Below are 288,358 nucleotides of genomic sequence, written 5' to 3'. Positions count from 1 at the left end.
ACACACATCCAAGAATGTCAAATAATTAGCATTTATTTATTATTAACACTTTAAAAATCGCAGAGAGTGGGGTAGAACATTTCGACGCTAAATGAACCAAATATTACCGTGGAAACCATATAGTCAGATTCTGCAACACCCAAATATGAAAGAAGACAGTGTTGCCACATTACTTACCGACTTGGCTTGTCGAAAATCAAGGCATAAAAGTTTTTGGCCGCGGATAACACAACAAAGAGCCAATTGATAATTTCCTTTGAAGAAGACTTACTAAGAAATAATGATGGGAAAGTTTACGTACTGAAGGAAGAGTGTAGAACTATTGGATGTATGTTCCTACAGGCAGGTTCCTACCCAACTAATCTAACGTAAATCTCAATGGGATGCATGTCCGACATGTCGAGATATCACAAGAACGGGCGCATATCCTAAGACTTAAAGTGCAGTATTCAAACGTGGCCAACTTCCTTTTTTTCGGTCCCACTTCGCATATGGTTTTCAGGTACTTACTAGTAGACCAATAACATACGTGTACGTCTATGATTAAGATCGTTATGTTCTTCCTTACTTATCCTGGCTACACAGGCGACATGATTTTCGCCGGAATCACATTCTTTACATTGCAATAAGTCTTATTTAATTGTTTGTCCGTTTAGCGACACCTACAATCTACGGCTACAATCACTGGATTAACGTCATACACTGTAACGCGCTAAAGAAGTTATTTCGGCCGTTAAGGATATATACAACTTCACATCTTAGCCACTGGCGCCTTAGGCCGGCCTGTCTGTTGTTAGGATGTTCGAAGATCCTTTTAGGTTACGGGAAGAGCAGCAGCTTGAGGAAAGTCAGCCTCATCTATTCTACCTTCTTTATTATGATTATTAAATAGTTATTAATTGTAGGGCATTCTTGCTAGAAGAGAGAGGAGAGAGATATTCTTAGCATTCATCGATGATTTTATAGTCATTAACAAACACTAAATTATGCATAAGTAATAAGTATGTGTTTAAATAAATATGTATGATTTGAATTGAGAATAAAATATTATTTTATTGAGAATAAAATATTATTTTATTCTCAATAGTATCGTATAGCGTAGTAGATAGGACAAAACTTTGTATAGTTCCATATGAGAAGATACTTAGGTAGATATTCCTGAAACATTGGGTCCAGCTTGATATCTATTAGAAAAATACAAAATAGCCAATATTGGCAATAATAAAACTGTTTATGCTCGTGCTCGAGTCAAGTGTGAGGTGAAGGCCAATGCTTGAGGAGGAGAGCGGCAGGATAGACCACCGGATGAGACTTTTTGTTGGATATAATAAGGTAATGTAGAGACTTCCTGCGGTAAAGTGGCGCGCTCGGCGGCGCCCACGCGCCTGCTATATACTGCATAGGCAAACGGTCGTTGTTCCTAATACCATAGCATTAGGCTCTTATTCGCTCAACGATTTCGTAGGAAGTCAGAATGCTGAAAATAATAAAGCCATGCTTGTAATGTTTGCGTGATCGCTGACACTGAATATTTATTGAGGTTACAAAACGCAGGATATGAACTGTTGAAATACCCAATTATAGTTGTGACACCTGTGTAATTAACCATTAAAAATATACTTTGGGTCTTATATAGAAGCCTAAAAGTACTATCGATTGCTATCTTGTTTATGTCAGAAAATAAATAATTCTGACCAAATATTTCATAACTATTTCACGCTAATAGTACGTTTAAGGACTATCGGTCTTCCTGTTTTGCTCTCCTGCTTTATATTCTCTAGGTACATAATAACTTTAATTAATATATAAATTCTTGCCCCAGTACTAGTGTCGTATTGAGAATACTCTTTTAGGTACATTTTGTTTCTTGAAGTTTCTCATTGTGGAGATGAGTGCAAAGGGAATACGTTAATCGTGCTTCTAGCTCTTTTGTTTTACGAAAACTGCGCAAGAGTTTCAGCAGAGTAAGATTTCCGAATTCGAACGTTCATCGTGTATATTCTCAGTAATATTTTATTAAAAATATCTGGTTGTCTGTGGTCAAATCGACCAGTAAATAAATTGGTTATACGACACATTTCCCTTATGCCGGATGCTATCAATTGGAGTGGCACAGCGCAGGCGCGGCATAACAGTCGTTAGATGGATACGGTTACGTTACCATCGTAGATTTAAAATTTTAATTAATTGCAAAAAATTAAAAATACCATATTTTATAACTGTGCACGCGTGTTTCTAATTACAGTGAAATAGTCCAAAGGAAAACTTGAAAATCTTCGTTCGTTTTTTTAAGTGTTATGCGACATAGTTTATTACTATATTAAACTCATGATATCTACATAGGACGGTGTATATTAGATATTATTGGATGCGTGTGGTATCACTGCAATGTGATACCACACTGATTGTCACCACGGATATAAGCAAGAAAGAGGAAAAGCGACCTAAAAGAAAAAGAATTTCCGATATGAAGTAAGATTGTTACCAACATTAAATAGTACAACATTTTGGTTTAACCTCAGTGCTCCTAGTACGTTTTATCCAAAATAGTATAGTGAGGAAGACGTATCGTTCACTATTTAGTTGGTGGTCCAAGAAAAACCATAGATTTTAACTATTATCTCAAATACCTTTGTGATAATAGTCAAAATTTTGTGTATATTTTACGATAAAATTACTCGGAATTAATTGTTGACAATAGCCTAATGTACAATAAGGAATAATCGACTTTTGTGCGTTATCATTCTTTCAGTAACTTTATAGGTAAAATCGCGTGAATTTAATAGATATAATTATGTGTATTCATGGCAAAATATGACTAACGTATATAATTGGTTCGAGGTTAATACCGTAGTCATCTAATAAGTTATCAAGTCTGTATAGTATTATTCTTATATTGTATGCTATCAGGAACACTGTTGGTGTAGTGGCTTCGGTTTGCGACTCAAATCCCTGACGTAGTTTTGATTGACCATTGGACTTTCTATTTATGTGCGCATTAAACACTCGCTCGTATGGGGGAGGAAAACATCGTGAGGACAAAGGCAGAAGGTTGATCACCTATTACACAAACAAATGATCACGAATCAAAGGTCAAATCTTAAAAGTTGTAGCGCCATTATTACTACTAGCCCTAACTATTTGATTTTCAAGTATTTCTTTACAATTGTCATACGTATGGGATTTTTTTCTTAGTTTGAATTTGGTACGATAAGCTTCCCTGAAACACTAAATAACAATTTCACCAATTATATATTACTTAATTATGTCATAGGATTTAAATAGCGTTTGAGCATTAGATAGAGAGATTCTACAGATTTTCAACTGAGGTCGTGATTTAAATTCAATGAATTTTTCTTCTTTTGTTTTTTTGTAAGTTCAAAGAAAACTGGACAAAATATCGGGGACGTGTGTCAGATACGATCGTGATGAATATGATCACGTGTGTGATCAGCATATGATCACCTAATTTCAAACAAAATGACTAAATTAAGATACTTAGGCCATGAGCAAGTAGCGGTTGAAGCGCCATTGATTTATTAAGAATAATTAATAGGTAATCGTCTCATATCTTGCGCTGAAAACAGGGGTTTTCAAAAATATCTCTTACTTCCTAGTCGGCCTGCTGTATTATTACGTATTAAATAAAATTGGGTATCTCTTAGGTAACTTTATTAAAAATTCCCAACTCATTACGTGGCATTGACAAGAAGAAAAAATAATATAATATTGACTCAAAGTCTAAAGTCAAAAATTATTTATTCATGTAACATAATGTACACTTATGAACGTCAAAAAAGAAATATAAAATTAATTTTTCTAATTTACTGCCAGTTCCAAATCAAGGGCGTATATAACGGAAGAGAAGAACTGGCAATAAGCTCTCCGCCACTCTTTTTAATCGCCAAGTTTTTTGTTTCACACAATGTTTGTAAGGAGCTGCAACCATTTCACCATGTTCCACATGACATCTTAAGTAATAAATAATAATAAAATAAATTAAACACAAAGATTTGTCCTCTATCAGCACGCGACTTCAACCATTATAAACAACTATGCAATACTGAATAAAATTCAAAATAATATTTGTTTCTATTAAAATTGCTCTTCATAAAATTATTTTTATTAATAGTGCATTTAAGCAGTGTCTGTAAATAATTTATTAATCTGAGGCCGCTGATACATTAATTTATATATATAGTAGATATAATCTTTACTATTCAAATGTAATACGATTCTGATACTTAAGGAAAAATAATACCATTGAAATAGCTAATTTTAAGAAACGAACAAATTAACTACAAATAACACATAAATATTATTATATTTTCTTATAAACTTACCATATGTCCAAGTCAAGAATAATATTTTACTTATTAGAGATAAGTACCACAACCTAGAGTCCAGATCCTCCGGGTTTGTTAAACCAAACTAGATTTGGTTGTGGAAATGCACTTAACAACGGCGGCATACAATTCATTCGGTTTAAATTATTGATAAATTACCAATTAATACCTATATACCGTTTATTATTTGTACTGAATATCTATTTTAACACAACAGGATCGACGTACGCGGACTGAAGTGTGCAACCGCACTCCGTGCCGTGAAAGTTGCGATGTACGAAAGTAGCTGCTCCTACGGTGGGGCTCTAGAACTCAAAAGAAGTGCACTCAAAGAAGAACCTTGGCCAACAACAGAATGGCCGCCTTACCGCCTTCATCAGTCAACATTCGAGCAACTGAAACAGAGCGTGGAGAAAGCCAAAGCTGCATTACAAGATCGGTCAAGTCTCTTGGGTTCAGCATCGGCATTCGGTGACTTTTACGGAGGACAGTTGGGTCAAGATGGCACGACTATTGGCTTCGGAAGGACGTCCAGAACCGAGGAATCAATGCTCGGACCAGCTGATAAGACTAAAACATTAGGTAAGTGGTGCTAAATCCCTAACAATCTAAATACAATAAACCTTTAAAATTGTCGTTCTTATTCATAAACTTGGTATCCAGAAAGCCTGAAATCGTTGAAGTCTATATTGTTATTTGTACTGTTCAATACACGCGACTAAAGAGGACATTCAATTAGTCCACAGAAAACGGGTATATTGGGAGAGGATTTTTGCAACTGGGCAAATTTTTATAGTATCGTTTTTATTATTGGTCGATTCCGTGAGACTAGAATTAATATAAAAAGCATGATCACAAAGAATATATCTCTGAAATTGGATTTTTCATCAAAACTTAAGCGTTATAAAGTAGAATGAGGTTATTCATTTTCCAAATACAACAGATATTTTAGTATTACATAAAACGGTTAAGATATTTATGATTTATATTATCGCCTTTGCCGAAAAGATTTGTTGAGCAGAAAATGATATCGATTCGACATTCTTTTAGTATTAAAAGCGACCTTATTCTATAGAAATAAGATATGTTTTTAAACGTTGGCGTTAAACCCCTTTTGCTCAGAGGCTGTAGGTACAGCAAGGTAGGGTGTTTCTTCGGATAACAATCTTTCAAAGGGAGATCTGGGCGTGCGGGAAACCCTACATCCCCTGTTGTCATGGCAACGTGACGCCCACCACGCCCTGACTGGATCATCGCTGCCTTATAAATACTATTTGAGCAAAAATAAATTTTTATTATCTCCGTACAGTTCATTATTTCGAAAGTTACCCGGGGCAGCGTTTCCCGGCTTAACGAGGAGGGTTGATTGTCAAGGAAAATGTGCAGTTGAATTTTCCAACACTGCATTTGAAATTACGACCGGCAGTTGAGACCGACGGGCGATTTTTTAAATAAATCGGTTATCATATATTTCACTTTAAACATTTAGTCAATATAATGTAATTTATATTATATTAAAGGTTCTACTATTGCACAATATACATTACCTACATATTTAAGTGCCGCGAAATGAAAATATATTCACTCGACTTAGATAGTTTGTTGTATAAAAATCATTTATCAATCCATCATTATTTACAAAAATTATCTGTTTAATGTGATGAGGAGGAGGGTGTAATGGTTGCAGATGCTTACAAACATTTTGTATTAAAAAAGCCTTGGCGATTTATATGAGTGACGGAGTGTTTATTGCCATTTCATATTGTTTTTCTCGTCCGTTCTACGCCCTGATTTGAGAATCGGCGTAAATTGTTGATGTCAGGTTACCTACATGAATAAATGATATTTTGATTTTATACATGGTAATTTTTTAAAATTCCGTTATATGTGGAAACGGAAGACAGTATTTTGCTTTGTTTAAAGCATTATTTAAGGAAGAATGGTGTCAAGAGGTCAAGTCAGAATCGAGTCATGCTTTTATTTGCGAAATGTTTTACGACGCGCTGCTTTGTTATCGACGAAATAAACAATTTGTCTTCATCTTTTATGATATTTTTTTACATTTTAAGCGAGTTTAGTTTAGGGCAAACGGGCAGGAGGCTCATCTGATGTTAGGTGATTCCGCCGCCCATGGGCACTCTCAATGCCAGAGGGCTTGCGAGTGCGTTGCCAGATTGTTGCGAACTTAAGATTTTAGTTGCAAATAAAAATTCTTTATGAACATAATATTCCGTGTTACCATTAGCTTAGTTGACGGCATAAGTAATGTGTTGAGTACTAAACCGTATTTAGGTATGGTAGTATCTCATAAGAAATTCACATCTTACTTAATTGGACAAAAGATAATCCTGCTTATACAACTGAGTTTTTAACCAGTTCTTCCACTGTTCTCTGAGCTGATTTGAGAAAATAACAACGCAAACTGCAATAAAACAAATAACAATTCAAATATTTCTTATTCATGTTGCGATGATAAAGTGGCGGCAACAGCCAAGAATATCAAACACGGAACAAAATGAATACAAACGTGAACATTTACATAATATTAAAATTAGTGCAAAACTCACGTGCCAGGATAGGGTGGGCTACCCTCTTTTGGGATACACAACAAAAACTTAAGCAAATTAACCATTCTATTTTTTCCGCGCCACCACTATGTGGTACCAGCTCCCCACTGAAGTATTTCCGATCCAATTCGACTTACGGTCCTTCAAGATAAGAGCGTACCAATTCCTAACCACCTAGCCTTCTGGCAGTATCATGTACAGCCTCCTGCCCTATGTAATCGTAGATAAATGTTGCTAGTAAATAAATTATTTGAGCAGTGTTGGCCTAGTGGGTTCAGCGTGCGAATCTCATCCCTGAGGTCGTAGGTTCGATCCCCGGCTGTGCACCATTGGAGTTTCTTTCTATGTGCGCATTTAACATTCGCTCGAACGGTGAAGGAAAACATCGTGAGGAAACCGGCTTGCCTTAGACCCAAAAAGTTGACGGCGTGTATCAGTCGTATTAGATGTTGTAGCGCTACTGATTTACGTTATTTTTATTAGAAATAAATTATTCATTCATTTTAATTACATGACAGATAGTGAATGTCCATATCTACTCGGCGTAAGTACAGTGTGTTAGTGTAGCCGGAACACAATTAGCTATCATAAAACAATTATTTTTCATAAAACTTTGGAAAACATTATCAATTTTTTTGTTTGCTACATTGACAGTTTTGTGTTGGTGGCAGAAAGTGGAACTAAATAGAAATGAACAGGATGGACAAGAAATGTAACGTCATCGATCGAAGTCATTTGCCTAGCTGTTTGATCAAATGGCTGAACATCATCATCACTTTACCAAACAGCGCTGTTCAACTAGCGAACAGCGCTGTTTGGTAAAGAGACTAGGCAGTTGATAAAACGGCTAATAAAGCTACGGCTTCGTAGACAGCTATCATTCTTTTTCATAGTATCGAAGACTGTTTTTTCAAGTCATAAACTTGTTAGAAACATCCTTACAATGTATTTTATTGTAAAATAAGCTCTGGAACTGGCTAATTAGTTTTTTTTAGAACAGGGGGCAAACGATCTCGAGGCTCACCATGTTAAGTAATACCACCACTCAGAGGGCTCGCGAATGCGTTGCCAGCCTTTAGTGAACATAAAAAAAAATGTTTTCAATCATTTACGGCCTCAAACTTCTGTTTTCGTTGCATTTTTAAGAGCACTTTTACTTGATTACTGTCTGCCTATGCCAGACACAAGACGTATCACGTATATTTACACGGTTTTTTCGTATTTGTTATACAAATGGAAAGAAATATCGATTGATTAACTGCTGAGGTTCGATAACTTGTAGTTGAGAATTCTAGACTACTACTTTACACAATTTAGAAATGTGAAGTAATTATTCTGCTAAACGAAAAACATCTTGACATAACTTTGTAGTTAATAAACTGGGGATTTATTATTCAAATAGGCCATTGGGAGCAACAATTTAATGTTTACGGCCATTAAGAATATTAACATCAGGGGCTAAAGAGTTGTTAACACGAAAATAATTCTCCCGCCCTTCGCGATCTCAAACAGTTGAAACGCCATCAATTACCCATACCTACCGTATACTTTAGATTGTATCATGATAAAATATATATCAATAAATAATAACTGATGCGATGTGAATATTGATTTTTTAATGTTTATTACGTTAGGGCTAGGGTTGTTCCATAATTTATATTCATTAGCGATTTGACCGGCGATATTTTTGATAGTTAATTCTTGTTCTATGCGTTTGAAACGAACGGATTAATCAATTGTAATCTATGTTATTATGCCTAATTAATTTTTAATGTTATCGTACCGTATCGATAACGATAAAGATATTTTCTTAAACAATTAACATATCTACGGATTAAAAAATAATAAAACAACTTTAACTGTTATTATCGATACATTTTCATGTATTGGTAAACTTATACCAACAATAAACCATTTGTTGGTTATAAGTCTCACTCATCCCTCGGATTACCAACAAACAAACAATTATAGCACAATCAATGGGCACTCGTGCGCGACGTATAAATCAGGGATGATAATGGGTTAGATAGAGTGACATGATTTTTAATTCCTATCGCTGACAATAAATGGCGAGCGTAATAACTGCGCACGCGCATCACACGTTGTTTTGATGCCGCTTCATGGGAACCGTGCCGAATACAATGAACAGTTAATTGTGCGAAAGGAGCACCAGTAATGATGCGACTCCCCTTAGCTATGGTTAGATTTATGCGTTCTGCTCGACCCATAAGTGCCTCAGCATATTTATACAATAAATAAATAGTTCCAAAACATATTGCGCCGAGTGATTCCGGGCTTGCATGATACATTAACTTTTTAGCGTGGGATACTGTTTAATTCCAACTTCCTATATCGATTAAGGCGATTTTTAATGATATAAGTAAAATCGTGTTATACACTAACATATTTAATTTGTGTGTTGAACTATATTTTTTAACCAATGTTAATTTTACATAACTAACCTTAAAATATATTAACTAAAATAAATTATTAAACGGAGACCCTTTAGGCAAGGTTCCGAAGATACTGGCAGCGTTCTCCCTTTGAAAAGCTAGATTAAATCTTTGTCCGAGGTAGCTGCCAGCTCTTTGGTCTCCTGTGATATCGACTAACCTTTTTGCTATTTCCTTAAAAAGCATTATAGCGCTAGGACCTCACGGACCAAGGGTCTCGATACCGATAGGACAAATAATATAGTAATTATTTTATGTACAGCTTCCGTTAAGTGCCATGTCGTTAAAATTAAGGATAAACTAAAATTAAATCAATATAGTTTTTCAGCAAAAATTATTTATAGCACCCAATTTTATTTAACATTATTAATTTTTATTTTGTGTACAAACGCGTAAGAGGTGTATATAAATATATTCATATTAGTACTAGAAGATAGAAAGAGAAATAAATAAATTAGGTATTTATTAATAATTATTTTATTAATAAATACCCAATTCTAAGTGAAACCACCAGCCATGCTCATCTCATTTATACATTCACGCCTTCCATACCATCATTCACATGACATTCACCATACAGGCTAGTAGGTTATTACTTTTTCCCTGTCTTCTTCTCTCTAACTTATCTAGCATGACCTGGATTTGGTCCACATCGTCCACGTTTGCCTTGTTCATCCTACACGTAGGTTTTTTACATGGCCAAACCACCGAAACATTCCCTTCCGTATCCTTGTAACTATATCTTTAATTTTAATATACAAAATTACCGGCTGTATAAGATGACAAAAGACGATGGTTCTAAAAAAAAATTATCTTATTGCAATTCTTGTATCACGATATAACATAAATATGATTTTCAGGAACTGAGAAGTTAGCAAGTGGACTCAGTAAGGGATACAGTACATCTAGTCTATCTGACACCTTAAGAGCAACTAAATGTTCGGGTGAGTGTTTTTTTGATACAAATTAACACTAAAATTTTTGTCTTAGAAATTCAATATTAATCTATTTCGGGACCACACTTGTTAAAATTACATTTTAAATTTATAATAAAAAAAAATATATTTATTTTATGGGAAATTAAACACACACAAACACACTTTGGTACTGTTAATTACGAATTTATATCTAAACGATGAGAACTGCGTTGTTTAATTAAATTAAACTTTTCGGGCTGTTACTTAATTTAAAAAAATATAATTTATCAATAATTCCGTTTACATGAAGTTTATAAGTTTACCGTTTACAAGTCACAAAATGAACTACACATTTTGCTTAGCAATTTATTCACTGGGGTGTATCATCAATGTAAATAGCTTCTGGGTTATCTCACCCTGATGACGTCACCGCTACAGTCTGATTAATGACGTCACGCCCCTCACCTATCGTAAGCACCGCTACATATTCCAAATATCAAAATACGTCGCTCTAGTTTGTACTGATTTTAATACATATTTTTTACTATATTAAACTTCTAACATCCCGCAACAGTTTATACCCTCTTGGATTGGTAAATACTAGTAATATTAGAAGTTCTATTTTCAAAATCATCATTTTATACAATAGAGGTACCATTATATGTAGGTAGACCATACATTGATAGTTTGGAGCTTATAAAATATATAAATATAATTATAAAATTAAATCGATTATTAATAACAAAGCATTAATTTAAAATTAATCAAGCGTTACTTTAAAGTCATTTCGAAAAGGAATACTCAGAATTTAAGGCTATAGAAAATCTTAAATTGACCCAGTACGATTGTTAAGATAATTAGATGGAGGTTTAAAGTGGACTAGTCGAAGCGTAAATTCAAAGAGATGACGTCAATTAAAAGTTAAAGTGTTCGTCAAAGGAGTGGTTATCTCGCTCTGTGGAACGTTGCTATTCAAGGGTTGGATGATTGTTAAGGGAAAAAGATTCCAAAAATTACTTGCAACTATTAAAAATGTGATTCACGACATTCCTTAGATATGCTCTTTGTCTGTGTATATTTTGAATATGTTTTTTTTTTCCACTAAGATATCGTCTGAAGTCGACAGTAAATGTCAGTTTTTTATGAAGTTATTTTAACGTAATTTATACAATAATTAATTAATAGGGGAAACGATTTCACTGCGGTTTAACTGAAATTATTAAATTGATTTTCTCTCTCCCTTTGGAGTAGAGACTCTTGGGGTTGACTGTTGATGTGCACAGGCGCTAATTAAAGATTTAAGTTGGCGCCTGGTAGACAGTACCGCTGACCCTATTACTGGTAGTTTCCACGCTCAAGGAATAAGTATCGGAATATAACGAGGAAATGCTGCCAGCATTAAAGGTACATTACTACAAGGACCATAACATTTTGACATAAACTGGGCGGGACACTAAGTTTCGATTATGAATCTCACCTTAAATGTTGGATGTGACTGGGTTGTGAATTCCACGAAAAAACATTATTTTAACTTTTATTTATTATGTAACCCATATTAATGATATTGATTTTTAAGAGTTTTTTGACACAACCAAATCTAACAACTGAACAGGTTAAAGCATATATTTTACTTGTCGAAAATCAATAACCTTAAATATTTTATCGCCTCACGCTCCATCGAATTTTCCGCATGTTGAAAAATATATCTCGAGGACTTAAATGAGCATTCATAAAAATAACGACAACGTGATGCTGTGCCGACCCATAGCTAAATAGTCGCACGCGTCGTCACATGTTCTGTTATTAAGAGCTCTCAAATGTGAATAGCACTGGCATTCGCTACGTTCAATACAACCCGTAATTATTGTAAAACTTTTAGCAATGCTCTCCAATACTATTTGAATATCCTAATTAATTACTTACTATAAAAAATGTTCTGAAAAAAATTGGGGTATCAGTTATAGGTTCAGTAACCCTTTATCATATAGTTGCGACCGTTGTATTATTTTAACAATTAGATGTCTGACTCTTTCCTAAACTAATGAATGTCTGGAATCGAACCCGTCCACAGCCACGTATAAAACAATAAAAGTCCTCCATCTCTGACTTTTTATTGAAATGAAGTAACTGCATAACGGCTTAATTAAAAACAGTATAACATTACAAAATATATCAGGCTATCATGATTACAATCATCTATGAATAATAAACTCGATGGGGTCGAATGTACCATGCGTATCCAATTTTAGCGCACGTCGTCTCGCTCTCAATTTGTGGTGACAACCGTAGAGCGTTTTGATTTTTTCTCATCAATCGAACAAGGGGTTGATATGTGGATAGAGATATAGTTCGGTAGTTGTTACTAATTGGTAACATTGTCATCTATATACTAGTATTAATGTTTGGCTTTTTGTATGTTTGTATTAAACTCAAAGAAATAAAAAAAAATTCATTATCACTAAGGAACAGAGTCCATATTCATTTCCAATATATGTATTAATGACTAGCTGTCTGAAGCCGGAACAGGCCGCTAGTTAATAATAATAACATCGCACGCTGACGACCAGATATCTTTATGTAATTGGTATTACGCGTTATAATTCAGAAGTTATGAGTCTCCATGGCAAGAGTTAATGCAAGGATTGTATCAATTCATTAATCTCGGATATAAACTCCTTGATTTGATTAGTATTATTTCAAATATAGAATATCAAAATAAAATACTCCACGATAGTCCATTGTATTTCGATCGGTTCCGGAGAGCGATCCGAACGCGCACTAACTCAATGGGTGGAGTAACTAATTTGTTTCGGTACCAGATTAACGATTAATGAACATAGTCTCGTGAGAATCATGGGGCTCCATCGACACTCAATTAGGCGCACTTATAAAAATTACGCGATTCTAAGTGTATTTAATCAAAAAATTAATAAAATATGTCGTGACAAGAAGTGTATATTTAAGGTAGTTCCAGAATATTGCCGTAGACTCTTTTTAGATTTATTCATTTTTGTGGTCTGTTTTTAAGATTTGTTTGAACTCAATCACTCATCAACCTGCCTAGTTGCCATATTTGGTTAATATTATGTCATTTATTAAAAAGTATTAATTTTATTGAATTTTACATCACCGAATGCAGCCCTAGAAATGTACTTGTTTAATTTTTACCTACAATATATAACTAGAAAGAAGAAGAATCCATTCGTGCACCGTAATTAAAAGGTTCCTTTCTCTTTCATTCGACTTCGTATATAAACGATTTTTTGCGGTATACGCCGTGTTGTAAATTTAGGATTAAAAAAAAACAATTCTAATCAAAAATTGAGTTCAAAATAGTAATAATTTTTGAATATTAAATAGTTAAGATAAGAAAACAATCAGAAGGATTTTTAACTAGCAGATCCCTTTATCTCCACCCCAAGCATGTTTTATTGACCGAGACAGAGTTAACAAAATTAATGGTTTAAATTTCTACACCAGTAATGAATACATAGGAGGGACTAAATAAATCATTGTAACGTTGCATTTTGGGCGATGCTGTTTTCAGCAGGCTTGCCCAAGTTATAAACTTTAAGCGACGACATCACACGTTATTTATAAGAAATCAAAACAACAAAGTACAATCTTTATTTTGATAATTTAAGACACTAAGATTGTAGGGAGTTATTACATTTGCTTATGATGTTCAGATACAAAAGTGGGAGAAACTATATTTCAATTTAAAGAAAATGGCAATGCATTTTCATAGAATTCAATGATTCTCTTTAAAATCGATTAAGGGTCTACAAAAATCACAGGTATACCAGGTTTCATTATAACTAATACATTATTGTGTTATAAACAAATGATTTATAACTTTTTTATTAATTTAATTGTGTTTTTACTAAGTATTAAACATTGGGAAAGTAAAAAGGCATATGAGATCGCTGTCGCTTATAATTTAATATGTGACCAGAAAAGCGACACGCGCGCCGGATGTGAGCGCCGAGCGCGTGCGACGATGCTAATGTTCAATGGAACGTACGGAGGCGCACTTGAAACATTTTTATTGTAACCAGCGCGAGGGGCTGAACAATCATTGTTCAACCCCCGAACGTTTGAAGAAACCAACATATATATATGCACAAATTTTCGGAAAGCCCTACAGGATTTTATATACCTTTTTGAATAGTTTCAGAAATTTTGAACCTGAAACAGAGTTATGGGTAGTGTAAAATGCAAAAGATTGGCGGAGAGTTTATTGCCAGATCTCTTCTCGCCGGCTCCTTGATTGGGGAATATTTTAGATCTTTCTTTTTAAAATTGACATAAGTGTACATACCAATATGAATAAAATAAATTTTGATTTGATTTCGAATTTACTCCTAGTCAAAGTAAATCATGCATGGAATAGACATTCAGATAGTTTTAGCTTAAAATATGGATCGTCTTCCTCATTAACTATATATTTATATTTAGTTATATGGACATAATATGTGAAGTCTCTGTAAGTACCACAGTATATATAATAGTTTGCTACGATTGTAATGACCATCAACAATTGAAATTCTATAATAGCAGGTGACAGCAATAACAGGTATTTTGGAGTCTGCTGATAGAACCTCTTTTTAACACGAAATCATATTACTAATGAAAATTTAATTATGACACACGATGACTGGCGATGAAATGTAATTTTTTAAGATTTTTTATGTGTTAAATTTAAGATATAGTATTATTATTTGTACCACAATGTCTAATAAAGATTACTATAAGCAATGGCTACAATTAAAAGAGCAGATACAAAAAGCGTCTTTGGAAGATGATCGTCTACAAGAGTTAGCCGTGGGCTCCATCGGAATCAAACCACAAGCTACGGCTGTAGAAATAGTAGCGCGTGTCTATTGCAAATATTGTGAAATATACAATAAATTATGTGATTGTTATGATCAAATGGAGCAAGTGCAAAGAAGGCCATATATACGAAAGATAATTGATGCCATTACCTGCAGACTGTTTGAGTTGAAATTATCGTTAGAAGAAATCGAAGCATTTGAATTTACATATTCAGATAATGCACTTCAACAGTTGCTTATGGTTCCTCAGGATATTGAAATAATGTGCCCATTTCATTATCCGTTTGAAATAAGAGAAGAGGAAATGCAATACATAATTGATGAAATCTTAGCCGGGAACCGAATCGGTGATCCAACTCCAACACCATCAGAAATAGAACGGAAAGAAGAAAAAAGATTAGAAGAAGAAGCGAGAGCAAGAGAAGAAAAAGAAGCTGAGATGAAAAGGCGCATGGCAATGGGTGAAGAACTATCTGATGCTGCATCGTCAGTGCAGCTCTCTCCAAAAGAGCTTGAGGAAATGAGATTGTTAGCTGAATATAATGGCCACATAAATAACATACAACGCATGGAAAGGTCGCGTTATATGATTAGAGAAAAGACGAAAAAGTACAACAAAGATGAAAACTTATACTTAGACCTCGCTGGATTGAAAAAACCTCCAGCTCGTGAATCCTTGCGAATACGTGCTGCTTTATTAATACAAAAAATAATTAGAAAATTTATGGAGGTTAAACGGTACCGTACAAGAGACAACAAGCTAAAAAATAAACTAGGTATGATTATTCCATCTTGGTCTCCCCCCTCACAAAAAATTCAATTAGAAAAAGTAAAAGAAGACAGAAGGACTTTTAGGAAGAAATACTACCTAAAGTGGTTAGAAGCAAGCATGAAAGAAAATGCTCGAGTTTTAAGGCTGCGAGAAGGTAACATTATGGAGGATATTTCTGATGAAATTCGTCAATGGCTCCGTGAATGGTATTCGGAAGTCCGAATCTTTGACGAATTTCCTTATCCTGAAGAAGGAGGTTCGATTTTAATTGTAAAAGGAGAAACGTTTACCATTGAAGAATATATTGAATGGAGATTAGAGGAAGATAAAAGACTTAAGGCAGAAGCCGGTAGTCCTAAATCAAAGGAACAAATTAAAGCAGAGAAATTAGCAGCCAGGGAAGAAAAAAAAAGATTACAAGCAGAAGCAAAAATAAAAGAAGCAAAACGCTTACTTGATTATAAAAAATCTCGTCTTAATCCAGAAGGAGACCCAGGTATTTATATAAGAATAGGAACGGCTCTAGAATCTGTGCATGAAGCATGGGATCTTTATCAAAATCAATGGAAAGAATATGATACAACAGATGCCCCAGAAGAAATATTAAAAGGCTTTATTAAACAACTAATAACAGACGGCGCTTACAAAGATATTCAGTTGAAACTTAGACCAATTGTTGATGATATGATGCGATTGGAGTTGAATTTACTTAGAAACTCTCTGAAAGTCGACTACTTAGCAGCGGGGATTGCAAAGCCTCCGCAAAGCATGAAACGAAAAAAACCTAAAAAAATTAAGCCTCCGAAGCCTGACAAAATACCACCAGCTCGCATGTTTCAGATGTTAGTCGATGAAGGTATTGTAAGGAAGTATCCAAAAACAACTTTAGAAGACTACTGGGGCGATAGAAATTATGCGGCTGCAGATATGAGGGCTGTGCTTTGGACACCTTCTTTTCCACCCAGCTGTATAGGTGATGTCAAAGAATTGATAAAAGTCCGTTGTATACTGACAATGGGTTCTACATGTCCAAATTCAGTAAGGTCTCAGCTTCTTGTGGGTCCTAAAGGATCGGGTAAGAGAACTTTAGTCTATGCAATCGCAACCGAAACTAACGCGATTTTGATAGATCTATCCCCCATGAACGTGTACGATAAATTTCCGGGGCCTAAAAACTTAAAAACAATGTTTCAACTAGTAAATAGAATTAGTAAATTAATGCAACCCACCGTTATATTAGTAGATGACGCGGATAAACTCTTTTATAAAAAAGTTCCGAAAGAAGAAAAAATCTTCGATCCAACACGACTATCCAAGGACTTTTTCAAAGAAGTTTTAAAACCAATTCAAGCTGATGATAAAATACTAATATTGGGGACGGCTTCAGAGCCTTGGCTTGCGAAAAATCCCCTAATGTATAAAGTGTTTCCTTCGACAATATTATTACCTCGATCCGATTACGGAAGTATCTCTTTCGTACTAACACATATGCTAATGAAATATCACGGCATGGACAGAGAGTTTAATGTTCATAGTGTAGCTCAAGCACTAAGAGGCTATGACATCAATACAATAAGAAAGGGCGTCGATTCTTTGTTGTGTGGCAAAAGAGTTGCTGAATTATATCACAGGCCCTTAGATCCTGTGGAGGTTGTTAACGCTGTTTTAGATTATGAGGGTGGGGTATTTACAGGTGTTGATGATTACGAAATGTATAAAGAATGGTATATATCATATTCACCTTGGGGAACAAGGTATTTGGACTATATGCAAATGTTAGAATCACAATTGACCTACAAATTGAAAGCTGAAAAGAAGAAAAACTAATTAAATAAAATTCCCTGTATTTGAGTTTCATCTATTAAAGCCTTATACATGTGTGGTTATGACTTCCTATTAAAATGAGAGATGTTTCCATTTCACAACTGCATGTATAAACTTTTAAACTTATAAATGATACACTAACGACACCTTTTAAAAAAGAATTGTCTGGGGTTAGCAGGATTATTATTTTGTTGGGTTGTGTTGAGGGCCTTTGCCGATTATAATCATAGTTGCAACGCACTACGTTAGATGGCATTGATTTCAACCAGCAGGGGTGAGCTTTCATGCCTTGTGTTCTCGTTAGACACCCGTTAGAGGGCGGTGAAGTAGGCTATGAATAGATAAAGGTGAATTCTATTTAAAATATAATTTAAAATGGTAGTGGTACTCTAGTTTAGATGATTTTCTCTATACAATTTATTAGAGTTGTTACATGAAGTTTTACTATACAATAATATAAACTAATATAGCTAGTAGGATTGATAGATTAAATACAAAATGTAATTGTAATTTAAATTAAACTAAAACATTTTTAAAACACTAATTACAAGCTATAGAGTAAACTGCACTATTTAAAAATGGTATAATGCATATTAATCAAAAGATACATTAAAGTTTATTTATAAAGCGGGAATTAAATGTAATCAGGACTCGATTAGTGGTGTGAGGGCATAAAAGAGTCATTGTATGCGCGTTCGGAAGCTCCCTGAACCTAACACCCCAGGGGATACGGAAATGGCGGTGAGGAGGAGACACGAGGTTCCGGAGCTACTAGTCAGAGCCAACTATTGTTCGAGCACCTACGACCCACATTTGGCAGACTTATTTACTACCTGTGCATACGAGGGACAGCTTTGTAACATTTACATTAGCTTCAGTCGTTTGCATTCAGCAATTAAAGTATTTTTATCATATATGGTTTTTCAAAAAAGGGATAAGATATCTGTAAATATAACATACATCTAAGATATATAAATAATGGTTGTTGAAAAGATTTCGCTGGTGAATTAAAGTAAATAATGCAGCTATGTGAAAAATTAATTAAACATTTTTTTTCATAAACTTCTCAGTAAACGTAATCGAAATAATGCCTCAGCGCGAATACATTCTTTATACATATCATGCATCTATAAATACCCTGCTCTGCGACCTTACACAGGATCAGGCTTGTAATAAAATTCAATAATGCTTTTTTTATTTTCTACATATAATTGAGCGTTGTAACATCACAGAGTTTTAGCGATTGAGCTACTTTATAGCGCAATACTTCCATTGGTAAACCAGCGTTAATTACTTTCACAGGCTTTGAATGAGTAAAAAACTTCATTAATTAATTTCATGAAACACGAGATATAAACAAATATAAAATTCAATCGTGATTGCTAAATTGCTATCTACCAATAACCGTTAATAGGACGACGACGATGACATCTAATTCGCGTCCCTCCCTCCGCCTCGCGCTCTGCTCTCTAAGCTTATTTCCGGAGTGCCGCCTGTTTGTATTAATTTTAAATTAAACACGGATAAGCCGAGTCGTCTGCACGTTTGTAGAAAACTATATGAATTTTCCAGATTCCATTATCTTTTATGTTTAAGATTCCTATTGAGAACGATTTGCGTTTAGCACTCAATATGTACGGAAAATAGGTTGCGGTTTAAAAGAGGGTTTTTTGTAGTGATACGATACTTTTGACATTTTTAAACTGCTTTCGCAATGGAGTCCAATGTATTTGACATAAAAAATGTATATATTTATATATTACTCGCAGACCGGCCAAGCGTTGCTGTGGCTAAGGTTTTTGTTATATTACATAGTAGTAACGAAACGGTAGGAGAACACCAGTCATGGTGACCACCCTGCTTTTTTGGTGGTTATGCCATTAAATTGTAGCTTATGTGAAACGTTGGTACTTTCAACACAAAAACACACGCCACCTGTTAGCTGTGACTATCAAATAGTAAACAAACATTTTGAAATAAAATAATATTGCGGGTGTAAACTGAGATGTAAGCTATCTTCTATATATATATATATATTCTATCTTTGGTGCACGGTGTGCAAATTTGATTAAAATCGGTTCAGTAGTTTAGGAGTCCATAGCGGACAAACAACGTGACGCGTAATTTATATATATTAAGAAGATATGTGTATAGTTAAACGACCAATATATTATTTTACTTTACTTTTCGAAACTTGGGGCACTGCTCCGAAAACACAAACTATGTACAGCGATTTCTAAGCAAATCGATTGATTTATAACATCACACAAATAATGAACGCTAAGCAATTATATCTATATTTAGCCTTTATATATTCATAAAATGAGAAATACTACCTTACGCATTACTCCACGGACTAGTAACTAAAACAATATGTATCTTTTTATATATTTTTAATTTTATGTCTATAAATATATAATAATTATTTATAATCAATATCATATATACATAATTTAAAGCGTAACGTAAGCTTATCAAATTACAAAAACACAACATATTTAATAGATTGTAGATGAAAAAAATACCATCTAGATATTTAATTATTCCATATCTAGATCTTTTTTATTATGTTAACGAGTCCAAGACGCCTCCGCCTATAGCTACGTCCCGATGTGCGACCGCAATATCTTGTTTACTGAGCTAAGACTGCGGGGTGGCAACGTACCGGAAACGCGCGGCGTGGCAACCGCGCGACAGCATCGATCACGACTCACACATACACAATTAAGTTACTAGTATTATACGCAACACGCACACAACGTTAATCTCGTAGCTGCCGCGTAGCATTTACGTAGCACCTCGGAAACCTTTTGTATTAATAAGAAATTTTCACCTATAATACTTAACTTATAGTAACTGTTAATTTATGTATAACTTGAATATACTCGTAAATATCATAAGTGAACTTTTTATTAAGATTAAGATTTCTAATAATCATCACATCCATAACGTAATGGTTATTAAAATCGTGGTTAGGGAACAAATCGCCAGTCGACTAATTATCTTTATCTTCTAACAAAAACATTTGCCGCCGGTTATTGAAATTCTTGCCTAAGGTACGTCGAATGAACTGTGATATAACTAAAATGCGAGAATACATAGTCTCAATAAAAAAAATCGTTTCAGAAATAAGAACACTTGAAACATTTTTCATTAGGTGCGAAATTTCAAATACTGCTGAATTCAGTGCAGATTCGATATCTCTAAGTCAAAGGCTATTTTAACAGCGCTGTGAAAACAGATTTTTCATTTCGCGTTGGGGGTTATTTTTCTCATTCCCGACGAATTGATTGCGCCAGATGGTGTTTGACTTTTACAAAATGAAGGAATTGCTTTCATTAATTTTGCTTTTGATGTTTGATTCAAATAAACAAATGTACGTAAAACAGTGTTGCTCCTCAAAAAAAAACTGTACGAGTATAACTATTCTTATTTTTTTTTTTTAATGTAATAGGAGGCAAACGGGCAGGAGGCTCACCTGATGTTAAGTGATACCGCCGCCCATGGACATTCACACTGCCAGAAGGCTCGCAAGTGCGTTGCCGGCCTTTCAAGAATTGGTACGCCCTTTTCTCGAAGGACCCTAAGTCGAATTGGTTCGTAAATACTTCAGTGGGCAGCTGGTTCCACGTAGTGGTGGTGCGCCGCAAAAACTGCCTTAGAAAACACTTAGTTGTGGAACGACGGACGTCGAGGTGATACGGATGGTATTTTGTATTTTGCCTTGACGTCCGATGATGAAACTCAGCTATAGCAATACGAAGAACTAATGTATAGTACAAAAAGGTCTTTAAAGTTTTTTGAATCAATTTTCAATCAGTTTTCTGCTTTTACTTTCATCTATTTAGGTACAAAAAAATTATCATATATCTATATGCGCCATAAACACTTGCTCGTTCGCCAAGAAAAACATCTATATTAGTCTCAAAGAACGCACCTCAAAAAGTGAAGAATTCTTTCCTATGATAGAAAATGTATCAAAGAAACAGATGCAATCTGAGGCCTTTTGAAGATGACGGGTTCATTTCCATTCTTTCGCCCGCACTGTACCGCTTTTTCGATTTCAAAATATGTTTCCCTAGTAAGTCATTTTTAAGTTTTAAACTCTATCGTTTAGAGTCTATTTTGAAATACTATCCATTTCGCGCTAGGTCTCGATTATGAATGTTAGCCTTTGTCCAGATTATACAGTTGCCCTTTATTACATCTACGAATTCTTTCTATAGAAATTAAAGCTTTTTATTGTCTAAATACAAAATATGTCCACCAACATACATTAGAATTATAGTTCTAGACGGTGACAGTTTGATTTGATCTATATAGTTAATGTAATACAGTGTTTATAATGATAGAATACTTACCTGTTTAAGTTGTAATGGCGTTCTAATGGAATATTTAAATATTTGGCAAATTAAAAATGTGTACAACCAGTGTACTTAAAACAAAAGCAGTGACGGGAGCAATTGATGTAATTAATGATAAAAAGAACAATGTACAACAAAGGACAGACTGTTCTATTGTTCGTTGAAAAATATGTCCGAAAAAAACATGTGATGATGGAAAATTACTCTCACGCCAAATAAAACGCGAAAGAAAAACAATCTGTTATAGAGAAAGATTATAAAAACATATATAATGAATATCTCGTTCATCTAAGACAGTATTACCCTTATATATATGTAATTACAATAATAGATAATGTACTTCATAGAGATAGAGATAATCTCCAGGAACAATCATAGTCAGTGGCGTAGCTACCCAGGGGCTAGGCGGGGCAGTGCCCCGGGGCCCTCAAGCTCAGGGGGCCCTCGAATCCTTACCAGAAATCTCGATCGTTCTGAACTTTTGGAAATTTCTCCCATTTTCAAAATAAATATGACAGGTTGCAACCCCACTTTAATCAAGACATTAATTTGAGAGAAATTCAAAAGTTATACCTAGGGAATTCCCCTAAATTCTTTCATTTATGTGCATTTTATTATTCATCGATGTGCATTTTATTGTGAATTCGAGTTAAGATTTTTTTTTGAAAACGGTTAAAAAACTCATGCTATATCAGGAGTAAGTAAGCTAATGTCAATAAACTTTTTTGTACTGGTCAATATAGTGGTTCAATTTTATTTGATTTTACCACTCATATTGATGTCCGTTAAAGTCACTAAATCGTGTCAAATCTAAAGATTTACCCTACATTGTATAACGCGAATTAGATAGCAATTGAAAACAAAACCGCATTAAGCCTGGATTTAAACGAAGTCATTGATACTTTTGCGAAAACTAAAGCTAGGAAAAAATATAATTGTTATTTAGTCAGTTGGTAGGCCCGACCTTTATATAATAAAACCTTGAATCTTCTCTATTTCATTTATTTCGCCAAACCTACATCAAGTATTAATTGTAATTTACGAGTATGTTGTTACTGTTTAATATTTTTATTACCTGCCCTGCACAAAAAAGAGCTTAAGTAGCTTAGCATTTTTAAAGTATTTGTATATTTCATATTTTTATTTGATAAAACCTAATCAGTTTACATAGCAGTGGGGCCCCATTTTTTAATTTGCCCCAGGGCCCTTGGTCATCTAGCTACGCCACTGATCATAGTACATATGTAGGTACTACTTTAATTGATAAAAATATAATTAGTATACCGAAAATTGGATTTATACCAATATTAGGTCCTGTGATGTGACATTTTCCGGCTGAAATGCACGGGGTGCGTAAAGTCAGCAATTTGTAATAGTTAACACCTAATTAGCTGTAATTGGTTGGTGTTTAATTATTTTGTACTTGTACATTATAAAATAAAAGTAAAATTAGAATGTGACTGAACATTCTAAAAGGCTTTATGTGTAGAAACTTTCATAAAACGTGAAGTTACATTACAAAGCTTGAACTTGGAATAATGACAGGAGAAAGTTTGAAAATAATTGAAAAATCGTTGTAATAGGATAATTTAACTTTACTTATCATATTCTATGGTTTATAAGCCTACTACATCGATAACAAATACACGATATATATATTATTACGAAATAATCTTTATAATATTTTATTAGTACCTGTCTAAGAAACTATCTGTAATCAATTATATAAACGACGACCTCACAACCGGTGCGAATGTGCCATCCTTTCAAGGAGAGCTTATTAAATTTCTGCCGTAGAGTTCGATTGTTCTCTCTAAAGTTGGGCTCTAAAGTCAGAACAAAAAGCAAACTGAAAATGGTACAAAGCATTCAATTTTCGCCAAACCATCGACGGATAAGCTCGCTAACAGGCTGTCGCGGCCCACAAAGCCTCCTGATTACCAGCGCCGTCGGAGTACCTCGTCATTAACTCCCACCCCTGTTTATTTTTCTCAGATAAAGATTAGCTGTAGAGTTTTACTATTGGCGGCGCAGTTACTGGAAAAGGTAGGGGGCTGGTTAGGGGCGGGCTTTGACTAACGCCCGCCCCTAAGTAACGACTATCGTCGGGTGCAGATGTTAGTTGAACGTGTCGGTACCGCGATGCGTGACGTACTTAAAATGCCGTCTACAATCTAAATCGCGCCATGCTTGACATCAAAGGTTCCGCCGACTATCTGAGTCGGTCGGGAACGTTTACCAACTTCTCGATGCTTTTCGGTGAATATATTTTATTATTTGTGAGTGAGATGTGAAGTGGTGTGTGTCCTTGGTTGCTTGAATTAGATTTTTTGTATATATAAATATTATATTCGGAAACCTAACATTACAGATCTGATTTACTATCTAAATGCTACTTCGGTCATACTGATTGAACTTTGAATGAATGGTGTAAACTACAGATTTAAAGAATATACCTTACTTCTAACATACGAACATATTTCTTACTCTACCTAATTATGGTAATATGAAGTCCTCCTTTCTCAGGTTTTGCTTTTGTTACATTTTTCACACAGACACGGTTTCCATCCTCTGAAAGTCCGGCGGTGCGGTGTTAATATCATATATATATATATATTATTATAACTGTTATTTATTATATTATTAGCACATTGATTTGAATGCATGGATATAGATTAAGTTTCAGTGACATCTGCACCACAGCAAACGTCTTCCTAGAGATAAGTTTTGCTGCTATAGAAAAATAATCTTCAAATTACTTACATTCTTTAATTGGCCTAAGTCTCCTTATAAAAATTGGCTAATCAAATATCCTAGCATCACAATGACTATATATTATTTCTAATTAGACACGGGATTAGTAGAATTTGGTGAGAAAACGGAATATCTTACTATGTTATCTATCGCTGAATTACATATTACACTTGTAATTGAAATCACTCAGTCAACTGTTCTTAATTAAATATTAATTTAACGAGTAATGTACGAGTTTAAGTATAATTATGAATTTACTTAAAGATAACTAATAATTACATTTCGGTTCATGTTCGTGCTTTTCACTATTTTGTGATTTTATTTGCCCTATCATATATTTACACCGAGATTTCATTAGAAACAATATTATCAAAGGGAAATACACTTACGCTGTATAATTATCTGTAGGATTAATTTCGGTATTGCGTTGCGCACCGGCTGAAGAGTACTAAGCTGGCACTAAGCACATTCACAACGTGGCAACATGAAAGCACTAAATGGCAGGGATTTTAAGGCAGTTGGAAAACCAATTTAGCACTTGAGACACCCCAGCTTACTAACGATACAAGAGCCATCTTCTTTTAATTACTCTCGTTTTTCGTATTTTACACTATCCTTGCTTTTGATTTTCACTTCACATAATAATAACAATATCTAAGAAATTAGTGTTTTTCAAAATCTGTTGATTGATTATTTAAGCTGTGTTCACCTCTCGAAGGGATTTAACATAGCTTTTTTGTAAATTATGTAAATTTTCGCATACGCAAATGCTTAAAACTTTTCCGGTCCTGGTTAGATTACAAAAAGCAATACATATACAGGGCTGATGGTGATAAATCGGTAAAGCGGGTAAAACATAGACATGTACTTAAAAACAGAGCCTTTCAAATAAATTTAGGATACTAAGCAACCTGACTGCGAAATATAATGTTGATTGGGAATTCAGCTTTGTTTTTGTTTTTAGCAATGCTACCAGTAACGTCACATATTACGTGGGAAATATCTTTCCCATGAGACTAAGGGTCTGTTTCACAATGTACGGATAAGTTCCAAATTAGCAATTTATTACTTATTGGTAGGATAAACACTATTGTTGCGTTTCACGACTGTCGGATAGCGCTATTCGTCACATAAAGTCCATCAAAAGTTATGAGTCTGATGAATGTCAAATAGCACAACTTATATCTTCCAAATAATTTATGTGTTGCATAGCTTTTTCGTACTTTATACATACATTGTGAAACAGACCCTTATACATTATTCTAGTCACAAAATTGTGAGCATTTGTAAATATAACAGGACCATTATTAGGAGTGTCTCCAGACATAGAATTTCCGCCGGCCGTGAGTCTCCAGTGGCTTTTTGCTGAACTTATGAAAAGCCGATTTTTGCCGATAAAAGAAATATTGAAATATAATATCTTTCATTTGGGTGGAAGCTTTTTCTGTATTATCTACCTACAGCCTTTTGGCAACTTCTTCAACATTAATCGTTATATTTCAGCAAATTTACATAAACCCAAAATTTATATACCTAAACAATCTTCAGGTATCACTATATCTATATCTATTGGTACAAACTAGCTTTAGTTCAGTGGTGTTTGAGGTTATCGTGTTCATACTGACACACGCGGATGTGAAAGTTCATTTTATCAGATGTAAGGATTCGAATTACTTTCTGTATTCTAAGGTGGATAGATTCTGTAAGGTTAATTATATGAAAATAAATAATAGTTTCCCTTCACCTTTTTTACTTTACGGCTGAGTCATAGTACAATTAAACACGCTAGTATAGACATGGCTTTTTATCGGTATTTTTCATTAAAACTTCCCTTTTATTTACAGAAAAAATGAAGCTCACCGTTTCACTTTATTTTTTTTATTTTACTATCAGGGTTAAACATCTTTGGTAGTGAATATAGACTGTCCACCTCAGAAAGAAATTTGCGATTCTAAGCATTTGTTCCTAGTTGTGCGTACAAATTCTTCTATAAAATAAAAAAGGATATATTAACCTTGTTAAAAAATTGTTTCAGTTAAAACAATCTTGACTCTTTCATCTCATTCTGTTAAATTCTTTTACGCTGCGTTAAAAAGAAATATATTGGCTTGATAAGTCTTTCTATTATCTAGTGTATTATATAAAGTTTCTCGAATCCTGTAAGCAAAGCTCCACTAGAGAAAACTTTCCAGTTTCTTAAATTTTACAGGATTTGTTACGTTTTCGATCGGCGGTAATTAAAAACGCGATTCATAATTGTTCCATGTAGTTTTTTGTTTTTATTTTATGTTGCGAGTGGAAGTTTTTAATACCTTGAGGGAAGTTCATAAATTAACATGTTTCTTTCCAATTTACAACAGATATTTTATATGTAAATTTACAGTTTCTCTTACAAAATAAAGTTAGAAATATTCGATCAACCATTCCATAGGCCTAATTCACGAAATTCATTTACAAAATAGTTAATATTAAATTAAGGTTCATTAACGAAGCGTGACTATAAATATAGACTTGGGGTTGACCTCTGACCATGGCGTTACGGATCAGAAACACCCTGAACGTTGGGGTGGAAGCGAAAGCTACATATATAAACTTTATAATATCGGGTAATAACCAAAACACTATATAGCGACGCTCAAGGGACTGCGGCATTTTCGGGCGTAATATAGGTATGGACAGAAACGTTACATTGTTTAGAAAACAAGGCAAACAAACCAAAGTCAAATAGATTCGTTAAATCTAGTTACGTGGAGTGAATCAATATGGAGAATGAACAATGAATCAAAACAATATAATATGTAATTTTTTTTTGATTCATTGTTTCTTGGCGTTACCCTATATTGGTTTTGGTCTCAGATTGCATCCGTTTTTTTGTTTTTATATACACGTTCGTGAGCTTTCTGTCCTATAACAACTTCTCTTATAAGACATCGGTTTACACAAGTTTGCCTTTACCGTATGAGCAAGTCTCTGGAGCCTGTTACCCGTCGAATTTCGGCCCCTTAATCTATAAAATGCCGGTTTCCTAACTATAATTACATGTTTTAATATTAGCGTAATGAAAAACACTAATAACATTCAATGAATGAATGAAGTTCATAAAAAAAATGTTAATACAAGTAAGATGAGACTGAGATATGTTCAGGTGTTCTATAAACATCAGCGTGTTTCTGATCCGTAACGCCATGGTCAGAGGTCAACCCCAAGTCTATATTTATTAGTCACGCTTCTTTAATGAACCTAAATTTACACTAGTAAGATAAGCCTCAAGAATTGAACACTGTTGATGGAATCTTAATTGAGACCTTTAGACAACTTTAAAGAAATGCATTTTCAAGTAAAACAAGAAAATAATAAGGTTTTATTTCTTATAATTTTAAGTATATTTGCGACTTATGTCTGAACAATGCTTGACCGCTTTTATCAAGCAAGTTGCTCATACTAGTCAATATCCATTTAGATGAAATGTTAAATTTGTTAAACCTGATTTCACGTATATTAAATATATGTGATTGTAGTGACTTGTATTATCTATTATATATTAATCCGGACTATTATAAGAGTTCGTAAACCATTCATTGATGTTGTTGTGTTACCTATATAAATAAATGTTTGAGGATTTGTTAAAAACTTTTAAGAGAGCTGATAAGTCAAAATCATTCGCATAAGTAGATAATATTTACTCCGAGAAAACTTATTTTATGTCTTCACAGGGATCTCTTATATACGTATAGATATAATGCATAGGGAATTTGTTGACATAATAACAAAACTGTATTTTGTTATATTTCAGACGCATCGTACAAAAGCTCATGGTCAACACATGCAACGACACAGGGTTCACAAGGTGAGTTGTTTTGCCTTCCTTATTCCGTTCAAGTAAAATAGGATTTTAAATATAAAAATGTAAGTTGAAAATAGAATATTGCATACAAGTAAAATAATAGTTTAAAAAGTCCTAATACGTGAAATGTGCTGTATGTATGTATTCTTATTGAATTAGACAATGTAAGAAAAAGAAGAGATAATATACTTCAATATGCAAATAGGGTATTTTAATTTAATTTTACATTCTTGTTCTTGCCATTACTCACTCTTCTGTTTGTGGTATTTAATAAATGGCACAAATTTTCAAATAGTAAAAAAAAAATGTTTGGTCGTAAAGCGATAAATAAAAATAAACATTCATGTAAGTGCATATCCCTACTCTATATAGAGATGTAAGAGTGTATTTATTATATTTGTATTTATTTTAAAAACAGACTGTTTTTAAGCTTTTTACTTTGATTCCTAACACCTATGTGATCCTAGAGTGATATGAATAAGTGACATTATTAATATTATTACATATTGTTATAGTTCGTAATAACAATCTCTATCTCAAAACAATTTCAAAAAATAAAAGACGTAGCCCTTTCGAATTAAAAAGTGTTGCTAACGTGTTCTCGACTGTAACACAAAAAAATGCAAATGATTACGTGAAACATTTCAATTATATACAATAATGCAAGTTACATGTTCGTTAATTTTAATATTTTTAACGCAAAAACCTCCCTAAAACGTAACACGCAAGCGTATCGCGGCGCGCGGCCGCCACGTGCCACGTTCAAATCAACAATACAACTTTAATTCTTTGATTGACATTTACAATATTTCGGTAAGTGATGCAATATTGCTATGATTATCATTTTGAAGGGGGATTTATTATCGGTACGCTTCGATGCTGTTTTCTCGCTTGACTTGTCTTATAAAGTTACATTATAATCAGCGACGCGCAATTGTTCATCTCAAATAATGTAGATTGGTAGATTTCTGTATTACCTATATACAAACTGCGCCCTTGCTGTGTTACTTACAATAGCGTCAGCCAATCCCGATGTTTTTGTATGCAATTTCGATGTAGAACTCAATATCCGTAGCGCTCGTGCCACAAACTTGGGATTGCGCGGTACCAAATCTCATTATTCGATTGATCACTATTGGAAGTTACAGAGTGAGCTCTGGTGTCTGCGACTAAACCTACATAACGCTTTTAATAATAAAGAACTAAATAAATGTATAATATAATGTATAACTAAGTAAATTATATCTTTAAAAGTGGTACAGGACGAAATATTCGCGATCTTGGTCTAAATAGAATGTTAACATTGCCTTTTTTATCAAATAATTATATCTTTCTTTGAATAAAGTATAAAAAAACACGAATGAAATAGCACATTTGAAAATATTTTTTTTTATAGAACACCTGATGTTAAGTTATACCCATGGGCACTGTCAATGCCAGAGAGCTCGCGATTGGGTTGATAAGAATTGGTACGCTCTTTTCTTAAAGGACCTTAAGTCGAATTTGTTGAAATGGTTCGGAAAATAACACTTTATTCTTAACATACGATTGTGTTATATTTTATTGAATTTTAAATTATATTTTTGAGGGCTTACAATTTTGACTCTTACATATAATCTGTGAGTAGTTTTGGCCTAGTGGCCTAAGCGTGCGTTTCCTACTGAGATTGTGAGTTCGAATCATGGCGGTGCACCAATGGACTTTTCTTTCGATGTGGGCAATTAACACTCGATCGTATGGAGAGAAACCGGGAACCTAAAAATTGAAGGCATGTCTCAGGCAGACTGATCACTTACATCCTTCCGTCTATTAAGAAAAAAATTATCTCGACACAAATACATAACATTTAGTCCAAGACTGAGGTGCTTTTTTATTTTGTTTACATGAAAGAGATTGCATCATTTACGCTAAAAATTTGTGTAAACTGCAAAACTTCCATGTAAACAAAACTGGCGTAGATACAAAACTGTTCGAATTTTGTATCTACGTCATGGCAGGTACAGGGAAATAAAATTAGTTAATCAAATACGTTTTTTAACCGTTAAAATTTACTTTTCGTTTTAGCTTTTGTGATACAAAAATGCTGCGAAGGTTATCATAATTAGAAATTTAATGACACCATTTAAGCTTAGAAAAACACTTTTTTAACGGATTTGAAGTTATGTTTTATTATAAATTTACAATTATTTTACATAATTTTAAATTTAACCGACGCGACGTTTCGCGTGCTTTACAGCGTGCGTGGTCACGGTGACTGAAGACAAAAGGTGTTGAATGTCAAAAAGTATCACAGCTGTAGAAAAAGTTGTGTTATCTGTATTTATTTCCCCGGAGTTGGTATCGACTAAAAGATGGAGGGTTTTGGCAGAAATGGCTCACGGTGTCCTCTATTTTCGCGGATTTTAATTTATAATAACAGATAACTTCAAATCCGTTAAAAAAGTGGTTTTCTATGTCTAAAAGTTATGTCATTAAAAGACAATACCATTTAAGCCATTTCGTACTTTGATTAATCAATGATTAATGACGGAGAAGAAAAATATAAAAATTGTCGTCGCGTCGAGCCGTGACTTAATGCCCCTATACAATGGTTACAAACGATTTTGTCTCGCCCTAGGGAGGCTATTATACTCACGGCGATTATGAAATCAGTCGATAATGCTCATAGCTACACATATGAACTTTACATCCAAGAAGTTGACAGGCATCTTTGCGACTATATTTTAGAGAAATTCGTCCATTTAGTTGTTCTAAATAAACGAATTTCTCGTCTATAAAACTATCGTTATTTTCAATTCAGAAAAAAATTGTTAGTGCATATAGAAGAATAAACCTTCAATATTAGGTATTAGTTATAAGTAAGAGTATAATTATATATAGTATAATAGAAACCACAGCGGTTTTCTAATGTAACTTATTATGATTGTATTATATTTTTTTGTAAAATAAAGAAATAAAAAAAATTATAATACATCGAATAGTTGCCCAGATTCATCATAAATAGGCCCTCATTTTTAACCTTTACACCATGACCCCACGAGTTATAAGTAGAGGGCGACATTATTTTAACTAAATGCTATTCATTATCTGTGATTTGTACGGTGACGCCCCTAATGACTTAATTTTCCTTTGACTTGATTGCTTAATTATTGAGCTACAAAAACAATTTTAAAAAACTAAATTATGAAAAATCTCACTAACTTTTTTTTTATAACAATCGAATATAAAAACCTCCCAGTAATCTACATAATATACGTTACAGAAAATCGCAAAGAGAAAAGATTTGTTAATACTGGGGCTTTGTTGAAAGGAGCCGTAGCGAACGGCGGCTACGAAAATTAACTGAAAATGGTATTCCTGTAAGTTTTCTGTACTCTTCGCTCTTATCCGATTTAAGTTAGCGTGAAAGGGATAGTCTGTTGGGTAAATTGCTTCAGGCACTGTAGGGTAGCCGTAAGCCCCTATTGTTTTGCGTGCTGCGAAGCGAAAACGAGTGCTATACATTTCTATCGTATATTAAGGCAGAGATTTGTAATTTAAAATAAGAATCACAACGTTATCTGACTCATAATTTACTGTTTCTTCGATTGTTTTAATAATGATTAGGTTATTTCATTCAACCGTGTAAAGTATGGTATTATCGAGAAGATGATATTTTTACAAACTTAATACTTCGATCAGTGAAACACATACACGACGTTCATGATCTAAAGTTCTATTTTAGATTAGATTTGGGTTTATTTTCATGATGGAACTCACAATATAAAGTCAAAATGGACAGATAAATTAATCAAATAATAATTAATAAATACAGAAAATTATATTATGGTCTTAAAATAGCAATACTTTTAAGAAACCTTTAAACCTGGGGAGTTGCTAGAACTCTAGAACAAATTACGGACCACAAAGTGTCTGAGCATATAAAAAAAGGCCCAGATGGAATCACAAATGAAACTTTCAAGATATGTGCACCACTCATTTGGGCAACTTTTACCTGAGAGAGATCTTTAAAGAGATACCGAATTTTGAGAGTATTCCTAATCAATGGTACCAGTAGGATGTACTCTTATACAAAAAGGAAACTCACTATATCTGATGAATTACAGAACAATAAGTTCATTACCTAGTACATAGATATACAACTTGACAACAATCATTTTACATACGATAAATAAAATTTAATTTCTTTAATCATCAGATCATGACGGGTTACACTCCGGTTTCAGCACAACATACCACCATGTGGAGTTTAATACTCTTATACTTAGCATTTATCGACTTTAGTAAAGTATTCGATACTGTAACCCATGTATCCCTCTGGAAATCTTTAAATAAAGGAAGTCTGTATAAAATTACATGAATTGAATTCACAAAAAAATATACGAGTAAACATAAGGAGAATTAAATTAGAAACCTGAGGAGCAGAGTTCAAAATAACAAGAGGCGTCAGACAGGGAGATCCTTTGTTCATTGCAGTTCTTGCTAATATATTATAAAACTTAACTGGAAGACTACATATACAAACTGATGACATCTACATGAGTAATTTGGCTCTCGCTGATGATGTAGTTTTATTTGCATCTAACTAACGACCTACAAGCAATGATAGAGTTTCTCAACCAACAAGTACACAAGTTAGTAGTCAACCAGATTATAAACAAATTATGACAACCTGCAAACCCATAAAAATATAAGAGAACGGTATAGAATATGTTCAAGACTACATGTATCTGGGTAAAAAAGTGTTCTTTAGAAAATCAAACGATGTAGAGGAAGTAAATCGTGGAATCTGCATTACCTCGAAAAACCTATCGGCCCTTAAAAGAAATTCTGAAATGCGACTTTAATTTAAAACAAAAAACGTGGTTTTCGACACTAAGCTTCTACCATGTCTCTTGAGAAGTCTCTAGAAGGATCAAGAAGGTTGTCAAACGAGGTCCTCGTTTGACTCGTAAAACAAAGTTGGAGCAGCAGAATTAAGATAAAGCAAAGAGCCATGGATGGATGGTTGGCCTTCTAAAAATTTGTAATTGATGTCGCCAGCAGTTAAAGTGGCTGCATTAAACAAAAACCAGACAACATTGGATTACTATGACTATTAACCCTTATTTAAGACAAATTCTAACACTTTTAACTCATAAACAGTGAAACAAACAATCTATTGTGAAATTTGAGAAAGTAAAAAAGCTTATTATTGTTATTTTTTTTAATTTAAAACCATAATACGATATCAGACCGTGCGTTGTTCGTATTTTTGTGTAGCAATAGCCAAGCATGTTAAGTGGAGCGAACTATAATCTACAAAGGGTTTTATAACCACCGAGTTATAGTCAGATCAAAGGGCTCGTGTGAAAACATTTGACAAAGGCGCCAGTTTGCAAATACAGCCGTAGGCGGTTTATCACGTAATTTTTGCGACTAACAAAATGAATATTATGCGGCAAACACGTGTAACGGGAGGCATTATATATTTATGAGGAAGAAGATTTAGCATTCCATGCCTGAGATATATATTATTGGAGCTTGGACTTAATCGATATCCTTACAATGCCCGAAAATAGATATTTTCCAAAAAAACCTTTAGAGAATATAAATTTAATTAAATTCAAAGTGAAAAACTATTTTGTCAATCGTTACATGTATTAGATTTTTCTAAAATCCGTAGGTACTCTTATTATAATAGCGTTGGAATGTCAAACTATTCATGTTTTCAACAGAATCCAAAGAATTTATATTAGTTTGAGTAAAATAGAATGCGAGACTAAATATAGGCAAGATAACTCAGTATACTATCAAATTACATAGTTGATCGATGCTGAGGGATAGTGTATTCGCAAACAAGCAGTGAAAACGTATAGCATAGAACAAAATGGATATACATTTTTCTAATTCACACAGATAATATCAAAAAAATCCAACAACTATGAAAATATATGTACCTACACATCCTCCTGAAAACAATATATATAATTTTTTCTGTTATAATTTTAGGATGATGTCATATTAGATTTTTTTTAAAGAAACAATTTTCAACAAACAAAAAGCAAAATCAAACAAAAAGCTTTGGTTTTTTCTACATAATAGAAAGGATTCTATTATTTAGTCAAGTCCGTTTTATTTTATGTACCTACATACACACATGAGTGAACATAACACTGTCCTGAATTGCACTATTTTTACTGAAATTTTTGTGATTATTGTACTGTGAAATTCAAACTTTTATTGTTCATGCATACACTTTCGCACTCACTTGTGTACATTGACCGATTGATAAAATAACAGACCATTTTTAAAATCAAACAATGCCCGATGATTTAGGGTACTTCCCAATATCAAATGAGCATAGAACATGAAATCAAAAATGCACTGAAATCAAAAGGAGTTTCCACAATGTTGCTCTAACACTAACGGCGCGTGAAATCCTATTGTGAGCATCAAAGAGAATATAAACTTTGAATTACGACACATGACGAAACTAACCTTATTCACGTTTATATAAGATTCAAATTTCAATGGTACCACATTTCTCTTTGCCTCAGGCGATGTCATCCCCTAAAGAACATTGGCCTGTATTATCTTCACTGATTCCGACGCCCCAGGCGCGTTGATGAGGTGGTCCTGTTAATTATAAAACAATTTGCTGGAGATTATGTCAAAAGCATAAATATGCTTAATTTTATTTGTTGTTTAGCATTGTCTCATTTACTATAAATTGAGCAGTGGTGACTATTTAAACCCTTCCCTACCCGTTCCAACTGTGGTTGTACACCAATGTCGAGTTATATAAGTATTAGATCCGCAATTAACACTTACTTGTGTGGCGAGGGAAATTTGAAGTCTGTCCTACAAGTCTGATCACCTTCAAGAAACAAGAGAAGGGCGTACCAAATACCAATTCTAAAGGTTGAGAACCTACTCGCAAGGCTTCTGGCCTTGTGAGTGTCCATGGAAGGCGGTATCACTTAACATCTTGAGATTCCTACCCGTTTAGTGTTTACCCCTCGTTCTATAAAAATATTAGCGTATTGTATGCATCAAAAACTGACTCAGGCCGCTAAATCGTAGCGTAAAGGACGTAGACAATGTGAACGCACCCTTATTCGTCTATTTGACCTGAAATAGAAAATTAGCTACATACGTTGTCCTTATCACTCTCGTGTCATTATGCCGAGCATTAAACGAGACAAAACATAACCTCAATGTTTGTAAATTTAGACTATATGTTAATTTTGCTTGTTTTAGGCTATGGAACAAATTCGTTATCGGCGATGTCAAAATCCACATTGGATGCACATACACATCTGAGGCAGCCAGGTAAGAGTGAATTCTTTTAATATTTTTAAGTAATGGTTTACTTATAATTCAATTATGTATTTATAAAATTTGTACTAAATCGAAATTACTAGTTTAAATAGTGCAATTAGATTTTGTTTTTATGAATAATATGTTTATTGTTCAAATCAAAGTTGAAGCAAGATTAATCTAGACATAAAAATAAAGGAATATGTGACATCAAACCCGAATGCTAAAATAAATATAAAATCGTTAAGGTATATAAACTGTTTACTAATAAATTATCAATATCTATCTATATCAATCAATTCTGTCTTGTAATTATAATCTTTAGTTTGGTACGTGATTCAGAAGGGCTTTTTAGCACTAAATTAATGTATATAAAAAAACAGATTTTCTTCCTTTCTATCCTGATTGGTACATGTGACTCTCAAAAGGGAGGTGTTGGTTTAGTGACCTGTTGGTAAGGGTGCGATCCTCATCCCCAAGGAAGTAAAATTTTCTAAAATTCTAATTAGTTGGCCGCATTTAGCACTTGCTCCTACTGTGAAGGCCTAATATCGATGACATGTGTCAGATAGAAGGCTGATCGCCTACTTGTCTATACAATAAAAATCCTTTAAGAAACGGCTGCAATCTGAGGCCAATTTACGGCTAATTACTTCCGTTACTGGATAATTTTTCTTATTATTTGTCACAATGGTTTCAGTTACGTCGCAATAATCAATTTTAATCAAAAGAACATCGCCACATAAAGTTAAATGTAATTTTTTTCTGAAAAAAAAGTGTGGCTCATGACTGCTTTACTTCTATTATTTTTTCAAGAAAAATAACTCGTATTTGGTATAAGGCGTACCCCACCACCGGAATATCGCCATTATTTATCTAAAAAATTTATAACATTCAAAGGAGATAACTATAAATTTTATTATAGCAAGCTCGGTCAAGCTTCGTATGTTTGTTGTCCACGGTCAGTTACCCTGGGCACATTTATTTGTTCCTCCGTCCTTTGTATCCAAACATATTCTTGAAGGGAGGGTCAAAATGGCAATGAAAAAATATACAATAAATATCACAGTAGTATGGTACAATTCATTGTTTTTGTGATGTGTTTCTGATTGTTTAATGATTAACAGTTGACTGCGTTGATTTACATAATACGTAACTGACTACCTCGTTAATGTTGAACCCTAAAAAATACTAATATTTCAAATACACTAGTACCTAAATGTTGTATTAAAGACCTGCCTTGCGATTCTGTAACTCACTTTTCGAACTCTCACAGCGGTTTTCGCAGCGGCGGTCGCGCTCAAATCAGTCGTGAAGCAGTCATTTTACGATTTGGCATTCTGATAAACAATAAACTACAAGCTCCCTCCGCTTGTCAAGACGTAATGTGAAATTGCTTAACAGAATACCATGAGATTCTAAAAATGACGTAAGTGACGAAGGGAGCGCTGTTAGTGCGAGGTGAACTCACGGATTAACAGAATCGCACGGCTGATATAATTTACTAATACCAATTCGGTAACTTAACAGCCTAATGTACAAAACTATACGTTAATACTAACTATCGGGCACGGCGTAGCTGAGTTGTTGGGTTTTATATAAACAGTGAATTAATCATAAGACAATTTAATGGACGCATACGAGCGTGTCAAAATCATACAATTATTTTGTATTGACCAAGATGTAAGGTTAATAGCAAGTTGTGTATAAAATGTATTAATAAACATCAATCTTTTACATTAACATAGGGTATATGAGGTATATTTAATAAATCTGCTTGTTTTTAACTGTTTATTTGTATAACAAGACTAATTTTTTGCTTTGATAAATCAGAACTCGGATGAAACTTCTATCGTTTTAAACTTTACGGGTAATTTACTGTATTTTTATTTAGGTCTTCTATTTTCTGTTTTAGAGCTAAGAGCGAGAAGTAACATTAATTAGGAACAAACTTCTCCAAGACAAGCAGTAACTAAATTCCACTTTCTTTACGTGACTGTCTTATTAATTGATGATAAGGTTAAGTCTCTAAAAGACCGTCACAATCTCTAAAAAAAAATTATACCGAGATATATACAAGTAGACTAGATTATAACAGTAGGTATGAAAAAACTTTAAGTTCACACAGTGTGCGAAAATTATTTAATCAATGGAAGAGAAACTATGTATGGTAACAAGATGACTGGCAAAAATACACTGTATACTAACGGCCGCTATTTATACTCGATCTATAGTCTAACATTATTTCCAATTCAGATTTTCGCATATTTAGATCGATAAATTGCAAAATTCGATCTGTCCAATTCAAACATATTTTACAAAAGGCTGTTTTATTATTTTATGTTTTACTAAATTCAACATTTACCGAGTGATTCAAACGAAGCAAAAAATTGCCTTATTTTTCAAAGTATTTGTTAAATATTCTAGTGAAATGATTTTAGTGTTTATGGTTCTATCAACAATTCTGACAGACTGTCAGATATCCATTTCATTACGGCGTAGGGTGTTTGCGCGTGTTCGACGCGTGCCTCTTAACATTGCACGTCTCAGATTACACTGTGACCAAAGCGGGAATTCTTATTTGTTCACAGGATCTGTATGCGTTGCGGTCTCATCAGACCTCAATACGAGTTTTACACGCCAAAGAGGTGTAACACTTTAGTAAAGGGAATAAAATAAGTTTTTAAATCTACTCACTGATTTTATTAATAGGGTGCATCGATAGACTAAGTCACTCAAGACGAAGTTTTATTTGTTTTTCCTATGTTAAAAAAGTATATTTGTATTTATTTTAACATAAATTAATGAAGCTTTATTCAATTCCATAAAAAATGCAAACACGTATGGCACAATTACAGCAAGAATTTAATTTTAATATTTTTATAGACTCCCCATGAGGAAAAGCCACAATTACACACATATTTCGCCAATTTTCACATATTTAGCACTTAGGTCTCCATAATTTAAACTATTTCCCAATACTCATAACCTTACGGGCTATACTATTATATATTATTATTATTACTGTATATTATTAGTATTACTACACAATATTTCTTGACAATGATATAAACTACGTACAAATCACTACCAATAAGCAGAAACATAGAAAAGTGAGAAGTTTAGTTCCAGCTTCTCGTTCGTACCTATTTCAGTTCCATCAAGGTCCTTTCTTCACCTTGATACTAAATAATTGCAGTATATTACGATCTGTAATAAGTATGTCTATTGTCTCATATTAATTGCAGAGTTTTAGTGTTCCGAACCATACGATGTCCCTTAATAATTTATAGACAAATATAATAAGTTGTCAAAGATGCGACACGTATTTTGTATCTGATTTTTAAACCACTATTCAATTAAGGTACGTGAGCCATCATCGCTGACATCAGTCTAATTGTGCCTTCAAAAGACAATGTTATTGCCAACAGTTTCCTTGACGTTTGATCGGACCCACCCTAGAACAAACCGCGTTACGCAAACACCCTTTGTAAACAAGGGCTAAGTAAATAAATAAAAATCACACGGAATATAATCATACAAAATAAAAAACTGTTAAAAAAGTAGCTATATGTGTCATATTAAAACATTATTTTTAATAGAACAAAATGTATGATTTTTCGATTGCATTCTTTTTTTAAATTCATCCGTTAAAAAATAACAAAAGAAAAGACTCAGAATAAAAGCCAGTAATCTCCAGTAATCATGTCTTAACAAATAGAAATGTCAAAATATATCTGCCGGGCTTGCTTTATTGAATCCCAGATTGGGGCTCGTATTGCAATCAAACGACTAATGCTAGTGGGGCCACATTTTGTTTCCCCTTACTCCCGTGTACCGGTAATGCACTGAAATCGATTAATTATCCTTTTATTGGTATTTTATTGCCGCAGCGAGCTATTTCATTGTCTATTAACGGTATTTCTGAAAAAGACGACAATATGGGGCGATATGAAGTATTTACAGATAAGGTAATGTTATACATCCAATTAACAAAACAATAACGACGAGTTTGACAACTCATTGCTCTAGTGGTTAGTGACTGCGAATCCATGGGTCCCGGGTTCGATCCCCGGCTGAGACGAACATCGATGTGACGAGCATTTGGTGTTGTGTTTAGGTCTTGGGTGTTTAAATATGTATTTATATGTCTATCTATCTATAATATGTATGTATATCCGTCGCCTAGTACCCATAACACAAGCTTCACCAGCTTAGCATGGGACTAGGTCAATTGGTGTGAATAGTCTTTTAAAAAAAAAAACTAAGTACTAGAAGTGAGCTATGTTATAAAAATTGTTGGCTTGTTATTCAACCATTTGAACTATTCTTAAAGAAGGAACAGAAGAAAATACAAGTAAAGTTACCGAGCCCTAAGTCTGCTGATGTTAAATTTATAAAAATTATATTCGTCTGCGTTTATAAAATGTAAAATTTTTATGGATTCGACGCCAAATGACCAACACTTTTAATCGTCTATAGCGTCATAATTGGAATACAAATTTCTCTTTAGCCGGTGGAGCCCCACGATCGGAGGGTCGTGATTTGGCCTTTTGTGTGTAACGCATTAACTCCTTCTAGCCTCTACTAACCCTCAGTGGTGCACAAATAAGTGTGATGAAATTAAACACATATTACGGTGTGTCAAGGTCTATTTTCATTTGCTTTCACGCATGATTGACGATTTTGGATTTAAGGCTATCGTAATAAGAACTGTTTCTAGTTTCTAAAAAGAACACCTTTCACGAAGATTTACAAGCTACAAAAGAAAATAGACCGCATTGCAAGGGGATAGCGGTTGTTCTTGAGTTACATTTTGTTTGAGTTACTAAAAGATTAGTGTTGATAATGGGTTCGTAATTACAGTAGAAAGGCGGACATTACGAGGTTCATTTGGCGAGCAGAGATCGTTCGAAGGGGTTCGAAGTGCGCCGGGAATTAGCCTCGCAATGATTTCGTTACAACAAACACCATACGTGACTCGGGAGTCCTCTTTGAGACCACTTTCCTTGATCCAGGCAATTAAAGAGGAATCTCGGTTAATGTTAAGTACCGTAGCCCTATTGAACAGATTGGTATTTACAGTATGAGACGAGAGGCGATTTCAATTTGTAATTCTTTTGTAGTTGTAGTATAGTTTAAGTAACAGCAGGGTTCATCTAGTAGCTTCAGCGTCTCTCATCCTGAGGTCGTAGGATCGATCCCCGGCTGTGCCCCAATGAACTTTCTGTCTATATAGTCATCTAACACTCGCTCGTATGGAGTAAGAAATATGTGAGGAACCCGGCATGTCTCAAAACCAAAAATCAGCGACATGTGCCAGTCAGAAAGCTGTTAATGAAATAAAAATGTTCAAAGAAATGGATATAATGCCATAATAGGGTTGTAGCGCCACCGAATTATAATTATTCTAATTTAAGTTAGTTCTCTGATTTAAGTATAACAAATATAAACAGATTAAATAAATAAAATATGAAAACAGTTGTGATAAATAGTAATTAGCTACGACAGTAAAATTATTGAACATTCGTATTACGAATCTTGTGTTCCAAAATTATAAAATTCATAACCTAAGCTTTAAACACATTATCTCTCTCTCTGAATCCGTAAATTGAAAAATTCGATCGTGAATTATTCTCCCAGCAAAAGCTCTTAAGAAAGCTTTAAATGACTGCAGTTGGAAAATAACTCTCAGATGTCCAGAAATGTCCTATTCAGCCAATATAGTGGCACAATAAATTTCATATGAGGGTGTTGTGTTTGCTGTAAGAATGTATTGTTGACCAAGCAGGGAGGCGATGGAGCGTTCTCCCAACTCCACGGGGGCTCACTAGAACTACAGAGAATAAAGTACATCGTATCTCAACAAACAGTTTGGAGATAAAACGATCTTCATACACATTATATTTATTTGAACGAACTATTTTCATACGAGAAAGAGTTTTTCTTTATTATTATTACTGCTTAATTATAAATAAACTAAAAGTACAGAAATCACAAAAAAAACCACTAAGGGGTTTGACCTTGGTGCCTGAAGCGCTACATCACAGCACAAATTTCTTATATTATTATATACTATAGACTAAAAAAAATACAATCTAAACAAAAACTATGCATAGGTACCACAGGTTTTGTCTAAGTCAAAGTCAAGGTCATATTAATCTATATTTCTGTATAGACTAATTCGACATTAAGTAGGTACCTACTAACTAAAGGCCGATTTACATTATCTTAGTGTTTAGGAGAGTGCTTTAGTACAACTTGAAAGGCAAGTTCTTTAGCGTAGCGTTTACTAAAGCAAGTAGCGTTTACATGTTTCAACTAAAGTACTATCCTAAAGCACACTCCTAAACACTAAGATCATGTAAATCGGCCTTAATGTAGACACGGGTAACGATCTTCCAGAATACCTTTCATTTAATGAACATGTTACATCTTCAAAAAATGAGACCGCAAGAACTCTTTTTTTTTTTTATACAAATCTAAAAAGTACTATTTTTTATTTACATTTTATCATAGTATTCTCTATAACCAATTTCCACTATTATTAATTGCACAACTAATAAACGAATTAAGTTATTAATACCACGATTGTCAGGTGATTTTGTCAAAATTTCCTATGATAACTGATGCAATATCGAATTATACCACCCTTAAATGAGAAAAACAATCATATAAACGAATAAATCGGTAGCAGAACTGAGCTCGTCCCATCAATTTGGAATCGAAATGGAAAATGTAATCACTTTGTCGACTCTATACATGTACCTACAGTGTATACGTGCTGGGTATATTATTTAACGATAACGGTTTCATTGAATATAGATATATTAATTGAACGGTTTGAAAATATTTTTCTTAAATAAAAAGTAACTTTGTCGGCTATCTATGGTCTTCTTCACTTCTTAAAAAACAATTGACGGGGAGTAATCTGGGAACATATAAACATTCCGATGGGCAACCACTGTTTTGAAAACCTTATTTCGTTTCTGCCCTGCGATTCTGTAACTCACTTCACGAACTCACACAGCGGTTTTCGCATCGGCGGTCGCAAAGGTGGGAGCTTGTAGTTTATTGTTTATCAGAATGCCAAATCATAAAATGACTGCTTCACGACTGATTTGAGAGCGACCGCCGATGCGAAAACCACTGTGTGAGTTCGAAAAGTGAGTTACAGAATCGCAGGGCTGTGCTTAAAATGTCACCGCTAAACCTAAATCTTCAATTCAAATTACGCTGCTTTGCAATTATTTTGAAAGGCACCAATCACAAAGCGATGCAAATGGATTAGAATACGTTTCCGCACCATTAAATCTGTATCAGACGTCAAGAGAGCCAATCATTTCAAATTGTGGCCTCGTGCCTTTTGTCCGCTTATAAATATAATCACTGCGTCCGGGTAGTCAATGTCAGGGATAATCAGACTCCTTAGCTTCGTTCTTTTGTTTTATATGAAAACAATTTGTTTAAATTTATTAAAAGTAAAAAAAAGAGTACCACTTAGAGCCTTTGTAAAAAATAAAAAAGAGTTTTTTTTTCAGTTTCCAATTAAAACCTACTTACTACATGCTTCATAAAACATCGTAGAATAGTCTCCGACCCATGTCTTACACATCAAGTCTTATCTGATGTGTTAATAGATATTTACCTTATTATCAACGGTACTAAAACCTTGTACTACTTACAGAGCTTTAGCCACTGTTCTGGCCTTAGAACAGACATTTGCTCATTATAAGCCCACTAATAGTCCATATTAAAACTTGACGGGAATCAATTAATCCAAATAAAGTTTTGTTTTGAAAATTATAAATAGTTTCTTAATAATCTTTAGTTAAAATTAACCCGACAATCGGTCCCTGGCGGGTCATTTATCATAATCATCAAGATTACATCGGGCCGCACCCTAACACTGTGTAAACCCCTGCCTTAACTTTTATTCAAACAAGTCATGCACTTCGGTTTTGATTTCTCACATATGATTTCTAATAGATACGCTGCTATCAGGCACTTGTCTGTAAAAAGTAATGGACCCCATTGAGGGTGTTCTGCGTAGGCATTTATAATAGGGTAATATCATACACTTTCTGAAAATTTAGGTGTTCATTTGTTTTTTTGTTGTTGCCGAATGGGACTGAGAACAAACATTTTACAGCTGTACTTATACTACGTATATTTACGTCATATAATGAAATCCTATGAATTTACAACATTATCGAGGAAAATATTGTTTAGGTAAATAGCAAAGAAGTATGCAAGAAGAAATTCCATGCACGAACACAACTTGCGTGAATAAGTTACGTGTTTAAATTAAGAGAGGTAGCGATTAAGCGACTTCAGAAAAACCGAAGTAGTAATCAATGAGAATGCCAAACATCAATGCGTATTATATAACTACTACAACCGAAAAACCTTTTTACACAATAGGCTGGCTAGATAAATATTCGGAAGCACAAAGGTTTTCTAATAAAATCGATTTATCTATCCTTAAAAATTAGACTTATATAATTAAAAAAAGACGCTCCACGACACAATAATGCATAAAATTATGCATTTTCAACGTAAGATCATCAAAACAAGACAATTAGATCTGAACGATGCATTAAGAAAAATCAAAGAAAAAAAAAGAAAGAGAAATGGAAAAATATGGAGGCTTTTACCCAATAAGGGACCATACAATCTTAGACCGCTAAAAAAACTAACCTAAGTTATTTACAACTTATACTAACAAAACAAATACTAATATTAAGAAATGTTAAATAACAAATTTTTGTATGGATAATAATAAATGAAGCTATACTTAATAAAAAAAAACCTTTATTATTTCAATTCAATATTGTTAATACAAATAAGAAATATTCCTATTTATTACTATTTAGTGCGTTTTGGAGTCGGATATATTAAAACATACTCATACGTTACTGATGAAATGGTTTTGATCAATGGCAACCGTAAATCTTGGGTTGACTGTGGAAATATTTCGGGTGTAGACATAGATGTGATGCAAGCCCCATGAGGTATTCGTTTAGGCTGCAAAAATACGCAAACCCTTCACTATGTTCACGAGATCTCGTGACTTGCGCCACATTACTGTGTCAAAGTTTAAATTCCTTTTCTTTTGTATTATGTTAATTTCAATGTCAATGCTAAAAAGTTATGAACATGTTTACAGGAAATGTTTACTTTCGCTTACCAGTATTACATACTTAGCAAATTGTTATCGGTTTTTATAAAAGATATCACATTTATTAACAAAATTTCTCTATTATTATTTGTGTATATGTTAACGTAAAATTGTAAACACCGTTAGATTGTAATCTATCTCGCGAGATTATAAACTGTCGAAAGATTGTGAACCTCAGCGTACTGCTTACAATTTAACGTATTATTATTCGGTAGATTGTACTACACTAACTTAGTTATTATTCAAACTTCTTTGGTCAATTACAGATGAATTTTACTTCCCAACAATTTCATATAACTACCGAATAATAATACGTTAGTTTGAAAGCAGTTCGTTGAGGTTCACAATCTTTCGACAGTTTACAATCTCGCGAGATAGATTACAATCTAACGGTTTTTTACAATTTTACGGAGACATATACACACTACTGCTATAACAATATATTAAGGAAGTATATGACTTACTTGACTTGATTTAAAGTACTATGTGCTGTGTGTGGGGCAGAAGGCTTAGTTGTATAATTTATTGTAATTGTGTAAATTGACTGAAATATAACAATAACGAAAGAGGTCGCAAAGATCTTGCCAAAAACGCAAAATTCATGCGGCGAATGCTAGTTATATTATAAGTTTTAAGTCTTTAGTACATATATCTATAGTGTTTAAATAATAATGTAAATTATTAAACATACAATTGCAAAACTTAAAATGGAAATAGATCTTTAAAATGTATAGCATTTATATTTAATAAAGTACGAGAACAAAGCTCTTTTTAATATCAACTTGAAACTACTTCTGTCCCTAATTTTATAAGATTTTATAGCACATTTTGTATTAGTCATGGTTCCAGTTTTAGTCACAGTACTGTACTTTACAATCCACAACTTCACAAGTGTCATTAACAATTACTATTTTATTTTATATCAGTAACAATGGCGACCCTGGTTAGGGGGTCTTTTGTCTTTAATTTAGTACAATGACTGCTGAATTCAATTCGTGTTATAGCGTAGTTTTTCGTTTGTTAGAGACGTTTGAGATAAATGAATACAGGGTACATTGTTACAGTAAGAAAAAGAAAATTAAATATAATGTATGAACTTTGGTATTATTTAATATTTAGATGAATGTACATAAAATAAATATGTATGTAGATTTGCTATCAAAATTGGCTTCTCTGTTGAAAATTTAAATTAAGAGGTTACACATACAAAAGGTTCATCATTCTTATCATTTATATTTATATTTCATTTATAGACAAATTTTTATGGCGTGTGTGTTAATAAAAGCTTCCCGCCGTCTAAAATTTATTAAGCGCGTGAGATCTATCAACAGATTCAAGCATTTATGTATTATTATTATAATATAGCTAAAAAATCGTTTCCACGCTCCACGATTATCATACAAAATGTGCTTGCTTTAAACGTGAATTTATTACATTATTTACACAAGAGAAACTAATTTATTACTATAATGGCGTTGTCATGTCACCTGAAAATGTATTTTTCGTTTTTTATTGCATTCTGGAGAAAAGAATTGTTGATATGAGATCTAGTCTATAGAAAATTTGTTTTCATACTGAACTTCACATTTTTTTTATTAGAGATAGTTCTTTTTTATAATAATTTTAGCCTAATATAGCCAGGTATTAAATTTTCTTACCACTAACTTGACTAAACATTGATGTTTTGGGTTTCTGTATGTATTTAAATCTGGCCTTCTCCCACCGTCGGCTTTGTTACTGGCTAGTATTGTTTAAATTAATATAATTAATATATTATTGTTTAATTGTTTTATCCTTTGCAATAAAACATATAATTTCCATAGTCATTCTAAAGTAATTTCTTTACGACAAACTATTTATGTTTGATCTACGGCTTGCATAAATTCCGTTAGGCCTGCGTTTTTATTTGTAAAGAGTTTTGTTATTTTAAATAATTTACATAATTAAATGTAGAATGTTTATCATTACTGAATCTCAGAAAATCTTTCATAGTGTTCTAAGTTAGTCTAGTTTTGCGACAAACAGTATGAACCCCATACTATCTATGCTAATTTAGAAGGCTACACGTACGGGTCGATCTCATTACGAGTGTTTAAAATGCAATCTATGCACTGTATCTGACTTTTTTCGGCCCGTGTTGGTAGTTAGTTGTCAAGGAAACTACTATCTATGGTCTATGTGGCAGAGTGATATATTAATGGCAAAATTAGATTTTACCATGCCCTGTTTTATGTATGAGCAGTTTTGGCCTAGTGGCTTCAGCGTGTGAGTCTCATTCCTGAAGTCGTATACAAAATTCACGCATTCTGTATAGACAGAACTTGAACCCGCATTTAGGTGCGCATTTAACACTCGGTCGTGAAAGAAGGAAATAAAAATATCGTGTGGAAACCGGTCCAAAGAGTTTGACAGCGTCAGGCACAGAAGACTAATCTATAAAAAAATTGCCTATTAGAAAAAAAAAACACGAAACAGATACAGAAATCTGCAGACTAAGTACAAAGTTGTAGATCCAGTTATGTTACCTAACATTAGTTAAGTTACAAATATATATATTTTAGTCAACAATTAAAAGCGTAAACAAAATGTAAGCGATCATCGCATTCAATATGAGCCCTGTAGTTTTTACCACACTCATAAATTGTAATTTAACATTCTCGTTTCCGATGTCCAATAACATAAGTGTCACTTAGATTTACGAATTCTTCAATTAATCAAGTTAGTTTTTTGTTAATCCAGCTTCACAACTCCATTACACCTAATGTTATCTTAGTTATATGCTCATATTTTAAATTAAAGCCAGTTGACACCAAGCTTCAAACAAATTATTTCATTTAACATATATTTGAAATTAATATTAAAAAAGATTACAAAAACCACCACCAAACTTACCCCTGTATAAATAAAAAAATATATAATGTAGAAAACCAATTAAGCTTTGAACTAGTTTCAAGAGCTAATATTATATCTAATTGTGTTGCTAGGCAATTTAAAAAATTTCCAAATCGGTTTCAAGGACTGGAAAGCTTACTTGCTTTTATATTAAGCCTAATTATTCCTGACTTATTGACTCGAGAAATGGGGCCCTTATTAAGTCAGAATTTATATAACGATGTATAAATTTTGTTTTATTTACAAAAGCTTTCCAATGTGCAATGTATCAGTATGCCGAGGGAACATAAGGAAAAAATACGCGTTTTAATTTCGACACACACTTTTAGTCAAACATAACGAATACAAAGGAGAAAAGATAATAATTCGAAAATTATAAAACTAAAGGAGAAGTGATTTCAATCATATTTATGTGTTTGCAGATCCATATCAGATGTTTGGACCCACAAGCAGTCGTCTAGCTAATTCAGGTACGCTAATTATTTATAAAATCATTATTAAAATATAATTTCTAATGCCTGACAGGTAGCCAATGCCAATAAATGTCAATAAAATACACTTTCATGTTACAGTCGATCACAATGTGAACAATGTTAATTTTAAAAGATTTTTTTCTACTAATTAAACTTAAAAATATACTTATGTTAATCTTGAAGTATGGTCGTATTTAGTTGTTACGTTTAAAAATGAATGTTATCTTCATTACAAAATTGAAACCATAGGTAACAAAGACATTATTTCATAAAAAGAAACGAAATTTATCAAGTGTGTATTAAATTAATGTAGGTAGACGCTTATAGTATTCATGACTACCCACAACAACGCTTTGAACAGAAAACAGTGTTTTATTTAACCGAAGTTTATATGACAATAAAATATAAATTTAAATCTACTTTACAAATCCGATTCAGGTCATGAAATTAAATATTTAATACATATATTCGTGCATCGAAACTAAATTGTACAGTAATTTATACATAAAATCGTATTTCTCCAAAATAGTGTAGCGCTTATTAACATATGTATTGATCCGTATAACAATACAATTTTATTATTTTCGTTTCACGTTTCCCATAGTACGGGGCAGGATATGAATCAGGTGGCTAATTAAAATAGATTCTGGCCCCACCATAGGTGAAAGTGATAAAGTCAAGAGTAAGCGGGTGACTGTGAGAACAGGGGTTTTGGTTAACACGCAAAATCGCGATAACAGCCCCTGTTCGACTTAACATTTGATTGGAGATATCACGAAATGTATTGTTAAGTGGCCAATATAACAGAATATATATAAATAAAATTACTACAAATTGAAATAAAGATCTATTATATTTTGCGCCGAGATTTCACGCGCAATAATTCGGTTGTAGCTTGATGTTATGTGTGATAAATGGCCGATCCGACACAAAGAACTTTTCAGCATTTTTTCGTTCACTTGTTGGTAAATAAAAAAACTGAAACTGAGTCTTAATTGTAGCATAACCATTATAAAAAATATGGTTTAATCTGAGACAAAAATAAGTATTATTTTTCATGTTACTTCACTTCAAAGAGCAATTTTAAGGTTTTGATAGGTTAGGTAGGTTTTAATTAAGTTTTATAATTAATTTTATTGATTTATACACTCACGCCATTTCCTGAAGCGATAGACACCTCTGCTTTCCACTTTCTACGGTCGGTTCGGTCATACTCGTCGGTTAAGGTCTATCCCTTCTCATTTCTTCTCTAGTACCTTCTCTATTACGTCCTATACCTGACCCGACCTCACCACGGTTGTCTTGTATATCTCTTTCTTTCTACATGGCCAAACCATCTAACCAGTCCTTGTCCCTGGGTCCTCTTTAAGTTTAATAACAAAATAAGTTAAGTTTAATAATATAATACCGATCTTAATTCATTTATTTGTATTTTTTACTATTTATCAATATAGGATAAGTTGATTTTCAAAAATCTTCCATATTACTGTATAAATTGACACATTAAAGAAAACATCATTGCAATCCCCAATATTACACATTTATAGAGCCTGTTATTTAATACTAAATACTTTTAAAATATGAATTCAGATTTACATAAAACAACACCAAAAGTTATAACTATATAAATGTTAAGGTTTTAATATAAAAATCAAATTTATTTAGTCAATTCTAAGGTATATAATTTAGCGTGATTTAACGTAACGTGGGCCGGAGTCGGGGTGTAGTAATTTCAGTGAGACAATTAAAAGCACGTGCCACCGCTGGGTGTTACTTTCTGCTTTTTACACGGGCATAGGCCAACTCACCTGTCTGTAACCATATTAACTCCGAGGGCTAAAAGCCGTTAATTACGTTACGGATACTATAGAAACAAAAACATTTGTTTTATAGACTGTATCGTAGTTGTTTATGGATAGAGAACAAATCTATATTAATATTATAAAGAGGAAAGATTTGATTTATTGTTTGTTTGAAATGAATAGGCTCCGAAACGAATGAACCGATTTCAAAAATTCTTTCACCGTTGGCAAGCTACGCTATTCCCGAGTGACATAGGCTATGTTTCATTTTCAAAAAAAATTGGGATGCATACTAAAACTTGAATAATCTAACCCAAGGTGTAAAAAAATAACCAAAAAACTTCCTTCAATCGCGTGCGCTGCGAAAACTATTAGTAATAGAACAAAATGATGTATTAAAATTTTTCAGGACACATCACTATCTATAAAAAATGTCGCGACAGCATGTCTCTATATTTTATAGTTATGTCACAATAAGCGTCCTTTTATTATTATTTTTTTTATTAAAATACCACCGCTAGAAAAGGCTCTTTATTCGTACCTAGGTATTGATCCTTATCAAAATAAATACCAACGTTTCACATAAGCTACAATTTAATGGCATAACCACCAAAAAAGCATGGTGGATTGGTGTTCTCCTGCCGTTTCTCTTAAATAGTTTACTACACACTATGTAATACATATAACAAAAATCTTAGCCACAGCAACGCTTGGCCGAGTCTACTAGTAAATTATAAACTGAAACGCAATCTGCGTAAAACAGTCAGCTATTAACAATATCGATAACTACATTGAAATATGTAAGTTGAAAATGTACCTTTATGGCTCTGTTTCATATGCGAAATGCAAAAAAGAATATGTAATTATTTATTTATAATCATTATCACTTTATCTTTACGCCTCATGTAACCTCAAATCAAAATTTGTAGTCAAAATTGATTTGTATATTTAAAAAAAAACGTGATTTATTCAAAAAAGGCAAATTATTCTTCAACATATGTAATGTATGTTTATAATGTATGACAAGACCCGACCTCACCACACAAGTGGTATATGTGAATCCCTGAAAGCATGTAAGTATATTGGGCGGCTATGTTACAACACGCACGACTTAAGCTAAACGCAATCGTCTAGAATGCGAACCAAGTACTGTCCTAAAGAAAAGTTATAAATAATAAAGGTTGTATAACAAGCAATTAAAAAATGTGTTACCCGTAACTCTCGTAGTAAACAAACGTTTACCTCCGCTTCAATAGCCATTTTACCTAACCTAACCTAACAGGCAATTCTGTTTTTCATATATTCCCAGATCCAGGCCTAAGTATCATAAATACTTATCAAACTTTCTTTAATTATTTAATTGTATATATGTCCAGTATTCTCTATACTGTTCTGTGTAACATACGAAATTAGTAATTCAACATTACCAAGTCAATAACTTAATAAATATAATAAAAATGGCTGATCAGAATTTCGTGACGACTGTACTTCACGAAAAAGCCGAGTTCACACGAGCGTGGCATCTCGGTGATTTATACCGTGATCGATTATGTTAGTCACAACGTTTTCTCTCGCATCTCGCTTCGGTTGATGCATTGTCTGTTGTGCCCCATCGATTTTATGACTCGCAATTAATGATCGTTCGGGATTTACGACAAAATGCCACTTAATATCCCGTAGGTACACATGCTATCACAAAATAATTAGAAAATTAGAAAACCCATTGACAATTGAATATAATGTAAATAACTTTTAGCAACTAACATTATTTGCTCGAAATTCGATTTAATATCACTATGGCAATGGTATTAAAGCCTTTAAATGTGCATTACAGTATCATTCCAACGGCCTTTTAATTGTTCACCATTCACGTGGTGTGGAAAAAGAGAACAATCAAAAGTTTCTACCACAAACCTCCGGCAAACATTTAATTGTCAGCTCTGACGTGTTTATTCGGCTTTAACTCGTTCTTTCTTTTATATTTTTGATTGTCATAATACAATGTATACCATAAAGACGTATTAATATCTGTTAAGACTTAAATACTTTATAAAGTTTCAATCTTTACTATACTAGTAGATCAGACATGGCAATATTATATGATATTACATTCCCTCCATTTCTATTCCCCTGCCGCTAGATTCATACAACTTCCTCCCTATAGGTTGGAGAAACTGTTCACCATCCTTCCCCCACATACCCATACACAACTATGTCGAAAGCAATTCGGTCTTTTCTGTTCAACAACAAACAAGAACAGGTTGGAAGTCTCTTTAAAATAAATATAAAATAAGATTTACTAAATCACAAACAAAGTAAATATAACGCCTCGCTCGTCTCGAATAATGATTATTGTTTTGCAAGTACTAATGGTAAGAGGGCGTTCCGAAAGTAAAATGGCAGTCCAATACTTATAATCGAATGTCGTGTCATGTAGTCGCTTTATCCCTAATCGATTCAAGGAACTATTATTTATTTGAAAGGCGCAATGCCGGGCGCGGTGTAACGTGGCATAACTACCGTTTTATGACTGCGTAATGATAGGGTTGGTGATAGTAAAATCTTTAGATATTGTTCAAGTCGTTAACTCTATTGTCTGTATAACAGATTTATTTAATATCAAATACCATATTTTAACATAATAGTTCTATAATTATTAAATATCTATACCGAGTAAAATCGAAGTCTAAAACGTTTTAAATTTCGAATATTCGATAAATACCCCTTTTATGCAATAAATAATATTTTTATTATAACACAGACACTAACAAATCTTAATTCGGCGTGTGTATTTTTCAGGCTCAGGACAAATTCAGTTATGGCAATTTCTGCTTGAACTACTCAGTGACTCGAGCAATGCGGGCTGCATCACTTGGGAAGGCACAAATGGAGAGTTTAAACTAACAGATCCAGATGAAGTGGCGCGGCGATGGGGTGAACGGAAGTCTAAACCAAACATGAACTACGATAAACTGAGTCGAGCCCTAAGGTAACATTAGCAATGCGGTGTTCACAGCCTTTGCGATTTTATGGGTACCCATGTATGTGTGCAATGCTGCGACGTAAAACTATTCCAATTATAATCACTTCCTTGTGGTCGTTGTCTAATGTATGATTTTTAATAGCGTAATTCTGTACAGATATTACTACGACAAGAACATAATGACGAAGGTACACGGCAAGCGGTACGCATACAAGTTTGACTTCCAAGGGCTAGCAGCTGCAACTCAACCGGCGGCCACAGACCAGGCGTACAAATACCAGAGCGATCTATTTATGAGCTCATATCATCATTCGGCGAAGTTGTCTTCCTTTATGGCACCTCATGCTGCGATGCCAACGTCAACAGGTAATTATGTCATATCAGTCAAGCATTTGAGCGAAGTATATGAGTTTTCAAAAGATGTATACATAAAATCGTAATTAACCAAAAGTAACGGTGATGAAATCAGATTTAAATTTTTAGTCAATGTGATATTAATATGCGATACTCTCATTTAATTGCGTTGTCATAAATTTATAATAACGTTTATTTCCTCACAAAGATGTTTTTTTTTTCTGCCACTGGGACATTTTAATATAATGCACCCTTCAAATGCAGCCGGGTGTAATCTGCATTTGGTGCTAATACCCGAACATTCACTGGCACAAATATTAGCACGCTCCTCGAAACAGCTTGTCATCGCCACGAGTTTGGCTTTACGTACTTGACTTAATGGAATAAATATTTTGACTGTCGATGTAGCATTTCAAAAGTATATTTTAAATTGTATACATATACCGAATAGGAATATATTAACAATAATTATATATAACAGGAAGAATATTTATACTTGATTCGTAAGTATTCTGGGAAACATTTTTATTAACATCAAGTTAATGTATAAATCTTTTGGAAATCTCAACATTATATTGTTTGCTTACGCGAAGATATGCTGCGAATATTTATTGTGATTTATTTTAGCAGGTTAATAAATAATGGAGGCATATAGTACATTTCAAAACTATATGTCTTCAATAACCCTTTTTCTACAGGCACTTACGATGAGTTCGATGTGTGTTTTAGACAGATAAATTTGCATACTTTATACTATAAACTTGAGCGACTAAATAGCAATTATATCTATTTTATATACGTGATGAATTATATTTATTCTAGGTACAATTTAATATAACGACGTTATGAGCCAAGCGCTTTGAAAATATCACCTGCGTGTCTAAGTGAGCTCGTTCACTAACTCATTTCAGCCTTTGTTCCAGCGTCAATATTTCCATCAGCATCTTGGAGTAATTGGGGCGGTGGTGGCAGCAACCTCTACTCGCCACATTCAATGGCTCCTCCCCACGTCGCGTCGCACCTGGGCTCATATCCACATTACGCATGACCATCTTTCGGAACTGACTTACGACCTATCCAACCAGTATTAAACAATGATAAACTTTTATTTTAAAGTTCAATGGTTGTGTTATAAAGTTATATTTGATCATATATTTTTATGTAATTTATCCGATAAAAAATCATATTGCTATACTCCTATTGGTACTTAAAATTATCGTCTGTTCAGATAATACCTTCAGAGTATAGTGGATTTTGATCGAGCGAGTTGAGATCGAGTTGGACGCGATGCCGACGGTAAATGGTCCTTGCAAGGGTGGATGACCAAAGACCAAAATCATGCTATCATAAAAGTTTTTGTCTGAGTAATCGATCTCAATTAATTATTTTTTACTTATTAACGCCAAATTAAACTTTAATAAGTACCTTATTAGGAGTGATCGACGTCGATGGCATTGTCATTTAAGTGGAATCCAAGTCGAGACGTTGATATTATTTTGTTTGGAAACTAAATTATAATTTTGAGGTATGAGAAAGTATACATACTTCGCTGTTATTTTATTTATGAATATATTTAACGCAAAGATTTTATTTATGTTGATTTATTCAATTATATTAAAAAATTAGGCAATCGCAAGACTAGTCTTTTTATCAAAATTTTGTAAATAAATAATAAATACCTACTCATAAACATTAAGTAGAGGTATTATTTATGTAGGTTATTGAAATAATTAGTTGTAACATCCTATAATCAAATTAATATAATACTTAAAAATTGGTAAAGGCATATTAATTTATTTTAACAATAAATGTGGATTATTTATAAGTTATTTTGATTAAGCTTTTTCATTTGCATCAAGTTTATATCTTCTTTTATGGGAATGAAAATGTCTACTGTAAATAGGTAATATGATTAGTTATGTTATTAAGTGCAATCATAATACGTTTAATAAATAGTTATATGATTTATTTATGTACGTATCTTGTGTATATACATGTGTATATCAAAAAATATAATATGTGCGCGTATATATCAAGTCATATATACTTTAAAAAGATAGCCATCACCGATACTATTTAAAATGAAGTAAGGAACTGATTGTTTTTTAGTTTTTTTAGTTCCTACAGAACATTTAAATAAGTATTTCTGTTGGACAGCACTAAGAGGACAAAACGGTATTAATAAATATAATCCAGTTAAGACCGTGTGTCTATGATTATACCAAGAAGGCAATATATTAAGATCCTAATTACCCTACATCCCTTAATCCGTAAGGATAAGAAAAAAATTCCTTCTTGAACAAAACATATTATTGTCTTATTTAGTGGGCGTTCCGTCTTGCATTGTAGTTGCGGTCGGTATTTATTCATCATAAAATACAATCAAATGTAGTAGGTATAAGTATATAATATACCAAAGAATACAATTATATATGGTGTAACATTATGACATTATTCTCATCACAGTCTTATCTTTTGCAACCATATGATTTTTATATATGTAGGAACCTCGTAGCTCCGTAGAGCTCATGTTGCGTTTTACACTACATACACCACTTTATTATCTGTGATTGCTGAGAATTATCGTGGGATATTATTTTTAGGAAAAGATATAGTAAGTGGAATATAAACCATGTCACTATACGCTCAGCATGCAATATAAAAGGACACTGGAACTTCCTTATATGAATATAGATCAACATTTTTATTTAAAATTAACATTTTATAAGTTGTGTTCTCTTAATACAAGGGCGTCGCCGGGGTTAAGAAAGTGGCAGCTGAGAGATGTTTAAATTTTGATTGCCTATATTTTAGATTATTCGCATTCTCCATAAGATCAACTTGCAACCATGGGCACAGATTGTGGTATGCAAATAGCCAGAATCTTTACTTTATTATTTAATACATTACTCCAACTAAAGCTTGTATTTAAAATTTAAAACGATATCACAATTACGATACAAATATTAGTTTATTATTAATAAACCTATTGATTTTACTAATACGTTCATATCATTCCAATATACTTATATAATTAGTTTAATTATAATTAATAGTTACCTTTATTGTGATGATAGTGTTCCGTAAAATATTTGTTCTTTGCAATGATTACTATCCATTCTACTTGACATGTTCTGTAGAAATCGTGTATTTTAAACAAATTTCTATATGGGAAAAAACGCAATTTTGAGCACTAATACTAGTTTAGTAGAGTTGATAATACTCATTCAAATTATTTTTATGAAGTGTTTTATTTAAATGCATGTGTCTAATATACATTATAGTTAGCCGTAGAATCATTGTATAGATGTTATAATTGTACTTGCAAAATAAAGAGAATTGAAAATATTGTAAAACATTTATTTATGCCAGTGAAAAATTTTAATTAATTATCCGTATGGGGCAACACATTTTTTTAACCCGACAAGACTTGATCTACCTGACTGATAGACTTAAACAAAAATGTTAATAAAAATTTTAATTTAAGTACCTAAAACATTTTGATAATTTTAATTAATTTGATTGTAAAATGGAACCGTAGACAAGTGCATAACAGCACTCTAGTACGTTGCCAGTGTTATGCATACCGTGCGCGACTTGAGAGTTGAGAGGACTGTGGACTTGATGTGGGACTCAGTTACCTACCAGTACTCTACCCACTAAAACCGCACGGTGCCATTTACTCTCAATTGGACGGGGCTGGTCACAACAAAGCCTTATCGCCGCATTCCAACAAAAGCTAGCCATAGAGTACCTATATGATTCTGTAACTAATTTTTTTGCGCAGTCATTTTATAATTTGGCACTCTGATAAACAATAAACGACATGCTCCCTCCTTATCAGAATGCCAAATCATAAAATGATTTGATTGAGCGCGACCGCCGCTGTGAAATCCGCTGTGTGAGTTCGAAAAGTGAGTTACAGAATCGCAAGGCAGTTTAGCCTTTATTTAGGCAATAAGGATCTTTAAAGACCAAATTACGTTAGAAGGCATTCGTTTTTGATATTTTGAAAGAAAATATTTATTCTTCGTCGTTTATTCTCTGTTATATGGGTTTCCGAGTGACATCATGTCTATTTTGTACAGTTAAAGCGTCGGTGACTAGACCAGGGTCGATAATTTTTAAAAACCAAAAAAAATAATAGTAGGTTGAAACCCATTGGAAAAGAAGGAGAATATTATAAAAATGAAAGGAAAAATAACTTACGGGCGATCTGAGGTCGGGAAGGGGAAGGCGGTGAGATTTTAAGGGTAAAAAACGGTTTATCTCGATTTCGGTCAAAACTAAAAGTCCTATTAAAAAAGTCAAATGGCAAAGTTGTAGATAATAAAAAGATCTAAAATTTTTGTATTTACACTTTTTTCACATAACATCAAAATTTATGTGAAAAATTCAAAAAACCAATTTCTTGGTTTTTTATTTTTATCTTTCACAATATACTTTTTCTACTTTGTATTATTTTTAAAGGTTTCTACCCTGGTCTAATCAGGTTGACCGTAACTACCGTACTCTACCATGACCTTGAAAAATAATAAAAATATTCTGTCTCAATCGGTCAATTCAAATCAGTATAGTTGTCCCCAGCGACCCCTATTGTAGCCAGACGCATATTATATTATTACCTATCAAAGACAATTAAACTAGAATGATCTTTGCTACAATCTACTTAAAATACAACGTAGTTACATCTGAATAGAGTAGGGGGCGCTATCCGCATGCAAGAAATATTTACTGGACATTCATCTGTTATTGCTTGTTCTTGCATAATTATTACAGTTTCTACTAAATATCATTGTTTATTTGATAATAAATATTTTTTTGTAATTGTAAAGCTATTTACATATATGTTACATTACTTTATAAAACAGAAAATACTATGACTAGGTAATTCAGTTTTGAATCAGTTTTAATGAAAAATGCGTTTTTTTGCTTTTAAAAACCGTATAGCTAATTTATTATGAGATATATTATTATTCTTCCGCATTCAAAAGTGAAGATTGACATTCCACGCCACCTATTGTACAATGCTTCCATTATGCAATTATGCATATCAAAATCAAATGCTTAACAGCGACTTGAGACAAAATCACTTTTTATTCTTTATTACATTTATGATTGAATCTTAACCAATAGTACTTAAACCAATAGGTGATCATTACTGTTAAATACAGAGAAGAATTTTTTTTGCTACTAAGAGTACAATGTACATTAATTGACCCACCACGTTTAAGGCCGATTTACATTATCTTAGTGTTTAGGAGAGTGCTTTAGTACAACTTGAAAGGTCTTTAGTGCTTTAGTGCGTTGCGAGTGAACGTTTACATTTCTTTCAGTAGACTAGAGTATCATTACAGCGCCACAATGAACGCGCAACGACGTCTGCAAATACGCTCCATTCTACGCAAAATACTAACTGTAGTTATGGAACAAATAGAAGACGAGATTTTATTAATTAAATAAAATAAACTAAATATAAATAAAAGATCTGACTAAATAATGACTCTCCTAAAGATTTGACTAAATTACGTATTTACACACAACGAGGGAAGATCTCGGGGGGTGCGCGGGCGCGGGAGGGGTATCACTTGAAACAAAAATAAAAAGCGATTCTATTTTGATTCAACTTGAAAGTCAAGTAGAACCGTACTAAAGCAAGTAGCGTTTACTAAAGCAAGTAGCGTTTACATGTTTCAACTAAAGTACTATCCTAAAGCACTCTCCTAAACACTAAGATAATGTAAATCGGCCTTAATAAGTCCTTGCAAAGTTACGTCTCGAAACCTATACTACAATAGGTATACAGAATACAGATTACAGATCAATAATCAATGCGGATGGCGGCTCACTTTAAAAAAAAAGTTTGTGTCGTTATAAATTCTAAAAAGTTTCTATTTTCTACAAAATTCCATTTTAGAAAATAATGCCAATTTCAAAAAATCATATGTTCATAAGTTCATAAGATATCATTGTCATTACACATTATTTAAGACATAAACGTGATTTTGGTGGTTTAAGGGTCAACGTATAGAATTTTTCTTAATGCATTATCTCCGCCATATCATAACAAGAGGGTGTCGTGGGCGCGCTCTCCTGAAAATGGTTCCAGCAAATCAAGCACCTATAAGATCTATAATAAGAATGAATCACGATGAATATACAAAGCCTTTTGATAATTTACCTTTCTCTGCTCCCAACAGGTGGTTATCCTAAAAATATATGTGATCTAAGATATGTTTATTTTTTTAAATTAATCTTATACCAATTGTTATTTATTTCTTGATTATATGGATGCTTATGACATTTCAAATAAAAAAAAACATCCCTGATTTATTTCTCAAAGGTCAAGCAATACAAATTGTATTGTAGTATCAATCAAATTATAAAGTTACACTTAATTTTAATGAAAAATTTACTTTCAGATATGTCCTTACAGCAGTATTCTGCGTCTTATTTGGAGTAGGTTGGTGGGCTCCATATGCTATTGTTTGGTATGCTATGGCAAAGCGTACAATGTGATGTTAAATTTTGTACACAGTAAAAATAAATAGAATACTAAATATCTTCCAAACCTTTCCCTTTGTCTTATTCACATTGCAACAAATATCATAATATAATGCTGCAATTATGAAGTTGATCAAAATGTTGTCTTTTATTGACACAACGTTTTCACCTTTAAAGAAAACACTTTTTTACTGTATTGAAGTTGTGTTATTATAAATTTAAATTGTAATTATGTATTATTATAATTTGAAACATAGGAAAAATTTAAAATAATTGTAAATTTATAATAATACATAACTTCAATCTGGTAATAGTGTTTTCTTTAGTCTTATCAACTTTTTTCTAGTAGTAGTTTATAGTTGCATAGCCTATGTTTATATTAAGCATGATATCAGGTATACTATTTGTAGAAAACGCATTTAGAATTTGACAAGGATTTAGTTATACAAGAAAAACAAGGATATTTCAACAAACTACATTTATTTTAACTATTCCATTACATTCATGGCCAAGATGGAGCATCACCTTCCTTAACTTTCCCACCAAAAAGTGCAGATTTATCCCTAAAACTTGTCATTCTTAGTGTTTCTTGGTCATCTATATACTTTCCTATGAAAAAGCCTGTTAATGGCAAAGCAAACCACATATAGCGGCTTGTGATTCCAAAGATGGCCATATTACTGTTTTTTAGATAGAGCCTTCCAGTTCCTGGTATGATTCCAGTCAAGCCAAATAAATGTTGCAGTTAGTGTAGGGAAAGTTATGCTTACTAGGTTCCTACGCAAGAACCTAAATATCGCCATAAACCTAGAAATGCAAAAGGTTTTAGTTTATACGGCTTCTATAACGGATAAACAATACTGTACTTATATTAGTTAAAAGTTTTGTTGTATAGCTATAATGCAATTAGCTTTAAAAGTATCCAAATGGTTGAACCCTATATTGAAGTATATAACCTATGACAAGGTCTGAGTTACATAACAAAGTCACAAACCAAGATTGACGAAAACGTACTTACTTTTAATTTTACCTTTATATCAAATTTGATAACAATAAAGATTCAATGTGAAAAAGTCACGTAAAAATATTTAAAAAGATTTAGATTCCAGTGAATGCAGACACATAACAAAAAATATCCTATAAATAATTGCACAATAGAACATACCTAACTCTTGTGATCAAATCAGCAATTACCACTAGGCAGAGTTAGACTATATTCTAGATGTAATTGATAGCCAGTAGGTTAATAAAAAATACTATATTGGATCGATTAGATTTCTCATTTCTTTTTTCGTAGGTATAGAGTATAGACGACTCAGTATTCAGTACTCACTTAAGAATACAGATATTTCATAGTACATTGTACAGATATATTATTAATATTAAATTTACTAGTCGATGAATTCATAGCACATGTCTAGTACACTTTAATATTATTGTATTATCTGTGTTCTCACTTCTCTATAGTCTATATTCGTTATATTCCATAGAACATTTATATATCATTAATAGTTTGCAATTCCTCATCCGATCTCATCCTCCCCCGGCTTTGGATCCAAATGATTCTTCTTATAGTACCATCTCTTTGCGAAGGTTGGCGATCATCATGGCAAGTTTGATTTTGGATGCTTTTAGTATTATTAGTAGAAGGAGCTCATTTTTCATTTTTTGGAGTTACGTAAAACGTGTCCGAAATACTCAAGTTTCCTTTTCTTAACCGTCATAAGCACTTCTTTGTTCTTCTGCATTCTGTCCAGCACGGTTGTATTTCGTATGCGGTCTGTCCAAGATATTTTAAGCATACGTCGATAAACCCTGATCTCAAACGCTTCCAATTTTTTGGTCATAGTCTCTGTCAGCGTCCAAGATTCTACACCGTAGAGCAGCACAGAGAAGACGTAACATCGCGCAATGCGAGTTCTAAGCTGTAAATTTAGGCGCTTGACACAAAGTACTTTTTTTTAGTTTTGAAATGGCGTTCCGAGCTTGTTCAATTCTGCAGCGGATTTCAATGCTGTGGTCACCCTTTTCATCAATCACTGTGCCTAGATATTGTATTTTCGAGACACGATCTAAGGTCTGATTGTTGAGGTTGCGTGAAAAGCTCTGGTGTTCGGCTTATTGTCATATATTTTGACGTTTTCGCATTGATGCTTATACCAAATTCAGAACTCACGGCGGCAACTGAATTGACTAAAGTCTGTAGACCATCGACGCTCTCTGCGATTAAAATAGTGTCTCAGTTTGCAGCAGCTTGCCATTAATTGCTATGCCATGTTGACAATTATCTAGGGCTTCTGAAAATTTTGCATCGGCATACAAGTTAAATATCAAAGGTGATAAAATGCAACCTTGACCTACACCTCTCTGAATCTCGATATAAGAAGAATGTTTGCTGTTTACTGTAGGGTAGGGTAATATAGGTTTTTAAGGTGTCAAAGTAGGTTTTTAATGAAACAGTAATCTTTATAATCTAAGCCAATTTGAAACAATGAACAAGAAAAAACATTTGGAAAATAATGATCATTTGAATTTAGATCCAATATTTTGCAACTATCGTGTATTTATTATACCAAGTGAATTTTATCAAAATTTGTATAAAATTCGCAGCCGTTAACCATGATAAATTCTCATTTAAAAAACTACTGTGGGCGTAGTCAAGATCCTTAGCAGTAGTGTATGTAGAAAATCGAAAACTAAGTTTGTATGAAAATTACAGTTCGTGTCGACAAATTTAGTTTTCGTCTTTCTACATACACTACTGCTGAGGCATCTTGACTAAGCCCACTATGTTTTTTATCTATAGTGCTTTTCATGAAAGAACCGCGGTGATTTTTGGAACAAAATTTGACAGGTCGGCAATGTTGTCATTCGTCAATGTTATCAAGTTCGTTTGTTGTGGTAGATTTTTGTGAATTTTTAACTAGCTTAGTGCATTTTGAAGATTGATTACAATGCCAAAAGTTGTAAAAAGTTCGGCTCAAGAAATTATATTAAAGGTGAAAGAGTTCTGTGAAGCGGAACATAAACTCAAACTCAAACTCAAACTCAAAATATCTTTATTCAAGTAGGTAACTAAGTACACTTTTGAATAGTCAAGTTAAATTAATCGTAAATTTACATTTACTACCAGTTCGCAAGTCAAGGGCGTAGAGCGGGTAAGAAGAACTGGCAAGAAACTTTCCGCCACTCTTTTTAATCGCCAAGTATTGTCATACAAATTGTTTGAACTGGAGCAATTCAATCCCAAGGATTAGGATCATTTAAGTAGTCCTCAAATTTATAAAAAGCTTTGTTGATTAATTTTCGTTTAACGAGGACTTTGAATTTATTTAGTGATAATTCTCTAATTGCGCTTGGGAGTTTGTTGTAAAAACGAATACAATTTCCATATAAGGAGTGATTTATCTTTTGGAGCCTGGTTGGTCGTACACTCAAATTAGTTCTATTTCGCGTATTATACTGGTGAAAGTCACCATTTGTTTTAAAATCGTTTATATTTTTTTGGACATACAACAAGGCTTCAAGAATATATTGACCAGATAGTGTCATAATATTTAATTCCTTAAACTTATTCCGTACCGACTCCCTCGGAGAAACACAACAAATACCCCGAACAGCCCGCTTCTGCAGCACAAATATGGATTGAACCTCTGCAGCAGCACCCCACAATAAAATGCCGTACGACATAACGCTATGAAAGTAGCTATGATACACAATTTTAGCCGTGTCCTCATCAGTAAACTGTCGGATTTTCTTTACTGCATATGCATCAAGGTGTTTTAATACCACTAAACAATGTTCGGATGAGAGTTGCCGCCATAACAGGTACTTTTTAGAGTTGCCATTTAATAATTTTTTGCTGTATTGATGGGACTTTTATGATATAAATTCGTTTTTGCGACAAAATTGAACAAATACATAACGTGATGAAACTATATAATTTCATCATAAACTTAAAGTTACTATTATTTTTAACTGTTCATAATTTAATTGCAGGTGTGTCAAAGAAAACTGTAACAAGAATTACAAACGAAGGTATAACAGCGGCGTGTATTTCGAAAAAATTGTAACCCAACCAATTATGCATTAAAACTCTGAATAAAAATTGTATTGCTTTTCTTTACTCTATTTTCTCATGTTTTCCCTGTAAGTAGGTAGAACACCGCTAATATAAGTAAATAAAAATATAATGTTTACATAACATAAATATTGTTTCATCGAAGTATGCAGAAAATAGTATTATTTGATAAATTACATCCGCTAAATGTAAAATAGGTAAATTTTTTACTCATAAATGGCAACATTACGTCATGCGATTGCAGCGCCGCGTCTGGGGGACTTCTTTCATGGAAAGGACTATAACTACTATATTGCATCTATGAATACTGTATTTCTTGTATATAGCGCGATGGCAACACTGTATAGTCAGTCATTACTCATTATAGAGTAAGATTTTTTGTGTAATCACTCATCTGTCATCTGTGGTTTAGGTTATGCCTTTGCATTCTGATATCTGATAATCTGAATTCTGAATGTACAGTTTGTTCGGGTGGTGGCTTGAATTGTAATGAAGTATTTTTGAGTAAATTCTATTGGTGATGTTGACTTTAGGATTATCGTTATTTTACTTAAAATCTGCAAAGAAAAGGCCACTTTATTTAATTTTAGTCATCCCTGGAAAATTAAGAAAGCTTCAAACGTGTTTGAAGCTTTCGTACTGGCATTAATGGAACTATGAACCTGGACTCTTTAACGTTTAGCTTATTACAAATTAATAATCTCGTGGCTAATTTAAATAAGAAGAATTTTAAGCAGACTAGCCAAGAGCTAGCACAGGTGAGTAAATGTGATATTGCGAAATTTTCTTTGTTCTTGACGCCATATTGCCAACTGTGTCCACGGAATGGCGGGATTAGGTGTGAGGCAGAATATAGAAAACAGTGTAGTTTGTGTGTTGTTCCTTGCTTTAAATACGTATTGAGATAAGGATAATCTGTTACATATGTTATAAGGTTGTAAAAATTTCAGGTATTAGCCATATTAGACAGTTTTCTCAGTATTAAATCGAAACTATATGTTCTAAAACTATATATTGACGGAAATGCGCGATCCATGTTCAGATGTGATATCGTTTTATACATATTTTAGAATCATTGAGATTTCATTAAGGTATAAATAAATCAATCCATTAATTATATGTTATAATATTATTTAAGCCTTACTCACATAAAATAAACTGAAAATATATATCTAAATTATTGATAAATACAACAAATCAATGCCTATCTGAACAATAATTTCAATGCTCTAGTTAAAAGGTCTGGAGGAAACTACATAAAGTGCTAAAATAGAAAGTTCTTAAGCACCATGCACCGTTAGGCTTTATATTACCGGCCCATAATAATAAGGTTGAACAACAAGACAATAGCTTTAGATATAGCATAAAATTTTTATTATATGGATTTTAAGGCCCAAAATATTGTGTAAATGTTTCAATCTTTTTCTCCCAATTCAACTTCTCAGTTGTAGTAGGAATTATAAGTATTTGTTTATAATGCAGTTAATATGTTATTGCTATTGAGACAAGCATTTCGGCCAATATATAGTTTGTTTATGTATTAGTTTCTCTTGAAGCATATATTTGATTCACTATTATGTGACTAATAATATTTTCATTTAGTTTCAAAAACTATATACAATTTGTATTGCTTACTCCTAGTAGGTATTTAATTTCACTTCTTATTTAATTTCATTTATGATCATAATTGATATAAGTATATGTATACTATCCAAAACTACAGTCAACATCTGTTATAACAACATCAAAGGGACTACTCATATTTGGTCGTAAAACCCGATAGTCATTATAACAGAATTCAGCTGGGACCTTTGATTTTGGTCAATATACTCGGTATGTTGTTCTTAACAATGTTGTTGAAAACAGTTTTAACATAATAATTAATTTGTTAACAACTTTATTACTATATCACCATGTGTGCCAAATTATCTTTTATTTAACAACGAGTCCTTGTAGCTTGAAAACAATGACTAAAAAATTTCCATCCATACACATACATTTTATAACTAGAGCTAATTACAAGATTTATGGCCTACCTTTTTCTTTTTAATTTTATATATATGAAAATTCAAATGACATATTCAAGAATAATATTATTGTTTTTTTAAGCAATGTTGTATATAGATCATTTTACTTGTTCATATTTTTACATATAATTCTTGATTCAGATTTTTACTTTTTACGTAACTGACACACGTCAGTTAACATAATAATGCCTTATATTATATCCTATTTAATTGAAAGAGTTCTTTTCTGAGTTTAACTTCACTGTTTAGGATAGGATATATTATTTCTTTTAATTTATTTTAAAGCAGGCTCATTACATTATTATTCTTATGCATTAGAAACATATTCATGTAAAGAGAAAAACAAATTTTAACTGGTACATGAATTATAGTTGCCATTGTTCATAATTAGAAATAATAATAATATAGCTTAGATATAAAACCATAACTACCAACACAAACCAAAGCTATTGACTTGAATAAATAATATGTTAGTACCTATATACTACATGCTTCTTAGATTTTCTAGGTTCTTTTTGCTCTCTGTTATATGCTTCAAATTTATTAGATAATATTACATAATATAAAATTCTCGTGTCACAATGTTTGTTCCCATACTCCTCCATAATGGCTCAACCAATTCTTATGATATTTTTTATGCATATTCAGTGTGTTTGTCATTGGCTACTACTATCTTTCAAACCCCTAAGTGATAAGGGGTGTCCATTTTGTTAGATTTTTTATGATACAGCATACAAAATACATTTACATAAAAGTTTTCCCAGTTGATCTGTAACAAACTTGTCCTTGTCCTGCCTTTGCAGAAATGTAAAACTTTTCTTGGCATCCCTTAAATGTTCCATCCATTCATGCATATATCATATGTAAAGTCTTTGGGAGCAAAGCTTGACTACACACTGACATAATCTATTAGCTACCACACCAATTAATGATGTGTTGTACCTATCCTTTCTATTGGAAAAAGTCAATATATCCATAACATTATTTAGATATACAAAACAAGACAAAAAACAACAATAACATTGCTTGCATGTGATGTCATTCAGATACTGCAAACTTTCATAAAAAAGACAGTAATACTATAAATATAAGGGGAAAAATAGGGAACTTACATTGTTACCAAATTTTTTCACTCAGAACCAGCTTTGCTTATTGGATCAAATTTTATAAGTTCTGCTTATTCTAAATTTATCATATTATACAATACATCGAAAAAAAAGTATGCCATAATTTAATATAGATTTTCTGCAATGTTTGTGTTAAGGCTTAATATTATATAGCTTTGCTTATAAATTATTTTAAAACTATAGTATAAATTTTTAATAATTCATTGTAATATTGGTTTATTACTATCTTTAATGTTTTATACATATATTTGTAATTAAGTATTTTGTTGTACAGATTGTCACCATCCATGGTTTAGAAGCAGAGAACCATGTGCTAAGGAGTTTATTAAGTGAAGCCGTTAAAACTTCGTGGGATAACGAGCGTTCTGGAATAGCTAACACTGGTCTCCATGCATCCTTACTGGCCCAGCTATTGACTTCTCTTCTGGATCATCCCGCCAAGTCAACAATTATTTGTCGAACTATAGACAATCCTGCTAAGGCACTACAAAAGGTTACATGCTATTTTTAACTTCAATGTAACTTTAATTAAATAGCAGCACAAAAAGCATTGCTAAATTTAAATCATCTCTTTGTTGGTCAATTAATTTTTAGCTTTCTTTATTAACGTGTTTGACTAACTTTCTATCAACCTAATAAAGTTTATACTACCTTGTGTCTACTCCGTATTTGAGTCATTTGTTGTCTTGTCTTTTTGAGAATAATATTATTGTCAGCTGGTAAAACTTGGAATTGCATTAATAAAAACTGTCTAGATGTGGAAAATCAACAGCAAAGTATTTTTAATGTGAAGCATGTTTAAAGTAAAGAAGAATGCCCATATTTTTATACATGAGTTTGTGGTCAGAAAGTTGTTTAATGAATAAGTCCTGTCGAATAATAACATTCTATTAGAAAGAATTTATTTTCTTTTGTTTTATAAAATGAATTTAGTTTCAAGTACCAGTTAATGTTTTTAACTCTTGTTTTAACAGTTGTACATTGTTATTCTGTTCTATATAAACTAAGAGTTTGTATGCAATGCATCAATTATCATAAATACTCTCTCATCTTACTTTTAGAAAATATTAAAAGTAATAGCCATATGAATATTGATTAACATGTAAAAATTATCAATTTCGTTTCTATTATAGTTTTATTAATTAGTTTCACATTTAAATGTAATATTTTCTCTGTACATTTTCAGTTATTATATTTTAAGTAAATAAAACAGTTATTGCCACAACTCTTAGTTTTGGGCCGTGGCCCTTGGGCATTGTTCTTTATGTTTGCATCATTATGTGTTGTCTGTTTGTCCTTTTCTGTTTTTCAACTTATCAAACTGCCTTATTGAATACAATATTAATAATAATAATCCATCATATTAATAAAACTAGCACTTAACTCATAATATTGAAAAGGTTTTAAAGATTAGAATATTAAACATTTAATTTCTTCATACATATAATACAAACATTTAAAAAAAGTTGCCTAAATGTCCCAATTATTAAATGGAAACTATTTTTATTATAGGCTTAGAATCAGTTTGAAATTGTTACTTAAAATGGCAACTTGAGTAAAATTATCTATACTATACTTATTGCTTGTCAACACTGGTTGAGCCTTGTTGATTAGATACATATTTCATTTCCAAGCATTCATGCATTTTGCCAAGTTGACTGTTTAAAAGGCTTACATAGAAAATATATTATTATTGCTTGCAACATTGCCCATTTTGGCTGAAAAATATCATTTTTTTAACGCCATTCTTACGTACTCCTATTTTTTTTTTCCTTGTAAAACAGTGGGTAGTATGAAAATCTTTGTTTTTTACTTATTTTCTATATTATGTAGTACTATGTTAAGTGGTGGTTAATTAAGTTGTAAAGAATCATCTTTGAGCAATATCTTTTTAAATGCAGCTAGTCCGCTGGACAGGGACATAACAGGCGACATGCAGATGTAGGTACTTAATTTTTAATACAAAATGAATAAAATTTTATTCTATGTGTGCTTGTTTGAGTTGCGTGAGTGAAAGAAATAAGCCGCTGAATGTTATATTGTATATTATTTGGGGTCAAAATAAAGTTTTTATTCATTTTGCCAATGCAAATGTCTTATTCGTTTCGCTCTATTTCATCAGCAGTATTTTATCTGTTACAGACTCTTAAAGCATCAAATACATTACTTCCGCGTCTTGCCCGATTGTTAAAGTTGACAACAGCTCAAGATGTTGCTTTGTCACTTGTCTTAAGAAAGCACTCTTCGAAGCCTGAGATAGCGACATTTGCAAAGCAACATCTCAAAAGACGTTTCTTGGATCTAGTTCAGTCTTATCTTGACGCAGGTACACAATTTTTATTTTTTCAGTTGCTGAATGCACTATAAGAATGACTAACCCTTCCCTTAGTAGTGTAACACTACTAAAGCTATGCATGTCTGACGCACTGTGTTTCATATCCACATAATTCTTTTTGCGAGGGGGTAATCTCTGTGCTACTAATTAATGTTATTCCAATAGATATTGAGTACCTTTTTTGAGCCGGTTTGTAGTAAATAATGTTGACAATATATAGATGAGTTAAATAATAATGACTACAATTAACATATAAATACAAAAAAACATTATTTCAGAATATTTTAGTACAAAAAGATTTCTTTTTCAGAACGAGGTTATCATGCTGAGCGTGCAGGTCTTCAGGAATGCAGTCCTGAAGTATTGCAGACTCTATTAACGAGCCTCACGTATGACAATTTGAAAATTGCAGCAGTAACAAAAGAGTTGTTTTTCAAGAGACTTCGAGTCGATTTTCCTCGGGAAGTGGTACCGATTGTGCTAGCTCCTCTCCTGTATCCGGACGATACGAAAAAGCCTCTTGTAGAAATGGCTACAGCGAGCGATATGGCGGGAACCCTGATGGATAATTCTCTGGCAGAGGTTATTCGGGATCTTGGATATGGATTCACAACATCGGTTGAAGATTGCAAAACACACATGTTAAATTTTGGTGCAAGGGAACCAACAGCAATTGATGTTGCTAGAATTATATCTTTAATGATCAGATATCATGCTACAGTTCAAGACACTCCACAAATACAAAATCCTGGTAATTTCTGGGTGAACCATGAGGCCAAGAAAGAATCGGCCCATGGTCATGGCGAGACATGGAATGCAGAGGTATTTGTACAAACGTTAAAAGAATTGGCCTCTAACTTGAATTGGAAAGAAGTAATCTTACAACTGGACCATCCAGAATTTATTGTGCCTGATAGGCAAGGACTGAGCTTATTGTTCACTATACTACGACTGGGACTTCAAAGCGCAGGGTACCCAGCTAATATATTCCCTGTCGAATATCTTTGCAGACGATGGACGAACTTGGAAGGCCAGATGAGTTTAATCACAAATATTTTGAAGCACCCTGATGTGTTTAGTTTTGCCGATTACCCATTCCATCCAGTGTCTATCGATTTACTAAAATCACCCCCTGAAACTGATAATAAGGAAGTAGCAACGTGGCGATGTCTCTATTTAGTGGAACTACTTCTATTCGCCTCTGAACGAGGTTATTACTTACAAGTACATGAGCTTTTCAAGTTTCCACTTCAGCATTGTCCAGACATCTTACTATTGGCTTTACTACAGATTAATCCACCTATCACTGTATTTAGACAAGAGTTATTGACAACTCTAATCCCGATTTTCCTAGGAAATCATCCCAATTCCGGTATAATATTACAACATGCCTGGCATACTCAGAACCCGAACATAAAACCTATAATAATGCATGCCATGGCGGACTGGTATATGCGAGGTGACTGCGATCAATCGAAATTGTCAAGAATATTGGATGTGGCACAGGATCTCAAGGCACTATCGTTGCTATTAAATGTGCAATCTTTCCCATTTATCATTGACTTAGCTTGTTTGGCATCTCGTAGAGAATATTTAAAACTAGACAAATGGCTCACGGATAAGATAAGGGATCACGGCGAATCTTTTGTAACGGCCATGGTGAAATTTTTACAAAGACGGTGCCCACCAGTCATAGGAAAGGTACAAGAAGAGCAGTTGCCGAAAGCGGCACAACTGCCGCCAGAAACCATCGGCACACTGTTAGCCTGTCTACAACTGTGTATCCCTAATGTGCAGCAGGAGTTACAGGAAGCAATTTATACATTGATTACAAATTGTCAAACAATGATTTTGAGTAAGGCCAGACCTAATATTGCAGGAATAGCTCGACAAACGCATGCGCGCGTAATTGAGACTCCATTCAATCCTGCTGGCTTAAGTGGCCAATTATTTACTCCACATGTTGATCCTATCGCAACTTTAACACCTAATGTGGCCAACCTTAGCCTTGGAGCTCCTGGAAACGCATTCGCAATGCCTGGCACCCTCGGACCTTTGGTCACGGCGCCTGGATCTCCTTCACGTCTTATGGGTGCGGGACCGAATAGCCCATTTGCTATGATACCAATGCAACATGCCGCAAATGTAGCTACTATGGGAGCTTTGGGAAGAATGCCTGCTGGCCCTGCAATGGACAAACATCGCATACCTGATCCGATACATTTTCCAGAGATTATTCATAACGTCTCAAAAGAAATTGAAGATGAGGCTAACGGGTACTTTCAAAGAATTTACAACCATCCGCCTCATCCAACACTGTCTATAGACGAAGTGCTTGAAATGTTAAAGAAATTCCAAGATTCCCCCAATAAGAGAGAACGTGAGGTATTCTCTTGTATGCTACGGAACCTGTTTGAAGAATATAAATTTTTCCCTCAATATCCAGACAAAGAGCTTCATATAACAGCACAATTGTTTGGTGGGATTATAGAAAAGGGTTTGGTACCGAGTTATGTATCACTTGGACTAGCTCTAAGATTTGTCCTCGACGCTTTAAGAAAACCCGAAGGGTCTAAAATGTACTATTTTGGTATCGCCGCTTTGGACAGGTTTAAATCGCGCCTGAAAGATTATCATAAATACTGTGAACATGTTCGAGCTATACCTCACTTTAGTGAATTTCCTCCACATTTGATAGAATATATTGAATATGGACTTCAGAGCCAAGAACCCCCTACAAAGCCACAAGGAGCTGTACTACCAGCAGGTTTAGCAGCCATCCTAAACCAAACAGCAGTTGTGTCTATTGCTACACCATATAGGTAAGTCTTTATAGTCGTATTTTTTTCTTAATATATTAGGTGTATGATAACAATTCTTTGTTTCTTGCAGGTCGGTGGTAGCGCACACTTCTATATCAGTAATATCTAAGGTTACCAATTGTGTTCCTGGTGGTATAGGAAGTCGGCCGTCCATTGCCAATGCAACAAACATTGATACTCTCTTGACAGCCACAGATAAAGATGATAAATTGAATTCGCCACCTGAGCCAATTCAAGATAAAACGGCTTTTATATTTAATAATCTCAGCCAATTGAATTTACAAGCGAAATGCGATGAATTAAAAGAAATTATTACAGAGGAATTTTTCCCTTGGCTCGCTCAGTATTTAGTAATGAAGAGAGCATCTATCGAACTAAACTTTCATGTTCTATATTCGAACTTCTTAGATGTGGTTAAAATAAGGAAGGTCAACAAGTTAGTTACCAAAGAAACATATCGTAATATCAGAGTACTTCTACGATCTGACAAAAGTATAGCCAACTTCTCTGACCGATCTCTGCTAAAGAATCTCGGTCATTGGTTGGGCATGCTGACATTAGCTCGTAACGTACCCATACTTCACCTAGATCTTGACTTGAAAGCACTTCTTCTGGAAGCCTATCACAAGGGCCAGCAAGAACTTTTATATGTCGTACCTTTCATAGCGAAAGTACTCGAATCTTGCGCTAAGAGTGTTGCTTTTAAGCCACCCAACCCCTGGTCCATGTCACTGATGAATGTTCTAGCAGAATTGCACCAAGAGCCAGAACTAAAATTAAATTTAAAGTTTGAGATTGAAGTGCTTTGTAAAAACTTATCTCTCGACATTCAAGACCTTAAACCGAGTCTATATTTGAAGGATCCAGATAAAATACGAACAATTGAATTCCAATTGTCTCAACCGAAGCCGCAGCAGCCACCGCCGCAAGTGCAACCCAACGTGATGGCCTTGAATCAAGCGATTATTCAAGCTCCACAAATACAGATGATTCCACCTCAGACGCCAATGATACCTACCGAGGACATTTCTGCGGCGGTACCGACACCCACCAACGGCTTGCTCAACGATCCTTCATTGATGGGTGTGATTGGCATTCCAGAGCCACGCTTTAATTACCTAGACGTGAATGTTTCTTCGACATCTGCTTTTGGTCAGAAGATATGCTTCAACCCGCACATAATTCTCTTCCAAAGTTACCCACACCTCAAACAGTTTGTGAAACCGGCAATTGAGCGTTCCATTCAGGAATGGATTCATCCCGTTGTTGATCGATCTATCAAATACGCCCTGACGACGTGCGAACAGATTGTGAGGAAAGATTTCTCCTTAGACCCGGATGAGGGCCGTATGCGTACTTGTGCACATCATATGATGCGGAACTTGACAGCGGGTATGGCGATGATAACGTGCCGCGAACAAATTATTAACACGATCACGACAAACTTGAAGGCTGCGTTTATCACAGCTTTGTTATCAACCACGCCCCAGCAGGTAATAATAGATTTATTTTGAAGGATATTTAATGTCTTATATATGTTGTATATGTAAAAGAAAACTAATATAGATTATAAATGTATGTATGATAATTCTTCCAGCAGGACATAATTGATAGCGCGGCGGCTATTCTCGCAGCCGAGAATATGGAGCTGGCCTGTGCTTTCATACAGAAGACGGCCGTCGAAAAGGCCCTTCCGGAACTCGACAAGAGATTATTGAACGACTACGAAATGAGAAAAATTGCGAGACAAGAAGGTCGCAGATATTACGACCCGATCGTTTTGGGATATCAAACCGAAAGGATACCTGAAAGAGTGCGTTTGCAAGTTGGTGGACCGACCGAGACGCAGATCGCTGTGTATGAAGAGTTTGCGTGTAACATTCCTGGATTTGTACCGGTGCGCGACGCTGGGATGTTTATGCCAAAGCCGTCGGCACAGGAACAAGTGCCTCAGATTACATATAGCCAAGTTATTAACCCCACGCAGGTGAATTCGTTTTTATTTTTGTAATAAATAGCATAATTGGTGTTAGTTTAAGGACCTATGTGGTCGCAAACTCCAAAAAAGTACATTGTTTCTTTCCATTTTTCGTCATCGTTTCTTGAAGTAGAGCGAAAGGAAAAAATATATAGTGGAGTTGAGTAGTTTATGTATCCATTTTGAAAGATCGATACACGATAAAAATTCAAAAATACTCAATTTTCGACACTTTGAATTCATTTTATGACGAAAATGTATATAGAACATGATTTTAGAAGTGTAAATAGGAACGGTTATAGAACTCTATAGATTTTAAACGTTAACATGTCATCTGTATTAAATAATGTCATTGTAATAAGAAAATTTTATAGAAATTTATCTTATAATGTATAAGGATACCCAGTCAGTATCCATCTTTCTCTTTTATTCATTATGCTACCGTTTGCCTTGATCGTTTTAAACAAAATGGAAATGGCGAGAAACTCCAACGCAATACAAGTTCAACCCTACAGATATTATAAAATTTACACCGATCAACAGTTGTTATATACATTGGTATATAAATATTTTTACAAATATATAATCTAGATGATATAACTTCTGATTTCGTTAGACTTAGGCTTTATTAAATTTTTCATAAATAATTTCAATATATTTTACATTCAGCAGATATATGGAACCGATGAAATGGGTGGCCTTATATCAGCAGCAGAGATATTCTTGACTAATGCGCTGTCTGTACCATCTTTTGGCGTTCAGGCCACAAATATGCACACGCTTTTGGAGTGCCTCATAATGGCAAGAAGAAACCGTGATTTCGTATCCGGTTATACTTTATTGCAGAGAGTGAGTATTTTTATAGTTAAAGTTATCATGTTCCTAATTCCAACTTATTTGCACCTTCCGTAGTTCTCTAGGTACCCTATATAAAGATTATTTCTGTAATTGTTAATGTTAACTCAACAATTGTGTAATTAAATAAATTTAGGATATTTTACATTTTGATTAAATTTTTGAAAAAATATAATATTTTTTTATAATCGGCTTAATATCTCGTTAAGCATTATGAAGCATCTATAGAACATGCGTTACCTAGGACTATTTGATAAATTATTTTAGGCAGTGGAAGGTCTGCTCGATGGCCACATAGTCCAGCCAGGTACAAACACGGAACACGTTGAAATGATGACCCGATACAGAGATATTCATCTACGAGTATTGAAGTTACTTCAAGACGCCAGAGTGTATGGACATGCCTGGACCACTAAGCAGATAACCAGCTGTATCGTAGAGTGTCGGGATGAACTTAAATATAACCTCGAAGCCACCGACTGTCTTATTCGGAACCATCTGGTTAATCTGCCCCAAGTATGTAGCAATAGTATATATAGGATATACTCTAATTTATAGCTTATTTATCTAATAAATTAATTTTATTTTTTTTCCAAAAACTTCCATATGCTTTTGGTACTCATAATAGATTAGAAATAAATGATGTATTTTATTCCAGTATGATCTTGCGTTAGCGCATCTGATGGATAGCGGGAACAATTACGTGGCCGTTGCCTTTGCGATGCAACTTGTACAGCTTTACTTGGTTGATGATAGGAATAATGTATATGCGAATGAGTCCGATTTATACCATATAACCGAGTGTTTAGTAAGATTAGTCTCCCATTCACGGAACCCACCACCAGAGGGCTTAGCGTCCTTAATAGAAGCAATAAGGATTAATCAGGACCCCAGTACGTATCTTGGGGAACGATCTGCTTTGGGACCTACTTCACATATTCATACCGGTATCATGCAAGTTCGTGTAAGTATTTCAATAAAATATATAAAAAAAAATAAGGTTGCGTGTACTTTGTACGCGCGTAAGAAGTTATACTTCTTAGGCTTTATTTATTTTTTTTAAATATAATTAATTAATAATTAATATTTAACGTAAACAATTTAATAATATTTAGTATATTATTCAATTATTAATTAATATTAATAACAATTATTATTATTATTTATTACTTTATTATATTATTAATTCAATTTAATAACTTGGTATGTTTCATAACCTTTTAACTAAGTAACAATAGGTCTTTGTGAAAAAACCATTGCTAAATTTCTTTGAAAAAATAATTAAAACTCCTTTATTTGTTAAAAGGTAAATGTCATTAATCATTATGGCCATTCAAAATTTGCGATCTTCGAACTTTCACGCATATTCTATTTATTTTTACTTGAAGATTGTCTTATTCCCATCTCGCTCGCGCACGCTATAATCACACTGACAACTTTGTGTCACGGTGCGCGCGCAATCGTAAAATTTCTCTCATCAATTTTTCATAACGCGCCTGAAAAAGTATAACTTCAAAAAGAAATATTATATTTTTCTACATTTTAATAATAATTTTAGAATCGTGATTTCGATGATCCACACGGCCTTCAGGAGAAAACGGACAATCTTCTTCGCGAATGGCGTACAGTGCTTCTAAGTCCACTTACTGAAATTGAAATCTCACAAAACTTTAACCTATACGTGCATCGTATGAATCTGAATGGAATACTAAAATCTGACGATATGATAACGAGATTCTTCAGAATTGCCACTCAGATGTGTGTGGAGAATGTTTATCAGTTGCTGACGGAAGAGAGGTTGAATCCACCTCAAGTGCCCTCGAAGAAGGAGAAATTCTATGCAATGTGTGACTCTTTCATAAAACTTGTCTCGTTATTGATCAAGAATACAGCTGATGCTGGCAATCCTACGCCGAAACTCAACTTACTGAACAAGGTATGATTTCGTCTAATGCAAATGTGAATTTTTTTTAATTTCAGTTTTTATATTGTTACTAATCACTTAGATTGGCGTTGAATATATCTGAGGACCCATTTCTTCTATCTTAAACCGAAATAGAAATTGTAAATAGAGCATGGTGTCAACGAGCGACCCATCGGTGAGATTGTAGGTTCGATACCCTGCTGTGCACCAATGGACTTTTCTGCCCAGTTAAAAATCGCGAAGGAAAACATCGTGAGGAAACCAATCTTAAACCCAAAAACCAAAACCTCGACATATGTCGGGCACAGAAGCTTTATCACCTACTTGCGTATTAGCAATATCGCGAAATATATACAGAATTCTGAGGCCCAAAATCAATTTTTTATTTATTTCTGTTTTGTAAAATAATATAATAATTTAAAAAAACTGTCACAGGATTTCTATTTCCATTCACATAATAATAAAATTTACTTAATATCTCGAATCTATAAAAGCATTTGATTAAGCAGCAATTGAATTTCTAGATCCTCGGTATAGTTGCTGGATGTCTTCTACACGACCATGAGGAACATGGCGCTAACTTCCAACAGCTACCATATCATAGAATGCTTTTGATACTCCTACTAGACATGAACATGGCTGAACCCGTGTTGGAGTCGATGAATTATCAGGTTAGTTAAAAGAAATTGTAATTCAATTATTAGGTTATCACTCACGCAAAATCCGCGCTGCTGTATTAATGTGTTTAAATATAAAAAGCTTTGCGAAATTTTTATTTATAAGAATTATTTAATTTTAAAGTTTAAATAAAAAACGATTTAACGTTAATCTTACGTTAAATTTAAAGGTACATATTAGACCTTGTCTGGCCGATTTTCATGTTAAATATATTGTAATACTTTCAATTTTAGGTTAAAATGTCTAATACATGGGATATATGCTTATGTCTATTGCTTGCATAATGCATATGCGACTGAATTTAAATTTTCTTATAAATGTAAAAAACATCTTCATAGCTCGCGGCATGCGCAAACAATTGTTATAGATTATTTTCCCTTGTATATCCTGCAATATGTCTGGTTAAGCTGAACTTAAATCTCTAATACTGGGTTAATTATTATATATTTCAAGAAAGGAGCAACGCGATTACTGACTAATTGCCCTTTTATCTAAAGTACCTTTAGCGCTTCTAAGTTAAGTCTCCTTTCTGAGTTACCCTCTCAAATTATGCTTTCGCTATGACGTGAGAAGTCAAGCACAATACTTAACTGAAAACATTGCAATAAAATTGTTAATTTAATTTATGTATCTAATAATGTCTCGTTATCAACAACTCTGACTCTAACGTTACTTTAATCTATGAAATTTATTATTCACAGGTGCTCACCGCGTTTTGCCATACATTCAGAATAATTCGTCCAAGCCAAGCTCCTGGATTTGGCTACGCGTGGCTGGAACTCATCGCACATAGATCGTTCATTAATCGTGTGCTGGCAGTTACACCACAACAGAAGGTATTTATTATGTCTAATTGTATTCTTTTCTACTGATAAGTTTGCTTTATTGAGCTGGCAATAAAATGAAAATATATTGTGGCTTGATAATCTCTCTATGCTGATATTTCTAAAGATAATTTGCGTTGCCTTTTAGAAAATAATTAGAAAAATGTTATGTTCATAAATATTTTATATTTTTGAAAATAAGGAAAAAACATTCAAACAGGCTTATATGCTAACAATTAAACCCTATCATTTTTCTAGTCCATGAGTATAAAAAAATAATATTATGGTATTTTATTGACAGCTATTTATTTAAATTTTTCTTTAGTCTATATGAAGCTGAATTGTATTATAAGAGTTTATTTAAACGAAGGAGAAATTTATCAATACAATACATATTTTATAACTTAAATATTGATCTGTAATACAATGAAGCTTAAGCAATGAACCTTAGCATTTATATTATAATAGATTTGGTTGCTATGTCGTTTTAATTCATTAGAACACATATCATTCAAGTTTGATCCTAGCGATCAAATAGCCTTCAGCTTAAATAGATACTATTTAATCCATGGATTCTTCATTTACATAATTTTAAATGGTTTTTAAATATCCCTAATAGTTTGATATTTGCAATTATGTAAGAGAAGAAAGTGAGAAATAGAGAATATATGAGGCAAGGTTTCATTTGGCACATAGCTAATGTATTTATCATTGGTAATAAAAACGTGAAAATTTCTTATGTATTACAAGTTGGTGTATGTACAATAAAGTTTATTTTTCAAAAAGTATATTTCGTACCACGTGTATTATGTTGAATGCTTTAGATGTTATACTATAACTTAAGAATTTTGACATAAAACTATACCGTTGTTTTTTAATTTTATGCCACCAAGTTATTCGCACTGGTAACACAATTCATTAATATTCTTATTAAATGTTAAAAATAAACGTTTTCCTGTTTGCTAAAGAGTCAATTCATATTAAATTATTTTGCTTAGTAAGCTTCAACTGACGAATTGGATAATTCGATGTAATGACAGACTAAATATTTAGAAATCTTACAATTTCTCACATTGAATTGATACATTCGCCTGTTCATACGAACGCCGACGCCCATTGTAATGCTTTTTATTTTGTATTACTCGCTTCGTGTGCATGTTGTCGTCAATGTTGGTATACCTTCTTTATTTTGTATGTATGAGATTGTGTGCTTGAACACCGTAGAACAGGCTAGTCATTGCATCGAATTCTCCCATTGCTCAATTAAAATTATACTAATATACGATTTTACTTTTCCAGGGCTGGGGAATGTACTCGATACTTCTTATTGATCTATTCAAATTCTTAGATCCGTTCCTACGCAATACAGAACTCGCCCCACCAGTCATGACGCTTTACAAAGGAACATTAAAATTACTGTTGGTATTGCTCCACGATTTCCCAGAGTTTCTTTGTGATTATCACTATGGATTTTGCGATGAAATACCCCCTAATTGTATCCAAATGAGGAACTTGATATTGTCAGCATTCCCGCGCAGTATGCGCCTTCCAGACCCGTTCACGCCTAATCTTAAGGTTGATTTACTAGCGGAGATAAATTTACCACCACGCGCGGTTATCAATTACGCGAATCTTATACCGTCTTCGCAATTCAAGAAAGATTTGGACGCATATCTTAAAGCAAGGGCTCCTGTTACTTTCCTCTCAGAATTGAGAAGCAATATGCAGGTAATTTACATGTTTCAATGGGCCATTTTACCTATTGGGTATTTCAATTATAGAAATGTTTTATTCAATTATAATATTACTATAGGCTAAACAACTCCATTAGTCGTGTAAATTAGATGAATAAATCTATATCGATTTTTATTAAACATTTAATATAGGTGGTGAATGAGCCGGGTCGTAGATACAACAGCCAGCTGATGAATGCAGTTGTATTGTATGTTGGTACACAGGCGATTGCCCATATTAGGACCAAAGGGCAAACCCCAAATATGTCCACCATTGCACACTCGGCTCATATGGATATATTCCAGAACTTTACTGTTGATTTTGACTATGAAGGACGGTAAGACATTTATATTTCATAGATTATTTGAGTTATATGTAATGTTTAAGCGTAGTATCAATATATTTTTATGACTAGTAAGAATAAGCCCAATGTATTTTATCAATTCCTTATACATAAAATATAAAAACAATGTATTTCAGATACTTATTCCTGAATGCTATTGCAAATCAGTTGCGTTACCCGAACAGCCACACCCACTACTTCAGCTGTTGTCTGCTATATTTGTTCGCTGAAGCTAATTCTGAAGCGGTTCAGGAACAAATTACAAGGATGTTACTTGAGAGACTCATTGTGAATAGGCCCCACCCGTGGGGTCTACTTATAACCTTTATTGAGTTGATTAAGAATCCAATTTATCAATTTTGGACTCACGAATTTGTCCACTGCGCCCCGGAGATTGAAAAGTAAGTTATTTGTGAATTTTTTATTACTCAATTCCAATAATGTTTTATATTGTTCTATTCTTCACATATTAATTATCCCTTTTTATTGCTAATTTAGCACTGTTTTACATGTTTATTTTAAAATTCTTTGGTATATATTGATGTATTTTATTTTAAAATCATACTTTACGCATACTTTAAACCCGTAAAACGTAAGTCAATGTATTATTTAATAATATATCTGAATAAGTGAGTTGGCATTATGACGATATTCATATGTAAAATTTTAAATAAGGGGTCGTTCTATAAAATATGCGATACATTCTCCGTAAAGAAAAAACAAAACAATAATCAATACATTCTCTTATGTTTTAAGAAATAGTAATTTGTCGTGTCGGAACGTGTTATTAAAAATAGACTAAATTAAAGTTCGGCCGGTACGCCATTTTTAAGGGATGTCTACGTTTTTTAAAAAGGAATCTTGTCTTTCGAACAAAGAAATATACCACGAAAAATAAAATAACATTTATAACAAAATAATTGCGTCATACTCATTATCACTTCTTGAACAGCCCTAGTACATATCCGAACTTTTCATGCGATCTATTGGAAATTAGTTTAGTCTGGCTTACGCGAATTAATTTTGTGTTCCCGCTTTCTCTAGTGCAGTACGTCGTTTTGTGCCGTTAAACTGATTTTATCGAATATATGTTCTCACACCCAGGTTAACGAATTACTGGGCATTTGTGCAGTCGATATATCCAAGTGTGCACACACACTAAGTCACAAGTGCACAATTGCATATCTCTTTATTTATAAAATTATGATCATTTCAATTGATCCTTATACTTTTATATGATCAATTAAATAAGGAAAGATCAATTAATTACGAGCATATAATTGCTATAACGATATTATCGTTCGTATCGTCGTACGTATCGTCGACCACAAATAAAGATTGGGCGAATATTTGCATGTTTGATAGAGTATTGTACGAATAAAAAATTACGAACGTAATATTGCTGTAAAATAAATCTACGCCAATATTATAAAGTTTACTTACTCCCCAACCCGGCTGGTCCCCGTGGGGAATTAGACCAAAACCCTCCAACATTGAACCCACAACAACAACAACATAATAAAGAAAACATTACACAAAATAAAGAAAAATACTGGCATGTCCGAATAGAGGCTATAATAATAATAATAATATTATAAAGAGGATATATTTATCTATTTGCATTGAATAGGCTCCAAAAGTACTGGCCTTATTTGTAAAATTTACCCTACAATAAAACTTAAAATAACCCCGTTGAACATAGGCTGTAAAATATAAAAAAGTCAATTCTGAACTCTTCGGTAATGTAAAGAATAAAATTCTATCGCGCACGCTGCGGAAACTATTATCAATAAAGCATGTGATGTACTATCGTTTTCTATAATACATATACAAAAATTTAGTATATATATTAAAAAGTATTATATGTCTAACAAAAACGATTTGTTTTTAATAGAAAAGTTCACTTCCGATAGATACTCTGTGAATTATGAAGCAATTTGATGGATGGTGAATTTTATTTTACCATATTTACAAATAAATTTATTGGCGATACAACGAAATTTAATGATCAGGTGTAGCGCGAAATAATAATGTTGTATTTATTGCAGCCAGCACACAACTAAATAGGTTCAATAATGCTTTCTTTAAATAAAAATTGCCGTATATATTTAATAAATCATCCATCCATCAATTACTAATATGAAGCCGTTTTGCCATCATGATTTTTGTGTTGATTTATTGTTTTTAAACTTAATTCATGTACCATTCCATGTACTCATACCATCAACTTCAATAAACAGAAGCAAGTTAGTTAAAGAGTTAAGAAAGATTCAAGGGCCAGATTATAAGCCATACATTATGGTGATAGAGATTATACAAAAACCAGCTAAACCTCTCTACTCGAAAGTACTGATGAAGTGTCCGAAGATGATTATTAAACTTTTTTGATAGATTTATTAAATTAATTATTAAATATTAATCTATTATTTTTTCCCGGCATCTTCCCATTCCAAATTCAAAATTTCACTTCCTTTTTGTAACCCTCTCATGTAATTCTTGGTAAGTTAAAATGTTTCTATTAATAAATAAATTAATTAAAAGAATCAATCGACTAATCAATGAATCAAATCAATAATAGGTAACATGGGTATTCGATACAAGAGTTGGTCTAACTGATTATTATATAGCGAATTATATTAGGGAGCGTTCAAGTATTACGTCACGCAATTTTTGGAGATTATTGGACCCCCCCCCCCCCATGTGACGCGCCGTAACGTTTTTCTTTAACCAAGTATAGATAAACGTTTCGACCACTTAGTGACTCTTTATACCTAATAGTTACCATTATGTGGTGTAAAGTACTCGAAAGTCGAAAATAATATTAACTATAACGCTTAATTCTATCCCCGCCCCGCATCGTAACGTTTTACAAAAGGACCCCCCCTCCTCCCCCAAAATTCGTTACGTAATACTTGAACGCTCCCTTATTGGAAATATCCAATTTTTCCAATATTGATTCCAATTCTTGTTTCCGTGCATGTTTGTGTCAATAAACAATTGGGATTTCTTCTGAGTTGTATTTCGTTATATTGTATAAATTTATTGTAAATGTATTTAATACTTACGTAAAGAAATTTTACTTTGTGTGAAATGCGTTCTACGATAGCCTAATATTAAAAAACTATTTCGCTATAGTAAAACGTACGCTAGCGAGCTATTACAAATTAAATACTTCCGAATAGTAGCATATGTTCTGTGCCTGGTAAAGCAAATAATAATTTGGGTGCTTCGTAGCTGCTTGTAATAATCATGGTACAAGAAACTTAGTCACTTATGTTTATTACCTTTTAAAGGTAGGTATGCATACTAATTTTCGTACCATGAAGTAGATTAAATTGATAACAGATTTTTAAACTTTTGCTGTGCCTCTATGCTTAAATAAAAACTAATGCTTATACTAAAAAACTTGACAATTATCCTTATTTGTGCTAAGGGTACTGAATGGGATGACGCCTAACGCCCGAACCCAATAACCTATCTCAATCCATAGTCCACCATCTGAGCAAGTAATCTTAATGATGTCACAAGTGTGCCAATAACCAATCGACGGATTGTAAAAAACATCTGTCGATACAAGCTATCCATGGAAGGTGTTATCGGTGTCTGTGGATAGACCTTTGTATGAAAATGACAATTGACAAAAGCTCGATTTCAACAGTTCATTATTTTCACAGATTTTAACTTACACCAGTTTTTTAAATAATTAAAAAAACTGTTTGTTACGTTTTAAACAACATACACATGAATATTTTAATGTTATTTGTACGGTTTTATTTACTTTATTTGGTTTACATTGATTATCAAATATGAGTGAAAACTCGGTAAAATGGAACGCCAAAGACAATTTTATCCGTCGCCAAAAATGGATTGTCTTCGTAGGGTTTGGTTATTGGGATACAGATAGGAGATCGATCGTCTGTCACGGTCTGATCTCAGAATGTTGTCAATCTGAGATTGTGGATAGATTATTGGGATCGGGCTTTAGTAAATAACACAGAATGTATCTAAAATATGCGACTGGCGTATATTATATAAACCTAATAATTCAATGCTCGTATAGGTCGGTTATCGAAAGCTGGCGCGTTCACAGTACTCACACTAATGCAATTTCACTATACAGTATGTTTAAAAATATGACTTTTTTGCCAAGCTATATATTTTAGTCTACTCTGGTTTAAGTAAGGTTGGGTGGGTTGTAAATAAATAAAAATGTGTCAAATACATATAAATATTATGTGCATACGAGGGTGGATCCAAAAGTTCTAAGCCCGACCAAGAACGTAAAAGAGTAGTTTGTGTAAATAATTTTGCATTTTTCGACATAAGTTCCATCTAGCTCAACACACTTCACTTTTACTTCACTAACAATTCTTTCAATACTCCTCTTAGGGCCGATTTACATTATCTTAGTGTTTAGGAGAGTGCTTTCGTACAACTTGAAAGGCAAGTTCTTTAGCGTAGCGTTTACTAAAGCAAAGTAGCGTTTACATGTTTCAACTAAAGTACTATCCTAAAGCACTCTCCTAAACACTAAGATAATGTAAATCCGCCTTTAGAAATCCCAGTCGCATCTGATGTCAAATTAAATATAACATTTTTTTATTAAACTGTTTTTATTAAGATGCTTAAAATAATTAAAAACATTGTGCACCATTTCACGAGTTTGCCCTGGTAATGTTTGAAAAAATATCAACATGTACAGTAAAGGTCAACATAAACAGTAGCAAAAGAAAAACAATAACTGTCTCTTTTGTATAAAAGTATGAGTATTCATAAGCTGCGAGCGCGAGAGAGACGGACAGTCTTTTCATGATGTATTTGTGATTGTATTTCAGTTTGACATCACGTCTCGCGCTTATTCACAGACACTACACAAGCACAAAGTGTAAATGTGTTGAAGCCGCCAGCTTTAGATAACATACCTATACAAAAATATCTTACGACAACCTAAACTGTGATATTTTTCGGCGTATGTTGGAACAATCAATATGAATGTCAAAATATTGATTTTTAGGAAAAACAAAACTGTTTAGTCACACTAAGATTAACATATTGTTTTATTATCTAGATTGTTTGCGTCTGTGGCTCGCTCCTGCATTGCGGACAAGACGGGTGCTGGAGGGGGAGAACGGGATATAGTTGAGTAGCGCAGAGCCATTTGGGAGGCGGTCCGGTTTCAGCACACTTATCAGGCCTATATCGGTGAGTCTTCGTTCATGTGAAATGTTATGTTATGTTCATGGCATAAACCTCTGCATTTTAAGCCAACTAAGCATTCATACGGCAGTATGAATAGTCGAATATTAAGAATACTAACATAACTCTTAATAGAGATAGACGCCTTACCTAATACCTAATGGATTTACATGTTTTTCAGACTCCCAAGATGCGCAGGCGGACTCCGCATCGACTAAGGTTCAAAAGATGACATGGAACCAACTTTTTAAGAAATAAATATGCATGTGTAATTAAAAAAACATTTTATAGATGATTTAATTTAAATAGATAATTTTAAATAATATAATCCTAATCACCCCAACATAATATGATAATGGATTGATTATATATAAAGTTTTAAATGAAGTCGTTTTACTCGTCGTCGCAAATAAAATTGTGTTAAATTGATGTTTGTAAGATTTTTAAAATAAGACTATGAATAAATTTTAATAATAACAGTAGTTGAACGCAATTTCTCTCTTCATTTATAATAATGGATTAGCTGAGTATTGAATATGTCACGATAATAATAATGTCACTATACGAACATTTTAAATAAGTAAGTTTTAATAATAAGAAACTTTGTAAAATAAACGAATTTTTTAATAAATAAGTTTTTTAATGTTGTATGGCGTTTACGCTACAACCGAATTAGGTGAAACTAATTTTAAGTGTCGTAAATTAGAATGGTAAGGTTCATAATACAGTGTATACTCTTGAAACGGATTCATTATAACGAAAAACATATATTTGTTCGGTTTAACACAAAACCCATACATTAATGCACTATATAATGCAACAGCTGTCTATAACGAAGAAATATAGTCATATTTAGACATCAACAACATACTTAAGTGTAATAGTTTTTATAATCAGCTTACGAAACTAACCTTTTGCCGAAATTTCTAAGAAAGACACCTGAGGTCATATACAGCTGTCTCGCCTTTGTTATTGTTAATTGCATTAAAACGTGTGCCATAATTCTTAGATAACATTGCCTGTAGGAAATTTTACTCTCAGTCACAACGCACCACCGTAAACAAACTGAAACTGTCAAGATGGCCAGTAAAAGAAAAGCGTTGTTTTAAATGTGTTTAGAATAATTTACCTATTGATAGTAATAAAATTAGAAACTACCCACATTTAATCCCATCCATATTTAATTGGTTAAATATGGTTTTGTTTTCTCGTCCCTACCTATAACGAAAAAAATGCTAGGGTCCTTGAAATTCGTTATAAAGAGCTTACACTGTATATGTATTTTAAATTTTTATTTTTGTTTAGTTCGTTTGCGAAAGAAATAAATTTTAAGAATAAAATAGTCTATTTAGTTTTACATAATGTAACGGACGTGACGTCGCTAGTCACATCCTGCCAAGCCAAGCCATGCCATGTTGACCAACCCTCCAAAATTATTAATAAAAGAATAGGTCAATTATAATAAAGAGGGTTAATAATACTCACTCACTCCAAGTGTATCCCGCCGAAGAGAAGGCCGCTTTTCTTAAGCTCGGTTCGGTATCATGTACATTGAATGGCATAGAAACTCATTGGTATGTCATGTATAAAATGCCCGCTATTATTGGCCTTGACTATAGACCGTAATATATCTTTTAGTATGTTTAAGTACTGATAAATAAATAACAATGTTTTGACAAAAACAATTAAAGCATATCTTATATTAACTGATAAGTAAGATTGTCTCTTAAAATTATTTCTCAGTATTTACATCTTATACGTCTAAATAGATCCAAATCTGCTGTTACCCTCTTATACATAAAAAGATTCTACCTAATTAGATTTTTCACAAAAGCATTAATCTGACAAACTAGTTTTCACACAACGTACAACGCAGGGTCAATTACCTTTATAAAGATACAAAATAGATTATTTCTCTATGACTAAATCGATGAATTTAGTATTAGTCCAATCTCTGACTGGCCGGCCTGGACGTACCAGTAGCTAAGCAACTTCTCAGTTGTCCACATCCACACTGGTCGGAATAAGCGCATTTTAGAGAGTGAGAGGATATATGTCCACATTTTGGAACTCTTTATGTAGTCTAAAATATACACAAATTATAACAGCGAAACAAATTAGTGGAACACTTTCATCGCCGCGGGCGGTGCCAAAATGATTTTATACGTATTAAATGTTTTAATAACGGGATAGGGTCGCGAGGAGAACGCCCTGCGGTCTACTCGAGGGTCTATCACATCGCAACTGTTCAATTTCATACACCTCTGTGGGGTGTCGAAAATATCAACGTGTTAAGGACATAACACACTATCCATTTATAGCAAACAATCATCAGTCATTGGGCAGTAAATACCAACTTATCCCACCTACGCAAAATCTCGTAGATGGCTATATTTAATATATACATAACTTGAACGTATGCGAGTAGGCCAGATTACTTAATTTTTGTAAATTGCCATTGTTGCGCCACATACGATACAGTATGTCTATTAGTATGTAATCATAATATACGTATAATATCAAAAATGTTTAATACGTTCTGTACCGTTTATATAATTGTATGGTTGGCGTATTATTTTTGTGCGATATAGCCAGTGTGAAAGTCCTTTAATTTGATAAAAAAATGATTTCACGGTGGTTTTCGAGCGAGTTAGCTACAAGTGCTCAGATGCAGTGCTCAAGTACGCATAAACAAATAACATCATGTGTTAAAGTGAAGTAAATGAAATGAGTTAGACCCCGAAGTCAGTCAGTGGAACAGTCAAGCTCAGACGATTTATTAGTATTCGTTTATCTTAAGAGATAAAAACGTCAGCCAGCAACTGAATCCAAATTTCGTAGTTTCCCGGGGAATCATAACCAGGATCATTGCATCGTCCTTGAATAATAACATAATTTAATTAGTTTCTTATAAATATCGTAGAATGTAGAATCTTACAAGAGTGTTTGAAATCCCATAATAAATCGTATTAAACACTGTTGGTCTAAGATCCCGCTATACAACGACCTTCACCGAGATGCTTATTAAACGTATTTTATATTTAATTTAATATGTCAATAAATATAATCCATATGGGTTGCCTAGCAAATTTCAGTCCAGAGTATTTTAATTAATATTTAAAAAAAAAATTTTTTTAACATTTCACCGGTATGATTATTAGATAAATTCTATACCGAAAGTATGAAGCCCATAGAATATGCAAACGTTAGGTTGTTTTTAATCAATTAATTATTTATGTGTATATTTTTTATGTGACACTAAAGTAAAAAAAAGAAAGTTATAGTGATACATATATAATACCCTGATTAAAAATATAAATTGAAAGAAATTAAAAAAATTTACTACATGCATATTATAAAAAAATATTTTTTTTTAAAATATTAATTTAACATACTCTGGACTGAAAATTGCTAGGCAACCCGTATGGATTATATTTATTGACATATTAAATTAAATATAAAATACGTTTCATTAAATAAGCATCTCGGTGAAGGTCGTTGTATATCGGGATACTAATAATAAATCGTTTTAAACACTATAGGATATGTTAAAGAACAGGTCAGAAATATTGTGTTTTGACATCAATCAGAACACGATTGCAAGAGAATATGTATTATTTGAGGCTGAAATTTATGAGTTAGAATTATACGTTCGGGACTTAAACCGCATTCCCTTCGCATATACAATTATGTCTACGAACAAACGTGAGTTTGTTGTGAATATTTATTAAGATTGGATAATTTTCTCTCAATTATCCGTCAAGTTTAGAGTTGCTATTTTTATTGCGAAATTATATGGTTATCTATTAGTTTTAAAAAACTTGGCGATTAATAAGTGGTGGGATTCTTGCCTGATCATCTCGTGCGCTTTAGTCCCGTGATGGAACTGATGTACCTGGAGTACACTCTTTTTTACAATAAATAGTAGGCGTACATACCTCGATATATCCTTTGTATTAAATAATGAAAGGCACACAATTGTCAGTCCTAGGGATGAGGAACTTCTTTTAAGAGGTTAGACTGATAACAAATACTTTGATTTTAAATAAAATCATAAATAGTTACGCACTAACACTCACTAAACAATATAATTATGATGAATGGCGTAATTAAATAAGTTAAATCAACATAAATCTAAGCAATTACAAATGCATCTAAGCTAGCGTTGTAACAAAATATCAGCGAAATGAAAACAAATGTGGCGGTCGAAAATTATGGATCACCCTCAACTCAAATTTATAAAATAAAAATATCAATTTCATAGGAAATGTTTAGACCTTTTTTTAATATTCATATGAATATCATTTTTACCTTCATAAGATAGTTACCTACCATTGAGATTAAAAAGATTTTGGTTTTTAATTAATCACATTTATTTTCGTTGATGTTATGACGTTTAATACCGCTGCTTTAATTAGGTAATGTATATATATTAAAAAGGCCGGCAACGCATTCACGAGTCCTATGGCATAGAATTTATGGGCTTTTGTGTGTATCACTTAACATCAGGTGAGCCTCCTGTCCGTTTGTTTGCGATAACAAAATTTATATTTTTGCTGGATCGTTCGGTATACAGGCGTTTGTATCCCGCTATTCCTATCTGCACTCTACTCTCAACCTGCCTCACCTTCTAAACTGTCTTCCTCTTTGGGAGCGTTCAAGTATTACGTAACGAGTTTGGGGGGGGGGGGCATATTGTAAAACGTTACGATGCGGGGCGGGGATTGAATTACACGTTATTGTTGATATTATTTTCGACTTACACCACATCATAGTAACTGAAGAGTCACTAGGTGGTCACGAAATGTTTTACTATACTTGGGTACAGTACTGTACAAGGGTACTGAAAAACGTTACGGCGTTACATGGGGGAGGGGGGGTCAATAATCTCCAAAAATTGCGTTACTTAATATTTGAACGCTCTCATTTCCGTTTATTGTACTTCGGGCACCAGTTTAGTACTTTCTTGCTACAATTTTCTGTACCTCTTTCCCGTGCCCGTCCATTTCCCATTAAGTTTTTTATTTTAATATCTTTCTAGTTATTCTTCATAATGAAATATTCTTTATTGTATCTATTCTTTTCTTCCCTACCATACATAGTTCCATAGGTCTTTGACACACCTGTAGCTTTATACGCTGTGCTATATATTTTTATGACTTATGACATAAATATACATAAACATATATTATATACTCCTATAAGTCAATACCATATAAATGTAAGGAGAGCATCGTTATCCTAATAGATAATAAATTTACACGATACGTGTATAACAGACTGTATGGCGTTTATGCCAACCATTTGTCTTAGGGATGGTGGGGTACAATAAATAGGAAACCAGACGGGACTTACAGTTAGCCTATGTACTGAAAGTCTTGCGATGGGTTCTGTGCAACCCAAGTGTGCTCATATTCCAATTCCCATAGGTACAAAGAACTTGGTTGCCTTGTGACTATGGGATATGTGCGACGGCGAAGGCTTAGAGACCGAGACCAAGGGCCAGAACCAGTCTGTTGCACAGATCCCCATTATCAAAGACGTTGCGCCGACTGAATGCTGTCTCCGACACTATCGACATATTTATATAATATACTAGTGGACCCGACAGACGTTGTCCTGCATGATATTTCAAGCGATTAGTAAAGCAAAGTATGAAAGTACCGACTGCAGCGCCATCTGGCGGGCTGATTTGTGAATCTAAACCATTCCCAGATCCCCTTGAACACACACAAAAAATTTCATCAAAATCGGTCCAGTCGTTTGAGAGAAGTTCAGTGACATACACACTCACAGAAGAATTATATATATAAAGATATTCATTTAATATATATTTCGTTCATATACACATTTTAATAATAATAATAATAATCTTTATTTTCTTCTCTCACATATAAATACAAGGTTATTATAATTAAACTAAGATGATAACATTAGGAAGTGTATGTGAGAGACTGGTCTCTGTAACAGGAGATTTGAGTGACAGATAGCCAGCCTCTCCCACCACCGGACCGGAACACGTACAATCAGGTAATTTTCATAAGATACAATAGAAGAAAATAAGTATTAAGTGCTAAAAGAAAACATTGCAAACGGAGTCGTAAAAATAAATTTGGTGTGTGTTTGTGTGTGTGTGTGTGTGTGCGTTCGTGGGTGTGTGTATATGTGTGGGGGAATGGGTGTGTTACAGAATAACAACAAATCTTCTGTTTCATCATAACTCAACGTCTTCAGCCTATATGAATAAATTATTTAGACTTTTGACATTTTGTCTTTTAAATACCTAATATATACTTTATTATATTTTATTTTACTTGACACATAGTATTGGCATAGTCTGTAAGGAATGTATGTATTTCTTTAAAAAATAAATAATATCGATATAATTAGGTACCGAATTTTATAAACTACTTAGTTATAAAGGTATTGCAATAAAAGACATGGTAACAAAGTAGGTAATATAAAACGGGTAGGTAGTTGGATCTTGCAATCTGAAGTCCATCATTAGAAATTATAAAATATAATAAACAACCGCAATAAGGGGCAGTTTTCGATATTTCGGGTCACACTGTGAGCGTTAACTTAAAGCATCGTGCAATGAAAAAAATAAATTCATTATTCCATTCGGAAGCTAATGCTTCTCTAACCTAGGCTTCCATACGTACAATAATTCGTAGGTATATTGCACCGTTCTTTAAATATATAAAAATAATTACAAAACAATAATTTTGTACAACGTAATGGACCACAGGTGAAAAGGTGGGAGCTTGTAGTTTATTGTTTATCAGAATGCCAAATCATAAAATGATTGCTTCACGACTGATTTGAGAGCGACCGCCGATGCGAAAACCGCTGTGTGAATTCGAAAAGTGAGTTACAGAATCGCAGGGCTGTAATGATATCTGTATATTCGTTATTAATGTATTTTCAAACTTAGCAATTAAGGTAACATTGGCTGATTTGTGGTATTACAAGTGCTTTGTAGTTTTGTGAGGATGTTGATTGTGAAAGTTCCCAACAAAATACCTTCAAGTGCATATTAAATTGAAAAAATTAAACGTTCATTTTGCGAAGCCAACGGTCCATGTTGATATGTCCTGGCCACCAGTGACATTCCATTAAAAAAACATTTAATTTTATACGTGCATTTTACTTTCGACATAAAAAATTATATTTCATTAAATCGCTGTAAATACGGCCGAACATTGCATGTGAAGAAGGCTAATATTATAGGCTTTTCAAGTGCTACTGTAAGAGATTTTTATTTTTGCGTTTTATTCGCATTAAATTCTTTGATCGAACAATAGTTTTTTTGCGTCTAAAATATATATCTGAGGTATTTTGTATTTTTAACCGATTACAAATTACCTGAAGGTTATTGACGAGAACACTAAGAGGTACCTTAGATATAATAGATGTTATAATATTTTGTATATCATGCTTTAAATGCTGATAAATAAAGGATAAAAAAAATACGAAGATAACAATGAATAAGAACTTTATTCGACTTAAAGTTGATATAAATTGTCTTATATTTAATACCGTAGAAAATAAACAGGTTTAGGCTTCAGATTTCTGTATCTGTTTCGTGACCATTTGTTTTTTTTCTAATAAGCAAGTAGGTTCAGCCGTCAACTTGGGTGTCGGTTTTCTTCACGATGTTGTACTTCGCCGTACAATCAAGTGTTTAATGTAATAACTAATGTCTATTGATGCAGCAGGGGCTCGAACCTACGACCTCGGGCATGAGTGTCGCACAAGCCACAAGGTCAACACTGTTCCATCTCAATTAATAACGTGTTACTCTAAAAACCTAAAATTCTGAATCGATTTTTGGTACGTATAACAATGTACCACTATCGTATTGTCTGAAAAACAATCTAATCTAACCGTTTCAAACAAAAACCTGGCTTAATTTTAAGGTAAGGGGAGCTACCGACTTGCAGCCACTCATTACTGTCTACAATCAAAAGTAATTTCAATAAATATGGACGCTGGCCCTCTGCTATCCCGTATATCTCTACTAATAAACAGTTCAGCGTCACGAGAAAGCTGATCGTTGTTCAAATTGAGGTATTTATTATGACTTTCTCACGATCTTCGATTGCTACCCTTTTATATTACATGAGAATATATTAATAAGGATTTGCCTTTGTATGAAATAAAACCGAGCGGTATATGTATGTAAATGTATACGAATTTCCGTGAGTGGCGGAAGTATAAAAATTTAGAGTTTTCTAGAATAGTAAAACCAATTTGATTTCCATTGGAATCCTAAGAATCTTTGTTGTTAATCGAAACAAAATGCCAAAATTATATGAACTCACGGAACATGTTTTATAGAGTTCGATATATTTTTTAATGAAAAATCTCCCACTAATAACAAGACAACTTTTTTGTGAATGTGAAAATCATATCCACAGAGCTTGATGACATTTAAACCCAAGGCATGAGCTATTGCCAGTTAGGCAAATAATGTTTTCTTCTATAAATAAGCTAGACTTCCAGTACTCAAGGAAGTCACATATATGATAATTACTAGTTAACAAATTACAAATGATAATAGCGACATTGCGGCACAACGCAACGAGCCCGCTGAAAGCAAGCGCGGTTGTACAAGGCATAATTAATCACATAGATAAACTCGGCCAATGAAGGAAGGAAGCCGGCCACATTTATATTTTGTGTGACAAAATACCCCGCCGTTTGATCCGGACGTAAAAACTGAGGCGGAGCGGCCTAGTGCCGAGCTTATAACAACTATTAATATCGATAGAATTGTCTTTGGTTAACTAGAGTGGAGGAAGGATGGTGTACAGCCCTGCGATTCTGTAATTCACTTTTCGAACTCACACAGCGGTTTTCGCATCGGCGGTCGCTCTCAAATCAGTCGTGAAGCAGTCATTTTATGATTTGGCATTCTGATAAACAATAAACTACAAGCTCCCACCTTTTCACCGCACAAACTGAAACCCGCTGACCGCTGACCCGCTGACCGAAAACCGCTGTGTGAGTTCAAAAAGTGAGTTACAGAATCGCAGGGCTGTTCTTCTGACCTTAGGGGACGATCCTCGACCTGTCTAACTTCTGACAGGCCGGCCCGAAGGCCCCAGCTAAGTCGGAGAAGTTATATATCCTTAGCCGGAATAACTTCGTTAGCGCGTTTCAGGGGACTTATTTCGAAAACTACATTTGTATGAAAATTTGTTTTCGACTTTCTACATACATTACTGTTAAGGCATCTTAACTAAGCTCCCAGGTTGTAAGGTCATCGCAGTGATTTGGAAGCGCAGATGTAGAATTATAGATGTTGATACATCTACACATTTTTTAAATTAAACACATTTAGATAAAACGTTGTAACCTTTTGTTTAAATGCATATTTATCATATAATTAAAATTTAAATGTTTAGTTTTATTGTGTATTTAATTAAGTTGTACGTATATAACACGATAGATGTACAATCACTTTCTACTTTTGGTTACTATAGCTGTATCATAGGACTATGTAAATTTTCTTAGGAAGCATATTTTCTTCAATCGTCGATGTTAAGTGCACATCCCTATAGTTTAACATTCGAGCCTTTAGCGGTACCGCTTATCGGGGCGTTTTACATTTTTATTGCTAGCGGATACGGACCGCACTGCACAGACTTTATTATTTCTCCTTTGCAATTATTGTTTAGAGAATGTAATGCGGTTTTAGCTAATATGATTGCAAAGAGGCTAGTGGAATAATGTACTGATTACAAACAGAGATTTGATATGACCACCCATTTTTCGAACATTGTTGGTAACTTTTTTAATGTATATGTAATACATATGTTTATAGCACAGGGAACAAGATATGAGGCTCACTAGATATTAAGTTATACCGCCGCCCATGGATGCTAAAAGTTTTGTAAGAGCTTCCGAAAGATTTTATCGGGTTTTTAATTAGATTTAAATGTGTCTTGTAACTAAAAACGTCTATACATTAAGACTTACGTCTCTTAATATAGTATGTTACTTAAATAATTAATAACATATATTTTTTTCAGAGCTTCGGATAGATTTAATCGCGTTTATAACTACTTTTAACTGTTTCTTGTTACTAAAAACGCATGAAATACTTAAAATTTTAATTTCTCTCTAAATCACCGTGTTACTTAAAATAATTAATTATATTATTCCTACTTATATAATTAGTAATTAGCGCAGTAACGTAGTAGGGCGGGCGATTTTGAGAGACAATGCTCATGTCAAATTTAATTTAATTAAATATAAATTTTAAACTTGTACATATATTGCAACGCCGTCTATACTCTGATGTAATACTAATATCAGCGATATTTTGAACGAGAATTTTGTCAATTCCTAATGTAATATTCTAAAGAAGTAGGTACATAACCTTATACAATTCCATCGATTCAACAAACTTCCTCAAAGCTTAGAGTTCTGAAGCAACTGCTAATTCTATTAAAATGCCTGTAAAGGTGCCATCTTCGCCAGCAGAAACTTAATTTATAAGTCGTACTATTCGACGGAAACGAGACACCAGACCGTGATTTCCGCGCGGAAACCTGCAGACGACCCGTCTTTGACCGATTCCTCGATGCTAATCGTTCTCTTAGCTATATTTATTTAAGGTGAGTTTGTACACCGTTGTCTTTGCTGTCAGTAGACTTCTTGTTTGTTTATTAAAAAGAAGTGAGTGCGTACAAAGTACACATGTCAGAAGTGAAACTTCTTTGGCAAACTAATTTTTATTTTTTTAACTTTACGAGACTTAGAGGGAGGGAAACAGGAAGATATGTTAGGAATTTAATTGTCATTAAAATATTAAGTGTCGTCAATTAATACAAATAATAAATTTATTTCTTTAATTTATTTTTTCGATAGTAAAAACACGTGGAATTTTAATTTACAATTCGTCATTTGAGATTTCAATAAATTATTTTGAATATATAAAATTCTAATATTTCATAAATTCTCTTTACGAAATTTTTCTTCCCTTCTCACTTTCTCTCAATCGGTCTCAATCGCTGTCTCCCTTTTCTTCGACAAAATACGCTGCACATCTTCGTGCTGCTAATATTATTATTATTGCGTTTCATCCGTAAAAATTTTACCCTCATGCGCCTAAAGAAAACCTACTATACAAAAAATATAGTAGGTATAAAAAATACGGCTAGCTACGTTCATGGTTTCGGTTTTCTATATCTTTGGACTTTCTTCATCATATGCATTTTTATATGCAATTACTTTGCCTGACGCGATTTTGACTCTTACTGTAGCGGTTCCCTCACAATGTTTGTACATGAGTATTATCTTCACGCGTTAAAAACCCATTGATACAGTATTGGTTCGACGCACGACTTAAGAGTAGCTAGGCGACATAGGTATATCGTAAGGTAGACTGGGGATGACTTCAGCCCCTGTATGATATATATTTATTAAGGTGAGACAAAATTCAATAACGCTCCCCAAGCAAATAAATTGCTTTAAATACGAGCGTCTTGGGGCTGGTAATATTTGAATTATATCAATTTACTATCGACCAATAGAAAACATTTGTATAATCTGAAAACGGTACATGTGACCAATCATTGCTTGAATCCGAATTTGGAATTTTACGTTGGAAACGTTTTAGAAGCTATCGCTGTGCCTCAGGGCAAATCAAATCGTTAGTCAATGGGGAGAAGTGGTTGCATTGAACCGTGTGCTTTGCTTGGCCATTTCATGTACAAATATTTAGGTTTAAGCCATTTGCATTTCATCATAGATGTCTTATGTCGAATTTGACCCAATTTTCCCTATAATTTGACCCAATTGTACGCATTACGAAAACGTAAAAAAGGTTTTGTTTGTTGTGTATGGAATAGATATTCTAGATGGAAAATAAATTTAAAAATCGAATGCAAAGTGTTTCAAATTAGGTAAATACTACGGCCTATCAGGATCCAGATTGCACTTGGACACACCCTATGCATTCTGAAGCTCGTTTTCGATTTCCTTTGAAATTCTTAAATAATATCCTCTTGTCGTTGGCAGTTCCGGTTTAGGCTTTTACAAGGTTCGCTTCAGTTCGACTCCAACAGAAGGGTGTTTAGAGTAAGACAGAACTATCTACTGTCTCTTATTTAAAGATTTTAAATTAAATAAACATATTGGCATAGTTGTACCTATAAAAAATTAATATTAAAAAAATCTCATTACAGTAGAAGATAACAACAAGTTTCGTATAATCCCTTTTTCTCTCCTGTGCTGGGTGCATTTTAATCCAGAAGCCTTGGTTTTAATTCCCGGGACATTCAATTGAAAGCTTAGCTCTACCTAGCATATTAAGAAAACCCACATAAAGTACGAAATGTCTTGAAACATGGTTGTATATGTGAACAATGTATTGCTTTGGTTGATTTAGTTCAAATAAAATAAATAAATCAGTGGCGCTACAACCTCTGTAGGCCTCAGACTTCTTCATCTGTTTTATGATCATTTTTAAATCTAATAGGCAAGGAGTGATCACCCTCCAGTGCCTGACACATGCCGTCGACTTTTTGGGTCTAAGACATGTCGGTTTCCTCACGATGTTTTCCTTCACCGTTCGAGCAAATGTTAAATGCGCACATAGAAAGAAAGTCCATTGGTGCACAGCCGGGGATCGAACCTACGACCTCAGGTATGCGAGTCACACGCTGAAGCCACTAGGCCAACACTGCTCAATTTAGTTCGAATAGATCATTGAATTCTTAAATACTCTCCATTCATTAAAACTTCAGTCTGCCTTATACTTAACCGTTGCACTTCAGTTTAAATATTAAAGTGTATCAATATGACATCTTTGTTGTTTACTTGTTTAGTTGAGTTAGACTTCTATTGATACAAATTTTAATAATTCATGTGTGCATTGCATAAAATTTATACAGACTTAAACTATAAGGTTTTATAACGCGATCGTGATAACGTCAAATCAAACAAGATATTTACGAACACATATTTATAAGTAGAGTAAACCCCGCTTAATACGATTTCCCATATAACAGATGCCTTACGTTGGTACTTTATAAAGGGAGTCTGTCTTTAGCAGAAATTTGTGTAAAGTTTCGTTGCATACAAAACAAACAGGAAGCTGTATTGGTGACTCTAGTCAGGAATAAATTAAAGAGATTATGAGAAAGTGCAAGAATCAAAGTACGGTCTTGGTTTAATTTTAAGGAAATTATGCATATGAATCATGCTTATAAATATGATATTAACAATTTAAATTACAGCAAAAATATAAAACACGGTTATAATTTAACATGAGACGAGGGACTTATAGCGGACCTCTTTCAGGCAATCATCGCTAACAGAGACATGAGAAGAAATGTGAAAGTGATAATAGACCTAATAGATATACGTAATAATCTTTTGTAAATTCGTGCATTACAATCACAGGATTGGGTAGAAATAATATAGACAATAGGTGCGTCGTGCTTAAATAATAGAGGAATGGAATTAGGAAAGGTATTCTACAACTTAATAGCGAAGTTTCTAAAGAATATGCCTGAAAATGTGAGTGGGTTTCAATTTCCAGACTATATCGATCTGAGTAACGCAATTCGTAGATATTTCAAAGAACAGTGTGTGGGAGTTCGTATGAGGTGAATTAAATTGCCAAACGAGGCACAAAAATGTTTTGTGAAAGATAAGCTTGTGAGATTTTATTTCCATAAATAGCGTAGCGTGTGGGTAGTTCGTTTTGTATTTAGTATTATAATATTATAAACGATATTACACACTGCAAATAAATAAAATGGGTGTGGGCAGGACAACAGTTCGACTCAACAATATAGATCTATATCGATTAAAAAGAGTGGCATAGAGTTTCTTGCCAGTTCTTCTTGCCCACACTACGCCAAGGGCTTGCGAACTGGTAGTACCTAAATGTAAATTTAGATTCAATTTAACATCTTTTTTGTTGACGTTCATAAGAGTAACCAAACCTATATGAATAAAGTTATTTTGTGTTTGAATTAAACACAAACTCTAACTCACGAGGGTCCTTCAAGAATAGAGCGTACCAATTCTTAAAAAGCCGGCCACACACTCGCGAATCCTCTGGCATTTAGAATGCTTTGTTCTACAAACTTCAGTCGTTGCCTCATATCTGAGCGTCGTGGTCAGAATAAACATCTGGAGAGGACAAACTGTTTCTACCAGTTTCTGTCCTCTCTTATAACAGAGTACAGCCTTGCGATTCTGTAACTCACTTTTCGAACTCACACAGCGGTTCTCACAGCGGCTGTCGCGCTCAAATCAGTCGTGAAGCAGTCATTTTATGATTTGGCATTCTGATAAGGTCCCTCCTGTAGTTTGTTGTTTATCAGAATGCCAAATCGTAAAATGACTGATTTGAGCGCGACCGCAGATGCGAAAACCGCTGTGAGAGTTCGAAAAGTGAGTTACAGAATCGCAAGGCTGTTTTGATGAGTATTTCGCTTGATCGGTCCATCTGGTGTGAACAGCCACGTGATCTTTTGCCTTCTGTGTTACCACGGTCAGTTCCAAGTTCCCATGCCCTCTGCGCTTTGTAAGCTTTTACGTTGTAAATGCTTATACTAAGTTGTAAATAAAGTTAATGATGTATGTTTGTCGGTGCCTTACGACCTAAGAGGGCGGTGCCATAATAAAGTTATACTTTATAGCCGTTGTGTTTGTTCGTCCGTGCGTCATAGGCGCTCCTTTTGACGATTTCTAATCAATGAGTGTAATACGTTTAATATTTAAATAATCAGACCAGATGTTGCCATCGTCCGACACTGTTAAATCTTGTTGGGTATCATAATCATAATAATTATTAGTAGTATTATAATCATTTTATAACGTACAGAACTATGCAAAATATTAATGTTATTATTATAATACAAATTATTTATTAACTATAAACTTTCATTGCAATTTAAACAGATTGGGAGAGATTCATTAACGTACAAAATTCAATAAGTGTCTCCCAAATAAATACATGTTGAGATTGAATTTTTTGTGGAATCATCATTATTATTTTGTATTATAAATTAATTATTAATCTTGCACGTCATCACAATTTTTTTGACTGTTTTCTTTAATTTTTGTTGTCTGGAAGAGGTCGCTTAGCATTGATAAGGCCGCCCTTTCGCCATTTTCTCTTTAAGCTTATTGTAACTCATGAATACTTGTGTAAATAATTTATTCGCATTAATTTCAGTATTAAATTTTGCCTAAATCGATTTAGGGAGCGTTCAAGTATTACGTAACGATTTTTTTTCTTGTGTAAAACGTTACGATGAGGGGCGGGGATTGAATTGAATTGAATTTTTTCGACTTTTCAGTACTTTACAGCACATAATGGTAACTATTAGCTATAATGAGTCACTGTGTGGTCACGAAACGTTTTACTCTTGGGTACAGAAAAACGTAACGGCGCGTTACACGGGGGGGGGGGGGGAAAGGTGTCAATCATCTCCAAAAATTGCGTGACGTAATGAACTGAATTATGAATGAATTGCGTACTTGAACGCTCCCTTAGCTGTTTAGTTGGATATTCGGTAGAAGTCGCCTTTAAAGGCCGATTTACATTATCTTAGTGTTTAGGAGAGTGCTTTAGGATAGTACTTTAGTTGAAACATGTAAACGCTACTTGCTTTAGTAAACGCTACGCTAAAGAACTTGCCTTTCAAGTTGTACTAAAGCACTCTCCTAAACACTAAGATAATGTAAATCGGCCATAAGAAATAAAAAGCATTTACTTGTGGTACCTACTGTCATTGTCAGCTCGTGTACATCTACTCTATTTAGCGTAAAAAATAGCAAACTATGCAATTTTTTTTATATGGTTTCATTTCACAATTATTTAATTAATAATCACACAAAATTATTATGTTACTAGCAGACCCGAAAATCGTTGCCTGCACATGTCTTAGAAACAAAAAAAAGTGCGTGCGTACAAAGTATACACATGTCAGAAGTGAAACTTCTTTGTAAATTAATTATTGAGTAATTAGCCTAATTAGGCTGCCCAAATACCATAATTTATTTTGCCACTCTTTCTATATTAATGAATGATACTAAGGCTAATTAAAAACCAGAACTAAAATTAGTTGTTGTTATGTATATAGAAATACCACCATTAATATGGTAACCATTACAAAATAATATAACAAATTAATTATTAGCATAATTGCTAACTTATGTCCACATTTTCTAAAATAGCCAACTGGGTCTTAGCAAAAAAGGTCTTGGTTCTACACCAAAATGATAATATAGGTACTTAATAAAATAATAATGATATTGACATGTATCACTCTCTCCCTTTTCCTCGACAAATACTTTAAAAATATCAAGCTTAAAAAAAAAACAAAATATATTTCATTGTAAACAATCTGACCCATTGAATCCACTTAATCACTCATCAAATTCGTTCCAGTCAGTTACGAGGAGTTTAAGTACAAACAGAAGATTTATATTACCTAAAAAACAAAAGACATCAAATGTTTTGAAGCTAGAAACATCAATTGTTTTTATCTTTCTTTTTATTACATAATATACATGTTTTTCGTTTAAACCTCAGAATTTCCACAAATATTTCAAGGTTATAATTAGCCAAATCGGCCCAGCCATTCTCGGAACAGCAATTTATTTTTATATATAGAGATAAATCACTCCGCATTGAAACTGCATTAGTACATTGTCCTGGGATGGCTATTTTGAAATATTTTAATAACTTATTTACAAAAGATTGCACCGATCGGCACATTGGTACAAGAAATATAAAATACAATTTTTAATGTGTTGTTGGGGGCAACTATGACCTATCTCGTTAATCAGAATGATCAATCTGTATGTCTGTTATTTTTGATGTTCCAAAACACGTTGTTCAGAAAGGACGGACAAATGGGATGATGTCTTGAACTTAGGAAAGAGTGCAAATCGTGTAAGTTACGACTTACACGATTTGCACTAAATATTACTAAAACAAGAAGTCACGAGTCACGAATACAAAAGGTGCGTGTAACCACGATTAATATGCTTAAAGAATAAATTACCTACATATTGTGCATTAAAATTCAATTTATACAAATTCGTATATGTTTAATTAGCTGACCTTGTTTTGCCATGTATAATATTTCTAGGTAACATTTTTTTAGTTCAATAAAAATAACTATACTAAAAAATAAAGGTTGATCGTAGAAGGGTGAAAATTAAGGTTTGTATGTATTTTTTAATGCCATTTAATTAAAAAAATCATCAAAAAAATTTGCGGGTTTGAAAGATATATACTTAGTAGCCGATTCTCAGACTTACTGAAAGCCTCTGAACTTCCAAAAATATTCCACGAACATAATAAGCCAAATCGCTCCACCCTTTATCTTCATTTTTTTATATATAGATTAGATTGTTGATTCCCAAATTAAATTTCACCTGATGTAGGTTTGGAAGGAAATTCGTTAATGCATTGAAGGATGAAAAAATCAGGAATGATGTTTTAAGATCCAGCTAAAAGGATTTACTCTAAAAGAATTGTCTTTGGATTTAGAGACCCGATTCTGAAAATTCGTTTACCAATGAAAAGCTACGTTATTTGTCTTAACTGACCCTGGAGCCCCTTCATTTCGCCTGGTCGGTTGCCTAAACGCGTCATACATTAACGTCGCTACTTCCGGTGTCCGTGGACCGGCTTTTACCTTCTTAGACGAAATCGCGTTTACATCGTATTGGGTAAACGACAGTATTCACGCTAAGCTTGGAATCTTAGCGATTTCAATTTACTTCCTTTCATAGATTTTTCAATATAAAATTCTATTGCAAATGAATTTCTTCCCGTATATTTGTTCCAATATTTATCTACTTCATAGATAGGTATCTAATAAACTATCAATGGAAATAATTCTCTATGCCTGGGTAATGGGGACGTTACAGTCAGTAATTTAGTCGCTTTAAATAAATTCTAGGTTGGTTTGTTGTATATCATTAATGCATTAGGTAAATCATTGTCGCATCTACTTTACAGATCTGTTTATGAGTAACATGGGCCGAAATATAGACATGACGTCCTAAATATTACAAATTAAAATATGTAAATACATTTTTTCGAATACCAATATGGCTTGTTCGCTTGTTTTAAGGTTATGCTCATTATGTTTAGGTGTTTTTAGGTGGTCGCGATTGATTTTTTTTAAAATTTGTATCTAAAGAATGTAAATGTTTTTTATGCAACAGTGGGCAAACGGGCAGGAGGCTCAACTGATTCAGTATTACCACTTCCCGTGGACACATTGCCAGTGCTAGCAAGAGATCATTAAATAAGCAGTTATAATTTTCTAGAAAAAAGTCTTTATTTTTTATTATGCCATATTATATTCCTGTCGACAAATGTACTTTAATTCAAAATAAAATCAATGTTTCGCATCTGCTAGGCGTGACGGGTCACAATTTTTTTATTTATTGGAGCAAATAAGCGAATGTTATGAACTGTAGCATAGAGAATGTGGCCGCATCTATCGATATAGCTCTCGGCACCCCTAGGCCGAGCGGAGACCTAAGTAGGCCACGCGATGGGGTACCAATGATGTATTATAATATGCATTTTCCAATATAACGTCGCTATTATTCTTTACTAATTATATTGCGTACTGCATACAAAAATTTAAGATGTACTCGTATATACCTGCTCCTGAAAAGTTTTTTAAACGGTGACGTGAAGACTGAAGAGCTAGATTCGTTTTGGGAAGGCAAAATCTATATATATAAAAATGAAACCCTTTTTCCGTTGTCACGACATAACATGAAAACGGCTTGACCGATTTGTCTGATTCTTTTTTTATAATATTCCTTGAACGTACTTCAAGGAATGTTTTTACAGAGAAAAATTAAAAAAAATGGAGTGAAAAAGTCTAAAAACAAAACTTTTCTATATTCCCATACAAAATATTCGTAATAGTATTTAAAGGCAATTTGAACTTTAATACCATATCATAAAGTTCAAGTGTTAGTGGAGGGATTCCTGGAAGGAAATTTTTTATTTTTTGACAATGTTTTTGTTGTATTATCAACTTTCTTTTTTTATCTTACCAGCTAGACCGGTGTCCCGAATAGCAGGATAAGTATTAAAAATAATAAAGAATCGACTGTTAGGCGGTACGATGTTCGCCAGGCCAGCTAGTTATCAATGAAAATGTTACTCTGTCCGAGGTCGTGTAATCTGTAAACATAAGGACACATACTTAATATAATCCTGATTATGCAGCAGATACTTGAATACAGGTTATTTTATTATTTTATTATCAATGAAGCAGATGTGTGTCTGCCTTTGTCAAATTATGGAAGAAAAAAGAACTCAAATATTAATTCTATTTCCCTTAAATGACTAGTGAGCATTAGAGTATGATTTTGAAAACAATTTATAATGTACCTTATTATAATGTGTTAAGGTCGGAAATTCCTCGTACCTATTACCTATTTAATTTATACTGAAAATTCAGTGATAGATAAAAAAATACTATCTGAAATGCGTAAGTACATTCAGATCAGTAAAACAAATGAACGTTATAATAATAACAATAATGTTTATTTATTTCTCACAAAACTTCGTACATAAACAAGTGACAGTTATCTATTATTATAAATAAATAATTGTCTTGCTTCTATTAAGGTAAAATTCTTGTTTGTATGAGACTGATGCCTACTAAAGGTAAGGTCATCAGGCCTCCACCACTTCTGATCTTAAAAAGTAGAGAAAAATTTAGAGAGAATAAACAATCACTATTACATTGGCTGCAACGTTAACGACAAATTATGTATTAGGAAAGCACATGGGATATGTGTGTGTGTGTGTGTTTATGTGTGTGAGTGTGGGTTTGTGTTAGTGTGTGTATGCGTTTGCGTGTTGTTCCCACAGTACAATGTACGCGCATGCCCCCTTTTCACCGCGCCTTGCTGATAGAGGTGAAACGTTCTTATTTATTTAATAATAATAATTTAATTATTTAACTTGTGATGATGATGATGAAATATTTTGAAAATAATCTTTGCGATTTAAAAGTGCGACGGTGAGTATTGCCAGTTCTTCTCGTCCGTTCTACGCCCTTGAGTTGTGAACTGGCAGTAAATGTAAATTTAGAGGCATACATTTTTTGTGACGATCATAAGTGTACAATAAATGATCAACACGAATAAATGATATATTTCGATTTCGTTATTTATATAAAAGATATGCCATGCCATCTTTGACCCAAGTCAACGGTGTGTGTCAGATATCTTTTCTCGAAATTTTTATAACTAGCTGTCAAATTCTCATCCATATAAATATGGCCCCTATCATTCTCATGTCACTTTGACACAAGGAGAAATGTTACTAAATTAAATTAAGAACATTCTATACTGTACACCGTAAATAAACAATTGTAGCAGTTTATGTTTCACATAATTCGCATTAGTAACACAAAGAGGTGCTTTTAATAGAATTTATGCAGCCATGATTGACAGCAACTGGGTTAGAGGCATCCGCCGTCTTACTCCATAGACATGGGAATTCGATTAGGCGGGGAATAATTGGAGTGGCCACCTTCCGCCTAGTCAATTTGATCTTGACGTGACCACAGGCAAATGTGAATACGATAATATGTATATCTATTGATAGATAGGGGCTGGAAAGTATATGCAGCTAGCCATCATGGCTGGGGCATATATGTCGTACTGAGAGTGTTTCAGTAAACGCATTGAAATTAGGTTATATATATACAATACTACGTGGCGCATGCTACGGTGGGGATTGTTTTGACTATATACTAAATTGTATTTCTTTGTACAACAAAGTGAGTAAGTATTCATAAATTTTAAGAGTTGAAGCGAAGTTTGTCACTCAAAGAGAATTACAAATTACACATAATCCGAATAATAATCCAAAAATAACATTAAACGTGAACAAATCAGTGGCTCCTAAAAGGGTGTACTTTTAAGACTGGGCAGATTTCTGTATCTATTTCATGATCATTGGTTGTTGGATGTGCATTTGCAGTGGCGTAACAATAGGGTGGCAGGGCTGGCAAAAAGCCACAGGCCCCCGACCCAAGAGGGCCTCTGCCCAGATATTATGTTCTATGAATGAATGTGAAGTCTCCAATACCCATTGGGCTGGCGTGGGGACTACAGACCATTCCTTCTCGCCTAAGAGAGGAGGCCTACGGCCATTAGTGGGACATATTCAACGTGTCATTGAATACACTGAAAATCTCAAAGTTTATTAAACTGAGTACAACGTGACGATTTTTACTGATAGGGCCCCATCAAAAGAATTTGCCACGGGCCCCAGATGGTATAGTTACGCCACTGTGCATTTGTTTGCTTATTTTATAAGTAAGCAACACCAATGTTACAACCTTCTTAGATTTGTCTATTTGGTTCGTAATCTTTTGTTTTTTAATATGCAAATTTCTGACACGAACCGTTGACCTGAGTCAAAAACTTGCTGTTTTGCAACAAGCCAGTGATAAATGCGCACATAGATAGTGCATTGCACAGCCGCGGCTTAAACCTACGATCAGAGTGATGAAAATCGCACATTGAAGTCACTGGGCCAACAGTGCTCAAAACACCTCTCTTTAAACCTAATAGCTGCCAAAATATTAAAAAAATATTACTTACGAAAATAACGAACAAACCAAAACATGTTTGAAATAAGTGAAACGTGTACTGCCCTGCGATTCTGTAACTCACTTTTCGAACTCACACAGCGGTTTTTGCATCGGCGGTCGCTCTCAAATCAGTCGTGAAGCAGTCATTTTATGATTTGGCATTCTGAAAAGGTGGAAGCTTGTAGTTTATTGTTTATTAGAATGCCAAATCATAAAACGACTGCTTCACGACTGATTTCCGAGCGACCGCCGATGCGAAAACCGCTGAGTGAGTTCGAAAAGTGAGTTACAGAATCGCAGGGCTGCGGTCTGCGTCTATAATGTTATGTGATATGCTCTAAAGTCTACAATCTAGAATGTTATTGGAGCGGACGAAAGCTTGGATTCAGACTGATAGACAAATATTACACAAACAGCCTATAATTAATTCTGTTCCGTACTCCGTCTCTCGCATATTTTGAGCGAGAGATTTCAGATTGGAGTCGTGGCTAGTCATAATTGATGGCATTGATTATACATTTGCATGATGTTACGTTTGCCGATTACTTTGGTGTATTTAATAGCATGTTACAGCCTGAGGATACTAATTTCTTTCGTCGCTAACATTTCAAAATTTCGATGCAAATTTTGATGAAAGACAAAGTAGTGAAGTATACTATCTTCATCTAATTTCTTGTATAACATAATTGTTTAATCTGAATATGTATAAATTACGCGTCACGTTGTTTGACCGCTACGGACTCCTAAGCTACTTCACCGATTTCAATCATGTTTGCACACCGTTTACAATTTGATATAACGTTAAAGATAAGAATATATATATATATATATAAAATTATACTGTACGTGTGTACGTCACGGAACTCCTCTTAAACGGCTGGACCGGTTTAAATGATTGTTTGTATACGTTTGGGTGGAGACCTGGATGGTTTAGTTTCACAAATCAGCCAGGCAGATTGGCGCTGCAGACGGTTCTTTCATACTTCGTTTAATATCCTAATAACTTGAAATATCATACAGGACAACGTCTGTCGAATCTGCTAGTTATAATAATTTATTTATCACCATAAACTAAAACATAAGAAACACGTATATGTATTGCGTAGCAATATCGAGAATTAATTATAATATTCCAGTTCTTTCGATTTAAAAAGGATGCTAAATAGGTGGGCCCCTAATAGGGAAGGAGCAGACACATATTTGGGTTACATATATATTTTAACACGAATAAGGATATAGAATTAACTCTGGTTCAGCATTGTATCAAGGAGTGTTGTCCTTGTGGCTTGAGCGTGCGACTCTCATCCCTGAGGTCGTTTGTTCGAACTCCGGCTGTGGCTCAATGGAGAGTCCATGTACGAATGTAGCCCCCTCTCGTGTAGTCAAGGAAAACATCGCCCTTAGACCCAAGTCGACGCCGTCGGAAAGACACAGAAAAAAAACTTTACTTCTTTCCGCTCTGTCCTATTGAAGTAATGAAAAAAATATCAAATAACTTAGTAACAATTTTAACCATAATGGATATTTCTAGTGAAGCCTATGTTTTCCTACAACGCAGGTGCTGCCCTGCGATTCTGTAACTCACTTTTCGAACTCACTCAGCGGTTTTCGGATCGCCGGTCGCTCTCAAATCAGTCGTGAAGCAGTCATTTTATGATTTAGCATTCTAATAAACAATAAACTACACGCTCCCACCTTTTCAGAATGCCAAATCATAAAATGACTGCTTCACGACTGATTTGAGAGCGACCGGCGATCCGAAAACCGCTGAGTGAGTTCGAAAAGTGAGTAACAGAATCGCAGGGCTGTTAGGGTAAAAAAACTGGGGCTGAAACACCCGCCCTCAGGTTTGAGATTGATTCGTCGGTAGTATAATTATATTACATTGGTTTATGGGTGATAAATTCGTTAGGCAAGAGTAAGTAGTAAGTTAATTAGAGTTAAGCGACGCCCATTGTACGTATAATCTATTGACTAAATGCAGGTACCACATCAATGTCCCATAAAGCATTCCAACTTAACTACTATTCTGAGGAGAAATTACTGTTTGTCATAACTAGCAGTTAATTTGAACTAATATTAATACTGCGAAGTACAAAGCGAAATAAATATGATATAGCAGGACCGGATTTATTATTTAAATTGTAGATCGTATGGCATTTTAATTTAAGTAAAAAATGTAAGCTTTTGAAGTAAAAAAAAATATGCCAAAATAATTCTAACATCGCCTATAGTAGAAAACGGGCATAAGGCTCGTCTGATGTTGAGATTGAGATTGATTGCCAGTGCGTTGCAGGCCTTTTAATGTATTTTTAGTGAAGTAGCAAATTTCCTAACCATATTTCGTTTAAATTTTATATTCGATATCCCGATAGCAAGCGTATTTGCTTAAGGTGGCGCTGTTCCACCATGTTTAAATGGTTGCGCAGTTGATTTCGTTTCCCTTGCACTAAGTTCGTTATCTAACGAAAAATTGTTGAGACAACTAGCCGTTGAAATACGGAACTAATCTCTCGTGACCCATCGATTTGCTGTTTAAAATTGTTTCACTTTAATAACAAACGGGTCGAGAGGGGGTGGAATGGGGTGTGGGGTGCTGGGAAGTGAAAGCGAAGCAATAGTGGTAGGTGGCGCCCTCAGCGATTTATTGTTTTTAATAATAACGTGAAGCAGTCACAAAGAGAACAAAAGTCTACGTTGGAACGAAACGCGGATGTACCGGATTACGAAGTCAACTGAGAACAGTTGAGGTGGCATTTAAATATAAAAATAAGTTGTGCTTTGATAGCGCCATAGTAATAGACAATAACACTTTTAGATAAAATCTATTAAACAGCACATTCGATCGATATCGAATCGAAAACCCACAACTTAAAGATTATTTTTTCTTGTAAAAGGATATGGACCCTTAACAATGTATCAATAGTATCCAAACCACGGAATAATCCCAAAACAGTTACACGCATCAAATTGTGATACCTCCCGAAATCCATTTATATCCATCAAAAAGCAGTAGTATCCTCTAAATACAGCAAGAAAAACACTCAAAAATCTACAATAACCCATTAAAACCTGTGTTCACTTGGCTTACTTAGGCTCGTGTGCAACAGTGTACCAGGACTATGAATCCTGACCTAGAGAAAACATTTACCGATAAAACTTGGTTCATGGGAGAAATATGGTTGTGACAAAATTGATCTAACGTTAGTAACACTAGGTGACTAGATTAGAATTACTCTGTGGTACAGCTTTGAAACCAAGTTTAAGAAATAGTAGGCTTAGTTACATCTAATCGAACAAGTGTAATCCCTTAAGCGTGAACTAGTGTATTGGAATTAATATAATGTATCTCAAGTTTTGTAAAAATTTGAGAGATAGAAAAAGTCCCTGGACGCAATGGCAGGGGAGTAGAGTATTAATTTAAAAAAATCCCTTAAGTGTGTGTGTGTGTGTGTTAGAACCTCCGAGTCATGCCAAAATATGTAGTAAGGCCTCTGCAAAATCGAAATCCAAATAACATAATTTTATGCGTTTTGTGAGTTGATATCTGGTTAGTTTGAAAACTTATTCAACCTTTGCTGATATGCTTCAAAGGATTGAATCTCGACTTCATCTCTAAAATAAATCTTTGAGGTTCCAAGAGGCAGGTGAACCGCATTAACATAATTAACATATATGTTAAATCAGTGTAGTGAAATAAAAATGGTTTCGGAAATGAAGGCAAATAAGCAGACGCAGAAATGACTGACTGCCTTCTCAATAAGCTGACAGAAACTACCGTCGCTAATTAAAGCCCTTTTCCCTAATAAAACCATACCAAACCATATTCATCAATTTACAACACAGTAAGTACCTGGAGATGCGTGCTCGATATAGGTTCCTACATAAGCTACTTTGTCCTATGTGAGCGCATTAACGCTTTGCTGTAGATTATCTATAAGTTTATAGTAGAATATTTCTACACACTTACGGTAGAATTGCTTCTTCTTTTTTGTTGGGCGTTAATAATTAATACTTTAACAATTCTTCACTAGATACTAACTTATATGTGTATACTTATATGGTATGTTAACTTCTTTGTATTACTTTATAAACAAACTAGCAAACCTGGCGAACTCCGTTTCGCCACCAGATGGCTTCGTTTTATGTAACATTTCTGTTGAAATTTTTCCTAAATTTTCTTTGCTATAAACCTCACGGAGCCCGAGACCTTTCCAACGAATGCAAAACCGTGGAAATTGGTTTTTGCGTTCTGGAGTTATAGCGTCAGGAAGGAAAACCCGACTTATTTTTATATAGTAGATTAAATATAGTATTAAATAAAACTGTCAAAACTCAACAAAATCTACTTTAGCTACCCTTCAAAACAAGTATTATTATTATTTTATGAATATAACAAACAGAAAGGAGGCTCTAATATTAAATGGACACTTCAATGCTGGAAGGCTCGCAATTGCGCTGCCAAAGTATTGGTACTCTTTTCTTAAGGAACTCTAACCTCTGCTATGAATAAACCACGTTAACTGAGCAACTAGGGTCTAGGTGATAATTGCCTCGTCCAATATAGTATTCGTATATCCACGTATCCTGCTCGAAGTCCCACTGGAGCGGTCCGCGGTCGCAATATTAACATTCGTACCCTTTACCATTCTCAAATAAGTGAGCTCACTCTATCCCAATGGACTAAGAGCTATTTTACAATAACACGGCAAGATGCGTTCGTTTCAAAACGATGACGTCAACATTATAATGTCAAACTAAATTTTTATTGTTTTGTCAAACTGTTTGAATAAAAGGTTTAAATACATTTTAACAATGCCCCCTCATAGCTGTGTCACGTAGATTAGTGTTATATATAAATAGCCATAGACATTCGGTATTATTTCCGGATATTAGCAGTTGCGTTAATTAATTAATTTTGAACATTATAGAGTATTAATTGAAACACTCTGTATACGAGTGTAAACCTTTCTGGTTTTTAATTTCCGGTAAACTTTGGCGTTTATTGACTTGTTAGAATATTAAAAGTATGGCTAACATATATTTTTAACCGACTCCAAAAATGAATGTTATCAGTGAGTGTTAGAGGCTAACGGGTACTTAATTTCATTTGTGAGTTTCATTTGTACACAAACATAAAGTTTAGTAGTTATTGAGATATTTTACATTTATGCATGTATGTATAATGTATATACTGTTGACAGGTATTGATGCATACAAGTGCGAAATACGAATTTTTTGTAGAGTTGCCATCTACATATTATATTTTTTTAAAAAATCTACTTAAAAGTCCACAAAACACTTATTGAATGTTCAATCTGGCTTTTACAATTATTTATTTATATATATAAAAATGAAACCCGTTTTCCGTTGTCACGACATAACATGAAAAGGGCTTGACCGATTTGGCCAATTCTTTTTTTATAATATTCTTTGAAGTACGAGGATGGTTCTTACGGAGAGAAAAATTTAAAAAATTGAGTGAAAAAGAAAAACAACACTTTTCTATATTCCCATACATAATATTCGTAATAATACTTAAAAGTCAATTTGAACTTTAATACCATATAATAAAGTTCAAGTGTTAGTGGAGGGTTTCTGGGAAGGTAAATTTTTATTTTTTGACATAATGTATTTGTTGTCTTATCAACTTTATTTTTTTATCTTACTAGTTAGACCGGTGTCCCGAATAGCAGAATAAGTATTAAAAAAAATAAAGAATCGACAAGTTAGGCGATACGATGTTCGCCAGGCCAGCTAGTTAGTATTAGTGTTATGACACTATCAATATGTGTCTATATAAACTAATATTCGCACTAGTTTCACCAGCCAAAACCTTTTAAATGGCATATGTATATACATATATATATTTTAGCACTTGTTGACTAAACACAAGAAAATTAAATTTCAATGACAAATAGAAAAGAAAAATATTGTTAACCCATTTAGCAAATGAATCGTTGCATTTTCCCAAGAAAACGATGTTTTGTGTTTTAAAAGAAAAGCAATAGATCCAAACCGCTCCCGCCCCTTGGTAATTGAATTATATCATTGATTTTCCATTAAAATGCTTTATAGAATGTTTAAGTCGAGGTGGGGCGATGGCTGTGCAACGCCACTGATCACGATATTAATATTTTTGATTCTTTAGGTGCATGAGGGTAATATTTTGAGGATGAAACGCAATAATAATAATATTAGCGTCACATGAATGTGCAGCGTTTTTGTCGAAGAAAAGGGAGAGAGCGATTGAGAATTCTTTTTTTTACACGCTTTATATTAGCTTCACCTGTATGTATGTATGTATGTAACCGACTCCTTCGGACTCGATTTTGACCCACTTTTAACGGACAGATTTAATTCAAACTTTGCGCACCTGTCAAAGATCGATGACAATGCAATAATCCAAAAAAAAAATTTTTTAAAAAATTTAACTAAAAAATAAAAAATAAATAATATTAAAAAAAAACTAAAAAACACGCTTTTAAAGCATTTTTTTCACGATAATACCAGTATTTTTTGTTCATTACCATTTTCAACCTAAATTAGGAATTATTTTTAACTTTTTAGTTTGATGTGCTTTAAAAGCGTGTTTTTTAGTTTTTTTTAAACTATTATTTATTTAATAAGCTACTGTAAATAAATGTGCATCAGGGCACAAGGGAACTACAGTAAACCCCGTATAAAACGATTTCACAAAAGAGTGACGGAGAGTTTATTGCCAGTTCTTATCATCCGTTCTAAGCCCGTGATTTGAGAACTGGCTGTAAATGTAATATTATAAGCATATAAGATATTTCTTTATTGACGTTCATGATATATGAATAAAGATTTGGATTTTTAACAGACATACGCGTCTATAGCGAGAATGCGTCTTGTGTGGGTTGATGAAATTAATTGCACTACATCTTATTTCGTTTATGTAGGTATTAAAATATACATTTATAAATTACATTTAATACTTACATAGTGATTATACGTAATTTAGAGTAATCACTTATTTTAAAGGCCGGCAACGCACCAACTAAAAATGGGTATCCATGTGCTGACATGACTGCTTTTCAGGCGTCCCAGAGGCTTGTTTGGCTCGTTAATATATTGATAGAAAGATTTTGATGCATTACAGGAAATCCCTGCAGTATCACGGGTAATTTTTCTTCTACCACGGAATTTCTGAAGCCTGATTTCTTACCACTCGCAACAAGAGATAGTAGGTAGTCGGTGTATTAAACGGGATGACGAATTAAGCGATATTTAAAGTTTGAAAACATAACTCAAGTTACAAGGACTAGCGAAAACGGCGTAATATACGTGATCGTCTTTAGGTGCCAAAACTATAAATGCAATGTAATGAAGGAAAAATAAAAAATTAATTTGAGCAACACGAAATTTTCCCTCGACGTCTATCGATCCACAACTGAGCGTTTTAAGGTATGGTTTTCCGTGCACCATCGCTATGTGGAGGTATCGAGGTATTTTCAAACCAAAACGACTAAGGGTCCTTCAAGAACAGAGCATACCAATTTATAAAAGGACGGCAACGTACTCTCGTGCCCGTGTCCACGGTAACACTTAATATCACATGAGCCGCCGCCTGCCAGTTGTATAAAAAGTAAGACATTGAATCCTACTAATAATACGTGAACTCCAAGAGCCCGATTGGCAAAAGTGGCGTTCTCTAATTTTGGAGGGTTGTAACTCGGTTAGTATGGACAATAATTGTGTGTACTCGTTATCATTAACACACAGCCACTGGGCCATCTTTAATTTAGACAAAATATGAATATAAAACCATTGATTAAAGTCTGAATAAATATAGAGAAATAACCAATTTTACTCCGTCTTACGCAGATAGAAGTGATAACTGAATTGACACCGTAGCATCAACCACTCGCGGATTAAACAGCAATAAGCAAGCGTGCGATAATGGTACTTCGTACAATGTTATAAAGCATATTCTCGCCTCACGGGTTCACACGATTTGTAATGGTTGATGAGTGTATACGTCATCGAGGCTGTCCATCGCCCTTTCCAATTAACTACATGTCAGATCGACACTTGCACAAATCGGTAGGTATAAAATGTACAAAAGCTATAGGAGATTGTACGGGTTTTTGGAAGAATCGCCTTCTTTTATTTTCGTCTATAGTGAATCAAATGTGGAATTGAAAATCAATTTGCAATATAGCTTTTCAAAAATTCCGCTGGTTTCAAACACACGCGTTTTTAGACTGACAGGTTATTTTAGTTGGAGATAAATACTTCTCAATATATAAATAAATTTATAAGTCTGTAGATATAAGAAAAATGAGCAGTGGGCTGAGGTCTTTAGCGTGCGAATCTCACCCCTGAGATTGTAGGTTTGATTCCCGGCTGTGCACCGATAGAGTTTTTTGTCTATGTGCGCATTTAACACTTGCTCGGTCGGTGAAGGAAATCATCGTGAGGCATGCCTTAGACCCAAGTCGACGGCACTGTTTCAGGCTCAGGTGGCTGACCACCTACTTTCCTATTAGATTGACAAACGATCACGAAACAGATTCAAAAATCTGAGGCCCAGAACTAAAAAGGTTGTAGTGCCACTGATTTTATTTGAACCGCATATAATAGTTATAGCGACTAAAATAAAATTCTTTACCTAACACGTAACCATATAAAGATATTTCCATTCATTCTTAAAATGACTTCGAAGACAAAGTGCTTGAATGTTTATTTTTCCAAACTCCGTTAGCGGCTTACTTAACGTACCATGATACTAAGAAACAACTCGAACGAGCAATTAAATACTTCTTAAGATCTACAAATATTTGTCTTTGGCTAACAGTCTTTTTTAATCTTGAATTAATTTTATTATCATGGTTACAACGTGGCTATTTTTAATACTTAATAGTTACCTGAATCTAACTATCCGTGACTGGTGTAAAACATTCTTGAAGTTTTATTTAAATGTATTTTGGCCTTGTTAGTAAGTAAAATATGTACGTTACTTATGAAAATTTTTAGATAGTGTATTTACTGAAATTCTAAATAATCTTTGATTCTCGTGTTTTGTAATAGAAAACTACATCTAGAAAGATACAAATAATATTGCACATTTTATTTTATATATACCGTAGAAAAAACATGGCATTATTAATATGCATATTTTCGTAACAATATGGAAAATGTAATTAACTAAAAACCTATTTGGTCTAACAAATTGTGATAAAATTGGTCGATAAATTGTATAATGTGTTGTTGTAAGCATTGTAAATTCATTCATTCTACACGACGTTCAAACACGGCAACAAATTAAAAGAAATAAGGGACGTAAATATTATTATGTTCACATGGGTACAAATAGGACCGAATTACTTTTTAGATGTTCAGAAGTATCGTATGTATATTTCAATAATTCTCAACTGTAGCCAATGTAACCTATTAAAAAGAATCGATCTAATTTTCGACAATACGAATATTGTATTTATCCTTTAATAAATTGTGTTTTACTTATAATTTATATAAAGATATATTACAGCGATTTTAGCAGCCCATATTCCATCGTAAACTTCCTTTAATGAACAGAATCACACAAGATGTATTCAGCGATAATGCGGCTTCGAGGTTCTTTCGGCGTTTCTAAAATTTTATGTATTGCGAAAATTTCCTAGAATAAGCGGTGAAACTAAGATAAAATTGTATTAATAGTTTCACGTTTGATTAAATTGGGTTAACTTACGTTATTAAACTTAATGTATAAACCATACGTATGATTTTGACATCTTTACACAAAAGATAGTATTCCTAGATGTCTAGTACAAAGCGCGGCGCGCGACTATCGTTGAACTAGAGCTGTCGACGACGGCCGACATCAAAGAATTTTGTGCATTGTTCATTATCTGTTATATAGGATAACCTATCATAACAAATGAGTCGATCTACTTTATGTTGGATGTACAACGATTATTTTGTGTATGGAAATTATTATTTTATGATATACAAGTCCTTGTTAAAGAAAGCGTAATCGTCTTTATAATAATATGCACTTTCTGACGAAATAAAATATTCCTTACTTCTTTTCTCAAGGATCAAAAAAAATTACCTTGTCTTCTGTCGTCACGTGTCTTCGCTTGTTTTGCGTTTAGCAACATTTCTTTCGATTAATTTTTTATTTAAAAGTAAAACATTAATAGACGTTACTTTTTGCCAGCATACCCAATCACCATTTGCCTAATTGAACGCTATCTTAATTAAAACCTGTTAAAGTTACCATATTCTCCAATCTGGCAACACTAATCAAGGTAATAGACGTTCAGTTTTTATTAATTAATAATGGCAAGTACAATGTTACGATTTAAGGCTTTATGTGCTACAATTTAATTTGATGACCCTCGCGTGACTCGGTTTGTCGTCACATTTTATGACTGATGTAAAATAATGAAAAATACCAAATGAAAGTTTATATGACCTGTTTGATTTAGGTCTTTATAGTTTTTTACGTTATATGGTAATTTTAATGCTTTGACACGGTTCGTAGGGTATTCACGCATACAACAATCCACTGGATTTCACCACTACAACTATGATAATTTTCCTTATAGCTGCGCGCCTATAGTGAGCATTCTGACACTTGTCGACTTGAGTCTACAGGCCGATTTACATTATCTTAGTGTTTAGGAGAGTGCTTTAGTACAACTTGAAAGGCAAGTTCTTTAGCGTAGCGTTTACTAAAGCAAGTAGCGTTTACATGTTTCAACTAAAGTACTATCCTAAAGCACTCTCCTAAATACTAAGATAATGTAAATCGGCCTTTAGGCATGCTGATTGCCGGTCCTCACGTACGAGCGTGTTGGTGCACAGCCGGGGTTCGAACCTACGATATCAGGAATTAGAGTGGTACACTAAAGCCATTGCCTACGACTTAGAAAGGAAAAGGACGAAGAAATGTGGCTGTCCCAGTTGTTGTTTCAAACATTTGAGTAATTATATTTTAAATTTGATTATTAAAATAAAACAACAATATGATTATAATTGTCCTATAAAGACGAGGGTTTAAGTTTGTAATTTTCTGAGGTCATTTGATAGTCCTAGTTGTATTTAAAGATCCAAGGTTTTTCCGTTGGGGCGAATAATAGTATAGTGTATTTTTGATCGTAAACAATTTCTGAACAAATGTTATTCCACTGGGATGCCAACCATAAATAAGTCAGCTACATTTTTTGTCTAATAATAAATCCAATATTTCCGATCAATTATAATACAATTTAGTATTATATTTTTTTTCTTATTATTCGATGTCGTAACTTGCTTCAGTACTAGGTATAAATCGGAATCGGGTATAACTTAGATGTTTTTAAAGGCTATCCGTGCGTTTTGATATGTGTCCCGCCCAATCCCAGTTCTGGATTTTTCTGTGAGACGTGTGTATCAGCCGTTTTCGTTTTAATAATTGCTTTTAACTTTTTATAGTATTTTGTTAATATATATGATAGAAACTTCAATGCCTTGGCACATAGGTTACTTACGTTAACATATTAAATATATTTTTACAGTCTAAAACTCCGTTAATATCAACCACCTCAGTCAACCCGAGACCATGGCACAGATTTATATCACAGATTGTGATAGTTTTAATGATACAAATTCAATTTTGAATAAACAGTATCTCGCTGCAGGGTGACATAAAGTAAAGGTTATCTGTCAAAGACACACAACAAGTTAATGTTGGAATATAATGAGGTTGGATAAAGGCAATTTTGTAGGAACATGAAGAAAAAAGAGAGAGAAGGACTGAGAAAATTGGACCTTTATCTTGCAATAGTGCCTTCCTACAACAAAAGCACGATTAGTATTTAAATAGGGTTGCCTGGTAGAGATCACTTGTTAGCGATAAGGCCGCCCTTTGCATTCCCTATAGTTTTTATTTAAATGTAACGAAGTATAAATTAATAAATAGTAAAAAAACGAGTAGGTAATTTCCCCGGTAGCACATCGGACCGTAATCTTTTTTTTTTTTTTTTTTTTTTTTTTTTTAAAGACAATTCACACCAATTGACCGAGTCCCATGCTAAGCTGGTGAAGCTTGTGTTATGGGTACTAGGCAACGGATATACATACATATTATTGATAGATAGACATATAAATACATATTTAAACACCCAAGACCTAAGCACAACACCAAATGCTCATCACATCGATGTTCGTCTCAGCCGGGGATCGAACCCGGGACCCATGGATTCGCAGTCAGGGGTACTAACCACTAGACCAATGAGTCGTCCTAATCTGCGGGAGGCTTTAAGAAAAATGAAACATTAACTATTATTAGTTTCAGATTAAGCAAGGAATTTATATTCGTCGTACAAATTATTTACATCGCATTTTACTGTGTACCACAGTCTTCCCTTTTTATTTATCTGTGGTTTTTAATACCACCATAGAGTTTTTGTGACGAGTTTCTTGGAAAACAGTTGTGTGTGTTTATGCGAGATTAAAGGGTGCAGCCGGAACGGGGTAACAGTCGATTTAGCCTTGTTGCAGCGTATTTTATTCGAAATTTAGCCAACATAACTAAAAAATACGTGCACGGAAGGCTGATCTACAAGCGTTGTTTCCACTTCGTTAGTTACTCTGATATTAAACCAGACTACGAAGTCCATTGACGTAAGCAATGTCTGATGTATTTAAACTCTGTGAAATCAGCCTTTGTTTCGAATTTAAAGAATTATGACATACTAGCTGGCCTGGCGAACATCGTACCGCCTAACAGTAGATTTTTTTTTTTAATACTTATTCTTCTATTCGGGACACCGATCTAGCTAGTAAGATAAAAAAAGAAAGTTTATAATACTACAAATACATTATGTCAAAAAATAATTTACCTTCCCGGAACCCCTCCACTAACACTTGAACTTTATGATATGGTATTAAAGTTCAAATTGCCTTATATTATATTATTACGAATTTTTTGTATGGGAATATAGAAAAGTGCAATTTTTTTTATTTTTCTCTCCGTAAGAACCATCCTCGTACTTCAAGGAATATTATAAAAAAAGAATCAGACAAATCGGTCAAGCCGTTTTCATGTTATGTCGTGACAACGGAAAACGGGTTTCATTTTTATATATATAGATGAGTAGGAAATTAATAAAATTACCTTACGAATACATCAACATCAACTTTGCTACAACTCAGTTGTATCGCACAGCACTGACAACACGGCCACAATTATTTTTTATTCATAATTACGTTTGTGCTAAACAATAATGCTTTTAAGCTAAACGATAATGTTACACAGGGTAAAGACGCAAGAAGATGTGGCTATTTGATACGTTCTTTCTTCCTTGCATCTTTGTACCTTGTTACATGGACAACAGTTCTTAATTTTAAATTCTTACAGTAGGTACAAGTTTTTTTATTGTTATAAATCATATAAGTCATCATTAATTTAACAAATGTTTCAGCCCCAATATAACCTGGAGTCTCAGTTCAGATCGACCACTATTTAAGCCTGGAGTTGTTTAAATTATGCTAACCTAACCTTGTATTTAATATAATATAAGTATGTATTAAGAATATCGCTTACCTGCATTATGAGTACACCCAACATAAACACTCTCACTTTCACACCATCACACCACACAGCCGAATTAGGTATTACTTAGTGAAGTGTGTTTAGTAATTTTTATTGATTTTTTTCCTTTCGTAAATGTTAAAGTTTTTGTATATATTGTGTATTTGATCTTCGGCTATATATTGGGTATAATTGTTTCTGGTTTAATTTGTGTTAGCTGTGCTACGAAATAAATAAATAATAGATACTTGTCGTACTTTAAAGGAAAATATGTATTCAACAAAAAAGGTCGAATATGTTTCTTTTTTTAAAGTTTTTATGAGTACTTACAGATATGAGCTGTATTTATGTGAGGGTGACATGTTTAGGTTTTCTAGCACGTGTGTTTCGTATGGTCCACCTATTACTCAGAAACAAAATCATATTCCTTGATTTGTATCAATATATTACGTTTTATGGTAATTAAATTTTTCTTTCTTGCTAAATCTTGAATTATTATTAATTAATTAATATTTGGTATAAATCTATTTTTCGTATTCTTCTTGTGATTGTTATTTAATGTTTGTCTGGAAGATATCGCTTCTAGTATTTTGTGCACAGATTTCGTCACTAAGATTCATCGAAAACTTTGGCTTACCTGAAAATTAAACCTTGTCTACTTGCATTAAGGTCGTTTTTAAGAAAGCTTGAACGAATGTCTCGTGTTATATGAAAGCAACTTATTACCATATTGTGAATGTGAGAATACAAACTGTTTCCCTAATAGCCGTACTTAGAGTCGCTAATTAAGTGTAGATTTAAATTAGTCAACCATTTTCAAATTAAAAGGGCAGTGCCCTTACTTAAATTGTTTCGTAAAATTCTATTTTTGAAGTCATAACTTCTTTAGCGGCGTTGTACACTTCTTTTGGAATGGGTAAAAATTTAAACTCGCGTCAGCACACGTGAACTGATCGAAAATTCGTAAGACGGATGGAGAGAAGACAGCTGGCGCGGCGTATTTAATGTAATATTAATTGTCATGTTTGTGTATGATAGCGCAATAAAGAAATATTTTATTCTACCACATTAATGATAGTACTTTTATACTGATAATAATTAAAGCACTTCGTGCAAAATTATTCCCTAACATTCCAAAATATCAAAAATGCACAACGTTAATATTCAAGTTTTCACTTCTGCCGGCACTCCCGGAGTGCAACCCGTCGTTTTTTTTTTATAGAACAGTGGGCAAACGGGCAGAAGGCTTACACAGAGAGACACAATGCCAGAGTGTATTCCTGGCCTTAAGAATGAGAACGCTGATATAGTAGAGCAGTGTTGCCCTGGGTTACGACTCTTATTCGTAGATGTCTTAGGTTCGACCCCGGCTGTGCACAAATGGCCTATGTCCATTAACACTTGCTCATACGGTGAAGGAATCCGGTGTGTTTTTGAAAGTCAACGCCGCCAAACAGACGTCTGATCTTCAAGCAATCCGTGACCACGACACATTTAGGGTCACTCCACTTGACTATTATTCTTTTGCAATAAATTACAGCATTGAATAGTCCGGACCTAGGACCCGGACTAGGACCGGACCTAGAACCTAGGACGGACGACTCTATGCCTTCCGAATGTCAAACATTTAATATACAGGAGTCACAGCCCTAAGTCTCGCATCACCCCCAGGCACTGAGAACTGTAACTCGAAGTCCTCGATTGCGCGAAATCAAACCTACAATTAAATTAGCCGCTCGATTCGCCAGACATAACATCGAGATTAAAAATAACATTTGACTCCGAGGAATTCCGCGCTCATTCAATATACATAAAAACCCCGTCGTATAGTTATAATAGAAATAATAATACAACTATATTCGGTTTAGATGGCATCCGTTTCTTTGATTATAAACAAGTATGCGATTAGAATTTATTCCTATATAATATTACCCGATAACCAATTTTAAATACCTACCCCAAAATATCGATTATAACGCCTAATGTTTTTTTCTTATATACTCGGTTCTAGAAGTTATTTAAAATATACATTAAAAACACACTAAAGTAGTATAAAATTTCGTTCTTGGAGTATTATAGCTTTTTGATATTTGAGTTATATCCGCGTGTTTATATTTGGTTAATTTGTTGGTTGGGTTCTACGCTTAATATAAATTGAATAGAATCATGCGTTTTTAATAAAACAAAATACCCTCTAAATAAATATTATATACCTCCTAATCACCCACCAAGACATCATTACCCTTAAATATGGGGCGAAAGTCCTAAGTTGGCATCACTACCAATACATTTTCATGCCTGACATACGCCGTTGATGGTATAAAGCAAATGCGCATAAAAATGTTGTAATATGACCTCTTGTAAATCACACGTCAACGTTAGGTCAATGCCCTTAATAAACAAAACACAAGCTCGCACAGAAAACAGTGATACAACACTTCTGTATGATGTATCGTGATGATTTTCATGCTGCTTCCTATGAGCACCACGGTCAGCTACGTATAACAAAGAAAATTAATTTATTCCGTGGCCCAAAAGTTCCGAAATCAAGGACGTACAGAAGAAATGGCAAATAACTCTCTGCTATAACCAGTTTACAGGGGAACTGTAGGGCAAACTTACGCGTTTTGAGATATTGGAAACATAATACATATCATAATAATAAACAAATCCTTTGGAGGGACAGCACACACGCTATAGCGAAGTCGAAGGATTAATTTTCGTAAATTTTTAGGCTCGGTATTTAGAAAATAACCACCTCACCTCCTCCGGACAAGCAAAAAAGCTGGGGCGGCCGCAGATCGGGCAGAAAATAATAAACGGAACAAATATATGAGTCTTTCCTCCAACTTCGATTTTGTTTTCTTTGGAGTAGAGACTCTTGGGCTGTGGGGTTGAAGTACACAGGCGCTTATTAAAGATTTAAGTTGGCGCCTGGTAGTACCGGTGACCCCTGAGCTGGTGCTTTCCTGGCTCAAGGAGTAAGTATCGAAATACCATGAAATGATGCCAGCGTTAAAGGTACACTGCCACAGGGACCAAACTTTTTCAATTTGTTTGAATTTTCTTTTTATAATTTTTAACAATTTTTATTATTACTTTGTAAGTTAAGAAAATTGTGTATACGTCTGTAGCATGATTAAATTTGACGACTTATTGGTCTAGTGGTTAGTATCCCTGAATGCAAATCCATGGGTCCCGGGTTTTATCCCCGGCTGAGATGAACATCGATGTGATGAGCATTTGGTGTTGTGCTTAGGTCTTGGGTGTTTAAATATGATATGTCTATCTATCTATAATATGTATATATAGCTTAGCATGGAACTAGGTCAATCAAAGTTTTATTGCGAATTCAGAACTGAAATGCATCCGTAATACCATGACGTAGGTTCACACGTGACCTTAAACGTGATTTTTATTCAAATTATTTGACGGATTGCAAGGAAAGAAACTTTGTTTTGATCCTGCCCATACCCCTGGTATTATTTGTCATACATATGTCCGTCCACAGTAAACATTGAAATACTTTAAAGTCTTCAATAATAATATTTAAAATATCTTAATGAATAATTATAATGCTAGAAGGAGAAGCAATCTACCTTTTTAAACAAAAATACTTTTTAAGTCCATAATTTTATTTAAGTAACATTTATTTTTATTATTCATTGATTGATTCATATAAAGACCTCTACAGTCTACATAGATTCCTTTGAATAGAGATTCTGTGCCCCTAAATGATAAATTTAAATTGTGTATTAATTTAGCTTTGAGATTGTATAAGATTAATTAAAAAAAAATTTAATCTCACACACATTTCTTATTTAACATTATTTAATAATAAGATAGGAAACCTGATACATAAACTCAATAAAGCATAAATTTATAACAGTGATTCCTTGTTAGAGGTGATGGAAGTAAAATTAAAGAATTAATTAATGTTTTTGAAGTCTAAAGAAAATAAAAATCATATACAAAATCAAAACAATAAATATGAAAAAGGCATGTCCTTTAATAAAACTGTAATAATTGCGTAATTTACTAAAAGTTTGCAAACATAAATCATGAGCAGTTTACTTTCTAGCACCAAGCAGAAGAGAAGGTGCGCGGGCGCTGCGCGATCGATGCGGCGGCGGCGGCGGGAAGCGGCGGCGTGCGGGGGCGGGCGGGCGTGGCGAGAGGCGGCGCGCGGCGGCCATTCGCTTGCCGCTCGGCCCGCCTTCGCGCCGCCCCGCGCCACCCCGCACGGCCCTCGTCGCTCAGTGCTTCGCGAGCCCTCGTCGCCGACGCTTGCGTCTCACACGCTACTTCGTGAACGCGTTCCGTTGCAGATGCGAGTTACCTATTACTAAAGCGATGCCGGCCGAGGAAGAACCCGTGGCCATGGACGCCAGGGACCCACCCGGCTCGCCCCAGCAATTCTGTCTGCGGTGGAATAATTATCAATCCAACCTCACGAGTTGTTTTGACCAGCTGTTTCAAACGGAAACTTTGGTGGACGTGACGCTCGCCTGCGATGGGAGAAAACTGAAGGCCCACAAAGTCGTGTTGTCGGCTTGCAGCCCCTACTTCCAGAGCTTGTTTATGGATAATCCCAGTGAGCATCCCATCGTGATATTGCGCGACATCATGTACAGCGATCTGAAGGCAGTGGTGGAGTTCATGTACCGTGGCGAGATAAACGTGTCGCAGGAGCAGATCACAGGCTTGCTGAAAGTGGCCGAAACCTTAAAAGTGAGGGGATTGACAGACGTCAACGGGGAGCAAGCCGTGCTGCGAGCCGAGACCGCCCAGAGAGAGATGGAGGCCCGGGCTCAAAAGCGGCCAATGGACGATGCGGTCACAATTCCATCCAAGGTCCGCAGAAGGGGCTCGGACATCGAGCGCAGCCCGAGGCAGAGCCCCCGCGAGTCCCCATCGACACCAGCCGACCTTCTGCCTCCGCCGGACGTCAGCGTGCCCATGCCCATCCACGGCGACGACGCGGACATCAGACCAGGCATCGCTGAAATGATTCGCGAGGAAGAAAGGGTGAGTCCAATGTTCTCAAACTTTTTCCCGCCGTTTTCGCCCCGCCCCGCGTCTCTGCCCCGCTTAAACTACGCTTCTTTTAAAACGTAATTTTGTGTGTAATTGAAAAATACGATTATTTTATTCTAATATTGTAAATACAAAGACATGATTTCGTGAATGTAAATTGTTGACTCAAATACGACCGTTAGATATGTTTTCACGCGTTTTTTTTTAAATTTATTTCTATGTTAAATTAAGTTTCCATGTACAGAGAGTAAAATTATTTATATTGTTCGCGTGTAATTATAATAATACATACATACTAAGTTGCAACTAATAACTTGTTAACTTAGTTTAATTGTTGCAACTGCAACTTCGGTTTGCATATTTATTGTAGTGAAGCGTATTGGGTTATAAACCTTACGTTATGGTATTAACGCACAAAATCCCTTAAATAAGCGTAACGCAGAGTTCAGCTGTTGTAAGACTAGGGAGCGTCTCGGTCGGAGTGTCAAGGAACTGATAAATGAACTTCGCTCAGAATGAATGGAGGCGCATAGATCTTGAATAATTAATCATCGCATAAAATTTTTACCCTTTCTATAATATATTAAATTAAAAAAACTAATATTTCTTATGTTAAATTCAATCTGTTGTATATTAGGTGTTTAAAATAAAATGAATGATTGACAAATATTTATATGTTGTTTAATAAAGATTGTATTAAATTCAATAAATAAAAGTAAAATAACGGTAAAACAATTAACATTAAACAGTTTATAAAAAGAAAGAATTATTTTTAAAGGTCAATCGTAAAGTTCACACGATATGCATACATTTCAAATGAAGTAAAATTCTAAAACAATTTTATTAAAAACTATCTATAAATACAGCGACTGATGCAAAACAAAAAAATGCATTTATATACATGTTATTTTAAAAGTAATCGACACTAAAACATTCTTCTAAGTTAAATTTACTGCCATATTCAAAACTGTTCTCAACTATTTGAAGGTTTCATTATTAATACGGTCTGACAGTAAATAGTCTTATTAATATCTTAATTTTCATACTGTCACGAAAATCTTATTTAGAATATATAATAAGCCGCGTCCATATCGCGTTGTTCAACGGGAGTTAACTTTGTTGCGCTACTTTAACTTAAAGAGAATATTTTTTACTTCATTTTTTATAGATTTCCTTTTTGCGATACAAATGCTCTTTTTGGTTGTATTTAAAATTCTTTAATAACGGTGTACTAATAAACGTGGATCAAAACGGATTTTTGTATAGACGAAACACATGAAAGAAGGTTTTTAAGAAAAAATTTGGACTGAAAATGATACATTTTTATATAGACTGAAAATATGAATTTTAAATCCATATAAATCTTAGGTATTTAAAAATATTTTTAAAACGTCTCTCGTCCTTTGAGGTTTGGGTCAGTCACATGTGTTTAAAGATTTTTTTCAAGGACACCATCTGTGTCCAACCGAAAAAATCTATTGTTTTACGAATCCAAATCTGGAGTTCCGGGACTTTACGTGTTTGCCAAGCTCATAAATTATACAGCCACAATAATTGCAATTACATGTTTTAATCCATTTAAATTATAATTATTTAACAATAAAATTATCATTTGTGACAATAGTGACAACTATTATATTAATTATAAGCATAATTCATTTAATTATTTTACACGTTGCGTAATATTTAAGCGTTCTTATTAACTAATATAAAATTAAATTATTTATTATTGTTAATTTTATAAGATAAACTAGAGAAATGATCGCTAAGACTGTGTCAAATACATTTTAATTATAGCGCCACCTATCGCACCCAATTGTAACCACATTCAAATTTTCGACCCCCTTTCGACAACCCATACTAAGAGGGTTTTGCGTGTTATATCTGCATACAAAATAACACTAAAAGCCGAGTTCGCGTTCTACTACGGCTGAAATAATCCTAATATTAAAACGGTATCTTAAGTAGGTACAATACCTAATACCTACAAACTAATCAGTTTCCTTTCAGCGATAAATATTAATTATTAACTTTACTCCATTGTTCTAAAATTTTCCAATAAAGTACTGTTCACACTGGTGCGTATTATGAAAATACATTTACCTAAAAACTACATGTAGAGTTTATTATTTAGATAAAAAATATATTAATATGAATTTCAGGTATCTTTATATTTTTTACCTATACAATGTAGGTGAAGCGCCCTCTAGTATCGCCCTGCGTAATATCGTATGGCACGACGTTAATCAAATACGTCATGTTTAAATATAGTCTCCAAATAACAATTCAAACAATATTGAAAAAGTTAAAGAATGCTGCTTGCCTTACACTTATTTTCTGTCACTTTTACACATACGCGTTTTTCAGTTGATTAGACAAAGATGTTTTCGCTGCACCGTTTGTTTGTTTAGAATCGGCCCTCTACATTGAATCAACATTTGGGAACTGGGGCTGACGATTTCTTTGAATTGTTTTAAATTCGTATTTTAAATCGACCCTGAATTTTATATTTAAATAATCAGTTATTTCTATACATATATAAAAAACTCTTTTCAGTTCTCTATTGAAAGTTGTTTTAACTTATAAATATTGTATTATGAACATGCCTTAGCTATTTTCACGACCTAAAATAAAGTGTGGCAACAAAAGCATATTGTTCGTTACAATTAGCAATACAATAAGCATAGATAAGCATCCATACACAATACTTTTCAATAATACGTTTAAGTCAGGTAGAAATTAGCATAGTAATGTCAAAATTTAAAATTTGAGCTTACAAAACACCTTTGCCTCATTCACTCTTTTACTCTGCCCTGTCGGACAGGGAAGTGATAAAGTTATGAGAGATTGGTAGTAGTTCTTCTCAAAATCATGATCATCATTTTATCGTCAAAATCTTGATACGTCACGATACTTCATAATCGTTTGTCCAATCAAAAGCCAGGTTTCTATCGTTTTAGATTCAGCCAGGGAAATGGGCAGTTTCTCAGGTCTATTGCTTATGCCAAGGGCAGGTTGGGCAGCTGTCCCGTCTTTTTTACCAAGTTTTCACTCACGAGTTATCTCATATGTACCTTAACTGTAACTACCTTCACGTCTTCTGGTACCTACCCCTGCCCTTGGCAATCGACTGATGATGTCTCATGCTGTACCTTCGCGAGTCTTTTGTGAGCTGTATGACCTCACAGGTGCAGTGTTTAGGCCAATATTTCCGAAAGGAACAATAGTTAAGACTAAGTTTAAATCTGGCAAGAGGGGTTTGGGGTCAGGCGTTCCAGTCTGGGTACACCAATGGATTTTCCTATGTATACATTAAAGTAGTAGTAGAATTTGTATCTAATCTTAATTATTAAATTAAAAAAATCACAAACTGAAAAAAATTTAAGTGTTTCATCTCTTTCTGTCAAATTGTGTTTACGCTTTGTTGAAAAGTGACAAAGTACTTTGGTTTAAACTGTATATTTTTTATAAAAGGAGCAAAGAACGAGGTTTTTGTATCGAGTGTCAATCGTTGGAGAACTAATATAACATTTATTTTTGAAGTTATACTTCTTTAGGCGCGTTATGAAAAATTGATGAGAGTGAAATTTTACGATGCGCGCGCACCGTGACACAAAATTAACAGAATGAAGTTGTCCACGGAAAATGCTACGGCATTGGACATAATTTTAAAACAACATTCGAATAATAATAGAATTTATGTTACACTTAATGTAAGAAAATAATAATAAACATTTATTTATTTAATTTTTCTAATGTAAACTGAACTTTATTGACTATAATGACTCTTTTTCCAGTCTTCGATTATTTAATTGTAATTAATTATTTGCATGCAATCAAAAACTATTTAACTTTAATAATGGCAAAGAAGTATAACTTCTTACGCGCGTACATAAGTACACGCACCTTTCTTTTTAATTTATCATCGTCAAAATGAAATCAAAACTATTAGGTATCAAAAATAAGCTTTAAACCAATAATTTCATTTGTAATTAGTATAATCCTAAAAGTAACAAATATAAAGAGGAGACTTTAAAAGAAAACATTATCTAATAATATTGTTAACATTATTCGAAACAAACGATCTTTATTAATATAAAGTAAAATAAATCAGTGGCGCAACAACGTCCCTTGGGTTGTAGGTTCGATCCCCGGCTGTGTACCAAAGGACTTTCTATGTGCGTATTTGACATTCGCTCGTACGGTGAAGGATGTTCTGTGAGGAAACCGGTTTGGGTTTGACATAAAAAGTTGACGGCGTGTGTCAGGCACTGTAGTCTGATCACCTACTTGCCTATTAGATTGACATTATCCTGAAACAGATACAACAGCGCCACAGATTTATTTATATTTATTTTTTTATCTTAGCTTGGACTCATATACCTGTAGTCCGTCGGGTGTGGTATACTTTACGAACAGAACAGAACAGAACGGCGTCTCAGTCAGTCAAAATAATTCGAAACATAACTTCTTTGCTCTGATAGCCATTTGTTTTGTGAATAAATAATACATCTCGACATTGTAAAACGCGAACAATTAAGTAATTTAAATGTAAATTAATTATAGCAAGCAACAATCAACATTAATTAATAATTTATCACGAAATCCGAATAGTTTTATTGCGTGATTAAATATAAGTTGACAGATACAATTTAAATACGATTTCCGTTAACTATTTCTTATAATGTGAAATCGTTTTGGTGAAAACTAATAAATATAAACTATAAAACACCAGTAGCGCTACAACCATCTAGAATATTCCTTTAATAAGAAGAGGACGCGCGTCTGGGGCGATAGAATAAAAGGGATAGCGGGGAAGGATTGGAAAATTAGGATTAGAGACAAGTATTTGGAGGCCTCACTCCGTCGGCGGTCGTGTAATAATGTTAAACATGGACAATGGACATAATATAACCCCAATTATGTTATACTCGAATAAAGGCTATTTATATTTTATTTATTTTTAGTAATAAAAATTAATACAAAACTGTAGCCCTTTAACCTAGCTTTATTTTTGATTTCTCTAGATTTATGAATCCATTTCTTTATGTATTATTCTAAACGACAAACAGGTGATCAAGGTTCTGTGCCTGACACGTGCCGTCGACTTTTTTGCGTCTAAAGCATGTGGGTTTCATGACATATTCTTTCACTGTAAGCGCAAGTGTATCCAAGACCTCGAAGGGAAGGGAAACCACTAACCAGGCACAATAATTGTACTTTCGTATTAATAGATTGCGTTATTCTCGCGATAATTTATAGTCGTGTGACACTAAGAAATCCTACAATTAATGAATAATATAGTAAAATGAAATATAAAACCTTATCACTGAAGGAATTAATCGTACAAGAACGGTATTAAATACAGAGATTGATAAGCATAAATTAATCTTAGCTAATACTTTATTTTACTTACAATTTTAATTAACCGCGTTAATGGAAACTCACGTGTTCCTTCACGCATATAAAATCTCCACTAATTAAATTTAAAAGTTTTATTAAGCAGCTAATTTTTGTTCTATAGGAATTCTTGTACTAAACGAGGTCAAGTTTGTGAGGTTGTAGGGGGTAAACTACTGAATGGATTTTCAAAATTCTTTTACCAATATAGTCATAAGCTATGTATTAACCCGAAAAATTAACCCTTTTCATTTGTCAGAAGTGAATCTCCTTACAAACCTATAACTAAAGATTTCAGAGACTTAGAAGGAGTGAAAAAGGAACATATTATATTAGGAATTTAATGAATTTAATTGTCATTAAAATATAAAATTGCGAATCATTTTATTTTTTGTTTTAAATTTATTTGTCTACAATAAAAACACGCAATTTAATTTACAATTCGTCATTTGAGATTTCAATAAATTATTTTGCTTAGAATATAAAATAGGAAAAAATTCTCTTTACGAAATTTTGGTTTTAAAAATAGATTTAGATAAGTGAGAAGGGCGAATTGCCCTTCTCACTCTCTCTCAATCTGTCTCAGCGTTCTTGTCGCTGCACATCTTCGTGACGTTTCATCCATAAAAATTTTACCCTCATGCGCCTAAAGAAGTTTCACTTCAAAAACTGTCGAACGAAAACGTGCCTTAATGGCGAGTCTGATAAAGCCTACACGATAACATATCTAACTTTTATATTATACAAAACAAGTCCGCCGCGAGTTTCTGTCTGTTCGCGCTAAACTCAAAAACTACTGCACGGAATTTATTCATTATTGATCCAAAATTAGAGGTTTATGATAATAATACAAACTAAAAAAGTTAAAGAATTCTTAAAACAGACCGTAACTTTCCCTTATAGTTTGCGGCTTATATACCTTTTACATTAAAAGTATTGACGCAGGAATATAGTGAAATTATTTTGAATTAGAGCACCTACATTAAGTCTCCCGAACGCATGCGTCATGCGATTGAATAATTCAATTATTCATAATATCTACACGCGCTGAGACGATGAATTTTTAGTAGCCAACATCTTATAACTACGTTTATGCTGGATTTCTAGAAATGGTCAAATCATCACTTGGAACGGTAAATAGTGAATATGTAGTCAGGAAATTGTAATACATAGTTATTTGTGATCACTATGAGGATATTAGAGCAGTGTTGGCTAAGCTTCAGCGTGCTTTAACTGCTTTTTACCTGGTAGGTGCGATCCCCGGCTGTGCACCAATGGACTTTCTTTCTATGTGCGCATTTTACATTCGCCCAAAATGGTGAAGGAAAACACCGTGAGGGAACCGACATGTCTTAGACCCAAAAAGTCGACGGCGTGTGTTAGGCACAAGAGGCTGATCACCTACTTACCTATTAGATTGTAAAATGAAACAGATTCAGGAATCTGAGGCCTAGACATAAGAGTGTGTAGCGCCACTGATTTACATTTTATTTTATTTTATTACATTATTTAATAAGGATATTTAATAATGTTTGGAAGCTAGAAATTAAACACTGAATCATTTTAAAGGTTGAAGTAATATGTAAAAATTACGCTAGCCGAATTGGATTTCGAGGCTTTATTATGTATATTGGCATGACAAAAACATACGCACACACCCATTCACATACACATTGACGCATACTTAATGTCTATACGACTTGTGTTTGATTAGACGTAACACTAATAATAGTATTAAAATTATTATAAACATGTAGGTACCTACCTCGGAATCTTATCTAGTTACACACAACACAGTCCTAACACACCGGTGTTAGTACTAGCGATAAATAAATTTTGTCACAACCAAACCATATTTCGTCATGAATTAAGTTTAAATTATATATTTATCAATTCATGATCCAGGTAGACATGTTGCACATGGGTCTAAACCAAGTAAACAGTTTTTTATGTGTTGTCTTGTAGTAATTTGCGATTTGGGTTATTCTTGCCGTATTTATTATTACTGCTTTTTGAAGGATGATGTAATGCTTCATGTTATTGTTTTGGGATTATTTCGATTATTATTATCATATTGCTATACTATTTATAGAGAGCAGTGTTGGCCTAGTGACTAGTGTGCGACTCTCATCCCCGAGGTCGAAGGTTCGATCCCCGGCTGTGTATCAATGGTATTTTTTCTAAGTGCGCATTTAACATTAGCTCAAATGGTGAAGGAAAACACCGTGAGGAAACCAACATGTCTTAGACACAAAAAGTCGACGGTGTGTGTCAGGCACAGGATTCTGATCACCTACTTGCCTATTAGATTGTAGAATGATCATGAAACCCATTCAGAAATCTGAGGCTCATACCTAAAGAGTTTGTAACGCCTCTGATTTATTATTTTTTTATTTTATACTATTTATAGAATACACAGAGTTCTACAAGCAATGTTTGCGAGTATATTCTCGATTCCCCCATGGAACGTTGACTGAAAATCAGCCTTTCGACCAAGTTTCTATAAGAAGTATACATATTCCACCATCGCGTCTTGAATCGGTTACACAACTGAATCCTTTTTTAAAGATGTAAATTTGTGAGTTGAGTTTAATTCAGAATTGTAAATTCCATTTACCTCTGGTAGAAGGGTACGGATTTTATGTATGAGCCACTTCGGGATATACATATGTCTTAAAAAACTGCAATACTACATACAAAGGTCAATCATAAATTGACTGGAAAAATGATTTTGTTGTTTCGATATTTTTCACCTTGGAAACCTTTTAACATGTACAAATTACAGATTAAACCCTTAATCGCTATCGCTTTAAACAATACAATTTAAATACGCATAAAAGTTAATTTGATACGCTATGATTCATTTTCGATTTAGTGAATAAGCCCTAACGTAAACAATGACGTAATTTAAAAAAATATAATCTCTGCATGTGTTCATAGATTTATAGGAGATCCTTCTGTTCCTACCTTGCTATGAAAGGTAGAAGATAGAAGGGTAGGTAATGATAGATAACTTATAGTTTTACAGAAATGGGTACCTTACCCAACTGTCTAAAGAAAATGTTACTATAAGGGAAGTAGTAAAATCATTGTTTGCCTGTACAATATTAAAATCAGATTACCTTATGAATAAAAATGTTTAATTAATGTTTATCGCCGCGAATATTAAATTCGCCAATTAATATTTATTTGTGCATGAAATTAAAAAATATATTATATGGAGGTGTTATTAAATTCACGCTGGGAAACTTCATTTGTGAAGATTTATATTTATGCATATTGCCTTATCGGGTTCAATATCATACCAGTCGTAACTGTTACTAGTCGTAGATTATTTTATAGAATCGAATCGATGAATGGATTTTTTGATATAGAATTATATCTTTGAATATTGAAACCACATGACACACGCGTAGATGTGTAGTCTGGGTTCGTTTCCCTTCCGTGATATTATTATCTTTTGAAAATCCCTTCATGAATTTCTTTTTTTGTTTTTCATAAAAATTTACAAAAAAAATCATAATTGTTTATAAATACCCAGAGAGAGGACGCAGCTCTTCCACTCAGTATCATTTATATTAGAAACTGTACCTGTTAAACTTAGTAGGTATATATATGTAGGTGACATATATTTATGTCAAAACTAAATAAATTTTATAAAAGCAACTAAAGAGATTAGATCTCCTACTACATCTATGAACAGACAAATTTCTGATAAACATAAATATATTTAAAGATCATAATTAGGCAAATCGGTCCAGGCATTCTTGAGCAATAAATCTTTTAAATTTGTTTTATTTGTCTATTTATATTTTTATTATTATTATTATTTTACATAGTAGGCCTTTATTGATGGCAGCATTTCCTCGCTGTAATGGGATACTTATTCGTGGAGCGATGAAAGCACCAGCTCTGGGGTCACCGGCAATATCTTCCAGACGCGAACTTCAATCCTTAATTAGCGCACAAGCTCTTGAATTCCACGGCCCAAGAGTCTACTCCGCGATCAAAATCAAAGTTGGAGGAACTACTCTGATATTTGAGCCGAGGGACGTATGACGGGGCTAATGTGTGTCCAGATAAAGCATCCCAAACCAAAGTCCGTCCCAACCTCCAAGGGATCACCTCATTAGCTATATAGTAATTTATATTTGTGTGTGGAAATAGATCGATTAAAAGCTCAACGAAGTGAGCTCAGTTACAGATTTGAGACCAAATTAATGAAATTAGATACATAATTTATGTACGTAGCTATTACCGTATACATAGACATTAATGCCCGAACTTTAGTCAATTAACATTTCACCAATTGCGGGACAAGTGCCGAATTGGATAAAAGACTTTTAGTGTATGTACTTCTGTATGTGTGATACAATTGATAGATGTTCATTACGAATCGTTATAGATTCCGGGTTTTACATGTTTAACGATAAGTATTTAAACGTTTTAGTGTTAAGCTATTTTTGCAATTTATGGTAGGTACATATTAAGATTTGAAGAAAAAAATAATGTCAAATTAAATAATGCTCTCATCTTAATATATATAAATCACGTGTCACGTTGTTTGTCCGCGATGGATTCCTAAACTACTTAACCGATTTTAAATTAAATTTGCACACCGTGTGCAGTTTGATCCAACTTAAAAGATAAGGATAGCTTACATCTTAATTTATAGCCGCAATATTATTTTATTGCAAATTATCTGTTGATTATTTGACAGTCACAATTCTAACAGATGGCGCTGTGTTGAAAGTACCAACACACTAACTGTTTCGTTACTGTACTAAAACGTATATAAAAGTATTTTATTAAAAGTATTAAGTATTATTTATTGAAACTGTAAGTTATTGGACGGATTCTAAACTAAGTTAGATGTGTTCCTCTTAGGGAGCGTTCAAGTATTATGTAAGAAATTTGGGGGGAAAGGGGGGCTGTCTTGTAAAACGGTACGACTCGTTACAGGGGCGGGCGGGGTTTTAATTACGTGTTGTGTAACTTTGTTTTTAATCATATTAAAGCGATTAAAAGAATAACAACAGTATTTTAGCGAGTATCCGGTACTTTACGCTACATAATTGTGACTTAGGTAAAATTGGTGTCTTGGTGGTCACGTAACGTGTTACTAGAGGAAGGGGGGGGGTACAGAACGTTACGGCGTCTTACATTTGGACATCTACATTGCTTGAATGCCTCTTTCATAGACTCAACTAGAATAATACAAGTGGACTAGGACTTCCTTAGGCTTCTCAACTAAGTAGTGCTCAAAGAGTTGAGTAGAGACTCAAACGCATTTTATAATGCGTTTACGCCAACAGGGTTGGCTATGTGGGACTTGACTCACTCCACGCATGTAGTGGAACACATCCCAGTACTAACATAAAATATTGCGTATCATCTATAGTTCGGTGGTGGTTTAGTAAAACAAAAAACAATCGCTTAAATTTCTCTGACGACGATTTTGACACAATTACTAAGCGGCTATGTGTGAAAAATTAAAAGCTCAATGTCAATATTACACAATAGAATGATAGCCGTTATCTAACGCCTTTCACAATTTGCTCATTACAAACATCGGCTATTCTTTACATGTTATTAAGCTTATGTACACAACTTATCGTCTTCATAGTTTTAATTTAAAACAACAGAGATAGCAGTATATGGCTATTTCATATGAATGTCTTGTTTGACCGGCGATTCTTGGTATTTTGTGTCAACATTTCGGTACTTTGTTAGTGATATTCTATTAAGCTTTTTCTCACAGAGATTAGTGCAGTCAATATGAATTAAATAGGAGTATAATTCATTTTCTAAAGTATAAGTTACAATCAATCTACCTATTCTAAAACACATGTCAATTATACCAAACATAAATTTGACAAAAAATAATACAAAACTTCCAATTCTAGTTTTAACTATTTGCTTATGCGGATAAGCCACCAGATAGGCGCGTAACAACGCTTTATTTAAAATTGATCAGCACACTACCGAATATATTAAGCTCTGGATAAATAGCGAAGTGTTTATAAGTAGAATTCGAATGAGAGATGCCTGAACTCGTAGGTTGGTTTTTACACTCGGAATTTGAAAAATTCTGCTGATTTTGATGAATGAATGTGGGATGACAATGTTTATATTCTGTAAGAGGCTGTTTATATTTGTATAAGAACGTAACACAGGAGTTCTACGATCGTACAGTGACATCAATTTAAATTTCCTAACCCGCTGATGGTACTATGAGAAAATCCTGTACTTATGAAAGTAAATGATCCTTGAATACTTTCAATGCGTTGCGAATGTATCGCATATAAAGGATTCCATATAATGCCGTATCCAATATGACTAAACATAATTTGGTTAGCTCAAAAGATAGCGGGCGCGGCCACAGAGCTGGCGGAAAATAACGCGTCAAATGTAGGTAAGAGTATTCCCTCCAACTTTGATTTTGTTCCTACTGGAGTAGATACTCTTGGGCCGTTGGGTGTAAGTGTGCCCCCAGAGCTGGTGCTTTCCTCGCACAACGAATAGGTATCGGAATACAACGAGAAAATGCCGACTATAAAGATGCCACAGGGATCATACTTTTAAATTTGTTTTAATTTTCTATTTATCAATTTTTCATTATTATTTAGGTTTATAGACAAGATTGTGTGTTAAATTTAAGTAATGAAAAGTCTATATAGGACAACATTATTTGTTTGAATAATTGTATTCAGGTAATAAGGCTAGTATTAACTGAATTATCATTGTTAAACATAAGATAATTATGTTTTTGGTCTATAATCTTATCTTAATGCTTTGTGCGCATCGCCGCCTAAAATATAATAAACCAATGAATGGAGATTGTATTATTTGATTAATTATAAAAAGCGAGAAATTAGAGGTCAGTAGGTACTTGATAAAACTCTATCAAATATTAAAGTAATATCAGATTTATATTAGGAAAGTTCTGTTGTAGGGGATTTTCTTCTTGAAGTGACACAGAGTTTCGTAGGAAGAGAAGAATAATGAAAAGAGAAAAGTTTCTTCGACCGTTTCAGTTTAATAGTCAACGCATAATAGCGCGGAGGTCCTGGCTTCGATTCTATAACTTAAACAACATGAATCCGATGTAGGTACTACAAATAATTGAATTGAGTTATTATAAAAATCCACTTTTTAAAAAGCTTTTTAATACCCCGTTTGTTATAGTATGAAAAAATACTCGTACTGTCTAGTTGTTACATGTCTCCAAGCAAAGCCTTAAATACAAGGAAAACAACGGAGGTTTAAGAACAAAAGCTTTAAGCAGCTTTTCGCGTGAACTTTTGCAACTTATAAATTTAAATTAATGTTTCGAATTCAAGACTTAAAACTTAAAAAGTTGGTTTAGTAATTACTCGTTTTTGAATCGGTTTATGAAAAACATGTGCTTCATTGTTCAGATTTTTTTATTGTTAATTTGTGTCAAATGCCAATTTCAAACAAAGATTCAGGCAAATAAAATGTGTATTACGTGCGTCTGTAGTCTACGGTATTTTTGGAATCATTGTGTCTATAAATGTTAGATCATAAAAATAATAATCGTTTGTAGATTAATGCGCGCGCATGATATATTGTTGAAGTATTTAGTCTGCTGTCAATTATATTGATTTGTAAGAGAACTCCATTACATTACGATATACAAAAAAATCTAAATTCAAATTTAGCACAGTGAAAAATTGCAGTTCGAAATTTAAACGCGGACGTTCGAATTTTGAATACAATAACAATTTTCATTTATAGAACAAATTTCATTCAATTTCATGAATAGTAACTAAATACGACTGGATCTTGCAATATCATATTCAGGAAAGGTATTTTCTAAACAAAGAGCCTCGAAATTTAAACAGGAGGGATACTGTTAGTTAAATTTTGACGTTCATCTATTGAAAACAAAAAAACCTGTATTGGTAACATTATAAGATAACCATATCACAAAAACTACTGAACTGATTATGATGAAACTTGGACTGTTCCCTAATTTGGTATAAGAAGAATTACTGCTTATAACCGCTACATGATTAATGTATAGTCTTGGAAGTCGCAGGTTCACAACTGAAAAAAGATCTTATTAATACATTTGTTGAAATATCATTAATTTATTTCACAAACATCGGCTATTCTTTACATGTTATTAAGCTTATGTACACAACTTATCGTCTTCATAGTTTTAATTTAAAACAACAGAGATAGCAGTATATGGCTATTTCATATGAATGTCTTGTTTGACCGGCGATTCTTGGTATTTTGTGTCAACATTTCGGTACTTTGTTAGTGATATTCTATTAAGCTTTTTCTCACAGGGATTAGTGCAGTCAATATGAATTAAATAGGTACATCATATACGAGTATAATGCATTTTCTAAAGTATAAGTTACAATTAATCTATCTAAAACACATGTCAATTATAGAAAACATAAATTTGAAAAAAAATAATACTGTGTTTCTAGTTTTAACGAGTAATTTTTCGCTTATGCGGATAAGGCACCAGATAGGTGCGTAACAACGCTTTATTTAAAATTGATCAGCACACTACCGAATTATCTGGTTAAGTAGCGAAGTGTTTATAAGTAGCGTAGAATTCGAATGAGAGATGCCTGAACTCGTAGGTTGGTTTTTACACTCGGAATTTGGAAAATTCTGCTGATTTTGAACCTTGGGAGTGAATGTGGGGTGACAATGTTTATATTCTGTAAGAGGCTGTTTATATTTGTATAAGAACGTAACACAGGAGTAATCGTAGAACTCTACGATCGTACAGTGACATCATTTTAAATTTCCTAACCCGCTGATGGTACTATGAGAAAATCCTGTACTAATACAAGTAAATGATCTTTGAATACTTATATATGCGAATGTATCGCATATAAGGGATTCCATATAATACCGTATTCAATATGACTAAACATAATTTGGTTAGCTCAAAAGATAGCGGGCGCGGCCCCAGAGCTGGGTCAAATGTAAGAGTATTTCCTCCAACATTGATTTTGTTCCCTCTGGAGTAGAGACTCTTGGGCCGTGGGGTGTAAGTGTGCCCCCAGAGCTGGTGCTCTCCTCGTTCAACGAATAGGTATCGTATACAACGAGTAAATGCCGCCACTAAAATGCCACAGGGATCATACTTTTAAATTTGTTTTAATTTTCTATCAATTTTTCATTATTATTTAAGTTTATAGACAAGATTGTATGTTAAATTTAAGTAATGAAAAGTCTATATAGGACAACATTATTTGTTTGAATAATTGTATTCAGGTAATAAGGCTAGTATTAACTGAATTATCATTGTTAAACATAAGATAATTATGTTTTTGGTCTATAATCTTATCTTAATGCTTTGTGCGCATCGCCGCCTAAAATATAATAAACCAATGAATGGAGATTGTATTATTTGATTAATTATAAAAAGCGAGTAATTAGAGGTCAGTAGGTACTTGATAAAACACTATCAAATATTAAAGTAATATCAGATTTATGTTAGGAATGTTCTGTTGTAGGGGATTTTATTCTTGGAGTGACACAGAGTTGCGTAGGAAGAGAAGAATAAAGAAAAGAGAAAAGTTTCTTCGACCGTCTCAGTTTAATAGTCAACGCATAATAGCGCGGAGGTCCTGGCTTCGATTCTATAACTTAAACAACATGAATTCGATGTAGGTACTATAAATAATTGAATTGAGTTATTATAAAAATCCACTTTTTAAAAAGCTTTTTGATACCCCGTTTGTTAGAGTATGAAAAAATACTCGTACTGTCTAGTTGTTACATGTCTCCAAGCAAAGCCTTAAATACAAGGAAAACAACGGAGGTTTAAGAACAAAAGCTTTAAGCAGCTTTTCGCGTGAACTTTTGCAACTTATAAATTTAAATTAATGTTTCGAATTCAAGACTTAAAACTTAAAAAGTTGGTTTAGTAATTACTCGTTTTTGAATCGGTTTATGAAAAACATGTGCTTCATTGTTCAGATTTTTTTATTGTTAATTTGTGTCAAATGCCAATTTCAAACAAAGATTCAGGCAAATAAAATGTGTATTACGTGCGTCTGTAGTCTACGGTATTTTTGGAATCATTGTGTCTATAAATGTTAGATCATAAAAATAATAATCGTTTGTAGATTAATGCGCGCGCATGATATATTGTTGAAGTATTTAGTCTGCTGTCAATTATATTGATTTGTAAGAGAACTCCATTACATTACGATATACAAAAAAATCTAAATTCAAATTTAGCACAGTGAAAAATTGCAGTTCGAAATTTAAACGCGGACGTTCGAATTTTGAATACAATAACAATTTTCATTTATAGAACAAATTTCATTCAATTTCATGAATAGTAACTAAATACGACTGGATCTTGCAATATCATATTCAGGAAAGGTATTTTCTAAACAAAGAGCCTCGAAATTTAAACAGGAGGGATACTGTTAGTTAAATTTTGACGTTCATCTATTGAAAACAAAAAAACCTGTATTGGTAACATTATAAGATAACCATATCACAAAAACTACTGAACTGATTATGATGAAACTTGGACTGTTCCCTAATTTGGTATAAGAAGAATTACTGCTTATAACCGCTACATGATTAATGTATAGTCTTGGAAGTCGCAGGTTCACAACTGAAAAAAGATCTTATTAATACATTTGTTGAAATATCATTAATTTATTTCATTCTCTTAGTAATTATTTTATTTAGTCATTTTTTTAAATACATTATACAAAAAGCAGTCTCGGCCTAATGGTGAACGTGTGACTCTCAATTTTCTTTTGTGTTTGTACGGTGAAAGAAATCATATTTCGCGAGTTATAGAAAAGGCTAATCACTTACTTGTCCATTAAATAAAAATAGTCAAGGAAATGGATGCAATCTGACCCATACAGGGACGAGCGTACCATTCACTGAAAGGTCGGCAACACACCCGCTAGCCGGCGTTGCAGGTTTCCAAGGGCGGCGGTTATCACTTTATTCAAAGTGCACGTTTGCCTCCTGTTCCATAAAAAATATATAGGGTTGTAGCACTGGATTTTTTTAATACAACGGGACAAACGGTCACAAGTCTCACCTCTGTCACTCACATGCTCAGTTACAAGTGCGTTGCCGGCTTTTAAGAATTGGTACCCTTTGGTTTATTATTATAGTCATTTTACAATTGTGTATTATCTGTCTCTCCCTCAATTATCTACGGCACTCGATTGTGAGACTAGTCAGAAGTGATCAATAGAGGCGTGAAACTCACGCCAATCTGATATAAAGACACCTGTTGCACCATCTTAGGGTGGACAAGGCATATGGATAGAATTGCTTGACAATATTATTAAATGCCTCCATACCTCTTGGAATATCAATCGTGAATGTTTATTTTTTATTTTTTTGAGCAGTGTATTCTTAATCGTTCGACTGTCATCCCTAAGATCGTAGGTTCGATCCCCGGCTGTGCACCAATGGAGTTTCTTTCTATGTGCGCATTTAACATTCGCTCGAACGGTGAAGGAGAAGATCGTGAGGAAAGCATGTGTCCGATCCAAAAAGTCGACAGTCAGGCACAGAAGGCCGGTCACCTACTTGCCTATTAGATTGACAAATGATCAAGAAAGAGATACAGAAGTCTGAGGCACATACCTAAAAAGTTTGTTGTGAATTATTTTAATTCACAATATAAAATATAAATTTACATCGTGTACTTTGTGTACAAGTCAATAACACGCCGCAAATATAGTTAAAACTCGAATAAACGTCGTGTTTGCAATCCTGTTATTTTAATTAAAAATATCTCTCATGAATATTTATGAATAAGAATCCATACAACTTTATGCAAACTGAAACCATCATTTAATTCTAATGTTTAACGGATCTTTTGAAAACTACATCACTTTTTTGGCTCCACATGAAATCGAAACCTCCGCGTTTACATATTAAGAGTTACCTATGAGTAAAACTTAATTTAATATGTTAGTGGAGTTTTTAAGGCAGTTTCTGCCGCGCACCACTGTGGAACCAGCTGCCCACTGAAGTATTTCCGAACCAATTCGACTTACAGTCCTTCAAGAAAAGAGCGTTTCAATTCTTAATATAACTTAACATCAAATGAGCCTTCTGCCCGTTTTCCCCCTGTTCTAACTTTATCACTGAGGAGCATAAGAAATACTTCGTTCTAATTGGAATCACTACATGTGATCCTGGCCTAAAGACAACAGCTTTCTTAAGTTCTTCTGTCTATCGGCGCCCTTGATTATGGAACTGGCCCAGAGAGCTATTGAAATTGTTCGTTTATTAACATAAACAAAGTCAAAATAAATTCATAATATGATATGCCTTTCATAACTTCAAAATCAACTCATTAAATATATTCAGTTATTATTCTACGAATTTATGTGCCTTAAGTAAACAATCTCATAGGAAACAATGTAAAATTACAACGCTATTTAATCTATAAATAGTAAAATAAAAATAATCAATCTCTAGAAACGCGAAAATACAATAGAAGACTTATGTTATATATAAATAAAATTAATCGCAAAATATGTTGCTAACTGAAGGTTTTACATTGAGAGAAAATTTTACCTCTATTTAGTATGTACTTAGAGAACTGTCTCTATGTATAGTAAAATGTTCATAGTAATATTAAATCGAAACGAAGTTCACTGGTCCAGCTAGTACCTACTGAATGTAAATAGTTCCATGAAATGGGAAATGTAAATAGTACATTGAGTGTTCGGAAGCTTAACAACTTAAACAATTTCTCCCTAGAAATAGCGTATTGTTTCATTTAATAATGATAGTCTTACTAATGCTTTTTTGTTTAAGAATTCTAAGCAATAGACTATCGTGTTGTGTTGACAGACGTCAAATTTGTTTAATTAAAATTCATGTGAATTACAAGTTTTGTGATAGTTTTGACAAATAACGCATGTAAGATTAGATCTACAATAGATTTATGCCTTGAATGAGTCCCACTGGCCGGCACGCAATCGTACGCACGATATTATGTTCACACACATCGGGTGCCGAGTATGACCGGTTAAAGTACCGGAAACAGTACCTATCGCTTACGCTTTTTAGCAATGTTTTTCCAGTACTAAATTTATTCGAATTTTAAATATATTTTTCATAGAGTTTTAAGAAATATATATATTTGCGTCGTCGTTATAATTATGGTCATATGTGATGTCAAATGTAGATGTGGATTGGTTTTACACAATATATATGGATTAGATTTTATTCTTATATTAAATAATAACATTTTTTTTTATATTATAAGGAAACTAGCTACCTCTGCCTCAGAGACTGTTTTTTTGTGATTTTTCTCTATATAAACCTCAGAGCTCAAATTATAAGTTCTTTACTAACAAATCAAAAAAACAAGGGTTGATCGTGGAGGGTAGATGAAAATTAAGGGTTGTATGTATTTTTGTATGTTGTATCAAAAAAATAATAAAAACAAAAAATTTTGGCTAAATAATAAAACAATTTTTTTGCGGTGGACACCTCTTATCACTAAGGGGTTTGAAAGACAGATAGTAGCCGATTCTCAGAGTTACAGAATATGCATAAAAAATTTCATAAGAATCGGTCGAGCCGTTTCGGAGTACGGGAATGAACCACACGAGAATTTTATATAAAGATATCATCCGACGAAGACCGTCTCTGTTATCCCTTAGACACGGAGATTGGTTCGGTTAATGCCACCATCACTATAAGAAGAGAATTCCCATGAGAATTAGTGAAATATATCTACACTAATAATATAGAAAAACCTTTATGAAAAATTCATTCACCATCCCACATTATCCCCGATGAAAATAGGCTATAGAATTTTTTCATAAAAGTTACGGTAGGTATGAAAATTCCGATAATGTATACCAATACAATCCTTATATACTGCGGGAACTATTCACAATAGAGCAAAGTTATATATTACAGTTTCATAGAATACATCAATATTTACATACTATGTATCATGTGTTATTACATTTTTCATCAAATAAATGACCAGTCGTCCGAAACCGTGAAGGTATTATACAATGTATCTCGTCCCAAAATTTCTATGAAGCTGTCTCGAAACTTTGAGCCCCTCTTATACATGATTAACTTTCCTATACAGACACGAAGAGCCACGCTGGCTGAACAATTTTCATATTACTAAATCTGAATGGCATACGACAATATAAAAAATAAGAGAACCACGGATATTCTCTCCAATCAGTGGAGCTTGTGATTACTGTGGCAAATAATTAAATAACAAGAGACATATAGTTATACAAGTCCACATCCTTGGTTAGTGACATAATTATTGGCCAATTATGTGCGATGATACGAAGCGTGACGAACAAGCGTATTTTATAAAATTGCAACTTTAGCGTGCCATTTTCATGTGTTTAATTAACCATATTTTCTCATTTTTGGGTCTTGTAACAATAAGAATGAATAATTGTACCTTCCCGATATGCAATACCTAATTAAAAATAATAAAAGGCGTCTGAATTTAACATTAAAGTTCTGAAAATTGTATGCAGAATATTGGAATTTTAAATTTTCTGTAAGAACAAATATGCTGGCGGAACATGCTATTATAGTGTTCATTTCATTAGCTGTCGACCCAAAGTGAGCCTCGGCGACTAGAAGACCATTATTTCATTGGTTCAATTATCAAATGCAAAAATGTTAGGTATTTTTTCCCAAAAGCAATAAAATATCTCAACAAAGCTTTTATACGTTATGAACAATAACCCCTGTGTTGTCGGCAATCCATTAATTAACACATATCCTTGAAATTGCCTCAAAGGTTGTAAATTAAAAAAGTTCTTTCATTAGTTCATCGGACTAGAGAATGCCACCTTTCTTTTATTGTATGGGGTATAATATAACATACATAATCAGGTATATGAGGTAGGTCTGAATACCTAAACTTATACATATTATGGATACTCCGTGAATCTAAAGCAGTCCTATTGGATACTACAGATTATAAAATTTGAACAAAAGCTGTTCAAAGGCAATCTAATGTAGCTCCTCTCAAAGGACCAGATGCGCTACCACTCAGATTTCTGTATTTGTCTTGTCCACCTTTTTTGGTCTGAGGCTTACCGGTTTCCTCACCAGGTTAGCCAACTTAACGAAGTTTTAAATGTGCACAAAGAAAGTCCATTTATCCACAGTCGAACCTACGACATCAGGGATGATAGGCGTACGCTCAAGCCACTAGATCAACACTGATTCAACGCAAAGTGTACTGCTTAAACGTTGACAGCTGACAGATTTATGGGAAACCAAAAAAAAAATTTAAAGATGGTCAATGCGTGGATTGCGCAAATAATCATTGTAACAAGAATATTCACTTTATTACAATCCCTATACAAAAATATCTTATGTTGCGATATAAACTTTGTAATTTATTTTTGTTAAGTTCATCCCTTCGTAATTAAGTGTTTGACTCCGACCATTCATAAAACTGGCAATAATTCCCTACCAAACGTGTCTTGAAGGTATTTATTAAAGCATAAGTAATGGTTGCAACAGCCATATATTTTATAACATTAACCGAATAAAATAACGTTAGTCCATTTATAAACGTTTTTATAAGTGTATAATTTTGCACCTTTATATGCAAAAAGGGCGCAGGGGTCTGATCTATCACTTGTTCTTTAAAATATTAAGCTTAAGAAATCCTTTTTCGTTCGCTTAACTCTTATTAACTTTGTCAAATTTGTACCCAGTACTAGAAAATATGTAAGAAGGATATATTCTTGAGAATATTTAGTCGCTTAATACATTTAGACTTAGTGTTGTCCATTCTAATGCTCTGATTGAAATGAGTTTTTCTAAGTATCCTTTAGAGGTCTTTATAAGTAGATAGTTTGGGCTGAAAAATTATACCTCATTCGGATCGTTAGGTGTTTTTAACACAGATTATGAACCCGGAGCAGATTATTTAAAGGAAGGTGCTGCTCTCCCTGACAAAGGGACGATTATCTACTAGTTAAGGCCCACTGGCTGAGGCCCCAGGGGCTAAGGTCGAGTGGTGGTAAATATCATTGGCGGTCGAAAAAACTTTGTTATCGCGGTTCAGGATATGACGTCATCGTCCTCTTTGTAGCCGTAGATGATAGGTGTCGCTACCAAAGTACTTTTTATCGTATTTAAGCCCGAATAGCTTAAATTATCAATTGATAATCTAAATTAAGCGTATCTGTCACAATCCCTTTTGTCATAAATAAAGTTTGTTAAGTTATCAAAGAACATCAGAAATTCCAATCGTTCATCATTTTATATTAAATTCTCCTAGAGGTTCATAAAAATGATACCACACATTCGTAACGTGGATTCCAGTGAATCCTCTTAAATTCATGCAACTTCATTAGTTGAAGAAAATATATAAGCTTCCGCCGAAGAAAATTATCCAAGAAGAAACGTTAATTAAGTCTGCAGTCGTAATTTTTTGCACAGAACAACACGAACAGTCGGCTCGAATATATTTTTTTTAAATTCCTTTAACGAGGTGAACAAATGAATTCAATAATTAACTGCAATATAAGCCTTTCTGCCCCACTGCTCTCTGTAGTCTGTGCCGTAAATATAACCTGTCGATATCGACCCACACTTAAAGGCAACACTGTAATCGACCAGACGCAATTTATTTATTATTTATAATATTATAATTATAGTTTCAATATACGAAATGGGATCGTAACGGTGTGCAGTTAAGTATTGGTTATTTTGCATATCTATAAGCTTAATCATTTTTATCCCTACAACCTAAGTAGGCTAAAGAATTTTTGGTTTTAATATGAAAAATCAACAATTACAATCGTTGCCCGGAAAATGTTTAGTTAATACGATGACGTGGCTTATTTAGAGCTGTGGTGTTAGCGTGTCGATAAGCGGGGCGAATAGCGGGTGAAATTATCTCCGATAGCACACTTCACACCGGCCACAGTGCGTCGAGACTTTAAACTAAATCGTTTCAGATTACGCATTCGAAATTTAAATCTTAGGTTTGCTACGGAAAATTTGTGTTACGTAGTAAATAGAATTGGTATTTGATACAGAGATGAAGAGAGAGAAAACATATAAATGTAAGTTTAGCTTAAGCGACGTGATTACAACGCTTTAAATGGGGACTCACTGCATGATTCATGTATGGATGCTGCGCGCTCATAATGCGTTAATTTGATCTAAAAATAACACCATTCTTTGTTTGTTAGATTTTACGAAATCTGCCAGTATTCATTATGAGCATAATTCTGTATTGCATAGTCTAGTTTCAACTTAATTACACATTCATATATTCACAATGAACACATGACATGACATGAAATGACATCTCCAAGGCTCTTTCTGACGTGGGAATGAGACATAATCACTTTGCCCCTAAACGAATTTGTATGAAAACGGTCACGTGACAAAACGTAACCTAATGTCATTCCCAGTCGCTCACGCCTGTCGTTTGATTTGAGCGTTCAGAAAACTGATAATATTTGAGAAAGTATGTAACGGACGCAGCACTGTGCCTGCTAGTGGGAATTTTTAAACAACGTTTAATATACTGAACGCTTTATATGGAAATTTTTAAATCTATTACGATGTTATGAGGGGTATGTACACAGGTAATTTGCTTGAGAAGAACTTGAAATTTTATTAAAAAAGTTATACGGTGTGTTACAGAATATTACTTGGAGCGTTTAGATAAGCTTTCTTAATATATTTAAAGTGCTTCTCAAGCACGCGTGTAGTAAACTTCTCTACTAAGCCACTATTACCGCAAGGATTTATAACTTTAAAGAGGCCTGAGGTCACACGTTTTTCAAAATTGTTAAAAACATGGCAACACTGGCGCCCTGAACAATATTATAAATAATTATTTTTGTATAATTTATATAAGAACAGGACAACGTTTGTCGTAAGTAGAAATATAAATGAATCATAATATTTTTAGTAATAAAATATTTTTGTTACAGGTATGTACAACTTATTAATATCAATGCAGAAAGGTAGGTAAAAATTAAATGGTAAGGTAAGGTAGGTAAAAAAAGGTATTATCATAATAGGTACGATTTTAAAAATGTTCCAAGTTAACTGTTAATATGTGGTCCTTATCACTAACAAAATATGGATTTACGTACTTTGTTATAATTCTGATCATTTACTAGATATATTTTACTACTAAGTACTTGAACATTCCTTAGAAGATTTGGGCGATATAAAAACGCATAAAATCTACCTTTTAGGTATGGGACTTGAATTCTATATGTGATCATTTATTTCTAATTAAGGTGATCAGTGAACACCGTCGACTTTGTTGGGACTAAAGCCGGTTTCCTTACGATGTTTTCCTTCAGCGTACGACGCTGAACCTACTAGGGATGAGATGCACGTAGAACTAAAACTGCTCTCAAATACAAAGATTGGTTTAAATAGGCTCACCTAATGTTAAGTGATACCGCCGCCCATGGACACTCACATAGCCAGAAGGTAAACGGCAGTTTAAGAATTGGTACGCTTTTTTATTGAATGACCCTAAGTTAAATTGGACATACTTCAGTGGGTTCTTCATAGTGGTGGTGCGCGGCAAAAACTGCTTGAAACGCTCAGTTGTGGGCGTGAGGTGATACAGATATAGCTGTAGTTCAGAGTTAGATAAACATGAATTTAAATCTTTTTCCTATATTAGGCTAATTCGTTTTTTTATATGAAGAGTAGATTATAAAGTGACAAGGTTCTATTGACTGTTTCTGGCAATTTGTTTTTTAATTGTTTTTTTTTATTTTATTGGACAATTCACACCAATTGACATAGTCCCATGCTAAGCTGGTGAAGCTTGTGCTATGGGTACCTACTAGGCAACGGATATACATACATATTATAGATAGATAGACATATAAATACATATTTAAACACCCAAGACCTAAGCACAACACCAAATGCTCATCACATCGATGTTTGTCTCAGCCGGGGATCGAACCCGGGACCCCTGGATTCGCAGTCAGGGGTACTAACAACTAGACCAATGAGCCGTCGACTAATTTACTTAATACACAAGAACAGAGTGTCTTCCTTTTAATAGAGACTGTAAGTAGTGTTATTGGACTCTTCTTATGTTAAATATCCTTATTATTAATTAGGTTAGATTTAAATTACTTATTAGTCATCGTTCCACGATGTCTTGACAGACACTTGTATAGAAAAGAAAAGGCTTAACTACTCGCAGTGCTTTGTGTGTGCAAGTCTCTTACCCTGATCTAATAATCGAAATCTCGCGCGAAACTCCCGTAGGTCAAAACTTTTTGACATAGGTCAAAGTTCACGCTTAGTCTCGTCTCGGAATGTTACCCTCATTGGGGAAATGTCGAGATACACTGTAAACTCTTTATAACGTTTTTCGTTATATCATCAACCTTTCTATAACGTAAAATTCATTAAAATATGTTTGGTTTAACACAAAACCCATACATTATTTCTTCTTTATAACGCAACAGCAATTCTCTATTACGAAGAAATATTTTCATATTTAGACATCAACAACATACTTAAGTGTAATTGTTTTTATAATCAGCTTATAAAACTAACCTATTGAGGTGCCGAAATGTTTAAGACACCTGAGGTCATAAACAGCCTTCTTATATTGCCTTTTATATATATATATATGTATAGAAATTATTGTAATTGGTTCTATATGTCTGATCGTACAAAAAAATTACACATTGAATTGATAAATTAATCAGCATTTTTAAAGTCGGTTAAAATGCAGTAACAACTACAAAATTCACTTCCGGGTCTAAGTATTTATTATACTCATTCATCATTTTAATTCACCGCGTATGCTCGCTAATTAATATTTATTTTATTGTTCTCTATATCTCGTTACAGTGCACATAAAAACATTATCTACTTAAAGAAAAATCGCCTGTTATTTTATATTGAACGCCTTAATTGCCACTCCTATTGTATAATTATTAATTTTAATTCCTTAACAAGAAATTTGTGTGGTTTTCTAGAATTTAGAATTAAAACAGAATTGTTATTTAGAATTCATTGTTATATTTAAATTTATATAAAATTCAAAAACATTTACAAAAATAAGACCCGAAAAGAATAAAAAGAAACAAATTCTTAATTTAAAATATCTAGCCAAGGTGTAAATAATTATGACTAAAGAATAAAGAAATTGAATTCTCAATTCAAAAATATTAACCATAGATAATTAGGTCCAAAAGACTTCAATCAAACTCTTCATTTAAAATAAAACAGTAAGTGCTTTTAATAAAGACAAATGTTATTAAAAAACACATTTATAATCTGTTGTTATTATTCATGTATGTGTCAGAACACAGCGAATATCTTGTAATGACTATTATCTTCAGACGGATCTAACATATTTACAAAGCGGTAACGTCACGGAATTAATCGTTACAGAGGGGACATTAAATTGTTAGGTAGTGAGAACCGTATTTTATTTTGGCTATTTTTAACATATTTGAAATTTTACCTCATTCATAGAACTCAATCGATCTGATTGGAGTGATTTTTCGTCTCTTTCTTGCACATTCTGTTTACGCTGTGATGAAAAGAGACATGAGTACTTCAGTTAAATTATTTATTGTTTATATTTTTGGTGATTACAAAAAACAATAGTTCCATTAACTTATACACAATAATTTTAGATTATATTAAAGAATTTGGCTAATACAGCGAAGGAAGACATCGTTAGAATTGAGTTATTATGAAAAAGTATTTATGCTTTCGCATGCTAATCTGTGCCCTCCATCGCAGCGTAATTCGGTGTCACTGATACAAGCGAGATAGCACTATTGTGTTGTCAGCACATCACTTAAAACAGAAAACATAAAACTTAACGGCCGTCTATATGAATATATTAATTTCGTCTTGTTTATTACGGCCCGAATTAATTATAACAGTTAAATGAGCGTGCGATAATAAAAATATTGAACGCTCTGTTTCTTAAATTATATGCATTATATTTTTATAGATGTTGGTAGGCTAATGTCCGATGTAGTTTTACATGTAGCTATAAATGAAATTAAACGCTTCGCTTCCTTCATTCAGCGCTGTTTTTTATTATGAATTTTCGTCTGACCGCAGACAATTTGTACAGTAGCTTTTAAATTAGTTAGAATTTGGTTTACGGTTCATTCTTGACAGTGACTTTTTGTCTCGCATGGTTAAATTGATTGAAGTACTTACGTCTCTTTTCGTTGCAGTGTTAACCCAATTTGACAGAAGGAGACGAGAGAGTTCTTCATGATTTTATATGTATAGGGTAAATGTTTGGTATGTTTATTAGTGAAGTTGATATGAGTCGCAAGTCTATTAGAATAGTCAGAATTATTTCATAGAGCTCAATCGACTAACTACCAATATCCTCTTTAAGAAATTTTGTCCATTGCTGATTGGAGTCATGTTAAGGTATTTATGAACTTACGTCAGTACACGTGACATTTTGGTCCCGACTTTGATCTTAGACGACGTTTCAAAGATCACACATAGAAAAGGATGTTGAATTACTAGAACACTTGTAATTGGCACCCCCAGATGCACTCTTACATAGAGTCCGCTCACTGCATGCCTTAGAGATTCGTTTCGTGCCCTCCATGTCGCACTTGCCTGGTACTGGACAACCCTCCCAAAGGCAGAGAACCAATTTAAAGTTAAATAAACATGCACTTCGACCGGGAATCGATTTCCCTCACCTAGCAGACACCTAATAAGCCCGCTAGACTACGAGGTTCTTATAGTATTTTACACTAAGAACACCATAGACAAAACAAACCTTGAAGGGCGTTCCGGGTGGACTTTTGTCGTTTATACCGTATTTGGTTTTTAAATGACACGGCAGTTTTGGCAATTTTGAAAAATATTCAATTTATATAGAGATATTTTTCCATGATATATCGTACTCACAGTACTTATTACTTTGATTTTTAAAATCCATTGAAATGTGCGTGAGAGTTACTAAAAGAAGTTTAGTGGTAGGTACTTATTGAAATTGAAGAAAACATAAATTACGTTGTAAAATTTTAAATTAATCAAATTTAGTTTGGAGCTTTATTTTTATGCCAAATTTCAAAAATGGAATGTCAAATTACCACGTGTCATTATTTCATCGCCTTGTATTTCAAGGGGAAGGGGGCGAGGGGATAGTTTTGCAGCTTCGTACTTCAAAAGTACAATCTGGTCCAGGGTCTGAAGCTTTGATAAAATTTTCAACCGCCCTAAACGGTGACATCTAGCGCGATCGGATTTGCTGGTTTGGGACAAGAATTGGCAATTTGATGGGAAGTAAAAAAATAAAAAACAAAAAACGGTATACTTGGATATAATCGCTGGTTGTATATCCTCATTATATACTTAAAATAGATATTTTAATAATAGATATGTAATAATAGTTTTTTAAACCTCCCTTAGGAAGCATTAAATATTGTGATAAACCTTTCACATATTAAAAGCTATTAACTAATGCCAGACGACGCAGGAAAATGTTTTTAAACGACATTATGACGGTAATTTATTAAATTTCTAGACGTAATGTATTTAGCGATGGTATTGTACTGAAAACTGGAGACTTGCTTTTCGTTACAGTAAATCAATTTTAAATATAGCGCTGATGCGGTTGGTCGTACGTAAGGGTAAAGATTCAACGACCCGATTCGACTTATTGTTGGGAAATACTCCAGACTTAGGCTTTAAGATGATAAGTCTTGTACACGGAGTACGGGTTGATGGACCATTCATAAGAAGAGAGAGCCATGGTATCCAACAAGCCGGGGCTGTCCTACACAAGTAGATATATGTCTACCATATTCCAAAGGCGTATATGGAAATTATTTTCAAAGAAAGACTAAGGTACACAAATACTACCAAGTTATTATTTTAACTATTCTGTCCGGAGAGTAAGCTTATATAATTGAACTAGTTGCAAAGGCCCGTCAGTAATAATTGTTACAATTTAATTTGTCTTTAGAGGAAGCCCAAAGGTCTAATTCAAAACCACAAAGGTGTCTCGCAATGCACAAGATGAACCAATGGAGATTTGCAATGTGATTTCTCACCTCTGAGTTACTAGAGGTAGCGTTAATAGTATTTCTATAAATAATTTATAAATGTACTTTATATTTTATAATAAACTAGCAGACCGGCCAAGCGTTGCTGTGGCTAAGGTTTTTGTTATATTACATCGTAGCAAACTATTCAAGGGAAACGGTAGGAGAACACCAGCCATGGGGACCACCATGCTTTTTTGGTGGTTATGCTATTAAATAATAGGTACTTTCAACACAGCGCCATCTGTTAAAATTGTGACTATTAAATAATAAACAAATATTTTGCAATAAAATAATATTGCGGGTATAAATTGAGATGTAAGCTATCTTTTAAGTTGGATCAAACTACACACGGTGTGCAAATTTGATTGATATCGGTTCGGTAGTTTAGGAGTCCATCGCGGACAAACAACGTGACACGTAATTTATATATATTAAGATATATATAACGAATGTAAACAGAGATGAGCAACAAAAATGGGTTTATGATTTTATGCAAATTTTTAGTATGCAAACTTTCACTCTATGGCCGACAAAAAAAGCATATAAAACAAAGCATTTCTAGCCTAGGATAATCGTGATTCGTCAGCTCATAAAGCAATAATAAATTTTTCCAAGCCGTAGGCTAGACAGATATAAAAACAACAGGTAGATATTTTGTGTGTTTGCGCAGGTTGTCTTGACAATGGAGGCAAACATAGAGTAAATCTTATTGAGGTGTTTTATTTCTCTATGGCATTCGACCTTACGAAAGACCACACAGACATTTCTATACATTCTTATATCTCTAATTAATTTATCTATCGCGCGAAATTTAAACGTAACCAAAAATCTAAATTGAAGAATTCCTAGTTCTCACCGTGTTCATGTCTTAATTTTAATAAGTCACACGATTTTTCTATTAATATAGAATAATTCTGTTCTAGCTACCAATTTTACGTGACTTACTTATATATACAGAATATAAGTTATTCAAAATATAATTAATCGCACGTGTGCACTTGACTCTAATAGAAAAATTACCTCGGTTCACAAGACATATTGAATTATACTTATTTCCTTTAAAATTGGATTGTTGATTTGTCGAGTAGAAAATTAAAACCTTATTACATGAATAGCCAAGGGAGAGAGAAGAGTGAATGCATCCAAATGTACGACTCGTGGCAATTATGTCTCGTAATTGCGATATTGGAACCGGGCGGGCGAAATTGAAGAAAGGAAATAAAATCTAGTGCATAGAATGGGCAAATGAAAGTTACTGAAATCGATCATTCAATATTGTCCAGTTAAAAATTTCTCTCCCAGATTGAAACAGGAATTTAATTGTATGTCTCAGGTGGAGCAATTAAAAAACCTTCTCGCTAAGCTGTTTGATGTTTTCGTGTCTTCTTGCATTTTTATTAACAGTGCGGACTATATATCTATTCTAGTTTTATCTTTCTAAATTAACGTGTTAATTTCATTGTTAGTAAATTTGTTTATCCATAAAAATCTCTTAGCGACAATACATTTGGAGGCGTGTACTTTCTTTGTTGTGGAATTACTTTTTCCATTCACCTTTCTGCACAGGAAACAATGTATGGATTAAATAGATTATATTATCATTAGACCTCTGATTTATAGGAATACATTGATTTGATTGGGTAACACTATCTTTTGGCACAAATTAATGTGTTCGTCGAAATTTTTTCCTTTTGCCTTTTGCTTTTGTCACTATATTGGGATTCCAATTCGGTATGTAGAACTTAAGCTAAAAATTCTAGGCTTTGAATACAGGTGTCAAAGGTTTTAGAACGTTCCCATCAATTAAATATGCTAAAATTGAAAGACCGGATACGGTTGGAGCACCATTTAGTCCTTTACTTTTAGCGATAAAAAAACCAATCCTTTTTGTAGTTGGCTAAAAGCTACGTCTGCTCTTAAATGTGCACTGACACCTTTATATTCACTGCATAGGTTAAAACGGACCGTAAAAGCACGTAAACTAGTATAACCCAGGACTTACACGAGAGGCGAAGTCAATACATTTTTTACATACACTTAATGTTGTTTCGATTCTTTTAATTTCTTGTACTCTTTTCTTTCTTACTCTTAAAGCAATGTTAGTGAAGGTCGTGGTTCAAAATCGAGCCAACTAATCAACAGCAATACCAACCAACAACGATAAATGTACCGTTTAAAATTCTTATAGTGGTAATAAATGTTGCATTACTTGTCTTCTGATTAATAAACAATTACTGTGTTTTTTAGGAAATTGATTATAAAAAAATTGCTGACTGTCAAACTCGTTCGTGCTTAAATTACCAATATATGAATTTTTTAAGTCGTTTTATTCGTAATTATTTAATAACTAAACACACCTCTATTCAAGGTAACAAAACTTAAAAGGTAGTCCTCATAAATTATTACGTGTGTCCAAATATTGGTTGGTGATGTTTATTTTTTAAAACCGGACGCATCAAACCTACGGTGTAGTATTTAAATGTATTCACAAACAACGGGCGAGCAGGACCCGCGGCCGCGGTGTCGAGGGACCTCACTACTATGTACCTAATTGAAACCAACTTACCCTGACCGATCAAACTTGATACTATAAACTAAACCCTACCACGTGCGATGGCGCTAAAAATTTATCTCACTCAGTAGCTTAGCTACTTGCGGATATGGTGCTGAAAATTGCAATTTTAGTCGGGAAATAAGTCGGTGAAGTGCTTCAATTCGTTTAAAATGCTCTACATTCAATATGCGAACGCTTTTCTGCAAGATATAAGTTGTAGAGACAGGTACAGAATGTGTCTGTCACGCCAAAGTTTTTAATAACGTGCCACTATTATATTATTAGTATATTAACAAGATATTTTTTGTCACAATTTTTGATAAATTTATTTGATTAATGCACACATAAAACAAATACAAACACAACGCTTTAAGTTCCTGTCAGCCACACTGATTTTCAGTAGACCCATACTTGGAGTGACAGCTACAATTAACAAAACAAATATGTAAACAATTTAAAAAAATATATATTTTTAGACGGAAGATAATGCAGCTTTGAATATCAAGTCCTTAATTTTCAGTTTATTTTTAGACAAGCTCAAAATTTTTTTTAAATTCATGTAAAGTATCAAGAGATTTCGTGCGAAGTATAACGTAGGGCCGGCCAGTCTTTAAGTTTACTTATAATATTAAGATAAATATTTCACAGACCCATGTGAAACTGCTTTATGGTTTGAGAATATCACTTTTAAATCTTACTGTGTTCAAGTTTGAATGTTTTCAATGCAATTAGATACGCTTAACCATCCTTATTGTACGTATCTTGTCTGTCTGTGTTTCTTTTGTGTTGCCTTTCGGGTTTGCTTGTTAAAAATCATCGCGGACTACTTTATTTTAGGGGGCAAATAGACTACCTCAAGTTAAGAGGAAATGCCAACATTGGGTACCCGCGGTGGGTATATCACGGTGGTCGTTATTTGACACCTAATGTGTTTGTAATACTGACCTAACGCTCCTTCGATTAGGCGTGACTTATACGGGCTCCAACGTAGTTTAGATGTGCTTAGAACAAAGTCAATTTCGACTTCCTTTTCAGCTAGCGCTGGAGGTTGCTTTTTTCCGTATTTATTATTGCTTAATATTTCATAGATAAATTAAGAGTAACAACCAAAAATCACAAAAAGGTTTAACCTGAGTCCCTGAAGGGCTACACGACAGTACAAATTATGAAGGCAGGAAGCTCATCTGATATTAAGTAAATCCGCCCATGGACACTCTCAATGCTAGAGGGCAAGTGTGTTGCCGGACTTTTAAGAATTGGTACGATGTTTTCTTGAAGGACCCTAATTCGAATTGGTTAATCTCTGTTCAAACTTTAGTAGGTATATCTTGTTTCTTAATGTCTTTTTGTTTATCATTTGACCCAGTGAAACTGATTTTGCCATTTAAACGCCGTAAGCAAATTGAAGTGCAATCTAAAATAGACTTCATTACAATAGCCTTAGACTTTGTTTTTAAACAAAAAGTAATTTCGAGTTGTATAAGGCACAACATTAAGTGTAGGAATATTAAATCGAGATCGGAAGTTGACGGCGTATAATAATACGGGTACAACTTTTCTCATTTTAATGTTGTTCCTGGCAAAGTTTAAATATAAAAATATAATGATGCGACACGCATTAGTGACTCATTGAGTGCGTGCGTGCGTCCTGCCACACAACTTTAAGCTCTCCCATTGCGAATATAGAAGTTAAAACAAATGGAAAATAAACTTTTCGAATAAAATAAAAATAACCCTCTTGGCGGTGAGGGTGGCGGCCCTCCCCAATAAAAAATATAATAACTTTTCTTTTTATTCGACGTAATGGCAACGTTTCGTTTACTAATGTTGCCGTCCTTTTCGCACGGATTATTGTTATGGGGTGCGCGCCGACTGCTCTGCACTGCCAACAATTTCAACATTGTTCGCAAAATTTTATTATTGAATCTTTCAACCGGGAACGTATGTCCTGCAAGCTAACCAAATCCTCTGGAAAAAGCGACAATAACTGACCTTGGGAATTCATGTCTTCGTTCTCACTTAATATATCTAAAAGTTCAATGACAATCATATCACTGTAAACGTAATTCACAAATTTCGATTCAAATATTTATTCCTAGAAGTTCGTTCGTCAATTGTTTTTACGTATATTTAAAAAATGATAAGTTTTAAACCAGACGTAATCTGTCTGAAGTACAGTAGTTAGGACAAGCAAAATAGATAAGAGGATTATATTGATGTGATTTTCTCCTATACTAGACCGACTGACATTTTGTAACACTTGCTAGTTACCGGGACCTATTCACGTTAATACTGACCTTAGGTTTATGGAATAAGGTGTAATTTTCTATGGCATATAGGTTGTAAAGTGTCCTTTTTTACGATAAATTTCGTGATTTTGAGAATTATGAATATTTATTGTATTCGTTGGTACCTAATACTTTTTGACATCTCATAGCTAATTTAAAAACATCTACAGTTACAAGTTAAATTATTTAATTAACAGATGATCATTTATATTATATACTAGCGGACCCGACAGACGTTGTCCTGTCTTAACTATGAATATTGATTTCGAATTGATATATTTTACTAAAAAAATTGTTTATTATTCTAATGCTTTATAATATAATACAACATTCTTTGTTTGTATTTCGTGTATATAAATAGTTTTGTTGGTATTCCGACACGGGAACAGATGTATTAATATAATTATTTTATATGTATTTTATCAATATAATAACTCCGATCGAAGCATTTGTTTTAAACGATATTCATTTTTCTGACATCCTCTTTGACGATATTTGCAGCACGCATTCTGTCAATGTTACGTCAAACGCCATAAGGTTACATCAAAAGAGGTTTACGTCAACCGCCTTACATCAAAAAAGTTTGAATTGTAAAAGCGCTATGTATGGAAAAACTAATTTGCTATCGTAACAAAAGTCAGGATTACTTAATATGGTGGTTAGTATTCTTGAATTTTCAAATTTTTCGCGCAATTTTCCTAATTTCTTCTTTCATAAGAACCTTCTTCCTTCAAACACAACAAAAAAAGAATTAACGAAATCGGTCCAGCCGTTCACGCGTGATGCCGTGACCAAGGGAAATAGGGATTCATTTTTATATATATATATATAGACTTAAGGTTTATGTTCGTTAATCTTTTGACATATTAAATTATAAGCTCTTCTAAAATATTCCACTTGTAAAATGCAATATTGTGAAGAGGCAAATTAACTTTATTATTATTAAAATGTCTATGGTAACACTGATTATATAAATTTTAACCAAGTAAAAATTCTAGGCTTAGCTGAGGCAATAACAGACCCATAATATAGGCTTCTATTTTAAAATTCGAGTAGGCTTCAATATCACCAGGGTTATAATTTAAAATCGCAATTCAGTTAAACTTTCGATTTTCTTATGAATAATTATAATAGTCTTTGTTCAGAGTACAATAAAGCGGACTTCATAAGACCGATATTTGTGTACGTCTCAAAGTTTTTGCATACAATGCTTGTTATAATCTTGTGTATCAATAGTAACATTGTGCGGTAATGTGTTGTGCTCTACAAATTATATGGGTTATTATTGTTTCAAAATCCATTTTTATTTATACTAGAAAATTAGAGAATAGCAAGCGATTTTGATCCGTAATGAACTATGCCTGCAAATTTTCTTAGGTTAAAATTCAGTTTAGACAAGACCGTGACCGGGTTTGACATTTTTGACGTTTGGGAGTCGCACGTAGCGCAAAGGGTTATAAAAATCATGTATCTAAAGAACGTTTGAAGTGAACTATGAACCGGACTCTAAGATTATATTTACACCCTCATCCTATTGGACTGTGTCAGTAAAGACCTTTTTAATCTACATCAAAAAGTTGTTAAGTTATATATATATATATATGTATACATACATATGTATATATATATATATATATATATATATGCGTACATACGCATAATATATATAACATATTAAATCTTAGGTTTCTAATAAAATAACGATTTCCCTAACTCTATTCGTTTTTAAGTTTCCACAACATTTATTGTTAAAACGCTAAAAGTTGACAAAATTGTATGATATAAGTCTCATACGCATATATTGCAATGTTGTTTATATTATAGATATGTATTCGCTGTTAAATCATACCGAATCTTGAATCTATAAATACAATTTATATGAATTTGAATTAAAACGTAAGTCATTTTTCACGTATCATATCAGAATAATTATGTATTCTGTACAATTGTAATAAAGCTTATTATTGAGTAGAGACGCGTGCGCAACACACAATAGACGACGAAATTAAAAATCTGTTCAGAATAACATTCTCTTGTTTGAACTGTCCGTGTTTGTTTAGTTGGAAACTAAAAAATTACCAGCGGAATGTGTCAGCTAAACATATATAAAATGCGCCGACTTTTCTTAATACGTTTTACTATGACCGCGTAAGGCCAGAATTCAAACGTAAAAAATGCTAATAGGATATATATACCTATATAATTATAGATCCGGTATAAAAGAGATAATTCTCGCGTATAGAGAAGTCATTTTACTTATATGAAAACTATATTGTCTAAGTATAAGTCATGATTTTGCCCGGGTTAGTTTGAAAATAACTGACAAAAGCTTTTATACTAATTGGGGCATCGCGATCGGTGGCAAGTAGAAATCTAAAAGGAGAACATTTATAAAATTACGACGTTTTAAAACTCCCGTAAAAAAGGTAAAACTATTTGGCAACACGATTTTCGAATACACAAAATGACACTCATTTATTGTCAAACACACACACAATTTATCATTTACAATAAACAAATTACAGACAGCGTTCATGTAAACTTTATTTGTTGAAAGTATTTTAAAACTACTTCAAAGAACGCGCTCCATATGTTTCGTCACAACTCTCTTTGAAATTAATTTTATAGGGCTCATTAATAATAGTTTGGTCTACTTTTTCGTTTCGCCCCCAAATGGGGCATGGGGTAGTCTCATTATTGCGAATTGATCGATCTTTTAAGGCTCAAAATTGTCTTGTTACATCCGTCAAAAGCTAGCGCAAAACGCGTACTGTTATGCGCTTTTTTTAATATAAAGAAATATTTATACGTAAACCCGAATCTTATTTAAATTGAGCGCGTGTTGTGTTATTTAATACACAGCTCAATCTATTGATGATACTGAAAGAATATTTATACAAAGGTTATCATAAATCTTTGGCGTGCATATTAAATCACAATTACTGTTTTTTGTTTAAACTAGTAACAACTACTAACAAATTGAAATACACATCGTGATGCTAGAATGATCGCTAAATGTGTATGTTGGGTAAAAAATGTACTAACTATTAAAAAAAAGACCACTTCCAAATAAACTAAAAAATATATGACAATATATCAAAAACCTTTCAAACTTTTCCAGGGGTTACTAGTTAGATAACTAGGTGATAATAAAATCATTGCTACAGCCTTTTTACGTCCTGGTATCAGACTTCTGTATCCATTTCGTATTCATTTGTTTTTTTAAATAATATATAGAGTGAATTACACAAACACATCGGATGAGGTTTTCAGACTCGCATTTAATACGGGCAATAGCGGAGTAGTCTTTTAGTATGACTTTATTTACTTCAGAAACATTATAAAACAGAATACAAATGCTGTAAATGGACGGTTCTCTGCTAAGAGCGCTTTCTTCGAGGCACTCTGTTCTGTTACTTCGTACTACTTAATACTTCGTACTACTTAATACTTCGTACTAATAATCATCACGACGTCACTTAGACCTAATTGTGTTTTGTTTTTATTATTTTTCTATTCTTATACATACAGATAACATAAATTAAAGTGGCAAATTATTGCTAACAAGCGATCTCTTCCAGGCGAAAATCTGAAAATTTAAATAAAAAAAATTAAATTACATGTGTAGACTTATAGGTACAATTATAAAACCAAAATAAAATAAAAAGGTAAAAAACTAATCTTAAGAATCATGAATCACGATGAATAAAATAAGAATAAAATATTTAAATTACAAAAGTCACTATTTAACTTATGTTATGAATGAAAATAAACAAAATAGACGAAACAAAAAGTAAGTCGTAATTACAAATGGAGAACGCTGATATACTTTCACTTGCCTTTCGTATTTATCAAATAAGCGAAAAATCTAAAATTAAGTTAACAAACGAACAACTCTTGCAGTCGGGTAAATAATTATACATCAAAATATCATTCTAGTCACGTATACAATCATTCGTATTGTTATTATGTTTATTATTTTTTTGTGAGACCGAAAAATGTTAATAGCGTACCAAAAAGGCTTATATCGGCCATAATTACAGTATTTCGTCTCCGCTTCGATGGTTTCAAACATCAATACGACTTATAATATGTATCTCGTTTTGATCTTGGTTGGTAATAAATAAAAATTAGGAAGACGGTTTGTGGAAAACTAAATTTATGCATTATTTAAATGAACATTTTATTTGTACTTTTTAAAACAATTATTTCGATTTGAATTTAGAATCTGTTTTTAAAAGTCGCGAGTTTCAGTATTAGTAACATGTTACAAAACTTTTATACTTTACTTTCGTATGCCAAAATCCAAAGGTAGACGTAAAAGCTAGGTAATCCATATATATAGACGTTTATTCCTTGTAGAGCAGTGTTGGCTCTCATACCTGAGGTCGTAGGTTCGATCCCCTTTCTATGTGCGCATTTAACATTTGCTCAAACGGTGAAGGAAATCATCGTGAGGTAACCGACATGTCTTGGACCCAAAAAGTCGACGGCGTGTGTCACTGGAGGCTGATCACCTACTTGCCTATTAGATTTAAAAAAATGATCTTGAAACAGATTCAGAAGTCTGAGGCCAAGACCTAAAGAGGTTGTAGCGCCACTGATTTATTTATTTATTCCTTTTAGGCACTTGATAGCCTTTTTTATAGAACAGAAGGCAAACGGTTAGGAGGCTTATCTGATGTTAAGTGACACAGCCGTTCATGGACACTCCCAATGCCAAAAGGCTCGCGAGTACGTTGCCGGGCTTTTAAGAATTGGTACGCTCTTCCCTTGAAGGACCCCAAGTCGAATTGGTTTGTAAATACTCCACGTAACAGATGAGCCTCCCCCGTTTGTTCCCTGTTACATAAAAAAACTAGCCGTTTCGCGCCCGCTTTGCTGGACGAATTAAAATAAATTTTATGTTTCATTATTTTATTTTTTTTCATATTTTGATTATTCTTCTTTTTAACTTCCCGCTAAGAAAATTGAAATATTTCGAAAATCGAGTTTTTAACAGATGTTGACGTTTTGCGGTTCTAGGAAGCCTCTTTTGTTTTTATTAGCGGGAAAAATTTTCATAAAAGTAAAACAGAAATAAAAAAATGAAGGAACGTTGGAATTAGCCATAAACCATCTAGGAAAAAATTCGCATCGAATGGTGGTAGTTTCATGTCGATACGATCAGTGGTTTAAGCGTGAAAGAGCCTCAAACGAACACCATTTTCTTTTTATATATATAGAAGATTGCTTTATCAAACTCACAGCATCTCCCTGTCACAGGTCTTTGACTTAATAGGGAGGCCTCAATCTGAACTAAAGCTAATTAAATACAGAACTTTGAATTTTGAAGCATAGATTAAATTAAATATTTAATTCCTAACTTCTTGAGCCGGTAAACTTATAAATTCACCTACAAATTGCGTAGAAATACCCACCAATTAATTATCACCAATGATTGAGGTAGACATAATCCCACCAATCAAATGCTCAATATAATTGACATATGATGGGTGACTATGCTTTGACAACACAATAATTATAATAATTTTACTTATTAATATTTTAATTATAATTTGTAGAAATCTGTAGCGTTATTGTTCTCAGTCTTTTGTTTTAAATGCCATTTAAATTTACTAAAATCAAATCCGCGGATATGGTATCGACAATTAATAAAATGCGATTAAATAAAAGGATTTTAAATGTTTTATTTGCGTATACCTCTGTATACGCCTACGTATACGGGCCTCTGCCCGTAGTAGTCCATCGAATATATATACATATTACATATATATATGTAGCATGTAGAACCCTATTGCACCGTATACCTATCATGGCGACTGATGGTGATTACAGATATACCCGTTTACCAAATACACATATATCTGTAACATGTTTTAATAAAACAAATTAAAGTAATGACTGCTTAATTCTATAAAATATCAGCCGACTAGTCCGTAGAATACATGAATCAATTTATTCGAGCAGTGAACGCGAGCAACTGCATATTTTTCAATTACGTCAATTTAAAATAATACTTAATTCGCTATTGTGAGTCATTGAGAGCATTGTGTCAGTCGGCGGACAAATAAAGAGGATTTTACATTGTGGGCCTGTCAACTAGCGCGTTGATGTGGCTTTTTAGTCGTGATCACGCTCTAATGAATCGGTAGATCACATTCCACTCTTGGAGGATTCCACAAGGGCGTGATGATATGTACTACAGCTTGTAGAGAATCCCCAAAGCTCAATCAAAAGCTAGCCTAAAGCTTCCCTAAAATCACTCACTATAATATTGGCTTTTGGATCAGTGAAAATCGGAAATAGGGTGTATTGTAATGTATTTTTAAAAAACGCAAAAAGATGAACCTCAAAAGTTATATGAACCAAGATTGTTCAAGATCTAATGCCCGATGATTCTTTTAAATAAAATTAATTTTCGTGTAAACTAGATACCCTAGGCATCCCATCATCCCATTTGTCCCTCCTTCCAGAAGAGCGCGGTTTGGTCACAACTTACCGATATCCAGGTTTAGTTTTTATTATAATAATTTATGAATAGATTATTTTTCTGTTCGTGTTTGTTGTTTTTGCCTATAAGTGCTTGTCACATAAAATATTGTTGTTTTTTTTTCTTTATGTACCAATGTTTCAGTGTGCCTAGCGTTGAAAAGCGGTTTGTTAATAAATAAACATAATACTTTGCAATAGAATTCAGTATGCTATTAAAAATACGTGGGCTTGGTTCATTTTAGATTTTATTAAATTTAAAATGAGTTTGAATATGCCTAACGGTTCATACTCAGAAAGTTTTTAGCGTTGTTGTCGTTTTGTGAGCTTTTAGACGAATTTTACGGAGAGTCTCGAAAAGCTTCATGTCATTTTCTTATAATATTAAATTCCTTACGTTTTTACAACGAATTATTACTACAAATATATAGCTTCAACTATTGCTTGAAATTAAAATGACAATAACTTCGACACGGGATAGTAAATTATATTAACACCTAATCTAAATATTCAATTCTATTGTTCGTGACAATTTTATATTAAAATTAGTTTGAAATATTAATATGATATGAACTAGTTACAATGTTGTTTCCACGCAACTCTATTTGGTTAATATTCTAGCGTTTAACATTAATTAGTCAATTTATATTCAAGTAGCAACGAAGAGTCGGTTCCATATAATTCACCACACTAGTTCAGACCTCGCCTGACATTATGCCAATGTAACTAAGTGCAAAGGCTCCGCATTCATACCACCTCTTAGCTCGGAAAAAAATAAAAAAAAAAACAAAACAATAACGTGTAAAAATGTTCTCTTATGTCACAAAGTTCAACAATTTAGACGAAATAGATATGCATTTATACTGGCGAAGTTGGCTTGAAAACTATTTCTATGTGTCCATAAAAGCAACATGTGTAGATTGAGGCGGCAATGATTAATGTCTACTTTTTAAAGGTTTTAATATTTATTCATTCCGGAGACAATTACATCAAGTGTTCCAAATCTGGAGTCATCTCCACGTTATTAAACATGAAATAAAAGCTGACGTCTTGCGATGTTTAATTATGGTATGCAATGCACTATACACAAGTAGGAATAAATATCTCTAACACATTAAAAACTGGAAGTGTAAACCAACTTTAATTAATATTCTATTAAAGAAAAAGCGAATTATATTCATGCTTTTTAACCCATATTAGGGGAGCAGGAATATAACAATTCATGAATAAAGGTCACAGTATGCCAATTTTAATTATAGAATACAAATTAAAATTATTATCAAGAATATTGTTTAAAATGTCATTATAACTGTTGAATTGATAAAATCCCGATGGGCAATGAAACTTAGTATTAACAAAAAATCATATGCTCTATTCTGGTACATCTCCAGAGTTAAACTGATTTATCTCTATCAAAGAAGCCTAAAGTCGACAAACCAGTCTCACGATTAATCGCAAAACATGTTGCATTTTCTTTCCCATAATTCGATTCAAAACATACCTCCCATAGATTCAAAAGCGTCTATTAACCATGAATCATTTCACATCAGTGGTGTTGATTGAAGATTATTACCTTTGTCAATATTTATAATACCTATTGTTATGATCGCGTTCTGCTCCTTATTATTATTGGCTTAAGGTTAAAAATATAACGTTTTTATTGTTAAAATGTCAATGCACTCATACATATTAATATCTATTCGCAGTCGTCTGTTGCACTCTGTTTCATTAAATGTATGAGTTTTCTTCATGTACTTGGAGCTTCTTTAGCGTTTATTAAATATACTTAAGTAGTTCAGGCTAATTATAATTTAATGATAGTAAGAAGTAACTGTTCTCGCGAGCAATTTGTAGACTAAGTGAAATTTGTGAGTACTTTATTTTGAAAGCATGTAATCATAATTCCGGGTTCGAGAGAATATCTATATTACTGGGTACTCGACAGCTACTGTGTTCGACGAGTTCGACATACACAAAAAGTTAGATATGAAAATTGGAATTATTGATAAATTTAAATAGACTCTGCTTGAGTTGTCGACGGTTCTGACAGAAAACCGATATCTGAGCTATGTATATGGATCTACATTGACCTAAATATCATAAAGCCTAATGTGAGAACGTATTACTATTTTGAACGTAACTTTCATATAGAAATAATTTAATAATTCAACGTTTAAACTTATCAATAAAATTGATTTATATTATATATTTTTTGTTACTTTTGTAGTGAGGCGTGTAATAGTTTTATATTTATAAAACTTTATTGCATTACCTTTTTAGTTTTATAAATTATTAATCTATATTAAATGTCTCAATTAATAAAATAAAACGGAAAATCACACAATTCAATCAATAAATAAATAATCGATTGGAATCTATGAGAAAGTTTCTTAGCAAAGAATGCATCAGACTGTGAAATTTTTTACTGGAATTATTAACATTTCACGTATAATATTTATGGTTATCATATCTATAAATATTACTCTTAGGTTTTTGTGGTTTATATTAAAAATCCCTTCTTTTATGTTTTTAACATGGTACTATTAAATGCCAATTATAGTTGCACAATTAACCATTTACTGTCATGGTATTTAAAAGGTTCTATTTACAGATACATAATTCTATACTCCTACTTCCGCTATTCAAAGCTACGATTGAAAGTTGTCTAAATAATAGCTAGTTCATACAATAGTCACGCTAATGATCATGACCGGTACCCACTAATTAAATCCTACCACAAATGAAGTTAGTACCACGGTATGGTATGACTTACAATGGAAAATTTAAATATATGCAGAATACCTTTGATTCACAGTGAAATTTTGTTGCTGAAATAGCTGTCACTCATGTGAATACCAGGAAATAAGCAAACAAGAGAGCTAATAATTAACTCGATATGTTCGCCGCTTCATCGACTACATTGTATCACTGTATTTCAAATGGATTAGAACGTTATAAATAGAATTTTGTTTAGTTTGAAGTACCAATGGATATGGGACAAACACGTGCTTTTTAAGGCAAGTGTTGAGGCTTCTAACAACACAATACTTATTACTCTTCCTGTACCTAAGTGAATGCGGGAGCACCTGGCCAGACGTACTTCTTTTTCTTTGCAGACGAATTTTAAATTGTATTTAACTTAAATTGTGATTTGTCCAAGTATTTTTGCGTAGCTAATTATAATTAGTTTATTTTGGCTTTGTACAATTGGAAGAGAGGATTGCAATGTCACCTTTTTTGAGGAAGTACTCTCATGTATTTTCTTATTAATATTTAAATTGCAAAAGGTCATAATGGTTGTCATGCGTGGGATTCTTAATATTTGCATAATTTTTAAGCATAATATTATGTTAAAGATACGGGGCCCGTATAACGCATAATTGATGCAAATTAATTAAATGGAACGCATATAGAAAACCGCATATTATATTACCGATGGGTAAGTTTCTTGTTTATATAAATTAAGGATAGTGCCTACACGACAACGGGACGTGGTTAAATATTTAACTTTATTTCAACTATCCAAATGTGTGAATTTACTGTTGAATGTTCAAAATTGTACTTTAAGAAATATCAGCAAAGGTAAATAATAAAACAGTTATTGATCCAAAAACTTGATCAAGCGTTACTTTCCACGCATCATTGAGCGACGCAGTTATGTATCTAACGTGCGATGAATAATTATATTGTAAATAAAATGTGAAAAATCATCGCCTCACTCGACTTTTTCCCGTGCAAGCACTTTGTTAGATATTTATCACGGCGTGTGTTATAACTAGTGTTTCCCCTGATTTGTGTTTTGTTTTTACATCAACGGCCTTTATGATTTTAACTTCTGGAATGTTCTAGTGTCAAGAACGGTGTAAGGCTCGAAGGTCCTTCACGATGTCCTTCATAACTGATTCGATTAGTCCTATTCTATTTTTTAAAACAAGTTTTGTCTACTTCACCCTTAGACAGCAATTTAACATAATAATGTAACAATGTGAATAATGAATATGGCCTTTGCAAATGTGATTAAGGAACTTGAATCAGATCATTTCTATATTGAGTCGAATGAAACCACACCAATTACAATGAGCATTCAATTTAAACGTAAATTTCTTTGAACTTTTTAAAGAAACATTTGCTATAAAATATTACTTTTTAGCATCGTAACAAAAGAACACGTACCAGACGGATATAATATTTCTTTTAGATTAAAAATTAATTATGACAATAGATTATGACCTTCAGGGAATAGTTGTTTCATTGTTTCGTGTCTGCAGAGCGCGATGTGAGTTATTTATTACAGTTGGATTGTGCCTGTACTAGATTAGACTAAAAGTAGATTATTACCAAACTAGCTTTAGTCGCTCGCTTTGCTCATCCAATTAATTTTCTAAAATACTTGATTTAAAACTATTCTTTTTTTAAATAGCCATCTTCATTAGTAACATTTCAAAATTTACATTGCTTAGATTTTATAAGTTTTTTTAAATATTGAATTTCTCCTTCTCGGTAGGACTTATTGGAGAAAGCAGATTAAATGGTTCCCTATTGCTATGTATGTTATATTAGCCTGTACTATTAGAGTATATTTTTTCTGATGGTATAAATACTACTATGTTGGTTTTTAGTAAATGAGAAGAGGTTTATTGAAAATAGGCAAATTTCATCGAGTTCAGCGATGCTAGTGCATATTTCTAATGTTCCGTAGCAATAGAGCGCGAAAGGTCGCGACCGGGCCCCGCCGTTGCCCGTTAATGTTAATTTATTTGATGTAATACGCGGTGGGTGCGAGACGCATGCGTCGCCGCCGCAGCGAACGATCTGGATATTTTTTATGTGTTTATATAATCTAATTTTATTGTTTTCTTTATTTGCGTCCCACTTTTGTTTGGTCCGGAGCCCGGCATTGTTCTCCATCGTAAACGCCGATTTAGATATAAAATGTTGTAATAATAAATGCCGTATGAATTTTTATTTAGTATATGTATTTTTGCGTTCGTTTGTTTTAGTTTGTGTTAACAAATTACGAACATTTGTTTGTCATGGTTTGGGCATGGGCGTGCGACGGATGTAATTTCTTTGAAGCGTGTGTATCAGCTGATTAAAAGTCAATTAGTTGGAATCGGTTAATAAGCATAAATGATTCCTGTTTTGTAAACATGTTAAATATTTGCTTTTCATTCTCGTACCGGAACCCTGACCAAGACGGGGAGCTTTACGCATTTTTATCGATTCTTAGGTTATAAAATATTGCCGTCCGTTTCGTGTTGAATAGAAATGACAGATGCCATTTGTAACTGGTATTTTTTAAACTTTTAAACAAATGATTCTTTGTGACCTTGTCGTGTCCTTGACTACGGAATAAAGAAAAGCTTTGTGCGGTTTGCTTAGATAAAAAATGTAAGTTTGTCTAAAGCAAATTTTGACAGTTTCCACGCTGTTTAGTGCATATTGCCGTTACGTCACTCTTGTTTAAGAAGTTTGTGCTAAGTTCAATTCCCGACGGTATTCTAAAGCCTTTCAAAGATGCATGAGGCAAACGGACTGGATTGGTAAATTTATTCCTTCTCATCCCACTCGACCTGCAGGGTTTTGCGAGTGGGTCAAGATGTATAGGGGCTGGATTCCCACGTCATATAAAGAACATATAATATAATTATTATAATATAAAAAAAAGAATTTTATGAGGATTACAAAAACTGTATACATATATAGCAAAAACCTGTATTTACTATAAATATTAATAGCAAGGCGCGACCACGGTTTAGTAATTAAACACGGCATTCACAATTACAAACGGACAATGTTTTTGACTTAATTATTTTCTTGGAATTTCAATTAAAGCTTTCAAATTGAAAACTTTTACTGTGCTTTTTAACTTCGGCTCTGTTTTTAATGTATTAACCTTTTAAAATGAATTAAGGCCTTAACCGAATCCAAAGATGTCAAGTGACTTTTTAATTACAAGTTACAATAACTTCGTAATTTATTAATTGTTTTATTTGTCCGGAAAAGATAAGACCATATTACAATTGACAAGAAATCAAAATAGTACTATTTTTATAATATCAAATTCGATTTATATGCACAACTACGTAATTTGAAAGAACAATCATCTATGTCCTTTAGTTTCTGTTTATCAGAATTATTTTGATTTTTATCACATACGTAGTAAGGGTTACTTTTCCATGCAGCTTCTGCCTCTTAAAGCAGTCATCCGGCCGTGTCTAGTTAGCGAATATGAACTTTATCGTCAACGCTTACTGATAGATTTTCATTGGCACTATTTTGACAATCATTGCGCTATCAAAGTAAATTTGAATATTTTTTTACTTTAACTAAACGCTGTACATTATTAACAAATTTGTATGTACAACATAGACTTAAGAAGCTTTTGCTTAAGCTCTCAGTCTTACGGGGTAAAACATCGTAATGATAACGGCGAGTGCTAATATAAAAAATTCATGATCCCTAGCCGTATATTTACGATGAGTCTATAGTCGTGAGGGCCAATGAGTTAATAAATGTTCCTCAATCATCCAATATAAAATGCACTAATCTATACTTATGTAATTACAATACTAAATTCATAGATAAATTCATTCATAGATTTAAAAAAAAAAGATGTTTTTCTATCTTATTCCAGTGTTAATCAAGGTCCCGATAGCCTGTTTTAATTTCGTGAATTTTTGCGACCTCTTGAACGATAAACATATGTATGCCAATCTACCAAAAACTTAGGAAGGTTTCTATAACATTACGAAAACCGTACAAATATTCGCTCAATTAAAAAAACTACTGACACTACCGAGTGACGTTATGTTATTATATTCGTTTATACTGACATCCTATAACGCTTTAATATTCTGCCAACAACGTTATAAACAAGAGAAATTAATAGGGTTTCGCATTTAGCAATTACATATCATTATTATTAGTATTAGACATAGCGCTAATAAAAACATAATATTATATTTGCACTTTCGACATTCACTAACCAGCTTGTAATGTTTAAATATTAATGTATGCTGCTCTAGGCATTATTCAATTGCATAATTTATAGTTAAATAAAGATCCATTTTTGAATAACTTTTTATTTTGTACAGACTTTATAATTTATTTTATTAAAATGGCTTATGTAATTTATCATCCGTTAGAACAAAAGCGGAGCAAACAAATGAATTTTTGTAATTTAGTAAATTTATTGCGAGGCGCGTTTACATTCTATTTCCGAAGAATCGCGAAACCGACACGGGCATCAGCTATAATAAATTTCTTGTCTTATAAAAATAAAAGTTTTCTTTTTGCCCGTGCCGCGCGGGGCGATCACAGACTAAATGATAACAGAGGCTGATAAATTTAACCGCTAGCCTTGAGGTACTTCTTATAAGGGCTCCCCTGATGTATGTGTTTCGTCAACGAATGACGGTACCTTAATTTAGATCTTTTCCTTTGTTTATAAATGGTGTACTCGATTACTTACATAGCAATAATCTAAAGTGCCCCGACGCTAAGTTTAAACTACGACAGACATAATAAACGAGCCAAGTTTCGAATTTGTAAAGCCGGAATATAAATTGTATAATATCAGTGTGGGGTATTATTATTGAAATTAAAATGTATTGTTATAAGTTTAAGTAGTCTGTGTAAGGGTGGAGGAGCGCGGGCGGGTAGACCCTACCTCGGCAAAGTTGTGAATTGGCCGCGCAGCCGCTCGCATTATCGTGATTCATGCCGCTTATAATTTTATATTATGTTAAAACTGAGGGGGTGCGGGAGGCGGAGGGATATTAAAAATACAAGAGGCCAGAGCACTTTGCACCGTCTGCATGGTAACCAAGTTTGTTTGTACCAAAACTATTGATCCGAAAATCCGCCCGAGTTTCGAGCTTTATAATCACTTCCTGAAGAGTTTGCGATTTACGTTCTTTTATTTAGGGGTTAGAATATTTTACGCTAGTAGTATATTCACTCGATACGGATGAATTGTAATATCATCTGAAATGGTAAAAGGTACTGTCAATACAGTTAAAAATTGATGAAACAGAATATCGAGGATTTCGTTTAGGCTGTCTGACTTGATTAGACACACTATGGACCATTGAATAGTGGAATACTGCAGATAACCGAATTTTGCTTTGTTTTTGTATTATATGCCGTAAAAATGCCAGATGGCACACAGCTTATTTGGAATGCCTCAGAATGATTGACCTAATTATTAATAATATTATATGGAATTTCACACATATGTCAAAAAAGCTAGAGCGGCACACAGAGAACCTTATTAAATTAGCCAAGCCTGCTATTAAATGGTCCGCCGAACCGAGACGTTCAACGCTCTGCTGTATATTTATTATACACAATACAATTTCATTATTAGATATCTATTTGTGAATAGTTATTTCTATTGTCGCTTTTTCTATTTTTTCTCGTCTACAATACGTGGTTATGTGGCTTATAATAAATGAGTTATGTGGGAGGAACGTTATACCTGGCCGATTCCAAGTACGATATTATATTTTGTAATTATCACCATTACCATATCATTACAAGTTTTTATAGTACAACCGTTATGTTATGCATAGTAAGTTTTGAATAATTTGCAGCATCCTTTTTAAAATATACATATCAGCGATTTTATCTGTTCTTTTTCAGTCTCTTGAACTTACATACTTAATATACGTTCGTCACATCCACACCAACTATGCAAAAAACTCAGTTCAGTATTGCGCAGCCCGGACATACAACGAGCACTATTTAAGCCTCGACTTGTTTAAGCTATCGGGGAATATGATTAAAGGTATTAAGAATATCCATAGCGCTAACCTGCATCATGAGCACACCCCACATATGTACACACCTACTCACACCATCACACAACACAGCCGAATTAGGTATTTTACCTTTTAGTATACTACTTAGTTAAGTGTATTTAATAATTTTTATTTATTTTTCCTTTCGTAAATGTTTGAACCCTTTTGTATACTTATTATATCATGTATTCCATCTTTAGTATAATTGTTTATTGTACTATATGTTAACTGTGTGATTTCGAAATGAATAAATAAATATTTTCGTAAAATATTTTTCCTTTCTTTAGGTTTAGGTTTTTTGAAGTGAAACTTCTTTAGAATCGTTGTGATTTCAAACCGGATGCAACGGAAAAAGCGACAGTAAAAAGAGACAGACACATAAATTAATAGGATTTGGCGTGGGAGAGAGTGAGATAGGAGGCATTATACAGTGTATAAACTTTAGTTAGTGTGTATTTGAACATTTTCTGAAATAAAAAAACAGATTTGATGAAAATTAAATAAGTAAGTCAAGTAAGAAGTTTAATTATAAAATTAGATTATTTATCAATTTTATTTACAAATCATTAGTTATAGAAACTTTTTGAAGTGAAAACTTCGTACTACACTTAATTAAAAGTTTATACACTGTATAATGCTTCCTATCTCATTTTCTCCCACGTTGGATCTTGTGAATTTATTTCAAACTTTTATTATTTTAGTTTTTACCAAATTAAAGATTGATATTAAAGTTATAAATAAAAATTTAACGTTAAAATATATATTTTTTTAAAGAAAAGATCCTACATTTAGAAAGAGAAGAAGTCTAATTTACATATTTTAATTATAAAAACTTTGTTTTTGAAGGTTTCACTTCTACCACGTGTGAATTGGACACATGATTTTTTTTAATAAAAACATAATCTAAGGACCTAAAGAAAGTTTTTCTGTTTGCAACAACGGTTACTATAAAAAATCGATACTTAGGGGAAGCCCGGGCAAGAAGCATAGTACGGGCAAGAAGAATAACTATTTTTCCATAAATCTAAAATAGGTATCAGTTTGGATTTTTTTTAAGTCGTTTCACATGCAACCGGTGATTCCATGACAATTTAACCAAAACAATACGCGAGTGCATTTGTTGTTAAAAAAATAAAACAAATATGGTTGTATTGATACGATTTTTGTGAAGGTTTATACATTAAGTTTTTGTATTAGTCATTAGTTATCTTATGAAATGTTTTATTTAGCCTACGGCACGTTTATCAAAGTATTATTTGTAATCGTTACTTTTTGTTTACCTAGTAAAATGGTTTTAAGTCTTCAAGTTTTTTCTAATATTATTGCGTGTTGGGCAAAAAGAATATGGGCATGGATAGGTATTATTGTATAGGAATCAGAGGTGTCGACGTCTACTCCTGTCAAAACTGAGCAAGCATTAAAATTTCAGAAGGCAAATAATAAAAAGTCTAAAATTTCAGAGTCAGCAGGCCCCAGCAATACTAAAAACATGACAAATACACTAAGTAAAAATAATAAATACAAGATTGGATTCACTGTAATAAGAATTCTATGAAGAATACGAAGACTGATCTTAATTAATTCATTATCCTTTTTGCCCTTAAGGCGTTTTCCCGAACCCTCCGGGCAAAACGGATAATGGATTTTGTTAATTCTTAAATAAAATACAAATTATTAAGGTTTTTAAGTTTATGTGATTATTTTCCACATATTAACCATAGTACAAAGAGTTCTATTGATTTCAGATTGTGGCTTTAATTTACATTATCCCTTAACATACCTATGCGTCTTGCCCGGGCTTCCCCTACCTCACAAATATAAAAAAATGTCAAAAACCTATAAATCGGCTTTTGTACAAATTTCAACGGAGTCTAGGGTGTAATTAAATAAAAAAAAAAGTTAATATTAAACATAATCTACAGATTACAGTCTAAGCTTCGCATAGTTGAACTTTTAACGGCGCGAGGAAATTTTTACGTTAAATTGTTTTCAAATTTTCCTCTTTATTAGTTCGGAAACTTTCACGTTCGGCATCGTAAATAATACAAATGCTTATTGCGAGAGTTTTTAATTTGAATTTTTATTGAAATCACCTATCTTGTTGAGATTTTTCTATTTGAATTGAACAGTGTTAGTGTAGTGTGCAGTCGCAGTCGCACCGCGGTAGGGTATGCGCAATGCATTTCCCCAAGTAAAAAAAAAGTGTGCTGTGACGTGAAGTATGTGTACCTAGTGACAAATTTTGTGGCCCAGTCTGGATTTAGGTTAAGAATCAGTGTAACATGGTACTGTGACTTCCGTGTTCTAAAAGCCAGACCTCAGATCCAGACCAGTGCTGTCTCGCCTGAATTATGACTCTTGTTAATTATCTAATATATTTTCGTCATATAAAAGAGCCAAAATTCGTCGTCCGAAGGCACATACATTTATTTTAAAGCCGGTTAATAAACAGAGAATTAGTTGGCAAAATTGATTTAATCAAAGATATTATATGTCAAAAATTAATTTCATTCTTAATGCATCTTTGGTCTTTAATTTTTTAGTTATATAATGTCACGTACGGACAGCAGATATATTTTTAAATAATATATAATCTTGATTCATATATTTTGGCTAATTTAAAGTACCTACATATCCTAACAGTTATTTGTAAGCCGTGGTTGAAGCAAGACTACGACTACTAAGACTTAAGTTTTATTTAAAATTGAACCTTAACACATAGCAATAAAGATACTAATACATTCAATTATGTAATTCAAAGTGAAAATAAATTCCGGTGGGTAATAGTTTTTTTATATAACAGGCAGGCAAACGGGCAGGTTCATCTGATGTTAAGTTTCACCGCCGCTCACATTGCTAGTAGGCTCGCAAGTGCGTTGCTGGCTTTTAAGGAATTGATACGCTGTTTCTTTCAAGAATAACGCCGAGGTGTCCCCTGGCTTACAATAATTATAGCATTTATTTGCTTCAGAATTCACTGATTTAAAGTTTAATTAGCTCCCGTGAATCGAGTTAACGCCAATTAATATCACAATATAATGGAAATAAGTGATTGTATTCCATAAATTATATAACAATGTTGCAATATAACATTCTTATAATACAAGATAACGCATATTAATTATATCGGACCTGTCTATTGAATTTATTTATTTAAAAAGGTTTGCCAGCGGACTTAACAATCTAGAAATCAAACAAAAAATAAAAGCTTATATATACTTTTACAGGCAAAGACATGCTGTGTTTAATGATAACTATTACTAAATGTATTCTTAAAAACCATTAGTAAAATATAAATAGAATTAAGTAAAGAAAGTTATTGATTGAAAATATATTGTGTGGGATATCTGAGCGACGTGGGTTTATCTGAACGGAATCCTTTACGGAAAATCTATGCGATCATTGTAAAAGCTTTCAAACCCTTTTAAGTCCACTTCACTTATTCTTTATAATTTCTAAGAGATATATAAATATATATTTCTATAGTGGCTCTATAGATACGTAAAAGGTTTTTTAAGAATTACCTCATGTGACTGTAGTAGGTATCAGTTTTATAAGAGTTAGAAGTAAAATCGCGAATATAAAAATCATTTTATTAATAAAGCCAATTATAATTAAAACTTTGCCGACTGTACTTGGCCCTTACAAATGCAATTTTCGAAAATTGGTTCATTACAGTGGCAATAAATAATTATTTATAAATATGGAAGTGTCAACGCTGTCAGGTGTCGCAATGAAGAATAACATTTTATTAAACGTTGTAAGGTCAACGAAAACAAATTATCCGATATTAATTTACTCAATATGTTCTGATAATTGCCGATGTACATATTCGCATAACTTTTTTTACATAATGAACATATTTTAAATTAATTCATAAACCGGTTACGTGCCATTGAAATGGGTCAAGTGTGTGTCGGGTATATTTTTATACGTATTTTTATTATGATTTAATAATTCCCGTTCTAACGCAGGTCGATAAAAAACTTTATTTGTTAAGCTATTGCATAGATTTTATCGCGGGCTTTAAGCGCGGGACCGAATCAAGAAATTCTGTAACTAAATAAACCTAACACACGATGACGTAATATACGTGCGGCCAATACGCGTTAGAGCGGGACAGAACGCATACTGCGTCTCACATCGGTTTAGCGTGATCGGATAGGCGTGTTAGTCTGAGTCTGGTAGAGTGGTAGATTGAATTAATATCAAAGAAAAAATGAATAAATAATTATATTGCATAGGTTTATAAAAAAATGCTATGCAATTTTTACCGCTGCAGTCCCCGAGTGCCACACATATTTTTTATTTTTGGCTTAAGACTAATCATTCTGTAAAACTTACACGAGTAGTTTGATGAACTACTTAACCACAACAGAGTAGGTACACACATTATATTATAACATAATAAATCGTATTAAAATTTTGATAACACATTTCTTAATTACTAAAATTCATCGTTAATGTTATGTTGTAAAAATAATTACGAATCTTTCTTATCAGATACACAATAACAATTTAGTTTACCTTTTGTTATCGCTTTGTACGGTCGGTAAATTAAAGAAAGCTTATTTTGAATTATGCGTAAGCGAAGAATACATTTTAACCACATCCTACTATGGTCACTGGTTACTATTAAGAATAGGGTAGCTCTGGTGAAAAATTCTTTAAACGTTACATAGTTTTGCAACTTTTTTATGATGTACTTATAAATCAATACATGTACATATATGAATCGAGAATGTCTGAACGGATTTCGCGGATTTTGAACTTGATATATTTGTGGAAGTTCAGAGAAAGTTTTAACGAGAGAAGGAGGGTAGCGAGAGGTGAGAAATATATATAATATATAATAAAAAATATGAGTGTAATTAGTTTCTAGCTTCAAAGATTTTATGTCTTGTTTTGAATATATAATTTGTAATTTAGTTTTACATTTAACCCCTCCTGAACGCCTAGACCGATTTTGCTGAACATGTGTACGAACGTCAATCGGAGTCCGCTAGTAGTTAGTATGTTTTAATATAACGTTTAAAATGACTTATAATTGTCAAATTTGACAGATGCGCTGAGAATTCAACGAAATAATGCTAGGTTAATAATAATTATTGCCTACAACTATTTGTAATGCGGCTGTCATAGCAGTGAGGTCGTTGTGTCATTTTGACATTTTCCTTCGAAAGTATTTTTGCCCAAATGTTAACGAATACGATTCTGTGGAACAGTGGTCACAGTCGTGTAAACACCGTATTGCTTAAGCTTTCAAAGAGTTAACTTACAAATTACTTCCTTATCAGATATTATGAATTTGATACTGATATATCTAAGCCACAAAGATCTCAATAATCAGTTCAATGACCTCAAAGGAGTCCAGTAAAACGAACGTATATACATTATATAAAAGCTTTACGACACAAGATCACACTACAATGTGTCCGTAAGTACGTTATCGCGCGAAAAATGATCGATAGATCCTAAAGTAAGGGGTCAATGACCGCCGAACACCGACGTTTCTAATTAAAGTATATTTTATTGTTCCCCTCGCCGATAGCCTCGGCTCGCCCCCACCAATAAACAATTATTATTATTATATTTATTCTACATTACAGCCGACGCCACATTGTTTCAAGTTTCCCCGAGACTGTATGGCTTTTTGTGCTGTTTAAAAACCATCTATTCACTTCGAACAATAGACTAATTAACATCATAGGTAACTTATATACAATGTTATTATAATTATATATCGCAATATTTTTATTGTGTTCATGCGTCTCGCGCTCTCTAGCTTTCTTGCGATTTCTTCGATTGTTTTGATTCGAAGTGAAAATTTTTGTTCAGTCCTTGAATAATGCGAATCCCTTGAAATTTTACGTTTTTGTTATTCGACTCAAAAGCTTAGCCGTTACTTATGGGCTATAAGTAAGAGGCTGAATAGAAATATAATACTACGAAGTTATTATGTTTATTTTATTTATTTATTTACACGTCGTTGTAGTAATACAGTACAACTGAAATAATTAAATAAAAACGGGCGGCCTTATCGTTTTCGAGCGATCTCTTCTAAAATTAGATAAAGTGAGCGCGAGAAGTGAAAAATACTACATAACATTACTTAGACTAAACTATAAATTAGTTTAGTCTAGCAAAGAAATTAAAACATATGTAAACAGTAAAAGGGATAAAAAATAATAAAGAAGAAAGTTTAAATATACAGATATACAAATCTAAGTGTGAATGGCCTCTCAAATGACATATCAAAAATATAACCAATTCTTAAAAGGCCGGAAACGCACTTGCGAGCCATCAGCTGACAATATGAGTGTTATCACATACCTAACTTCAGGTGAACCTCCTGCCCGTTTTCCCCTTTTACATAAAAAAATATATAAGTATAAATTTCCAAGGCTGACCGATCTCAAACAATTTTTTAATATAATTGAACTTATATGCAAGTACTTATATTTAATTAAAATAACTTATATACGGCGTCATTGCCTTGTATGGTAGGACAAGGTGACATTTGAGACTGCATAATTTAATACAATGTTGTATTTATAAGAAATGTATTAGGACATGCGTTCTGTTGCGTAAAAAACACCTTATAGAGATTCCATTGGACGCAAAGATTTAGGTGGTATATAGTTTTTTTTATTAACGTAATGTAAGATTATTAAAAAGACAACGGGCGGTCTTCCATGCCTAGGAAAAGTCCGAAAAATCACTCTTGAAAGAGTCAGAGTCCCCCGCCGTGTCGGAATGTTCACGGATTCATTCAGTTTTCACCAATACATTTTGTGTAAACTGGTTGGAAATATCGAAAATCGTTGATGTTTTGGAAAAAGTCACTCCATCGAGCTTGATATCAATGTGGGATATACCTCTTTTATCTATAGATTAAATAGTCTTAGATGTTATGTATCTATAATTTATAGAGACATAGCATTATCATTATTGCTCGTAATGTATATCGTTATAACGCCAATATAAGTGTTTTAGATTTAGTTAAAGAATTTATTATATGTGGTATTATAATTACATATTCCAAATTTAAAATACGCTCAAGAGATTACCTGAGGTTTTGAAATTAAATGTTGTTTAAACGGGATTAATGAGACTTTAATAATTTTTAATACTCTCGTACGTAACGGGAATCAGACCGACGAAAAACTCGAAAAAGACTAATTTTGCCAGTCAATATCAATATTTCGAAAATGGTCAACTTAATGAAAACTTTTTTTTTTGTAACTTAGCTTTGCGTTTTCTGACGAATCGTATACTCTGTGATGAAATATATGTAATAATAAAAAGATGTATGTTTCATATGAAAATGTTATATGCTTTGAATGTAATAGAATTATAAAAATAACTATTATTTCCAAGATACTATAGATCGATCAATGTAATAGTTTCGTACCAGTCTGTACTTATCAACGCACATTGATTAAGCTTTTTTAAGCCTTATTTCTATGGTATTAGAACTCAAAGTATTTTTAATTTCGATCGGCTTTGTTAAGTTATTATATCCATTGTACTTTTGAATGATTGACGGAGTCTTGTGAAATACACTATATACCAATGTAGAGCATGAGACCCACATTTTTATACAATCTTCTGTGCCTTATATAAATCTGTATAGAACAGTGTAGAAGAATATTCTATATAGAGTGTCTCTGTTTCGGAATTGCCTGTACGATATCCCGACAGCGAATAATATCTTATTTCGGCAACTTAGGCGTACAATGCGCAGAGGCGATGAGACCTTGGAGAAAAAGAAGACAAAAGATGTGGCCGTTCACCAACCAGATGTACCGATCATATAAAAGACTCATCGCCCTCAAAACTATACACTGTTATAAGAGAGGTGCTGGACAGAAATTGGTAGAAACAGATTGTTCGTTTGATGTCTCCTTGCTGACCACGACGCTTTACTTCACCAACTGAAGAGAGAGACAGATATCTGTTTCATTAGGTAACCAGAGATCGGCCTCGAAAATCCATCAACACTAACAAAAAACTGAATACTAATAATAATTCCTATTTTAGTAGTATAGTTTATCATAATGAACAGCAGTCGGTCTAAGTTAATAAAATTGATATTGTACAGGTCGTGAATATTTTAGTAAAGTAGTCAGTTTTCTGTTACGTCCCTTTTTCCATATTTACAGTAACAATTTATTCCCGACTAGGTACTTTTAATTATAATAATTAAAGCTTTCACTGTATGCCGTGTGAACGCCGCCAAATAAGGATGGTTATACACAGAAAGCGATAACATAAAATTAATTCTTTTATATTTTATAACTTATACTTAACAGGCCTTATTTAGTCATTTGTTTTATTAACTTTTACTTGACCTGCTAACCTGGAATCTAACGCAATAAATAAGTTAACTAGTCACAAAAAACTATTATTTTTTCTGTATTGACACGCTATACGTGTATGGGTCTCTATTACCCTGCTTTATTACTGCCTTCCTTGGCATAAGGCACACACACATCCTTATGCAATAGCCTATGTGCTTGGATAAGTATTTTGTTAAAAGTTTACCATTTAATGTAATTAAATTACATTAAAATTCTATTGATTTCGTTTCAATGTGTGAAATTGGTACACGTAAAATATATTTATAAATGCATTAAAAACCCCGTTAGTAGATAGCAGGTGATCGAATAATACAAATTCGATTGACATTACTTTTTTGTAATAAAACTGTTCGTGAAAAAAAAATACGTGTGGCACTCGGGAACTGCCGCGGTTAAGCTATTGCATAGCATTTTTTATAAACTTATGCAATATAATTATATATTTATTTTTTTGCAGTACATATTTTTTTATTATTTGATATTAATTCAATCTACCACTCTACCAGACTCAGACTAACACGCCTATCCGATCACGCTAAACCGATGTGAGACGCAGTATTGGCCGCGCCTGTATTACGTCATCGTGTGTTATTTCGTTACGGAATTTCTTGATTCGGTCGCCGCGCTCAAAGCCCGCGATAAAATCTATGTAATAGCTTAAAAATCGTGAGTTATTTTTTAGTCTTCATGTTATAGCTACCATTATGTTGCAGTCCTAAGTTACCCATACTATTGGAATTTCTTTCGTATAAAATATAGTGGGTTGGCATTGTCTTACCTGTGTTTTGTTGATTGTGAAAAGCGACATCTGTCGTTTATTGATGAAGTTTTTGAAATATGTAATTAACGTATTATAACTGACGGACTAACAGTTGTATAACAGTTAACTGCTGACAACCGGTTCAATATACAAAATATCAGTAGTTTTTGTTACGGTAGGTTTTTATATGAAGAAGCTAGTTATTCTAGCAAACTTTCTCGTCTAGTCTACTTTTATTTAGAGAAAATGCATGGTGAGTATTGAGCAGTTTATTCGTTACAAACATACAAAAATTTACAATATTAGATTTAAAAAAAAACCTATTATACTATGTGATCAATTAAACAAATGCAGAAATTTATCAGCTCTATGCCCCAAACGGGTACGGGATATTTAAGAATTGTATTAAAATATTTGCTTATTAAAAAAAACTTGACGAAGCGTATAAAAAGTTATTACAAGTTAAAATATTCATTCGTCGCCATATTTGGTTTCGTGAATTCCAAAAACGTAAACCTTATAATTCTTACATAATTAAGTTAAACGCAATAATTTGTAAAACGCTCGCTTTAAGTAATTGTAATGACATGAAATATTTTGATTATATGGACTAAACAGAAAACGGCAAAAATAAGTCTGTCCTTTGATTTTGTGCCCATTGGAGTAACTTGTGTTGTATGCTGGCGCTAATGATTTAAATCGGGGCTTGGTAGACTGTACCGGTGACCCCAGAGCTGGTGCTGAGAAAAATGGTGTCAGCGTTTAAAGTTCACTGCCAGACCAAACTTTTTTATTATCGTTATTTATATGTAGATTAAGATTTAAGACTCAATAATTCTTTATTATTAACGTTCTATTTTAAAATACATGACAATTACGGTGAACAATAAAAAAAAGTTACGCTTTAATTTTCAGATTTTACTAGTCTTTTTTTTTGAGAATCGATCAGAAGGTCACCGTTGTTCAGCCATATAAATATGTTTACTATACAAATGTAGCATTTATACATAGGGACTGGTAGTAGAAGTGTTATGTGATTTTTTTTAATTGTACGAAAAATAAAAATAGTTTAGCTTCCGAATCGACAAATTTCATATAATCGTTAATGCCGTTTCAGAGCTTGGTCACAAACACTGACACGAGAACTTTATATTTAGAAATATTAATATTGATAAATATTATTAAAATGTATAAATTAATTTATGTTTTCATTATAAATAAAAATAGTTTTAAATAGCATACATACCTGTTGCCCTACAAAGAATGCTGTCTGCAATAACAAAGCAATTAACAAGATATCATATTTTAAAACATTGTATAGGCTTTGTTCTTAGGAAAAATATAGAAGAGGCATTCACCTTTACCATTTACAAATACTAGACCACAAAAAAATTACTTAATTTTTTAGAACTAACACAACTAATACTCATATTAAGAAATGTAAACTAACCAATTGTTGTATGGATTCATTAATAAATCTTTAATAATAATAATAGGTTTTGTTCAGTAGGTCCTCTTTTAATGGCATAGTTTAAATTATATTTATTGAGTTACGGTTTCATCGTGAGACTTTCGTCCCTGATGATGTAGGGTCGGACTTTAATCTATGTATAGATGTCGCAGCCAACTAGCGTTATCAGCCGTTCAATTAACAGCCTAGCCTTTTAACTAAACAGCTCCGTTCAACTAGCGGTCTGAAAGTTATTGAAATATTGCATCGTAATAAAATTTGAGTGAAAGAGACGGAAAGTACCTAAAAGTGTAAAATTATTTTACTAATGCATAATGTTAAATTGTTTTGTTTTCAATCTTGCCTCACTTTAAAACAAATGAATCTGACATTCCTTAACTAAAGCAAGCTTTTTTGTTATTTAATTTATCACTCAAATCTATAATAAATTTTACACGTGAAATACCATTTCGATTTGGATTTTTGCATTTACCTTACATTCCTAGTTTCGGCTGGATCATAAACTTAAATAACCATAGACCAAAGTGTCATCTAGTTAACAGATTACCGCAATAATAGCTTTCAAGTGCCAACGAAAAAAATACACGGTTTAATATTTAAAACTTTACAATATAAATAATATTCGTTTGCCGACACTGCGGACATTTACATTATGCGGAATAATCTCATTAATATTTATGACGAAATAAAAATAAATTATCCTCGTGTACCGTCCGTCGTGCAAGTGAACGACACCTGCTTTACTTTCAACCAAAAAATATCCTTATTCATATAACACAGAGTATCATAATTGCAACACCTAATTTCGTTCACCAATACTTTTACTATGCTTTTGTTGCGTACGTAAACCTCTTTGTTATAAAAAGCTCTATACGCAGGTGTCCTTTATCAATATTGCAACTTTACTAAATTAATACATAGCCATATGGTAATGTTTATGTTGATATAAAAACTTTTCACAGATATCTAGAATAGTTGAGATCATAAATTAACAACCGCTATATTGTTATATGCGGAGATAAACACTGACTCTATAAGGATGAAACGGTACATTAAAATGACTAAGTAATGTAATAGAATAATAAATGATAACATCCGTATTAAGAGAACTTACGGGCATCATTTTATATTGTAGCGACAACAATGGGCCCGGCAAGTACAGAGGCACGTATTATATCACCGTACAGTCGCGCGGAAAAGTCTTGAGAACAAAGTATTTTTCGCTCGAGTGTTGTGTGTACACGAGAAGGCTTCGGCTTCGCAAAGGCGCCGCTCGGCGCGCGTCAGCCGTTTCTAAATTCAACATTCACAAATTCTCGTCGTTTAATTCGCTTAACAAATTATTACAATGTTGCTAGTCCATTAGGACTTTTTTACACGATTGTCTTTTTACAGATTCGTTCCGACGTTGGACAATTAATATTAATTAAGATTTAAATTGGTCTAATTACATAGAGCCCGGCCCATCTTCCAGCAGGCGAGTCTTTGAATTTACAAAGAAATATGATATATTTTTAAAGTGAGTTAAATAAATTAATACATTCTAAAAGGTTATTAGGTGTATTTTGAAGGTCAGTTTGACCTTAGTCATTAAATGTTCCTTCCTACCATTACATCATTACTTACTTTATTTATTATTTTCAGGTAAGTCTTAAAAACCTGTGCAGTTCCCCGTCGTCGAGACAAGGTAAGTAGTGTTCTTAAAATAAATCTGCGCTTCGCACTCAAATTCAAAGTCAAATTAGGAAACGTCTTATGAAACGTAAGAGTATGTGTATCCATTGAGCCCGATGTAAGATTAAAACTTAGAATAGACGCGGCTTTAAATAATAAACGTGCAAACGTCAGCGCATCGTGGACTGTTCCCTATTTGAATAAAATACGTCCCACCCCACGCTCGAAGTCACTCAAATTGTTTCACGACTTAAACCTAACAGCTTCTTTTAGTTTACAGCTCTGGCTTTTTTGTGTCCACAGCCGCAATTACCCCTTTCATTTTCATCGTATGAGATGGCTTTTATTTTATCCAGAAGCTTCTGCGATACTTTTTTTATATTCAGAGTATGTTTAATAGAGGCGGCGTCAACCCTTTCAATGCGCGACAATGTACCGGTACGCGAGCGTTAAAATTACACGCTCACGAGGCAGTGTGAATTGTCCGTTAATTCGTGTTTTCACTATTTCAACGTCAGTCGTACGTTAGTGGATGATTGAGGGCGGCAAAGCTTTGCGTTTGAATTTTTAACGGATAATGGCTCTTTGAAGATGTGGCGTAGACGTGTCGCGGTAGATAATTTGTGCAGTGATGTTACACTCTAAACACGTTATGATACATTTGCTAACGTGTGTGTTGAGTAAGCTAAGTACATAACCGTTTTGTGTATATTATCATTGCGATCCTTACGAGGGAAATCGTCAATGAATATCCACAGAAAATAAAAACTTAATATGTAAGAAAGAAATGATAGTGGGAAAATGCTTCGTAATTTACTAAAATCCCTCATTACATCACTGTTTAAAACGGTGACAATAATTAGGCGGTGTTCACAACTGCTTTTCATCGGCAGCGATGGCGGCGGGGTGTAGTGCCTTAATTATGACATTTCAGTGTTAAATCTCATTTTAATGCAGTGTATGGCGCTCTCGAGCCGCGGCCCGGTGAAAAGGCCCTCTCATTAAATTAGTCCGGCGGTTGGAGCACTATGAATTTACTTAGTTCACGCACTGATTCACGTAAGTGTGAAACTCGCGCTCTCAACCCCTTCTATGAATTAGCGAAACACTACCTGAATACTCTCTATGGGGGTAATGAAGACTGTTAGTATTTTTTATAGTGGCTAATTTTTGCCGCTTTCCGCTGGCACACGCGCGTTAACATTCAAAAGTGGGGTTATCTGTAGTTGAAAAATAATCGTCTAAAGAAATTAATGTAAGATGTTTGCATAAAAATAAAGGACTGTTAACGTACGGTTCTGTTTTTTTATATATTTATTTTACATGACGTTTGAAAACCACCGTGGTTTGTGTTGTGTAGCAATAGCAATCGTGTTAGCAGCGCAACAAATGCTTATAAAAATAATCCTTTAACTTGTTTTTTATATTGCTTAGATAATTATCAATGTATTTATTACAAAATTAGCTGAGACATAACTCCGATACTATTTGTCTCCTTAGGCCAGGGTATATAAAAGTTATATTAAATGGGGATAACTAGTAATATTTATAGCCTGTGCCCGCACAAATTGAGTATAGTTTGCTACCAGCTTCGTTTAAATAACTAATGTATATTAATATCAGTTGGAAGCTTTGTGATATGAACTTAGTTGTTAATTAATGTTTATAATGGTATCAAATTGCAGAGCGCAGTAAAGAATGCCTTAATATTTAATACAGCTCGGAAAATTATACAAATGCGATATTTGTGTTGGCCAACTTATTAAGTTAAGCCGACGACTTTGGTTTATAGAAAAGATACAATTAATTAATTTCTGTATAGGACATTGTGAAGTTGAAATTGAAATTTTTGGATTTTCTATTAAAAACAAATAGTCTTCAGTAAGCAATTTTAGCGTCATCGAACCTAGCAGAATTTGCTTAAGCTCCGCTTTTCTAGGAAACCTAAGCTTAATAACCGTAAAATGACGGCCGTTAGTTAATGGCACCGCTTTTCTAGGTAACCTAAGCTTTAGAAATAATTTTATTCATTGAAATTAATGATTATACGTAAAATATATTCTTCTAAATTCAAAATAAACAACATCTTTTATGCTTATAGTGTAGATTGGGCGCATCTGCATCGCTTGTTTTTATCGCGTACAGAATTATAATAATGGGTGTGAATGAACAATAGGGTGTGGATTATAAACTTTTAGGGTCTCTTGGGGTATGGAGGTGCGCAGTGTGCGTGTTTTGTGCAACTGCGCACGCGTTCAGCTTCACCGATCTGCAACTCACATCTGACAATTTTGGGGTTAATTTTTACGTATTGATTATGCTGTTATTATTGTACATGGAAAATAAACGCTCACAAACCTATAGCATTATCCAACTTTTTTCATGAGAAAATTGCAGTAAATGTCAATTTGAAATCGCATTACTTAAATTGACGTTGTTAATAAATTATCTTACAACAAGCACGCCATCATAACAATTCAATATCGATTTTGTACTAATCGTATAATTTTTAAAAGCTCTCTGTCATTAAACCTCAGTAATATCCATGAAATCGTCTATACTCCGGTGATGACATTTGTGTTATTTTGCGATAGGTTCTATTTGTCATTGAATTTTTTATTTAATAATCGGTCATCATGTTGGATGTGTCCGTTCCATAATGAAAGGGTTTGGGTAAAAAACTGTCACTGAGGATATAACAGTATTAAATTATTGTGTTGTATTGTTATTGGTTGTAGGAAATTAATAGTTATATTCAATTCGGTCTAATAAATATATGCGCTAGTAGAAACCTAGTGTTTATTAGTAATAAGTAGGGATACTTTCAGCAAATTATAATAATATATATAGAAAAGACAGAATAAGGAAATTGTAAATTTTAATACTGAATTATACAAAAATGTGTTATTATAACAAAAAAGTATCGCAATACAGCGAGGAAGTGCTGCCAGCTTTAAAGGCAGTACTGCGACAGGGATTACAGTTTTAATTTTCAATTTATTAATTAATAATTATTATTACTACGTAGGTTAAGAATTTTGTTATTATTGTATATTTGTTCGTTGGAAATATATAAGAGCTTTATTTTAATTAGGTATGTAAAGCTTTGTTATATTAATATTTTGTTATAACTATGCATTATAATGTGTGAGATTTGGCAACCCTTTTAAGTAAAAAATACCCGTGTACTTCCATAACAAACTTAATAGTTAATTCCATATCAATTTTTTTAAAATTACAATTTGATGTTTTAAGAGTGTTTACATCTCCCATTTTTTAAATAAAAATCATTATGCGACGTGAGTGACGCGTAAATGCGTGCATGAGTGCTCACTCATGTTACGCGTCACTCACACTCGTGTGGGTGCATATGTGAGTGAAGGAGCGAATAAACTAGGTCATATATTTTATATTTAATCACTTTTTATGATATTTCATAAGGAAAACATTTAAAAAGCTTGCAATAATTTAACAATGCGATATTTCAACATTTATGTCGACCTAATCCTTTGATGTTATATTGGGATGTGTTGTGGAAATTTTGGCAACTAACCATTTCCTTTTATAGTAAATTTTATTTATTTCTTTGTATGTAACCTAGTTTATAAGTGCATCGAAATAAAGCTCTACATTTAATGTGTTTTGTTTTGCATAAGCCATTAAGTAAGAAAATAATATCCGTTTAAATTGTCGTCGCATGATGGGAATATTTTGAAACTTATAAGTATTTAAAACCTTTTAAAAGGCGTATATCTCTTCCAACCAGTTATCAATAATTTCTTATCATTACTGTTATTATCAATAATATTCAGACTAATCGAGTATTTTAATCTACATTTAATACGCTCTCTGCCGTATCTCTTGCAGCTGTAACTAATTATTTGGTTTTAATATTTGGCTAAAATAAACACTTATTAATTTGTTTTTATAAATATTTATTGAAATATAGAATAGGGTTAGGTCAAGGACGAAATTGGCATCCCAGATCTGATATGATTCTTATGATTGGTCTTAAACATAAATTAAAATAATTACTGTGGTTACGATGTTATATTCATACATATTGTTGCCATGGCAACCAATACCGTATTTTAATTCGAGTAGAAAAGGCCAAAGTAACCGAAATTAAGGGCAGATTTGTCGCAATTACCGTGTTCGCAATGACATTTAACTTAACGTTAACCTTAACTGTTTTCATCAATATACAGAATAATTTTGTTTATAAGCTAAAACAAACTTATAACTATTATTAATTAACTTATAAAACTGCTAGTCTAAAATCGTACTTGGTATTGCGAACCTTCTTGTGAAGGCTGTGGTATTATTTACATTACGGCACTGATTTATAACAGACATTGAAGTCGCACACATGTTTGTAAAATTGCCCCTAATAGCCCGCAAGTTTACCTTAGGCATGGACGTGGGAAGTCCCGATATTGATGATTTATTAATACCGCATAATTTATATTGCAAAATAAATCCTTGAATAGGGAAATATCTGAAGCATTTATGCGCCAATTATTTCCAACTTGTTGCAAAGGATCTACTACTCGCCACTGTCGTTTAATAATTAAAGTAAGCAAAACCGTAGTTTCTTGTCATTATTAGATATATTGTATGGGGTTAAGGCGGTCGGGTTATTACCCGGTTAGGTTAGGTTATAAAAAAATACATAGATAAAGTCTGTATGAAAGAAAACTAATTTCAGATCTATCTGGCTTTTAAGTTATAGAAGTGCCCGTTGTTATAGTCTAAAATATAAAAGGACCTAGTAGGTTCTTTTGTAAAAGGCCGATTGAAAGACGGCTTAGAGACTTAGAAGACTTTTCTATATTCGTTTATTGTGAAACGGTCGATGCGGTCTTTGCAAGCCTACATCCGGTAACAGCGAAATCGCTATATATTTAAATTTAGAATTTTAGTATATATGTCCTAGATGAGGACCTTGATTTATTATGATGGGAGGAGTCCATCAACACGTTCGTGACCGGATAGAGGATGTTTCCATTGACGGTACTTAGTTGATTCTTGACTCTGGCACATGTTGGTGCGGAACTTGCTATTACAGTTTATATTGATTCACAACTGTTTATAACTTTATATAAATGAAGGAATAAACGTTACCAAGTGATTAAAGGTCGACCAGAGTCGAATTACGGCGAAACAATGATAATGATAAGGCTGCGATCGCCTACTTGCCAACAAAGCATAATTCGTGAATGTCATTTGTAAGTCCCATGCCCCCATCGTGGGCTTTATTGACTTTGTCTTTAAGATTCCTTTTGAAACCATCCATTTAATTTCAATACTAACTTTGTAGAATACAGTATAATATTTAACACCATAAAAATCGTCATTGTCTTAACTTCTAAATTAGTGTCAGGAAAAGCTTTTTCCAATACATCGTATAACATATGTGACGGAGTGAGTAGTAAGAAAGAGCAAAGAAGGAAGGTAGACCGAAGGTAGAACTGACTATGAACGATAGGAATATTGTAGCGACAGGAAGGACGGACGAGAGGAGAGAGACAGAGACAGATTGTTGACAAAGCAACAAACGATAACCTGAACAATGTCTCGAAAGAACGACCTGAATTTTAACAAAAACAAGACCTGCAGAAGAATTGTTGAAGATAATGACGTCAGGAATACTGACGTCATAAATTAGATAGAATCAGCCGTTTAATTTTGACATTACAGTTCTGCTTTTTAAAGACTTCTGCTTGGTTCGACAGCTGAATCGAACTGACGGCCCCATCAACCAGTTCCTGTATTTATAGCAACCCCAATTTGTGATGAGCAAGTTTCGTGATATTTCGTGAACTTCTGCCACGAGCGAACCCAAATCGACTGCAGAGTCAAAGTGCAGTCATAGAAACGAGTGTCAAAGATTACTTTAATATTTATTGTCATTATGTTTCAAATGATTAAAGTTATGATTAATTACTTTTAATAATAATAATAGCAATAATGACTATGGAGTCACTATTATTATCGACTATTGTCTAGTGTTTAATTTTTAAATCTAGCAACATTGACAAATTAAATAAACCATCCTAATTAACGGTTTTGAAGACTGACACTAACGCCATTGCTCCGACATTCATAATAATGACTGAAGTTATTATTACTACAGACTATCAAAAAGTCTGTTAATTCGTAGATCTATTAATATTGGCAAATCAAATAAACAATAAAACGGTTTTGAACTAATTTGACTTTGACGTTATTAAATTATAATTACAATTGCAGCTGATACCAGCGCCATTCCTCCTACATATATTATGCATATTATAATTGGATTTTGTATTGTTCTTTGTCTATGGCAATAATTAATTTTACTTTATTAAAGCACTATGCTTTACATTGTGACTGAAAATATAGATTTCTGAATAAGCGTGAATTTTGGACGCAAAGGCTTTCAAAGGTTTCGGACATTATTGTCAAAGAGTCGTCCTGAGAGCCGATTATAAAATGTAGTTAGTACTCGCCGTAATCCAGACACCCTGCACGAGCTAAAAAATGAGGGTAAAATGACGATGTTGAGGGCAACGAGCGAATTGCATAACGTGGCATCCATTAGAGTCATACATACTAAGGCAAACCCAAAACGTTCGCCCCATAGCGCAAAGAGAAAAACAGAACAGCCCCCAATATTGATTTAAAACAGGGATAGTCGCTACAAGCTTGGGGTTCAAAGAAGGAATTAAAAATATGCATAATCAAAATTTGTTCGATGAATCCCTCATGCAGGTTCAGCTAATGCAGTAGGACGCTCGATCGATTATTTTTTTGGGATTACGGCCGCGTTCACGGAATTACATAGTACGACCGACGCTGGGTACCCTTCTGTATTGGCTTCGCGTGCTAGTAATGAATGTTTTCGAATTGACTTTCAGTTCGAACGGTTCACTTGTAATTATAATACGTAGAAATGTTACAATACGGTGGGTAATACTTGAGCCCTTGAAACTTTGTAAAGTTTGATCGATATAAAATTGTATGTAATTAAGATTAGCGATGGCCTCATCCTGCTCCAAATCGATATCAAGTTTTCATTATGTAACAGGTCTCCTTTGGACTGGAGAGGCTACGTCCGCGTATGACATCTAGTGTCAATCCAACATGATTTCCGACTTAATGAAATTCCAATTGCCTAACTAAATTTTGATTGACTACGAGCAGAGGTGCCGCTCCGGTCTGTATTCAGAATATGTAATGGTTTGGGTATTGTGCGTACTAATTGTGGGGTTTATAGGGACCTTTGGCGTTCCAAAATAATCTATACGAACGTAAGAGACAATCAAAGGTCTTTGAATGTGGAAACTAACTGCTCTTTGCTGCACCGTGAAGACCACCAATAGTCTATTGGCATAACGTCATGTAGTTGATTATAGGTTTTGCTTATTGAATTGTTACGAATGATACCATCGACTTCGATGATACACATACAAAGTACACAATAGCGGCTTAGTTGTGTAAAATAAGGGTAATAGTGGCGCGGGTCACCCTATGACGGGGCGCGCAAGGATCGGTGTTAACAATTCAGCGTGAGGTAGGAATAAAGTTTGTCCGTTAAACTTGCGACCGCGGCCCGGCCCGTCATCGGCGCGCACTAACAGGTTGCCAAATGCTACACTATTTTTACGTGTCCCGCCTGAACTCGACCAGTGATGTGATCAAACACCTGTTGTTTGTCGAATATAAAAAGTATTATCACAGAAATATTGCAGTGCATTCGTATTTCTTATGCATGTAAAGTACAGTGCGTACCTAAATTTAAATAAAGTTTAGTTGAATCTTTATATTTAATACAATTTTTTCTGGTTATATAAGAATATGTAGTGCATGTTGTTCTCTTTTTGAATAAATAAATATTCTATACGATGTCGTGGAACGGTCAAGTAAGTTCATTTCGATGTCATTTATTTTTCATTTCACTACACACTGAAGATATTGCAAATGATTGTGTAACCTCTCAATCAGCCCACTTTACCATTATAGCTTCACGTCCCATCGATATAAAACGCGTATAAATAGAGCGGTAACGCCAATGTTGGAATATATATGATTGACACGTTCATTATACTCAATCCCGGTCGGGATGGGCTTAAAAATATTATGTAAAATGTCATCAATGTCATCGTGAGTCATCGTCACAGCACTACGGTGTCGAGCGTCAGCGGTGATTGCGATGATCCGTACTGAGCCAATTAAACGGTTTTTACACGGCCGCACGTCTGAATGGTATAATGCGTTCACGCGGCGTGCGATGAGGTTGCACACCGGCACTTTTTAGATTTGTGCACAGACGATAAATGTAATTAAAACATTGAGATACTTTCATCTGTTTAGGAGGACAGTTCTTTGTTATATATTACGAATATGTTGTAGCAACACCTACATTCTACGGCTACAATCACTTCGATGTCGTCATACCCTGAAACGCGCTTTCTCGACCTTAGCCACTGGGAACTTCAGTCCAGGCAGTGGTAAGACTCTCCCTTTAGGTTGAAGGAACTGTTCACCATCCTTCTTCAACAATTTAATGATCTTATATTGCTCTCCAGTATCGACGAAATTGAATAATTTGATTCGTATAGTTGATTAAATTTAAACCATTATGCTCCTTTGTTTTCCGGTAGCCGTTATGTATGAGTTACTCATGACAATACTACTATAAATTACTGGCTCTCGACTTGAGTGTACTTCCACCGGTGGTTAGTCTTCTCCTCAAGTTCCTTATACAACACAGTGTAGTGCAATTTTGTCCTTAGCCATAATGATTAATTGGCATATGCCTATATGCTTTGTCGCTACAAAGCATCCTCCAGAATATTGGATTAAGTCGGTTGACCATGTCAATGACTCGAATTTCAATTAGAACAAATTATCAAGGGATGCACCGCAGTAAACTTGATTTGTTCACGCAAGCGCAGCGCCAGCACGTGTTCCTATTTCCTACATTTTCCTTCGATAGTGGATACAAACAAGTAATGAAATCGGACTGACAGTCGTCGCATAAATTTTCTATACTAACCCGTGTTAAATGTTAAAAATGTTTGCGGGATAAGTGGTAAAACAATCACAAGAATAGTTATTTGAAAATTAGTTCGATTCATGTTTGTGGACATTTTACTTGTAATGATTAATGACATATGTATAAGAAATATGATGTAAACAATGCATAACAATGAACCTTAAAAAATATAGTATTAAAAAAACGTGTTCGTGCTTATGTACACGCGTTAGTCATACTTCTTTGGCGTAACAAGATAAAAATCTTTTCAAAAATTGTATTCTACGTTTGTAGAAAAAAACGTAACTAACAATAGAAAAAAGGTATTTAATACATTGAAAAATTTATTATAACGCATTATGTAATTAAATAAAGTTTATTTTAATATCACAAAATAAAAATGTTGACTGTAGCTAACTTCAGGGTGTCGGTTTTTTGTGACGATGTGTGCGCCGTAAAAATTTCTCATCATTTTTCCCTAACGCGCCAAAGGAATAACTTCAATAACTAAAATATATTATTAAAAGGAGTCCCTTTAGGCAAGGTTCCTAAGATGTGCCAGTATCTTCGGAATCCTCCCCCTTTTAATAACTAGACTAATTATTTTTGTAAAGTAGCTGCCAGCTCTTCGGTCTCCTGTGATGTCGACTAACCTTTTTGCTATTTGCTTAAAAATCCGTATAACGCTAGGACCCCACGGACCAAGGGTCTCGACACCGAATTGGACAAACATAACCTAGACCCCTTGTATTTGCATGCAATATTAGCGGAAATCGAATCGTTGTGGGCATTTATAAAGCCATTTCTCTATTTCGACTTAGCTACTCAGTAATTCCCCACGATATAGGTACATTTCAACTGGCGACTCACTAATCGATTACATATCACATAGAACTCGATTTCGATTCACGCAAAGCCGAGTTCAATAGGCTAGTACTGACCTCAGTGCAAGGCTAATAGAACCTTTGAATATAAAAAGCTCAGCTAATTGTATTGCAGGACACTCTATGTAACAATGCATGCATGCATTAGTTGGCTGATTTTCCATAAAAAGAATTTTAGTTCTGAAGTTCACCATTTATAGTACGGGTTTTATTTTCTATTTGAAATGGTACATGATTTGTTGTTGTTGATGTGTTTTTAATTTCAAAATTTAAATTCAATTAAAAGTCAATTATTTTTGAGGGGTATACATTATTCTCGCGATTTTGTTACCTTTTCGAATTAGCTAGAAATTTATCATAAAAGTATAAATATAAACAGATTGAAGATTATAATTTATTTATATTTCGTATTTAAAATCTGTCTTGAAAAACATTACCAGACTAAAAAATTTTTATTCATCTATTAAAGATAACTTAGAAGGGCAGTAACTACTTATGTTAGTATAGGAAATTTAGGTTTTCCATACATATTGTACGTTTTGGGACTTAATCTAATTTACTTTTTGTAATTTAATACGTATAGCTTTATATACTTTACTTTTTGTTTTATATGCTTTTGTTAAGTGCAAGTGCATGGACGAACTGTTCCGGTGCGAAATCTGGGTGAATCACGCGTTGAGTTATACTTATATAATGAATATGTATAATAAATCAATAATATAAAAAACTTGTAATGTTGAGATTATTACAACAATTTAGTATAGTTTCCATACAACAAGGCGCAGTTTATAATTATGTATAATTATTTATATTATAAACGAATATGTTACATTTTATGTAAGCAATTGTTATTTATAGTTATGTAATGTTTGTCTGTACATTACTATATGGAATATAACACATTTGTTATTGTATTTTAGCATCTTATACCAATAATCTGAAATCAACTCTTATAATAGTCAAGGAACGTTACATTTTTTTTTTTAAATAAAATTGAATACCTTTGTTTCGTTTTCCTATGATTTTAAAGACAGTTAGCATTCATTAATGACATACGCTTTTGCGTAGTAAAGTTTTTTTTTCTATACTTTGCAATATACACAGTAATACACAAATAAAAATATTTAAAAGATATTAAATATAGCGTCTGTATTGAATCTTTTCCCGTTTTTCAAGAGGCTGTTGACTTGTTGAAAGACTCTCCGAAATTATTGCGACAATATTCGGTTTTAATTATAGATATATATGAATGAAAGTGTTAAACGAAGTTTTCACTCCGTGACATTAAAGCTTTTAACAAAGCTAAACCAGGCGTCACGCCTAGCAATATATTATAATTTTGTTGTCTCATTAAGTTTAATAGTCGTATTACATTGTAGATATGACTACAATAATTATAATATTATTAAAGCTAATTGTACTTTATGCTCATAAATATCACAACCTTCACAACTACATTATTTATAAACATACCTAATTATTATTACATTTAATAAAATTACCATTTTACAATGATACAATACTGTTCTTAAAGAATTATTTTTTGCTAAGCGTTGATGGTTTGCTTGTAGATGTATTTACATATTCTTAGAGGAATAATTTAGAGACTGATCGTGTTTATTTATTCAAATTATTATTTGATGGAACAAAAATTATCGAAGGTGATCCGCATGATATTCAGTACTTTTCCAAGAACTATAATTCATTTATGTTTAATTCAAATATGTAATATAATTTCATTAAATAAATTTATATATTTTAATAAAAGTGGTTCAAAGGTTTCCAAAGTTTTAATTTAATTGTTTGAAAAATTCCCAGAGCCAATTAAAATAAAATTAACGTCACTAAAGCTGTTGAGTTTCTACTTTTGCGAGTCTGGTCCGAGTTTTCATTTACTCTTTTGTTTCTACGTACGTACTTGTATCTATGATATTGAAAACAAATCATGAGTTAAAAATTAAGTCCAACTTCCTTAGCTTACTCTTCCATTGATAATATATTTTACCTTATTTTTATTTCTTTGTTACCACAATGTAAATATATTTTTACGTCCTAACAATGGAAAATCATTGTTTCACTAGCGAGTAGCGACTCAGTTAATCGCACACTTATACACACCTATATTTCTGTCCAAAAAAAAGATATAAAGTGCAAACAGCAAATTTTTTTTAAAGCGTAGACATACGATAATAGCTCAACAGCTATTTTAATATCAGTCTACGTTTAATGCAGTTTATATGTATCCTATTATGTCATTTAGTGGAAAGTTGAGGTCCAACAGATTCTTAATTGGCGCAGTGTACTCTAAATAGATACCTATACGTTATTCGTGAAATTCAGTACACGTTCGAGCAAGCTTACATCGAAATTTGATTACGCGTTGTCAAGCTAGTACGTCAAAATCTATGCTGAAATTAGTAGCTAATATCAAGTATTTAGATTATACCGTTATATGCCCGAGCAGAGGCTTATATACGCTTTAATGCAAAGATAGGATACGATATTGTAGGCGGAATTATGCATTTGAAATTTGAACGCGTGCGTTTGGCCTTTTTGACAGAACACTAATGACGGTTATTGATATGACAGGTCTCTTAAACCAAAAGTAGCATTGCCTCCCAAATTACAATTTCATTTTAGTATATTCTAACAGAGCAGGTATCGTGAGCATTAGTAATTTTATTTTATAAATGATTTTTGACTCAGTTCTTGTATAATATTTATTTATTCACACTTCGTTGCGTCACAAATACAGTACAATTCAAATAATTAAATGAAATGGAAGGCAACGGGCGGCTTTTTCGCTTTCGATCGACTAGGCAACCACTGTCAGGAGAAAAATAAAAACAATTAAATTAGATAAGGTGCAAGTGTAAATCCACAAAAATATAAAATTAGACCGTAAAAAGTAACAAAATAAAGCAATTAAAACATATGTTGACAATGAAAGGGACATTAAAAAAATAAACCTCTTACCGTCTTAAGTAACCAGCGCCTAAAGTAATAAGTAAAATCGTATAGTTAAGACGTACCAATAAATGTTTGTTACAAGTATGTAATATATGGAGCGCAACTACCAGAAGTTGTTTCTTTTCATACACAATTTTGTTTTCTTGGACACAAACGCTCATACTTAGCTGTACCTACTATTAGGATCACGCTTATAAGGACTAAATGCTGTTATTTCTTTATGAGTATTAATGGTACCTTCGTTCGCATTAAAAAATATTTATAGTTTTTTTAGTTTATAATGTGTGGGCAGTGTTGGCCTAGTAGGTTTAACGTGCTGCTCTAATCCGCGGGATCGTAGCTTCGATCTGGCTATGCTGCTCTCCAATAGATTTTCTATGTACGCATTTAACACTCGCATACGGCAAAGAAAAACATCGTAAGGACCCCGGCCTTAGATCCAAAATGTCGACGTGTCAGGCACAGAAGGTTGATCACCTACTTGCCAATTAGAAATGATCAGGGAACAAACATATAATTCTGAGGCCCACCCTAAAAGTTTGTAGCGCCATGGGTTTGGTATTATAATGTATGGATCATTAGAAAATACCCCTGTAAATAGGTGCGTTAACTATAAATGGTAGGCGATAATAAGGAGATAATCGAAATGCAGAAGATGCAGCGTGCGGCCGTGCCCGCAGCTACATAATGAATCAGAATTGCAAAACGCACCCCCGCTTTGTTTACGTGCTCATATACATAATACTTCCTATGGTCGCTTGTTTAGACTATGTACTGGGGTATAATCACATTGACTGGGTGTCGAGCTTCGCATGTTGCTTGCGGTTTTCGAATGCTTCTATCAAAGCCTGTATTTTAGTAAGTTTTATTTGAGTAAATTTTATATCTAATCTCTTCTGGGTAGCGTTTATAATATTAATGACGGCATTATATTAGACGGCATGTTTTGAAGAAACTATTATACACAACTTAGCAATATTTTTCGGTTTCTACCGGAGGATACTTTCTGATCAACTTTAAGGTAAATATGTACAGTTTCAAGACAAACGTATGCTCGTTCCGCTTGGCCCCCATTTAATATGAAATGTCGATTGTAGCATTGATCGACGGGAGCGTGGATTAGAAATCCCGTGCGAGATATTGTACGCTGACGAAAGTACACATTAGTTACCGCTCCATTTTCGTTCACTTCGTCATGAGTGTGGATGCGCTAGAATTTCGTACGTGCTGCTGTGTGTGTACAAGTCTAATTTGAAATTGGTTAATGAAATCGTAACAAAGATTGATTTAATACAAACATAGATAAAAACGATATCATTCCTTATTACACACAGCCTTTCGGGCTAAAATATCAGTTCTCTCAAATCCAAACATGCAATTTTAATGAAAACAAACAATTATAAATTGATATATAGCCACGCTTTTTCCCACACGTCTCTAATGTTAAGGGTGAGATGAATTTGCATAATGACGATATTATAGTGTTGTAAATGTGTTAGTGTTTGAATTTGGAGATAGGAGGATCAGGGGGGCACTCGCTCGCCGAGCCAATGTTAGTGATGCAGCTATATGCAATGGTGTTTTACCCCCCTTTCAGTATCCTACATTGTTGCTGCACTTCATGAAGATTCGACTCTCGATTAGGCACAAACATTCGGTATAAATTAACGAGGTATCAGACGCATCACATACCTTCTCACTTTATGGTGCTGAATTCACACTGAATTTGAAATAACAGTATTATCTCGGATCGAAAACCTCGAACATCGATACACGAGTTGGAGTAGTTCCAATAAATTATAAGTTATCATATATCGTAATTAGCGGGTGTAGTATATAAATCTGACCATAATTTTGCTGCATTGTTTAACACGAGGGTCAAGAAATCAATGGGTGCCTTTAGCTTCGTGTCGGTTATCTTTGCGGAGGTGTCTATTTATCGGACGGTTGATCTTTCGACAATTTGGCGTCTATTAAATTCAATCGTCAATACAGAGGTCCTTTGAACAAACCTCCCGTTATCAACCTGTCGATAGCTCCAACTTTACAAACCACAATAGCGAACTTCGCTTAAATGACTACAATGCGCGTTGAGGCTATTGTAAAAAGGCATCTATCTGATGTGTGCCTCAAAACGTTACCTTTGAATGGTCGTTGATGGATAATGATATTGTGCGGAGCCGCAAAGCTTTTGTTTTAATGAGCGTCTGACCCATTGCTTTGTTCTATTACTTTTCTAATTCAATGAAACGTTAGTGGTATACAAGCACGGATGCGTGCGTTACTATTTTATTAATTAAAAGCATTTTTTCCAAGCTTTGTTAGACCCTTGTTATCATGTTTAGACGTTATTAAGAATAATAATACATATTTCAATAGTATAATTCATACCGCGACACTTAAAAAACTATATAAGACTTCATAGAACTTCATAAAACTTATGCGATAACTTCTTTATGAATTTTTCTTATATAATTTTTGATAATAAATTGTTCTAATTAATGTTATTAAATTGTTATAGCACACGTAGATGTTATTTTTACACCCGGTCTAAGATTTCTTACAAGCTTGATAAACTGATTATATAAGTTTTCTCATCTCATATACCAAATGTAGATTGCGATACCAGCAGATTACGCAATGAGACCCTAGCACTCTAACTTATGTATGAGAGCTTGTCCGTTCCTGTACTCATAAATCATTGATGAAAATTGCAATACATATAACATCCTGTTCAAATATTTACAGGTGTAGCTTTCGGACCGATGCACAAGTAATATTAGTTTAGATTTAGGCGATTGTGAAATCATGCGGTCCGTCACCGCGGGTTCCGACTTCGGGTCAGATGGAGCTAATATTTGCTCGTATATTGTATCAAATTGGTCTCTCGCAATATAGGCTAATCTCAAAGGATACAGGCGGACTCGCATGCTTTCTCCAACTCAAAGAGCCTTTTGTAATAAATCAACACATGCAGCCGGAGTGAGCTTTTGGTAATGTCGACGTGCATAGTGTCAACTCTGGGATCTCGCATTGTAAAGCCAAGGGTTTATTACTGGTTATTATGTTGTTACTAGAATACTCGGAAAGGCTAGTGAATAGCCTTAGTATTAATAAAACAGGAGATAAGGGTTGTCGCATTTGTCTGAGCGTCTTCCTTGTTTGAATCTCGATTCTACCCGATCCTGTCGTGATGCCTCTACATGCTGCCTCTGAATTATTTATGCGGATTTTATGTTACGTCTCCTGCAAGCGTCCGAAACGAATTTCTCGGATTTCTTACAAATGTATCTGCCACTACCATTTTGGTATCATGTGTTATTGTGCTGAATTTTTAAAGGCAATTTTGTAATACTAACTATAAAAACTTTGATATTTCAAAAAAAAAAAAATTCTGATTTAAAATCCCACAATGGTAATGAAATGCCTAATCGAACAAACTCGAAGTGTTAAAAAGAATGGACGTTAAACGTATTACTCTTAGAAATAAGGCTTAAAAGTTAATATAACCAGTAGCACGGGACCACAACGGTATTCGTTAATTATCCGCATCAACGGGACGAAGGGGGGTAGGGTGGTAGGGGGCATTGTAGTAGCGCCGCGTTTGTCGAACAAATGCGGCTGATTAGCCTTGCTTTGTAAACCTGGCCCTATCGATGCCCATTTCTAGACCTGTTTTTTAAAGATTTCTCGTCTCGATATTAAATTCGAGCTGTATTACTACGGAGCTTGAAATGAGCGTTCGTTTACCGAGAAAGCCGTTGATTGACTTTTTAATTATTAATTTCCTTTTAATTTTACGTAGTTCTTCTGCAAACATTTTTGCAGGTTTTATATACATCGCCAGGCTGTATTATCAAAGAGTAGCTAAGACATTTAAAAAAACGTTTATACATGTGCTTTGATAATATTAATTATTAACCAAACCAATTATAACTTGCAACGTATAAAGCGGTAGTCTCATAGCTTGTCTAATAAATCGCATATCACGGAGTCGAATTAATCTAAAGGTAAGCCGTACAAAACCGCTGCATCATTGGTATCGGAGCCGGCACCTATTGTTTAGAAGCAGATGTGGCCTGCCCACCTGACTTACTCCTAATTCACTTTTAGTCGGTCGTACAACGCTCGCAAACGCATGTGGGCGATATCTGGATACCATCCACGATTATCTACATATCACTATTTGTTTGGAATAGTTCGTCTGTGCTTAGGTTCGCAGATTGATCTACTATTCTCCTATTGTACTGTATCAATTGGGATCGGATTTGTGATTTAGCAAGCTGCTCCATGCTTTTAAATATTTAGAAATTTTCCTAATGATCGTTTGACATTTTTGATTAATAAAAAAATAATATGTTAGTGTTTGATTTAGCGCTGTTTCGTAGACAGTAGCTCGTAGCGTAGAATTGGAATAGTGTAAGTGAATACCGTATACGTAGATGCTCTACGATGCAAATATACACATGTAGACAATTTATAAAATTCGCAAGTTTATTTATCGAAATTTTATAGTTAAGAACTCCATGTTAAACATCAAAGTCGTAAATTACTTAAGCCATTTAGTTAAGATTTAAATGTGATCTGTACCTCTTTAACGATTCGGGCATCTCAGAGTTACATCTCTCTTTGTAAAATTATTAACATGTTTTACATTAATGGTCGGCTCTTACTGCGGACTACTTTGTTATATGTAAGAGTATTACTAAGGGTGTTCCTACCAAATGACTATAGATGGCGTATTCTTAGTTTTTCCCGCCAGGGAATCAATCTCGAGTCGTCATGCAGTCAAACCATTAGACCAACAACTTATATATGCGGATTATAACAAAGTCATTACCAGTATTGACTATAAAGATTAAACTTTAATAATTGAGTTATTGCAAGTGTTCTCTCCGAGAAAGTTTTATTGGAAGGAACATTAAATATTTACATTGATTGCGCGTACTTCTCTGATATAAACCGTTCTCGTTTCACAAATAAATTTAATAGAAAAATATGAAATGCTTTTGTAAGCTCATAAGCTGGTTTATTAAAAATACTTAAGAGCGAGTGAGAAATTAAAAGGAATATAATAGGATTTTCTAGGAACAATTTCATTACATTAGTGCGCTTATTGTTTCTATTTTATTTTTATGTATTAAAACCATTAAAATAATCTGTAAATTCACGGTTACGAATATCTAATGTTGGTCTTTGTACTTAATTAATTGAACTTAATTTCATATAGTGTATGAAGTATTATTATTCATCTTATACCAACCACGCTATTTGTACACTTGGAGTGTGAGCATTCATTTGAAAAGTGTTCCTTTACAGTTCTAGAATGTTAATATAACATGAATTTAATTTGGATAATTTTGTGGCCGTATTTGCGAATGAGAGAAATCTATGCGGTAAACTGTATAAATTCAATTAATACTAACGTTAATTTCTAGTGATTAGAATAATTATTGTGTTGTTATGGAAACTAGTATGTTATTTATTAACAAATTAAACACAAATGATAGCCTATATTATTTTGTTATTACTGTTAATATTCAAATAATAAACAATATAGACCAAATCGTCGGACGATTACTTTGCTGAATTTTATGGAGTAACTGACTGTGATTCTGTGTTATCGGAACTTCCCGAGATGTTGCTAAATAGTTAACGATTCAGAAGTGTTTTTTTTTCATTCATTTAACAATTTATTCTATAGGACCCGGCTGGAAGTGCAACCAATTCGTATCAGATCCATTGGATATATTCTTGGTTCTAAACCAACATTATATATTAACATTGAATTGTTGTGGAAAAAAATTATCTACGTGTTTCACGTTAAAACTAAGTTAAACATAACATAAACGCAACATCTTTTAAATATTTTTATCACAAACCATGTCTCAATCTGAAATCACGAATAAAACACTTCTTATAAATCTAAAAACTAAATGCTCTTATTTAATTAAAATCCCTTTTCAACACTGTTTGATTATTATTCGAATTATAGAAATAAAGTTCTTATCATATTATGTATTAAACTTCTTAGACTTATTAAGTTTTTTCTAAGCAACAGAAGACAAACAGCCGGGAAGCTCTCCTGACGTTAAGTGATACCGCCGCCCTGTGTGATGGACACTCACATTGCCAAAAAGCTCACTAGTGCGTTGCCGGCCTTTTAAGAATTATAGTTTCGAATTCATAGTAGTATTATGCATTTGTGACACGAATTAAGCGTGTTGAACCATCCCAATGTATGCAACTCATGGGCCTAAGGCCCAAGAGCTTTTGACAATTTCCGCCCGATAGCGGCTGCTAGGAAAATTGAATCGCGATGTCCAAGGTAACGCCTTAAGCGTTTTGAAAACATATTCCTTTAATTTATATATTTAAGAATTTTCTGACTAACTTATTACATGTATATCTGGTCAGAAAGGATTAAAAATGTTTGGCATTTATTGTTAGCATGTATTGGTTTCTGGTTAGTATTTGAACGTTTTTAAATACTTTTCTCATATCTTGTATGTACTTGTTGGCATGTTTTTTCTAACACTTGTTGACCAAACCATAACGTTTTCTAATACTAAATGTCTGCCTAATGGGAGCAGTGCGCCGCATACATGTTAATTTGTTATCCTTAAATTGACTTGAGCTAAGTTTTACCACGATAATTCACAACATACCCATAAAAGTAAATAAAAACATGTTTTGAATTTAAAAAAATCTTTCAATTGTTCTCTATCATTGTTATTTAGAGAACTTTGCTTCTGTGTTGTTTTAAAAATCAAATTGTTTGTTGTAAGATTTCGAAGTTGTATATGAAATGACATTTTCTGATAAAACGCATAAACTTGCTTTGTTCTCAAATGTTGATTTTGTGTAACGCGAACACAATTGTATGGCATTCACTTGTTTCTACGTAGATTGCTATTAAACTTGTTACCATTCTACGAATTCGTTTCATATGAACATTTAATTAACTGACAGTATATTTGATACATATTTAGTGGTCATTCAAATTCATCATTTATAAAGGCTGGAAAATTAAGATGCTTCTAATAGGATTAAATTGTCTACCTTATTGCTCTTTTAAATTACGTATTGTCTTTAGTCTGCGCTTCGATCTTTTATTACAAGCTATTCTATAGTTATTAACTTTGCAGTTTGAACGTAGCCTTCGTGGTTTGCGTCGGTTCAGAGGTTCTACGTTCGATTCAGAATAAATATGTTTTTGACTAGTGAAACCAATTTAGAATTTCCGGCTCTTGTGCCATTGAAGGGTTAATAAATAAACTTATAAAAATATATAATAATTTAAACTTATTAAAAACTAAATGCTAAGTTATAAGACCATAAAGCATTTCAATTCAATAATAAGTTATTTAAAAATTGCCTTACAGTCATTTATACCTAAAGAAATAATAGACTAAAAAACTCGAACAAGTAATAAAACCCCAAACACTTTCCATTCAAACTGAACGAAACGTGAAACGAACTTTCGAAATGTTATCTAAAATAGTGTAAATACTTTTATTTGAAAGCCGCCCCGCTTGATTGGGTAGAAGGTTTCTCTCGCGGGATAGTGTGAAAAAAGTCCGATGGTACGCGAAATGGTCCATTCATACTGGCATGCTTCCCATTGTCTATAAACTAAAACGGTCCAACACCTCTATACACGGTTTGAATAGCAGGCAGAAATGAACGTGAATATCTGCCAAGTTCAAAATGCTTCAATTATATTGTTAATTAGACACTCGTTTCACTAATTAATATATGCTCAGCATTACATTCACGAAATTATTGGCACTGCAATGTATTTGATTTCGCAATTAATTACAAGTATGATGAAATGACAGATAGCAGCCAAACTTTGAACCCACTATTTGAAATTGATTGAAAATACGCGTTCAACCAACTAAAACAACCCTAAGATAAATATAGCGCTGATAACAAAGAAGCATTACCAAAATACATTCACTAAAACACAAACATAGTGAAAAATAAGACGATAAAACTAAAACGAACTAAAAAGGATAACGGGAGGTGGCCGTGAGGAGCATAGTTTAGACTGATAGTGCCTACGGTTAGCACAAATAGCATTAATATAAACTAGAATCGAACGTTGCTCTATCGATTAGGAGCTGGCGTTTACAACAATTAATGACCTCCATGTCCCTCGCTCGACAAAGCTATGGCTAAACAAATAGATGCACGCCGCGCCTCCCCGATATATAGTGTGTTTACGAATTGCTAATTTACGAGTGCTTTGAAAATTTGAAGCGGTTCTTCGAAGTTTAGTTCGACAATTTTGCCGAATTTGTTGCTTAGCCAGCGGATACTTACACATGATAGATTATTAACCCGTAATGTCATCATTATTGCAAAATTGATACATTTAGGTCTTTTATAAGTAACCTTATTAATTATTGAAGTTTTTTTTTGTTTGATTTTGTTTAGTTATAAACTAATAAATAATTCCAAATACTACGCTGCTTTTATAATACGTTCGAAAAAAACGGGTTCTAAAAAAAACTGTAAAAACTAAAACTACACTCGATGTCTGCTTTTCAATTGGCACACAATATTGCTCGGATTGAACCACTGTGCGATTAAATTGCAACCACAACTGTGCTCAAGCTTCGATACTAAACGTAAATCTTGACTGTTATACTAGGCGTAGAGGTAACTCTACGGCTTAGGTTATTGAATAAACGTACGTAGCGATTAATTTAAAGAAAGGCTTGTTGCACGGCCATTTTTAAATAAGAAAATTTAGAAATTTAGAAAAATAAATGAAACAGGAACACGCTGTGCCTAGCAAGCAATGGGGTGCAATTATACGAATGTGTGAGTGCGCTCAGTCAATGTGTGCATTAGTTTAGGTAGGGGTGCCGTGCTTAGACAATTTTAGTATCACATATTGCAAAATAATGCACGGGGGTCATATCGCATGAACGGCCTCTGTTGCCGCACCTTGTTTATGGCATTGAGTGGTCCGAAAACTAATTACCCACATAATTCTATCTTCAATTGTTTATTTGTAATAATTGATTTACAGAACACTTACTCTTTATGATATGGACAAATTAATCTTAGTATCTAGACGTTAGGGCTCATACGTAATGATGCCGACGTCAGCTATTAGCCAATATAAAAATTTATCAAATCGGGCTATTCCGTCCATACCTACCTCTTCGACATTGTGAAGATCGTGACAGACACGTTATTTCCGTACACCAGGTCTAACATCACCACAATGGGAAAGATACTGTTCGCCTATTGTCCAAATATAAAAGAGAAACACCTATTGTTATGGAATATAGGAAAATTTTATACCACGCCCTGTCACTTTGAACAGTGTTTCCACGGTTATTTTCGATTGGTCTGGTTAGTTTATGACCACGTTTCACATTAACTAAGAGGCACTTTAAAATTGCGTGCGGTCGGCCCTCGGATAGATTAGTAGAAATACTGTGTATCTTCAGTTAATGAAGTATCGCAAATGATGGCCGGCGTTCGCATACCTCGCGCTCAGAGATAACTGGTGGAAATTCAAATTCGTATCGGCCAGTGGGATTCTTAACAAGGCCTCGGGCTATCGAGAGCCGTAAAATCTCGAAAATCCCGCCACAGATCGCACTAGAATCGGAATATGCGATAAGGTATTTAGCAAAATGTTTTAGTGTGCCGTCCCTACAGCGTCGTACGTTGTCTCGTGACATTCCTTTCTAGTTACGCCCGAAAATACATATTTTTGAAAAACTTTTCATAAGCCGTTCTCTTTGGAAATTAAGTGGGTTTCAGTATAAAAGTGAAGCTTTTAAAATGTCTGTCTATAATCCAAATAAATATACAAAATCTACTTGTAATCGATACATTTATAACGGATTAAATATTGAATAATAAAAAGAACCCTTAATATGAACGGATGTATTTAACCTATCAATTCAAGCAATCACAAATAAAGTCGATAAAACATACTATTTACCTAAAAATAACTTTTTAAAACGATAGAATACTTAGAACCAAAGACAAATCTCTCAACTAATTGACATGGCCCTTGACGTTTTGAAGAATTCATTCACTTTATGTAAATATAAGAAGAAAAAAGTATTCGTGTGAAACAATGGTGTCGTGTACAGTTTGTCCGCTTTTCATAAACACCAGTTAAGCACAAAATGCAATTGTGTTTCACACTCTTATATTAATTCTAATTTTCTTATTTCAGGTAAGTGAAAGTTTTGGATTATAATAACATTAGTGTTGCGAGGTAAGTCCGTATATAGGGTTAATAAAAATGATATATAAATATTCAACGGTATTAACACAAAATATTCTACTATATATTTATTTATACTTTATTACCTTATTCAAAAACATACACATAACAAAAATAAAAAAGCAGGTTACAAAAGTTATAAGGCAACGGGCGACCCTATCGCTAACAAGCGATTTCTTCCAGGCAACCCTAATGGGAACAATGAAAAAGAAACACCTACAGAGGTAGAGTACAAGAAATGCAAAAATATAGTAGATAATTAATAAACAATTAAGTTATAGGCACATGCACAGGCACAGGAGATGTATTAAAACAAACTTAATGGTCTAAAAATAATGCCAAGAAATATAATCCAATACACAGGTACACAAATCTACTGCAATTTATTTCTTTGAATATACATTATAGGAAACAGGTGATAACTCTGACACTTAAAGTAAATTTTTACTTAGGGCGGTCACGTCTTTTTCCGTCACCCAGGTGTTAAATGCGATCGTATAAAGAAAAATATGTAGGGGAAAAATGCAGCTTACGTCAAGAATCACGCCTTAAACATTTTTTTTGTTTATTTATTTATTCAGAAGATTCACAGCACAATACAGAAATAGATGTATATATATATAACATTATGGGCCAACTTGCTCTAAAACAACGTATTATAAACCCGCACTTGTTAGAAGTCGAATAAACGCTATCGTAAAATGCTTTAAACTACATACTCTTATTTGTTTAATATCTATGTTAGCATAATTTAAAAAGCAAATAGATTATATCACCTGTAATGTTTCATTGCATTTTTTCTTAAAGCTTTCATTCTTCTACGCGAATTTGAAAAGGGGAACGACAAATTGGTATTGTGTGAAGTCGGCGGCGCTTTGGCGCAAATGTTGGCCTGGGTAATGGACGTTTGAGACAAAAGGGCTCGGGAGTGGTTGGAACTTGCGAGAAAAGGTTTAGACCTGATACACACAGTCGATAATCATTTATACAAATCTATTGGACATATTACTTTTTCACTCTAGAATTCTACGAAGTTAAGTTTAGTAACAGTGAAAGTTGGATGGAAACTTTGTTCAATATTACTTTATTAATTACACTGTACATGTAGTTATTAATTTATTATGTACAATAGTTTGACATTTTTATGATAGCTTATAATTGTTTAACAAGAGTGATGTACATATAAAATCTCTTTTTGTTTATAGGCTAGGCAACTAACCACCGGTTTTGTTTTCGCTACACCACTATAATCGTATACAAAATTGCCTTTTCAATGCCCCATGACATTAGAATTTTGGCTCGTAACTTTCTTAGAGTGTGTGCCTTCAGGCTATACTATTGTTTTCTATAACAATTAGTTACTTTAAACTTCGATATAAAGCAGTAGACGTAATTTTCTTTTTTAATGAATATGGGATTAATTATTTTTTTATTGATTACCCTATTTGTGTACCAGGTCTTATAGATAGGGTAGGTGCAAGTTTGTCGCGTCGTGTATCGTAGTGTTCCTAACTAACACGCGACGCGCTAAATAATTCGCACGTCTAACCCTCCGACTGCAGTTAAAGTCCTTTCACTATCTTTTAATCGACTGACCTATCAATTACTAACGATATTATGGGAATTAGCATTCAAAATGGTAAGTATATATATTAAAGCTCTTGCGCGACCAAAGTCACGTGTTAACGGGAAACGCATTTTTTTATAAAATCAGTTTCAGAAATACTTAAATTTTAGTTTATTATAGAAGCAAACGGACTGATGTTAAGTGATAATCTTATGGACAATCACACTGTCTCACCCCTTACAAGTGCGTTGCCGGTCTTTTACGAATCGGTACATTCATTTTTTGAGGGACCCTAAGTTGAATCGGTTCGGGTATACTTCAATAGATAGATGATTCCACAATGTGGCGATGTACGGCTAAAAGTACCTTGAAAACTCTTGAAACGATAGACGTCTACGTGGTACTAAAATTTATAGAATTTTCTTACGACTTGTAAAATAATTTTCATAATTTTTAAAACTCAAACTTTTACCTCCTTAATATTAGAATGGATATACAATAGATATATCAATGTGAGATTGTTCTTAGACTTTTGTTTACCCGTTAAAACATTCTGTATCTGTGTGTATTTTTCTTGCGAGATTTAAATTGTATGAACAATAATTGTTTCGCCGAGAAACAAGTCTCCAGGTTAAACGCAATACACACAGCCCGTTTTATAAATTTAGTTAATGACAATTTAACTCGTACTGATCTTGTTTCAACAAAGCGTAGGTTAACACAATTTGACAGAAACTAATAGTTAAATTTAGTTTTTGATTAAGGTTTAGTGTGTCGTAAACATGTAAATGAGTTTAATCAAACATATATTTCATTGTCGTCTAGGTATACAGTTTGGACTTGTATTGTACAGACGGCGCGGGATCTTTGAGCATTTTCGAATTATTACAATTGTCAATATTTGGTTGTCTTAAACTATCCAGTTGATATGAAGCTGATAAGTAAAATAATTACAGGATATTTTCACGAAATGGGTCAGTATGGTGCGATATTCTCATAGCTAGAAACCTACTAGGCAAAAAAAAAGTGCATGCGTACAAAGTACACATGATGCGACGTTCGCTCTATCTTACTCTCTCTCTCGATCTTTCTCACTTGCTTGCTCCCTACTCTCGCTTCATGGCTATTTGAGTCATACTCCATCGCTCATTCTCACTCTCTCTAAATCGGTCTCAATCGCTCTCTCCCTTTTCTTTGACAAAAACGCTGCACATTTTCGTGACGCTAAAATTATTAATATTGCGTTTCATCCGTAAAAATTATACCCACATGCGCCTAAAGAAGTTTCACTTTAAAAATGAATAAGATTTAATATTAAATCAGCCCGATAATAATTATTTATAGTATTGTTCCTGTATTTTCTATAGCGAGTCGTAAAAAACTCCCATAGACCTAACGACTGGGATTAAACGTACGTATCGAGACCGATTTGTACGATGGCGTTCAGCTGAGCACAATGAAACAAGAAAAAGTGAAGAGAAAATTACTTAGCGCAGTATCTCCCGCAATTAATTAACGAGATTAACCTAGCAATACCCAATGCTGTGAAATGGCCTTTGCCTTTTTAATCGGAACATCTGAATTACTTTTAGTATTCAATTGGTATTGATAAGAAGTAAGAATAAATGTGAATAGGTATGGACATCGTTATAATGCGATTAAGATACAAATATTTTCTTGTAAATTCAGCTACGCTATTAAAGTATCGGATTATATACAGATGTCAATTTTATCTAAGAGTCGTCATTTACTTGCTGTGAATTACCTAGATTAAGTCCGAACTTTTACTTTAAAATTTGTAAAGAGAAACTTTAGGGACTTCATATTTCCCAGTTATTTCACTGTCGAACTATGTTTCTTAAGAAACTTCTTCTACGATGTCGCTCAAAGCTAGGTAGAAGTTTGGACCGGCCAGGTAAGTCTATAAATAATAAGCTTCGTACCTAATGAATGTATAATACCTCATTTGCTAAAGTAATTTTATGTAATGTAACATTCTATGGAAAATTTATTTTCAGACATAATATTTATTACTAACACAACACACACACAAAAACACACAAAATAACAATGAAAGGTAACCATTTTTTTACGGTTTTTAGGACCGTTTTAATTGTGTAATGCGTGGGTGCTGTGTAATTGGCCCTGGCTCAGCTTTATGCTGAGGAGCAGACTGTTCCACAGCGCTGGTCATTCTGCCAGAGAGCACAGCAGCTAGTTTGCGACACAGTCGCAAAAAAAGAAAGTAATAATAATACTTAGTGGAAAAAAATAATATTAGTAAAAGTTAGTTTGATGTCATGAAAGAATGAAATCCTTGAAGTTAGTCCAGAAATTAAATTTCATCACGGTGTCTTCCTAAAGGCCTCAACTCTTCCTCGATGTCTTGACATGACGCCATTTGCCTAATAATAACCGTGCGTTTTGATGAAGGGGTTGAATGTTTGTAAAAGATTTGATTTGGCATGAACAGTTTCTCAAAGCTTAAACTTAAATATCGTTATATTTGAATGGAATAAATCCTGCTGCATGTCGATTGTCATTCACACAATTTATAGGTGTAGTTGAAAGTTGAAGCACGTCGTCTAAAAGGTTCATAACACAAGGATTGTATTGTAAAGCGAGAGACAATTTGCTATAGTTTCGTAAATTTTTCACTAACTTTCCCGGCTGGAGTCGCCGTACAAACGAATATATTGTTTGAATGTTTCAAACCTGCGATTTGTAAAGTAACTTTGACAGAAGCTGGGGGTCGGGGCCGAGGGGAGGGCTTACAGCACAAATTATAAATAATAGGCGAACGTTATTTTTCGAATACATTTTTCATTTTATATTGTACGGAAGGGCGGGTGTCGCGGAGGAGGCGAGGGAGTTAAAATAAAGAGAAGCGCAATTGAATTTTTAATATTTCATGAAGAGGGCTGGGCGGTGTTCCCCGAGTTGCTTTAATGGGGTTACGACGATCTATTCCATCTCACTTACGCTGCCCGCCAACGCGTTGCGGCGGTCAAGGCGTCTTACTCTTATACCATAGATTAAACACTAGCATTTAGTTTGAGATAGACAAACGTCCAACTCAACCACTATGTAGTTGAGGCAATGCGTTCCTTCATATTTAACTTGGTAGCTAACTAGTCAAATAACAGAAACTTAATTAAACACAGCCTTCCTAACAAATAAAGTCACACATTAAAATAATTGCACTCAAATGAAACTGGATTCTTACAATGAATGCCCCACTTTTAAGAGCACGCAAAAACATTTATACGACTAAATATTACAATTTCGATTCAGAGCCGTTATAGGTTGAACATTTTAATTGCTAAAAATTCACGACTTGAAATTGAAATGAAAATTCAGACTTCAATAAGTCGTTTCAACTTTTTTAATCAACGCTTTTTTATGTGTATGTATGACGTGCGGATGAAGCTAAATGTTTAGTACTATCCGACACCATCATTAAAACTAAATTCTTTTAACCCGTTAAGAAAATACTGAATTCTCTTCATAAAGTCAATCTTAAAGAAAGACACGATACCTTTATAAGTGCAAAAAGACGTTATTGAGGTTATACGCCGAAACGTATCAATTAAATCACTTAATAAGAGTCAAGAGATCATATAACTATCAGCCATATTACAATAATTATTACACTAAAAGCGAAATCAAACCATCTCATATAAAAATAAATATGCCTTATTAAATTTTTTCCGTTGAGAAAAGTTGCAATAAGAAACGGAATTCCATTTAATTCAATAAGTCCCTTTCCCTGAACAGTTCTTGCTGTAATACAATATTAAAGATACAGCTAGCGTATACACTTTACGCTTGATAGAATCTAACAAACAAGCGACAAGGTGTATACGTATTGTAATGATCGTTGAAGCGAAGATTACACGCACAGCCGCATGGATTCCTGGATGTGCTCATTAGATCGGTGGACCTTACGCGTGCATTTATTAAATAGGCTATTATTGCACTGGTGGGTATGATTCTCTGAGATATAATTACTGAGACTTTGATTTACCAAAGGTAACTAATTAAATAGTAGCTAAAGACAATTGTAAAAATATTATGATTCTATTTAAATTAAAAGAGATAGTTGGGAAAGCTTGGAAATAGCGAAGATGAGAGACAAATGGAAGAATATAGAGGCCTTCACTTCTTCGGAGGTCGTGTACTAATATAAAATACAATAATAACATAAACTTAATGTATAAAAAAAAACTTAACTTAATGTATAGTCACCGTCACCAAACGTCGGATAAATTTAAAATTATGTAAAATAATTGTAAATTTATAATAATACATAACTTTAATCCGGTAAAAAGTTATTTCTTTAAACATGTAAAGGTTATGTTAATCAAAGACAATACTATAAACTTAATGTAATTCTTTTTTATAATTTTATATTGTCTCTAATCTGGTGTAAGTAAATTAAAAACAAAATCAATGGCGCTCCACTGTTTTAGGTCTGGGCCTCAGATTTCTGTATCTGTTTCATGATCATTTGTTAACCTAAAAGGCATGTTGGTGATCAGACACACCGTCGACGTTTTCGGTATCAAGCAAGCCGGTTTCCTCACGATGCTATCCTTCACCGTTCGATCGAATGTTAAATGCGCACATAGAATGAAAGTCCATTGGTGCACAGCCGGGGACCGAACCTACGACCTCAGGGATGAGAGTCGCACACTGAAGCCACTAGGCCACCACTGCTCAATTAAATTTTAATAATTTGTTTAATCTAAAAACTCTAAATGCTCATCTTCTATTCTACTAAGAAACAATTACTAATAAATATACACAGATTCTAGTATGAAAGTAATTCAGTATAAAACATTCCATTGTATTTAAAATGGAGAAACATTATTTTAAATAGACATAATATCTTAGATTGATTCATCAACAAAAAGTATCACCATTGAACTCCATTGACAAACTCCCCCAAATCGAAATTGAATGAGCGTGTATCATGAATCGGCGCTTAAATAACAATTGTCGTAAGACAGTTCCAATCTGCAGGGTTCGAGTTGCTTGTCCCATTCACTTCAAATAGTTTTGATACTCGATCGCCACATCCTGGTATTATGTTTTCTTTTAAGTGAAAACACAACATAATGCTACTTGTATCAGACAATTTGTATGCGATTGAGGCGTTAGGTTGCACTTACAATAACATCAGGTACCCGAGTAGCGCCATAATATAAACATTTCTGATAATTCTAGCCGATAACCATCTAATTTCATTAATAACAAAAATCATTTCTTTTGTTATTGTTGTTAAAATATTTTTACTTATAAATTAGTTTTCATTAAACGTAATGGACTTAAAATAAAATAAACTGTTTATATTTTGTATTTATTAATATTTTCTCTGTATTGAACGGAACCGGAAACAAATAATAAAATAGCGGTGGCTACGGCTAATCAGATCCGGCGGATCTAAGAAAACTTCGCGTTAATCAACATCGTTTAAGAAATAAGATTGCGGTAAAACTGTGTCTTTAAAAGTCGATGTTATCATAATATTGATACGGGCTTCGTATCCACGAAAGAAAAACACAAATTAACATAGTAGCTTCCTACATCGCATATAGGCATGTGTTCAAAATGTATCACTTAAAAGCCAAATATAGGTTACGTATTTCGGAAACGCATCGAAAATCCGTAACATACTGTAATGTCATTATAGCTAGACTTGTGCCCTACATGACGACGGCGTTGACATTTATAGCTTGACAGACAGTGTAGGTGGTACTGCACGCCACGGTGCTAACATGTAAACTGTCTTTAAAATCATGTTAACGAATATAGCGGCGTCCATGCGTTTACAAATCTATCGAATCGCAATTTCCGAAACGTTAACCCTATTATGAAATGGGTCAGTATTTCCACATTCATTAATTGTAACTGTCTGCTGGCGTCTATGATGAGGTGCAGGTTGCAAGGTAAGCGGGTCACGCCTGACGTCTAGGCGTCTGACCCACATAGCCACAATAAGTTTCCGCAAACCACCACGCAATTACGCGAAACAGCAGACATAAAAAATTACCGAAACAAAAGGGGACCGGGCGTGCCACCACCCACCTCTGCTACAATTTATCATAGCAAATAAAAATACGCCGAATTAAAAAGAAAAGGACCAAGAAAGTTAAGCGAGAGGGAGCGACAAACGCTTCACTGCCGAACGGCCAAAATATAAAGTCTTTTATTTTTTTATGACCGGCCAGGGCGAGAGCTACGGAGGGTTGATTTTGCAAAATCAATACTTGAACGTGACCAATTAAAATGGTAGCCTTGCACCCACTTTTCGAAATGATCTTTAAAATTTAAATGTCACCTTAAAATCCAATCGGGCATTTAAATTTGGCATTGGCGTAAAGTAAGCGCTAACAAATTATTTTATTCAATAAAATAATAACAAACTCAGTGGCGCTACACCGTTTTAGGCCTGGGTCTCAGATCTATATCTATTTTATGATCATTTATTTGTCAATTTAATAGCCAGGTAGGTGATCAGCATCCTGTGGCTGACACGCGGTCGCCATTTTGGGTCTAAAGCCGGTTTATTCACGAGGTTTTTCTTCACCCAACAAGCGAATATTAAATGCGCAGAAAATAGAAAGAAAGTCCATTGGTGCATAGCTGGGGATCGAACCTACGACCTTAGGGATGAAAGTCGCACGCTGAAGCCACTAGGCCAACACTGCTCATTTAATTTCAATACGCTGACTAAAATATTACTTAAACTAATGAATTGCCTGTTATTAGTATTTACGTTACAAATAAAGCTATTACGTCTGTAAAGATAATCAGTTATAATTAGTGACTTATAAATAAAATATAAATAATTGCTTTACTATAATTGTTCGTAATTGATGGTTGAAGATCATTACAATGCATTTACATTGTTTTAAAAATAAAAGTAAATAATTAATGTATGCAAAAACACTTCAATTTATATTGTAACACTGATACTTAGAGATGACCACGTGTAGTTCTCATTGCTTGAAAATGAAGGCAGTTCATTTCAAACACGAGAAACGAAGTTGACGCTTGAATGATGATTCACTTGTCTATCGCTAATAAAGTGAGTCAGAAATCTTTGAAACTAAATTTGAAAAGAAAGTAGATAGTTTACACTTCAGAAGTCAAAAATGAATGGACTACAAGTGTAGTACTTAATCTCCAAAGCTCTATCGGATTTTTTTCTAATGAGCCACAACTCAAACGGTTCCTCGTTTCAGAATTGGTAATCAATTGATGTCAAAGAATCATAGTATCGGCTTAGCCAATTAATTTATTTGCTTTTACTGTCTGCTATCAATTAGCGGGGACTTGCTATTGAAAGATGCAGTCTCAAGTTCATTATGGATTTTAAAACTAGCGTACACTCTTGACTTTAGTTCGTAACTACTTATTAGCTGCATGCAGGTTTTATGTATATATAAATTAACCACATTTTTGTGTCTGTTTCGTTGATAATATTTCTCTATGCAAGCACCTATGCGGCATGTTTTCCGTCTTCGTGAGCAGCAAATATAAATTCCACCCATAGAAAAATCCATTTGCACAGCTAAGATTCTTGCAACCTTTGGTCAGCCGAGACTTATAAGGTTTAATATTATTGATAGTACGGTGTTGATTATTCATTCTATCACCGCATTCATAGCGGCTTAAGTACCCGTTAAACTGCTTTGAATGAAATACTCAATGAGATCAAATTAATTAAGTTCTCGAATCGAGTACTTAGTAGAGGTAATTTTAAAATTAATCCTTACTTCAATGGAAATTTTGTCCTGTTGACAAAGGTTATATCGTATGTCCGAAAGCTTCGCGAATACAAAAGAGCTTTTAGTTGGCGTTTTTCGATTGTCTTTTTGTTAATCATATTAATATTTGTGATGTATAATATTACGAAATGTAATTACTGAATGATTTTAAGCAAAAGGTTTCGTTAGCGTTGATGTATTGTAAGATACGAATTGAAATTTAATTAAACATTTAATTAATTAAAACGCAATAAATGTTTACCAAATGAATATTATGTTTTTTTATATTTTTCAGCGATCTCTTGACTTTAACTCTAATAAAGGGAAGCATTATTAAAAGGAATTGTATGGTTTTACGGGAAAATTAGAAGAGAATAAATAAAAAAACAACATAGAAATTGCTCCCTTAGGCAAACTAAACATATTACAACGCGATATATTTTTATAAGATCGCAAACCGAAGACGTTAAAAAATACGTCATAAATTAAACAATTTTAAAGGCTTAAAAACTTGTATTAGTGCGACACTCAGTAATAGTCGACGCTGCAAGGTTTTGTCTCCAAGTGGTAGGGAGCACTCACGAGCTAAGGGGGGCGAATAATTCCGTCTAACGTGAACAATACCTTATCACAACTAAAGTACTGTATTATGTATGTATCGGGGTGTAACACGCCATTACCAACATATTTCTATAGAACTACGTACGTAAACTACTAAGCTAAGCGAAAACTTTGCTCCTTCGGTGCTGAGTGGTATATTTTTTATATTTAACAATTTATTGTGATATAATATTTATCACAAACTGTACTAAGTATTTTATTTGTGTATGCCAACCGCGCAAGCTAGTCTATAAGTCTTATATTACGTTTAGAATTTAAAAAAAAAGTGGGTAGCCACGTTATTAATAAATAATTTAGGATCGCATGCTTCGACTTCAACTAAAATATGTGTGCATTTAACTCTTGATTGTACTCATGTTTTGTGGGACTTTTTCAAAATACAATTCTGCATAATTTAGTTCAGGTTTTCATAGAGATTTCTCCTGATTTTATTAGCCTATTTTAGAAATAGATTTTGATTAGTCTTTTAAATAACTATACAAAAAATTGTTTCTTTTCATAATATCACTAAATATCTTCACAACGATTAACTACATTAAAACAATAAGGTCAACTTTTATAATAGGCGTTTTTGATGTCTATCTTTATTATCTTTTTATTTGTATGTATAATAATGGCAAATCGTTGCAGTTCCTTACAATTTTCTTGTCAACCAAAACTTGGCGATTAAAAATAGCGGCCTACTCCTTTGATTTGGCAACTGGTAGTCAATGTAAATTTAGATACTTGTCTTTAATATTGACGTATATAATAGTACATTGCAACCAATAAATTTCTACTTATTTAGTGACACTTTCATAAGTATCCGGCTTCAATCGAATCTGAAGCACGAATAAATTAGATCGATTTTTAGTCGTTTATAGCAAACATATAGTATGTTTAACTAAGCAAAGAGACGTCACATTAAAATTCATCCCTACTTCATTAATCCAGTTAAAAAACTTAGGCATCGTAAACAAAACTGCATCGCACAAAAGCGTTATTTAAAGACACAAACAGTTGCGTTACAATATCAAACGAAAGTTTACTGTAGCAAAGTTGCAAGCGTGTATCGCGACAGCACCTTTGATCCACACACGCCACAAGCCTGAGAGGCTACTACCCCCATTAGTGTATGCAGATTATACTTTGTGTCATTTTTGTCTCCACCCCATCCTCCCTACACCTAGCGGGGGTTTTTACTTAGCTGATGACTTATTAAGAGCGCATTCTTCCGCATTCTTCAGAGGTGTCTGCCTGGCGCGGCGGCTTAATGACGTGGGGCGCTCTCGCTTTACGATTTCGTTCGCAACTCAATAGCCCACTTTTCAGTACAATGATACGTATTCGATTAGTAACGACTCATTGGTTTACCTATAATATGGTCAACTACTAACTAATAGTTCTAGTTTACATTTCGTTTGATTTTGAATTTGGAGATTTATTGGGATCGATTCCCAACTAAATTATAAGTTTAAAAAAGTAATTCACTTCCCTGCCTTATATTATATAGAAACATTCATTCATCACCATTTCCTTATCACTCTCATGTAACTTTGCATATAACTAAAAGTACGACTGTTAGTTAACGACTCTGAGTACGGTACGGTACGTATAAATGCAATATATCTAAGTCCTAAATATTTTATATGTCGGTAAAAAAATACCGTTGAATAAATAATTCAATTCGAATAGAAAAAAACATGGTCAAAGCCAAATCCTTAGGTGTTTACTGTATGAATAAATCTAGGCCTTTTTTCTTATTCAATTTCCTTACCTTCAACAAATTCTTTAACGTCATGGAATCTATTTAAAGGTAGTGTACTGAAATTCTATTAGAAACTAGTAAGAAATGTTTAACTTTAATATATGAATGCATAAGCTTCACTATTCACTCATTTCTTTGCTATTTATAAGTATCGGTGGCGACGTTCGTTTCTTCTTAAGTCCAAACTTGTGTAATTTTATTTGGTTTAGTGTTATTTAGCTGATATAGTATATTATTTTAGTAACTTTATTATAGGTTCGAATTAACCCGACCTGGATTCGTATAAAATAGAACGAAGTACGTATTGATAAATATAAAAATTCATGTTTTCGTCTAGAACATTCTATTAAATATACTTTGTATCTTTCTAAAGATTATAATCTCTATCTTTAATAGGCAGCTCATGGCTGAGCGTCGTGGACATCTAGAGCAGACTATCTGTTTCCACCGGTTTCTGTCCAGCAAAGATTATAAATAACTCCTTTGTATTTATCTCATTCTAGACGGCGCTCAAAGCTATATTTTACGATCATAATAAATAGGATTACAGATTGTATATAAACGTAACTCATGAATCCAGTGTCTGAACCTAATTTTATCTTTAAAAGTTCATAAATAATTAATTAAAAAAATCCTATTACAGCAGCTATACTTTTTGTTTTTTTAACTTGAACCAATCGCTACGCTTTCTGTAAATTTCGAGTATTTTTTAAATGGCGAGGCAATCGTAGCGGTCTTCTACGACATATGACGTCCCGTGTATGTGCTGACCGTATCTTAGGAACATCTCCGGTAGTACGGAGAAACATTTTCATAAATCGAATTGTCGACCGAAAAACTAAATGTAAATAAATAAATATAATCATAATAAATAAAGTTAAACTTTTCAGTATTACGCCAAGGGTGTCTGGCCATGCCAAGGTCTAAACCTTGATTTTATGTAACAAAAGGATTTCGGCTTTAAGAAATTTCAACAATTGTATTATAAAATTTGTGTTAAAGACAAACTTTTTAGGCTTCCAAAAGTTTGTTTTTCGTATCGTGAGCTGTCACTTTGTAAAAGAAAAATAAAAGGGTCGGTGTTTGCGTAAGATTTCTGAGGGAATCCAAATAAATACGTGAAGGGTTTGGCAATTAATGAATTATGAATAATGAATTCTGAGACAAACTAAAAAATGTTATAAGTTATCATATTAAATAGTAATTAGGACTTAGGCTATTGATTGAAAATATTTATACTAATTCAGCAATTTAATCTTTAAAAGATGTTAATTATGTCTTTACTTTGTCTAAATTACCTTATCCTGAGAAAAATCCCTTACTCATATCAATCATAGATTAAAAAGACAAATCGTATATAAATATCTTAACCTAATTCCACGAAAACCTTTCGGACAACCACCTATAGTGTGCGCAATACTCCAAACATAATTTAATCGCTAAATGAAACTTAATTTCATGTAACTTTTTCTTCGTAGCAAATACGCTAGAAGTCATCGAACCACTCATAAATTGCCTTATGCGCGACCAAAAAGGAACGCGACCATTCCAGAATTAACCCAGGCTGCGACCCGCTGGCGTTACGCCATGATATTTAATCACTTTATTAAAGCTATAAAACGAGCAACCCATCGACTCGCCGGCAGAACAATGGACCACATGCGATTGAAGTAAAACAAATCTTACCTCTGATACAATTAAATAATGCTAAGAGAAGACTGATTTCAACTTAATATGTACGCACAATACTTCATTAAAAAGCCTTTTAGCGCAGGACGTGTGAACATTCTTTACAACGTTTAGGTGTGCATTTGTTTTTCATAGAAATAATGTACTGAGACTTAAATATAAGGTCGGTTAGTAACTAATATACATTACATACGCTAGGTTTTAATATCTTAAATCGAAGCAATTACAACTCATAGTGTTTTCTATGTTTCGTATCTATAACGAACGGCCGTAGTTAGAAGAATTACAAGTTGCACTTACGACTCGTTTTTTAAATATTAAAACCAGGTTATGGATTTAGGTTAGAAATTTAAAATTACATTGAGAAAGTTCAGTTAAGTTTCCCTACTTTTCTTTCTTGTTCATAGACATATGTTTATATTTTCAAATAAATGATTTGCAATTAGCTTGAGTCGTTATGAATAGTCAACCCCATTTTTGTTGTACAATGCGAATTCCAAAGGCTAACAGGACCAAATTCGTTTTCTAAAACCAGCGAGAATGTAGTAAAGAAAAAACTAAAGCTGTATTTTTATCTCGCATCGTCTGATTCAGGGCCTGTACCCTTGTTGAATATTAGAATTGCAATTCTTTTGATGTCCTTTGATGAACGTACATAGATTTAAGCGATATTACTCGCTCTTTAAAATTGTAGCTTGCAGTATGCGCTCAGTGCCATAATGCTGATTTAAAAAATGCGTACTTCAAAAAAGATTCATGCATTTAAATTAAAACAAGTTAAGTATACAAAGTTACTTACTCTAAATTTTTTGTATGAGAATTATTTTGCGAATATTATGTCAAATACACAAGGCAAACGTTAAGTTGGACAAATTGCCAAAACCGATAGCTTATACTCGTAGCATTACTTAGAAGATATAATACATTAAATAGGTTGTATACCAGAGTAATGAAGACATTGAATTTCTTTTAACAATAACTAGTTAGAATAGCCCGTTGGAAGATAGGCGTAAAGAAAGTATAGTAAGTCAGAAGTCGTGGAAACTAAGTTATACAATAAAGCTCAATGCAAATTGCAACTTTCAGTTACACTTTTCTTACGTAGAAGTCCGTTTAATATAAAAGCCAATCTTCATGGAAATTATACAACCGGTGAGGAGTATTAAAGGGCGTCGGTGAGACCGTGAAATCCTCGAGCCAACAAGTATATGGTGATATTACGTAAAGGAGCGAAGCGAGAGCGGATAAATCGAAAACTTTTTATCGTGGTCGCTAATAAACTAAGGTTGAAAACTCATTTCTGAGGTGTTCGTTTGTTCATTAACATTTTTGATTATTAGATTTCCATAGAGCTTAAAATAAGTTGAAACAGCTTATGAGAGCAAATAGTACAAATGCTAATTGTTGTATGAGCGTAATGAACCAGTAGGCGAATCAAAATGATCAATGCAAATACTAATTAATTTCTAATACTGTAATAATGAATGACTGTTAAGTCAGGTGAATTATAGCTATATATATTATTAGGAACAAGTAAACAAGTGGTTTTTTAGAATGGTAATATTAAAAAAAATTGTCGCTCCGCTCCCTTTATAATCATATCCCGGGGTCACACCGTACTTCCCTCTTCGCGCCTGCCTCACGCGATTCGTGTAGGACAACATTAAGTGCATTAGCGTCGCCGACAGCCTTTTTTAAACCTAACAACCTTAATAGACTTGTTTAGTATACGCCACGTTAACACTTTTTTTAATGTTTTACTTTGTGTCCGCAGTTTCTCTCTCAATATCGTTGCTTTATTTATCCTTAGTCAGATCATGCTGTTATTTTTCTTCCTTTATATTTTTATTCTTTCGCGCCAGTACTTGGGGATCTTTATGCATAAAACCTATCAGTTACAACTTTTTTGGTGTTATTAACAAAAAGCCAAATCAAAAAATATATGCTAATATTGGTTGTTAGTCTAACATGGTTTTTTAAATGCATGAAACCTTCAGATGTCCAAAGTGTTTGGGAATTTCGTAACGAAATTTTAGTGCGATGCATATGCATATAGTGGACGGTAGTGTTTGCGTTTACTTTGTTCCACTTGTATTGGTTGAAGTTTGATTTATATACAGTCGGGCGTTGAAAAACGACCGGTGACTTGTTGTTTTTTTCTTCGTAGACGTCATTTATGAAACTCCGGCAAAGAGCCAATGGAAATTGACTACAGACTGTTTCACGAGCACAATAACATTATGGTAATCAATATCTACCGTACAGTTTCACGGCATGATTTATTTATATTACATATTTTAATTTATATTATACAAATGTATATATACGTTAACTTGATTTAAATATATCAGACAAATTCTTTGAAATGTATGTATAGCGTGGTGGCGGAGTTTGATCGTTATAGCATCGGCCATTCATCGGCGGAAGCAATCGGCTAGTTGAAAAAGTAGAGCCTTAGATTGGATCGTCGCGCGGAATAGATTTTCGCTAGTTATTAGAGTGGCATCGCAGGATTTGGCCCGGGCGACTGAGGTGCAGCCTCCTCTGTCCCCTTGTGCATCCCCCACGCCTCGTTTTTATTTTGTTTCCTTATTTTTCTATATGAAGGTCCACTCACTTATTCATGCGAGCGGGATTGTAGTTTTTTATACTTTTTGCATGCGCCGTATATAGATATTTTTGGCTACCTCCTATTTTTCCCCGGACTATAAAACTCGAGCGGGTCGTGTACTTTTTTCGCGGTGGCCCAACTGGGGCGTTAGGGGGCGCAGGGTGTTAGCAGTTAGAGAATTATTCATTGCCTACCCGCGCCGAACGAACTTCCCGTTATTTCTGTTTGTTATGAATTATGTCCAATGACTTTTCCGACGCCCGGCTTTCTTTCGCTTTCGCTAATTACTTTCTCTAGCCACCAACTATAAATCTTTTCGAGGCGCGATCAATACCTTACTTTTGAATTGTATTGATGACTCAGACTTCTTTGTAATAGCTGTATGCATTTATTAGTTACTATTGTGAGAGTTCTGTTAGCTTTGTGGAAATATTACAGTTATTTAGTTGTAGACATACTATGACAAACAAACAGAATAAAACAACTAGTAGTTTTAACGTGATCTAAAGTCTAAATAAATACGGTTGAATTTTTGCAACTAGCACACTTAAGATACTTCACAATTATGCTGTACTAAAACCTTAAAATGTAAAGTAAATTCTCGACAGCCTCAAGCCAGTTTAATAAGATTTATCCATTTCTGACAATCAGGATGTTTCGTCTATTTTTGTTCTCTACACAATAGGCATCAAATACGCACGTAGACAATAACATACATTAAGATACGATTTAACATTGTTTTCCAGCTCTGACGCTCTAAATGCTAACAAAAGACTCTAATTCACACTCTGCTGCCTACTAAAATATGGAGAAGAGCTCGCTCCGACCCGCGATACAAATTTGAATTTCATATCAATGTTTCGCCTATTACGGATGCACTCATTAATATCTTAAGTGATGTGTGTAGGTGACGTACACCACGATTTTGTACTTTATGTCTTCAATAAGAGAGGAGCTTATAGCGGGCTTAGTTTTAAAACCCGGTAGAAGGTAGGTGAAAATTCTGCAAATTGTATGACCCTTGCATGAAAAAACATTATTGTTACATATCCGTGATGGCGTTTTTGATGTAAATCTCGAGGACGCTTGGTGCTGCCGGGGCCCTTAAACAGTTGCTTTTACCCACAATTATCTCTTAGTTTTGTTAGACGTTCCCCTACAAAAACATTCTCGTTTAGTAATAGTTACCATACGAAGGGCGAAATTTGCATCTTATAACTATTTTTAATTACAAAGGTATTTTTTCAACACTGTATAAATTCTCGTCTATCAACCTCTGCCCAATTCCTAATTATTTAACCGGCTTATAAAGACAGAAAAAATCTCGAAATAGTAAGTAGTAAGAATTTTAGACAAGTTTTTGTTCAAGGAGATTATTATTCATAATTAATAATTCATTTCAACTGCACCGATTAAACTCATCTCTCTTTTCATCATAGCGTAAAAACAATTTGACTAAAATAGACAAAAGAGTTATCGGCTTAAAAGGTGTAATTAATTCATTTAGTTTAACATGTTGTATGTATATATCCATAGCCAGTGCGTTGTTGTGAACATACATTGGGACACAATGTCCACTACATCTTATAAGAAGAACACCACAATATCATTTACCAGATAATAGTGGAGGCAATGGTTGTAAACTGTCTGAAACTTTTGTGTTTTTTATTTACAAAAAGTTTGTTAATTCGTGTTAAAATCCAATCAAATTCCTTGGTTTTATTGAAATGACCAAAATATTTGTTATGTAAGAATTTTAAGAATGTTAGGAAAAATATATATATTGTGAACTGAAGGCTGCCTTAAAGTCTATAGTTTCATTATCATTAATTTATTTTATATGCGTAATTATCAAAATCGCTTTAAAGACAGTTAAACCGGTAAAAGATGGCGAACTTCAAAATGATGGTCCATCTCCAGTTACAATCTATCCTATTACAATTAAGGTCAATAATCATATAATTTATTTTCGCACTCGCTCATCAATTAATTTTTTTTCTACCTTGTAAAATGTATGATTTAGGTGCAAATATCGCCATATGTGTTATGGCGTCAAGAAGGGATCTTAGTTTTACGTCCATTCATTCGTGTCACACAGAAATACTGACGAGGTAGGCTCGACGCGTTTCCAGAGTCGTAACATATCAAAGTTTTTTTAGTACAAAATAAATATTTACGTCGATTTCAATAGTGTTGTCGCTTCTTGAATAAAATATCCAATTTAATGTCTGCTGACATTAACTCAATTATTTATTACGAATGACGATTTAAAAATGTTATCGAATCCTATTTTCAATACTTTGTTCCAATGCTTGGCATCTTCCTTCGCGATCACGTACGAATTGAGGCCATTCGTGAAAAATCCGGGGTAAGCGACGTAGGAAGGGCTGTCGCAACATCTAAGTGGCAGAGGGCAGGCTACATATCGCATGGACAAGAACCGGTGGACCCGCAGACGAAAAACGGCGCGGCCGCCCACCGACTGAGTGACAGTGGAAGGTGACACGACATCGTCAAGGAAGGTGGCTTCCAGTGGATTCAGATAGGCCACTGCAGGGCGTGGCGGTAGGCCTACGTCCAGAAATGGACAAGAAAAAAGAGGCTGATGATGATCGAATCCTACTTAACAACAGAACAGAGTTTCTACTATAAAAATAAGATGCTTATTTCTCTATTAATTTGTATACAGTAAACATTCAATGGATGATATATAATTAGTGTTAGAATACGGCCCTGCACGTCTTGGAGGCAGGCCTCATATTAATAGAGGTATGGTACAAGCTCCTCTGATGTTCTGACAAAGGGTTGCGCGAGACGACTATTTTTATTAAAACCTACAGCAAAGGCACACTTTTTTTAATAACTTATGTACGTAGGTGCGGGTCGAGCCATTTGAATTGCACTCGGGGTGCAGTTTGCACTCGCACGCGGTTTTTTTAGAGAAACGTGTAGTGCCTAGCCTTTGTGAAAGGACTTTGCTGCCTTGAGCCGAACGTTTGCTATGAAATGTTTTATTTTAACACTTTCCAGTATAGATTGTATTGATGATCCCGATCCTTTGATGGTTTATGGAATTTAAAGCGAATTTTTGCTTGTGTCCGACCAGTATTCTTGAATATTTGTACTGCTGATGAGCAACGTCCTCTTCAATGTTCAAAATTGGGACAATATTTCTTATCAACGAGGAAAAAAGTCGCCTTAAAACTTTAGTTAAAAATTTAACAAGTCATAATCACAGTCACTAAAGTTAGAGCCCTCAATTCAAAGCCGAAATGAATGAATAAAACAATACTTAGTAGACAATGAGCGAAAAGTAGTAAAAAGTTGAACAGAACACAAAACTCAAAGAGTTTGGAACATTAACGTATTCATAAGAGCGACGTGGCCTACACGTGCAGTTCACTAAATGAAACGTCACCAACGAGTACCCAGACGAAAGACGCCTGGAATTAAAAGGAATCAAATATGAATGGTGTATGCATGAAGCATGAATAAGTCGGTTCGCTCCTGGCAGCCCGGCACGCCAGTACTCCCCAACAACTAAAATAGGTACATTAATAATGCGCTTGCTTACAATGTGCTTTAAATGTAGATCCATAGGGCGTCTCTTTCGGGCCCTCTCTCTTACACACGAACATAGGCTCATGCAAAATGCAGGCCATCACTACAAACACTCCTTCGCCCTCAAGATACCACTTTCTCGTTATCGGATGTATCGGTGACCGGATCCGACAAATCTGCGATCGAAGAGCCGTCCCCAGAGCAGGTAGCCTGAAGCGCTAATTTCTAGCTCTTTGACGCGCCACATACATTATTAAACAACTTGTAACAGCCTTCTACACTACTCATCTTTGAACTTTGTGAAAATATAACGCGTCAACATTTTGCAAACACCTTTAGAGCAGGAGATTATGCATGGAAAATATATAGAGTTGTACACTTATAATTACTAACAATTGTTTCTCGTAACTGTTAAAACGGCAATAGAAATAAGTAATTAATCTTTTTACTTAGGTTATTGTTATATTGAAATACATTTAATTGCTTTATTATTACTTAAGACACGTTAGAACAAACGGCCTCTCTGACTTTGACTATTCAATAGATAGGTCATATTATTTAATGGACAAAGAGCATAAATAGACTTCGTGGAGGCTTAATAGTGTCTGCCATTGTACAGGACTCAACGCAAGGGCTACAATTCATACAGGTAAATCATAAATATATATTTAGTTAAATGCTGTACTATAAGTATTAATAGTATTGGTGAATTGAATACTAAGCTAAAATGTATCATCGAATAATTATTTGAAGCTGGAAGTACAACTAATAACCGTAACCAGATGATCCTTTCGTTCTTGTATAAAATTATCGTCTAGAGTATCAAAAATATGCACTGCTATTACCAAAAGAGAGAGCAGTGTTGGCCTAACTGGCTTCAGCGTGCGACTCTCATGCCAGAGGTCGTAGGTTCGACCCCAGCTGTGCACCAATGGACTTTCTTTCTATGTGCGCATTTAACATTTGCTCGAACGGTGAAGGAAAACATCGTGAGGAAACCGACATGTCTTAGACCCTAAAAGTCGACAGCGTGTGTCAGGCACTGGAGGCTGATCACCTACTTGCTTATTTGTTTTTTTATTACCAAAAGAGAGTATATGCTGTTCATATCGTTTATTAAGATTAATATTCAATAATCAGGTGTTATTTTATCGCAAGGTGCAGTTAAGTATCAATGCGATAACAGAAGACTGGTTTTAATTAAAAATATTTCTCATTAAGAATGCAGTAAATCGTAAATTAAACTATTGAAATATATGCATAAGATTAATTATATAATTGTTTCATTATATTTTTGAAGTGAAACTTCTTTATCGGGGTTGGACAAAAATTTTGTGTAACATTTTTTCGTTACGCGTCACATTTTTCCGTTACGCGCCATCTTTTGAAGTGAAACTTCTTTATCGACGTATGGGAGAAATTTTGTAGCAGGTTACGCGCCTTGTTGCTTTTTGAAGTCAAACTTCTTTATCGGCGTTGGAAAAAAATTTACACACATTTGTCACGTTTTTCGGTTACGCGCCATCTTTTTCTTGTCCCTACCACTGTTGATCCGAAGAGATTCGAAGCCATTAGTAACAAAAATATATAATAACGATAACAATGATAGTAATACTAATAATTCTATTACAATTAATGAAATTCTGTAATAATCTTAGTACTACATAGTAGTACAGTAATAAGTTAAAATGAAATAATTGTATTTGTATTCATGTCTATGATAATAAAAGCCTTTTGTTAAACTTTATCTAATTTAACTTTATTTAACCAATTTCTGTAAAGTTGCATATAGTAGATCATTTTTCGAAAAATAAGGTCATAAAGAAGTTTCACCTTTTACGTGTGTACAACTAGTACACGCGCACATTTTATTAATTGACTGATAAGACTATTTAAATTATACTTAATATTTAATTTTAATTCTTACATAGGTCAATAATAGTAATAGTAAATAGTAATTCCAATTTTCTTAATCTTTCTGATACCGATTTGGTTTTTACTGACGAATGTATAAGAATAAAATACAAGCGTTTAACGAGGCATAGATTTGGACCTGGTTTTAAAACACAACCTAAATAATAACGTATTTAAGTATGCCACTATGTACTTTGACTATATATATACATTATGTACTGAATAGCAAGCCGAGACTTGGCGATGTAAGGCTGAATAAAGCATTAGACACGGCGCGTAAACTAAAATATGCATAGCTTCTATGTTACTTGCCCACCTCCAGCGTCCGGTAAGTATAGCTATATATTTAAACTCGAAATTAGAAATTCAGTAGATAAAATAAAAGGATATGCTGGTATATAATCTGTATTGAGCTGAAAGTTGATTGGGATGTGGCTATAGCTACTGTCAGAGATGGAAAACTCAAGTGAATCACTTAAAATTAAACCTGCCTTGAGCTGTCTTCGACGACTAGCGTGAGATTAGCGCTGATCAATAAATGCTGATAATTTACATATTCATTTCGTACTATGAACGAATTATAAATTGAGATCAATTTCCAGTGGTGAACGGTTCCCACCACCGCCTCCAAAACCTTGTTCTGTGTGTGTCATATATGTTTAAAATACTTACTTATTTCCAAACGTTATTGTACGGTATCCTTTAATAGCCATTTAATAGCCAGCTTGCCAGTTCAAAATTATTAAGGAGCTTAAGTATTTTAGTTTTTTTTCTTACAAAAATATCAATTTAACGAACGTAAAATCAGTTTATTCATTATTTATTACAATTTAAAACTTAACACCAAAAAAGCCTTATCTGGGAGGACCGATTTTCCAAATCGACTCTTTAATGTTTAAAGTGGAATAAAAACTTACCTCATAATTTAGTGATGTGTCATCAATATCATCCGGATATGATATTAAATGCTCACGTGAATTACAAGTTCTATTAAAAATGTTTGATTTAAAATATTTCTAAAGCCATGCCTATAATCAATTACTAAGCTTTCCGTAGCACGTTTCATCCGGCCTACGGCTACAATAGATACCCGTAGCAAATCACTGAAGCCACGTAGGACGCGTAGCGTTATTACATTACAACTGGCTACGACGTCACGCCTACAAATGTGGATTTGTCAAAGATGAATTTTTCCAATCCCCAAAATTGGTTTCCTTTTATATTAAAAAACTAATATCTCCTTAACAATGGGTTGTAAAATCAATATTGATTTCAAAAATTGTATCAGCAAATTGATTTTTTAATATTATCACTGTTTAGTTTGAAACCAATGATTTGATTTCTGAACGTTGCAAAATTTTGTATATCCGAAGATGGGATATCGAATGGTAATAGAAATGAAACATGTATGTATCAAGTTGTACATAGAGGGGCAATCAAGGCGACGAATCCGCTTTGAAATTGGAATCATACCGACATAGATGTAACAAGTTTCTTTCAATTGAAACGATAACTCGGCGGTAACGAACTTTAGCTTTTAATTTCGTGTCCCGTATGCGTTCGACCTGTTTTAATTGATCTCCGACATTTACATGGACTCCCCATCACTGGAAAGGACATCATTGTCGTACCTTTTAATCGATACGTGACAAGACAGGATGAGTGAGTGCCCTGTTATTGCGTATTGATAGACTTTAGATGGAAGTGCTACTGAGATCATTTGATGCATTATTTACAGACTTTTTAAAATTAAAAAGCGAATGAATTTAAGAAAAATATTTTTTGTACCAAATTAGGGAATTTAAAACTCTTCCACCTTATTTGTGGTAAATTTAATATTCCAGGGTTATAGATCGTTCGTACTTTTCAACATCCAACCAAAAATATTACAATTAACACAACGAGCATCCGCCGGCGTTGAATTCGTATATTTTGCTGGCTTCAACTAGAATTCTTATAGTTCAGTCAATACATAAAACTCTTAAGAATTATATACCTATAATTAAATACATCAAGAATGTATTATGAATTCACGATAACCTTTCAAAAAGCTCTTCCGTATTTTTTTCAATTCAACGTTCATACGGCTTCGTGACTTAATTTACTAACGTGACTTCATAACATAACCAAGGATTAATCATATTATTGGACCAGAAAGAAAAATTCCTTCATCGTAATGATTTAATTCTATACCTACGTTCATAATAGTGTTTGAATTGCGTAAGAAATCGACTCTATTTTCGGCTCAAAATGGCCCAAGAGTTATTCACTTTTGACACAGAGATTTTTTCCTAGCGGCCGATTCTAACCAATTCTTTCGCTTCGTTTTACACTCGCCCAATGATATATGGGTTTTGCAATAACTGCTCGATATTGTTTTTCTTTCTTTATAGAATTTATTTGAACTGGCTATTGAATTGGCTTCAGTATTTTAATAAAATAGGCTGAGTACAAATTGAAATATAACCTACGTTTAGTTCAATCCCCAAACATCGTTAGTTTCAATTTTTTTCCAAATACTCTATTTTAGTACCTACTGAGAACGTGTTTAACTCACACGGTCCGATACCCATATTAAAATTAAATACTTAGATCAGGCATCTAAGTAGAAGATGATGTAACCCCTTGTACTAGGTGTTACGATTCACCTTTACCACATTCAAAGCATTGCCGGTATCATAATTTGAATTCCATGCATTCCTAGTCCGAGCGCCGAGTAACTTTATTCATTAACTTCGAAAATATTAGTCACGTAACAGTTATGTCCGATTGCAACGCACAACGAATACATATAAATTACATAACATACTACAAAGCTGTGAAAAATGCAAAAGTCGTGTAGCAAAACGTTGTTTCAAACGAATTGCCGGTACATCGGGGGCAACAGTGACTTTTTTTCAACACGACGGGCATAAATTCACGTACGTACTAGGTTCTAGATCGAGATGTCATATAAGTCGTCGATCAACGCTTGTAAATAGAACTGATAAATACTTATAGAGCTTTCGTTGTTGTTTCTTTTTATGTTATGGCGTGGTATATGAAATCCTATAACCGTAATCTAATGACTATGAGGGCGACGTATTTCCTGGCTATTAATTCGTTATAGGTAAGTCAGGTAGACTCCCTCGCCTAAAACAAAAGCGAGAATTTTATATGAAAGACAAATGCATACAATCAGTTGCAAAAATGACTTAAAAACAAGTTTGTTATTCAGTCAAACTCCACTGAATATGGATATGAAACAGAAACGTCGCATCGTTAATCTTCACCGATTCCCACTTTATTTTATTGAAACAAATATACGATGAAAATAAAGTACAATAAATTAAACTCTTGTCGCTGTATAATTTATCGAGAATAATTTTGTATCGATCAAGCTGCGTAACGGTCGCAAACGCACCGTTTTTTATTACAAATTAAAAAGGCAGCGGCCATTAATAAAAGTTTCGCTACCGATTAGCGGGCGTTTTAATAATACGAATATTGTTCGGATAAAAATTCGCGGTGCAAAATAGCGCTGCGATGTCCGTGTTATCTTTAATTTGTAAGGCAATAAATATTAATATATCACGCTGCTCGAACATTGGAATCATTCAATGAAATTTTTGCGCTGCCAAACTAATTTGTGAACTATATTGTACGCGCTTCGGTCCCGGCTCGGTCAGAGTGTAATTATTTTGTTTGTTAATGTTTTTCGCGGTGAAATTCAACGTGTTGAACGCCGGTCAATATTTGGTCGCGATGTTGTTCCCGCTCTAGAAATATTCGCACTTTCCGTGGTTGTTTTTGGTTGTATGTATAAAACTTTGCTTTCGTTCTTCTAGTAAGTAAGTTAATTTATAAGCAATGATTTATTTTCACTACTGATTTACTCATCGAGATTATTTCAGAAATCATTAGACTAGCCAAATGTGGTGTTTAACCAAATACAAAACTATAAATGTAACAAAGATTTGGAACATAATACTTGGAACAACATATATATATTAAAATACATAATAATCTAACAGACTTTTTCTTTTTGAAAGCGGATTATGTATCTCTGAAATAAAAACAGTAACATTGAAATTATAATTCAGTGGACAAATAGATCCAAATTTCTTCAACTTCCGTTTCATCCGAAAGATAATTACTAAAACAATTGAATGTCTGGATTATGCACGTTCATTTCATAATTTAAATAAAACTCGTACGATATCACACAAATACAAAAACACTATATTATATCCAACGAGTTAATGAAATAAGCCGCGCGAGGCCGAAAACAATTTTGTCGGCAGGCGGTGATAATGTTAATTTATTATATCATTTAAATGTCGAAAGTTAACAAAACGATAGTTGTGATATAAAAGCTGTTTATTGCATGATCGTACATCAGTCTGCTTTATAACATTACACTACGTTCACTTTCGTTTAACGAAACGTAGAATCGTTGAAAACAGTTTTGGTGTAAAAGGTCTAATATTTTAATCTTTCTATATTAAGATGGTTTTAGAGTCGAGCCGGTCATCAGTTACTTTGATTTTGGATAAAGTAGTGCTTTTACCAAGCTGAAGATTCGTTCAAGTACCTACAGGTTTACACAACACCTCCATGACCTATTTCAAATGTCCTGAATTCAGCTGTTGTTGAATAATTTGTGTTTAAATATACTCCGTAAAAATATGACGTTGGCTGAACAAGCGGGGTTTGAAATTTAATACCAAATCTTAACCTTGAAGTTAAAGGTTTTGTTATTGACATAGACATAGACATAACATTTATTACATACGAAAACACACACACATAAACACACAAAATAACAATACTCAAAGAAAAAATAAAATAAGACATAACAAAAACAATAAAAATTAAAATTAAAAATTCCCTTTTGCCATTCGGTTCGCTTCAAGTGTGCAATGTGTGTGTACTGTGGTTGTAATTGGCCCTGGCTCAGCATTATGCTGAGGAGCAGAAAGTTCCACAGCGCTGCTGTGCTGCGCTGGTATTGCTGTACCAAGTGCTTCTATTCTATTTCCGAATAAAATATTTCTTATAACCATCAATGAATGAAAGAAAATAATATTCAATACATTTTCTTCAACGGTGTAAATATTCAATTGATACTGAAAAAGAAAATTGTTGTTTGCAAGTGTAGTCCAATAATGCAATAACTTTATTAAAAGCCTTTATATTGTTTGCTATTAAATACATATAAAATACGGAATTTTACTTGGATATTTAATGTGGAATGAGTTATAAAATATAAGAAAAAAAAACATATATTTTATGAGCGCAGTTTTATTACTGGAATGGAAATAAATGCTGAGGGAGTCATAATTTATTTAGTCTTCGCATAGAGCCACTTTTTATAAGAATATTTTGTACATTAATGAAATGTTTTGTTCGCTGTAATAGGTCTTAGTTTAGCTCAACGTGAGTTATTTAATTCGAGGATAGACTTTTATAATTAGTCAGACCTTTGACTACACCTTATTTAGTGGAAGAAACAGTCCAGGCTTAGGTAATAAGTCACGGCAGCCTATTTGGGGTTCTTTTGAACAGTGACATGCTACAATTATTCGGAAAAGGAAAGGGAGGAAGTTTAATTCTTAAGCAGTGCTATCATAAACACTATTTAGTAATCACTCATTATATACCCTAATATATAATGATGGTGACTTATCGAATCAAAAAATCGCGCAGTATGTTGCTGGGTATGTTTTTAAGATACAGAATTGCTTCGTTCCACAAGAGTTTGTTCGTCGTTTTTTATATACTTTGAAAATTTGTCTGTCTTTGAAAGACGAGTGCGGGTGTGTTCATAAACTAAACAGTTTAAAACTATCTTTGAGGATGTTTACGTTCTTTTGGTTCCATTAGCTTCGTCAACAATGAATTTATTACAAGAAATTTTATTGCCACAAAGACTGCTTAAGCTTTTAAAAGAATTAAGCGAGCACAATACCGGTGAAGAGGCGGAACCGAGCATCTGGAAGCACTCAATTTCACCCGAGATCTTTTCCGAACCACTTCTTTTTTCCGTAAACTCTTTATACACCGCAATTGAAAATCCAATATTTCTGGACGCTGCCGGCGTAAACGTTCAGGATTTCGTTTTAATAACGGGATAGATAGATCGAAGGGCAAACATTGGACAGATTTTGGTCGGTTCAAAAAAGTCACACCGTTCATAGTAAACTAACAGTGATGTTGGCGTAATAATTGCTCCGAGCAATTAACGCGTGGCCGGTGACTCGCTTTAATCCGAATTCGAGTTTTTAGCCACAATTGCACCGATCGCGAACCGTGTCACCGACTCAACAAAAACCCGTTTGCTTTTTGTTAGGTATATTGATATTGCAAAACTGTGATAAATGCTGGGGTTGGACAGAAGTTAGTTTTGGTTGACTTAGCTTTCACCAAATTCTATTGCTTTAGTAAATACTGTGAGTTAGCGATACTAACACACAAAATCATGCATAGTTTAGACTTACTACGATGGATGTCCTGTACCCATTTAAGGGTACATTGGTATCAACAAACTGATTCTAGTAAATAGACTAGCCCAACATATCTTTGTAATATCCAAAATATGGTTTTAGAACGTTTCTTTATTATATATATTATTATACTCGGAACTCAGTCATGAAAAATTTCAATATAAACATGTAATAATTAAATAAGATGTTCTTCTTAGGAATCCTTAATATAATACTTTGTCTCCACACATTACGGTTTCCCTAATTATAGCCTTTTGTGGCAAACAATGGTAATCGACTCTAGGACTAATATTGTAAGCTATCAAAATGACAAAGCAACCCATCAATATACCAGACATATGGGGAACTCATATTTGAAGATTGAAAATAAATTAAATTTCGCGCGATAAACTAATTAGAGCAGCGGATGGAGTGAACGTTGAACAAAATCGGACACTTAAAATTCGTATTGTTGATAAATTGTTGTTGCGATTAACCGAGGGCGGTAAATTGAGCATCACCAACAGTTTGATGCCTCTGAGCTTATATTATTACAGGGTTATAAGTTCGGCGAACCGATTCACTGCTAACGATTTCCCTGTGCATAAATTCCGATATAGTATTACGGGCTAACGAGTCGAAGAACTATAGAGGTGTACTAAGAGTTAAGAGATGTTTACTGTACATCATATATTTACATTTAAACTAGCTGACCGGGCAAACGTCGTTTTGCCATGTATATCATTTATAATAAAAAATAGGGGTGGATCGTAGAGAGGTTAAAATTAGGGATTGTATGTATTTTTTAATGCTGTATCATAAAAAAATAGAAATTAAAAATTTTGCCTAAAAAATAAAAAGTAAAGTTTAGGGGTGGACTACCCCTAACATTTAGGGGGATGAAAAATAGATGTTACGATTCTCAGACATACCCAATAAGCACACAAAATTTCATGAGAATCGGTCGAGCCGTTTCGGAGGAGTATGGCAACGAAAACTGTGACACGAGAATTTTATATATTAGATAATAATAAAACTAACCTCAAGATGTGTAAGAGCGGTATTCTTCTAAAAGAGTGTATTTATATTCATTAATATACTTATAAAGATAATTCAAAGAACTCATTATGATGGTAAGTCTTCTTCTTTATAAAGTAAAACTTGTAATTACTGGAAATAATGAACGGATTTTAATATTTGTGTTACTAATTGTTTTCACTTCGAACTTTCTTAACTTAAAAGTTTTGAGTTAGTTTTTAATTGGGTTTCTCGAAGTAGTAAATGTACAAATACTTATAAATATTTTTTTTCTATGACGTTTTCTGCATATAACTCGTAAAAATCCTGTATTTTGTAAAATCAAGTATGAAAATTGTGACATCGAATAATTCCGGATGCATGCTTTAAGTGATTTACCCTCGCGTTATCTGTATAAATAAAATTGAATTACAAAATATGTTGGTAACCTGAAATCTCGAACACGGCTGGACCAATTATAATTTATTCCTTGAAATCTGAGGAAGGTTGTTATTGAGAGTTTTTTTTTAAAATTTAGCACTTAGGTTTTTATTCAACAGTTGTTTCCCCAGCATAGTAATATTTTCCATGTTGGTTTGTAGCTACTAAAAAGGTAGGCCTACCAAAATTCACATTATTTTATTAATTTTTGGAAGCTTTGGTTGCTCTTGCAGTGGAAATAATACACTGGAAAATAAATTAGCATAATTGATCGACATTCATGTTATAAAGAAAACATTAGCTAAATCCGATATAGGGTGCTTATTTTAAAATCACATTGAAATAGCACATTTTTGACAACTTCTAAAGTTTAGATAGATTCAAAAAAACGTACTACATCGTGTAGAAATTTATGAATTTAGATTGAATGAGCCAACATATGATAACCAAACTCACATTAAATATTATTTCTCTGACGCGTTTTATAAAAACACTGAGAACTAAAAATCAGTCTAGTGTAATGTTTGTAAATTAGGAGATGGTATTAAACAACGTTTCTGCGGAAAATGTATTACAATGAGACCCCAGACCGTAGGGAAGAGACTCTACGCCGCAAACTTTCGACTGAATGGTTACAAAGATCTAACTGATTAAACACGTGTTCATTGTTGTTTTTGCAACGTCGAATTTCTCGCTTTTTGTACTAGTTCGTAATTAAGGGCTCATACAGGAAGCCCTTTGCTGCTATTTTATTACCAATTAATTATTATCTTATACTAAATATGTTTCATATTCTGAACTTTTTGTTTTTCATTAGATGTTTCGATACATAGCTGGCGTAGTCTGTACTGAGATATTTCCTTAATTAATTAATGCATCAAATCAAAGCACTTAAAATGATTGATGATTGATTTGATAATGAATGGACTATTTGTCAGTTGAAACTAAATATTTGGATAATTATTTTATTAACGAATATATAGACCAGTGCATATAAAACAATTTATAAAGCAAAAACCTTTTATAAAGTCTATAAAAGCTTTTAAAAATCGGCCAATATTAAAAACCAAGAAAGTTATTTCGTGAGTAGAAAAGTTAATGATTTTCATTCTCAGATAGGAACGCTATTCGTTTAGATCCAATATCAATATGGGTAATTTTTTGTTTTTGATTCTTTTGCGAAAACCTAGCACACACTGCAGATGTTTGTACGGAGATGAAATTGAGATTGGGTGAAATATGCTGATGTATTCCAATCTCTACATTTACTAAAACAAGAATTAAACCCTTCGGCGTTTATTGGTTTCCTGTTCATTATTCGTATTATTTTCTCTATAAGCCACTGCTAATTGTGGTCTAATCGTGCTTCCTCTTTTCAGGTAAGCCGCATTTCACTAATCAATAAGCGGATGTTTGCACTAGCTCCAAAACCTTGTGTAAGTATAACAACTGAATAACTAATACAAGTTTTAACTATTTAGTACACATTTGTATTTCCGTTTTCCACTGAGTAATCAAGATAACAACCACATTCCAGAACACAGGCCGTCCTTGTTAACAATTTCGGAAATCTCGGTTTTCTTTTCTGTTTTCTAATCTATACGCTAGGGGTGCCCAATTAGGCTACCACGTGTGAAGTTACAGTGCCCGCTCAGGCCGGACAGATAAAACTCGCTCCTTCACCGAAACGATCGATCCTGGACATAAAAGGAACAATTCGAAGTGCATCGCCTTTTTTCGAACTCGGTAGGGGTGGCAACCCCTCACCCTCCCTTTTCCGTCCTAGAGGCGCGCTTGACGCGCCTGAAAGTGCTTTTTGGGTGGGTGACGGAACGCGTCAACGACGATGTACCTACCCCACAAGAATTAGCTTTGAGCAGAACGTTTAACGCAATTGAAATGGCAGACGCTAATCTTATTCTATACGCTACGTTCGCCGAATAGACAAATCGCGTTACCTGTCCCCAAAAAACTATTCGAGTTTCCTTTCTATACTTTTTAAACTACTAGCTTTGTCGGAAATAGACAACTATTGTGCTTATATTATGTTTTTAAAAAACTTTAGAATATAGTAGGTAATTCCATACAGAGGTAATCGCGGTCAGTATTGCATATTATATGTGCGAAAATCAGGTCACGCATACACTGATTTGTTGCGTCTCTCTTGAACATATTTATGTAGGAAGGAGTTAGAAAACTAATTAAACAATCATTCGTGCGATACGTTATTTTATCGTATTGAATAAAGTTGCATTAAAACGTGTAGTAGAGCGTAAATAATGATTTTCATTGCCACATTTATTAAATCAGTCGCATATTATAAATATTTTATTTGCTCTTTCATAGTTACAGACAAGTGAGTTTAAGACAATCTATAAAAATTATCGGTATTGTGTTTTAATATTCTTATCCGCGGCCAGCGAACTATAGAAACGTCAATACTTTTATTTAAATTAAAAATAAATATCCTGTGAACGTCTCTCTGTTCTCCGATAAAAAACGTATTTTGTAAACAAACCGATTGTTATCATAAAACATTGCAATGTAACATTCAAAAAACACGTTATCGGAAAAAAGGAATCTAAAAGGTCTGGTCGAAACTGAATAATACACATTTTAAATATAAAAATGATGTGAACGTAGCGCTCCACATAACACAAATTGCTTACCAATTGGTAGTGTCTATAAAAATATCGTTACCGCTATATATGGTTTTTTATAATACAATTACTGAGGCGTTGAGAGCCGATTCCTATTAAAGACAGTCGTAGTCAACCATGCTTGTTATGGGTTATGATTTAGAAAAACCGATAACAAATGGCTTGCAAATATTTGACGTTAGCGGGCGCCACCGCTGTTTTGTTTAAGGTTTGAACTCACCCCAATAGCTTAACGTTTGTTTGGTTCGCTGAATTTTTCCTGTGCCTTTTGATTTCAAAAGCGCTTCATACATTTTCTGATAAGTTACCGTGTAGTGGAGGTGTCATTTTGATCACCCAGTTTTGCTGTTAGTGACATTTTGTTTGTTTCACGCCGTCAAGTCAACTTCCAAATTTAAAATGTTCCATAGTGACGCAATGTCAAATCATTTTTGAGAGGAGAGGTTTATAAGTGTTTTTCTTCATTGTTTTATAAAGTGTAAGGTAAACAATGCTTTAATTACATTTTCTTAATTATTTTCCTTCTCTATCTAAAGAATATACCTGCTATAAAACATATTTACAGATAGAAAACCAATTTAAAAACTTTATATTACCGTGAGGATAACGTGACTTTGAGACACAATTTTCTTGCATTTCAAAGTTCATACCACAAACCTATAAAGCAATCAGGATTGGTATTGAAAAATGTACAGCGTAAAGCATTTGATTCCCAGTCGTATATAGGAGTTATTCTTGACGCAATTAACTCTAGGGTAGAAAAATGTTGTAGGAAACCCAGAACTATCCGAAAGAAAAGTTATAATTCAATTATATAGAAAGGTCACTGTTTTATAAGTAGTAATAGAAATACAAATTTACACGATACCTATATAGCAGACTGTATGGCGTCTATCCCTACTATCCTTTAATATACCCAACATTATTTGTCTTAGGGATGGTGGGGTACAATAAATTGGAAACCAGACGGGACTTACAGTTGGCACACTACATACTGAAAGTATTGAGGGGTGTAGTGTGCAACCCAAGTGTACTTCAAGAACTGGGTTTCTTAGTACCTATGGGATATGTGCGACGGCGTAGGCCTAGGTTATTTGCGATACCAAGGGCAAGAACCAGTCTGTTGCACAGATCCCCGTTATCAAAGACGTTGCGCCTACTGAATCAGATGCTATCGACATATTTATATGTTCGCAGAGTGAATTTACAGTAGCGATATTGTAAATATTAAGTGTTTAATATTATATATGTACCTACTTTATTATATTTTATTTAATGTTTCTCGACATTATCGTAATGGCATAGTTTGTAAGGATAATGTATGTGTTTCTGTAATAAATAAATTAATAAATAAGTAACAATGTTGCCATTAGTATGATTCCATTTAAAATATTTTCGAAGCATTGCAAGCAAGCTACGTATACGACTTGCGACCAATAAGGACTTCGGTTTAAGAGAACGGATGATGATATTATCATGTTAGTTGGGACGTCCTACTTGTCAACTTCCCGGCCTTAATCTATACGCGCCGGTCTTTGATGTACCATTTGGAACTTGTAAATGGTTAACACCTACGCGTAAAACAATTTTTGCAATTACCTCGAAAAATTGGAGATGCTCACTTTATTCCGTTAGCGCGGTTATTGTGATGTTTGCGTGTGTAACAAGTAGTTATACTTATTCATACTTTAGTTTAGCTTTAATTCTTCAATTTAACTATTGTATATGAAACGTCTATTGCTTTTGGCTAAGAAGGTTGATCTCCAAATTTGCAAAAAGTGCTATAATTGCGATAATTGTTACCTAATTATAAAGGAGTCAAATCAGCAAACACGTTGCTTCTGTACATATCGGTTGCATTTGGTTTCCAGCGAAACAATTAAAAAGTTTGGAAGTACCTACAGAAAGCAGCTCACCGACTTGCTTTAAAAGTTTTATGATTACGAGACTTTAAACAACAAAAATTATGGCAAAGAATGGTTGTGCTACTTTTAATAAGTAATCAGACTTTTAACAAAGTCTACTTTAATACACATTATGTTGTTTTCGTTAGGTTCGAACTCGCAGCGTTTAACGCACTAAACCAGTGTGCGAACATCTACAGCATCATGGCTTTGCACATAAGAACTTTTCTCATTCACTAAAACTTTTCCCTCAGTATAGTTCAAAACGTATTCAAACGGAGCTGTCGCAAATGAAAAGTTCGAGTACGCGGCTGTGTTCGTCAAATGTATTGGCGCTTATCAATTGACAGTCCCAAAACATCGCGCCGGTCGGGGTAACCCTTCAAATCCAGTCGCTATACTATCGTACGTCTCAAGGTGAATGCCCTGAGTATTATACCCTCCCACCGCGTGACCCGCCCAGCTCTTGGGTTAGGTCAGGGTCGGAGCATCCAGGCCACCTTATAAAGAACTCTCCCATCTGTTTGTCTAATGTTATTCAAGGGCCCATACTTATTGGGCGGATCGAACCTTACGTCAAACGATTTTTCCGTTCGACTAGTCGCCGATCTGTCTGTTTACTACTGACCCTAAAACGAGGTCAAGGTTAGTACGTGATAAATTTGGGTACATATTTTTTTACAACCTTTTAATGTTCCTGTTTAAAGCAATATTTATAATTACAGTTCTTTGATTGACTTGTAATTGTCCCCATTAATTCTTTCCTAAACGATACATAACTATTGGTCAAGTATTTCGACGTTTATTACAGAGTTCCGTAATTGCCACAGACCTCAACATTGCAAAAATTTAAAAAATCTGAATATTTCGCTCATTTCTTTCCAACGCAATTGTTTTCGAAAATTTCAAAGACAAAATAAATAGCATCCGAGCCGCTCTTCCGTCCGTTTAAAGCGAGAACAACAAAAAAACTGCCTTTCCAAGCATTTTATTGAGCATTGTTATTGTTGCATTTAATATCATGCCACTGATCTGTGTGATTAGTATTGTAAGTGCAACAGAGATTCGCACATATATGTGCATTGTGCGTTAATATCTTCCTATTCATCATCCATATATTATCAATTGTAGTTAGCATAGAGCCATTGTATAACAGTCTTAGGTTATATCAACGCAAACATTATTATTTCAATATTCATGCAATACCTGAACTAAAAATCATTTTAATGGTTTTTAATATAACCGTAAAAGGGTGACAAAACGTAGATCTATATTCTTCGTGTGATGTCGCATATTTTTTCGTCTTCGATTTTATACTGAGCTTATGCATCACTCTGAAAGGGAGACGCACGCGAGACAGATTCAAAAAGCGTCAATAGTCTCAACGAGGTCCCAACGTGAACCTATTAGCGATGTATGCTTTGAGATCGCGTATTCACTACTTGCTTGTAAACAACCGAGACACCAAAACGGTACACGCGAACGAACGTCTGGAATCTATTATTTTGCTAATAAAATTTATGGACTTTCAAATTTTTAAATGTTGAATCTATATTAAATTATTCTAAACAAAATACGCTCTGAGAAAAACCTTATTATCATAGAGATGGCGGCCCGTATCACATGCATGATTTGTGTAACATTATGATTTTATTATTAATTTAAATATCGCGTACGAAGCTACGGAGTGTGCCGTAGCAATTTCATTATTATTTCAATCAACTGAATGTAAATTTATTCAACAATCTCACGAGGTAATTGCGATATCGGCGTCTCGCTTTTGCTTATTAAAGCTCTCTGTCTAACGCATGGTGTTGCCGGCTTAACCCCACATTCTTATGCGTTCAATCAAACATAAGCTCGCTTATATTATTTCGCGACTCTCTCTGTCTCGGCGGATGCTGTTTGCTCAAATGATTATAATTTTTATACTGTCATAGGCCACACGTAAAGTATAAATAGAAAAAATAGCGTCGCTCCTTTGACTGCCTTGTTAATTGCACTCATTATCGCAAATATAATGATGGCAAACTCTACTGTGATCTACTTGTCAGTTAAACAGACGTATGCATTATCTGAATAAAGTTCACAAACCGTGAAGCAAAATACGTCTTAATCATTAAAAATTCAGCTTTTACTTCATAACGAAAATGAAAATCGTACACTCAAAAGCTAGCATTTTTACTTGAAATAAAATATTTTTATAATTCGTCGAAATATTTAGGGATGCGATATTAAAAAAGATATGCATTTTTAACTAGCAACCGGGAAATGAAAATCGTAGATGTTTCTGTTTGACAGGCCACTAAGCGTGAACTAGTCTTTTAATATCAACTTATATTAACTTTTGACCGTTTTCTCGTTTTAAATTTTAGCTGTCTGTCGTCGGAGAGTCTGCACTTTTAATTTTGAGTGTCCGAAGCCTATACGTTTTATAGGCTGGAACATTTAAGAGGAAAGTTTAATATTTTATGAGGCTTTTTCCGGCGAGAACAAACCGTATTGCTATTTAAATAGGGACTTTAATAATATAATATTTGATGCATGCGCGCTTATTCCTCCCTCGTTGTATATTCAGCAATAATTCGCTTACGGAAAGATATACCTTTAAATTGTAATATAATTATGTTGAATTGTATTTTATTTGTACGATACTAAATATAAGGATAGCTCAAAGTATTATAATTTAATTGTCATCAACTCAGTATCTCAAACACTGAGTTTTAACTTAAGCCACTGAAAGTAAACTTACAATATGATAATTAAAAATTAAACAGTAAATGAATTAACTTCTATTTGTGTGATTAAGTACCTACATTGAAAACACAAATTTTATTAAAGTGATGACTGTGTTTCATGACCCGTAATACCCAATGTATATTTGCATTTTCGTACGTACTTGAACCGTGAGTAATAAGTCAACCACGGAGGCTTTCAAATGTTCATATTAGTACTGTCATATTTTTATACATTAGTATACTATTTGACGCACCCTCGCCTACACCTCGCCGGAGTTGAGGAGATCTATACCATAGTACATTTATTATACAAATAAATCGTTAATTATACCAATTTATTATTCACTATATAAAGAAAAACCGCACTAAAAGCCTTTGTTAATTTTAACATATCTGTTACCGGCGGGAAACAATCTAACTATGTTATTATTATAATAGCGTATAATACAGATTTTTCAAAGGCTGACTGCGTCGCGATGAAATCAACTGTGTGAACTGCGCTGTTTGATGTTCATAAAAATTGAATTTTATACTTCATTTGTACTTTAAAGCTCCCTGATGCAACTTAGTGAAGCGATTATGAGCAATACTTATTTACACTATAAATAGGAGAGATTTTATACGTTTGTTGGTGTGGGCGAATAGAAAATCTAGGATTTGAACATTTCTTTTTGTCCACGATCAAAGGGTACCGTTATTTTTTAAATAGAGTACAACAGAATAATGGGCTACGTATATCTATTTAAGAAAACTAAGTCTTTTTCACATGCCGTCCTGTCTAGGTATACAGTGCTTAAGTGATCACATACTTGCCATTAAAAAAAATCAAGAGACCCAAAGATCCTATGCCTCTATTGATGAACCAAGGACCTCAACAATTTTAAGATATCACAATACCCCAGTTCTTGTTGATCTACCAGATTTTTAGACCGTTACCCAAAACCGGTAAATAACTTAATTTCAGATAGGAGCTCAAACTGTTTTAGTTCAAAAGCCGAATCTATTTCACATAGAAAAAGTTGCGTTAAAAATAGCATTGTAATGTATAAATTAGTCGGTTGGCGGATCATCACCGCGTTGTACGATGTAAATAACTTGTTTTAAAGTTATAAAATTTTTCGAAAAATCGTAAAACACGCTATGTTGTTCATGATTCTTTTGGTCACTAAATCGATTTAATTAAGTATTATCATGAAGTCCAAAGATTTTATTAACATCTAAAAACTAAATTCGTATTGGTATCATCATCGATTATTCTAAAATATCAATTACTTAGTACAAATGTACTTAGTTTCACTGTCTTTATATAAAGTTTCGTTAGCAATGACTACATTATCTTAAATATAAAATATCCCTTTCTATAGTGCACACGCCTGAATACACAATTGCTAACGATAGATCGATTTTTTCAACCCAATAATTTTTAAATGAATAGGCTGGTAATTTTCTAATTAAATAGAATATTTTTCTACCCTAAGACTTCTTATTAGTACATCCTTTAACAATATAATTACATACATTAAAGAGGTCTTTAATTAAGGGATACGTTAAACGTCGCCCTGACAGTTTGGTCGATTCGAAGTATTATTTATTTCCTAACACGCTTCGTAGAACTTATATAAAATCTAATTAAGCAATATAGTTTACGATTCTTTCGGTTTAGATTCTTCACGCTTTATATTTTAAGCTTATATAATATAGATGTATTGCTTGAGTTTTGTTTAACGAAAATATTAAAAGGTAACATCGGATGTTTTGGTAAAGTTTAGAAGAATAGGATAACGTTTGCAATTTATGGCCATTTACCGGAGAGACAAAACAAAACTAACATTTCGTCGTGCAAGCAATTTATTAGATTTTCTCTGTGCCGTTAGTTTCAAAACATGAAGAAAAATTGGACCAGGTCCACTCTCTTGAACGGAAAATTAAACAGCCACAAAGGCAAATATGAAACAAATCGAACCGTTTTAAGTTTTTGTCAAAGGGAAGAGCGGAGACCGAATTCCTTTTCCATTTGTCTAAAAATGTTGCAATTGAATGCAATTCGGTATGGAATATTGAAAGCTGAGAGTGGGTGAGTTTTCCTCATCCGTTCACGCACTGAGGGCGGGCGGGCGTTGCGGGACGAGCGCCTCCATCGCGCCCCTGCCCGCCCCCGCGCACCGCCCGCCCCGCGTCTGCTTTCTAAACCTCCACGCAAATAGTACACGTTTGCTTGGCAACATTTCATGCTTAGTGTATACAAATAATGTACGGCACGGCTACAAACTGCGCAAAGGGAATACTAATGCGAGCGAACACAGGCCTCAAGTTAAACATTCGTCCAATAATCGTTCGTATTGTAATGTCCGTTTTCACACCCCCGTTGCTAACGCTCTATGGCTAGAGATTCCTTTACTAAAGTTCATTTAATTGTTGGACTCCATCGCTACATTAGTCAATATGGACACATAAGAAAAAGAGCTAGAATTGCTAGAATACTTTGCCGTATTAGAATGCGAAGACTTTGCAAAGTTTTCCGCAAACTCTAATCTACATATCGTACAGGCGTCTGAAAATAATTACTTAAGGCGTTCACAAAGGTTGTATGAATAGAGTTGCACCACCGACTATGATTTTTTAAGAATGTTTTTCACGACGAATACGCGATCCTTAATTGAATAACAAGCTAGGCTGTTAAGTAGTAATTTGTGGCAAGCAAAATATGACATTCAAACTGAAAGGTGAGGGCCTATTAATAAATATGTGTATAAGTGAAAGTCACCTAGGAAGTGTGGGGTATAGCGAATGCATTCCCAAGTGCAGAGCGTAGCAAAAGGCCGGGCGCACAATCTGCCAGTGACGCCGTATAAACATAGCTCCCCTGTGGCTCCTCCACAAAGTCCAACTGATTCACAATGCAAAACGCATCGGCCGGCCTACCTATCTAATATTGCCTGATGTATTTTGAATAATTGCCGAGCACGCCGGTGGCTGATTGCGCGCACAAAGAGAACGGTAGGTGCAGCACGGAAAATGTCTTGCCGAGGATTTGTGAATGCTCTTTGTACAGATTAACCCATACAAAAGTGGCTTGTCACGAAAGAGAGGCCGGCTTAGGTCACCTTGATTGTGGTCATCAAGCTTTATTCAAACATACAATTTAATAGGTCAACTGAAATCTATTTCTAAAGAAATTGAGAATATAATTATTATCTTATGGAATTGTAGCGTAAATTCATTCTCGTATTATTGATATTATATAACAATCAAATACTAATATTACACAATAGTACCTGATTAATTAATAATATACCTGATACGGTTTACAAGTTTCTAATATTGCATGACTGTTATTATAGTTAAAAAATACGAATTAATTAACGATACAATGTGCCAATAATTATTATCTATAATCAACTAGTTTTCACGTGCCTATACAGTTGCATAAATAAATTTTTAAGTATTATTTGTAGTTTGAGTAAGAAGAAACAATCTATTCATTAGTTCTATAACTAATTTTAACTCTAGCGTTTTGCATATCACAAATAGTTATTCTAAATGAAATTAGGGTATTAGGTCACAGTTTTCTTGATATTTGAAATGAAAACGTTTTATATATTTATTAATATTCCTGATAGTCATTTGTCTAGGACTTGGTAGATACTACAGGAAAAAAAGCATCTAACTACGGTTAAGTTACACAAAAATGCCAACAAATAATCATGAAAAAGTACAACAATTCTTAATGATAACCTTGAATTATATAATAGAAAAATCTAATAAAATGTTTAAATCAATTTCACTACACTTTTATCGCAAAACTACTTTTTTATAAAATGTTGCAACACGCGATTAACGAATTCAAATTAAGCGGAACCAATAAAGTTATCACACAAAATTGTAATATTAGCTTTTTCAATTCATTTTACACCTCACACCTACTACCAACTTACATCAAATTGGTGATTCGAATTTTAAAATATCAACTCCGGGTCATTCGCCTCAGAGTTCATGAAGTTACGACTTGACCTATCAGCTGTTTTTAGCAATGATGTATGTTATATTTGTTTAAAAGAGTTATTGTATATAGGTATTTTTGACGTGATAACGTCTTTAAAATCGTTTTAGTCGGGTGACATGTTCAGAAACTTGTGTCACACCAAAACCTCACGAGCGCGATCGCAGGTATAACGAGAGAGAGACGGACCGATCTCCCGTCTCATCTCGAGCGCTGCCAGTCATTCCGTGAAACTTGTCACGCGGAATCCTCACGAGCGGAGGCTGGCATAGCGTTCGAGTGAGTGGACCGATCTTCCGTGAATAAAACGATAGATGTAATTTAAAATTTGAAAAAATTGTTATCTTCATTAATTCCTTACTTCCCAAAAACTTATATCACCAATAAGACGTTATCACGTAAACATCTCGATCGTAAACCTACTTTACAAACAACCAATATTTTTTCTTATGATATTTATTAAGTCTCGTCATGTATTAAGTTGAAATGTTGGGTTATCATAGCGAAACATATATTATACACGGTCCATTTACATAAACGTTGACCTTGATCTTGGTCAGGAAACAATAATAATTTAGGTTTGTTTAATTATAGGTATGCGATGCGCGGTTGACGCTCGACTGATTGTTAAGCCCCTGAATCCCTTTTAAACGACATCAGTTAATTTTATGTAACCTGTTATCCAAACACTTGGTGCTCGGTGCAAAATTAAATTTATCACGCCGTATTAGAACAAATAACGTAATAATTTATTGCCAACTAAGCAATTATACAAACTAACATGTATTTCAGAAGTCAACTTACAAACTATAGTTATAATATATTTGCTTGCATTGTATAATTACTAATTATAAACCATGGTGTTATTATAATTACATATAGATTTTTATCTATGATTTTAATTGCGTACTCTACAATTTAGTGCTGTACTTCCTTATCTAGTTCAATGGGACACGGAAACATATCAGGAAACAATTATTATAGTTAAAATTGGATCAGGACCTCTAGTTTATATGCTATGGTCGTTGACTAATAAGGCACAGAGTCAGTAATCCTTTTAATATACACGTATATTTCGTTTCATTATATCCCAAACAACCTAATTTTCAGTATTTGCAGATCTCATTCCGCTTACCTTGGACAAATAGGATTACTTATCTGTTCATTCATTTAGAAAACTATACCTAACAATACACGACAGTCCAGCCAATTCGCAGAATCAGAATTTCATTAATAAGTCGCTGCCGCGCGTAGATTTCTAATTACTGGGGAATAATATTAGTGGTAGAAATCGATCTAACATCCACCCCCAACCCACACGAGTGCAAGGCAACGACGAACAAAATTGTTGATTCATCATTCTGCAACTGCGCCATAACTGATTTTCGGTTTCCGTTTGCTCGAGTGTGTGTGAATGCGTGTATAAGTTAACTATAGGTGAATCGATTCAGACTTGGAACATATAAATTTGTTAGGGTTGCAATTGGAGCTAGCACCGCAAGTGTTTAGGTAAGTGGTACGCAATCATTTCACGATTTTAATAAACGACAGGTGCCCTGTTGGTTATGCGTTTCGGCTTGGCTATGTACCAATGGATTTTTGATCTACGCAAATTAGATGTCTAAAATAATATGTGCTAAAGGCCTGCAAGACCTGCATCAGCAAGGAGGGGTGAAGTGCCGCTGGGTTATGACCAGAAAACTTCCAGCGTGAAAGGTTGTCTTACCTTGTGGGGTATATGATTAGGGTAATCTAGAATATAGAAATTTTCGAATGGATGTCAATGATATTGCACTACCTACTGCCTTTGTTTTATTTGGAAACATGTAGGTAAATTAAAAAAAAATCTGATCTGCTTCTTTAATTTTTGTTTATCATTTACCTTATTGTACTTATTATCTTAAAAGAACTTGTAGTAACCGGCAAGTGACTCTGACGCCAATCTCCTACTCAGTAGACCGAGAAAGGTTCTCACAGGCGCTTAGACTTCCTAATGGCGGGGAGGAATGCTGTGCGACCTTCCGCGATAAACGCGTCTAAAGAATATATAGCATAGATTAAAAATACATAATTGTAGAGATTAATCCAATAGTACTTTAATCTTCGCTATCTAAACTCCGTTCAGCAAACGCAAACTGAGCGTTAATCTTTAACAATTTCTACGTTATATTATTTTTAGTTACATAACTACACACATATATATATATACCATCCGTATCACAGTGACGTCCGTCGTCCCACAAGTGAAGTGTTCCTTAAGGCAATTTTTGCCGCGCACCACCACTATCTGGAACCGGCTGCCCACTTAAGTATACAAGTCCTACAAGAAAAGAGCGTACCAAAAGGTTTTAAGAAATCTTAAAACGCCGGCAACGCACTTGCGAGCCTCTGGGCAATGCGGCGATATCACTTAACATCAGGTGAGCCTCCGAGCCCGATTGCCTCCTGTAACATAAAAAAATATTAACTAAATGAATTGTTGGTAACAAAAATTCAAAACGGCTAATTAGATTTAAAGTGATCTCGATTTATAATTTAATATTTATAAAATATATATATAAATAGGTAAATTGATTTTGAGAAGTTTTCTATACTTCTCTACTCTACAATAGTGTAACCGTTAGATTCCGGTCGAAACGATACATAGAACATAATTTGCGTCGAGGATAACTTTATATCGACAATTTAGATTACGTCACTTCCAAACGAGTGGAAAACTTTCGCGCCGTAACCCCGTCGCCGCCTACGCGTCATGTTTGCCCCCGAAATCCTTGCAAATATTATAAATGGCTTCTGTTTGTTATTCACGACTGAAGTGAGGTAATTATTAATAGGAATAAGAGTAACCTCTTTTTTAATTATAATCAATAGGTGTTTCTTTACAACGTAAATTCTTTTCACATTCCTTAATTAACTTTTGTTATCTATATACAATCGGTAAAAATAACAGTAAATTATTGCATGGAAAAATTGCAGCGCCACCTATTATGTTGATTATACAGTATAGTGTTAAACTATGCCAAATGTAATTAAAACGCGCACTATCAGGAACAATTATTTGATAACATAAGAAAGTAACTAGATACTGAATAACTAAATTTTTGACGCTGTGAAATTTTTGAATTTAGATTACGTAGCCGTTCTTATCTAGAAAAATCGACTACTCGTAGCGATTACGATCCGTACTTTGGATATTGAACCCGCGTAGCGGACAATAGTTAACAAAATCTGACTTAGTACGACAAGGCTAGAGCAGTAATTACTACCTTTGGGTCAAAAATTACGTCCACGCCGCGCAACTTCCATTAGCAGCTTTAGTGCAGCCCGTCCCAAAAATCAGACCACCCTCTACGAATTTATGTCCTCTTTATTCACAGCTACATTTTTGCAAAGTCCACCATTATTGAAGAGAACTTTACAGCTATATTTAGGTTACCTGGATAAGAGATGCAAAATCTACGGCCAATTAATTCCCGTAAACTTTTATAGGCTAATCGATACACTTAAAAGTATTATAACTTGAAAGTGACCGTAAAGGGTTCAAACGTGCTAATGTAAGTTTCCATTCAACATTCTACTCTCACATTTCACCACACTTTGAGAACGTAGGAACACGAACACAGCTCTATCGCAATGCAAAGAATAAGCGAAAATGCGTTCACGCGTCAAACATTAACCCAGCCCATTTGACTTTGCAAAAAGCGAAAACAATAAGTATAAGCAAAGTGGCAACTCGCATTCACCCTTTCCGAGCGACTTCACACATGGCTTTGTTCGGACTAACGATAACAGAGCCGGCAAAGAAGTGTACTCCTGTTTGGGACGACGACGTAAAGTTCATTAAAGGCGAGTAGAGCGTGTTGGAGTGGCCACCGGCGCGAAGGGCCGATCGCCCCAACCCCACAAACGCCCGCCTAATATTTTCTATATGAATATTAAAGTCATGATGTCAGCTAAACTCATGCCTACGATGCGAGGTTGTCCGCTACGAAATTTAAAAAATGCACGCTTTGAGCTCCCGACTTACGGACATAATGTTTGTTACGAAAACATTGTAGGCGCATGTCCCTGTATTTATGATATAAAGGTTGTATGACGCTCTTTAATCTAATAAAATTATGGACATAGCCTTATTTTCATATATATTCATCGACTGAGAAATTGCTTAATGTGCATACAAGCCAAATTCTACTGTCCTAATAATCCGTTTAGAAAATCTGAAATATAAATAGCTCTTATATTGATTCTATTTGAAAATAATTAGGATCCTAAAATATATAAACAAACGCATTTGTTCAAAATTAATTTAAACAATTATAACAAAAGCAACGAACGAATAGTCCCTTGATTAATATAATTATAATATAATTTTCATTAATTAAGATTAACAAGAAAGAGGGCGCGGCATAATTTACACCGACCGAGTTACATAATATTATTTTTATTTCATAACAATGTCATTAAAGTTATAAATATCAACTGCGATTTACACTTTGTAACATCGTAACTAGGTCTTAATCTGACATTGGCTGAACTATGTAATTTGTAGTTTCAAATACCCGTTGTGTCCCTTAGTAACATATTAATTTTCTTAGAACAGAAAAATTATCTCAAGACCTTATACGGAAGTAGCATCTGCTTATTCCTTTACCTAATGAGGGCAACGAATGTAAGCAAAAAACGGCAAACAATTTAATATGATTCGCACTAGTTTTTTATTGTTAAAAATGTCATGAATACAACAATCAAGCAATTATATTAAGAAACACATTTCATTACTTGTTTGGGATCATTGACATTAAAATATGAAAGCGACAAAAAGTCTCTTATTGATGTGCTGCGTTCTTATCAAGCGTGACGAATGTGTATAGATATATAACGAGTGCATATTATACTAATCAACATAGTTTATATTCGCGTATAAAACCATCCAACGCTTTTCCTTATTGTTTTACGTTAGAATAGCCGAGTTGAATCGAATAGACGCCTTCGTTGGAGATACGTATTGTTATGTAAGTACGATTGTCCATAGAACCATCAAGGTTACCTAAGTAGATAACGAATGTCAAGGGAAAAATTACCGCTTTTTGTTCATTATCATTCTTGTCTCCCGATAATCGTCCACAATTCGTGACAAAGGCGTGTCGAGAGCACGTAAGCAATTAATCGACAAAAATCGACGAGCACCCCATGCCCATACATTCACCCCAGTAGAGCCCGCAGCCGATATTCGAGAATCGGTCCTCCGCTTCGAATCGCTACCAATTTAAAATCCACTTAAAGACAACCACAGACTAATCGAAAAGTTTGCCGTGGTGCGCGAACCAGTAGGAACCTTTAATTGCCTATATTAAAATAACTGACTGATGTCAAACATATCTAGGGCGCGCAGTCGTACCTGGTACGAGGGCTCACATGTTAATAATCATTATGATAATATCTTCTATGTAGTATGCGATAGCGGCGTTTATTCCCCTCGACAGGGCTGCCCGTTTTCGCTTACACGATATAATTTATTTGTGAGTAAAAATCGCTCCTCGAGTTCCGTTTTAAATGTTCATTAATCATACAAATATTTTTACGATAGCGAGCTGGTTTTTACGATTAACTTGGGTATAACAAAACGAAATTAACGCTACTACAACTTAATTGCTCATGTACAAAAATCTTGTAATTAAAATTATAATTAACATAAGCATCGTGTTTTTTGTAATTTATGCGCATTATAAAAATAATTTAATTTGGAATTCTTTTAAACAAAATAAAGTTCTGTAATCCGACAGGGTTTATTAATAAAACGTATAATTAAAATATACAGTAACATATAATGTAAATGAAACCGGAGAATGCTTAGAAAATGCATCGTCAAAGCATATTTCAATAATAAATGTTGCTCAAACGATGTATCGTTATTATGTATAATAGGCTATTGAAACATCTATTTTGTTTTTATACTGTCCTTATAATTTGAATACCGTAAACCACTTATTTTATATTACTGTGTTATCTACATCCATTATTGTTTATTACATTTTTTAAGACTAAATATGACTCTCATTAAAAAATTAAGAATAATTAAGACAATTATTTAGGAATATGCTTAACTTTAACATTTGAGTTGAATATTAAAAATGTTTTCCTGACTAAAATTACAAGGTTAAGTTAGTTTGTAGGAATTATCTTAGAATTACTTAAGTGATTCAAAAATTATTTCACCAAAAATCCTGATTCACATATATCAAAGTTTGTTGTGTCAAGATCTATAATTTATTGAGATTCCCATACTTGCGTCAGAGCTTTTATATAATGTCTTAAAAACTATGTCAAAATTTATTAAATCGCCAGTCAGCCCTATGGAGGTGCCTGTTGTGTTGTAGAATGTTACAAATTACAATTGCAACGTGTTTCCCACAAAGAATTCGTCTAACTACAACACCATACAAAAACTCCTGAAATTCAGGTACAATAATAGGATATCGCATACATTGTAAAATATCTTGTAATTCCTAAATGCCGATCGAGTCATAGTGTTTTTGCCCATGTCGGCGTCTATATCGTGGCGCCTGCGGAATTTACTTGCTTTTACTATAACTAGTTTATACTTATAAACTCGAACAATTATTAAAGAAAATGTCAAGTTTTTAGTATATTGAAAAAAACATCGACGAACTAGTTATGAAGAATTGGGTTAATAACTTTGGAAGGCAACTTGAACAACGTCATACAGCCATGGTCGAATATTAAACCGTTTCCTTCGGATGGCTTCAAAAGCGCGATTAGAAGTTTTACATAAAAATCTGAATTTCTATGAAAACTTCGTAATGGTTCCAACCACTTTAATTTACTTAAATGAGTTGCTGTACAAAGTTCAAATTAGCTGACAGTACCTGAACCCCGATTTCTTTCGTATGGATATCGAAAAAGGTTAAGAGTAAACCCAAAAATCGTGTAAAACCCAAAAATCAACAGCGTGTTCCAGGCACAGAAATTATCTCACCCGCAAGGTAATAGTTAATTCTAGCTATGACGAAAAATTACCAAGGCATCGAAGACAGTTGTTTGATCATGTTAGTACTGTTATTAGATTAAGCACAGATTACAATGTATAATTAACCAATTACAACCGGCTATTCCAATAAAGTTTCAATATAGCACTGATTAATTTAATTAATAATTCAATCAAATCTAAATACGCCAATGAAATTTTAATATAATCAAAGCAGCAACGTCACGTATTCATTAATAAACTTCATTTAGACAAATCAGATTAATTACGAAAGGATGGGATGGATTATTATTATTTTGAATAGCCCAGATCAAAATGAACTTATGAAAGCACATAAATAAGTATACGTAAATCAAAAACTACGAAAAGCTTGCATCCAAAGATGGAACCAGTTATCATTAGTCACCCCGGAGCCTCTGTAACGCAGCTTTGTAGGAACTACTCGAGGTGGTTTTAGTAGGTATTGCTCACCCAGTCTCTGAATAGCAAAGATTTTGGCGTGGGTCGAGTCCCACATACCCCTGCAACGTTTGAGGGGATGCGCAAATGCATTTCCACCTCGGATATAAAAAAAAAATCATTAGTCATGTTAGACGACTTTTATTGTGACTTTTATAATACAATTTAATAATTATTGAATCTAATAACAATTAATTAAATTTGTCTACATTGCATGCATTATATATGTACCCGGTTGATAAAACATACTTGTAATAACATTTATTTTAAACATGTTTGCATGCAATATTAGGCAAATAAATAATTTTATTACTTTTAATTCCACAAGATGAATGCGGGTATAAAGTAGGCCACAAGGGTACGTAAATCCATATAATCAGTTATGTTAAATCACGTCAACACTACTATTAAGCCCCGAGAAACAACCATTTCCATATAAAACAATTACCGCGTTCTAAAAACTAAAAACAGCTATCAACTTTCATTTTAATTAAAATAATCTTAGTATCTGGAACATTCTTAATATGCCTAATTATAGGTAATTAAGAGAGTGGCATATGAAAAGTGCCATAAATATGTAAAAATATTTTAAACGATCCATTCCCTCGAATTATTTAGCATGCCTACAATTTTTTGCATGTGTACAATCGTCGAAACTGTATAATAATTACATTCGAGTGATGTATCTGCTGTCTGTTATTTGACAAGCGTCCGTGTTGCCACGTAATAAAATTAAGTGCAGTGGAATTAAATTCGCAGCCGCGTTATAGATATCATAAATTGTATTGTTCCTATCGTGTTTTCGTTATTGGATTACAGCTCGGCCGAAGATTATATCGTTGCAAAATAATTAAATTCTTTGGCTATTTTTAGTATCTTCCCTAACGAAATGTAATTTGTAACATTTTTACCTTACAAAGAGAAAACATACACTCATGGATACAGATGGTATGACTTTAATTACGGCGCATTCAAGCTTTTCTTTCACTCTTTGGACATCACACAAAATTGAATCCTTTTAGAATTTCGTATGGATTCAATATCAAAAATCCGGTCGTCCAACCTGTCCCATACTAATTTTTCATCTGTTGCCACTAGGCAGGATATTAATGAATTTCCTCGGCGTAGTGGCGCGGGATTAGTTCGTTAATATGATTAGCTTGCTGCTCCGGAACTAAAAACGTTATTGTTGAGTAATCCGCGCGCGGCGATGGATCGAGTTCGCCTATTTTACCCCAAGCCATTTTTTTGCGTACCATAAGACTAATTAGAATGAAATTTGAGATTGACATGGGCCCTACTTATAAACGTTCCTTAACTGTTTGTCGAATTTAAGCAAACGTAGGCTAAGCAATCGAAGCATTCTCATAAAGCGTTCTCAATACAATAAAATGGTCGATAATAACTGATTCAATAACGATTATTCGTAATGAGTCAAAATCGCATTTAGCTTTACGGTCTCCTTCCGTCTAAAATTACTTTCCGTTTTACGCACTGAAATCCCTTGAATAAAGAGTTCCTTCACGCAGTTAAGTGACCAATTAGGCAATGGACACCTCGCAGCGTAGACAATATTTTCAGGTAATTTTGCTCCCAATGCCTGATATAAATACGGTTGGATTTGCCAAGATTCCCTAAATTATATCCAAGGTAAAGTTTCGTACACCGGCTGCTTTTTGGTTGAATTTTTATAGCCCTCCCATGAAGGCAGTAAGCGGACCGTTGAGATATAAATCAACCTCATATTGTGATTTAGCAAGCCTCGTTATTGCAACAATACCCTATATTTACATATAAAGCATTATTTTAGAGTCTTTATTTATCGTTCGTTGTAATCCAATTCGTTGTAACTTACGGACTAATACCCGATCCGATTACAGCTATGTATTCATTATAACTGTTAAAATTTCCATTGTTCGCATTTGTTCCTTTCTTTTCGACAGTATTTGGCGTTTATTCAACACTTGTTCTAATTTTAAATATCCCTAAATGAGAAACAGTACAAACAGTGTTCCAATTTTGAAATAAAAATGAGAATTGATATTAGTTTATCTACTTTATATAACTTGCAACTAACCCGCCTGGCAATATGCAAAGTTTCACCGTAATTTCCATAAAAATTGTAAAAGTTGCGAGTAGCCGTTTCAATTATAAAAAAGCAGCTTTATATTGATCGCCGTAGCAGAAAATTAATTACTTTATTTAATAGTACTGTATAATTAAGATATTCAATCCACTAATAATAATTTGAATGTATAATTACTTCGTTGAAATTTGTAATAATTTATTAGTTCGCTCGTTTCAACCTATTTTTTATTTGATTAGTATAATTACTATGCTAGATATCGATAAAAAGGACAAATTGTGTAAAGGTGATTCAGTATTAACCTAAATAGATGTATTGAAGGGAGTTTGAAAGTTTCTTCGCTTATTGTTATGGTGTAATTTAAGATACGAATTGAGAAACATAATTATACTTCTGCGGATATTACTGCGACTTTTACATATAAATTGATTTTCATAGTTCTGGGTGCGTTATATGTTGGTATAGTACTTGTTTGTGTAGTTTATGTCGTATGTAAGATTATTTAAATCACCAAACACCCAACGATATTTTTGTAATTTAATTTAACTAGGACCCAATTTGATGAACTACAAATAGGTTGAGGCAAATAAATCTTCGCAATAAAAATGTTTTTAATCGTTTTGATCACATACAAAACAGATGTGATTTGTATGTGACTTATCATCAGATTCAGACTTATCTCAAATTAAAGATTTAATTTCCATCCTTGATAAGGTTACATATATTTTTGACCTCATAAAATACCCTATTAAACGATACATGTTACAGTAACTTCGTTTAATGACGTAACATGACGTCTTTCTGAGCAGTGTTGGCTACTCTCATCTATGAGGTTGTAAGTTTGAGACCCGCCAGTGTCCCTATGGACTTTTCTGTCTGTAGTTGCTCGTACGATGAAGGAAAACTTCCTCAGGTAACCGACAGGAATTCGACGGCGTCGAACGCCGCCTATATACGAAAAAACAAATGATCACGATTTATACAGAAAATTTGAAGCCCAGATAAAGGTGGTAGAGCCATTGGTTTTTCTTTCCGAAGTTTCCGAAGATTCACAGTCGAAACATACCTAGTGCTAAGATTGACTTATAGCTCAAATTCAAATTTTGACATACAGAAGTAATACTTAGCGTTCGGTCTCGACTTAGAATCTGAGCGTTAGTTTCATTACTGCTCTCAAAAGCGTGTCTGACACATAATATACAAGGCATTTGGTGCTAAAATAAACATAATATATTTTTGATTACTCATATTAATATGTCACTGGTTGACCTCTCAGTCCTAAAATATAAGTCGAATTGCGTGTGTATGTGTTTACAACGAATCACACAAACACAACAGTCGAACAATTCAAATATTTTAATCCTGGCCTACACTGGAAGCTATGAAGAAATTTCTGAAAATGTTATTTTGGAAGATGATATGAATACTTAGAACGTATTTTATTAACATGTTTTTCATTATTGGCTTGAATAGTGTTAGCCTAGTGGCTTCAGCGTGCGACTCTCATCCCCGATGTCGTAGGTTTGATCCTCGGCTGTGCACCAATGGACTTTCTTTCTATGTGTGCATTTAACATTTGCTCGAACGGTGAAGGAAAACATCGTGAGGAAACCGATATGTCTTAGACCCAAAGAGTCGACGGCTTGTGTTAGGCACAGGAGGCTTACTTGCCTATTAGATTGAGAAATGATCATGAAACCGATACAGAAATCTGAGGTCCAGACCTAAAAAGGTTCTTAGCTGCACTAATTTTTTTTTCGTTAATTAAAAAAGATGAAATAATCCTTTAATCCGTTACGTACGGAATACTAAGGGTGAGATCTATAGTGCGCACTTGGACTTTGCTCAGACTTTACTTACGAAAAACACTAAGGTTAAACTATGATTTAGTATATTTATAGACATTTTAACGGTGAGATTAAGCTAAGCTCAAGCTAAGACAGAAATTGATGTTTCATTTCATGCAATACCTTCTTTATTATCCTTTAAAAAAGTAAAGAATGGTTGTAGTTAAGTCTGAGCAAAGTCTAAGTGCGCACTATAGATCTCACCCTAAGACGTATCTCAGTCTCAACTCCTCTTTAAGACTGTCAAAACAGTATTTTACGTACATTAATTTATTATACAGATACGCATAGTAGGGGACTAAAACAGTAAATTAATTTTTATTATTTAAATAACGATTCGCAAATACTTGGTGTTTAGACATTATATGAACTGGGTTGACGTATTGAATTTCAATTTCAAAGAACCTCAATCGCAGTGCGATCTATTATTTATTCGATCTATTTCTATCAAAGTGAGTGCTGTCAGTATTGACACTACAAAGTGTAACAGAACAGTGTCTGTATGCGCTACACGATGAATTATTTAAAATCCCCTACTAATATTGCAAATTCGGAAGTCTTATACATTTAACGGATTTTAGTGAAATTTTGTATATAGAGCAGAGCATAGGTCGGTTATAGGTAATGTATGTTAGGATGAAAAATCGGTCTCTTTATTTTTACTATGCGTTTATATAACATATTTTTGACTGTGAATTAGCGTTTTATTTAGAAAAGGTCCTAAAAATTCAAAATATCGCCCATAGTTACTAACCACGCGGGCCAAGTCGCGGCAATAGCCACTTAAATATGTCCGAAGCAGGGAAAACAACAGTCACAAATTTGGTACAACTTAAAAATTTATATCCAAGTATAAACTCGAAAGAAAACTCAGTTTGTTAGACACCTATACATCATCATACCCATAATACTAATCGTTATTGTTACGATTTGTTATTGACAGTAGTTTTCAAAATTTAGAAATTACGTTTGGTAATTTGCATAAGCTTTGTTAGCCTATTGAGAGCGGAAGTTATTTTTTTAATTGTACAACTTTTAAGTACCAAAAAAAATTCATTAAACTTTTACTATGTTCAGTATTTCCGCGTCTTTCATCTCATAAACTTCTTGGCAATTGAAGTCACAGATTGAGCTTGTATCAACTGTTTTTGAAATGTTAAACAATACGAGATCACTGCATGCATGATGCACTATTTTAATTTAAAATGAGTGCAATAAATTTAAATAATGTCTTGATATATTTAATAAAATCTACGTAATATATTTTATACATTCAAATATTTATTCATTGGCTGAAATCCCTTTTGGTGTATTTTTAGAAAATTGTCACAACACGGATTATATTATCACTTTAATACGTGTAAACAGTGTAACATACCGTTACTTCTTTGTCATACGAAATTCAGCGGTAACTCTTAACTCGGAATCTCGGCCCTAGTTTTGGCTATATCTAAGTCTGTTTCCTTAATAATTTTTCTTTATCAACAAGTAGCTGATAAGCCTTCTGTGCAGACATGTTTGCTTCTTAAATGATATTGATGTAGTTTCATCAGCTACCCACTGAAGTATTTCCGACCCGATTCGACTTAGGGTCCTTCAAGAGCGTACCAAATATTAAAAGGCCGCCATGGTTATCACTTAACATTAGTTGGGCATCCAGCCCGTTTGCCCCCTGTTTTATAAAACAAAAAGGGTTGATATAAAAATCTATTGAAGGGACTTATTTGCAGGGTCACACGCAAAGTTATCATAAAAATGCCTTAACTATACTTGGAAACCAAGATTGGTTTCTACCAAGGGTATATGGCATACTCTAAAGAAATGTCGGTTAATAGAACACCTATATGTGTTCCTGTTCCTAGGCACATGTCTAGGAACAGGTTAGGTTTTAATGTTAAAATATTATTAAAAATTAAACGAAATATTTTTAGGTTGGTAAAAAAAACACAACCACTAAATCTTTTAATATGTAATATATTATATTTTTTAGCATTAAAAGAGTTGTGTGTACAATCCTTAAACATTAAATGCATAAAATATGCTCTGATTTGAAACAATGGGAAAATATACATATAATAACATCAATGAATAACAATGGAGTATAAATTATCATTTAAACTGGTGTATATTTTATAAAATATTACAGCCCTTGTGTTCGGAACGAAATGTAACGCAACCATATAATTTGTTTCGATGTAAGTCAAATGTACCAACGAATAACATTATTTAATGTTTAGTGTGTATTTGAAACCATTGTTTCACATAACTTCATGTTAACCAGTAAAGTTCTATTTAGTTCAAAGCTTTCGCGAAATTTCACCGAAACAAAATCTTACGTAAAAATTTATAGATCACATTGATATACAAAAAACCCTTTTTTTGTAAATCAATGATAGATCATAATAATTTAAATAGATAATTTTATTGATTACAATCAAGTATACAGTATTTTCAAGATTCTTAACCTACAAAGTAATAATAAAAAATATTAAAAAGAAAATCAAAACAAATTTAAAAAGTATGGTCCTCCCTGTGGCAGTGTACCCTTGTCGCTGGCAGCATTTCCTCGCTGTATTGCGATACTTACTCCTTGAGCCAGGAAAGCACCAGCTCTGGGGTCATCGTTACTATCTACCAGGCGCCAACTTAAATCTTTAATTAGCGCCTGTGCACTTGAATCCCACGGCCCCAGAGTCTCTACTAAGGGAACACATAATAATAATTATCATAATAATAGTTTAATATAGAGTTTGTTAAACATCGTTTTGTAAATCAAAATCCCACCACAACAGGTACGAATTTTATTTAATGTTCATCACGTGTTATTTGCGAAAATACTTCAAACTAACAGCCATATATTTGATACATTAGTGAAGGATCTTTTACACTTTTGGTTGTGGTATTAACTTAAGATTCTAGCTAATATTTTTTTTCTTTTTCTGATGCCCCTCTATTACGAAGGTTAGCCGTGCTTTGTTGCCATATTACTGAAAAACTATTCGAAAATTAGGCTTTAATAGAATACATAAAGAATCGGTAGTTATATTTATCGCATCTTTTTTAATTTCTAATCACTGAATCAAAAAAAACTACTTAAATATAAACGGTTATAAAAGTAAATACAGAACATAATATCAAAATTTATGTTTAAATTTGTACGCGTATCAATTGGCCGCGACCGCCGTGCATATTTCTATAACCGGAAATTTTTGGGAAAAATAGCGAATCATTATACAACCTGTTGATAGTACGGACAGCCTCCCGTACTGTGATGGAGGTTTCGCGTTAAATGATTGGTCAGCCGATGATAGCTATGTATAACGATTTAGTGCACAGATAAAAGCTAGTTTGGTGGGCGTGTATAGCTTTTCACGTCTTTGGAATTGTTATTTTTCTTTATTAACACACATAGTTAAACTTTGCATCATTCATAGCAAAAATATTTATTTAGATGCAGTATATCTGCCCTTTTAAGATGACCTCACAAATATTGTCTTGAATATATTAGTAACAAGTTTATCACCTCTCTAGTATACTTCAATAATGTCCAAGATCCAATAATATCGCCAGTCAATAAAGACAAAATAGGGTTAATCCAAATAAAGAAAAATTAAAATATAAAGAAGTCCCTGACATCCCTGATAGCGACACGACTACCGGATTCGTGAAGGAGCTGCGCACGATCAGCTTGTAGATGATTTTTTCGTGATCAACCCGTTCATTGTTCGGTAGCATTTATTGGATTGAAATTGTTTACAAGATCCGTGCGGTCATTGCAAGTTTCCCTCACGTCTGTGTGATCTATTGCCATACTTATCAAACAATTTTACTAAACAAGTCAGAAAAAAATCACTGTAACCGAATTAATACAATAAGATAAGGACTGACATGTATAATAAATAAATTAAAAGTACACTTATAAGACTAAAACAGTACTTAAAATTATGTCACTATTAATGAAAAGTTTAAATTTCAATGAAAATAATAATCCTTTATATAATATAAATTCTACGTAGGCAAAGGCGTATACGCTATTACGCCTGAACGATTATATTCAATCAAAAATTGGATTACAAAATACCATGGTATGCATTTTATTACAGAAAATAAATAGATGACAGGAAAATGTTTAGTTACGAATATAATCATTATGATAGTTTTTAAAGAACAATAGTTAGAAGAAATAAATTATCTTATTAATTATTACATATTAATCAATTAGTAACACGTTTTTTTTTCAAATGTCATTGTTTTCAAAGGACATAATAACTTGACATACTTTTTGCTCTTTTATAACCACGAACGAATTATTATGTCGTTTAAGTTATTTAAATAATTAAATGTTATTATAATGAAAAAACTGCACAGGATAAACATCGTGAGGACATCAGCGTCAGCTTATCTTAGAATTAATTAGACATTTTTGCCAGGCCCTAAGTGTTAATTCTCTATGAAAAACGTATAATAACGTTTATTTTATAATCAGAAATTAAATTTATTAATATATGAAGCACACATAGCGCATCAAATTAACAGTGTTGTACCACTAGCGATTACTTCATTTGTGAACATACTTAAATCCAAGCCAAGAAATAATTAACCGTTACCTCTAATAACAACTATGGGTTCGCCTTCATCATAGTATGCATTTTAATTTTAATAAACGAAAATAATATGTGGTAATTTTATAAATATTTTAGAACTCGGCTAACAAATGCATTTAAAATTAGCACTTTCCTACTCGTTAGTAAAAATTTTGAGTGCTTTCTTTACATCCAGCGAGTTATAAAGTTTGAGATTGATTTTCATCTTAAACGATTTCCCTTTTTATTTTGCTTATAATGTATTTCTAAAAATCTTTCATATGAAAATAATTGCGTTATTTTTGACCAAATTTGGTAAGCATAGGATAGATACGTTCATTTATTTGCCTATGAACAAAAATTATATACATGAGTATGCCTTGTGTGGGCATACATATACGTACCTACATTAAACGTACAGTAGATAAGCAACAACGATAACGATCACCAATTGACCTTCTGTCGACCGCACGTGTGCGAATTTCGTAGGCGAATATTTTTTATTAATATTTTTCTATTAATAACATAGAAAATGTAATTAAGAGGCGCTGTCTTGAAAATTCATTGTTTCTTTCGGAGAATGCTTGATGCGTCTTGCGTTTTTGAGGCAATCTCTTGCCGTGCCGCCTTTGACGAGACTCACTAAAGAAACTTATACTCTTAAGTACCACTTCTGCCCCTCAGCATATTACAAGCTTGAAAAATATCTATGGAAATTTCACTAAGTATTAAGAATTTAGCTTGTGTTCTTTTCAGTATACGTTTTCGTTCAAATAAATCAATACTATCAAAAATATAATTGAACTGTATCGTACAAGAACTTTTAACTAGTGGCACTACAACCTTATTAGATCTGGGCCTCAGATTTCTGTATCTGTTTCATGATCATTTGTCAATCTAATAGGCAAGTAGATGATGAGGCAAGCCGGTTTCCTCACGATGTTTTCCTTCACCGTCGAGCGAATGTTAAATGCGCACATAGAAATAAAGTTTGGTGCACAGCTGGGAATCGAACCTACGACCTCAGGGATGAGAGTCTTCTTTATTTTTTTATTATAGTAAATACTTTTACCGTCCCGTATGCTACCACATTACCTAAATATTCGAACGAAATGCTTTCGTGCGATTTTTGGGTTTAAGATGCCAGTTTAAAGGCGAGTGTTAATTGCGGAAATTTAAAAAAATCCATTAATGCAGATGCGATTCGAATGGTCGACCAACGGCTGAATGAAAAGTCAGCCATTACACGGCATTTAAGGCATATCAAATAATTTTAAATCTACATTTTAATTGCATCGCTCATTATATATAAAATTTTAATTATTAATCTACCATTACTATGAAAGTTGTTAGTTCATTCAATGTAATGTTCGAAATGTTTCATATTGAACTTTACAAAATATGTTACCTAAAAATTGACTTTTTTAACTCCCGAACCGAAGTGTATTAGTTTGACATGTCACTGGGAGTAGTTTTCAAACTGTAAACTGATTTTGATTGATTTTTGGTATCAGTGACATGATCCAATTTTAAAAAATTAGTTCGGTTCGATTTACCGTTTTAATGTGTATTTTTAACACCGCGAACGTTTTAAGTAAAGTACTCTTAATATAATTTATAATTTGTCCTACCGTCTGCGTGATATACAAATTTTTATGTCTCGTATTTTTCTTATTTTAAAATAACTTAAGGGAAGACTAAATAGCTGTTTTTGTATGCATATATAATGATTTATTAACAAATCTGTTGTAATAATCAACATTTAGCATTCCCGTACAAGCGTTGCGGAATTTCAAAGTACGCTAACAAATGTTCCCATTCTATGCTTCCTGCCTTTGTTTGAATGTTTCTAAAATAAAAAAGTAATAACTTAATGCTATCGTAAGACATTCATTAACCTCTTTTATTAATTTACCATTAAGATAACTTTGAATTGTTAAAAAATACGTTTACATACAGCGAACTAAAATAAATCCTGAAGCGACATTGTAAAAATAAATTGTTTATCCGCTGTTAAAAGGATTCAACCAAGTGGGACGTTCTCAAATTAATTTTCCCGTGTGTTCACACATTCATTGCGCTGTCTAACAGTATTATGTTAAACAAAATTTATTATTAGCGGACATTAAAGATCCAAGGCGCCACGTCTGACGTACGCCAACGCATCTTTACACTATATGAACAAATTACATTATTAAATCTATTGTTCACGCTGCAGCTTTTAACAGACTGTAACAATAGTTGCGTTCATATTTTGCAAAAGAATTTATGTTAAATAGATCTTTCTCTTTCACCTTGCTGAGCTAACACATAAAAGTATTTTTGGTAAATACTAAATGATACAAAAATATTTAATAATTAAAAATCTAATGCAATATTACCATTGCTCAGAAATTACCATTGTTAGTAAGCGTTTAAGAAACTTATACGTAAAATGATCGAAAATAATATGGACGAGGGTGGTCAAAATGCTTTGTATGAGGTATAATCAGTAACAAATATATAGCAACGTGTCTATATGTTACTCCTTATTACTTCCTAAATATTGAATTTTACAAGATTCGGTTTAGATTCAAATAATTTACCTTTACTTAAAACCCTTGTAAATTTTATCACTTAAAATGTTTGTAGAACCAAAAAAGTTAATATACATAATGCATGAATTACTTTAAAATATATTTCTAGTCAGTTTTGCATTGTATAAATTACGAATACAATATTTTTTTAAAGATACTACTCCTGAATTTGAAACATCTTTCATTAATAATGAATCCATATGTGTGCATATAGCATAAACACAATCTGACAGGAGACAATACTTCAGACAAAAATTCATCACCAATGTAGCATACCATAATTAGTCTATCAAGCCATCTAACGCAAAAGGGTAATACAATAATCTGACTTTCGTTTTCTGAAGATAGATTGTGGACAATATAACGATATTGCATTAAAATATGTTTATATTTAAAACGCATCATCTATTAAAAGTTAAAGTTCCTTTATATTGGTACATAATTAAACGTACTTGCGTATCTACTGCATAGAATAAATAGATGGACAGGTATTTAAATCGCAGCACAAATAATTGTTATGTAAACAATAATCTGTAATATTGACAAGCCCAGTGGCGTAGATTAGAATGCGAGTCGGCGCCGCACTACAATCGAGGACAGGAGATCAAAGAGATACGTGTTTACCGCCCATGGACCATCGACTAATCAACCATCTGATTAATTTAATTAAACATTACGAGAAAGTTCTGTTTACCGCGCGTTTCCTCGGGCCCACATGCGCGTTCAAAGGAAGTAGGCCGGAGTATAAACAAGAGAGTATTGTCGAGACGGTCGCAGAGCTGTGCCGACTCGCTACGGCCATCTTCATATTGGCATTTTTTTAATATAAAAACATGTATTACTTACAACAAATATGTATACCATTAACTTTTCCAAGAGTCTTACATACCACCGAGGCCATATAATTATGAACGGGTTTATTAAATTTGCCATAAAATACAATGTATTCGTGATAATTTATAGGTCAAATTATTTATTCAATTTTACTAAGACGATTGATGGATAGTCGATAAAAAGTAACCAACTTAAATATTCGTTATAAAATACTTAACGTAGTAATAGGTCCACATATATGGTTGTGTAGTAAAATAAATACGTTGTATGAAATGTTAAGGTCTAAACAGCTGCCGTTTTATTACCAATACTATAAGACACTTTAGCATTTTAAGAGTCTAAAAAGTAGCAAATAATATTTAAATTTAGAATTCTGACCATAAGAAGACGCCCTTATGTCGGCGGAGACGCGAGAGGCGCGATTGTGTACTTTGAAAATAAAGTAACAGACAAAAAGCAAATGTGCATTTTTACAACTAAAACATTAATTTAAACGTTCTAAGCTAAGACTTTTGTATTCTTTATATCATGAGTAACTATAACAACAACATATGTGTAGAATATAAAGTTAATTATTACACGAATGATATCGTTTCTTGATAGAATTGTATAAATAAATCAATTACTGCTCATATTACAAAGAAAGCTTAAGCAAAGCCGATAAAACGAAGTGCAAAATTTGGGTAAAAAAATCGCTAGAGCCAAGAAATTAAGCAATGAGGTGTCACGTGACAAATTTATAAATGGAACAATATGTCGTCATTGGCTACACACGAAGGTCCTTAACCCTCATTAGCCGGACGAAAGGGAAAGCGCGCGAAAAAGAATGAGTTAATTCGGGAAAGCCAGTTTCCGCGCGCTCAAGTGAGCCTCTTTTTTTCATTTTGTTTTTAATTAGTTGCCGCTTAAACTTTTTCGCGTTCCGTTGTTCACTTTTAAATTCTATTTTTATTTTAACCCCTTTCAATTACGTTCTGAAGGACAGCTCGCGTTTAAAGCTGACAACGCGATGTCACAAAACATTTTGAAAGTGTTTATTTCAATACTAGTTATCCCGTTTAGTTACAATTTTGTATTATTTTTGTTTATTTATACAGCTGATGAGAAATGCATTGGAAAAATCCAGACCATATCCGGGTTTAAAACTTTGAGAAGTATTACCGAACTTTTTCGATATGCGCCCCGAGTGAGCTTGCAATAAAAATTATATTTTACTATTTGTAAAATGTTTTTAAAACATTCTAGGTGCTCATGATTCGAACTGCAATCAGAAATTCAATTAAGTGTTAAGCTCAATTTAAAGTTTCAACAATTTTATATAAACGTTCAAAAAATGCAACAAAATTTAAAAATCTTTCTTTTTCATAGGCCACCAATTACAAGCGCTGATTTGTTATGAACGAGTGCTCTTTGTACTTGAGACTGGGCAAGATTTAACAATTAAAATGATTTACGTTCGACACAGATACAAAAACTAACATCTAAGAGAATAAAGATAATTTCTTTAGGGTTGCTTGCGTAACATTCATTTCTTCCTCATTTCTTAACAATAACATGAGATGTACGCCGATTTTAATTTAAAACAACACAACGAGACGCGAGCGCTCTAGCTATATGAAAACATAACAATAGACATCCATTTGTACAATACAGAATTAATGTTCTAAATTAATTATAAACAGATGCGAGCGAAAATTTTCTCCATAGTATTTGACGGCTAAAATACATTTTCGCCGATAAACCATACTATTTATATATGTATTAGTAATTGTATTATATTTTAATATTAATATCACAATTTAAACTGTAATATTAAATGTTTTAGCGAATATGTGGCTGACAGTTGCGGTTTGTCTGTAGGTGCACCATTGTGTGGCAGAATACTGACAAAATTATTTTAAATCTTCAACAGATAGTTGCTCATGGCACTAAGTAAATGTATTATTATAAAGGCTTTTTAATTAGCTATTGAGGCATATCAATGCGTTATTAAAACACGACATTTGATTAATATGAATGCGAGTTATATATTTTAATAAGCATACATATGTAGATAAATCCACTTGACCGTTTACATAAATCACTAAATGCCTAGGTCTCAAGGGGATCGTGCATAACCGGTGTGTCGGTGGTGCGATTTGGTTCAACCCTATCTAATGCATAATGAGTTAATGTTGCGGCAGGGACCTTCCCGTTGCATTGCAAAGGAACATTGAACAACAACAATTATAAAATTCATAAAACGAAGTGAAGTGTATTATTCACAGTCTTTCCAATTCAAAGACAATCTTAAGGCGATTTAATTTAATACAAGACGGTAAACCTTCGTGGGACTTAAAAACGAAGAACAAGAATTCCTTACAGCACTATAATGTAAATAAATTAAAGCTGAAAATGAAGGCTCTGGTTAATAATAAATTAAGCGGAGTTTGTTCTTAAGCGCGATGAAATAAGGTCGGACGCATTAAATATTTTAACCGATACGTAATTCGAAACTATACTCATAATTTATTCAGTGTGGACCATCTACGCCCGGTTACCTGCTACGTCCGAAACTGAATTATATATAAGTGTTATAATTCCGACGGATGTATGGGTCGTTTTAAATTAAAAACAAATGTTCGTCAAAGTTCGCCCTAAATAATTCAGGCATCGCGCCTTCCCGCTCGCTGTCGTAATTGGGATCTGGCGGGGTATGGGAGGCCATGGGGGGGGGGGGGGGGCGACGGGAGGGCCGTGGGGTGATAATTAACATGTTTGTCTTGCTTACATCGTCGCCAGCGCCGAAACTACGCCGAAGTCAAATAAAATCTTACTCGTTTTGCATAAGCACCGACTCACTAATATTTAACTTTAGAGATACGACAGTGTCTCTAATTAATGCTAAGAATTAAAACTTTTCAGTCATATGCTGTTTAACTTGATGTAATAACATATAGACATGATTTGGTTATAAGAATTGTTTACATTGTAATTTCTGTTTAAATGCCACCATGTTATTACAATATGGGGCAGCTCAGTAATTACTTTTCATTTGGTTTTAAAATTAGATTCTTAATTAGTACAAAAATTGATTGATTAATAAATTTTGGTTTCAACTACAAATTGTTTAGTTGAGAACTACGTAAATACTAGATTTAAAGGTATTTGAAAATAAAAATGTGTTAAAAAAATCGATAATTTGTTTACTTGCAATGTAAAAATGTGATTTAATTTTTTTTTTATTGAATCAATTTAAAACAACAATTTGCTTGTAGGTACTTCTCTATATTTAAGAATTTTAATGTATAGCTTTACTAAGAGTCGTTCATTATGAGTTGTATGTTATGTTGAGTGAAAATTTAAATTAGTTCGTGATAGAACTAATTGGAAACCTTAAAAGCTCCTCTTGCTCATACGCCGTGTATTATTCGGGCATTAAATTTCGTAGCTAGCGTAGTTGAACCATAATTTAGTAATACAGATAATTAACGTAAATGTGGCTAAACATTGCTTTTGTTACACGAATAAAAATAATTATTGTATCAAATATAATGTACGCTCATAGCCACGTTCACAATTAATAACCTTCGACCTATACTAAAAGCTAGCCGTTTTGAGCCGCCCGCCCTCCGCCCTACGTCACTCAACGACAAAGAAGTTTATTGCATTTATTATTACGTAAATATACGTGAGCGATAATTAAGTTGTTTTATTATTTAGCCACTATCGTCCTGGCCTCGCTCGTAATGTACACACATACAGTAAATATTTTAAGGACGGACAAATTATTCATACAGTACTACGCAACTGCTATTATTACATAGAAAATATAAACTGTCTACTACTCATATTAATTATATAAGTCCAAAATATATTATTCATAATAAAAGCAACTTATCATCTTCTATAAAATGGACACAATTAATGTTATGGAGTCGGATTGCCACGACATTTAATTGGAATACGTCTAATAAAAACAATTGATTTTACTTAAAATAACGAACAAAGTGCTTGTGAAGAGTAAGTAATAGTAGTAACACAAACAGTTAATATTTGAGACCTAAAGATATTTTTAAATCACATTTAATATAAAAAAATATACAGCGAGTCAATGATACTTATCGAAGAAATTTCATCACGTAGGATGCATTTCGACATTGTACGAGGCTTTCATAGAAATTGATCTTACAATAAACTCAATATATAGAAAAATATCGCAATCTTTATACAAACACATCACTCTAATGGAAAACGTCTCGACTCTAAAGTGATACCAACATTTCATTTACCCACATAATATTTAATAGATTTTAGATTGACATGAATTTTGAACTTAATTTGATACTTGATTACCTATGTCCCCAAGGTTGGCCAGTAGACTACCATTGTTGCTAGTTACAAATAAAATAATATAAATTACACAAAATAATATTATAAAAACGTTTTCAAGCGAAACACTCTAAAATATTAGTTCTGTGTGCAATATTAAAGTGTCACGATTTGCGTTGAATCCCTACGTAAATCTTAATTCAAGGCTGAGTGTAAAAAGCAGGTACACGAAAACCACGCAAACTATACGTACACTTCTCGGAGTTATTTAAAATACCAACATTGCATGTTGAAGTCCTGTTGAAGTACGATTCTATAGGAATGATCAGTCCTCGTTGTCTAATCACTCGACTAGTCTGCAATAGAAAGTAGAACAATAAAAAATGAAATAGAAACATACTCCAATACTCGAATAGATCTAGGCACAATAACAACAACGGGAGATGCGTGCAATAGACTCAAAGTGCCTATTAAGCCTTCAGACGCTGTAAACATATAAAATGAAGGTTATTGTTCTTCTGAAACAATAAGAGCAACATATTCCACAATTGACTGAAGCCATTTCAAGTGAAAGCACTATAGAAAAAAGTAACCATTGGATACCACATCGACGCACGCTTAAACAATCAAATGGGGAACAAAAAGGCAGTAATGTGAAAATGGATAATGCAACGGCCTTAATAGAGTGAGCATGCTAGTAGCGTCAGCGATTTCTATAGCTTGCTCTAGCGGTTGACTAGCCGCTTTGAAATTGCGGATCGTATTTCCACGTATAATATAACTATTACATAAAACACAATAGTACTTCTTAGCAAATAGAATGTTATCAAAAAGCTTAAGTTCTCTAAGAACATTAATACTTTATGAAAATTACGCAATTAATTAGGTTTAGTTTTTTTTGTTATTACCGTCCGCGATGATGATGATGACTTAGATGACAGTGACAATTTTAATTTTAGAATTTGAAAGATATTCGTAATCGCGCCGCCTATCAACACAATCACACCCATAGCGCCGTAGAGAGGATGTGTGATTAGTTATCCTTCGTCTCTCGGAGGATTCCATTCCCATTCTTCTCTAACTCTCCTATCACAAATGAATCGCTCGTATTTGTGTGGAAACTTACTCACACAACTAATACTGAGGCGCTAAAGCACACATTTCTAAGTCATTATACCTACCGCAGAAAGTTTTATTATTTATTTCCGGATTTTAAAAATTTAAAATAGTATTTTTCTTTTTTATAAATAATGTATTCAGTGCTATTTAACACTGGCGATACAGTTCTAATGGTTTTGAAGTCTGTGTCTATCATTGATAAGGAAACTATTTAGTGCAATATTTTCCCACATCAATCAACAGTATTATTTCTTATACAGTTGTCATCATATTATTATTGTATAAGAAAACAAGTACAACATTGCTAGCATCGCCTTACCCACAGACTCAAAGACTTTATTATATTACACTAGCAAATTAATATTAAAAATTCGGAAAACTTTTTCGATCCATTTTGTACTCTCTCATTAACAAATTGTAGAAAAGTTTTAATTAATTTTTTACATCTCGTAGTTTCGAAACATATAATTTCGAGTTGAACGTAAACTCGCTTTTAAAGTTAAATAGAAAAATGCAATGTATTAAAACTACGTAATAAAGTTCTGAATTCATAAAAGCAAATTCACGGCTCCTTATTTTATACCCACAAGCTTTTATTCTCATTTAAAATAAAGAAAACGGCTCGGTAGGGTTGTTACTTTGTCACCAATGCTGCTTAACTTTCATTTGCCGCGTGAACACTAACATTTCGCCCTTCGTTTATTCGTGTTATACTTTACTCAGCGCAATTTCATGCCATGGTTGTATAAGTTAGCTTTTTATCATTAATTTTCGGAGTATCTTCCATGGGTTCATCATAGATTTTCCAATCAGAGTTTAGTTTTCAGAGTTCTCAGGCCATGTCGCGTACACCCCTATATATTTTAAAGGTTCACTAAATGCTAGTTTATTTTATTAGCCTTTCAAACATTTATTAAAATACATGTTTGATTATGAAAGGCTTTGGTCGCCTACAGTAAGTTACGTGGGGCTTTAGGTGTTAAACTTATTAAAGCCAAAATAATAAATATAGTTATTAGTCATTGTTAGTATCAATAATTTTATTATCTTTCAATTCTGTATATAACTTGTGTTAAGGCATAAATTATCAATTTATTGAATATTAAATAATTAACACCACTTATATTCAATATATTAGTAAATAGGTTGCGTAATGTCAAGTGAGATACTGTAGGTTGGTTACTGACCGGTCTTGAACTGCTTTCAACAATCTCTCGCTTCGTGAGGCGTAGTACACTGGTTCGCTTGGTATGCCCCGTAAGCTACCCTGCATCAACGGTACATTTACCTACAAGTAATTATTAAACACGGAACATTTCACTTCAGGGATTTCTTTGTAAAAAGATTGCTTTGTTTTATATGATCCAGATGCTTAAATCTATTAAGTCGACAGAAAGCTTGTCGGCACGATGGGCGGCTTAAATCATTATAATATCTGAAAAATTCAAAACAGAAGTATGAAATTTTTGAAAGTAGTGAAGGTATGAAAAAAGTCTATCCCTTGGAGTGCAATACGCACACGTATTGCTCCATCATCACCACATAACGATATGACGTGACGGTTTTTTAAAAGGAGCCCAGGCTACCGAGAGCCTACCCTTTCAGGCTTTAATCTTTATATTTATTAATATAACAGCAGATTTTTACATAGTATTCAATATGAGTAAGCTTGCTTAGATCGGTCCGTCGGAAGAACGGTCTCTTTATACATTTCATTAGGGTCAAGGGTGAGACGAGTTAGTTCAATTGATCTCAATTAGAATTATTATTAATATACCTTTGATTACCATTAAATATGCCTACATGCCGTTTATGCAATCATAGTTATGCTAAATAAAATGTATGTGTTGTAACTCGAAAGTATTTAAAGGTAATAATTGATTTTTATAATTAAAAGTAAAATGCTGAGGAAATTTTCCAGTTTAAATTCTCTTTCTGACATTTTTTAAAAATATAAATTTCTCATATCTAATAAAATAATTATTATTTTTAAGGCAAGTATTTACCAACAGTACCGGAACAATTACATTTTCCTGGAAGTCGAATCATCCTTCATTTATTTACATACTGCCCTGCGATTCTGTAACTCACTTTTCGAACTCACACAGCGGTTTTCTGACTGCTTCACGACTGATTTCATAGCGACCGCCGATGCGAAAACCGCTGTGTGAGTTCTAAAGGTGAGTTACAGAATCACAGGGCTGGACCTGTAGAGTATGTAAAACCACTTCAGAATTTTGAGCTTGTAACAATCTGCCCTTTGACCAACACGCTCTTATAAATTTCATATTACACATGAAATCCTACTATTAGTAAAATAGCTTGTAAATTGTGTTAGTCATTATTTTCTCCTATTTCATCATCAGAAAGTAAGGAAACACCATAATAGGCTTCTGTATTACGCAATTACGCTGCACATCATGGCGAATGTGCATATTACGTTACGCCAGCCAAATTACCTTTGCATTATTACATTAAAATATAATTCATTTTATACCTCTCGATGCCTTGCGATACTTTATACTATTATGTATTGACTAAATTTACGGAGACAGCTTTTTAATATAACTTTTGCTCGATTATTTTCTTGAGGTTTATGAGTCATAGGATATGAGCTTGGCAAGTGTTGTACAGCTTCAATTTATTGCATTATTATATTTTAGTAGTTAGCTACTGTTTCAGTTTGATTTATTTGAAAGTTTTGATCCAATAGACGTTAGGTGTCTGAGAATAATAGTTAATTGTTTGAAATTCACAACAACCATAACGGTAGTCCGATGAATAAATCGATTCATGTTTTAATTTACACCTACCAATCTCGAGCAGGAAGTTTACGACCGCTACCGACTCGGACCCGCTCGCATAGTGCAGTTTATTTACATTGAACCAGTAATCGGTCCAGCAAAGAGCGGCAGTCTTTGTACATCGTAACAAAACTTTATCGAACTTTTAATTGTGATCCCAGACAAAAGCGCCGAGTAACTTCAATAGTAAATTAGGCATTTCGGAAATAAATTTTTATTAAGCGACGCCGTGCAGTAAGGCTAGTCGTATTTACGCTTCATGCACGTGCACCGAGTACCGTTTGAAATGTATTGTTTGTTTACCCAAATAAACACTAAAATCCAATTCAATAACAAAGAATTAAAGATCCCGAAATAAAATTTATTGCTGGCATACGATAAAATAGATTTATGAATGTGCCGCGCGAGTGACTTGCCCATAATATTATTAGGCACACTTGGAAAAACAATTATATACGAAGGTATTCATAAAACACAATACGTATTTAAAATGGAAATAGACGACATATTTCAGGCGTGCTAAGTGTTAAACGAAGCTACTATAAGGCTCCTTCCTTAATGGTATTATTGTATTTAATATAAATCTGATACAAAAACTTCGTATGGTTGTATGATTTCGACAGTTTGGGCTTCAGGCAGTCAAAACGTTTGTGAAATAAATTCACTGTCAAGTTACTTTAAAATGTTTACAATTCGGCTCTTCAAAGCGAACATGTCAAACAAAAATTGTGGTTTTTCCACGGTGAAATCATGATGAATACTTCGATTAAAAAAAAGCACTATTGTTGTGGACATGTCGGTGAGTGTTGAGCATTCAATGCTGGGTTTATTACGTATTTTAAAAACGGGAAAATTATTTTTTCATCCCTCGTATTCCGTTTAACTTTTCACGTGAGTAACAGTTGGCGTAAATCTCGCCTCCAGCTAAGTTTAACTCGGTATTGTCCGTAAATCAACTCGTTCGTTTTACTTATTAATATATTTCAGCGATATTTTTTATCCGTAACTTAGTAATCTGTATAAAACGGTTGGTGGCTGGTTTCATATCTACACAATGGTGTTTTTGTATTTAGACTTACAATTGTATTTGTTGTTTCAGGCGAAGATCCTTGAGAACTCCCATGCTTGGCTTGGCGCTTCCACATCGTCACTCGCAGGTCAGTTAAGGAATTAATGTTTTTTTTTATTACAACTCGATGCAAAGCAACCCTCTATATCTAGAGATCCCATCTCCCAGATCCCTTAGGCATCCCATCATCATTTTTGTCCCATCTTTCAGAAGAATGCCTTTTCGTCAAAACTTACCGATATATAGATTTGAAGTTTTGATTAACGAGCTGGGTCTGGATAGGTGAGGTGCTCCCCTCACACTTAAATCTAGGTTGGCAAGCTTTTGTAAATATGTATAATATTATTTTCGCTGAAATTAAAAGCTGTGGCTTCACTATTTAACTGATATATCATTTTAAAGTATATTTCAATCCATCTTAAAATTCCTCGGTTCCGAAATTCTTAACAATACAAGATGAAGTGAAAATATAAGAATTTAGTATTTTTTTTTATAAGTAGGTTTCATTTGTCTATCTTGATTTAACAAACCCTCTTTACTGGAAATACTTGTTCCTAATGATTATTGATCGACGCTTAGGCGCTACAGGATTCGATTCATTAGCTTAGCATATTTTCTTTTCGCAATTTCTAGCTTAAGGAGATGTTTTAAATGAGTGTTTAAAGACAGAGCTATTTACAGTACTAAGCTAACTTCCCCTAAAAGGGAACCCGCTTGTACATACGTATTTGAACTATTCGACCTCGAAATTCTTCATCATCATCTTAATAATCGCGGTGACCTCACTTTTACAAAACCACATAATGAGCTATATTTATCACAACAATAAAAGCAAACATTTACGGGTTTTTTCATTGTTTAAAACTATTAACATACAACCGACCACCTGTCAGCCTGTCTAAAAGAAATGTTACAGTTGGGACGTTAAATAATAAAATGTGCTTTTTTACTTGCAAATTTTGGAATTTGTTGATCATAATTGGTACTATTGAAGCGTAAAACGTAAAAATTATTAGCGAATGAATCTCATTTTTACTCTTTTTATTATAGTTAGTAATTGAGATAGATGAATTATCATATATCCAAAATATTATTATTATTATTATTATTTTTTACAATTCACACCAATTGACCGAGTCCCATGCTAAGCTGGTGAAGCTTGTGTTATGGGTACGGGTACTAGGCAACGGATATACATACATAGATAGATAGATAGACATATAAATACATATTTAAACACCCAAGACCTATGCACAACACCAAATGCTCATCACATCGATGTTCGTCTCAGCCGGGGATCGAACCCGGGACACATGGATTTGCAGTCAGGGGTACTAACCACTAGACCAATGAGTCGTCAAATATTATATTTTTACCCCTTGCATTAATACTATTATTTTTAAATTTCAGTAGATAGCTACCAGTACCAGCTCCAGTCGATGTGGCAGAAGTGCTGGAACACCAATCAGAGCTTGGTGCACAACTTACGATTTCGCGAACGCGGCCCATTAAAATCCTGGAGGCCAGAAACAATGGCGGAAGCAATCTTCTCTGTGCTGAAGGAGGGACTTTCTCTGTCACAAGCTGCAAGGAAATACGATATACCATACCCCACATTTGTCCTCTACGCAAATCGGGTCCACAATATGCTGGGACCCAGTGCCGATGGTGGTACAGGTATGTGGAACAAAATTATCTTGTTAGAGGCAAATCAATCGCTTTACTTCAGAACTCTTAGTACAAATTTGTATAATAAAAATTAATTATACCTAAGACAAGTTTATTTGCAAAATTTGGTATTATTTATCGAATTCAAAAAATTTAATATGAAGTAAAACTGTCGTACAATACCAACTTTAAGTGAAATGTGTATGTAAGGTGTTCGAGTGGCTGATGTGAAGAATGAAAAGAAAAATTATATTTGAGTAGAATGTATAAATGTATGAATAAAAGGTTTACTTGCAAGTGGTTAAATGAATGAATCGAATGAAAAATTCCCGCATGATGTGCCAATATCTTTATCTAAAGATAAATAATACTAAAAAACTAAAATCTCAATGATACTAACAAATTTCCAACGATTTGATTTGCCGCTATTTTTTTTAGTCATTTTGTAATAACCGTTAAACTATAAAGTTTTCCGTTTAATGTCTAAAACAAAGGCACAACATATATAGGAGATTACACAATGTACAGTACATTTATGTTATGCTATGCGAATGCTTTGATGCGAATTTTTCTCATGTCAATTTTATTGTTTAGTTCTGCAAGTTAGTCTTACGGAACAAAACAATAATTCTTATTTAAATTGCTAATGTGCCTCAATCTGCGAATTTATTGTTATATTGTATCTGTATTATAATGTGAAATGATTATTCTGTTCTTTTTGCAAAACACGTTCTGAATGTTTTGAATATAGATGGAACTTATAACCATAGTTATTTTTTAGTTACTTTTGTGGTAAATGCGAAAATTTGCTGGTAATAGAATTACCGTTAACGTCAATGATGATAAGCACTTTTGGTGACAGATATAAATGACGCGTAGTCATTATTAATGTCAACCAGCTTCCATTAGTATTATTTCTTATTATTAACACGAACTGCTGCAAAAAAGCAGCATTTTAATATTAATCACTTATTCAACTATTAAATACCTATAATTTGAATAATAATAGTTTATTTTTATCTAAACAAATGCAAGTCTTTCGCTTTGGAAAATATAAGGAAATTTAGCTAGCTTCGAATATCATATTTACCCCAAATGTAACTTAGAGAAGTTTTATTCACGCCGTATTTTGCAAAAGTCACCGCCATTCCCAAAAATCTTTTCTTCGAAAGTCGATTTGATTTAACGGAATGCGAGAGTCCCCGGCAAACTCTTGTGCGTTGCCTGTTCACGCTTTACTGTTGTGTATCATTGCAGATTTGAGACCAAAAGGCCGTGGTCGGCCACAGCGCATCTTGCTAGGAGTGTGGCCCGATGAACACATTCGTGGCGTGATCCGAGCCGTAGTTTTCCGGGATTCACACGCTTCCCACACCGCTCATCACATCAAGGAAGAAGTGTTGCCCGTCTATCCTCAAATCACGGTCAGTATATACACTACAACCATTTATGGGGGCAATTACTTCCATCGATAAAACACAAACGTCCGAACAAAACGGAATTGCATCTTTTATTGTTCATGCGTTTGATTCATTGCCTACACTGACCCACCCTTCGTTCTGCTAATGCGAATATGCCTTTGCGAACTTCAATTATTGTAATTGGCTGGCGATTTCCATCGCGTTAGATTTAATTAAGATTTCTTGGAAATCTGCTCAACTCCCAACCGTTTGCATTATATAATTACTGCTTCATTGTAATCAACTTAAGAAAAATTGTTTTTTAATTATGCAAGTGGTACTTGACAGATATCCATGAAAGTAGTATCTTTCTCTTCGAAAACAACTGTTTCGATCAGTAAGAGCTCTATTAAAATCTGCTATTAACAAAAACGTGTACAATATTTTACATGTGCGTTTCCAGGATGGTATGACTGTGGGTCAAAGCCCCTACCCGGTACCCTGCGGCAACGGGCGCGAAGGAGGAGTGTCACCAAATGCTGCCGCAGCCGCTGCTGTGGCTGCAGTGGCTCATGGTCTACGACGTCAGATGTGCAACATGGTAGTGGCCGCACAAAGGCCGCCCGACCACCCGCCTCATCTAGGCCTACCCCCTCTACCGCTGCAGTCTCCACGCTTACCTTCACCGCTGTCTACCGGCTTAGAATCTCCTCTCTGCTCACCACCTCCTCCCGGGCACGCTCTCGAACCTCCAAAGCCAGCTGACCCTTTCCGCCCATTCGTATCGCCTAGACCTGACAGCCGTTATGGAGAACGAGATGTGGTTGCTGATATCACCGAAATGGGCCCACCGAAGACACCGATGACCGTGGCAAAGAATGGCAAAGACCTGTCCTCCCCGCTGCCGGTGAAAATGGAGGCGCCCCAGGCAGATGGGCGTGCTGAGAACATCTGAAGCCAGGCTGCGGGCCCGGTGCTGCCTCAGACCCCGATTGGTCTGCCGCCGCCGATGCCCGCCTATCCCTATTTTGTTTCGAACCGTAACTCAATCGGTTATTTCTAAAGAATTTCACGTACTGCGTCGCGGTGCAAGTATATTCTGCTAATCCTGTGTTTATTCGACATTATTTTGTCAGCATTATTTCATCATATTTAATTACATACTGTTTAAAGTGGACTCCCTGTGCAATACATTGCTCGTTGTTTAGTTACAAATTTTGTATTACTATGAAAGATTATGTTTAGTTTAATTATAATAATTATTTTGATTATAAATAGTCGATTATGTACGTGTTCCAGTGGCACACTAAGTGTATTATTATATTATTAATTATATGTATTTTGTTAGAGATCGCGAGCGAGGGGCAGCAACGCTTGCGAGAGCTGCCCACCCGCTTGCTTTAGTAACTGTATTGGTTCAGTGGTGTAATAATAAAATTAAAAAAGTAGCTACCACCTTAAAAGAGATAAACTCTTGTAGCTGCTAATACAACTGCATATATAGCATCTATTATAAGATTGATGTGTTTTACGATTTATAAAGTGTGTAAGTTATCAAACCCGATTTTCTGACAAAACACACCTTGTTCATGGAAAGAGAAGAAAATCTTATCTGGCCATAAGTCTGGCGATTATAAATGAAAATGTACGTACTTGTTTCTCATCTTATAATTATATTTACATTCAGCCTTCAATACAGTCCTACAACCCGTCTGGTCACAAACTGTAGTTTATCTAATATGTTTACGCACTGTTCGTCACCCTAGCCCTTATTGTAACATTGTGGAAAATCGAAAATCGAAATCAGTTTTTAGTCGTCTATCTTCGAAGCTTCGTAAAGCTTTAGCTGTGTGATTCTATTATGACACCACTGTGTGAAATTATGTGTGTATGGTTAAGAACGTAACCTAGATCCATCTATAATATTAATAACATATATATCAAAATTTAAATCATTTGGCCCGATTCAAAAGACTGTTTGGTATACCTAATCATTATTCAGTGGAATACATGCAAAATATATAGGAAAAAATTATAAATTAGCTCTAGATGTAATCCTAAATAAAACCTTTAGAACTTGCAAGTCGTCTTGGTGTCGATATGGGTTCTACAGCGTAGTAGTGAGTGTTGCTTGCGGCTTCCCCCGAGCCAGACCCTTCGTTCACTTCAGCAAATCACACATACATATTGTGTAGTGTTAGTGATCGCCAAATGTATTATAGATGTATCTTTAGCCTGTAGTGATTGTTCCAAATGTTAGGCTAAATTAGATATGGCTCGCCCAACCTCTCTGCATTAACTAAAAATCGATGTCAGCTTTCAATGTCTCTCAGTATCATTCCAATTGATGTCCGTGTTAGAATATTACGGTTTATGTCTTCATGTTATTGTCAAAGTATGGAAGTATTTAGAGATAGAAGCGTAATCATTTATTGGCCTCGTATGCCAACTGACATACATTTATAATATAACGATTTCTTGAAATATAAACATTTCATATGGTTATCCTTTGACTATACCACATATTAACAATCAAGATCTCGTAGTATATCTAATGTTATAAAAAATATTTAATAAATGTCGTTAATGTAAGGAGGAAAACTGGCTTGTCCATGTTAGGTTTAGAAGCACTAAACACTCGCCAAGCGTTTGAAGATCATCCCTTGAACGCCTGTTAACCTATCTCGTAGCTAGAATATACATTTTCAATTAACTTAGATTAGCTGTGTACGTGTAGCGTGCTCACGCGGGTGACACTGCCTACGAACATCCTCGCCGAGTGTAAGGGCTTCGGCAACCCTGACATTCCCAATCAGTGTCTCTAACGTGAAAGCGATTATAGAAAAACATAAAATAAGGTGTATATGTACAAATTTAATTTATCAGCACCTTCATAAACGGATACAAAGTTATTTTTATTAATAGTTTCGGCGGGAAAAATTATAAGTATGTATACGGAAATTCTTGCCGCAAGGGTATACCATGATTTAGATATTGTTGGCGGGTATTCGTTGGCGTTTATCACAAAACTAATGGTGGGGGAGGACGAACTGCCGGCGTCCCATGAGGGCTCCGGCGCTTCGGCCAAGCGAGTCTCGTCGCAGAATGTTCGAAATATGTATAAAGTAAGTCTCTAAGTGGCCTTGATATCTCACTATTGTTTGGAATTTGGATTAACGCATTCGGTTTAAGTTTGAAAAATTTGTAATTATATAAAAAGACCAAATTATTATAAAATACATTCACAAATCAAATCTAGTGTTGAAACTTTTGGCTATCTTTTTGGAAAATGGTTAACCTAAGTAAAAATGTTATATAAACGGCCTATACGTTTCAGGTGTATTGCGTAAATTTGGTAAATGTTACTACGCATATTTTCTATTGTATAAGTCTAGGCTAATGTGTTCAAAAACAAAATTAAAAATTTTTGAAAAAGTAGAAAGTGCCTTCCAAATTTTTTGACCACAGTTAGTGTTGGAACGGGTGCGGCGATGATCGGCAGAGAGCGGCCCGTGGCAGTGGTTTAGGCCGGGAACTTTAACAGCCTCTATCTAATTCCACAGGCTTGCGCATACGCCCCTTACCAGCTATCGAATGGCTGACTCAACTCCTACCCGGTCCTAGCCACTGCCATTCGACCGTACTGAACGTTACTATAAATTTTTAGAATAATGAAAATTCAAAATTATATTATAAAATTAACATATGAGTATTATATAGTAAAAAAATATACAAAAATTATATATTTGGCCGATGTGGTTATACCCTGACTGGCAAGCGTTAGATCACTTTTCGGCGTCCAAAATTAATTCTATATATTTTATTTGAAATCAGTATAACAGTGCAGAGATGCAATGTGCCATTCGTCTGAACTTGGATTGTTCATTTACAGCACATTCGGTGTTTCGTAGTCATATTTAATGAAAATTTAACTTATTTATTATTCCGAGTGGAAAATTACGATTCGATTGCATACGATATACTTACCTAAGTAAAATGTGTTATTTTTCGTGATAGTTAAGTGAAATAATTACCTTAAATGTATGTACCTATTCAGGTCAAATTGGCCGGCTGCGTACTATAAACTCTTTGTATCTTCAAGTATGAGCTGTATAGAGTGTATTGTGTTGAGCACTCAGATACTGTGCTTGTATCATGACATCATTATTTTTAAAAGTAATTTCATTTTTGTGATACTAAAAATAATTTGATTGTAAAGAACAAAATCACAATTTTTGTCTGCTATACCTAATTGTGTTATTTATTTTTAGTTAAATTCCTACCGTCATTGTGGGCTCAAAGTTTTATTGATCGCTCTTACTTATAGATTCACCAAAAATTTTATTTCAGTTTTTATTAAAACCATTTTTAAATATGACTGTTTAGTTGTAAGTATAGATACATTGTCATTGATGGACTATGGATATATTGTACCTATTTTTTTTAAGGCTTTCTATACACAAGGAAACATACATACATTGATCATAAAATGCTACTATAATTTTATCCGAATGAATATTTCTTAAACAATGTTATGTAAACAGTATCTCTACCAATGAGTCTTAAACACAATCACAAAATCGCCTGCATTCAATATGTGAATAAATTAGTTTTGTGTAATTTGATACGGAACTATTTCAGGGCACAACAGCTTACTCGTTTGTTAAAATGTTGTTGTTTCCTTGTGTTTCCTTATGTCAATGATATATAATTCAATATCCTTAGTTTAGATTTTTACTTATTTCTCCTACTCCTGTATTTTTATTTGGTACAAAGTACAGGGGTCTCAGAAATATTTTTCATTGTAATTTATGTAGTTAACATTGAGATCATGGTATAGCATAAAATAGTCATTATACAAGTTCGAATATTGTTGTTAATTTTTTCGTTTGCGTTTCTCACTTTGTTCCTTAAATCATTGTATGATTTATATTATCGAGATCAAACAAAGTTTAGTTAAGTAGTTACGCTGATATGAATGTATTAGATGTAATCATTATCCGAATGATGCTGAGGCGTGTCACAAATATCCTTCTATTGATGTAACAGACTTCATTTATGAAAATTTCTTCAAAAAAAATTGTTGATTAAAAATCGTCAAGTACAATTTTGATGTATTTCTTGAATTTCGGTCTGTAGCTGTTGACTTTATGCATATCTGATTTTAATTAATGCTATTTCAACTAAATTATTACCTATGTAGTATTGTATAATGATTCAGTAATGTTAAGTTCGTTATGTCACAGTGTACCGTTGTCTGATTAAATATATAAAATAGATCAATATTGTCGTTTTATTTTTACCAAACCCCAGCGCCAATAGTTAGTAACTCCCATTCGCGATCCCAAACACATGGCGTGACAGATGCGCTACCTACAGATATTAAAAGAACAAATTAGGTAGGTGTATTACATAATATATGATCAGCTTTAGAGAGATGTAGCTTTCTCAAAGCCTGAGAAATCTTAGAAGAAATCTTGGCTTTAAAGTTTTCATCCAGTATTTTTAATAGGATAAAGATAATGAGGTAAGATAAATATGGAGGTAAAGATAATGTCAATTTCAT

General features: G+C 33.6%; 5 protein-coding genes and 1 long non-coding RNA gene across 15 annotated transcripts in view; 5 read left to right on the top strand and 1 right to left on the bottom strand.

Annotated features, from left to right (window-relative positions):
- The window catches only part of LOC125062735 (DNA-binding protein D-ETS-3-like), a 58,616-nt gene extending 1,605 nt beyond the window's left edge, over window positions 1–57,011 (top strand). The window contains exons 1-9 of one of the 4 annotated variants that reach the window (XM_047668837.1): window positions 2,122–2,472; window positions 4,564–4,928; window positions 10,227–10,310; window positions 28,626–28,679; window positions 35,919–35,990; window positions 48,474–48,521; window positions 53,126–53,315; window positions 53,467–53,675; window positions 54,587–57,011. In XM_047668837.1, the coding sequence (XP_047524793.1) occupies window positions 2,369–2,472; window positions 4,564–4,928; window positions 10,227–10,310; window positions 28,626–28,679; window positions 35,919–35,990; window positions 48,474–48,521; window positions 53,126–53,315; window positions 53,467–53,675; window positions 54,587–54,711 (1,251 nt within the window). In that variant the 5' untranslated portion in view covers window positions 2,122–2,368 and the 3' untranslated portion in view covers window positions 54,712–57,011. Of the gene's footprint in view, window positions 1–2,121; window positions 2,473–4,563; window positions 4,929–10,226; window positions 10,311–28,625; window positions 28,680–35,918; window positions 35,991–48,473; window positions 48,522–53,125; window positions 53,316–53,466; window positions 53,676–54,574 lie in introns of those variants that run through there. The other 3 variants (XM_047668836.1, XM_047668839.1, XM_047668838.1) reach the window with 3 other exon arrangements.
- On the top strand, window positions 14,893–17,772 carry LOC125062734 (dynein regulatory complex protein 11-like). The gene has a single exon (XM_047668834.1). It carries the CDS (start codon window positions 15,015–15,017, stop codon window positions 17,715–17,717), a length of 2,703 nt encoding a protein of 900 aa, XP_047524790.1. The 5' UTR covers window positions 14,893–15,014; the 3' UTR covers window positions 17,718–17,772.
- Window positions 57,012–59,530: 2,519 nt separating the features above from the next.
- On the top strand, window positions 59,531–60,238 carry LOC125062583. The gene is made up of 2 exons (XR_007119298.1): window positions 59,531–59,863; window positions 60,086–60,238. It is a non-coding gene; the product is annotated as an uncharacterized LOC125062583 (long non-coding RNA).
- A 392-nt stretch (window positions 60,239–60,630) lies between these two features.
- LOC125062742 lies at window positions 60,631–61,506 on the bottom strand. Of its 2 annotated transcripts, none has more exons than XM_047668847.1 (2): window positions 61,333–61,506; window positions 60,631–60,974 (listed from the first exon to the last, which is right to left on the bottom strand). In XM_047668847.1, exon 2 carries the CDS (start codon window positions 60,841–60,843, stop codon window positions 60,670–60,672), a length of 174 nt encoding a protein of 57 aa, XP_047524803.1. In that variant the 5' UTR covers window positions 60,844–60,974; window positions 61,333–61,506; the 3' UTR covers window positions 60,631–60,669. The 2 variants fall into 2 exon arrangements, with proteins under 2 accessions (XP_047524803.1, XP_047524804.1); XM_047668848.1 differs by lacking the exon at window positions 61,333–61,506 and adding an exon at window positions 61,186–61,326.
- A 3,135-nt stretch (window positions 61,507–64,641) lies between these two features.
- LOC125062643 (CCR4-NOT transcription complex subunit 1) lies at window positions 64,642–86,342 on the top strand. Of its 5 annotated transcripts, none has more exons than XM_047668688.1 (17): window positions 64,642–65,006; window positions 67,677–67,895; window positions 69,545–69,728; window positions 70,048–72,559; window positions 72,630–74,052; window positions 74,160–74,546; window positions 75,207–75,386; window positions 75,660–75,908; window positions 76,051–76,356; window positions 76,951–77,328; window positions 77,841–77,987; window positions 78,696–78,830; window positions 79,712–79,723; window positions 80,118–80,546; window positions 80,705–80,889; window positions 81,033–81,296; window positions 83,136–83,310. In XM_047668688.1, exons 1-17 carry the CDS (start codon window positions 64,905–64,907, stop codon window positions 83,281–83,283), a joined length of 7,260 nt encoding a protein of 2,419 aa, XP_047524644.1. In that variant the 5' UTR covers window positions 64,642–64,904; the 3' UTR covers window positions 83,284–83,310. The 5 variants fall into 5 exon arrangements, with proteins under 5 accessions (XP_047524644.1, XP_047524643.1, XP_047524647.1 ...); XM_047668687.1 differs by having other exon boundaries at window positions 74,157–74,546; XM_047668691.1 differs by lacking the exons at window positions 79,712–79,723; window positions 83,136–83,310 and adding exons at window positions 85,964–86,097; window positions 86,273–86,342 and having other exon boundaries at window positions 64,643–65,006.
- Window positions 86,343–125,541: 39,199 nt separating this feature from the next.
- Window positions 125,542–288,075, top strand: LOC125062466 (protein bric-a-brac 1-like). Of its 2 annotated transcripts, none has more exons than XM_047668433.1 (5): window positions 125,542–126,300; window positions 279,755–279,812; window positions 281,138–281,401; window positions 282,650–282,816; window positions 283,256–288,075. In XM_047668433.1, exons 1-5 carry the CDS (start codon window positions 125,626–125,628, stop codon window positions 283,745–283,747), a joined length of 1,656 nt encoding a protein of 551 aa, XP_047524389.1. In that variant the 5' UTR covers window positions 125,542–125,625; the 3' UTR covers window positions 283,748–288,075. The 2 variants fall into 2 exon arrangements, with proteins under 2 accessions (XP_047524389.1, XP_047524388.1); XM_047668432.1 differs by having other exon boundaries at window positions 281,135–281,401.
- Window positions 288,076–288,358: the final 283 nt, after the last annotated feature.

The sequence above is a fragment of the Pieris napi genome, chromosome Z, assembly GCF_905475465.1.
Source record: "Pieris napi chromosome Z, ilPieNapi1.2, whole genome shotgun sequence".
NCBI classification, from domain to species: Eukaryota; Metazoa; Arthropoda; class Insecta; order Lepidoptera; family Pieridae; genus Pieris; species Pieris napi.
This window is presented reverse-complemented; position numbering and strand designations above follow the sequence as displayed.

Coding starts and splice junctions, on each gene's coding strand:
- LOC125062643 (XM_047668687.1), top strand. CDS start 64,905: ATGAACCTGGACTCTTTAACGTTTAGCTTATTACAAATTAATAATCTC. Junction 65,007..67,676: donor CTAGCCAAGAGCTAGCACAG/GTGAGTAAATGT, acceptor TTTGTTGTACAG/ATTGTCACCATCCATGGTTT. Junction 77,988..78,695: donor TGGAGTCGATGAATTATCAG/GTTAGTTAAAAG, acceptor TATTATTCACAG/GTGCTCACCGCGTTTTGCCA.
- LOC125062466 (XM_047668432.1), top strand. CDS start 125,626: ATGCCGGCCGAGGAAGAACCCGTGGCCATGGACGCCAGGGACCCACCC. Junction 279,813..281,134: donor TTCCACATCGTCACTCGCAG/GTCAGTTAAGGA, acceptor TTTAAATTTCAG/TAGATAGCTACCAGTACCAG. Junction 282,817..283,255: donor CCGTCTATCCTCAAATCACG/GTCAGTATATAC, acceptor GTGCGTTTCCAG/GATGGTATGACTGTGGGTCA.
- LOC125062742 (XM_047668847.1), bottom strand. CDS start 60,843: ATGGCCATCTTTGGAATCACAAGCCGCTATATGTGGTTTGCTTTGCCA.
- LOC125062734 (XM_047668834.1), top strand. CDS start 15,015: ATGTCTAATAAAGATTACTATAAGCAATGGCTACAATTAAAAGAGCAG.